The 288,358-nt window shown below is 48.6% G+C and overlaps 2 protein-coding genes across 2 annotated transcripts; both read left to right on the top strand.

Annotated features, from left to right (window-relative positions):
- Window positions 1–71,146: 71,146 nt before the first annotated feature.
- On the top strand, window positions 71,147–231,757 carry LOC139252631 (probable G-protein coupled receptor 139). Its single transcript, XM_070873439.1, has 3 exons — window positions 71,147–71,297; window positions 74,670–75,541; window positions 231,638–231,757. Exons 1-3 carry the CDS (start codon window positions 71,147–71,149, stop codon window positions 231,755–231,757), a joined length of 1,143 nt encoding a protein of 380 aa, XP_070729540.1.
- An 860-nt stretch (window positions 231,758–232,617) lies between these two features.
- LOC139252629 (probable G-protein coupled receptor 139) lies at window positions 232,618–280,102 on the top strand (the record flags this gene model as incomplete). Its single annotated transcript, XM_070873438.1, has 2 exons — window positions 232,618–233,481; window positions 279,938–280,102. Coding segments are annotated over 2 exons (1,029 nt in total), but the record flags the coding sequence as incomplete, so codon positions are not given.
- Window positions 280,103–288,358: the final 8,256 nt, after the last annotated feature.

Here is a 288,358-nt window from a genome sequence, read left to right as displayed (position 1 = left end):
CCTGGGACTTTTGAACTATTTCGGGAACTTTCTGCCGAACTTAAGCACATTGTTGGAGCCGTTACACATGTTCCTGTGTAAAGGTTGTGAATGGTTTTGTGGGGATTGTCAAGAACGGGCTTTCAATAAGGCGAGGAACCTGCTGTGTTCCAACAAACTGTTGACTTTGTATGACGCCTGTAAAAAACTGGTTTTAACATGCGATGCGTCATCCTACTGGTTTGGGTGTGTGTTGCAGGGTAACGATGACTGACTCCAACCACTGGCTTACACCTCCAGGTCGCTCTCCCAGGCAGAGCGTGGATAGGGCGCGGTCGAGAAGGAGGCACTCGCGTGTGTGTACGGTGTGAAAAAGATGCACCAGTACCTCTTCGGTAGACGGTTCGAGCTAGAGACGGACCACAAGCCGTTAACATCCCTGTTGTCCGACAGCAAGGCTGTCAATGCTAATGCATCAGCTCACATACAGCGCTGGGCCCTCACACTGGCTGCGTATGACTACACCATACGGCACCGGCCAGGCACCGAAAACTGCGCTGACGCACTCAGCAGGCTCCCACTGGCCACTACCGAGGGGACGTCGGAGCAGAGCGCTGAGATGGTCATGGCCGTTGAGGCTTTTGACACTGCGGGCTCCCCCATCACAGCCCACCAGATCAAACTCTGGACCAACAGGGACCCCCTCCTATCCATGATAAAGAAATGTGTCCTGACTGGGGATTGGGCGCCCGCACACAGGGCGTGTCCCGAGGAGGTCAGACTGTTTCAGAGACGGATGGATGAACTCTCCATCCAAGCCGACTGCTTGTTATGGGGCAGCCGGGTAGTCATGCCCCAGAAAGGAAAGGAAGCGTTCATCAGGGAACTCCACAGCGAGCACCCTGGCATCGTGTTAATGAAGGCCATTGCCCGGTCACATGTATGGTGGCCGGAGATTGACTCAGACCTGGAACACTGGGTTCGCAGGTGCACGACGTGTGCCCAGCTGGGCAATGCCCCCAGGGAGGCCCCACTCAGCCCGTGGTCCTGGCCCACCAGCCCATGGTCACGTATTCACGTAGACTACGCGGGCCCGTTCATGGTGAAAATGTTCCTGATCGTTGTCGATGCGTACTCGAAGTGGATCGAGTGCATCATATTAAACTCGTGCACGACATCCACCACCGTGGAGAGTCTGCGTACGGTTTTCGCGACCCAGGGCTTGCCGGATATCCTGGTCAGCGATAATGGCCCGTGTTTCACCAGCCATGAGTTCCAGGAGTTTATGTCGGGCAATGGTATCAAGCACGTCCGGACAGCGCCTTTCAAGCCGGCCTCCAATGGTCAGGCGGAACGGATGGTCCAAGTCATAAAGCAGGACATGCTACGTATCCAGGGTCCCACCCTTCAGTACCGCCTATCGCGCCTCCTGCTGGCCTACAAGTCCCGGCCGCACTCGCTCACGGGAGTCCCGCCAGCGGAACTCCTCATGAAACGCACGCTCAAGACGCAGCTGTCCCTCATTCACCCAGACCTGGCAGACATTGTTGAGGGCAAGCGCCAGTCCCAAACCGAGCTCCATGATCGAGGCTCAAGGGGGAGGTGTATAGAAATAGATGACCCAGTATTTGTTCTTAACCATGCTTTGGGACCCAAGTGGCTTGAGGGCAGCGTAATTGGCAAAGAAAGAAACAGGGTCATGGTGGTCAGACTAAACAATGGGCAGATATGCCGCAAACACTTGGACCAAGAAAGACAAGGTTCAGTGCAGACACGGAGGAACCTGAAGAAGGGCATGATGGGATAGCACCCACACCACTGCCAGCGTATGAACAACAAAGACAGCCCTCAGCATGCACAGTCCCGGCGGCCAGCCCGGACAGGCCGGAATCACCTCAAGTGACAGAGACACGTGCTGAGGCTCAGCCACCAGAGTCACAACTGCAGCGCTCCACGAGAGAGCGCAGACCACCCGATAGACTTAACCTCTGAAACTAAAAGACTAAAGGGGGAAGGTGATGTCATGTATTTCACCATCTTGCAATGACATAGTCATGTAACTGTAACTCATGCACCCTGTACCTGTACCCTAGAAATGCACACCCTGACCACAGGGGGTGAACTTGCGGGAGACACTCCTCACCTGGGTTTCCAGGTATAAAAGGGGAGGTCCCACCCAGGGTCAGTACTCCTTGGTCCTGGGAATAAAGGTGAAGGTCACAGAGTGACCGTGTCTGATATATCCATGCCTCGTGTGAGTTTGTAGTAAGGTGCAGGGATACTACACCCTGGACCTGACGCCTACATCTTCGGAGAAGTAGCGGCAGCAATAGTGGATGCTTTGGTTGTAATCGACCAAAATTCCCTGGATTCTGAGGCGGTCGCAGTGGATTGCAAAACCGCAAATGTAACGCCCCTATTTAAAAAAGGATGCAGAACAAAAGCATTAATCATACTCTCTATATTCAAATCTAAATTGTTGATATATACCGCAAAAAGCAAGGGACCCAGTACTGAGCCCTGCAGAACCCCACTGGAAACATCCTTCCAGTCACAAAAACATCCATCAATCATTACCCTTTGCTTCCTACCTCCAAGCCAATTTTGGAGCCAACTTGCAATTATACATTCACCTGACTCCGACCGCAAGGGACCTACGTTTGTCTTCACTAATCTTTTTCTCTTCACATATCTATAGAAGCTTTTGCAGTCAGATTTTATGTTCCCGGCAAGCCTCTTCTCATACTCTATTTTCATCCCTCTTAATTAAACCCTTTGTCCTCCTCTGCTGAATCCTAAATTTCTCCCAGTCCTCAGGTTTGCTGCTTTTTCTGGCCAATTTCTATGCCTCTTCCTTAGATTTAACACTATCCTTAATTTCCCTTGTTAGTCACGGTTGAGCCACCTTCCCCGTTTTATTTTTACTCCAGACAGTGTTGTACAATTGCAGAAGTTCATCCATGTGACCTTTAAATGTTTGCTATTGTCTATCCACTGTCAACCCTTTAAGCATCATTTGCCAGTCTATTCTCGCCAATTCACTCCTCAAACCATCGAAGTTACCTTTCCTTAAGTTCAGCACCCTAGTTTCTGAATTAACTGTGTCACTCTCCATCCTAATAAAGAATTCGACCATATTATGGTCACTATTCCCCAAGGGGTCTCGCACAACAAGACTGCTAATTAGTCCTTTTCATTACACACCACCCAGTCTAGAATGGCCAGCTCCCTGGTTGGTTCCTCCACATATTGGTCTAGAAAACCATCCCTAATACACTCCAGGAAATCCTTCTCCACCGCATTGCTACCAGTTTGGTTAACCCAATCAATATGTAGATTAAAGTCGCCCATGATAACTGCTGTACCTTTATTGCACGCATCCCTAATTTCTTGTTTGATGCTGTCCCCAACCTTACTACTACTGTTTGGTGGTCTGTACACAACTCCCACTAGCGTTTTCTGCCCCTTGGTATTCCGCAGCTCCACCCATACCGATTCCACATCATCCAAGCTAATGTCCTTCCTTACTATTGCATTAATTTCCTCTTTAACCAGCAACGCCACCCCACCTCCTTTTCCTTTCTGTCTATCCTTCCCAAAATGTTGAATACCCCTGGATGTTGAGTTCCCAGCCTTGGTCACCCTGGAGCCACGTCTCTGTGATGCTAATTACATCATACTCATTAACTGCTATCTGCGCAGTTAATTCGTCCACCTTATTCCAAATACTCCTCACTTTCAGGCACAGAACCTTCAGGATTGTCTTTGTAACACACTTTGCCCCTTTGGAGTTTTGCAGCAATGTGGCCCTTTTTGCTTTTTGCCTTGGGTTTCTCTATCCTCCACTTTTACTTTCCTTCTTTCTATCTTTTGCTTCTGCCCCCATTCTACTCTCCTCTGTCTCCCTGCACAGGTTCCCATCCCCCTGCCATATTAGTTTAACTCCTCCCCAACAGCACGAGCAAACACTCCCCCTAGGACATTGGATCCGGTCCTGCCCAGGTGCAGACTATCCGGTTTGTACTGGTCCCACCTCCCCCAGAACCGGTTCAAATGTCCCAGGAATTTGAATCCGTTCTACACCACTCCTCAAGCCACGTATTCATCTGAGCTATCCTGCGATTTCTACTCTGACTATCACGTGGCACTGGTAGCAATCCAAAGGAAAGAGGTAATCCGGATACTGCTATAGAGGAGGAGTGTAATATTCTGGAGGAAATAAATATACTGAGAGAGGAAGTATTAAAGGGGTTAGCAGGTTTGAAAGTAGATAAGTCCCCAGGCCCGGATGAAATGCATCCCAGCAAATTAAAAGAGGAAATAGCCGAGGTCTTGACCATCATTTTCCAGTCCTCTTTGGATCTGGGCAAGGTGCCGGAGGATTGGAGAACTGCTAATGTAGTACCCTTGTTTAATAAGGGACAAAAGTTATAGGCCGAGTAATTACAGGCCTGTCAGCCTAACGTCAGAGGTGGGAAAACTATTGGAAAAAATCCTAAAAGACAGGATAAATCTGCATTTGGATAGGCAAGGATTGATTCGGGACAGTCAGCACGGATTTGTTCAGGGAAGATCCTGTTTGACTAACCTGATTGACTTTTTTGAGGCAGTAACCAAGAGGGTCGATGAGGGCAGTGTGTACGATGTAATATATTTGGACTTTAGCAAGGCTTTAGATAAGATCCCACATGGTAGACTGGTCATGAAGGTTAAAGCCCATGGGATACAGGGCAAAGTGGCAAGTTGGATCCAAAATTGGCTTGGAGGTAGGAAGCAAAGGGTAATGGTTGATGGATGTTTTTGTGACTGTAAGGATGTTTCCAGTGGGGTTCCGCAAGGCTCAGTACTGGGTCCCTTGCTTTTTGTGGCATATATCAATGACTTAGATTTGAATATAGAGAGTAGGATTAAGAAGTTTGCAGACAATGCTAAAATTGGCTGTGTGGTTGATAATGAAGAGGAAAGTCATGGGCTGCAGGCGGATATCAATCGAATGGTCAGCTGGGCAGAGCAGTGGCAAATGGAATTTAATTCAGAGAAGTGTGAGAAAGGTGGAAACATCGAAATTATTTGCAGGTGTAGGCCATTCGGCCCTTCGAGCCTACACCGCCATTCAATAAGATCATGGCTGATCATTCCCTCAGTACACCATCCCTGCTTTCTCTCCATACCCCTTGCTCCCTTTGGCCGTAAGGGCCCCATCCAACTCCCTTTTTAAATATATCTAATGAACTGACTTCAACAACTTTCTGCGGTAGAGAATTCCACAGATTCACCACTCTCTGAGTGAAGATGTTTCTCCTCATCTCGGTCCTAAATGGCTTACCCCTTATTCTTAGACTGTGACCCCTGGTTCTGGATCTCCCCAGCAATGGGAACATTCTTCCTGCATCTAACCTGTCTAATCTCGTCAGAATTGTATATGTTTCTATGAGATCCCCTCTCATTCTTCAAAACTCCAGTGGATACAAACCCAATTGATTCAGTCTCTCCACATATGTCAGTCCTGCCATCCCGGGAATCAGTCTGGTGAACCTTTGCTGCACTCCCTCAATAGCAAGAACATCCTTCCTCAGATTAGGAGACCAAAACTGAACACAATATTCCAGGTGTGGCCTCACCAAGGTTCTGTACAACTGCAGTCAGACCTCCCTGCTCCGATACACAAATCCTCGAACTATGAAGGCCAACATGCTATTTGCCTTCTTCATCGCCTGCTGTACCTGCATGCCAACCTTCAGTGACTGATGTACCATGACGCCCAGGTCTCATTGCACTTCCCCTTTTCCTAATCTGTCACAATTCAGATAATATTCTGTCTTCCAGTTTTTGCCCCCAAAGTGGATAACCTCACATTTATCCACATTATACTGCACCTGCCATGCATTTGCCCACTCACCTAACCTGTCCAAGTCACCCTGCAGCCTCTTAGCATCCTCCTCACAGCTCACACTGCCACCCAGCTTGGTGTTATCTGCAATCTTGGAGATATTACACTCAATTCCTCCATCTAAATCATTAATGTATATTGTAAAGAGCTGGGGTCCCAGCACTGAGCCCTGCGGCACCCCACTAGTCACTGCCTGCCATTCTGAAAAGGACCTGTTTATCCTGACTCTCTGCTTCCTGTCTGCCAACCAGTTCTCGATCCACGTCAGTACATTGTCCCCAATACCATGTGCTTTAATTTTGCACACTAATCTCTTGTGTGGGACTTGTCAAAAGCCTTTTGAAAGACCAAATACACCACAGCCACTGGTTCTCCCTTGTCCACTCGACTAGTTACATTCTCAAAAAATTCTAGAAGATTTGTCGAGCATGATTTCCCTTTCATAAATCCATGCTGACTTGGACCGATCCTATCACTGCTTTCCAAATGCGCTGCTATTTCATTTTTAATAATTGATTCCAACTTTTACCCCACCACTGATGTCAGGCTAACCGGTTTATAATTACCAGTTTTCTCTCTCCCTCCAGTCCATAGGAACTAATCCAGAGTTAATAGAATGTTGGGAAATGATCAACAATGCACCTACTAATTCTAGGGCCACTTCCTTAAATACTCTGGGATGCAGCCTGTCAGGACCTGGGGAATTATCGGCCTTCAATCCCATCAATTTCCCCAACACAATTTCCTGGCTAATAAGGATTTCCTTCAGTTCCTCCTTTTCGCTAGACCCTCGAACCCCTAGTATTTCCGGAAGGTTATATGTCTTCCTTAGTGAAGACAGATCCAAAGTATTTGTTCAATTGGTCTGCCATTTCTTTGTTCCCCATTATAAATTCACCTGATTCTGACTGCAAAGAACCTATGTTGGTTTTCACTAATCTTTATCTCTTCACATATCGATAGAAGCTTTTGCAGTCAGTTTTTATGCTCCCTGCAAGCTTCCTCTCATACTCTATTTTCCCCTCCTAATTAGACAATTTGTCCTCCTCTGCTGAATTCTAAATTTCTCCCAGTCCTCAGATTTGCTGCTTTTTCTGGCCAATTTATAAACCTCTTCCTTGGAGATTAACACTATCCCTAATTTCCCTTGTTAGCCACGGTTGAGCTACCTTCACTGTTTTATTTTTACTCCAGACAGGGATGTGCAATTGTTGAAGTTCATCCATGTAATCTATAAATGTTTGGCATTGCCTATCCACTGTCAACCCTTTAAGTATAATTTGCCAGTCTATCCAAGCCAATCATTGAAGTTACCTTTCCTTAAGTTCAGGACCCTAGTCTCTGAATTAACTGTGTCACTCTCCATCTTAATAAAGAATTCGACCATATTATGGTCACTCTTCCCCAAGGGGCCTCGCACAACAAGATTGCTAATTAGTCCTTTCGCATTACACATCACCCAGTCTTGGATGGCCAGCTCTCTCGTTGGTTCCTCGACATATTGGTCTCGAAAACCATCCCTAATACACTCCAGGAAATCTTCCTCCATCGCATTGCTACCAGCTTAGTTAGCTCAATCTATATGTAGATTAAAGTCGCATGATAACTGCTGTACCTTTATTGCATGCATCCCTAATTTCCTGGTTGATGCCATCCCCAAACTCACTACTACTGTTTGGTGGTCTGTACATAACTGCCACGAGCATTTTCTGACCTTTGGTATTCCGCAGCTCCACCCATACAGATTCCACATCATCCAGGCTAATGTCCCTTCTTACTATTGTGTTAATTTCCTCTTTAACCAGCAACGCTACCCTGCCTCCTTTTCCTTTCTGTCCAACCTTCCTGAATGCTGAATACCCCTGGATGTTGAGTTCCCAGCTTGGTCACCCTGGAGCCATGTCTCCGTAATCCCAATTATATCATAATCGTTAATAGCTGCGTGCGCAGTTAATTCATCCACCTTATTACGACTACTCCTCGCATTGAGGCACAGAGCCTTCAGGCTGGTCTTTTTAACACCCTTTGTCCCTTTAGACTTTTTCTGCAATGTCACCGCTTTAGATTTTTGCCTTGGGTTTCTCTGCCCTCCACTTTTACCATTCTCCTTTCCATCTTTTGCTTCTGCCCCCATTTTATTTGCCTCTGTCTCCCTGCATTGGTCCCCATCCCCCTGCCATATTAGTTTAACTCCTCCCCAACAGCACCAGCCAACACTCCCCCTCGGACATTGGTTCCGGTCCTGCCCAGGTGCAGACCGTCCGGTTTGTACTGGTCCCACCTCCCCCAGAACCGGTTCCAATGCCCCAGGAATTTGAACCCCTCCCTGCTGCACCACTCCTCAAGCCACGTATTCATCTGAGCAATCCTGCGATTCCTACTCTGACTAGCACGTGGCACTGGTAGCAATCCTGAGATTACCACCTTTGAGGTCCTACTTTTTAATTTAACTCCTGGCTCCCTAAATTCAGCTTGTAGTACCTCATCCCGTTTTTTACCTTTATCGTTGGTACCTGTATGTACCACGACAACTGGCTGTTCACACTCCCCCTCCACTATGCCGACAGCTGCTCCGAGACATCCTTGACCCTTGCACCAGGGAGGCAACATACCATCCTCGAGTCTCGGTTGCGACCGCAGAAACACCTTTCTATCCCCCTTTGATGCATTTTGTGAATGCTAATAAGGAAAGGGTATGTATACACATTAAGCGGTTGGCCACTTAATCATGTAGATGAACAAAGGGACCTTGGAGTGCTTGTCCACAGATCCCTGAACGTAGCAGGCCAGGTGGATAAGGTGGTTAAGAAGGCATACGGAATGCTTGCCTTTATTGGCCGAGAGACAGAATATAAGAGCAGGGAGGTTATGCTTAAATTGTATAATACTTTGGTTAGGTCACAGCTGGAGTACTGCATGCAGTTCTGGTTGCCATATTGCAGGAAGGATTTGATTGTACCTGAGAGGGTGCAGAGGAGATTTACTAGGATGCTGCCTGGAATGGAGAATCTTAGTTATGAGGACCGATTAGATAGGCTGGGTTTGTTCTCATTGGAACGGAGGAAGTTGAGAGGAGACCTCATCGATGTCAACAAAATATTGAGGGGCCTGGACATAGTGGATAGTAAGGGTCTATTTCCATTGGTGGAGGGGTCTATTATGAGGGGGCATAGTTTTAAGGTGGTTGCTGGAAGGTTTAGAGGGGATTTGAGGGTGGCTTCTTTACACAGAGGGTTGTGGGGATCTGGAACTCGCTGCCTGGAAGAGTGGTGGATGCAGAAACCCTCACCACTTTTAAGAGATGGTTGGATGGTCACTTAAAGTGCAGTAACCTGCAGGGTTACAGACCTAGAGCTGGTAATTGGGATTAGACTGGATGACCTTTTGTTGGACGGAGCAGATATAATGGTAAGTACTGCAGGGAATAGAATACGGCCAGGGTGATCTCCTGGACTAGTGTCGATCGCCTGGATGTGTTGGAGAGGAATTTTCCCAGATTTTTTCTCCCTAAATTGGCCTGGGTTTTTATCTGGTTTTTGCCTCTCCCAGGAGATCACATGGCTCCGGTTGGGGTGGAGTGTAGAATGTTTCAGTATAAGGGGTGTCACGGTTGTGTGGGGCGGACTGGTTGGGCTGGGTGCTCTTTGCCTTTCCGTCATTGTTCATAGGTTTATATGTAACCTTCAGGGCTGCTGACCGAGGGCCGTGTGGCTCTTTGTCGGCCGGTGAGGACACGATGGGATGGAATGGCCTCCTTCTGTGCTGTAAATTTCTATGTTTCTATGTTGCTATGGAATTTAGGGTGAGAAGGGTGGACCCTGCAAGGGAACAGACTCTCTGGCTCCCAGGACAAATTGATCAAAGTGAGTGTTACCCATGGGAGCCAGCGCCAGATCCAGTCAATAAAGCGAACCATCTTGCCAGCTTCTGACTGGGGATTGTCGTTGGGCTCAGCTATTGACTGGGTGAAGTCTCTGAGCCACACACCAGGCAGGTCCCAGAGACAATCCCCAATCTGCACATACAAGTGTACACAAAGACTGTCAGTAGATAAAGTCTGTCAGGCAGAATAACCTGGCGTGTTCCTGTCCCACCTCCCAGTAACACTATCTCTCGGAACATACAAAGAAACGTGGCCAATTCAGGAAAAGCCTCCGGGCAATTGCTCTCCAACTGCCTCAGGCTCCAGGGAGAGCACTGTTGCTCCGGTAACATCACAAACTAAAGTGTCCACTCACTCCCTGTAACTGGCAATGTCCTCTCAGAAACGTTTCAACTTCCCCTTTTAAAGGTCTGTAGTGAGCCCACACTCACCATATGAGCTCACACTCACTCTGAGTTCATGACCCTCCTGTCCTCCCTCAATCACTCCCTCCATGTAAATTCCTCAACCCATATTCACAGACACCTCCTTGGCCTTGCAATCTCTCGTTGCCTTGTTACTCCAACAGTGTCAATTACAGATGGGACCATCTCTGACCATTTCCTTGTATCGCTCTAGACCCACATGCCTCTTTCCCCAAGACAAACCTACTCCTTTCTGTATCTGCCCCTGGAATAAAACTCTCCCCAAACTCTCTTACAACTGCACTTATCAACTCAAAACGGTCCAACCTTTCGCCCTCTTTTAACAATGGCATTTCTCCAGTCACCGATCTGCTCAATCAGACCCTCACCACCACCTTTCATTCCCTAGTCCCTATTAAAAATAATACGCTCTCCAATGCTTGCTCTTACCCCTGTTACAACGCTCATCCCACTGCCCCGCTCTCTCCACATCGCCCTGTATCAATCCCCAAACTAATCCCACTGCCCCACACTCTCCCCATAGCCCGGTATCAATCCCAAACTAATCCCACTGCCCTGCTCTCTCCCCATAGCCCTGTATCAATCCCAAACTAATCCCACTGCCCCGCTCTCTCCCCATAGCCCTGTATCAATCCCAAACTAATCCCACTGCCCTGCTCTCTCCCCATAGCCCTGTATCAATCCCAAACTAATCCCACTGCCCCGCTCTCTCCCCATAGCCCTGTATCAATCCCCAAACTAATCCCACTGCCCCACTCTCTCCCCATAGCCCTGTATCAATCCCCAAACTAATCCCACTGCCCCACACTCTCCCCATAGCCCTGTATCAATCCCAAACTAATTCCACTGCCCTGCTCTTTCCCCATAGCCCTGTATCAATCCCAAACTAATTCCACTGCCCCACTCTCTCCCCAAAGCCCTGTATCAATCCCAAAACTAATCCCACTGCCCCGCTCTCTCCCCATAGCCTTGTATCAATCCCAAACTAAACCCACTGCCCCACACTCTCCCCCCTAGCCCTGTATCAATCCCAAACTAATCCCACTGCCCCACTCTCTCCACATAGCCCTGTATCAATCCCAAACTAATTCCACTGCCCCGCACTCTCCCCATAGCCCTGTATCAATCCCCAAACTAATCCCACTGCCCCAAACTCTCCCCATAGCCCTGTATCAATCCCAAACTATTCCCACTGCCCCACTCTCTCCCCAAAGCCCTGTATCAATCCCAAACTAATCCCACTGCCCTGCTCTCTCCCCATAGCCCTGTATCAATCCCAAACTAATCCCACTGCCCCACTCTCTGCCCATAGCCCTGTATCACTCCCAAACTAATCCCACTGCCCCACTCTCTGCCCATAGCCCTGTAACAATCCCAAACTAATCCCACTGCCCCACTCTCTGCCCATAGCCCTGTATCAATCCCAAACTAATCCCACTGCCCTGCTCTCTCCCCATAGCCCTGTATCAATCCCACACTAATCCCAATGCCATACTCTCTCCCCATAGCCCTGTATCAATCCCCAAACTAATCCCACTGCCCCACACTCTCCCCATAGCCCTGTATCAATCCCAAACTAATTCCACTGCCCCACTCTCTCCACATAGCCCTGTATCAATCCCAAACTAATCCCACTGCCCTGCTCTTTCCCCATAGCCCTGTATCAATCCCAAACTAATTCCACTGCCCCACTCTCTCCCCAAAGCCCTGTATCAATCCCAAAACTAATCCCACTGCCCCGCTCTCTCCCCATAGCCTTGTATCAATCCCAAACTAAACCCACTGCCCCACACTCTCCCCATAGCCCTGTATCAATCCCAAACTAATCCCACTGCCCCACTCTCTCCACATAGCCCTGTATCAATCCCAAACTAATTCCACTGCCCCGCACTCTCCCCATAGCCCTGTATCAATCCCCAAACTAATCCCACTGCCCCACTCTCTCCCCATAGCCCTGTATCAATCCCAAACTATTCCCACAGCCCCACTCTCTCCCCAAAGCCCTGTATCAATCCCAAACTAATCCCACTGCCCCACTCTCTGCCCATAGCCCTGTAACCATCCCAAACTAATCCCACTGCCCCACTCTCTGCCCATAGCCCTGTATCAATCCCAAACTAATCCCACTGCCCTGCTCTCTCCCCATAGCCCTGTATCAATCCCAAACTAATCCCACTGCCATACTCTCTCCCCATAGCCCTGTATCAATCCCAAAATAATCCCACTGCCCTGCTCTCTCCCCATAGCCCTGTATCAATCCCAAACTAATCCCACTGCCCCACCCTCTCCCCATAGCCCTGTATCAATACCAAACTAATCCCACTGCCCCACCCTCTCCCCATAGCCCTGTATCAATCCCAAACTAATCCCATTGCCCCACTCTCAGCCCATAGCCCTGTATCAATCCCAAATTAATCCCACTGCCCTGCTCTCTCCCCATAGCCCTGTATCAATCCCCAAACTAATCCCACTGCCCCACTCTCTCCCCATAGCCCTGTATCAATCCCCAAACTAATCCCACTGCCCCACTCTCTCCCCATAGCCCTGTATCAATCCAAAACTATTCCCACTGCCCCACTCTCTGCCCATAGCCCTGTATCAATCCCAAACTAATCCCACTGCCCCACTCTCTGCCCATAGCCCTGTATCAATCCCAAACTAATCTCACTGCCCCACTCGCTGCCCATAGCCCTGTATGAATCCCAAACTAATCCCACTGCACCACTCTCTCCCCATAGCCCTGTATCAATCCCAAACTAATCCCACTGCCCTGCTCTCTCCCCGTAGCTCTCTGTCGTTTCACAGATACTCTCAGAGTGAGATGGGTCTTCGAGACACCAGTCAGTGTACAGATGCAGTATATTGTAGATAAATGTGAGGTTATCCACTTTGGTTGCAAAAACAGGAAGGCAGAATATTATCTCAAGTTGACAGATTAGGAAAAGTGGAGGTGCAACGAGACCTGGGTGTCATGGTACATCAGTCATTGAAAGTTGGCATGCAGGTACAGCAGGCTGTGAAGAAGGCTTATTGGCATATTGGCCTTCATAGCGAGAGGATTTGAGTATAGGATCAGGGCGGTCATACTGCAGTTGTACAGAACCTTGGTGAGGACTCACCTTGAATACTGTGTACAGCTTTGCTCTCCTAATCTGAGGAAGGACATTCTTGCTGTTAGAAACATCGAAACATGGAAAATAGGTGCAGGAGTAGGCCATTCGGCCCTTCGAGCCTGCACCACCATTCAATGAGTTCATGGCTGAACATGCAACTTCAGTATCCTATTCCTGCTTTCTCGCCATACCCCTTGATCCCCCGAGTAGTAAGGACTGCATTTAACTCCTTTTTGAATACATTTAGTGAATTGGCCTCAACAACTTTCTGTGGTAGAGAATTCCACAGGTTCACCACTCTCTGGGTGAAGAAGTTTCTCCTCATCTCAGTCCTAAATGGCTTACCCCTTATCCTTAGACTGTGACCCCTGGTTCTGGACTTCCCCAACATTGGGAACATTCTACCTGCATCTAACCTGTCAGAATTTTAAATATTTCTATGAGATCCCCTCTCATTCTTCTTAACTCCAGTGAATACAAGCCCAGTTGATCCAGTCTTTCTTGATAGGTCAGTCCCGCCATCCCGGGAATCAGTCTGGTGAACCTTCGCTGCACTCCCTCAATAGCAAGAATGTCCTTCCTCAAGATAGGAGACCAAAACTGTACACAATACTCCAGGTGTGGCCTCACCAAGGCCCTGTACAACTGTAGCAACACCTCCCTGCCCCTGTACTCAAATCCCCTCGCTATGAAGGCCAACATGCCATTTGCTTTCTTAACCGCCTGCTGTACCTGCATGCCAACCTTCAATGACTGATGTACCATGACACCCAGGTCTCGTTGCACCTCCCCTTTTCCTAATCTGTCACCATTCAGATAATAGTCTGCCTCTCTGTTTTTACCACCAAAGTGGATAACCTCACATTTATCCACATTATACTTCATCTGCCATGCATTTGCCCACTCATCTAACCTATCCAAGTCACTCTGCAGCCTCATAGCATCCTCCTCGCAGCTCACATTGCCACCCAACTTAGTGTCATCCGCAAACTTGGAGATACTGCATTTAATCCTCTCGTAAATCATTAATGTACAGTGTAAACAGCTGGGGCCCCAGCACAGAACCTTGCGGTACCCCACTAGTCACTGCCTGCCATTCTGAAAAGTACCCATTTATTCCTACTCGTTGCTTCCTGTCTGACAACCAGTTCTCAATCCATGTCAGCACACTACCCCCAATCCCATGTGATCTAACTTTGCACATCAATCTCTTGTGTGGGACCTTGTCGAAAGCCTTCTGAAAGTCCAAATACACACATCAACTAGTTCTCCCTTGTCCACTCTACTGGAAACATCCTCAAAAAATTCCAGAAGATTTGTTAAGCTTGATTTCCCTTTCACAAATCCATGCTGACTTGGACCTATCATGTCACCTCTTTCCACATGCACTGCTATGACATCCTTAATAATTGATTTTATTATTTTATCCACTAGTGATGTCAGGCTGACCGGTCTATAATTCCCTGCTTTCTCTCTCCCTCCTTTTTTAAAAAGTGGGGTTACATTGGCTACCCTCCACTCCATAGGAACTGATCCAGAGTCAATGGAATGTTGGAAAATGACTGTCAATGAGGGAGTGCAGCGAAGGTTCACCAGACAGATTCCTGGGATGGCAGGACTGACATATGAGGAGAGACTGGATCGACTGGGCCTGTATTCACTGGAGATTAGAAGGATGAGAGGGGATCTCATACAAACATAAAATTCTGATGGGATTGGACAGGTTAGATGCAGAAAAAATGTTCCTGATTTTGGTGAACCAGGGGTCAGTCTCGAGATAAGGGGTAAGCCATGTCGGACCGAGATGAGGAGAAACTTCTTCACTCAGTTCTCTACCACAGAATGTTGGTGAGGCCAGTTCATTAGATATATTCAAAAGGGAGGTGGATGTGGCCCCAATGGCTAAAGGGATCGAGGGGGATGCTGAGAAAGCAGGAATGGGGTACTGAAGATGAAAGATCAGCCATGATCATATTGAATGGTGGTGCAGGATCGAAGGGCTGAATGTCCGTAACCTGCACCTATTTTCTATGTTTCTATGTTTCTATGTCCCCGAGAGAGAGGGACTGAGAGACAACAGTCAGTGTGCAGTTATCTCCCTGAGGGAGAGGGGACTGAGAGATACCAGTCAGTGTACAGATATCTCCCTGAGGGAGAGGGACTGAGAGACAGCAGTCAGTGTACAGATATCTCCCTGAGGGAGAGAAGGACTGAGAGACAGCAGTCAGTGTACAAATATCTCCTTGAGGGAGAGGGACTGAGAGACAGTGTCAGTTTACAGATATCTCCCTGAGGGAGAGGGGACTGAGAGACACCAGATAGTGCACAGATATCTCCCTGAGTGAGTGGGACTGAGTGACACCAGTCAGTGTACAGATATCTCCCTGAGGGAGAGGGGACTGAGAGACACCAGATAGTGCACAGATATCTCCCTGAGTGAGTGGGACTGAGTGACACCAGTCAGTGTACAGATATCCCTGAGGGAGAGGTACTGAGAGACAGTGTCACTGTACAGATATCTCCCTGAGGGAGAGTGAACTGAGAGACACCAGTCAGTTTACGGACATGTTCCCGAGGCAGAGGGACTGAGAGATACCAGTCAGTGTACAGATATCTCCCTGAGGGAGAGGGACTGAGAGACACCAGTCAGTGTACAGATATCCCTGAGGAAGAGAGGGGACTGAGAGACAGCAGTCAGTGCACAGATATCTCCCTGAGGGAGAGGGACTGAGAGACAGCAGTCAATGTAAAGATATCTCCCCGAAGGAGAGGGACTGAGAGACACCAGTCAGTGTACAGATATCTCCCTGAGGGAGAGGGACTGAGAGACACCAGTCAATGTACAGATATCTCCCTGAGTGAGAGGGGACTGAGAGATACCAGTCAGTGCACGGAAATGTTCCCGAGGGAGAGGGACTGAGAGACAGCAGTCAGTGTACAGATATCTCCCTGAGGGAGTGGGGACTGAGAGACACCAGTCAGTGTACAGATATCTCCCTGCGGGAGAGGGGACTGAGAGACACCAGTCAGTGTACAGATATCTCCCTGAGTGACAGGGGACTCAGAAACACCAGTCAGTGTACAGATATCTCCCTGAGTGACAAGGGACTCAGTAACACCAGTCAGTGTACAGATATCTCCCTGAGGGGGAGGGACTGAGAGACACCAGACAGTGTACAGATATCTCCCTTAGGGAGAGGGACTGAGAGACAGTGTCAGTTTCCAGATATCTCCCTGAGGGAGAGGGGACTGAGAGACACCAGTCAGTGCACAGATTTCCCTGAGGGAGAGGGACTGAGAGACAGTGTCACTGCACAGATATCTCCCTGAGGGAGAGGGGACTAAGACACACCAGTCAGTGTACAGATATCTCCCTGAGGGAGAGCGACTGAGAGACACCAGTCAGTGTACAGATATCTCCCTGAGGTAGAGGGACTGAGAGACACCAGTCAGTGTACAGATATCTCCCTGAGGGAGAGGGACTGAGAGAAACCAGTCAGTGAACAGATATCTCCCTGAGGGAGAGGGACTGACAGATACCAGTCAGTGTACAGATATCTCCCTGAGGGAGAGGGGACAGAGAGATATCAGTCAGTGTACAGATATCTCCCTGAGGGAGAGGGGATTGAGAGACAGCAGTCAGTGTACAGATATCTCCCTGAGGGAGAGGGACTGAGAGACACCAGTCAGTGTACAGATATCTCCCTGAGGGGGAGGGACTGAGAGACACCAGTCAGTGTACAGATATTTCCCTGAGGGAGAGGGGACTGAGAGACACCAGTCAGTTGTAGGGGAGGACAAAACCCCCTCATTTTACCCAGAAGGAAAAGGGCTGTGGGATCAGTCTGTGCTGTGAATTGAAACCGATACAGTTTGACCTTGGCAGAGCAGTGATTGGACGGGGGAGGACACCGGAGGGCCAATGGTGAGACAGAGTCAGCCCGAAGCCTGGGGCTTTCAAGCCAATGGGAGAGCACTTGCTCAAACTGTGGGACTGACCCACAGCCATTATCGGACTATTGTCTTCCCCATGTTTACACTATGGAGGGAAATTATGCAGACCTTCAGAAAACTAGGGAACCCAAAACAACCCAAGGGCCTGCACAATGGCTACAGGAGGCCATCGCAATCAACACCCACTCAAACCTTGAGTTGGTTAACATCAGTGGAAAAAACCCACAGTTATCTAAAACTGCTGCATTTTTCAAAATCACAAAGCCCACCAGTGGGAAGAATCGATTTCAGCAGGAGAGGCGGACTGGATAATCTGGCTATAAAAAGGGGTATCTGACATAGATTGTGTGGTTCCCTGCCCTCGTGATCCAACAAGCAGCAAGCCTCTCGACACTGAAGGAAAACCAGTGTCTGAAGACACCGAAGATAGAAGAAACAAACCACCAGACGGCAGAAGGCACAGTAGTGAGTATAACCTCTGGTCCCCGGAACTCCCAACTCAGTTAGTTCAGGAAAGGTGGGAGGTTGGGCATTGTACTGCTAAACTGGTGTAAAGATTTTCGCTGTGTCCGTTTAGTGGGATTTCGGGGCATTGTTTTGTTGGTGTATTGCTGTTTGTTGAGTTACACCTTGTCAAATAAATTGGAAGCCTAAAGTTCCTCTTGGAATCACCTTGTCTCAGTTCTATTGTATTACATCTCCTGATCGTGAGTCGTATGTCAGAACCGTGTAAGGGAAGCTAGGAGCGCCTCAAAAACGCTCAACTGTGTGTCACAGGCTCGGGAAGAAGGGGTTAGGAGTGTTTGACACTCACAGGTGCCTCACAGGCTAGGCATAAGCTGTGGGGACGCACGAGTCTCAAAACCCCCTTCATAAGCTGTGGACACAGTCTCTCCAGGGGTGCTCTTGCAGCACTCAGGGTACCTCACAGGCCAGGCATAAGCTGTGGACACAGTCTCTCCAGGGGTGCTCTTGCAGCACTCAGGGTACCTCACAGGCCAGGCATAAGCTGTGGACACAGTCTCTCCAGGGGTGCTCTTGCAGCACTCAGGGTACCTCACAGGCCAGGCATAAGCTGTGGACACAGTCTCTCCAGGGGTGCTCTTGCAGCACTCAGGGTACCTCACAGGCCAGGCATAAGCTGTGAGGGCAGAAGCCCAGAGAGAGACACCCAAGGCACAATAACCCTGTGAAAACCCCTTACAGAACATGGCGACCACGGCAGGACAGAAGCAAACAGGAGATGTTAATATAACAGATGAGGTGATAAGAGAGGAAACTAAAATGGAGGAGAGAATATCCTCATGCATATTTGGCAAGGTGAACCTCACCAAACCTTGGGTGCAAGCCCTCACTCGGGCAGAGCGCCCGGTGGATGCTGCTGCCCAGTGGACAGCAGGGAAGGACCACAACTGCAGGGTGGAAAAGGCCATCTGGCTTATCTGCCTCACCCGCCAAGTCCGAAAGCTCGACCAGTAGGTGAAGGACTTGGAACAGAGTCTTCAGAAATCAGAGGAGCTCTCTGCTGTCCGGGCTGTGGTTGGGGACAACCTGCTGGCCGAATTAGCTGGGGAGCAGCTAAGGAACCGGCAGTTGGAGGAGACCTTCCGAAATAGCCGGGACTATCTTCAGTGTCAGGTCACAGGCCAAGGGTAGTGAGGGGTCCCTCCGGGAACAGAACTCTCGGTACACCCAGAAAATGTGGGAACTGGAGAATAAATTAAAAGACGTACAGGCAGCCTATAAAGTGGCCAGTCGCAGTGAGTTTGCAGATCACGGTCCCTGCCAGGAGAGGATTAAAACTCTCAGCCACACTCTATCCCAGGCAAAGGGGATGGTCGCCCTGATAGGACCTGGAGGGTCCACAGGGGACAAAGGAGAGTATTGGGGGGTAGAGGAGAACCCAAAGGCAAGAGGCGCCCGACCACCTCCTGAGGCACCGGTGGTTTGTCCGGTGGGGTACCAGGAGGAGTGGGGCGCGCAGGTAGTAGCATACCCAGGGCTGGGGGCAGGACCAATGTGTCCCGCTCGGCAGCAGGGATGTGAGGCTCCAGCCGAGGGTCAGTTAAGGGCTGGATCAGGAGACCAGGCACTGTCTGCTGCACCGGGTATGGTGGGACAGCCGGAGGTAGAGGGACCAGCGCAGAAAGATCCTGAACCAGGGCGGATGTGTCCGGTCAGGCAGCACAAGTACGGTCCTCCACAGGGAGGTGGCCAAGGTCAGGGAGCGCTGGAGAGAGACTTTATTATTCCCCATGGAGTTCAATCACTCAGGGCCATGGTGGCCCATTTGGCCAAACTCACTCGCAGCGGGGACCCGTCTATCCACTTCATGGAGGTGATGCAGGCCGGGGAAATTAATGGGTGTGACGAGGGAGAGACAGCCAAGCTGCTGCTCTTCTCTCTGGACACCAAATTGTACCAGGCCCTACCGGCAGAATGCCGGAGGGACAGCGTACATTTACTGAGGTCCAGGGGGCCGTCCTTGAGGCTATGGGCTTCGATGACGGCAGTCCTTTCGAACGGGTCGAAAGGACAAGGCAGCTCGCAGGGGAAACCCCGCAGGCGTTTGTGGACAGGCTGTGGGTGGTATACCACGCAGCCTGTGGGGAGCTCCTCGACCGGGCGAATCTTTCTGCGGTACAGACTGGCCGCTGGCTGAGGATGCTGGTGGCAAACTGCTTGCCCCGGCTCAAGGCCAGGGCAGAACTGTGGTTCGATTCCCGGGACCCCAACCTCACCGAGGAAGCAGTGGTCAGGCAACTGGCACTGGTCCAACGGAATGGAGGAGGGGAGGAGGGGAAAACCTCCAAAGGTCGGGTAAATGAGGTAAAACCCAACTCGATTCCCAAAAGGGAATGGCACCAGGAGGGTGGCCGCTTGTCTGATGAGGAGGGAGTGTGCTACGGGTGCGGGAAAGCTGGGCATTTTAAAAGGGATTGCAGGAGCCCAGTAAAGAGATATGGGGGGAGAAGTCCTTCAGGAGCTGCCCAGAGTGGGGGAAGTGGAGCGAGCTCCTCACCATCCCTTGACCAGATAGTAGCTGCAGTGAGGACAGTGCTGGAGGGGACTGGGAAGGTAGCCACGGCAACAGGCAGGGAAGCACCAGAAACCCTGCCAGTACAGAGGCCGTGACTAGCCCAGACCCAGCCTGTATACCTGCGTCCACTAGAATACGACCCCTGGGGACGACCCTGGGTCAAGATGGAGGTTGAGGGTGTATTGGGTACTTACCTTTTGGGTACTGGTGCTTCCAGCACGATAGTCCATTCGGAGGACCCCACAACCTCACCTCTATCAAACGGGGTGCCGTATCAACTAGTTGGGTTCACAGGTAATGAAAAGGCTGGGTTTTTCTCAGTCCCGCTCACAGTTCGTTTAGGAGCACTCCAAACACAATGGAAGTGCGTCCTGATGAACTGGGATCAGGTGGGAAAAGGGATTTTGGGGGCTGATTTTATCATCGCTCGCCAGATCCTAGTAGACTTGAGGAATCACTGTCTATGGGGCACAGTGGGCACGGGAGCAGAGGGAGAAGTCATGGTTATTGATAAGAAATAGGGAAAAGGGACTCTGTGAACAATGAAGCCAAAAGGGGGTTACGACCTGGAGGTTCTGGTCGGTAACACCCCGGCTGAGTACCGGGCCATGTACAAGCAAATCTTGCAGCATTTGCCACCCATAAACACGACTGTGGGAGAGTCACAGGAGTGGAGGTTAGAATAGATGGGGATCCCATGTCCTGCCCGCAAAAGCAGTATGGCTTTCCCCGAGAGGCAGAAGCAGACTTGGAGACAGCTTTAAGCTCGCTTGTCGAGCAGGGTGTTTTGAGACCCATAGCCACCCATGTCAACTCCCCGCTTTGGCCGGTTAGGAAACCGGACAATTCTTGGAGGGCTACGGTGGATTATAGGGTGCTCAATAAAAACATCCCAGCTTGTGCCCCCACAGTAGCGGCGGTTGTGGATCTGATCGGGGAAATCCCTGCATCCACAACCACGTTCAGTGTTGGACATATCCAACGGGTTCTGGTCTATTCCTGTACGGAGGGAAGACCAGTACAAGTTTGCCTTCACCTTCCGGGAACAGCAGTATACATGGAGCTGCCTCCCACAGGGCTTTCATAATAGTCCCAGCATCTTTCACCAATGCATGGCGAACTGCTTAACAGGTTCAGCCAGCCACACCAGCTGGTCCAGTATGTGGACGACCTGTTGTTGTTCACAGACAGCAGTGAGGAACACGGTCCACTGCTGGCCGAACTGCTGGTCTTACTGAAGGAAGGGGGTTTTAAAGTTAACCCCAAGAAAGCCCAGATAGGTCTAGGAGAGGTAAAATTCCTGGGCCTGACGATAAGGGCAGGAGAAAGGGCCATTGATGAGGCTGGAAGAAAGGCAGTGCAGGAACTCCCTGTCCCCAGGGATGTGTCGGGGGTAAGGTCTTTCCTGGGAATCACTGGCTACTGTCGGGACTTCATCGAGGACTATGCAGCCACTGCCGCCCCTCTGCTCAGACTCCTACATAAGGGGGTCGAGTGGGAATGGGACAAGGGCTGTGAGGCAGCATTTGTCCGTCTTAAGAGAGACCTGCAGGTAGCACCAGCCCTCGGGGCAATTGATGGGGGGGAGGAATTCTTCCTGGAGGTGGCAGCCAGTGGTGACAGCTTAAGTGCAGTGTTGCTCCAGGAGTGAAACGGTCAGCTGAGACCAGTGGTGTACTCCTCCAGGGTCCTCACGGAGGTAGAAAAGGGATACTCCAATTGTGAGAGGCACTTGCTTGCCACCCACTGGGCAGTATAGAGAGCTCAGATCTTTACCGGAATATCCCCCATTACACTCCTCACCCATCATACCCCGACACAGATGCTGTTGGACGGGAGGATTAAGGACGGGACAGTGAGCAGTGCTAGAATCACTCGCTGGACCCTCCTCCTCTCCCAAATGACTTTAAAGGTCAAGGGCCTCTGCGAGCCCAGGCTCTCAGCAAATTTAATCTATCCAGGGCAGCCGCATCGATGCTCTGTGGAGGGAGTATGGGACATTAACTTTGGATTTCGGGCAGGGATACACCCCACAGGCCGCGAGATCTACATTGATGGCTCCAGTTCAGTGTCCGCGGGTACAAGACTCACGGGCTGCGGAGTTTGGGATCCCAAGGCAGGAATTGCCTTGGCTCTTAAACTTCCATGCTCCCTGAGCGCCCAGCAGGCGGAACTCTCGGCGGTGATGTATGTGGTCACACACCCCGAGGAATTCCCTACCCCATACACGATTTGCTCGGACAGCATGTTCACTTGCAATTGGTGTACAGAGTATCTGGCGATTTGGTCACGCCGGGGGTACACCTCTGTGGATGGGAAGCCCCTTGTGACCAAACCCCTGCTAGAAAAGATCGTGGCTGCAGTGGGAGAAACCGGGGATGTATATATCCATAAGGTAAAGGCCCACTCCAAAACTGAGCCTCGGGGGGAAGGTAACCAGCAGGCAGGCCTGCTGGCAAGGGAAGGTGCTCGCACAGGTCGCCCATGGGACCCATACGAGGCAGGCAGGATAGCAGCAGCAAGAAGTAAGCCAGGGACACAAGGGAGCGTAGGGGCAGCTGTGGCCCCGGACCTTAAAGTAGTCCAGATGCAGGATCCGATCCTGAAGGCTGCCTTGGCTGCTATTAAAAGGGGAAAAGGCGGAGGGCCCATACAGTGCTGTAGATATTGCTGTGCGGGAAGGCATGTTGTTTAAAGGGGACAAATGGGTAGTGCCCCCACAACACCGGAGGGAATTCCTTCAGCTGGCCCATGAGGGTCCAGGTGCGGGACACACTGGGCCGGAATCTACCTGGCAATGGGTAGAAAAGGCAAGGTGGTGGCCAGACCTCCGGGAAGACGTCCGCGACTTCTGTGCGGGCTGTCTGGTTTGTGCTGCAAACAACCCAGACCCTCAGAAAAGGAAGGTGTCTATGGGACACGTCAGGTGGGTAGAGGGACCATGGCAGTCGATCCAGATCGACTACATCGGACCCCTACCGGCCGCCCAGGGAGGTTATAAATACTGCCTCGTCCTGGTGGATGTGTTTTCCAAGTGGGTGGAAGCCTTCCCTTGCCGAACAGCTACCACGGTGGGGGCTGCAAAAATCCTGGTGAGGGAGGTGTTCTCTCGGTAGGGTCTACCTCAAATCGTGGCGTCTGACCGAGGAAGCCACTTCACCGGCCAGGTGATGCAGGCCACCCTAAAGGTGCTGGGGATAAGAGCCAAATGGCATGTGGCCTACAACCCTCAGTCCTCAGGCCCCGTAGAACGCCTGAACCGGACCCTAAAGGAAAGGCTGTGCAAGGAGACGGGAGACTCACCGAACAAGTGGGTGGAGGTCTTACCGTTGGTCCTCATGGGAATCCGGGCCAGTCAGTCAAAGAGCACAGGGTACTCACCCCATGAGCTGATGACGGGCCGGATCATGAGGACCCCAGTGCATGTGTTGGTGCCGGTTCTCACAGAAGGGCAGCTCCGAGAGGTGAACCGGGACCGGTTTGTCAGGAACCTGTTTGAACACCTGAAACAGATTCACTGGCAGGCTGCTAGTAACATGGGCAGACAGCATCAGAGTAACCGATTGCTGCTAGAACCCAGCAAACACCACGAATGGGAGATAGGGGACCAGGCCATGGTGAGGAACTATGCTCGGGTCGGGGTATTTGAACCACTGTATATGGGACCATACAGCATCGTCGACAAGGCCAGCCCTGTGGTCTATGTGGTTCGATTACCTCGCCGGGTGAAGTGGTATCACATTAATCAGTGTAAATTGTTTGACCCCAAAAGAGGTAAAAAACAGAGGGGACGAGCAAGGGAAGGGAATCAGGCACTGGGGGAGGAACAGGCCCCGGTGGATTTGGAGGCTCCGGAGGAGGCAGCGGGCCCCGAAACTCTACAGCCGGGGCTGGTTCACTGCTCCTGTAAGGCTATCCCACCACTGGGTAGAGGTTCCCAGCCCACTAACAGAAGTAGGGAGAAAGGCTCTACCATTAGCAAGGTCCAAGGGGAAGCTGAACCTCCCATGGTGGATCAGCTGGGGCTAGCCCAAGAGGTGGAGGAGATGGCATTGCAGCCCATAACGTGGGACTCTGCACCGACAGTAAGGAGGAGTAACAGAGTGCCACAGCCCAGGGCACCGTGGTCCCCTGTTTACTGAGCTCCCCGCCCCAGACCGAGAAGGCGAAAGACAACAGGGAGGGTGCTCTGTTGCACTAGCAAGGGTCTCCCACCGATTATCCGGGGCTCGGGAGGGCCTTGGAGGGCAGCACAAGACTCATTAAGGGGGACTATACGAGCCCCTCAGCGGAGGGCATCCTGGTCCCCAGGGTACGGTCAGCCGAGTGGTCGACGACGCCTGTACAGTGACAGGATGTAGCCTGGCCACCCGGGGACGGGTGGCGGTGTGTATATTTTCCCTTCCTGTTTTGTTACTTTGTGTTGTGTGTATATGTGTTTAGGTAAGGCAGTGACGGTTGGGTGCAGCATTTTATGTTTGGAACATGTTAAGTGGGCCGAGCCTGGAGAGGTCTCTCAAGGCAAGGCCATGTTCTTCTTGCCTTTCAGATGTCAACACCTCCCTACTGGACGTTAGTGATGCTGGTATCGCTAAGGATCTGCACCGGGCACCGAGGGGACACCGAGGACTCCCTGGTTTTCGGATGCTCCGGGGGCAGAGCGCCGACAGTGACCACAGGAGAAGGGACTCCGGTGGTGGATGGCCGGGTCACCTACTCCCACGAGGGGAGATGGCGTGGGTGGTTGGGATCGAACTCCAGCAAGTACTCCAACCATAAGGACTTTACCTACGGAGAGGCCTCCATCCCCTGCCCGGAGATCACTGTGGTCACTTCCAGAGTGAGAGTGACAGAAGGCAGGAAGGTATGCCTAACTTGCCAAGGGGACATACCTCTGGGACGGTGGTGGTGGCTCAGAAAGCTCAAGAGGGACATGGGAGACCGACACTCGGACTGGGAACGTCTGGATAATGATACCTACCGAACCATCATGGGGTCATGTGGCAGGGTCACGGTGTGCTGGGAGAAATGGTGGGCGTACGACCAAGGAATTTATTTGTGTATGTGGGGATCCACTCGCGTGTGTTCAGAGGGGGTCTCCATTGCTTTCTATAGGTGGGGGCAGGATGTCGGGGATTGGGTGGGATGGAATCGCAGCGGGGAGGCGTGTGTGATCCCCAATCCCCGGGTACCAGTAAATGCCACCGAACTTGTAGTTCGGGAAAGGAAGCCCCCACCCACGGCCAAGCCCACCGCCCCACACGAGGGCCCGACAACAACCAGGGGGCCGGGGAATGGTTTAGTGTTGGTCCCTACCGAGAAACTACTTTATCAGGGGGTACACTGCACGGTGACATCAGTGGTGCTAAATCTGACAGAAGTCCACCTACCCACGTGGTGTCCCCGGGAAACCGAGCTGTTAGACCAGGCTCTGCTGCGGGAGATGTTCTGGAAGTTCTATGAACTGGACTTCGGGGATGTCAGTGTGACAGACTTGTATAAACAGTGGGATAGGGCTGAACCGGGCAGGCAGAGGCGCGGCACTTTAAATGACATTCTTACGGGGTTTAACACCGGGGCGTCCGCCATAAACAGTTTGGATAACGTGCAGCTGGTCCTCCAGATAAATGGGTTAAAGAATCAGGTGCGCAAAGTCCTGGGGGACAAGAATACCGTAGTGGGATCCGCGCTCCACCAAGAGGTGGCAATGACAGTTCACTTAAAGGAGATTATCTCTCAATTGGAGGCACAGGCCAGGGCTGTAAACGCTTTGATTCGGGAGGATAGAAACGCCTCCGATCAAGCCGCCCAAAATGAGGTGTGCGTGCTCTATGGGGCCTGGTTGCTGGGAGAGGGACGGAGTAACCTCGAGGATCTGAGACAGGGACAGGTCCCCTCCTGGATCAGCAACCAGCACTTAGCAGCACTGCACCCTTATGATAATGTTTTGAGTCCTTGCCAACTTCGTGTAGCGTCGGAAGCCTACCCGGTACCGGTGGACTGTGGAAAGTCAAACCATACCACCATGGGTGTGGTGGTCAGGATGCCCGTGATGGGGGCGTCCTCACGACCAGCACCCCTGTACCGAGTGGAGAATGTGGGAGTCATTCGTGGAGGGGTGCATGTTCGATTCCAAGAGGTCCCACCTTATGTCACAATGTGGGAGCACACTGTGACAGGTACAGACCTCTCGGGTTGTCGGAGCAGGGGAGCACAGGTAATCCTGTGCCCCCAGCACTTGAACGCTTTTGCAAGGCCACAATGTGGGTTCAGCACTGCTGGGGCAGAGCCTATCAATTGTACAATGGAGGTAATGGCCCCTAACCACATGCCTCCACAGGTAGCATATGTAGGCGGTGGGACATATTGTGTCACCACAAGTGCCCAACGGTATGAACACGGACCGGGAAGGTGGTGTCCAATTCCGTACAGCAGCTTTTGCTTTAAACCCAGGGCAGAGGTTCAAGTGGCACACACCAGAATCATACCCATCCCTGAACCTTCCACGATTCACCTCACGGTACAAAACAACCTCAGCCATCTACAACAATATGTCGCCCAGTTTGGCTATCCCATTGCCCCACTACCTGAGAAACTTACAGCCCTCCTCCAGGCAGTGCATTTGTCTCAAAAACATTTTTACACCATGGAGCAGAAAACTGAAATTCTAGCAGGGGAGATTGCCCAGATTAAACCCCCAGCATGGTGGGATTTGGGAATACGGGCAGACATACCTGCATGGATCCGGGTGGGATCGCATGCCTTAGTAATCGGCCAACTCCTGATTGTAGCTTATCTGCTCGTTACAAGCTGTAAGCTCAGGAGAAAAAGAAAAAGAACGCAGTTCCTCAGGCTACTACACAGCCAGGAGAGCCGTTGCTAAACACTCAAGGTGTGTAAACAAAGCTTGACCGCGACACTTAGGCGGTTTTGTTATTCCCAGGGATGACTGCGTTTTTCATACATGGCCCCTGGGGAGTTAGCAGGGCAGGTTTCTTTGTTTTACGGTTGAGACTGAAATGAGACTCAATGTACAATTACTGCTGTAACCTTAAGTACATATATGTATGTTGCTGTCGTGTATTGTAACCTGTTGGATTTCTGTGTTTAGTACCGCGTTAAAAGGAATTACGATATATATCGACGGGATCAGTTTAGAGTTAAACTGGGGAAAGTTGGGCAATTTGGGAGACCGAGGGTTTTCTCACCACCCTGAACTTTGACACACTCGAGTGGTGTCTGACTGTGTCAGATGGGGGATTATGTAGTGGAGGACAAAAACCCCTCATTTTACCCAGAAGGAAAAGGGCTGTGGGATCAGTCTGTGCTGTGAATATCAAAAGGGCCAGTTTGGACATTGGAACTAATCAAATTGTCTGGGAACTGTATACCCTCGAAACTTGCCCCTTGAAAACATTAGCATTTAAACAATGCCACATACATATTCCAACACCTTTTTCATCAGGCATAGAAATATCTGGCTCAGGCCAGACTAGCACAATGGCTACAGGAGGCCAATGCAATCAACACCCACTCAAACCTTGAGTAGGTTAACATCAGTGGAAAAAAAACCGTCAATCTAAAACTGCTGCATTTTTCAAAATCAAAAAGCCCACCAATGAGAAGAATCGACTTCAGCAGGAGAGGCGGACTGGATAATCTGGCTATAAAAAGGGGTTTCTGACGTAGTGAAAAAGGAGTGATGATTTTCCCTGCCCTCGTCATGCAACAACCACAACCAGCACACCCTCGACACTGAAGGAAAACCAGTGTCTGAAGACACCGAAGATAGAAGAAACAAACCACCAGACTGCAGAAGGCACAATAGTGAGTATAACCTCTGGTCCCCAGAATTCCCAACTCAGTTAGGCCAGGAAAGGTGGGAGGTTGGGCATTTTACTGCTAAACTGGTGTAAAGATTTTCGCTGTGTCCGTTTAGTGGGATTTAGGGGGATTGTTTTGTTGGTGTATTGCTGTTTGTTGAGTTACACCTTGTCAAATAAATTGGAAGCCTAAAGTTCCTCTTGGAATCACCTTGTCTCAGTTCTATTGTATTACATCTCCTGATCGTGAGTCGTATGTCAGAACCGTGTAAGGGAAGCTAGGAACGCCTCGAAAATGCTCAATTGTGTGTCACAGGCTCGGGAAGAAGGGGTTAGGAGTGTTTGACACTCACAGGTGCCTCACAGGCTAGGCATAAGCTGTGGGGACGTACGAGTCTCAAAACCCCCTTCATAAGCTGTGGACACAGTCTCTCCAGGGGTGCTCTTGCAGCACTCAGGGTACCTCACAGGCCAGGCATAAGCTGTGAGGGCAGAAGGCCAGAGAGAGACACCCAAGGCACAACAACCCTGTGAAAACCCCTTACACCCGCAGCCATCTAGCACTGTGATGAGGAAAAACTTTTGCACTATAGAATTGTGAACTTATGGAATGCTCAAACACATAAAGTTGTTGAGTCCAGTTCATTGGGTATATTCAAAGGGAGTTAGATGGGGCCCTTACAGCTCATGGGATCAGGGTGTATGGAGAGAAGGCAGGAGTTGGGTGCTGAAGTTGCATGATCAGCCATGATCATATTTAATAATGGTGCAGCCTCGAAGGGCCGAATGGCCTACTCCTGCACCTATTTTCTATGTTTCTATGTTTCTAATCCATACATTTGACATACGCCACACTTGTAAAAGGGGCAAACTATGAAGAACACTATGCATTGCAAGTGGGAGAGAAGGCAAAAAAGAAGTAGAAAGAAATCAAAAGGTGACGTCACAGCCAACGTGGTAAGTGATTGGCTGCTGATTGGTGAGTAGTTTTTCTTTTTCTTTATTAGTCAGTAACTTTTAACATTGTTGTCGGCAATTTAAGCGTATCTAAGGGTTAAGTCATGGCAGGACAGCTCGGTCACGTGATATGCTCCTCCTGTACCATGTGGGAACACGGGGACAACACCAGTGTCCCTGACGACTACATGTGCGGGAAGTGTGTCCACCTCCGGCTACTGACGGTCCGCGTTGCGGAGTTGGAGCTGAAGGTGGATTCACTCTGGAGCATCCACGATGCTGAGAATGACGTGAGTATCACGTGTAGCGAGTTGGTCTTACCGCAGGAGAAGGGTCCACAGCCAGCAAGGGAATGGAAGACCAGCAGGAAGAGTAGTGCAAGGAAGGTAGTGCAGGGGTCCCCTGTGGTCATCCCACTGCAAAACAGATACACTGCTTTGAGTGCTGTTGAGGGGGATGACTCATCAGGAGTGGGCAGCAGCAGCCAAGTTCATGGCACCGTGGCTGGCTCTGTTGCACAGGAGGGCAGGAAAAAGAGTGGGAGAGTGATAATGATAGGGGATTCAATTGTAAGGGGAATAGATAGGCGTTTCTGCGGCCGCAACCGAGACTCCAGGATGGTATGTTGCCTCCCTGGTGCAAGGGTCAAGGATGTCTCGGAGCGGGTGGAGGACATTCTAAAAAGGGAGGGAGAACAGCCAGTTGTCGTGGTGCACGTTGGTACCAATGACATAGGTAAAAAAAGGGATGAGTTCCTACGAAATGAATTTAAGGAGCTAGGAGCTAAATTAAAAAGTAGGACCTCAAAAGTAGTAATCTCGGGATTGCTACCAGTGCCACGTGCTAGTCAGAGTAGGAATCGCAGGATAGCTCAGATGAATACGTGGCTTGAGCAATGGTGCAGCAGGGAGGGATTCAAATTCCTGGGGCATTGGAACCGGTTCTGGGGGAGGTGGGACCAGTACAATCCAGACGGTCTGCACCTGGGCAGAATCGGAACCAATGTCCTCGGGGGAGTGTTTGCTAGTGCTGTTGGGGAGGAGTTAAACTAATATGGCAGGGGGATGGGAACCAATGCAGGGAGATAGAGGGAAACAAAAAGGAGGCAAAAACAAAAGACAGAAAGGAGATGAGGAAAAGTGGAGGGCAGAGAAACCCAAGGCAAAGAACAAAAAGGGCCATTGTACAGCAAAATTCTAAAAGGACAGAGGGTGTTAAAAAAACAAGCCTAAAGGCTTTGTGTCTTAATGCAAGGAGTATCCGCAATAAGGTGGATGAATTAACTGTGCAAATAGATGTTAACAAATATGATGTGATTGGGATTACGGAGACGTGGCTCCAGGATGAGCAGGGCTGGGAACTCAACATCCAGGGGTATTTAACATTCAGGAAGGATAGAATAAAAGGAAAAGGAGGTGGGGTAGCATTGCTGGTTAAGGAGGAGATTAAGGCAATAGTTAGGAAGGACATTAGCTTGGATGATGTGGAATCTATATGGGTAGAGCTGCAGAACACCAAAGGGCAAAAAACGTTAGTGGGAGTTGTGTACAGACCTCCAAACAGTAGTAGTGATGTTGGGGAGGGCATCAAACAGGAAATTAGGGGTGCGTGCAATAAAGGTGCAGCAGTTATAATGGGTGACTTTAATATGCACATAGATTGGGCTAACCAAACTGGAAGCAATACGGTGGAGGAGGATTTTCTGGAGTGCATAAGGGATGGTTTTTTTAGACCATTATGTCGAGGAACCAACTAGGGGGGAGGCCATCTTAGACTGGGTGTTATGTAATGAGAAAGGATTAATTAGCAATCTCGTTGTGCGAGGCCCCTTGGGGAAGAGTGACCATAATATGGTGGAATTCTGCATTAGGATGGAGAATGAAACAGTTAATTCAGAGACCATGGTCCAGAACTTAAAGAAGGGTAACTTTGAAGGTATGAGGCGTGAATTGGCTGAGATGGATTGGCGAATGATACTTAAGGGGTTGACTGTGGATGGGCAATGGCAGACATTTAGAGACCGCATGGATGAACTACAACAATTGTACATTCCTGTCTGGCATAGAAATAAAAAAGGGAAGGTGGCTCAACCGTGGCTATCAAGGGAAATCAGGGATAGTATTAAAGCCAAGGAAGTGGCATACAAATTGGCCAGAAATAGCAGCGAACCTGGGGACTGGGAGAAATTTAGAACTCAGCAGAGGAGGACAAAGGGTTTGATTAGGGCAGGGAAAATGGAGTATGAGAAGAAGCTTGCAGGGAACATTAAGACGGATTGCAAAAGTTTCTATAGATATGTAAAGAGAAAAAGGTTAGTAAAGACAAATGTAGGTCCCCTGCAGTCAGAATCAGGGGAAGTCATAACGGGGAACAAAGAAATGGCGGACCAATTGAACAAGTACTTTGGTTCGGTATTCACGAAGGAGGACACGAACAACCTTCCGGTTATAAAAGGGGTCGGGGGGTCTAGTAAGGAGGAGGAACTGAGGGAAATCCTTATTAGCCGGGAAATTGTGTTGGGGAAATTGATGGGATTGAAGGCCGATAAATCCCCAGGGCCTGATGGACTGCATCCCAGAGTACTTAAGGAGGTGGCCTTGGAAATAGTGGATGCGTTGACAGTCATTTTCCAACATTCCATTGACTCTGGATCAGTTCCTATGGAGTGGAGGGTAGCCAATGTAACCCCACTTTTTAAAAAAGGAGGGAGAGAGAAAACAGGGAATTATAGACCGGTCAGCCTGACATCGGTAGTGGGTAAAATGATGGAATCAATTATTAAGGATGTCATAGCAGTGCATTTGGAAAGAGGTGACATGATAGGTCCAAGTCAGCATGGATTTGTGAAAGGGAAATCATGCTTGACAAATCTTCTGGAATTTTTTGAGGATGTTTCCTGTAGAGTGGATAAGGGAGAACCAGTTGATGTGGTATATTTGGACTTTCAGAAGGCGTTCGACAAGGTCCCACACAAGAGATTGATGTGCAAAGTTAGAGCACATGGGATTGGGGGTAGTGTACTGACATGGATTGAGAACTGGTTGTCAGACAGGAAGCAAAGAGTAGGAGTAAATGGGTACTTTTCAGAATGGCAGGCAGTGACTAGTGGGGTACCGCAAGGTTCTGTGCTGGGGCCCCAGCTGTTTACACTGTACATTAATGATTTAGATGAGGGGATTAAATGTAGTATCTCCAAATTTGCGGATGACACTAAGTTGGGTGGCAGTGTGAGCTGCGAGGAGGATGCTGTGAGGCTGCAGAGCGACTTGGATAGGTTAGGTGAGTGGGCAAATGCATGGCAGATGAAGTATAATGTGGATAAATGTGAGGTTATCCACTTTGGTGGTAAAAACAGAGAGACAGACTATTATCTGAATGGTGACAGATTAGGAAAAGGGGAGGTGCAAAGAGACCTGGGTGTCATGGTACATCAGTCATTGAGGGTTGGCATGCAGGTGCAGCAGGCGGTTAAGAAAGCAAATGGCATGTTGGCCTTCATAGCAAGGGGATTTGAGTACAGGGGCAGGGAGGTGTTGCTACAGTTGTACAGGGCATTGGTGAGGCCACACCTGGAGTATTGTGTACAGTTTTGGTCTCCTAACCTGAGGAAGGACATTCTTGCTATTGAGGGAGTGCAGCGAAGGTTCACCAGACTGATTCCCGGGATGGCGGGACTGACCTATCAAGAAAGACTGGATCAACTGGGCTTGTATTCACTGGAGTTCAGAAGAATGAGAGGGGACCTCATAGAAACATATAAAATTCTGACGGGGTTAGACAGGTTAGATGCAGGAAGAATGTTCCCAATGTTGGGGAAGTCCAGAACCAGGGGTCACAGTCCAAGGATAAGGGGTAAGCCATTTAGGACCGAGATGCGGAGGAACTTCTTCACCCAGAGAGTGGTGAACCTGTGGAATTCTCTACCACAGAAAGTTGTTGAGGCCAATTCACTAAATATATTCAAAAAGGAGTTAGATGAGGTCCTTACTGCTAGGGGGATCAAGGGGTATGGCGAGAAAGCAGGAATGAGGTACTGAAGTTGAATGTTCAGCCATGAACTCATTGAATGGCGGTGCAGGCTAGAAGGGCCGAATGGCCTACTCCTGCACCTATTTTCTATGTTTCTATGTTAGCTTCCTGCAATACTGTGGAATGCTCCGTATCGAATTTGCTGCACATTAAATAGACTTAAAGTAATTGGTTGGAGGTTTAGAGGAGATATGAGTGGGAATGTCTTTACCCAGATTCTGGTGGGGGTCTAAATCTCACTGCCTTAAAGGTTGGTAGAGGCAGAAACCCTCCCACATTTAAAAACATATTTGGATGTGTTTCAGTCTGACTGAATCATCGCTGAGCAGAACCTGGGGAAAGTTAGCAGTGTGTTTAATCATAAAATATCCAACCACATATTGTCCCCCAAATATTTTATAGTTGAAAACTAGTGGGTAAAATGTAAATTAGACTGCATAAGAGCAGCTGCTCAGATCTCAGGTGATATCTTTGTCAGTATCCCAGAGTGCATGTTCCTGTAAGCAGAGCGAAATCAATGATTATTGAAAGACTCCTTCTCTGAGGTGTTCTCGGGATTTCCATGTTCTGATCATTAACATTTGTTACCCAAACACAAATTCTTAAGTTTGTGTTAGATGTTTTAGATGGAAAATCCAAATGGTGTTCAATGTTGTAGAGGTCTTCTCCAAACCTACATTGAGGGCTGAGTCTGACCATTTGAGGGCCAACATTTTAAACTCGCCTGTTTGGTTGAAATATTTTACTCCCCTTCTTCTGTGAGATATGAATTTTATAAAGATGGACAAGCTCTCACTTCAGCGAAAGACCACAACTATTATATCAAGCAGACATCTCGGCCGGACGGTTGGGGGATTTACTTTGAACAGTGAGGTGAAAAAACCGAGAAATCCGGTTTCAGTTTCAGTCAGACGTCAGTAACATTTACTGCAATTATCATCTTTCTTCCACATTATTCCTAACAAATTCTCACACGAGAATTTCCCAGTCTCGAAGTGGGCCTTACCTATATGTTTAACACATACTTTGTAACATAGTAAATACATCGATACATAGAAAACCAGAGTAATAAAGACATGTATGTTTGTACGGCACACTCATTTGGCCTCAATCACTGCGTGCAATTTATGGCGTCAATTCTAAAGAGAACTTTAAAATAATAGAAAACGGACAGGATGTCACTGGGATGGATACATTTATTCTTCAGGTGAAACTTGAACTACTGGGAAAAATATTGCAAGAGTAACCAAAGCAGCTTTGTCATTTAGCACTGGTTATTTTTAAAGTTAAGGGTGAGGTTAAAGTAAATAGGGGAAGGTTTTTTGTCGAAATGTGAAATATATAAGGATGGATGATCAATGCATAATGATCACTAAAGACGGGAAGTGCAGAGCTTGGAACTTCTTTCTGATGACGAGTGCTGGAGGTTAAGATTTGCCACGTAGAGTGGAGGAGTTGGACACCATTGCTTTTAGTTAGATTAGTGGCCATGGCACGGGGATAGTGCAGAGCTCCTGCCTTTGACGAGCAGAGTCAGTACGAATCAGAACCGGACCAGAGATAGTAGGTTGGCTGCATGAGGACTCAGTAACGTTCCACAATCGCGCTTTCCTCAATTACCTCTAACTACTGCTAAAGTAGAAGGGGGAGACGGGCGCCCAATAATGGTGTGGTGATCTCAGTGACCAGGCTCTTAATTACGATGAGAGTCCGATTTGACTTTAAAACTGACGTGACAACTTCAACCAAAGCAAAGTAATTAACAAGTGGATATATTGCCAGGAGTCCCAGTGTCAATTCCAGATTTTTCAATCAGGCCATGTAATGAGTTAATAAAAGGAGGCGAAGCGTTGTTAACCTGCTCAGTGACCAACAGTTCGACCCGAGGACCTTCCTCGTTCTGCAAAGACCCGGATAAAGAAGTCCACCAAGAGGAGTCCAGTATAACCGGGATTACTTACCAAACCAGTAAAGTCAACAACGGCGGCAGAAACTCCTATACACAGCGAATCTGTTGCTGTTTTAGTGAGTTACTATAAGTACCTCTGTGGCAAAACGAAACAAGTGACTCAAAGACAGGCCATTGCTGCCTGGATGTTGAAACTTCTTCTTTCACATTCATCTGTTTGATGGAAGCCACTGCACTATTTATTTTAAAAGACGAATGCCAAAACAGAACAAGGAATGTCATCTGAATATCAAGTATTGAATATAAACCGCAAACATTACTTGATGGTTTCAAGAAGCTGATCACACTGTTTAATTGGCAATATGACAGAAGTTATTCGGACAGCTTAATGCTCCAAAGCGTAATACCGTAGGCACTAATTTCTGGGTTATGAATTTAATTTCATATTTTCTCAGCCATTATTGCTAATAAGAACATAAAAACATATGGAATAGGAACAGGGGTAGGCTATACCGCCCCTCGAGCCTGCTCTGCCATTCTATCGGAGAGGCCTATAAAGGCCGCGAGAGGCAGCGGGAGTTCGTGGTCACTGAGGTGTGAGTCCGGGGTCGGCGAGAGGCCTATAAAGGCCGCGAGAGGCAGCGGGAGTTCGTGGTCACTGAGGCCTGAGTCCGGGGTCAGCGAGAGGCCTATAAAGGCCGCGAGAGGCAGCGGGAGTTCTTGGTCACTGAGTCCGGGGTCAGCGAGAGGCCTATAAAGGCTGTGAGAGGCAGCGGGAGTTCGTGGTCGCTGAGGTGTGAGTCCGGGGTCAGTGAGAGGCCTATAAAGACCGAAAGAGGCAGCGGGAGTTCGTGGTCACTGAGGCCTGTGTCCGGGGTCAGCGAGAGGCCTATAAAGGCCGTGAGAGGCAGCGGGAGTTCGTGGTCGCTGAGGTGTGAGTCCGGGGTCAGTGAGAGGCCTATAAAGACCGAAAGAGGCAGCGGGAGTTGGTGGTCACTGAGGCCTGTGTCCGGGGTCAGCGAGAGGCCTATAAAGGCCGTGAGAGGCAGCGGGAGTTCGTGGTCGCTGAGGCCTGAGTCCGGGGTCAGCGAGAGGCCTATAAAGGCCGCGAGAGGCAGCGGGAGTTCGTGGTCGCTGAGGCCTGAGTCCGGGGTCAGCGAGAGGCCTATAAAGGCCGTGAGAGGCAGCGGGAGTTCGTGGTCGCTGAGGCCTGAGTCCAGGGTCGGCGAGAGGCCTATAAAGGCCGTGAGAGGTAGCGGGAGTTCGTGGTCGCTGAGGCCTGAGTCCAGGGTCGGCGAGAGGCCTATAAAGGCCGTGAGAGGTAGCGGGAGTTCGTGGTCGCTGAGGCCTGAGTCCGGGGTCAGCGAGAGGACTATAAAAGGCGTGACTTGTGCAGCTACAGGGAGAAGGCAAAAAGAAGAAGAAAGAAACAGAAAGGTGACATCACAGCCAAGGGGGTAAGTGATTGGCTGGTGATTGGTGAGTAGTTTTTCCTTTTGCTTTTCTATATCAGTAAGTAACATTTAGCATTGTTGCTGCCAATTTAAGTGTATCTAAGGGATAAGTCATGGCAGGACAGCTCGGACACGTGTTATGCTCCTCCTGTACTATGTGGAAAATCAGGAAAAAGAGGCGGGGTGGCGTTGCTGGTTAAAGAGGAAATTAATGCAATTGTAAGGAGGGACATTAGCCTGGATAATGTGGAATCGGTATGGGTGGAGATGCGGAATTCCAAAGTGCAGAAAACGCGAGTGGGTGTTGTGTATAGAGCACCAAATAGTAGTAGTGAGGTTGGGGACAGCATCAAAGAAGAAATAATGGATGTGTGCAATAAAGGTACAGCAGTAACAATGGGTGACTTTAATCTACACATTGATTGGGCTAACCTAACTGGCAGCAATCCGGTGCAGGAGGATTTCCTGGAGTGTACTCGGGATGGTTTTCTAAACCAATATGTTGAGGAACCAACCAGGAAGCTGCCCATCCTCGACTGGCTATTGTGTAATGAGAAAGGACTAATTAGCAATCTTGTTGTGGGAGGCCCCTTGGGGAAGAGTGACCATAATATGGTAGATTTCCTTATTAAGATGGAGAGTGACACAGTTAATTCGGAAACTAGGGTCCTGAACTTAAGGAAAGGTAACTTTGATGGTATGAGGCGTGAATTGGCTAGAATAGACTGGCAAAGGATACTTAAAGGGTTGACGGTGGATAAGCAATGGCAAACATTTATAGATCACATGGACGTACTTCAGCAAATGTACATCCCTGTCTGGAGTAAAAATAAAACTGGGAAGGTGGCTCAACCGTGGCTAACAAGGGAAATTAAGGATAGTGTTAAAGACAAGGAAGAGGCATATAAATTGGCTAGAAAAAGCAACAAGCCTGAGGACTGGGAGAAATTTAGAATTCAACAGAGGAGGAGAAACAGTTTAATTAAGAGGGGGATATAGAGTACGAGAGGAAGCTTGCAGGGAATATAAAAACTGACTGCAAACCCTTCTATAAATATGTGAAGCGAAAAAGATTAGTAAAGACAAACGTAGGTCCCTTGCAGTCGGATTCAGGTGAAATTATAATGGGGAAGAAAGAAATGGCAGACCAATTGAACCAATACTTTGGTTCTGTCTTCACGAAGGAAGATACAACTAACCTTCCGAAGGGACGAGGGGACAGTGGTTCGAGTGAGAAGGAGAAACTGAAGGAAATCCTTATTAGGTGGGAAATTGTGTTCGGGAAATTGATGGGATTGAAGGCCTGATAGTCTGCATCCCAGAGTGCTCGAGGAAGTGGCCCTAGAAATAGTGAATGCATTGGTGATCATTTTCCAACAGTCTATCGACTCTGGATCAGTTCCCATGGAGTGCAGGGTAGCTAATTTAATACCACTTTTTAAAAAAGGAGTGAGGGAGAAAACGGGTAATTGTAGACTGGTTAGCCTGACATCAGTAGTGGGGAAAATGTTGGAATCAATCATGAAGGACGAAATAGCAGCGCATTTGGAAAGCAGTGACAGGATCGGATCAAGTCAGCATGGATTTATGAAAGGGAAATCATGCTTGACAAATCTTCTGGAATTTTTTGAGGATGTAACGAGTAGAGTGGACAAGGGGGAACCAGTGGATGTCATCTATTTGGACTTTCAAAAGGCCTTTGACAAGGTCCCACACAAGAGATTGCTGTGCAAAATCAAAGCACATGGTATTGGGGATAACATACTGATGTGGATAGGGAACTGGTTGGCAGACAGGAAGCAGAGAGTTGGGATAAACGGGTCCTTTTCAGAATGGCAGGCAGTGACTAGTGGAGTGCCGCAGGGCTCAGTGCTGGGACCCCAGCTATTTACAATATACATTAACGATTTGGATGAAGAAATAGAGTGTAATATCTCCAAGTTTGCAGATGACACTAAACTGGGTGGCGGTGTGAGCTGTCAGGAGGATGCTAAGAGGCTGCAGGGTGACTTGGACAGGTTAGGTGAGTGGGCAAATGCATGGCAGATGCAGTATAATGTGGATAAATATGAGGTTATTCATTTTGGGGCAAAAACACGAAGGCAGAATTTTATCTGAATGGCGGCAGACTAGGAAAAGGGGAGGTGGAACGAGATCTGGGTGTCAGGGTTCATCAGTCATTGAAGATTGGCATGCAGGTACAGCAGACGGTGAAGAAGGCAAATGGTATGTTGGCCTTCATAGCTAGGGGATTTGAGTATAGGAGCAGGGAGGTCTTACTGCAGTTGTCCAGGGCCTTGGTGAGGCCACACCTAAAATATTGTGTTCAGTTTTGGTCTCCTAATCTGAGGAAGGACATTTTTGCTATTGAGGGAGTGCAGCGAAGGTTCACCAGACTGATTCCTGAGATGGTAGGACTGACATATGAGGAGAGACTGGACCAACTGGGCCTTTATACACTGGAGTTTAAAAGGATGAGAGGAGATTTCATAGAAACATGCAAGATTCTGATGGGACTGGACAGGTTAAATGCGGGAAGAATGTTCTCGATGTTGGGGAAGTCCAGAACCAGGGGTCACAGTCTAAGGATAAGTGGTAGACCATTTAGGACCGAGATGAGGAGAAACTTCTTCACCCAGAGAGTTGTTAACCTGTGGAATTCCGTGCCGCAGAGAGTTGTTGATGCAAATTAATTGGATATATTCAAGAGGGAGTTAGATATGGCCCTTACAGCTAAAGGGATCAAGGGGTATGGAGAGAAAGCAGGAAAGGGGTACTGAGGGAATGTTCAGCTATGATCTTATTGAATGGCGGTGCAGGCTCGAAGGGCCGAATTACCTACTCCTGCACCTATTTTCTATGTTTCTATGTTTCTAAATATCCCTAGGTCCAGCTGTACTGCAGCACTTTGCAATTTATCTCCATTGAAGTAATAACTTGCTCTTTAATTTTTTTCTGGCAAAGTTCATGACCTCACACTTTTCAATGTTATACTCCATCTGCCAAGTTTTTGCCCACTTACTTAGCATGTCTATGTGCTTTTGCATGTTTTTTGTGTCCTACTCACACATTGCTTTTCCTCCCACCTTTGTTTCGATGCAAACTTGGCTACATTACACTCGGTCCCTTCTTCCAAGTCGTTAATATAGATTGTAAATAGTTGGGGTCCCAACACTGATCCCTGCGGCACCCCATTAGTTACTGGTTGCCAACCTGAGAATTAACCATTTATCCCGACTCTCTGGTTTCTGTTAGTTCGCCAATCCTCTATCCATGCTAATATATTACCCCCAACCCTGTCAACTTTTATCTTGTGCAGTAATCTTTTATGAGGCACCTTGTCAAATGCCTTCTGAAAATCTAAATACACCACATCCACTGGTTCCCCTTTATCCACCCTGTTCATTACATCCTCAAGGAATTCCAGTAAATTTGTCAAACATGACTTCCCCTTCATGAATCGATGCTGACTCTGCCTGACCAAATTATGCTTTTCCAAATGTCCTGTGTCGGGGTAACAGGAGAACTCTCTCCCTCAAGGTGCACTAACTGATATAGTTAATCAATACCTCACCCGTCTGTTGGGGTAACAGGAGAACTCTCTCCCTCAAGGTGCACTAACTGATATAGTTAATCAATACCTCACCCGTCTGTTGGGGTAACAGGAGAACTCTCTCCCTCAAGGTGCACTAACTGATATAGTTAATCAATACCTCACCCGTCTGTTGGGGTAACAGGAGAACTCTCTCCCTCAAGGTGCACTAACTGATATAGTTAATCAATACCTCACCCGTCTGTTGGGGTAACAGGCGAACTCTCTCCCTCAAGGTGCACTAACTGATATAGTTAATCAATACCTCACCCGTCTGTTGGGGTAACAGGAGAACTCTCTCCCTCAAGGTGCACTAACTGATATAGTTAATCAATACCTCACCCGTCTGTTGGGGTAACAGGCGAACTCTCTCCCTCAAGGTGCACTAACTGATATAGTTAATCAATACCTCACCCGTCTGTTGGGGTAACAGGAGAACTCTCTCCCTCAAGGTGCACTAACTGATATAGTTAATCAATACCTCACCCGTCTGTTGGGGTAACAGGAGAACTCTCTACCTCAAGGTGCACTAACTGATATAGTTAATCAATACCTCACCCGTCTGTTGGGGTAACATGATGCCTCTCTCCTTTGGGTGAATTAACTGATATCATTAATCGACACCTCGCCCTTCTCCTGTTCTACATCCACCACGGAAGTGAACACACGAAATCGCAGGTCCAACCAGTTTTATTACGAGCGATGCACGGGAAGTTCCATCGTGGAACCGCCGAAATACAAGAGTTTTCAAGCATACTTTATACAGGTTTTGGAGAGGAGCTATCCTCCTCAACATCTTCGATAGGTTTATTGTTATCACCAAAGTAATGTTGATTTGTGGACTCTTATCATAGAACATAGAAACATAGAAAATAGGTGCAGGAGTAGGCCATTTGGCCCTTCGAGCCTGCACCGCCATTCAATGAGTTCATGGCTGAACATGCAACTTCAGTACCCCATTCCTGCTTTCTCACCATACCCCTTGATCCCCCGAGTAGTAAGGACTACATCTAACTCCTTTTGGAATATATTTAGTGAATTGGCCTCAACAACTTTCTGTGGTAGAGAATTCCACAGGTTCACCATTCTCTGAGTGCAGAAGTTTCTCCTCATCTCAGTCCTAAATGGCCTACCCCTTATCCTAAGACTATGTCCCCTGGTTCTGGACTTCCCCAACATCGGGAAGCTTCTTCCCACACATAACTTATCCAGTCATAAGAACATAAGAATTAGGAACAGGAGTAGGCCATCTAGCCCCAGGAGCCTGCTCCACCATTCAACAAGATCATGGCTGATCTGGCCGTGGACTCAGCTCCACTTACCCGCCCGCTCCCTGTAACCCTTAATTCCCTTATTGCTTAAAAATCTATCTATCTGTGACTTGAATACATTCAATGAGCTAGCCTCAACTGCTTCCTTGGGCAGAGAATTCCACAGATTCACAACCCTCTGGGAGAAGAAATTCCTTCTCAACTCAGTTTTAAATTGGCTCCCCCGTATTTTGAGGCTGTGCCCCCTAGTTCTGGTCACCCCGACCAGTGGAAACAACCTCTCTGCCTCTATCTTGTCTATCCCTTTCATGATTTTAAATGTTTCTATAAGATCACCCCTCATCCTTCTGAACTCCAACGAGTAAAGACCCAGTCTACTCAATCTATCATCATAAGGTAACCCCCTCATCTCCGGAATCAGCCTAGTGAATCGTCTCTGTACCCCCTCCAAAGCTAGTATATCCTTCCTTCAGTAAGGTGACCAAAACTGCACGCAGTACTCCAGGTGCGGCCTCACCAATACCCTATACAGTTGCAGAAGGATCTCCCTGCTTTTGTACTCCATCCCTCTCGCAATGAAGGCCAACATCCCATTCGCCTTCCTGATTACCTGCTGCACCTGCAAACTAACTTTTTGGGATTCATGCACAAGGACCCCCAGGTACCTCTGCACCGCAGCATGTTGTAATTTCTCCCCATTCAAATAATATTCCCTTTTACTGTTTTTTTTTCCAAGGTGGATGACCTCACACTTTTCGACATTGTATTCCATCTGCCAACCCTTAGCCCATTCGCTTAACCTATCTAAATCTCTTTGCAGCCTCTCTGTGTCCTCTACACAACCCGCTTTCCCACTAATCTTTGAGTCATCTGCAAATTTTGTTACACTACACTCTGTCCCCTCTTCCAGGTCATCTATGTATATTGTAAACAGTTGTGGTCCCAGCACCGATCCCTGTGGCACACCACTAACCACCGATTTCCAACCCGAAAAGGACCCATTTATCCCGACTCTCTGCTTTCTGTTCGCCAGCCAATTCTCTATCCATGCTAATACATTTCCTCTGACTCCGTGTACCTTTATCTTCTGCAGTAACCTTTTGTGTGGCACCTTATCGAATGCCTTTTGAAAATCTAAATACACCACATCCATCGGTATACCTCTATCCACCATGCTCATTATATCCTCAAAGAATTTCAGTAAATTAGTTAAATATGATTTCCCCTTCATGAATCCATGTTGCGTCTGCTTGATTGCACTATTCCTATCTAGATGTCCCGCTATTTCTTCCTTAATGATAATTTCAAGCATTTTCCCCACTACAGATGTTAAACTAACCGGCCTATAGTTACCTGCCTTTTGTCTGCCCACTTTTTTAAACAGAGGCGTTACATTAGCTGCTTTCCAATCCGCTGGTACCTCCCCAGAGTCCAGAGAATTTTGGTAGATTATACTGAATGCATCTGCTATAACTTCCGCCATCTCCTTTAATACCTTGGGATGCATTTCATCAGGACCAGGGGACTTGTCTACCTTGAGTCCCATTAGCCTGTCCAGCACTACTACCCCCCTAGTGATAGTGATTATCTCAAGGTCCTCCCTTCCCACATTCCTGTGACCAGCAATTTCTGGCATGGTTTTTGTGTCTTCCACTGTGAAGACCAAAGCAAAATAATTGTTGAAGGTCTCAGCCATTTCCACATTTCCCATTATTAAATCCCCCTTCTCACCCCTGAATGTTGAGTTCCCAGCCTTGGTCACCCTGGAGCCATGTCTCCGTGATGCCAATTACTTCATATTCGTTAACTGCTGTCTGCACAGTTAATTAGTCCACCTTATTCCGAATACTCCTCGCATTGAGGCACAGAGCCTTCAGGCTTGTCTTTTTCACACACTTTGCCCCTTTAGAATTTTGCTGTAATGTGGCCCTTTTTGTTTTTTGCCTTGGGTTTCTCTGCCCTCCACTTTTACTATTCTCCTTTCTATCTTTTGCTTCTGCCTCCATTTTATTTCCCTCTGTCTCCCTGCATAGGTTCCCATCCCCCTGCCATATTCATTTAACTCCTCCCCAACAGCAAGTGTTACACACATCGGCAATCATACAGACCCTCCTACTACTGATAAGTTCACTACCTTCACCATAATTCTGACCACCTATTTGCAACCTGACAATTTATCCCTTACATTTCCCCCCGAATGGCCCTTGGCTATATGCCCAAGATAAGGTATTTCCCAATTAATCCCTCTTGGGTGACCTTCCAGGGTTGTGCTTTCGCCTGGGTAGCGCTTCTTCCCGAGCTGCAGGATCAACCTATTGACTTTCCCATCAAGTTATACTAAGTAAGTCATTTCTGCCTTTATTCAATGTTTTAACTCTAGTACGAGCTCGGGCCTGCCTCTTACGTCGGTTACACATTTTTACAGGATAATACGAGCAAGACGAGTTCCCTTGCACTATTACCAGTATATTTAGTGCAGCATAGTTCGTGTATAAGTCCTTTCCAGCCAACATTTTCTCAGTTTTTAATTCCTGCCCCTCCTGGGGTATCCTCTGTTTCTTCTATCTTTCCTCCACTTGGGGTATTCTGTATCCTGCTGAATTCCTGCCCCTCCTGGGGTATCCTCTGTTTCTTCTATCTTTCCTCCACTTGGGGTATTCTGTATCCTGCCGAATTCCTGCCCCTCCTGGGGTATCCTCGATGTTGTGGAATGGTGTCCAATTCTGCCACATTCTGCCGCAGTCAGCATTTATTGCCCATCTCTAATTGCCCCTTTAGTGTGCCACCCTCTTGAACCGCTGCAGTCCGTGTGGTGATGGTAATTCCACAGTGCTGTTAGGGAGGGAGCTCCAGGTTTTGATTCAGTGCCGATGAAGAAACGGCCAATATATTTCCAAGTCAGGGTGGTGTGTATTTTGGAGGGGAACGTGGAGCTGCTCATGTTCCCATGTGCCTGCTGCCACTGTCTATCTCGGTGGTAGAGGTCGCGGGTTTGTGAGTCTTGGCGAAATGCTGTCGTGCTTCTTCGCGATGATATGCACTGCAGCCACAGTGCACTGGTGCTGGATGGTGTGAAGGTTTAAGGCAACATCCCATTATGTGAAAAGAAACTTCCTGATTTCCATCCTAAATGGCTTATCACTAATTTTTAAAATGATTGTTTTTGACAGAACAGGAGAACTCAGTGGCTCTCACAACAATGAATAATTTAAATGTTAGACATTTTCCTTTCATCTGACATCATGTTTCCATTTATCCTCAGACCATTAGGATCTTCAAATAAATTATATTTGTTCCTGTGCAGGTAATTTGAATAGTTGGATGCATTCATATTTTACATATACTTCGATTGAACTGAATACGTGACGACACCTATAGACTGGCGGAAAATGTGTAACCGATTGTTCTGCATTCTGCCGCAGTCGAATTTCACCACTGAGTGTTTCTTCTCTTCAGCTGCTTTAGAGTTTAGCAGCTTAGGTTAATCATGTCGATGGTCACAGATAATAAGAAATAGGAGCAGGAGTAGGCCATATGGCCCCTCGAGCCTGCTCCGCCATTCAAGACAATCATGGCTGATCCGATCATGGACTCAGCTCCACTTCCCACCCGCTCCCCATAACCCCTTCTCCCTTATCGTGTAAGAAACAGTCTATTTCTGTCTTAAATGTATTCAATGTCCCAACCTCCACCGCTCTCTGAGGCAGTGAGTTCCAAAGATCCACAATCCTCTGAGAGAAGACGTTTCTCCTCATCACAGTTTTATATGGTCGGCCCCTTATTCTAAGATAAGGAAATAGGAGCAGGAGTAGGCCATATGACCCCTCGAGTTCTAGTCTCCTCTATCAGTGGAAACATCCTCTCTGCATCCACCTTGTCAAGCCCCCTCATAATCTTATACATTTCAATAAGATCACCTCTCATTCTTTTGAATTCCAATGAGTAGAGGCCCAACCTACTCAACCTTTCCTCATAATACAACCCCCTCATCTCCGAAATCAACCTTGTGAACCTTCTCTGAAGTGCCTCCAAAGCAAGTATACCCTTACATAAATATAGAAACCAAAACTGCACGCAGTACTCCAGGTGTGGCCCCCCCCATACCCTGTATAACTGTAGCAAGACTTCCCTGCTTTTATACTCCATCCCCTTTGCAATAAAGGCCAAGATACCATTGGCCTTCCTGATCACTTGCTGTACCTGCATACTGACCTTTTGTGTTTCATGTACTAGTACCCCCAGGTCCCGCTGTACTGCGGCACTTTGCAATTTTTCTCCATTTAAATAATAACTTGCTCTTTGAATTTTTCTGCCAAAGTGCATGACCTCACACTTTCCAACATTGTACTCCATCTGCAAAATGTTTGCCCACTCACTTAGCCTGTCTCTGTCCTTTTGCAGATTTTTTGTGTCCTCCTCACACATTGCTTTTCCTCCCATCTTTATATCATCAGCAAACTTGGCTACGTTACATTCAGTCCCTTCTTCCAAGTCATTAATATATATATTATACATATTTGGGGTCCCAGAGCTGATCGCTCCCTCTCCCGACTTATCTCTCGTCCCCTCTCGCTAGGATTATCTCTCTCCCTTCGGTATTCTCTTCTCCCCTCCCCCACCGCTGGCCAGCACGGATCCCATGCAGGCTATTCTCCTCCGGAGCTGAACAATTTGGCCCACGCTGAACTGCAGCGGCAATTGTGGGTTACTGCACATGCGTGGACCAGCTGCTAGTTCGCATATGCCTAAGGTGATCAGTGAATTGCACAGGAAAGCCTGGTCCCACCGCCCGCATGCACACAAGGGCACAATATATTATGCAGATAATCAGTTTGAGTACATATATAGCAGGATTCTTTAAGCACTAATTTAACTTTAGCACTGGATTGCCTATTCTATGCTCTGCTTAGGAGTTGCTTCCCACCCAGGTGGAACAGCTGGAGATGTACATATGTGGCTTGGATGAGCTGCACGTCCTCATGGTTCAACATGGAACAATCTGACCTCATTAGCGTGGAACTTCATTAGAAACTCTACTCCTCGCCACATTATGTCGTCAGTTAGCTCTCGACGAATAGTTCCCATTTACCAGCTGTTCCCAACATAGTTTAATTTCAGAGATGCAACTTCAGAAGATTTGGGTCGCATAGTGGAAACTTGCGGCTCGAGGAGAGAAATATGAATTAACGGCAATTGAAACCATGCAGCAATTAAACTCAGCTGCCTTCCTGTTCTTCACTTGCCCGAGGCTGGATTGGAGTTCGAATTAGGGCTGGGTGCAGGAGCAGGGACTGTGAAACAGGATTCATGGAAATCGATATTAGTGTTACATTTATTCAGTGCAACAAAGGCAGGACACGGGAAAGTTGGAAACCTGAACTTTAACTTGCCGGTTTTTTTGGACGGCTTTACAGAAAGATCTTTGTGTGAGTTAAACAGGTGATGCATTCTAACCAGGACACTTTGCTCCCAATTAGATGGCGATGTGACCTTACAGGTCGATCCGCCTTCGGTTCTGGAAGGAGATGCTCTGATGCTCAAGAGTCGGTCTAGATTTTACTATTGTGGTATCATTATCACGTTGGATTTTATCAAGACAATACTAGGATCCATTCAATGAAGCTAACAAACCGCGAAAATCTGCATCGATTTAAGATCAATAGTTCCGAACATAACGGACCTTTTCATTGCACAGTTGCCAATCAGAAATCATAAAGTGTCCGCGTTCACGTTCGCGGTAAGTATGGCGGATATTTAAATGGGAGAAACCTGAATTGTTTTTCTCCCTGGTGTACACATCTGAGAATTTCTGAATCTGTACAAAAGTATACATAGCTATATGATCTCCAAGGATGTTGCTGTGTTAGATCGTCTAATATATTTTCTAAATACATGCAACTTGAACCAATGATTCATAATTGCTGACACATTTGACTTCAGTTTGATCAGTGTGATTAATAATGTGCCGCTTATTCTTTGTCTATTTAAAAATAGGCACGTATGGTAACTTTTTTACTTTTCCTTAAACGACACCTGTCGACCTAATGGGAATGTTTTGAATGAGTTAGCCTGATTCCACTCGTTTCCCCCTTCCTTCCTCAGTCCTGCTATCATTGGTCCGCCCATTATACATGTGTCTCCATGATTAACTTCTCACTGCCGAAACTATTTCATAAAGATGCCAGAATGGATGATACCAGAAAGGCAAAGTTATACCAACCAGGAAAAGATGAACAGGCTGCATCTGTGTCTCAAGTGACACACAAGGCTGAGCGGTGAACTAATAGAGGGCATTACATTTACTAGCAGCAGGGAGCGCCTTCCCTCTTGTGGCGAAGAGCAAAACTAGAGGCCATCAATGTAAGATAGACACCAAGAAATCAAATACGGAATTCAGCAGAAAATGATTTACTGAGAGAGTGGTGAGATTGTGGCAGCAGTTGCTCAAACAGTGGTTGAAGCGAATAGTATAGACACATGTAAAGGGAGCCTTAGATAAGCATAACACAATAGCTTTTAATTATATAGCTCATTTAACATACAGAAAGGCCCCTGCTGCACAAGAGGTTTGAGTTAAACATTTGGTACCTAGCCACATGGGTAGAAATTAGCGCAGGTGACCAAAAATGTGGTAACTTTTAAGGAATGTCTTCTGTTGCCATGAAGACGCATTTCGACCTGTTCAGCCGCAGCCCCACGTGATCCAGTCGCTGGAGGACCTCCTCCAGGTTTTGTAGGTGCTCGATGGTGTCCCGACCCGTGACCAATATGTCGTCCTGAAAGACCACCATGTGTGGTACCGACTTGAGTAGGCTCTCCATGTTTCTCTGGAAGATCCTGCAGCCGACCGAATTCCAAATGGGCATCTGTTGTAGATGGACAGTCCCTTGTGTGTGTTGATGCAGGTGAGGCCCTTCGAAGACTCCTCCAGCTCCTGCGTCATGTAGGCCGAAGTCAGGTCGAGCTTGGTGAACGTCTAGCCTCCTGCCAGCGTCATCTGCCTTAGGTAGCGGGTATTGGTCCTGTAGCGAGAAACGATTAATAGTTACTTTATAACCGCCGCAAATCCAGACCGTGCCATCACTTTTGAGTACTGGAACAATCGGGCTGGCCCACTCGCTGAATTCCACTGGGGAGATGATGCCCTCGCGTTGCAGCCTGTCCAGCTCGATTTCCACTCTCTCCCTCATCATGTGAGGTACCGCTCTCGCGCCTTGTGGTGAATGGGTTGTGCCTCTGGGACCAAGTAGATCCGCACTTTCGCCCCAGAAAAGTTTCCAATGCCTGGCTCAAAAAGGGAAGGAAATTTGTTAAGACCTGGGTACATGAGGCCTTATCGACATGTGATAGCGCTCAGATGTCATCAAAGTTCCAACGGATTTTGCCCAGCCAGCTCCTTCCAAGCAGTGTGGGGCCATCGCCCGGGACAATCCAGAGTGGCAGTTCATACACCATGCCCTCGTAGGTGACCTTGACCATGGCGCTGCCCAGGACAGTGATAAGCTCTTTGGTGTACGTTCTCAGTTTTGTGTGGATGGGGCTCAGGGCTGTTCTGAATGTCTTGTTGCATCACAGTCTCTCAAACATCTTTTTACTCATGATGGATTGGCTAGCGCCAGTGCCCAGTTCCATGGCTACGGGTAAGCCATTCAATTTTACGTTTAGCATTATAGGTGGACATTTTGTCAAAAATGTGTGCACCCCGTGTACTTCAGTATCTGCCTCCTCTCTCTGAGGCTTGAAATTGCTTTGATCCACCATGGACCGATCTTCCTCTGCCACGTGGTGGTTAGCAGATTTTGCAGAGCTTGCAGCTCGTTTGCAAGCTCGTTGGAGGTGCCCCAGTGTTCCACAGCTCTTGCAAACATACCCTTTGAAGTGGCATGAATAGGCTGAATGGAAGCCTCCACAACGTCAAAGGTGTGAATTGCCTTGCATTCATCCTTTGTTGGGGACTCTCCGTCATCTGGGTCACCTGAGGCCTGCTGGCAGTTGCAGACTCGTGGGTTCTGCCCTGTACATTTCTGCTCGCAAACACAGTTCCAGTTAATTTATGAACATTGCGAACACTTGTGTGCTGAGAGATTTGTTTGGTGTTATCACTGGTGGACATAAACGCCTGTGCTATCACAATGGCCTTACTGAGGGTCGGTGTCTCTATAGTCAAAAGTTTTCGTAGGATGGTCTCGTGGCCAATGCCCAGTACAAAAACGTCTCGGAGCATTTGCTCCAGGTAACCATCAAACTCACATTGTCCTGCAAGTCGCCTTAGCTCGGCGACGTAGCTCGCCACTTCCTGACCTTCAGATCGCTGGCACGTGTAGAACCGATACCTCGCCATCAGCACGCTCTCCCTCGGGTTAAGATGCTCCTGAACCAGTGTACACAGCTCCTCATACGACTTATCTGTGGGTTTCACCGGAGCCAGAAGATTCTTCATGAGGCTGTAGGTCGGTGCCCCGCAGACTGTGAGGAGGACTGTCTGATTTTTGCAGCGCTTCCTTCTCCGTCCAGCTCGTTAGCTACAAAGTACTGGTCTAGCCGTTCGACATAGGCCTCCCAGTCCTCACCCTCCGAGAACTTCTCCAGGATTCCCACAGTTTGCTGCATCTTTGCGTTGGATTCGTATACTCGTCGCCAGTTATTGTGTTCCTAACACAGATGAGGCTACACACAGGGAGGTTAAAGTAACAGTGACCTCAGTCTTTAATAAGACACTCCAGAGTGAGGAACAGGTCTTAGGGGCTGGCTTATATACAGTGCTCCCAAGGGATGCTTTGGGACTTCAGGGGTTGAGCCCCCTGGTGGCGGAACATGGGAGTGGATGCTTTACAGATACACAAGAGAACCAAAATAAGGCTCAACACACAAATCTGATAAAGAATAAAAATATGTTTATTTTTGAATACCTATAGCTTGGCCAAGGGAGAACAGCAATATAGCAAAATTCACATAACTCGTACCATGCCGTCTCAACCCTTGCTTACCACCGTACAATATTTAAAGCCAAAAACCGCAACGTGTCATCAATACCATTACATTGGGGCCTTTTTACTTTTTCGCGATGAAGCACAGACCATTTTTCCTGTTGTTCAACACCTTGCCTATCCACAAGTCACATTCTGTTACTTTTGCTGTGAAGCACAGGCCATGTTTTCTGTTATTCAATGTCTATCTTTGTCAAATTTGCCACCACATTTTCTTGCAGATAAACGTCTTTCTGATTGGCCTTGCGAGTTGTTGCCAGGCAATAACACTTTACCCAGACTGCACCTGCTTACTGGCTTGTCCAATTTTCTGAACACATTCCCCAGACTGCAACACTTAGTGCACTATGGTGGGTTTCTAAAAATCCCACTTCAATTCCCCCTTTGGTCCCTGGCTAACCCCAGCCCATGAGACCACCAGAGCTAATCTTAGATAATGCTTTCGACTTCCCGCCCCATTTTACAGTGATCTGCCGCCAAGTTTGGTTATTGCTTAACAGGGCTTTAAATTCCTCCATGCATCAACAGTCGTTCTTTCTCCTGCATACGAGTGATTGCTTTAGCTTGCTGCCTATGTCTACACTTCCTACAAGCTGCACAAGTCATTATCAACCAGCACAGTGCCAAAATCAGTTGTACTTCCACCAATATGTGCAAAATAACGTTCAGTCCCCAGTTCCATGCCTTCTCGTACCGGGGGGTATGTTAAAGGTCTTTTGCAATGTCCTTGCACAGTTCGTGCAGCTCCTGTTTGAGCACGTGATATTGTTTTGTGCTTGCCAGCAGAGGATTATTTATGTCTTCCAGGTCCTCGGGCAGGTGGGATATTGGTGCAGCCAGTTCACTTTCATATTGGTGCAAATCTTGTTTAATTTCATCAGTCAGGTTCAGGGTAATGGTTTCTCGAGCATGGATATACGTCATTCGTGTTCGTCTGATTGTAACCGGTAGTCTCGGGGTGAAGCAGAAGTTGTGATTAGTGATATTACATTGATAAATACCATTGTCATAAGATGGTTGTTTGGTTAACACAGTGCTCCCCCTTTCCGCGGTCGGCTGTGTGGGTGTATTCGGATTCTGATGGGTTTATTTCTAAGACACACCCAATGGTTTGATTAAATCCGCACCCATCCCCGCTTCCCTGGCCTACTGGATGTGGACATATCGTTAGGCTTCTTACCCTGGGGGACCCCTCGCATGGTTCCATTCTGTTTGATCGCATATTAATCCATTGGGCAGTACCGCATATAGTTCTCACCCCGGATTAGCCCCAAGTTTTCTACCTCAAACTGGGGATGTGGTCCAGACTCCCCCTTCGCCATTACTGGATTCATTAGGACCATCCCCACCAGGGCAGAATGTGAATCTGTGCATCTGCATGTCACCGGAAAGACTCTTGTCATTCCTTTCATGGTGCATGCGTCCAGTGACCCTGGGTGCTGTGCCAGGCGGACCAGGTGGGTGCTGTTAATCCAGTCTGGGACTTGGCCCCTGTGTATTTGCTCCAGGTTCTCCCTGACCTGCCCATCATCCATCCACTGTAAGCATGACAGGGCTCTCGCTGAACCTCTGCTTTTTCCGCATCGAATTCTTGGTCAATCAGGAGGTTAATGGTGACAGCATGGCCCTCCATCCTTTTGACTAAGCTCCCTGCTGCTTCATCGTCTACCCACACATCCTCTTTGGCTGCGTCTATCTGTCTCTGCAGCAACTTCCTGGCTGTGTCTTTATAGCTTGTATGTCTAGGGCTGTTGACTGCTGTTACGAGGTCATTGAGTAGACCCCGTTTCTGTCGGTGGGTCTGACCCACTTTCAGAGGGCTCCAGTATCTCGATGCCCCCGAGGCATCCTGGGATTCTTTTAACACTATTCGAGTGTACAGTGCCCGTACCTTAAGGTCACATTTTTCTGGTAGCCCTATGTCCGTCAGGTTTACTATTACAGGTAATATCTCATGGTGTACATTTTCATACAATTGAATTCCCTCCCTTCTCAGGACCAACCCGCTTGGGGGTCCTGCGGTAGGTAGGGGACATTCTAACGGTTTTGGTGCTGTCGTTAGTGGCCACTCGCCTGCCCATCTCACCCATATTATTGGCGAGGGACATGACCCGTCTTTATAAATGCAATTGTAATACCTGGGTCGAAATGTTCATTCTGCCCTGAGGCATACCGTAATGACATTAGGCTTATGATTTCTAACGTGTGAATCTATGTCACAGTATTCTTCCATTTCTTTTTGCATAAGATTCCTCAAAGTCCTTATGGTCATAATAATGGTTGCGATAATAGTTACAATCGCTGATGGGTGTCCATATAGAGACACTAGCAAGGTTACAGGATATACATGCCGTTCGGTGGGATATCAGAGATTCCTAACATTTTCGGTTGGGCCCCCTTGCATCTTCAGATGATGCCATTTAGTGGCAGACCAAAGTCCACCAGACCTCCTTCGAACCGAAAGATCCCCGATATGTGGGGATTCCATTCACCACAATTATTCATCTGAATTCGGGATACTTGGGTCTTCGTCATGATGTTCCGTTGTCTGGATCATCCATAACAGTATCATCATCCGCCAGGCCATCCTGTAAAAGGGAGGGACGCCCCTGGGCCATCCACTATATGTCAATGTAGCTTTTCAACTGGGACCAATGTTACCACCATCCTATTCCATTCATATTCACATATGCAAACGTCTCGCCTCTGACCAATATCTCGTATGGTCCCAACCACCGTGGCATGAATCCGGTTCATCCCGGTAACCATTACTTTCTCCCACACTTGGGGAAGATGCATACGGGATTGTTTCTGAGAACAGTATGTTACAGAACCTACAAGGGAGCAAGCTATCTTAGATCTGGTCCTGTATAATGAGACCGGAATAATAAACGATCTCCTTGTAAAAGATCCTCTTGGAATGAGTGATCACAATATGGTTGAATTTGTAATACAGATTGAGGGTGAGGAAGTAGTGTCTCAAACGAGCGTACTATGCTTAAACAAAGGGGACTATAGTGGGATGAGGGCAGAGTTGGCTAAAGTAGACTGGAAACACAGACTAAACGGTGGCACAATTGAGGAACAGTGGAGGACTTTTAAGGAGCTCTTTCATAGTGCTGTACAAAAAAATATTCCAGTGAAAAAGAAGGGCGGTAAGAGAAGGGATAACCAGCCGTGGATAACCATGGAAATTAAGGAGAGTATTAAATTAAAAACCAATGCGTATAAGGTGCCCAAGGTTAGTGGGAAAATAGAAGATTGGGAAAATTTTAAACGACAGCAAAGAATGACTAAGAAAGCAATAAAGAAAGGAACATCAAGTGTTGATTGGGACAATGTAAATGGAGAGTTAATGTACACCTAACCCCGTGCATTACCTGCCCTGGGAGTGTTTGTTGGGACAGTGCAGAGGGAGCTTTACTCTGTATCTAACCCCGTGCTGTACCTGCCCTGAGAGTGTTTGATGGGACAGTGCAGAGGGAGCTTTACTCTGCATTTAACCCCATGCATTACCTGTCTGGGAGTGTTTGATGGGACAGTGTAGAGGGAGATTTACTCTGCATTTAACCCCATGCATTACCTGCCCTGGGAGTGTTTGATGGGACAGTGTAGAGGGAGCTTTACTCTGTATCTAACCCCGTGCTGTACCTGCCCTGAGAGTGTTTGATGGGACAGTGCAGAGGGAGCTTTACTCTGTATCTAACCCCGTGCATTACCTGCCCTTGGAGTGTTTGATGGGACAGTGTAGAGGGAGCTTTACTCTGTATCTAACCCCGTGCATTATCTGCCCTGGGAGTGTTTGATGGGGCAGTGTAGATGGACCTTTACTCTGTATCTCACCCATGCTGTGCCTGCCCTGGGAGTGTTTGAGGGGATAATATAGAAGGAGCTTTACTCTGTATCTAACACGTTCTGCAGCTGCTATGGGAGTGTTTGATGGGGCAGTGCACTTGAAGCTTTACTTTGTAATCGAATGCGTGCTGTATCTGGACTATGAGTTGTGATTGGGACAGTGTAGACCGAGCTTTATGCTGTATCTAGAACGTGCTGTATCTGCCCTGGGAGGTTTGATGGGACAGTGTAGAGGGAGCTTTACTCTTTATCTAACCCACTGTACATTGCCCTGGGAATGTTTGATGGGACAGGTTAGAGGGAGCTTTACTCTGTATCTAAGGCATGCTATACCTGCCCTGGGAATGTTTGATGGGGCAGTGTAGAGGGAGCTTTATTCTGTATCTAACCCCGTGTACCTGCCCTGGGAGTGTTTGATGGGACAGTGTAGAGGGAGCTTTACTCTGTATCTAACCCATGTTGTGCTTGCCCTGGGACTGTTTGATGGGACAGTGTAGAGGGATCTTTACTCTGTATCTAACCCTGAGCTGTACCTGTCCTGGGAATGTTTGAGGGACAGGTTAGAGGGAGCTTTACTCTGTATCTAAGGCATGCTGTACCTGCCCTGGGAGTATTTGATGGGACAGTGTAGAGGGAGCTTTACTCTGTATCTACCCCGTGTACCTGCCCTGGGAGTGTTTGATGGGACACTGTAGAGGGAGCTTTACTCTGTATCTCACCCATGTTGTGCTTGCCCTGGGACTGTTTGATGGACAGTGTAGAGGGATCTTTACTCTGTATCTAACCCCGAGCTTTACCTGCCCTGGGAATGTTTGATGGGACAGGTTAGAGGGAGCTTTACTCTGTATCTAAGGCATGCTGTACCTGCCCTGGGAGTGTTTTGATGGGGCAGTGTAGAGGGAGCTTTTCACTGTATCTAACCCGAAGAGATTAGTGTGCAAAATTAAGGCACATGGGATTGGGTGTAATGTATTGATGTGGATAAAGAACTGGTTGACAGACAGGAAGCAAAGTGTGGGAATAAACAGGGACTTTTTCAAAATGGCAGGCAGTGACGAATGGGGTACTACAAGGTTCAGTGCTGGGACCCCAGATATTTACAATATATATTAATGATTTAGACAAAGGAATTGAATGTAATATTTCCAGGTTTGCAGATGACAATAAATTGGTGGCGGTGTGAGCTGAGAGGTGGACGCTAAAAGGCTGCAGGGTGACTTGGACAGGTTAGGTGAGTGGGAAAATGCATGGCAGATGCAGTATAATGTGGATAAGTGTGAGGTTATCCACTTTGTTGGCAAAAACAGGAAGGCAGATTATCTGAATGGTGACAGATCGGTAAAAGGGAAGCAGCAACGAGACCTGTGTGTCATGGTACATCAGTCATTGAAAGTTGGCATGCAGGTACAGCAGGCAGCTCAGAAAGCAAATGGTATGTTGGCCTTCATAGTGAGAGTATTTGAGTGTAGGAGCAGGGAGGTCTTGCTGCGGTTGTACAGGGCCTTGGTGCGACCACACCTGGAATATTGTGTTCAGTTTTGTTTTCCTAATCTGAGGAAGGACATTCTTGCTATTGAGGGAGTGCAGCGAAGGTTCATCAGACTGATTCCAGGGATTGGAGGACTGAAATGAGAAGAAAGATTGGATCGACTAGGCTTATATTCATTGGAATTTAGATGAAGGATAGGGGATCTCATAGAAGCATGTAAAATTCTGACGGGATTAGAAACATAGAAACATAGAAAATAGGTGCAGGAGTAGGCCATTCGGTCCTTCGAGCCTGCACCACCATTCAATAAGATCATGGCTGATCATTCCCTCAGTATCACATTCCTGCTTTCTCTCCATACCCCTTGATTCCTTTAGCCATATGGGCCATATCTAACTACCTCTTGACTATATCCAATGAAGCGGCCTCAACAACTCTTTGCGGCAGGGAATTCCACAGGTTAACAACTCTCTGAGTGAAGAAGTTTCTCCTCATCTCAGTCCGAAATGGCCTATCCCTTATCCTAAGACTATGTCCCCTGGTTCTGGACTTCCCCAACATCGGGAACATTCTTCCTGTATCTAACCTGTCCAGTCCCGTCAGAATCTTGTAAGTTTCTGTGAGATCCCCTCTCATCCTTCTAAACTCCAATGTATAAAGGCTCAGTTGATGCAGTCTCTCCTCATATGTCAATCCCGCCATCCCGGGAATCAGTCTGGTGAACCTTCGCTGCACTCCCTGAATAGTAAGAATGTCCTTCCTCAGATTAGGAGACCAAAACTGTACACGATATTTCAGGTGAGGCCTCACCAAGGCCCTGTACAACTGCAGTAAAACCTCCCTGCTCCTATACTCAAATCCTCTCGCTATGAAGGCCAACACACCATTTGCCGCCTTCACCGCCTGCTGTACCTGCATGCCAACTTTCAATGCCTGATGAACCATGACACCCAGGTCTCGTTGCACATCCCCTTTTCCTAATCTGTCACCATTCAGATAATATTCTGCCTTCGTGTTTTTGCCCCAAAAATGGATAACCTCACATTTATCCACATTATACTGCATCTGCCATGCATTTGCCCACTCACCTAACCTATCCAAGTCGCTCTGCAGCCTTTTAGCATCCTCCTCGCAGCTCACACCGCCACCCAGCTTAGTGTCATCTGCAAACTTGGAGATATTATATTCAATTCCTTCATCTAAATCATCAATATGTATTGGAAAGAGCTGGGGTCCCAGCTCTGAGCCCTGCGGCACCCCACTAGTCACTGCCTGCCATTCTGAAAAGGACCCATTTATCCCGACACTCTGCTTCCTGTCGGCCAACCAGTTCTCTATCCACGTCAGTACATTACCCCCAGTACCATGTGCTTTGATTTTGCACACCAATCTCTTGTGTGGGACTTTGTCAAAAGCCTTTTGAAAGTGCAAATACATCACACCCACTGGTTCTCCCTTGTCCACTCTACGAGGTACATCCTCAACAAATTCCAGAAGATTTGTCAAGCAGGATTTCCCTTTCATAAATCCATGCTGACCTGGTCCAATCCTGTCACTGCTTTCCAAATGCGCTGCTATTTCATCCTTATTGATTGATTCCAACATTTTCCCCACTACTGATGTCAGCCTAACCGGTCTATAATTACCCGTTTTCTCTCTCTCTCCTTTTTAAAAAGTGGCGTTACATTAGCTACCCTCCAGTCCATAGGAACTGATCCAGAGTCAATAGACTGCTGGAAAATAATCACCAATGCATCTACTATTTCTAGGGCCACTTCCTTAAGTACTCTGGGATGCAGACTCTCAGGCCCCAGGGATTTATCAGCCTTCAATCCCATCAATTTCCCCAACACAATTTCCTGACTAATAAGGATATCCTTCAGTTCCTCCTTCTCACTAGACCCTCGGTCCCCTGGTATTTCTGGAATGTTATTTCAGTCTTCCTTCGTGAAGACAGAACCAAAGTACTTTTTCAACTGGTCTGCCATTTCTTTGTTCCCCATTATAAATTCACCTGAATCTGACTGAAAGGGACCGACATTTGTTTTCACTTTTTCTCTTCACATGTCTATAGAAGCTTTTGCAGTCAGTTTTTATGTTCCCGTCAAGCTTCCAATCATACTCTATTTTCCCCCTCCTAATTGAACGCTTTGTCCTCCTCTGCTGTATTACAGTCCTCAGGTTTGCTGCTTTTTCTGGCCAATTTCTATGCCTCTTCCTTGGATCTAACACTATCCTTAATTTCCCTTGTTAATCACGGTTGAGCCACCTTCCCCGTTTTATTTTTACTCCAGACAGGGATGTACAATTGTTGAAGTTCATCCATGTGATCTTTAAAAGTTTGCCATTGCCTATCTACCGTCAACCCTTTAAGTATCATTTGCCCGTCTATTCTAGCCAATTCACGTCTCATACCATCGAAGTTACCTTTCCCCAAGTTCAGGACCCTAGTCTCTGAATTAACTGTGTCACTTTCCATCTTAATAAAGAATTCTACCATGTTATGGTCGCTCTTCCCAAAGGGGCCTCACACAACAAGATTGTTAATTAGTCCTTTCTCATTACACATCATCCAGTCTAGGATGGCCTGCTCTCTGGTTGGTTCCTCGACATATTGATCGAGAAAACTATCCCTAATACACTCCAGGAAATCCTCCTGCACCGCATTGCTACCAGTTAGGTTAGCCCAATCAATATGTAGATTAAAGTCGCCCATGATAACTGCTGTACCTTTATTGCACACATCCCTTATTTCTTGTTTGATTTTGTCCCCATCCTCACTACTACTATTGGGTGGTCTGTACACAACTCCCACTCGCATTTTCTGCCCTTTGGTATTCTGCAGCTCCACCCATACCGATTCCACATCATCCAGGCTAATGTCCCTCCTTTCTATTGCATTAATTTCCTCTTTAACCAGCAACGCCACCCCGCCTCTTTTTCTTTTCTGTCTATCCTTCCTAAATGTTGAAAATCCCTGGATTTTGAGTTCCCAGACTTGGTCACCCTGGAGCCATGTCTCTGTGATGCCAACCACATCGTATCCATTAACTGCTATCTGCGCAGTTAATTCGTCCACCTTATTCCGAATACTCCTCGCATTGAGGCACAGAGCCTTCAGGCTTGTTTTTTTCAACACACTTTACCCCTTTGGATTTTGATGTAATGTAGTCAGAGTAGGAATCGCAGGATAGCTCAGATGAATATGTGGCTTGAGGAGTGATGCAGGAGGGAGGGATTCAAATTCCTGGGACAATGGAACCAGTTCTGCGGGAGGTGGGACCAGTACAAACCAGATGGTCTGCAGATGGGCAGGACTGGAACCAATGTCAGTCGAGGAGGCGGGAGCTCGGAGCAGTGTGAGTCCGAGGTCGGTGAGAGGACTATAAAGGCCAGCGGGAGTCAGGCAGTTCGAGGAGGCGGGAGCTCGGAGCAGTGAGAGTCCGGGGGTTGGTGAGAGGACTATAAAGGCCAGTGGGAGTCAGGCAGTTCGAGGAGGTGGGAGCTCGGAGCAGTGAGAGTCCGGGGTCAGCGAGAGGACTATAAAGGCCAGCGGGAGTCAGGCAGTTCGAGGAGGTGGGAGCTCGGAGCAGTGAGAGTCCGGGGTCAGCGAGAGGACTATAAAGGCCAGCGGGAGTCAGGCAGTTCGAGGAGGTGGGAGCTCGGAGCAGTGAGAGTCCGGGGTCGGCGAGAGGCCTATAAAAGGCCAGCGGGAGTCAGGCAGTTCGAGGAGGTGGGAGCTCGGAGCAGTGAGAGTCCGGGGTTCGGCGAGAGGACTATAAAAGGCGAGACTTGTGCAGCTACATGGAGAAGGCAAAAAAGAAGTCGAAAGAAACAGAAAGGTGACGTCACAGCCAAGGGGGTCAGTGATTGGCTGGTGATTGGTGAGTAGTTTTTCTTTTTTCTCTTCTATAACAGTGAGTAAACTTTAGCATTGTTGTTGCCAATTTAAGTGTATCTAATGGTTAAGTCATGGCAGGAGAGCTCGGACACGTGATATGCTCCTCCTGTACCATGTGGGAACTCAGGGACACTTCCGGTGTCCCTGACGACTACGTGTGCGGGAAGTGTATCAGCCTCCAGCTGCGGAGTTGGAGCTGAGGGTGGATTCACTCTGGAGCATCCACGATGCTGAGAATGACGTGAATAGCACGTGTAGCGAGTTGGTCTTAACCGCAGGTGAAGGGTCCACAGCCAGATAGGGAATGGAAGACCAGCAGGAAGAGCAGTGCAAGGAAGGGAGTGTAGGGGTCCCCTGCGGTCATCCCCCTGCAAAACAGATACACCGCTTTGAGTACTGTTGAGGGGGATGACTCATCAGGGGAGGGCAGCAGCAGCCAAGTTCATGGCACCGTGGGTGGCTCTGCTGCACAGGAGGGCAGAAAAAAGAGTGGGAGAGCGATAGTGATACGGGATTCAATTGTAAGGGGAATAGATAAGCGTTTCTGCGGCCGCAACCGAGACTCCAGGATGGTATGTTGCCTCCCTGGTGCAAGGGTCAAGGATGTCTTGGAGCGGGTGCAGGAAATTCTGAAAAGGGAGGGTGAACAGCCAGTTGACGTGGTGCACATTGGTACCAACGATATAGGTAAAAAACGGGATGACGTCCTACGAGACGAATTTAAGGAGCTAGGAGCTAAATTAAAAAGTAGGACCTCAAAAGTAGTAATCTCAGGATTGCTACCAGTGCCACGTGCTAGTCAGAGTAGGAATCACAGGATAGCTCAGATGAATATATGGCTTGAGCATATGTGGTGCAGCAGGGAGGGATTCAAATTCCTGGGGCGTTGGAACCGGTTCTGGGGGAGGTGGGACCAGTACAAACCGGACGGTCTGCACCTGGGCAGGACCGGAACCAATGTCCGAGGGGGAGTGTTTGCTAGTGCTGTTGGGAAGGAGTTAAACTAATATGGCAGAGGGATGGGAACCAATGCAGGGAGACAGAGGGAAACAAAAAGGAGACAAAAGCAAAAGACAGAAAGGAGATGAGTAAAAGTGGAGGGCAGAGAAACCCAAGGCAAAAAACAAAAAGGGCCACTGAATGTAAAGGGGCTGCAGGAGGGGTCAAAACTAAAAATCATGGATTAATAAACTAGTATTAAAACACTCGACCTAAACGCACGCAGCATTCGAAATAAAGTAAATGAGTTGACGGCACAAATCATTACAAATGGATATGATTTGGTAGCCATTACAGAAACATGGTTGCAGGGTGGCCAAGACTGGGAATTAAACATACAGGGGTATCTGATGATTCGGAAAGATAGACAAGAAGGGAAAGGAGGTGGGGTAGCTCTGTTAATAAAGGATGATATCAGGGCAGTTGTGAGAGACGATATTGGCTCTAATGAACAAAATGTTGAATCATTGTGGGTGGAGATTAGAGATAGTAAGGGGAAAAAGTCACTGGTGGGCGTAGTTTATGGGCTCCCAAATAAAAAGTTCATGGTGGGGCGGGCAATAATCAAGGGAATAATGGAGGCATGTGAAAAAGGAATGGCAGTAATCATGGGGGATTTTAACCTACATATCGATTGGTCAAATCAAATCGCACGGGGTAGCCTGGAGGAGGAATTCATAGAAAGCATACGGGATTGTTTCTTAGAACAGTATGTTACAGAACCTACAAGGGAGCAAGCTATCTTAGATCTGGTCCTGTGTAATGAGACAGGAATAATAAATGATCTCCGAGTAAAAGATCCTCTCGGAATGAGTGATCACAGTACGGTTGAATTTGTAATACAGATTGAGGGTGAGGAAGTAGTGTCTCAAACGAGCGTACTATGCTTAAACAAAGGGGACTACAGTGGGATGAGGGCAGAGTTGGCTAAAGTTGACTGGAAACACAGACTAAATGGTGGCACAATTGAGGAACAGTGGAGGACTTTTAAGGAGCTCTTTCATAGTGCTCAACAAAAATATATTCCAGTGAAAAAGAATGGCGGTAAGAGAACGGATAACCAGCCGTGGATAACCAAGGAAATAAAGGAGAGATTCAAATTAAAAACCAATGCGTATAAGGTGGCCAAGGTTAGTGGGAAAATAGAAGATTGGGAAAATTTTAAACGACAGCAAAGAATGACGAAGAAAGCAATAAAGAAAGGTCGATTACGAAGGTAAATTTGCGCAAAACATAAAAACGTACAGTAAAAGCTTTTACAGATATATAAAACGGAAAAGAGTGACTAAAGTAAATGTTGGTCCCTTAGAAGATGAGAAGGGAGATTTAATAATGGGAAATGTGGAAATGGCTGAGACCTTAAACAATTATTTTGCTTCGGTCTTCCCAGTGGAAGACACAGAAACCATGTCAAAAATTGGTCACAGGAATGTGGGAAGGGAGGACCTTGAGACAATCACTATCACTAGCGGGGTAGTGCTGGACAGGCGAATGGGACTCAAGGTAGACAAGTCCCCTAGTCCTGATGAAATGCATCCCAGGGTATTAAAAGAGATGGCGGAAGTTATAGCAGATGCATTCGTTATAATCTACCAAAATTCTCTTGAATCTGGGGAGGTACCAGCGGATTGGAAAGCAGCTAATGTAACGCTTCTGTTTAAAAAAGGGGGCAGACAAAAGGCAGGTAAATATACGCCGGTTAGTTTAACATCTGTAGTGGGGAAAATGCTTGAAACTATAATTAAGGAAGAAAAAGTGTGACATCTAGATAGGAATAGTGCAATCAAGCAGACGCAACATGGATTCATGAAAGGGAAATCATGTTTAACTAATTTACTGGAATTCTTTGAGGATATAACGAGCATGGTGGATAGAGGTATACCGATGGATGTGGTGTATTTAGATTTCCAAAAGGCATTCGATAAGGTGCCACACAAAAGGTTACTGCAGAAGATAAAGGTACGCGGAGTCAGAGGAAATGTATTAGCATGGATCGAGAATTGGCTGGCTAACAGAAAGCAGAGAGTCGGGATAAATGGGTCCTTTTCGGGTTGGAAATCGGTGGTTAGTGGTGTGCCACAGGGATCGGTGCTGGGACCACAACTGTTTACAATATAGATAGATGACCTGGAAGAGGGGACAGAGTGTAGTGTAACAAAATTTGCAGATGACACAAAGATTCGTGGGAAAGCGGGTTGTGTAGAGGACACAGAGAGGCTGCAAAGAGATTTAGATAGGTTAAGCGAATGGGCTAAGGTTTGGCAGTTGGAATACAATGTCGGAAAGTGTGAGGTCATCCACCTTGGAAAAAAACATTAAAAGGGAATATTATTTGAATGGGGAGAAATTACAACATGCTGCGGTGCAGAGGGACCTGGGGGTCCTTGTGCATGAATCCCAAAAAGTTAGTTTGCAGGTGCAGCAGGTAATCAGGAAGGCGAATGGAATGTTGGCCTTCATTGCGAGAGGGATGGAGTACAAAAGCAGGGAGGTCCTGCTGCAACTGCACAGGGTATTGGTGAGGCCGCACCTGGAGTACTGCGTGCAGTTTTGCTCACCTTACTTAAGGAAGGATATACTAGCTTTGGAGGGGGTACAGAGACAATTCACGAGGCTGATTCCGGAGATGAGGGCGTTACCTTATGATGATAGATTGAGTAGACTGGGTTTTTACTCGTTGGAGTTCAGAAGGATGAGGGGTGATCTTATACAAACATTTAAAATAATGAAAGGGATAGACAAGATAGAGGCAGAGAGGTTGTTTCTACTGGTCGGGGAGACTAGAACTAGGGGGCACAGCCTCAAAATACGGGGGAGCCAATTTAAAGCTGAGTTGAGAAGGAATTTCTTCTCCCAGAGGGTTGTGAATCTGTGGAATTCTCTGCCCAAGGAAGCAGTTGAGGCTAGCTCATTGAATGTATTCAAATCACAGATAGATAGATTTTTAACCAATAAGGGAATTAAGGGTTCCGGGGAGTGGGCGGGTAAGTGGAGCTGAGTCCACGGCCAGATCAGCCATGATCTTGTTGAATGGCGGAGCAGGCTCGAGGGGCTAGATGGCCTACTCCTGTTCCTAATTCTTATATTATGTTCTTATGTTCTTTTTGCTTTTTGCCTTGGGTTCCTCTGTCCTCCACTTTTACTTTTCTTCTTTCTATCATTTGCTTCTGCCCCCATTCTACTACCCTCTGTCTCCCGGTATAGGTTCCCATCCCCCTGCCATATTAGTTTAACTCCTCCCCAACAGCACGAGCAAACACTCCCCCGAGGACATTGGTTCCAGTCCTGCCCATGTGCAGACCATCCGGTTTGTACTGGTCCCACCTCCCCCTGAACCGGTTCCATTGTCCCAGGAATTTGAATCCCTCCCTGCTGCACCACTCCTCAAGTCACGTATTCATCTGAGCTATCCTGCGATTCCTACTCTGACTAGCACGTGGCACTGGTAGCAATCCTGAGATTAATATTTTGAGGTCCAACTTTTTAATTTAGCACTTAGCTCGCTAAATTCGTCTTGTCGGACCTCATCCCGCTTTTTACCTCTATCGTTGGTACCAATATGCACCACGACAACTGGCTGTTTACCCTCCCCCTTCAAAATTTCCTGCACCCGCTCCGTGACATCCTTGACCCTTCCACCTGATGGTAACATACCATCCTGGAGTCTCAGTTGCACACTACCTTCCTTCCTCTGCTCTTCCTGTTGGTCACCCATCCCCTATCTGGCTGTGTAACCTTTACCTGCGGTAAGACCAACTCACTAAAAATGCTATTCCCGACATCCTCAGCATCGTGCATGCTCCAGAGTGAATCCACCCGCAGCTCCAGTGCCGCAATGTGGTCTGTCAGGAGCTGCATCCCGATACACTTCCCACTTATGTAGTCGTCAGGGACACTGGAAGCGTCCCTGACTTCCCACCTAGTACAGGAGGAGCATAACACGTGTCCGAGCTCTCCTGCCATGAATTAACCCCTAGATTAACTTAATTTGGCAACAATAATGCTAAAGGTTACTTACTAATAAAGAAAAGAAAAAGAAAAAACTACTCACCAATCAGCAGCCAATCACTTACCCCCTTGGCTGTGACATCACCTTTCGATTTCTTTCTACTTGGACAGGTTAGATGCAGGAAGAATGTTCCCGATGTTGGGGAAGACCTGAGCCAGGATTCACAATCTAAGGATAGGGGATAAGGCATATCGGACCGAGATGAGGAGTAACCTCTTCACCCAGGGAATTGTGAACCTCTGGAATTCTCTATCACAGAAAGTTGTTGAGTCCAGTTCATTGGATATACTCAAAAGGGAGTTAGATGTGGCCCTTACGGCTAAAGGGGTCATGGGGTATGGAGAGAAGGCAGGAATGGGGTACTGAAGTTGCATGATCAGCCATGATCATATTGAATGGTGGTGCAGGCTCGAAGGGCCGAATGGCCTTCTCCTGCACCTATTTTCTATGTTTCTATGTTTCTATGTTTCTACTCCTTGCTCTGCCTGGGCGGCTGGACCGAGCGGACTCATTCCTATAAGTATTTTAATTGGAATAAAAATCCTCCAAAGCAAGGTGCAGGTCCGCTCCCCCAGCGTCAGAGTCCAGTAATACCTACACTGTAACTTTCAACATGCAGGCCACATGCACGCTTTCAAACAGGTTGTAGTCACTGAATCTGATTTCTCATCATTAAACAAGAACTGCGCAGGCACAAGACATTCTGAAGGAAAAGCATGTTTTTTTACAGTGGACTCCCGCTTTAACCTCACATGGTGGGCTCCGCTATCATCGAGGATGGACATGTTCATGATGCCTTCACCTCCCGTTAATTATTCAATAGTCACCGCCATTCACGACTGGATGTGGCAGGACTGCAGAGCTTTGATCTTTGGATCTTCCATGTGGTCTCACTTAGCTTTGTCTGACGAACACACTTGCTGCTTCCACACTTTAGCATGCATGTAGTCCTGTGTTGTTGCTTCACCAGTTTGGCACCTCCTTCACAGGTACGCCAGGTTTTGCTTCTGGCATGCTCTTCTACATTCCTATTTCCACCAATGTTGGTCACTGGCTTGATAGCAATGGGAGTGTGAGGGGTATTCTGGGCCATGAGTTTACAGATTGTCCTCTCCTGCTGATGGTGCATCATGGATGCCCACTTTTAAACGGCTATTTCTGTGCTGAATCTACATCAATCATTTAGATGAAGGAATTGTGTGTAATATCTCCAAGTTTGCAGATGACACTAAGCTGGGTGGCGGTGTGAGCTGTGAGGAGGATGCTAAGAGGCTGCAGGGTGACTTGGACAGGTTAGGTGAGTGGGCAAATGCATGGCAGATGCAGTATAATGTGGATAAATGTGAGGTTATCCACTTTGCTGGCAAAAAACATGAAGGCAGAATATTATCTGAATGGCAGCAAATTAGGAAAAGGGGAGGTGCAACGAGACTTGAGTGTCATGATACATGAGTCATTGAAAGTTGGCATGCAGGTACAGCAGGCGGTGAAGAAGGCAAATGGCATGTTGGCCTTCATAGCTAGGGGATTTGAGTATAGGAGCAGGGAGGTCTTACTGCAGTTGTACAGGGTCTTGGTAAAGCCTCACCTGGAATATTGTGTTCAGTTTTGGTATCCTAACCTGAGGAAGGACATTCTTGCTATTGACGGAGTGCAGCAAAGGTTCACCAGACTGATTCCCGGGATGGCAGGACTATCAAATGAGGAGAGTCTGGATCGACTGGGCCTGTATTCACTGGAGTTTAGAAGGATGAGAGGGGATCTCATAGAAACATATAAAATTCTGACGGAACTGGACAGGTTAGATGCAGGAAGAATGTTCCCGATGTTGGGGAAGTCCAGAACCAGGAATCACAGTCTAAGGATAAGGGGTAGGCCATTTAGGACCGAGATGAGGAGAAACTTCTTTACTCAGAGAGTTGTTAACCTGTGGAATTCTCTTCCACAGAGAGTTGTTGATGCCAGTTCATTAGCTATATTCAAGAGGGAGTTAGATATGGCCCTTATGGCCAAAGAGATCAAGGGGTATGGAGAGAAAGCAGGAAAGGGGTACTGAGTGAATGATCAGCCATGACCTTATTGAATGGTGGTGCAGGCTCGAAGGGCCGAATGCCGACACCTGCACCTATTTTCTATGTTTCTATGTCTCTATCCCATTGATCAGGGCTGGGAACTCAACATCCAGGGGTATTCAACATTCAGGAAGGATAGAATAAAAGGAAAAGGAGGTGGGGTAGCATTGCTGGTTAAAGAGGAGATTAATGCAGTAGTTAGGAAGGACATTATCTTAGATGATGTGGAATCTATATGGGTAGAGCTGCAGAACACCAAAGGGCAAAAAACGTTAGTGGGAGTTGTGTACAGACCTCCAAACAGTAGTAGTGATGTTTTGGAGGGCATCAAACAGGAAATTAGGGGTGCATGCAATAAAGGTGCAGCAGTTATCATGAGTGACTTTAATATGCATATAGATTGGGCTAACCAAACTGGAAGCAATACGGTGGAGGAGGATTTCCTGGAGTGCATAAGGGATGATTTTCGAGACCAATATGTCGAGGAACCAACTAGGGGGGAGGCCATCTTAGACTGGGTGTTGTGTAATGAGAGAGGATTAATTAGTAATCTCGTTGTGCGAGGCCCCTTGGGGAAGAGTGACCATAATATGGTGGAATTCTACATTAGGATGGCGAATGAAACAGTTAATTCAGAGACCATGGTCCAGAACTATTAGAAGGGTAACTTTGAAGGTATGAGGCATGAATTGACTAGGATAGATTGGCAAAGGCTACTCAAGAGGTTGACAGTGGATGGGCAATGGCAGACATTTAGAGACTGCATGGATGAATTACAACAATTGTACATCCCTGTCTGGCATAAAAATAAAAAAGGGAAAGTGGCTCAACCGTGGCTATCAAGGGAAATCAGGGATAGTATTATAGCCAAGGAAGTGGCATACAAATTGGCCAGAAACAGCAGTGAACCTGGGGACTGGGAGAAATGTAGAACTCAGCAGAGGAGGACAAAGGGTTTTTTAGGGCAGGGAAAATAGAGTACAAGAGGAAGCTTGCAGGGAACATTAAGACAGACTGCAAAAGTTTCTATAGATATGGAAAGAGAAAAAGGTTAGTAAAGACAACCGTAGGTCCCCTGCAGTCAGAATCAGGGGAGTCATAACGGGGAACAAAGAAATGGCAGACCAATTGAACAAGTACTTTGGTTCAGTATTCACTGAGGAGGACACAAACAACCTTCCGGATATAAAAGGGGTCAGAGGGTCTAGTAAGAAGGAGGAACTGAGGGAAATCCTTATTAGTCGGGAAATTGGGTTGGGGAAATTGATGGGATTGAAGGCCGATAAATCCCCAGGGCCTGATGGACTGCATCCCAGAGTACTCAAGGACATGGCCTTAGAAATAGCGGATGCATTGACAGTCATTTTCCAACATTCCATAGACTCTGGATCAGTTCCTATCGAGTGGAGGGTAGCCAATGTAACCCCACTTTTTAAAAAAGGAGGGAGAGAGAAAACAGGGAATTATCGACAGGTCAGCCTGACATCGGTAGTGGGTAAAATGATGGAATCAATTATTAAGGATGTCATAGCAGCGCGTTTGGAAAGAGGTGACATTATGGGTCCAAGTCAGCATGGATTTGTGAAAGGGAACTCATGCTTGACAAATCTTCTGGAATTTTTTGAGGATGTTTCCAGTAGAGTGGACAAGGGAGAACCAGTTGATTTGGTGTATTTGGACTTTCAGAAGGCTTTCGACAAGGTCCCACACAAGAGATTAATGTGCAAAGTTAGAGCACATGGGATTGGGGGTAGTGTGCTGACATGGATTGAGAACTGGTTGTCAGACAGGAAGCAAAGAGTAGGAGTAAATGGGTACTTTTCAGAATGGCAGGCAGTGACTAGTGGGGTACCGCAAGGTTCTGTGCTGGGGCCTCAGCTGTTTACTTTGTACATTAATGATTTGGACGAGGGGATTAAATGTAGTATCTCCAAATTTGCGGATGACACTAAGTTAGGTGGCAGTGTGAGCTGCGAGGAGGATGCTATGAGGCTGCAGAGTGACTTGGATAGGTTTGGTGAGTGGGCAAATGCATGGCAGATGACGTATAATGTGGATAAATGTGAGGTTATCCACTTTGGTGGTAAAAACCGAGAGACAGACTATTATCTGAATGGTGACAGATTAGGAAAAGGGGAGGTGCAACGAGACCTGGGTGTCATGGTCCATCAGTCATTGAAGGTTGGCATGCAGGTACAGTAGGCGGTTAATAAAGCAAATGGCATGTTGGCCTTCATATCGAGGGGATTTGAGTACAGGGGCTGGGAGGTATTGCTACAGTTGTACAGGGCCTTGGTGAGGCCACACCTGGAGTATTGTGTACAGTTTTGGTCTCCTAACTTGAGGAAGGACATTCTTGCTATTGAGGGAGTGCAGCGAAGATTCACCAGACTGATTCCCGGGATGACGGGACTGACCTATCAAGAAAGACTGGATCAACTGGGCTTGTATTCACTGGAGTTCAGAAGAATGAGATGGGACCTCATAGAAACGTTTAAAATTCTGACGGGTTTAGACAGGTTAGATGCAGGAAGAATGTTCCCGATGTTGGGGAAGTCCAGAACCAGGGGACACAGTCTCAGGATAAGGGGTAAGCCATTTAGGACCGAGATGAGGAGAAACTGCTTCATTCAGAGAGTTGTTAACCTGTGGAATTCTCTACCACAGAGAGTTGTTGATGCCAGTTTGTTAGATATATTCAAGAGGGAGTTGGATATGGCCCTTATGGCTAAAGAGATGAAGGGGTATGGAGAGAAAGCAGGAAAGGGGTACTGAGTGAATGATGAGCCATGATCTTATTGAATGGTGGTGCAGGCTCGAAGGACCGAATGCCTACACCTGCACCTATTTTCTATGTTTCTATGTCTCTATCCCATTGATCACAGTGGTAGTGCCACACAGCACGATGGAGGGTGTTGTTAGTGTGAAGACAGAACTTTGTCCCCACATTGACTGTGTTGTGGTCACTGCTACCAATAATGTCTGTGAGAGGTAGATTGGGGAGGACGAGTTCAGGTCTGTTTCCCTGGTGTTGGTTCTCTCACCATTTGCCACATGCCCAGTCTGGCAGCTTTGTCCTTCATGACTCGGCTGGCTCTGTCAGTAGTGGATCTACCGAGCCACTCTTGGTGATGGACATTGAAATCTCCAACTCAGGGTACATTCTCTGACGTTGCTACTCTCAATGCTCCTTCCAAGTGTTGTTCAACATGGAGGGTTCCTCAACTGAGGGCGGGCGATATCTGGTAAACAGCATGTGCTTTCCCTGTACTAACTGTTTGACCTAATTCCACAAGAACTCATATGATCGAGAGTCAGTGTTAGGAATCTCAGAGCCAATCCTTTCCGACTGTTACACAAATGTGCCCCAACTCCACTGGGGCTGTGCTGCTGGAGGAAGTGGACCAACACTGGGATGGTGTTGGGAGAATCCACAATGTTGACTGCGAGGTATGGATCTCTGAATAAGATTATGATTATACAAGACTTCAATGTTTCGAGAGCATTTCATGGTGTATTGAGATATTTACAGAGTACTTATCTCCATGGTTAATATTTAAGCAATTTCCTTTGGTTCCTTGGGATCAAACCTTTGCTTCTTTTATTATTCCTCCCCTCGATAAAGGAGATGCTTGACTGGGTAAGGGCATTCTTTACAAATAACCTGTTGTTCCTGTTCGAGTGTCAGATAATATAGACCGTCCCGGGAATGAAATTCCTGGACTGAAGTGGAAGGACTGTAATCTAGAGGGCTTGGAATGGAATTCCTGGACTGAAGTGGAAGGACTGTAATCTAGAGGGCTTGGAATGGAATTCCTGGACTGAAGTGGAAGGACTGTAATCTAGAGGGCCTAGGAATGGAATTCCTGGACTGAAGTGGAAGGACTGTAATCTAGAGGGCTAGGAATGGAATTCCTGGACTGAAGTGGAAGGACTGTAATCTCGAGGGCCTAGGAATGGAATTCCTGGATTGAGGCTGGAGTTGTGTCACGTACGTGAGTCCCATTGATCCATTACAGCGACCATCGCTCAGATACTGCCGTTTGGGAACATTTATTGATTGGGAATGTTTTGACCCTGGTGGCCTGGGATCCAATGCATCAGAGAACAAGATTGCTGCAATCTGTCTTTTCATCTTTTATCCCTCCTTTGTTTCTGTCACTTTCTCATCTTTTGTTCTCAGTTTTAATTCAATACAGAAATATAAACTATGTTATCTTTGTCCTCGGTATTTTATGGGTGGGTAAAAAAAATCGCACATTATCTCACTTTTAATTTAAAACTGTGTACAATACGGTGAGCTGGATTAAGTTGCAGTGAAATATTGTGGTGACAATGGTTCAATGAGTCTGTTTGTTCAATGTCTGTGATTAATGTCAGTTACAGTGATGCCTAATGATGTCATCGGGGATTTCCCTCTGCTCGATGTAAGGAGCGCCCTTCAATGTTTCACCTCACACAATCAGCAGGTCTCCTCCAGCACAGACACCAAAAGAGAGTCACAGAAGGGAAGTCATGGTTGTGTCTCGCATCCCACCAGCGCCTCCCATGACTGATGAATTTCTAGCCATAGTTGCTAGTTGGCGTCTAGATGAGAAGATAACAGGAGTATTGATGAAAATACAACGTATTTACTATCCTCTAATCACTGCTTTTGGTGTTCCGAGTAAGTATCTATTTTCAGTTATTAAATATATAAACCATGTTTCACTGTAATAACATTCTTGCTCTATAACCGGGGATAATCAGTTATTAATGGTATTCTGGCTTTCAAAGTGTTGCATTTTGTTTACGTACATGTTGTTGTTTAAAAATACTGGTACATCCTCACTGCTGTTAGTGTATCTGGTACCTCGCTGTTAGTGTATCTGGTACCTCGCTGTTAGTGTATCTGGTATCTCGCTGTTAGTGTATCTGGTACCTCACTGTTAGTGTATCTGGTACCTCACTGTTACTGTATCTGGTACCTCACTGTTAGTGTATCTGCTACCTCGCTGTTAGTGTATCTGGTACCTCACTGTTACTGTATCTGGTACCTCGCTGTTAGTGTATCTGGTACCTCGCTGTTAGTGTATCTGGTACCTCGCTGTTAGTGTATCTGGTACCTCACTGTTAGTGTATCTGGTACCTCACTATTAGTGTATCTGGTACCTCGCTGTTAGTGTATCTGGTACCTCACTGTTAGTGTATCTGGTATCACGCTGTTAGTGTATCTGGTCCCTCACTGTTAGTGTATCTGGTACCTCGCTGTTAGTGTATCTGGTACCTCACTGTTAGTGTATCTGGTATCACGCTGTTAGTGTATCTGGTCCCTCACTGTTAGTGTATCTGGTACCTCACTGTTAGTGTATCTGGTACCTCGCTGTTAGTGTATCTGGTACCTCGCTGTTAGTGTATCTGGTACCTCACTGTTAGTGTATCTGGTATCACGCTGTTAGTGTATCTGGTCCCTCACTGTTAGTGTATCTGGTACCTCACTGTTAGTGTATCTGGTACCTCACTGTTAGTGTATCTGGTACCTCGCTGTTAGTGTATCTGGTACCTCACTGTTAGTGGATCTGGTATCACGCTGTTAGTGTATCTGGTCCCTCACTGTTAGTGTATCTGGTACCTCACTGTTAGTGTATCTGGTACCTCACTGTTAGTGTATCTGGTACCTCGCTGTTAGTGTATCTGGTACCTCACTGTTAGTGTATCTGGTACCTCGCTGTTAGTGTATTTGGTACCTCACTGTTAGTGTATCTGATACCTCACTGTTAGTGTATCTGGTACCTCATTGTTCGTGTATCTGGTACCTCACTGTTAGTGTATCTGGTACCTCACTGTTAGTGTATCTGGTACCTCACTGTTAGTGTATCTGGTACCTCACTGTTAGTGTATCTGGTACCTCACTGTTAGTGTATCTGGTACCTCACTGTTAGTGTATCTGGTACCACACTGTTAGTGTATCTGGTACCTCACTGTTAGTGTATCTGGTACCTCGCTGTTAGTGTATCTGGTACCTCACTGTTAGTGTATCTGGTACCTCACTGTTAGTGTATCTGGTACCTCACTGTTAATGTATCTGGTACCTCACTGTTAGTGTATCTGGTACCTCACTGTTAGTGTCCCTAGGACCTCACTGTTAGTGTATCTGGTACCTCACTGTTAGTGTCCCTTGGACCTCACTGTTAGTGTATCTGGTACCTCACTGTTAGTGTATCTGGTACCTCTCTGTTAGTGTATCTGGTACCTCACTGTTAGTGTATCTGGTACCTCACTGTTAGTGTATCTGGTACCTCACTGTTAGTGCATCTGGTACCTCACTGTTAGTGCATCTGTTACCTCACTACTGTCCATCACCGTGCTGTCGGCTATTGATTCTTTAAATGATATTGTGCCATCAAGATTCAAATGTTCTGTTTTGAACTCAAGCAAAGATATTGGTTGAGACACTTTATTTCCCGAATTTCAGAATCCTCGCCACACTGCACATTTGGATCAGATCAGAAGCAGGTTTTCTGCGTTTCGGGAACTTGTCACAAATGACGACAGGTGATTGACCTGAAACAGTCACTGTGTTTCTCTCTCCTCAGATGCTGCCTGACCTGTTGATTATATCTCGGATTTTCTATTTTTATTTCGGACGTTCATCATCCACAGTATTTTACTGTTGTGTTCACCGAATGCTCGCCATGTTTACTTACACACAGTGCGAAGAACAAATCCTGACAGATCATACACATCTTCTTAAATCACTGAAATATCTCCTATTTTCTATGTTTCTCCTATTTTCTATATTTCTATAAAGGACATCCAGTGGTATGAGGGAAAAGCGGGGTATGGTGTTGAGATAGAGGATCAGCCTTGATCATATTGAATGGTGGTGCAGACTCGAAGGGCCGAATGGCCCACTCCTGGTCCTATTTTCTATGTTTCTATGTTTCGAATCATTCAGTTCCAGCCAGTGCCTCATTTTCCACATTCTCCAGTTCTGCATTACTGCCACTGCTTCTGATGGTTGGAACAGATTTATCAGGGTCATTTGCATTCTCACTAAATGCTGTTGTACCCTGCTTTCATTCAGCATAAAGAATGTCAGCTGATTGTAACTGAAGTATTAATGATCAAACAATCCTTTGATATTTTTCCATCCAATATACTATGCACAAGTTGGAAAGCAACATGTGAAAGAAAACAAGAATAACTCTTATCCATTTGTGTTCAGATACTTTACAGAAACATTGGGCAGCACTTTACCTGTGGAATAAGTCGTCCGATTTCGATGCTAAAACAAAGCATTTTGTTGGACATTCCCTGGTCAATGATAACCATTTATTTTATTCAGAGTCCATTCTTTGCCATGTTATTCGGAAATTCTTACTTTCAATGAACAACAATTTCAACAAAAAGGTTTAAAGCTCATTGTTCAATACACTTCCTGCAGCCCAGTTATCTTTCTAACTGCTGTACATTTGTATTTAATAACCTAACATCGTCATATTAGCTTCATACATTTTAAGTAGAACCACCTGTAATTATTGCACGCCACAATTGCAGTCGATGTTTATTTCTGTTACACTCACTTTCAGTTCTAATTAGAATCCAGATCCTCAGCAGGTGCAAGAATACAATGAGGGTCTCCCTCCCTCTCCCCCTATCACCGCCCCCTCCCACCAACACAGCGGCACAGAAGTGAATCTCACCGCTCTCGGTGCTGACTGATCCCGGGACACGAAGGCTTCCTGAGAGGTTCTTGACCTGTGTGTCCCTGTTACCTTGGGCAGTGTTGTTGTCTGCTGAGCTAAAGGTAGATCTATCATTTAATGTCTCATTGATCAAACATCTGTTCATTTCATGTTGTCTTTATCCCCATTTCATTTATTGATTCCTTATTATTTTTGCAATAAACCCTGCATTCATTTCCTCAGGTCCGAGAATTAGATTATATCATTTCATGTCACTAATGATTTGCAGATTGCAGACCGAATCCCATCAATCTTCTGCTCTTGCTCCCAGCCTGATGTTTAATTTAACTGGTTATTTCCTTTCCTCACAGTGAACTTAGTGACGATAGTGATCCTGTCCCGGGGAAAGTGTGGACTCTCCAAATGTGTCACTCGTTACCTGGTGGCCATGGCAACAGCGGATCTACTGGTCGTGATCCTGGATCTGATACTGAGGCACATTCCAATTCGTTATGAGGAACAGTTTATTTTCCTGTATTCCATCCCCCTGTGTAATATCCACGCCGTCCTGCTCTATGCAGCCACAGACTGTTCTGTCTGGTTCACCATCACTTTCACCTTCGATCGATTTGTGGCCATTTGTTGCCAGAAGCTGAAAACTAAATATTGCACCGAGAGAACGGCGGCTGTGGTTCTGGGAACAGTGACTGTGCTGAGCTGTTTAAAGAACATACCCTGGTATTTTATGTTCATGAGTAGGTATGTGCTTGGTAACAACCCCTGGTTTTGTAATCTGTATTACACTAATTATACATCACTGGGCTGGGGAGCATTCGAACTACTTCATTATATTCTAACCCCGTGTGTCCCATTTATTCTGATCCTGCTGCTCAATGCTCTCACTGTCAGACACATTTTAATGGCCAGCAGAGCTCGCAGGAGACTCCGGGGTCACAGCAGTGGGGAGAGTCCCAGAGACCCCGAGATGGAGAGTCGCAGGAAATCCATGATTTTATTGTTTGTTATCTCGGGGAATTTCATCCTGCTATGGGCAATGTATATGGTGGTTCTTGTGGCAAACCGGCTTGTTTGGATTTCACATCTTGTATTTATACCTACGTTAGTAAATGAACTAGGATTCATGCTGCAGCAGCTGAGTTGCTGTACAAACACTGGGATTTACGCCGTGACACAGACTAAGTTCCGGGAGCAGTGGAAGAATGTGCTGAAATATCCCTTTGTTGTAATTGTAAAATGCATTAAACGATAAGAAGCAGCAGAGACTTTACAGCCTCAGAACTCAATGCCACCAGATAATGGGGGGGAAATCCCGGTTGGGGGCTTCCTTCGGACAAATGCCTCCGACCGGAGGATATTTTACGTAAACCTTCGATTCCCATCCGAGACCTTCATTCCATGTGTAGCATTAGGGAAATGGCCTTCCCCATACGTACAGTAAAGCTGGAGTCACATGGGCCTGAAGCACCAATCACGCTGCAGTATTCTCAGTGATAATAATAGCAACTCGCTTTTTCAGAGTTCCCATTATTATCAATGTGAATAAACACCTCAATATTGAAAAGCAACAGAATAAATTAAAAACACATCACATATTTAAAATTAATTGAAATTAAAGTCAATTAAATGTTTTGTTAAAAAAATGTTTTGGAATTTTTTTAACATGTTTCAATAAGGTTTAAAATAAATGATCCTTGGTGGAAAGGGTTTTTACTGTAAAAATATGTATTTCAGTTTATTTTTGATATGTTTTAGAACTCTTACACTGGTAAAAGTAATGTATCGACCTGCTTTTACCTGGTTTAAGAGTTTGAAGGACATTCTCTGGGCATGATTTGGGCAAATGACCCAATCTCACCCACACAAATGGTCTTCTCCCCGGGATATGGAGAATCCATATGGAGAAATCTTTGACAGATCGGAAAAGCCGGTTTCCGGGGCATGCACACTTGGGCCTGACCTGGTGAGGCCGGAATTTAAGGCCCATTGTGTCCGAGCCACTCTCCCTCATGGTGAATATTATCACACTCACTCACACACTGTCTACACAGGGCTCCCTGGGCGGGGAGTGACAATCTGTCAGGATCCTCTGCAAGGTCAGCAGTGACCTGCAAAAGGATGGCACCCCCTAAAGTACCACCTAAAGTAGCTGGTCTCCCGCCTGCACTAAGGTGGCGACATCCGTTGCCTAGACAATGGGGTAGTGTTCCTCAGGACCCCTCCCTGCCTCACATGTGGATGTCCTCACTCGCGCTCGGCACAGCATATACAGCTCTGGTACCCAGCACAAAGCTGGTGGCAGGATCTATTCCCATTGGCTGGTTGATGTCACTGACCTTCCCCTTCCCAGAAGTGAGGCCAGGTGATTTACAGCGAGAGTCGAGGGCAGCAGCAGATAGAGGTTTGTTCACCAAAGCAGTGAGTGAGTGGCTAGGGGGAGCCACTCGGCCCGGCCCTGCACCAATCCCCACAACCCAGCATGGTAAGGAGGAGTTCCAACACCAGGTACGATGGCAGCTCCTGTCGGCCAGTCTTTACATCAGGGCCTGAATCTGACTGCAAGAGACCTACGTCTGTCTTCACTAATCGTTTTCTCTTCACATATCTGTGGAAGCTTTTGCAGTAAATAGGAGCACGATTAGTCCATTGATCCCCTCGAGCCTGCTCTGCCATGCAAGATCGTGGCAGGTGGAGGCTTGTAATAAATGCACCGAAAGAATCCTGGGCGATTTTAACCTACATATTGATTGGACAAAGCAAATTGGCCAGCGTAGCACCGAGGAAGAGTTCATAGAGTGTATCCTGGATGGTTTCCTTGAACAGCATATTGCGGATCCAACCAGCGAGCAGGCTATCTTAGATCTGGTACAGTGAAATGAATGACCATAACATGGTTCAATTTGAAATTCTTTTGGGCGGTGAGTAAGATACTTCTCAAACCAGTGACCTAAGCTTAAATTATTGAGAAAACAAAGGTATGAGGGCAGAGTTGGCTCAAGTGGACTGGGAAAATAGATTAAAGTACGGGACGGTTGATGATCAGTGGTAGACATTTAAGGAGATATTTCTTAACTCGCAACTAAAATATATCGCAATGAGATGGAAAGACTGTAAGAGAAGGGACAACCATCCGTGCCTAACTGAGGAAATAAGGGATGGCATCACATTGAAAACAAGGGCCTGCAATGGGCCAAGATCAGTGGGAGACCAGAGGATTGGGAAACGTTTAAAAGCCAGCAAAGAACAAATACAAAATTGACAAAGAGAGGGAAGATAGAGTATGAAAGTAAACAAGCACGAAATATAAAAACACAGTAAGAGTTTCTACAGGTACATAACAAGGAAAAGAGTGGCTAAAGTAAATATTCCTCCCCTGGAGGATGAGACTGGGGAATGGTAGAGACATTCAACAAATATATTGTATCCGTCTTCACTGTAGAAGCCACTGAAACACCCCAATAGTGGATAAGCAAGGGGCTGTAGGGAGGTTGGAACTTCATACAATCACTATCGCTAATGAAGTAGTACTCAGTAAAATAATGGGACTAAAGGCGTACAAGTTCCCTGTGTCATGTATTTAACCATCTTGTAATGATTTGGTCATGCAACTGTAACTCATGCACACTGTACCTGTACCCTAGAAATGCACACCCTGACCACAGGGGGTCAACTTGCGGGAGACACTCCTCACCTGGGTTTCCAGGTATAAAAGGGCAGGTCCCACCCAGGGTCAGTACTCCTTGGTCCTGGCAATAAAGGTGAAGGTCACAGAGTGACCGTGTCTGATATATCCATGCCTCGTGTGAGTTTGTAGTAAGGTGCAGGGACACTACATTTGGCGACGAGAAACGGGAATCACCAAACCACGAGGATGGCCACCGGTGGCACAGAGGAACGTTACTGTGTGGGTGAGGACTGGGATGACTTCATGGAAAGACTCCAGCAGAGCTTTGCCACAAAGGACTGGCTGGAAGAGGCAGCGTCTGACAAGCGGAGGGCGCATCTACTGACCAGCTGTGGTCCACAGACGTATGCATCTACTGACCAGCTGTGGTCCACAGACGTATGCATCTACTGACCAGCTGTGGTCCACAGACGTATGCATCTACTGACCAGCTGTGGTCCACAGACGTATGCATCTACTGACCAGCTGTGGTCCACAGACGTATGCATCTACTGACCAGCTGTGGTCCACAGACGTATGCATCTACTGACCAGCTGTGGTCCACAGACGTATGCATCCACTAACCAGCTGTGGTCCACAGACGTATGCACTGATGAAAGATCTGCTCGCACCCCAAAAGCCAGCGGACAAGTCTTTTGAAGAGCTCAGCCAACTGATCAGTGAGCATCTCAAGCCGGCAAGTAGTGTACACATGGCCCGGCACCGGTTCTACTCTCACCGGCACCGGGAGGGACAAAATGTCTCGGACTTCGTGGCTGAACTGCGGTGCTTGGCCAATTTCTGTAAGTTCTCTGATGCCTGCAGGGGGAGATATTAAGGGACTTTTGCCATCGAGGGCATTTATCATGCCAGCATTTCCAGGAAGCTCATAGAGACCAAGAACTTGACCTTAGAAGGGGCGGCGTTGAAAGCTCAGACCTTTATGGCAGGGGAAGAGGAGACCAAGCTAATTTACGCCCACAACCCTGGTCCCAACGTGGCGATGGACCAGGGAGTTAACATGGTGAAAACTGCTCAGGACCCCGCAGGCAGGCAAGGGCATTTCGAAACCGTCCAGGCAGCAACAGGTTCTAGGGTGGGCCTGCAACAAGGACAATGGAGAGGGGATTGGCAATTCACGCCATCTCGAGGAACAATGCGTCCCGCGATAGGACCATGAACACCCACCATCAGAGTACTTAGAAACAGCCAAATGGGCAATCAGAGGGGAATGCCGGGTAATAGTCCCTTTGTTAACCGCAATCTCAATCTCAGCTCATGCTGGAGGTGCGGGGGGTAGACACACTGCAAGAAGCTGCAGGTTCCAGCAATAGGATTTGTAATGTCAGTGGACTCTTGGCCAGGATGTGCAAAAAGGCAGTAGCGAGGCTAATCTGCGAGACAGAGGAACCAGACGAGGGATCTGCAATGCAGGATGATGCCTGGGGTAAAGCCATGGATGCTGAAGTTCAGCGGGTTCACGTGGCTGTCGTCCACAGCTCATACACTAAAACGTCATCCATGATGATGAAAGTCTTACTGAATGGCATCCCGGTGCACATGGGGCTGGATACGGGAGTGAGCCAGTCACTCATGAGTGCCCAACAATTTAAGAGACTATGGCCACACAGAGCTAGCAGGCCCAAACTGGAACGCATTGAGACGCAGCTACGGACTTACACCAAAGAGATCATCCCAGTGCTGGGCAGTGCAAACTTGGTGGTAACATATAATGGATCACAGAACCGGCTGCCACTCTGGGTCGTCCCGGGAAATGGCCCCGTGCTTTTGGGGAGGAGTTGGCTAGCTGGGATGAAATGGAAATGGGGGGATGTGCACGCCATTTCATCCGTGGAGCAAAGTTCATGCTCACAGGTCCTGCAAAAATTCGGGTCACTGTTTCAGCCCAGTGTCAGAACGTTCAAGGGCACTAAAGTAGTGATACACATCACTCCGGACGCCAGACCAGTGCACCACAAGGCCAGAGCAGTGCCGTATGTGATGCATAAAAATATTGATTGTGAATTGGACAGGCTCAGAGAGGGCATAATTTCGGCCGTTGAATTCAGCGACTGGGCCAGTCCCATCGTTCCTGTCGTTAAAGCAGACGGCTCGGTCAGGATTTGTGGCGACTACAAAGCCACCATCAACCGAGTGTCACTGCAAGACCAATACCCGCTCCCGAGAGCGGAGGACCTTTTTGCCACACTGGCAGGTGGTAAGCTGTTCACGAAGCCGGACCTCACTTTGACCGACATGACTCAGGAACAGACTGAAGAACCCAAGCTTCTGACCATCATCACGACACACAAGGGATTATTTATCTACAACAGGTGTCCGTTTGGCATTCGTTCGGCAGCAGCTATCTTTCAGAGAAACATGGAAAGTTTGCTCAAGTCCACCCCTGGAACGATTGTGTTCCAAGACGACATTCCCATAACGGGTCGAGACACCGAGGAACACCTCCACAACCTGGAGGAGATGCTACGCCGATTGGATCGGGTAGGCTTGCGGCTGAAAAAGGCCAAGTGTGTGTTTTTGACCGCAGAGGTCGAGTTTTTGGGCAGGAGGGTTGCTGTACACGGGATCCGGCCCACTGAATCAAAAACTGAGGTGATTCGCCGGGCACCCAGGCCTGGAAACACGTCGGAGCTGTGATCATTCCTGGGACTTTTGAACTATTTCGGGAACTTTCTGCCGAACTGAAGCACATTGTTGGAGCCGTTACACATGTTCCTGCGTAAAGGTTGTGAATGGTTTTGTAGGGACTGTCAAGAACGGGCTTTCAATAAGGCGAGGAACTGCTGTGTTCCAACAAACTGTTGACTTTGTATGACGCCTGTAAAAAACTGGTTTTAACATGCGAGGCGTCATCCTACGGGGTTGGGTGTGTGTTGCAGGGTAACGATGACGGCCAACTCCAACCAGTGGCTTACGCCTCCAGGTCGCTCTCCCAGGCAGAGCGTGGATACAGCGCGGTCGAGAAGGAGGCACTCGCGTGTGTGTACGGTGTGAAAAAGATGCACCAGTACCTCTTCGGTAGACGGTTCGAGCTAGAGACGGACCACAAGCCGTTAACATCCTTGTTGTCCGACAGCAAGGCTGTCAATGCTAATGCATCAGCTCACATACAGCGCTGGGCCCTCACGCTGGCTGCGTATAACTACCTCATACAGCACCGGCCAGGCACCGAAAACTGCGCTGACGCACTCAGCAGGCTCCCACTGGCCACCACCGAGGAGACGTCGGAGCAGAGCGCTGAGATGGTCATGGCCGTTGAGACTTTTCACACTGCGGGCTCCCACATCACAGCCCGCCAGATCAAACTCTGGACCAACAGGGACCCCCTCCTATCCATGATAAAGAAATGTGTCCTGACTGGAGACTGGGTGCCCGCACACGGAGCGTGCCGCGAGGAGGTCAGACCGTTTCAGAGACGGATGGATGAGCTCCCCATCCAAGCCGACTGCCTGCTATGGGGCAGCCAGGTAGTCATGCCCCAGAAAGGAAAGGAAGCGTTCATCAGGGAACTCCACAGCGAGCACCCTGGCATCGTGTTAATGAAGGCCATTGCCCGGTCACATGTATGGTGGCCAGGGATTGACTCAGACCTGGAACACTGGGTTCACAGATGCACGACGTGTGCTCAGCTGGGCAATGCCCCCAGGAAGGCCCCACTCAGCCTGTGGCCCTGGCCCACCAGCCCATGGTCACGTATTCACATAGACTACGTGGGCCCGTTCATGGGGAAAATGTTCCTGATCGTTGTCGATGCATACTCGAAGTGGATCGAGTGCATCATATTAAACTCGTGCATGACATCCACCACCGTGGAGAGTCTGCGTACGGTTTTCGCGACCCACGGTTTGCCGGATATCCTGGTCAGCGACAATGGCCCATGTTTTACCAGCCATGAATTTCAGGAGTTTATGTCGGGCAATGGGATCAAGCACGTCCAGACAGCGCCGTTCAAGCCGGCCTCCAATAGCCAGGCGGAACGCGTGGTCCAAGTCATAAAGCAGGACATGCTACGAATCCAAGGTCCCACCCTTCAGTACCGACTATCGCGCCTCCTGCTGGCCTACAGGTCCCGGCCACACTCGCTCACGGGAGTCCCGCCTGCGGAACTCCTCATGAAACGCACGCTCAAGACGCAGCTGTCCCTCATTCACCCAGCCCTGGCAAACATTGTTGAGGGCAAGCGCCAGTCCCAAACCGATCTCCATGATCGAGGCTCAAGGGGGAGGTGTATAGAAATAGATGACCCATTATTTGTTCTTAACCATGCTTTGGGACCCAAGTGGCTTGAGGGCAGCGTAATTGGCAAAGAAGGAAATAGGGTCATGGTGGTCAGACTAAACAATGGGCAGCTATGCCGCAAACACTTGGACCAAGTAAAGACAAGGTTCAGTGCAGACACGGAGGAATCGGATGAGAGCATGATGAGATAGCACCCACACCACTGCCAGCGTACGAGCAACAAAGACAGCCCTCAGCATGCACAGTCCCTGTGGCCAGCCCGGACAGGCCGGAATCACCTCAAGTGACACAGACACGTGCTGAGGCTCAGCCACCAGAGCCACAACTGCAGCGCTCCACGAGAGAGCACAGACCACCCGATAGACTTAACCTCTGAAACTAAAAGTCTCAAGGGGGGAGGTGATGTCATGTATTTCACCATCTTGCAATGACATAGTCATGTAACTGTAACTCATGCACCCTGTACCTGTACCCTAGAAATGCACACCCTGACCACAGGGGGGTGAACTTGCGGGAGACACTCCTCACCTGGGTTTCCAGGTATAAAAGGGGAGGTCCCACCCAGGGTCAACACTCCTTGGTCCTGGGTTAAAGGTGAAGGTCACAGAGTGACCGTGTCTGATATATCCATGCCATGTGTGAGTTTGTAGTAAGGTGCAGGGACACTACACCGTGGACCTGACGCCTACATCTTCGGAGAAGTAGCGGCAGCAAAAGTGGATGCTTTGGTTGTAATCGACCAAAATTCCCTGCATTCTGAGGCGGTCGCAGTGGATTGCAAAACCGCAAATGTAACGCCCCTATTTAAAAAAGGATGCAGAACAAAAGCATTAATCATAACTCCCTATATTCAAATCTAAATTGTTGATATATACCGCAAAAAGCAAGGGATCCAGTACTGAGCCCTGCGGAACCCCACTGGAAACATCCTTCCAGTCACAAAAACATCCATCAATCATTACCCTTTGCTTCCTACCTCCAAGCCAATTTTGGAGCCAACTTGCAATTATAAATTCACCTGACTCCGATCGCAAGGGACCTACGTTTGTCTTCACTAATCTTTTTCTCTTCACATATCTATAGAAGCTTTTGCAGTCAGATTTTATGTTCCCGGCAAGCCTCTTCTCGTACTCTATTTTCATCCCTCTTAATTAAACCCTTTGTCCTCCTCTGCTGAATCCTAAATTTCTCCCAGTCCTCAGGTTTGCTGCTTTTTCTGGCCAATTTCTATGCCTCTTCCTTAGATTTAACACTATCCTTAATTTCCCTTGTTAGCCACGGTTGAGCCACTTTCCCCGTTTTATTTTTACTCCAGACAGTGTTGTACAATTGCAGAAGTTCATCCATGTGACCTTTAAATGTTTGCTATTGTCTATCCACTGTCAACCCTTTAAGCATCATTTGCCAGTCTATTCTCGCCAATTCACGCCTCAAACCATCGAAGTTACCTTTCCTTAAGTTCAGCACCCTAGTCACTGAATTAACTGTGTCACTCTCCATCCTAATAAAGAATTCTACCATATTATGGTCACTATTCCCCAAGAGGTCTCGCACAACAAGACAGCTAATTAGTCCTTTTCATTACACATCACCCAGTCTAGGATGGCCAGCTCCTTGGTTGGTTCCTCGACATATTGGTCTAGAAAACCATCCCTAATACACTCCAGGAAATCCTCCTCCACCGCATTGCTACCAGTTTGGTTAACCCAATCAATATGTAGATTAAAGTCACCCATGATAACTGCTGTACCTTTATTGCATGCATCCCTAATTTCTTGTTTGATGCTGTCCCCAACATCACTACTACTGTTTGGTGGTCTGTACACAACTCCCACTAACGTTTTCTGCCCCTTGGTATTCCGCAGCTCCACCCATTTACAGGCCTGTCAGCCTAATGTCAGAGTTGGAAAAACTATTGGAAAAAATGCTAAAAGACAGGATAAATCTGCATTTGGATAGGCAAGGATTGATTCGGGACAGTCAGCACGGATTTGTTAAGGGAAGATCCTGTTTGACTAAACTGATTGACTTTTTTGAGGCAGTAACCAAGAGGGTCGATGAGGGTAGAGCGTACGATGTAATACATATGGACTTTAGCAAGGCTTTTGATAGGTCCCACATGGTAGACTGGTCATGAAGATTAAAGCCCATGGGATACAGGGCAAAGTGGCAAGTTGGCTCCAAAATTGGCTTGGAGGTAGGAAGCAAAGGGTAATGGTTGATGGATGTTTTTGTGACTGTAAGGATGTTTCCAGTTGGGTTCCGCAAGGCTCAGTACTGGTTCCCTTGCTTTTTGTGGCATATATCAATGATTTAGATTTGAATATAGGGAGTAGGATTAAGAGGTTTGCAGACAATGCTAAAATTGGCTGTGTGTTTGATAATGAAGAGGAAAGTCATGGGCTGCAGGAGGAGATCAATCTACTGGTCAGCTGGGCAGAGCAGTGGCAAATGGAATTTAGTTCAGAGAAGTGTGAGAAAGGTGGAAACATCGAAATTAGTTGCAGGAGTAGGCCATTCGGCCCTTCGAGCCTACACCGCCATTCAATAAGATCATGGCTGATCATTCCCTCAGTAACCCATCCCTGCTTTCTCTCCATACCCCTTGCTCCCTTTGGCCGTAAGGTCCCCATCCAACTCCCTTTTGAATATATCGAACGAACTGACTTCAACAACTTTCTGCGGTAGAGAATTCCACAGATTCACCACTCTCTGAGTGAAGAAGTTTCTCCTCATCTCGGTCCTAAATGGCTTACCCCTTATTCTTAGACTGTGACCACTGGTTCTGGAACTCCCCAGCAATGGGAACATTCTTCCTGCATCTAACCTGTCTAATCTCGTCAGAATTTTATATGTTTCTATGAGATCCCCTCTCATTCTTCTAAACTCCAGAGGATACAAGCCCAATTGATCCAGTCTCTCCACATATGTCAGTCCTGCCATCCCAGGAATCAGTCTGATGAACCTTTGCTGTACTCGTTCAATAGCAAGAACATCTTTCCTCAGATCAGGAGACCAAAACTGAACACAATATTCCAGGTGTGGCCTCACCAATGTTCTGTACAACTGCAGTCAGACCTCCCTGCTCCTATACACAAATCCTCTAACTATGAAGCCAACATGCCATTTGCCTTCTTCACCGCCTGCTGTACCTGCATGCCAACCTTCAGTGACTGATGAACCATGACACCCAGGTCTCGTTGCACCTCCCCTTTTCCTAATCTGTCACCATTCAGATTAATATTCTGCCTTCCAGTTTTTGCCCCCAAAATGGATAACCTCACATTTATCCACATTATACTGCACCTGCCATGCATTTGCCCACTCACCTAACCTGTCCAAGTCAACCTGCAGCCTCTTAGCATCCTCGTCACAGCTCACACTGCCACCCAGCTTAGTGTCATCTGCAATCTTGGAGATATTACACTCAATTCCTCCATCTAAATCATTAATGTATTTTGTAAATAGCTGGGGTCCCAGCACTGAGCCCTGTGGCAATCCACTAATCACTGCCTGCCATTCTGAAAAGGACCTTTTTATCCCGACTCTCTGCTTCCTGTCTGCCAACCAGTTCTCTATCCACGTCAGTACATTGTCCCCAATATCATGTGCTTTAATTTTGCACACTAATCTCTTGTGTGGGACTTGTCAAAAGCCTTTTGAAAGACCAAATACACCACATCCACTGGTTCTCCCTTGTCCACTCGACTAGTTACATTCTCAAAAAATTCTAGAAGATTTGTCAAGCATGATCTCCCTTTCATAAATCCATGCTGACTTGGACCAATCCTATCACTGCTTTCCAAATGGGCTGCTATTTCATTTTTAATAATTAATTCCAACATTTACCCCACCACCGATGTCAGGCTAACCGGTTTATAATTACCAGTTTTCTCTCTCCCCCCAGTCCATAGTAACTAAACCAGAGTTAATAGAATGTTGGGAAATGATCACCAATGCACCTACTAATTCTAGGGCCACTTCCTTAAGTACTCTGCGATGCAGCCTGTCAGGCCCTGGGGAATTATCGGCCTTCATAGAAACATAGAAACATAGAAAATAGGTGCAGGAGTAGGCCATTCGGCCCTTCTAGCCTGCACCGCCATTCAATGAGTTCATGGCTGAACATGCAACTTCAGTACCCCATTCCTGCTTTCTTACCATACCTCTTGATCCCCCGAGTAGTAAGGACTTCATCTAACTCCTTTTTGAATATATTTAGTGAATTGGCCTCAACAACTTTCTGTGGTAGAGAATTCCACAGGTTCACCACTCTCTGGGTGAAGAAATTCCTCCTCATCTCGGTCCTAAATGGCTTCCCCCTTATCCTTAGACTGTGTCCCCTGGTTCTGGACTTCCCCAACATTGGGAACATTCTTCCTGCATCTAACCTGTCTAACCCCGTCAGAATTTTAAATGTTTCTATGAGGTCCCCTCTCATTCTTCTGAACTCCAGTGAATACAAGCCCAGTTGATCCAGTCTTTCTTGATAGGTCAGTCCCACCATCCCGGGAATCAGTCTGGTGAACCTTCGCTGCACTCCCTCAATAGCAAGAATGTCCTTCCTCAGGTTAGGAGACCAAAACTGTACACAATACTCCACGTGTGGCCTCACCAAGGCCCTGTACAATTGTAGCAACACCTCCCTGCCCTTGTACTCAAATCCCCTCGCTTTGAAGGCCAACATGCCATTTGCTTTCTTAACCGCCTGCTGTACCTGCATGCCAACCTTCAATGACTGATGTACCATGACACCCAGGTCTCTTTGCACCTGCCCTTTCCTAATCTGTCACCATTCAGATAATAGTCTGTCTCTCTGTTTTTACCACCAAAGTGGATAACCTCACATTTATCCACATTATACTTCATCTGCCATGCATTTGCCCACTCACCTAACCTATCCAAGTCGCTCTGCAGCCTCAATCCCATCAATTTCCCGAACACAATTTCCTGGCTAATAAGGATTTCCTTCAGTTCCTCCTTTTCACTAGACCCTCGAACCCCGAGTATTTCCAGAAGGTTATATATCTTCCTTAGTGAAGACAGATCCAAAGTATTTGTTCAATTGGTCTGCCATTTCTTTGTTCCCCATTATAAATTCACCTGATTCTGACTGCAAAGAACCTATGTTGGTTTTCACTAATCTTTATCTCTTCACATATCTAAATAAGCTTTTGAAGTCAGTTTTTATGCTCCCTGCAAGCTTCCTCTCATACTCTATTTTCCCCCTCCTAATTAGACAATTTGTCCTCCTCTGCTGAATTCTAAATTTCTCCCAGTCCTCAGGTTTACTACTTTTTCTGGCCAATTTATAAACCTCTTCCTTGGAGATTAACACTGTCGCTAATTTCCCTTGTTAGCCACGGTTGAGCTACCTTCCCTGTTTTATTTTTACTCCAGACAGGGATGTGCAATTGTTGAAGTTCATCCATGTACTCTATAAATGTCTGGCATTGCCTGTCCACTGTCAACCCTTTAAGAATAATTTGCCAGTCTATCCAAGCCAATCATCGAAGTTACCTTTCCTTAAGTTCAGGACCTTAGTCTCTGAATTAGCTATGTCACTCTCCATCTTAATAAAGAATTCTACCATATTATGGTCACTCTTCCCCAATAGGCCTCGCACAACAAGATTGCTAATTAATCCTCTCTCATTACACATCACCCAGTCTAGGATGGCCAGCTCTCTCGTTGGTTCCTCGACATATTGTTCTAGAAAACCATCCCTAATACACTCCAGGAAATCCTCCTCCATTGCATTGCTACCAGTTTAGTTAGCTCAATCTATATGTAGATTAAAGTCGCATGATAACTGTTGTACATTTATTGCATGCATCCCTAATTTCCTGGTTGATGCCATCCCCAAACTCACTACTACTGTTTGGTGATCTGTACATAACTGCCACGAGCATTTTCTGCCCTTTGGTATTCCACAGCTCTACCCATACAGATTCCACATCATCCAGGCTAATGTCCCTTCTTACTATTGCGTTAATTTCCTCTTTAACCAGCAACGCTACCCTGCCTCCTTTTCCTTTCTGTCTAACCTTCCTGATTGATGAATACCCCTGGATGTTGAGTTCCCAGCCTTGGTGACCCTGGAGCCATGTCTCCGTAATCCCAATTATATCATAATCGTTAATAGCTGCCTGTGCAGTTAATTCATCCACCTTATTACGAATACTCCTCGCATTGAGGCACAGAGCCTTCAGGCTTCTCATTTTAACACCCTTTGTCCCTTTAGACTATTTCTGCAATGTCGCTGCTTTAGATTTTTGCCTTGGGTTTCTCTACCCTCCACTTTTACTATTCTCCTTTCCATCTTTTGCTTCTGCCCCCATTTTATTTCCCTCTGTCTCGCTGCATTGGTTCCCATCCCCCTGCCATATTAGTTTAACTCCTCCCCAACAGCACCAGCCAACACTCCCCCTCGGATATTGGTTCCGGTCCTGCCCAGGTGCAGACCGTCCGGTTTGTACTGGTCCCACCTCCCCCAGAACCTGTTCCAAAGTCCCAGGAATTTGAATCCCTCCCTGCTGCACCACTGCTCAAGCCACGTATTCATCTGAGCTATCCTGCGATTCCTACTCTGACTAGCACGTGGCACTGGTAGCAATCCTGAGATTACCACCTTTGAGGTCCTACTTTTTAATTTAACTCCTGGCTCCCTAAATTCAGCTTATAGTACCATATCCCGTTTTTTACCTTTATCGTTGGTACCTGTATGTACCACGACAACTGGCTGTTCACACTCCCCCTCCAGTATGCCGACAGCTGCTCCGAGACATCCTTGACCCTTGCACCAGGGAGGCAACATACCATCCTCGAGTCTCGGTGGCAACCGCAGAAACACCTTTCTATCCCCTTTGATGCATTTTGTGAATACTAATAAGGAAAGGGTAAACACATTAAGTGGTAGGCCACTTAATAGTGTAGATGAACAAAGGGACCTTGGAGTGCTTGTCTACAGATCCCTGAAAGTAGCAGGCCAGGTGGATAAGGTGGTTAAGAAGGCATACGGAATGCTTGCCTTTATTGGCCGAGACATAGAATATAAGAGCAGGGAGGTTATGCTTAAATTGTATAATACTTTGGTTAGGCCACAGCTGGAGTACTGCGTGCAGTTCTGGTTGCCATATTGCAGGAAGGATTTGATTGTACCTGAGAGGGTGCAGAGGAGATTTACTAGGATGCTACCTGGAATGGAGGATCTTAGTTATGAGGACCGATTGGATAGGCTGGGTTTGTTCTCATTGGAACGGAGGAGGTTGAGAGGAGACCTCATCGATGTCAACAAAATATTTAGGGGCCTGGACATAGTGGATAGTAAGGATCTATTTCCATTGGTGGAAGGGTCTATTACAAGGGGGCATAGTTTTAAGGTGGTAGGTGGAAGGTTTAGAGGGGATTTGAGGGGGGGGGGCTTCTTTACGCAGAGGGTTGTGGAGATCTGGAACTCGCTGCCTGGAAGATTGGTGGATGCAGAAACCCTCACCACTTTTAAGAGATGGTTGGATGGTCACTTAAAGTGCAGTAACCTGCAGGGTTACGGACCTAGAGCTGGTAATTGGGATTAGACTGGATGACCTTTTGTTGGACTGAGCAGATATAATGGTAAGTACTGCAGGGAATAGAATCCGGCCAGGGTGATCTCCTGGACTAGTGTCGATCGCCTGGATGTGTCGGAGAGGAATTTTCCCAGATTTTTTCTCCCTAAATTGGCCTGGGTTTTTATCTGGTTTTTGCGCCTCCCAGGAGATCACATGACTCCGGTTGGGGTGCAGTGTAGAATGTTTCAGTATAAGGGGTGTCACAGTTGTGTGAGGCGGACTGGTTGGGCTGGGTGCTCTTTGCCTTTCCGTCATTGTTCATAGGTTTATATATAACCTTCAGGGCTGCTGACCGAGGGCCGTGTGGCTCTTTGTCGGCCGGTGAGGACACGATGGGATGGAATGGCCTCCTTCTGTGCTGTAAATTTCTATGTTTCTATGTTGCTATGGAATTTAGGGTGAGAAGGGTGGACCCTGCAAGGGAACAGACTCTCTGGCTCCCAGGACAAATTGATCAAAGTGAATGATACCCATGGGAGCCAGCGCCAGATCCAGTCAATAAAGCGAACCATCTTGCCAGCTTCTGACTGGGGATTGTCGTTGGACTCAGCTATTGACTGGGTGAAGTCTCTGAGCCACACACCAGGCAGGTCCCAGAGACAATCCCCAGTCTGCACATACAAATGTACACCAAGACTGTCAGTAGATAAAGTCTGTCAGACAGAATAACCTGGCATGTTCCTGTCCCACCTCCCAGTAACACTATCTCTCGGAACATACAAAGAAACGTGGTCAATTCAGGAAAAGCCTCCGGGCAATTGCTCTCCAACTGCCTGAGGCTCCAGGGAGAGCACTGTTGCTCCGGTAACATCACAATCTAAAGTGTCCACTCACTCCCTGTAACTGGCAATGTCCTCTCAGAAACGTTTCAACTTCCCCTTTTAAAGGTCTGTAGTGAGCCCACACTCACCATATGAGCTCACACTCACTCTGAGTTCATGACCCTCCTGTCCTCCCTCAATCACTCCCTCCATGTAAATTCCTCCACCCATATTCACAGACACCTCATTGGCCTTGCAATCTCTCGTTGCCTTGTTACTCCAACAGTGTCAATTACAGATGGGACCATCTCTGACCATTTCCTTGTATCGCTCTAGACCCACATGCCCCTTTCCCCAAGACAAACCTACTCCTTTCTGTATCTGCCCCTGGAATAAAACTCTCCCCAAACTCTCTTACAACTGCACTTATCAACTCAAAACGGTCCAACCTTTCGCCCTCTTTTAACAATGGCATTTCTGCAGTCACCGATCTGCTCAACCAGACCCTCAACACCACCTTTCATTCCCTAGTCCCTATTAAAAATAATACGCTCTCCAATGCTTGCTGTTACCCCTGGTACAACCCTCATCCCACTGCCCTGCTCTCTCCACATAGCCCTGTATCAATCCCCAAACTAATCCCACTGCCCCACACTCTCCCCATAACCCTGTATCAATCCCAAACTAATTCCACTGCCCCACTCGTTCCCCATAGCCCTGTATCAATCCCAAACTAATTCCACTGCCCCACTCGTTCCCCATAGCCCTGTATCAATCTCAAACTAATCCCACTGCCCCGCTCTCTCCCCATAGCCCTGTATCAATCCCAAACTAAACCCACTGCCCCGCTCTCTCCACACAGCCCTGTATCAATCCCAAACTAATCCCACTGCCCCACCCTCTCCCCATAGCCCTGTATTAATCCCAAACTAATCCCACTGCCCCGCTCTCTCCCCACAGCCCTGTATCAATCCCAAACTAATCCCACTGCCCTAACCTCTCCCCATCGCCCTGTATCAAACCCAAACTATTCCCATTGCTCCGCTCTCTCCCCATAGCCCTGTATCAATCCCCAACGAATCGCACTGCCCCACTCTCTCCCCATAACTCTGTATCAATCCCCAAACTAATCCCACTGCCCTGCTCTCTCCCCTTAGCCTTGTATCAATCCCAAACTATTCCCACTGCCCCACTCTCTCCCCAAAGCCCTGTATCAATCCCAAACTAATCTCACTGCCCTGCTCTCTCCCCATAGCCCTGTATCAATCCCAAACTAATGCCACAGCCCCCCCCACTCTCTCCCCATAGCCCTGTATCAATCCCAAACTAATCCCATTGCCCCGCTCTCTCCCCATAGCCCTGTATCAATCCCAAACTAATCCCACTGCCCTGCTCTCTCCCCATAGCCGTGCATCAATCCCAAACTAATCCCACTGCCCCGCTCTCTCCCCATAGCCCTGTATCAATCCCAAACTAATCCCACTGCCCTGCTCTCTCCCCATAGCCGTGCATCAATCCCAAACTAATCCCACTGCCCCACCCTCTCTCCATAGCCCTGTATCAATCCCAAACTAATCCCACTGCCCCGCTCTGTCCCCATGGCCCTGTATCAATCCCAAACTAATCCCACTGCCCTGCTCTCTCCCCATAGCCCTGTATCAATCCCAAACTAATCCCACTGCCCCACTCTCTGCCCATAGCCCTGTATCAATCCCAAACTAATCCCACTGCCCCACTCTCTGCCCATAGCCCTGTATCAATCCCAAACTAATCCCACTGCCCTGCTCTCTCCCCATAGCCCTGTATCAATCCCAAACTAATCCCACTGCCCCACCCTCTCCCCATAGCCCTGTATCAATCCCAAACTAATCATCTTCCCTGCTCTTTCCCCATAGCCCTGTATCAATCCCAAACTAATCCCATTGCCCTGCTCTCTGCCCATAGCCCTGTATCAATACCAAACTAATCCCACTGCCCTGCTCTCTCCCCATGGCCCTGTATCAATCCCAAACTAATCCCACTGCCCTGCTCTCTCCCCATAGCCCTGTATCAATCCCAAACTAATCCCACTGCCCCACCCTCTCCCCATAGCCCTGTATCAATCCCAAACTAATCATCTTCCCTGCTCTTTCCCCATAGCCCTGTATCAATCCCAAACTAACCCCATTGCCCTGCTCTCTCCCCATAGCCCTGTATCAATCCCAAACTAATCCCACTGCCCTGCTCTCTCCCCATAGCCCTGTATCAATCGCAAACTAATCCCACTGCCCCACCCTCTCCCCATAGCCCTGTATCAATCCCAAACTAATCCCACAGCCCTGCTCTTTCCCCATAGCCCTGTATCAATCCCAAACTAATCCCACTGCCCTGCTCTCTCCCCATAGCCCTGTATCAATCCCAACCAATCCCACTGCCCCACCCTCTCCCCATAGCCCTGTATCAATCCCAAACTAATCCCACTGCCCTGCTCTCTCCCCATAGCCCTGTATCAATCCCAAACTAATCCCACTGCCCCGCTCTCTCCCCATAGCCCTGTATTAATCCCAAACTAATCTCACTGCCCCACTCTCTCCCCATAGCCCTGTATCAATCCCAAACTAATCCCACTGCCCTGCTCTCTCCCCATAGCCCTCTGTCGTTTCACAGATACTCTGAGTGAGATGGGTCTTCGAGACACCAGTCAGTGTACAGATGCACTATTTTGTTGATAAATGTGAGGTTATCCACTTTGTTTGCAAAAACAGGAAGGCAGAATATTATCTCAAGTTGACAGATTAGGAAAAGTGGAGGTGCAACGAGACCTGGGTGTCATGGTACATCAGTCATTGAAAGTTGGCATGCAGGTACAGCAGGCTGTGAAGAAGGCTCATTGGCATATTGGCCTTCATAGCGAGAGGATTTGAGTATAGGATCAGGGCGGTCATACTGCAGTTGTACAGAACCTTGGTGAGGCCTCATCTTGAATACTGTGCACAGCTTTGCTCTCCTAATCTGAGGAAGGACATGCTTGCTATTAGAAACATCGAAACATAGAAAATAGGTGCAGGAGTAGGCCATTCGGCCCTTCGAGCCTGCACCACCATTCAATGAGTTCATCGCTGAACATGCAACTTCAGTACCCCCTTCCTGCTTTCTCGCCATACCTCTTGATCCCCCTAGTAGTAAGGACTACATTTAACTCCTTTTTGAATATATTTAGTGAATTGGCCTCAACAACTTTCTTTATAGAGAATTCCACAGGTTCACCACTCTCTGGGTGAAGAAGTTTCTCCTCATCTCGGTCCTAAATGGCTTACCCCTTATCCTTAGACTGTGACCCCTGGTTCTGGACTTCCCCAACATTGGGAACATTCTTCCTGCATCTAACCTGTCTAAACCCGTCAGAATTTTAAATATTGCTATGAGATCCACTCTCATTCTTCTTAACTCCAGTGAATACAAGCCCAGCTGATCCAGTCTTTCTTGATAGGTCAGTCCCGCCATCCCGGGAATCAGTCTGGTGAACCTTCGCTGCACTCCCTCAATAGCAAGAATGTCCTTCCTCAAGATAGGAGACCAAAACTGCACACAATACTCCAGGTGTGGCCTCACCAAGGCCCTGTACAACTGTAGCAACACCTCTCTGCCCATGTACTCAAATCCCCTCACTATGAAGGTCAACATGCCATTTGCTTTCTTAACCGCCTGCTGTACCTGCATGCCAACCTTCAATGACTGATGTACCATGACACCCAGGTCTCATTGCACCTGCCCTTTTCCTAATCTGTCACCATTCAGATAATAGTCTGTCTCTCTGTTTTTACCACCAACGTGGATAACCTCACATGCATCCACATTATACTTCTTCTGCCATGCATTTGCCCACTCACCTAACCTATCCAAGTCACTCTGCAGCCTCATAGCATCCTCCTCGCAGCTCACACTGCCACCCAACTTAGTGTAATCTGCAAATTTGGAGATACTACATTTAATCCTCTCGTCTAAATCATTAATGTACAGTGTAAACAGCTGGGGGCCCAGCACAGAACCTTGCGGTACCCCACTAGTCACTGCCTGCCATTCTGAAAAGTACCCATTTATTCCTACTCTTTGCTTCCTGTCTGACAACCAGTTCTCAATCCACGTCAGCACACTACCCCCAATCCCATGTGCTTTAACTTTGCACATTAATCTCTTGTGTGGGACCTTGTCGAAAGCCTTTTGAAAGTCCAAATACACCACATCAACTGGTTCTCCCTTGTCTACTGTGCTGGAAACATCCTCAAAAAATTCCAGAAGATTTGTCAAGCATGATTTCCCTTTCACAAATCCATGCTGACTTGGACCTAGCATGTCACCTCTTTCCAAATGCGCTGCTATGACATCCTTAATAATTGATACCATCATTTTACCCACTACTGATGTCAGGCTGACCCGTCGATAATTCCCTGCTTTCTATGTCCCTCCTTTTTTAAAAAGTGGGGTTACATTGGCTTCCCTCCACTCCATAGGAACTGATCCAGAGTCAGTGGAATGTTGGAAAATGACTGTCAATGAGCGAGAGCAGCGAAGGTTCACCAGACAAATTCCCGGGATGGCAGGACTGACATATGAGGAGAGACTGGATCGATTGGGCCTGTATTCACTGGAGTTTAGAAGGATGAGAGGGGATCTCATACAAACATAAAATTCTGATGGGATTGGACAGGTTAGATGCAGAAAAAATGTTCCTGATTTTAGGGAACCAGGGGTCAGTCTAGAGATAAGGGGTAAGCCATGTAGGACCGAGATGAGGAAACATAGAAACATAGAAATATAGAAAATAGGTGCAGGAGTAGGCCATTCAGCCCTTCGAGCCTGCACCGCCATTCAATGAGTTCATGGCTGAACATGAAACTTCCGTACCCCCTTCCTGCTTTCTCGCCATAAACCTTGATCCCCCGAGTAGTAAGGACTTCATCTAACTCCCTTTTGAATATATTTAGTGAATTGGCCTCAACTACTTTCTGTGGTAGAGAATTCCACAAGTTCACCAGTCTCTGGGTGAAGAAGTTTCTCCTCATCTCGGTCCTAAATGGCTTACCCCTTATCCTTAGACTATGACCCCTGGTTCTGGACTTCCCCAACATTGGGAACATTCTTCCTGCATCGAACCTGTCTAAACCTGTCAGAATTTTAAACGTTTCCATGAGGTCCCCTCTCATTCTTCTGAACTCCAGTGAATACAAGCCCAGTTGATCCAGTCTTTCTTGATAGGTCAGTCCTGCCATCCTGGGAATCAGTCTGGTGAATCTTCGCTGCACTCCCTCAATAGCAAGAATGTCCTTCCTCAAGTTAGGAGACCAAAACTGTACACAATACTCCAGGTGTGACCTCACCAAGGCCCTGTACAACTGTAGCAACACCTCCCTGCCCCTGTACTCAAATCCCCTCGCTATGAAGGCCAACATGCCATTTGCTTTCTTAACCGCCTGCTGTACCTGCATGCCAACCTTCAATGACTGATGTACCATGACACCCAGGTCTCGTTGCACCTCCCCTTTTCCTAATCTGTCACCATTCAGATAATAGTCTGTCTCTCTGTTTTTACCACCAAAGTGGATAACCTCACATTTATCCACATTATACTTCATCTGCCATGCATTTGCCCACTCACCTAACATATCCAAGTCACTCTGCAGCCTCATAGCATCCTCCTCGCAGCTCACACTGCCACCCAACTTAGTGTCATCCGCAAATTTGGAGATACTACATTTAATCCCCTCGTCTAAATCATTAATGTACAGTGTAAACAGCTGGGGCCCCAGCACAGAACCTTGCGATACCCCACTAGTCACTGCCTGCCATTCTGAAAAGTCCCCATTTACTCCTACTCTTTGCTTCCTGTCTGACAACCAGTTCTCAATCCACGTCAGCACACTACCCCCAATCCCATGTGCTTTAACTTTGCACATTAATCTCTTGTGTGGGACCTTGTCGAAAGCCTTCTGAAAGTCCAAATATACCACATCAACTGGTTCTCCTTTGTCCACTTTACTGGAACCATCCTCAAAAAATTCCAGAAGATTTGTCAAGCATGATTTCCCTTTCACAAATCCATGCTGACTTGGACCTATCATGTCACCATTTTCCAAATGCGCTGCTATGACATCCTTAATGATTGATTCCATCATTTTACCCACTACTGAGGTCAGGCTGACCGGTCTATAATTCCCTGTTTTCTCTCTCCCTCCTTTTTTAAAAAGTGGGGTTACATTGGCTACCCTCCACTCCATAGGAACTGCTCCGGAGTAAATGGAATGTTGGAAAATGACTGTCAATGCATCCACTATTTCCAAGGCCACCTCCTTAAGTACTCTGGGATGCAGTCCATCAGGCCCTGGGGATTTATCGGCCTTCAATCCCATCAATTTCCCCAACACAATTTCCCGACTAATAAAGATTTCCCTCAGTTCCTCCTCCTTACTAGACCCTCTGACCCCTTTTGAATCCGGAAGGTTGTTTGTGTCCTCCTCAGTGAATACCGAACCAAAGTACTTGTTCAATTGGTCTGCCATTTCTTTGTTCCCCGTTATGACTTCCCCTGATTCTGACTGCAGGGGACCTACGTTTGTCTTTACTAACCTTTTTCTCTTTACATATCTATAGAAGCTTTTGCAATCCGTCTTAATGTTCCCTGCAAGCTTCTTCTCGTACTCCATTTTTCCTGCCCTAATCAAACCCTTTGTCCTCCTCTGCTGAGTTCTAAATTTCTCCCAGTCCCCGGGTTCACTGCTATTTCTGGCCAATTTGTATGCCACTTCCTTGGCTTTAATACTATCCCTGATTTCCCTATATAGCCACGGTTGAGCCACTTTTCCTTTTTTATTTTTACGCCAGACAGGAATGTACAATTGTTGTAGTTCATCCATGCGGTCTCTAAATGTCTGCCATTGCCCATCCACAGTCAACCCCCTAAATATCATTCGCAAATCTATCCTAGCCAATTCACACCTCATACCTTCAAAGTTAGCCTTCTTTAAGTTCTGGACCATGGTCTCTGAATTAACTGTTTCATTCTCCATCCTAATGCAGAATTCCACCATATTATGCTCACTCTTCCCCAAGAGGCCTCGCACAATGAGATTGCTAATTAATCCTCTCTCATTACACAACACCCAGTCTAAGATGGCCTCCCCCCTAGTTGGTTCCTCAACATATTGGTCTAGAAAACCATCCCTTATGCACTCCAGGAAATCCTCCTCCACCGTATTGCTTCCAGTTTGGCTAGCCCAATCTATGTGCATATTAAAGTCACCTATTATAACTGCTACACCTTTATTGCATGCACCCCTAATTTCCTGTTTGATGCCCTCCCCAACATCCCTACTACTGTTTGGAGGTCTGTACACAACTCCCACTATCGTTTTTTGCCCTTTGGTATTCTGCAGCTCTACCCATATAGATTCCACATCATCCAAGCTGATGTCTTTCCTAACTATTGCATTAATCTCCTCCTTAACCAGCAATGCTACCCCACCTCCTTTTCCTTTTATTCTATCCTTCCTGAATGTTGAATGTTAAATACCCCTGGATGTTGAGTTCCCAGCCCTGATCATCCTGGAGCCACGTCTCCGTAAACCGAAATCCCTTTTTCACTCAGTTCTCTACCACAGAATGTTGGTGAGGTCAGTTCATTAGATATATTCAAAAGGGAGGTGGATGTGGCCCTAATGGCTAAAGGGATCGAGGGGGATGCTGAGAATGCAGGAATGGGGTACTGAAGATGAAAGATCAGCCATGATCATATTGAATGGTGGTGCAGGATCGAAGGGCCGAATGTCCGAAACCTGCACCTATTTTCTATGTTTCTATGTTTCTATGTCCCCGAGAGAGAGGGACTGAGAGACAGTAGTCAGTGTACAGGTATCTCCCTGAGGGAGAGGGACGGAGAGATACCAGTCAGTGTACAGATATCTCCCTGACTGAGAGGGACTGAGAGATACCAGTCAGTGTACAGATATCTCCCTGAGGGAGAGGGACTGAGAGATACCAGTCAGTGTACAGATATCTCCCTGAGGGAGAGGGACTGAGAGATACCAGTCAGTGTACAGATATCTCCCTGAGGGAGAGGGGACTGAGAGACAGCAGTCAGTGTACAGATATCTCCCTGAGGGAGAGGGGACTGAGAGACAACAGTCAGTGTACAGGTATCTCCCTGAGGGAGAGGGGACTGAGAGACAGCAGCCAGTGTACAGATATCTCCCTGAGGGAGAGGGGACTGAGAGACACCAGTCAGTGTACAGGTATCTCCCTGAGGGAGAGGGGATTGAGAGACAGCAGCCAGTGTACAGGTATCTCCCTGAGAGAGAGGAACTGAGAGACACCAGTCAGTGTACAGGTATCTCCCTGAGAGAGAGGGAATGAGAGACAACAGTCAGTGTACAGGTATCTCCCTGAGGGAGAGGGACTGAGAGACACCAGTCCGTGTACAGGTATCTCCCTGAGAGAGAGGAACTGAGAGACACCAGTCAGTGTACAGGTATCTCCCTGAGAGAGAGGGACTGAGAGACAACAGTCAGTGTACAGATATCTCCCTGAGGGAGAGGGGACTGAGAGATACCAGTCAGTGTACAGATATCTCCCTGAGGGAGAGGGACTGAGAGATACCAGTCAGTGTACAGATATCTCCCTGAGGGAGAGGGACTGAAAGACACCAGTCAGTGTACAGATATCTCCCTGAGGGAGAGGGACGGAGAGATACCAGTCAGTGTACAGATATCTCCCTGAGGGAGAGGAGACTGAGAGACAGCAGTCAGTGCACAGATATCTCCCCGAGGGAGAGGGACTGAGAGACAGCAGTCAATGTAAAGATATCTCCCCAACGGAGAGGGACTGAGAGACAGCAGTCAGTGTACAGATATCTCCCTGAGTGAGTGGCACTGAGAGATACCAGTCAGTGTACAGATATCTCCCTGAGGGAGAGGGACTGAGAGACACCAATCAGTGTACAGATATCTCCCAGAGGGAGAGGGACTGAGAGACACCAGTCAGTGTACAGATATCTCCCTGAGGGAGAGGGACTGAGAGATACCATTCAGTGTACAGGTATCTCCCTGAGGGAGAGGGACTGAGAGACACCAGTCAGTGTACAGATATCTCCCTGAGGGAGAGGGACTGAGAGACAGCAGTCAGTGTACAGGTATCTCCCTGAGGGAGAGGGACTGAGCGATACCAGTCAGTGTACAGATATCTCTCTGAGTGAGAGGGGACTCAGAAACACCAGTCAGTGTACAGATATCTCCCTGAGGGGGAGGGACTGAGAGATACCAGTCAGTGTACAGATATCTCCCTGAGGCAGAGGGGACTGAGAGACACCAGTCAGTGTACAGATATCTCCCTGAGTGAGAGGGGACTCAGAAACACCAGTCAGTGTACAGATATCTCCCTGAGTGAGTGGCACTGAGAGATACCAGTCAGTGTACAGATATCTCCCTGAGGGAGAGGGACTGAGAGATACCAGTCAGTGTACAAATATCTCCATGAGGGAGAGGGGACTGAGAGACACCAGTCAGTGTACAGATATCTCCCTGAGGGAGAGGGGACTGAGAGACACCAGTCAGTGTACAGATATCTCCCTGAATGAGAGGTGACTCAGAAAAACCAGTCAGTGTACAGATATCTCCCTGAGGGGGAGGGACTGAGAGATACCAGTCAGTGTACAGATTTCCCTGAGGGAGAGGGACTGAGAGACAGTGTCACTGCACAGATATCTCCCTGAGGGAGAGGGACTAGGAGACACCAGTCAGTGTACAGATATCTCCCTGAGGGAGAGCGACTGAGAGATATCAGTCAGTGTACAGATATCTCCCTGAGGGAGAGGGACTGAGAGACACCAGTGTACAGATATCTCCCTGAGGAAGAGGGGACTGAGAGACACCAGTCAGTGTACAGATATCTCCCTGAGGGAGAGGGACTGAGAGACACCAGTCAGTGTATAGATATTTCCCTGAGGGAGAAGGGACTGAGAGACACCAGTCAGTGTACAGATATCTCCCTGAGGGAGAGGGACTGAGAGACACCAGTCAGTGTATAGATATTTCCCTGAGGGAGAGGGGACTGAGAGACACCAGTCAGTGTACAGATATTTCCCTGAGGGAGAGGGGACTGAGAGACACCAGTCAGTGTACAGATATTTCCCTGAGGAAGATGGACTGAGAGACACCAGTCAGTGTGCAGATATCTCCCTGAGGGAGAGGGACTGAGAGACACCAGTCAGTGTACAGATATCTCCCTGAGGGAGAGGGACTGAGAGACACAAGTCAGTGTACAGATATCTCCCTGAGGGAGAGGGACTGAGAGACACCAGTCAGTGTACAGATATTTCCCTGAGGGAGAGGGGACTGAGAGACACCAGTCAGTGTACAGATATTTCCCTGAGGGAGAGGGATTGAGAGACACCAGTCAGTGTACAGATATTTCCCTGAGAAAGAGGGACTGAGAGACACCAGTCAGTGTACAGGTATCTCACTGAGAGAGAGGGACTGAGAGACAACAGTCAGTGTACAGGTATCTCCCTGAGGGAGAGGGACTGAGAGACACCAGTCCGTGTACAGGTATCTCCCTGAGAGAGAGGAACTGAGAGACACCAGTCAGTGTACAGGTATCTCCCTGAGAGAGAGGGACTGAGAGACAACAGTCAGTGTACAGATATCTCCCTGAGGGAGAGGGGACTGAGAGATACCAGTCAGTGTACAGATATCTCCCTGAGGGAGAGGGACTGAGAGATACCAGTCAGTGTACAGATATCTCCCTGAGGGAGAGGGACTGAAAGACACCAGTCAGTGTACAGATATCTCCCTGAGGGAGAGGGACGGAGAGATACCAGTCAGTGTACAGATATCTCCCTGAGGGAGAGGAGACTGAGAGACAGCAGTCAGTGCACAGATATCTCCCCGAGGGAGAGGGACTGAGAGACAGCAGTCAATGTAAAGATATCTCCCCGAAGGAGAGGGACTGAGAGACAGCAGTCAGTGTACAGATATCTCCCTGAGTGAGTGGCACTGAGAGATACCAGTCAGTGTACAGATTTCCCTGAGGGAGAGGGAGTGAGAGACACCAGTCAGTGTACAGATATCTCCCAGAGGGAGAGGGACTGAGAGACACCAGTCAGTGTACAGATATCTCCCTGAGGGGGAGGGACTGAGAGATACCATTCAGTGTACAGGTATCTCCCTGAGGGAGAGGGACTGAGAGACACCAGTCAGTGTACAGATATCTCCCTGAGGAAGAGGGACTGAGAGACAGCAGTCAGTGTACAGGTATCTCCCTGAGGGAGAGGGACTGAGAGATACCAGTCAGTGTACAGATATCTCTCTGAGTGAGAGGGGACTCAGAAACACCAGTCAGTGTACAGATATCTCCCTGAGGGGGAGGGACTGAGAGATACCAGTCAGTGTACAGATATCTCCCTGAGGCACAGGGGACTGAGAGACACCAGTCAGTGTACAGATATCTCCCTGAGTGAGAGGGGACTCAGAAACACCAGTCAGTGTACAGATATCTCCCTGAGTGAGAGGGGACTCAGAAACACCAGTCAGTGCACAGATATCTCCCTGAGTGAGTGGCACTGAGAGATACCAGTCAGTGTACAGATTTCCCTGAGGGAGAGGGACTGAGAGACAGTGTCACTGCACAGATATCTCCCTGAGGGAGAGGGGACTGAGAGACACCAGTCAGTGTACAGATATCTCCCTGAGGGAGAGGGGACTGAGAGACACCAGTCTGTGTACAGATATCTCCCTGAGGGAGAGGGGACTGAGAGACACCAGTCAGTGTACAGATATCTCCCTGAGTGAGAGGTGACTCAGAAAAACCAGTCAGTGTACAGATATCTCCCTGAGGGGGAGGGACTGAGAGATACCAGTCAGTGTACAGATTTCCCTGAGGGAGAGGGACTGAGAGACAGTGTCACTGCACAGATATCTCCCTGAGGGAGAGGGACTAGGAGACACCAGTCAGTGTGCAGATATCTCCCTGAGGGAGAGGGACTGAGAGACACCAGTCATTGTACAGATATCTCCCTGAGGGAGAGGGACTGAGAGACACAAGTCAGTGTCCAGATATCTCCCTGAGGGAGAGGGACTGAGAGACACCAGTCAGTGTACAGATATCTCCCTAAGGGAGAGGGACTGAGTGACACCAGTCAGTGTACAGATATTTCCCTGAGGGAGAAGGGACTGAGAGACACCAGTCAGTGTGCAGATATTTCCCTGAGGGAGAGGGGACTGAGAGACACCAGTCAGTGTACAGATATCTCCCTGAGGGAGAGGGACTGAGAGACACCAGTCAGTGTACAGATATTTCCCTGAGGGAGAGGGGACTGAGAGACACCAGTCAGTGTACAGATATTTCCCTGAGGGAGAGGGATTGAGAGGCACCAGTCAGTGTACAGATATTTCCCTGAGGAAGAGGGACTGAGAGACACCAGTCAGTGTACAGGTATCTCCCTGAGAGAGAGGGACTGAGAGACAACAGTCAGTGTACAGGTATCTCCCTGAGGGAGAGGGACTGAGAGACACCAGTCCGTGTACAGGTATCTCCCTGAGAGAGAGGAACTGAGAGACACCAGTCAGTGTACAGGTATCTCCCTGAGAGAGAGGGACTGAGAGACAACAGTCAGTGTACAGATATCTCCCTGAGGGAGAGGGGACTGAGAGATACCAGTCAGTGTACAGATATATCCCTGAGGGAGAGGAACTGAGAGATACCAGTCAGTGTACAGATATCTCCCTGAGGGAGAGGGATTGAGATATACCAGTCAGTGTACAGATATCTCCCTGAGGGAGAGGAGACTGAGAGACAGCAGTCAGTGCACAGATATCTCCCCGAGGGAGAGGGACTGAGAGACAGCAGTCAATGTAAAGATATCTCCCCGAAGGAGAGGGACTGAGAGATACCAGTCAGTGTACAGATATCTCTCTGAGTGAGAGGGGACTCAGAAACACCAGTCAGTGTGCAGATATCTCCCTGAGGGGGAGGGACTGAGAGATACCAGTCAGTGTACAGATATCTCCCTGAGGCAGAGGGGACTGAGAGACACCAGTCAGTGTGCAGATATCTCCCTGAGTGAGAGGGGACTCAGAAACACCAGTCAGTGTACAGATATCTCCCTGAGTGAGAGGGGACTCAGAAACACCAGTCAGTGCACAGATATCTCCCTGAGTGAGTGGCACTGAGAGATACCAGTCAGTGTACAGATTTCCCTGAGGGAGAGGGACTGAGAGACAGTGTCACTGCACAGATATCTCCCTGAGGGAGAGGGGACTGAGAGACACCAGTCAGTGTACAGATATCTCCCTGAGGGAGAGGGGACTGAGAGACACCAGTCTGTGTACAGATATCTCCCTGAGGGAGAGGGGACTGAGAGACACCAGTCAGTGTACAGATATCTCCCTGAGTGAGAGGTGACTCAGAAAAACCAGTCAGTGTACAGATATCTCCCTGAGGGGGAGGGACTGAGAGATACCAGTCAGTGTACAGATTTCCCTGAGGGAGAGGGACTGAGAGACAGTGTCACTGCACAGATATCTCCCTGAGGCAGAGGGACTAGGAGACACCAGTCAGTGTACAGATATCTCCCTGAGGGAGAGCGACTGAGAGATATCAGTCAGTGTACAGATATCTCCCTGAGGAACAGGGGACTGAGAGACACCAGTCAGTGTACAGATATCTCCCTGAGGGAGAGGGACTGAGAGACACCAGTCAGTGTATAGATATTTCCCTGAGGGAGAAGGGACTGAGAGACACCAGTCGGTGTACAGATATTTCCCTGAGGGAGAGGGTACTGAGAGACACCAGTCAGTGTACAGATATTTCCCTGAGGGAGAGGGGACTGAGAGACACCAGTCAGTGTACAGATATTTCCCTGAGGAAGATGGACTGAGAGACACCAGTCAGTGTGCAGATATCTCCCTGAGGGAGAGGGACTGAGAGACACCAGTCAGTGTACAGATATCTCCCTGAGGAAGATGGACTGAGAGACACCAGTCAGTGTGCAGATATCTCCCTGAGGGAGAGGGACTGAGAGACACAAGTCAGTGTACAGATATCTCCCTGAGGGAGAGGGACTGAGTGACACCAGTCAGTGTACAGATATTTCCCTGAGGGAGAAGGGACTGAGAGACACCAGTCAGTGTGCAGATATTTCCCTGAGGGAGAGGGGACTGAGAGACACCAGTCAGTGTACAGATATCTCCCTGAGGGAGAGGGACTGAGAGACACCAGTCAGTGTACAGATATTTCCCTGAGGGAGAGGGGACTGAGAGACACCAGTCAGTGTACAGATATCTCCCTGAGGGAGAGGGACTGAGAGACACCAGTCAGTGTACAGATATTTCCCTGAGGGAGAGGGGACTGAGAGACACCAGTCAGTGTACCGATATCTCCCTGAGGGAGAGGGGACTGAGAGACAGCAGTCAGTGTACAGATATTTCCCTGAGGGAGAGGGATTGAGAGACACCAGTCAGTGTACAGATATTTCCCTGAGGAAGAGGGACTGAGAGACACCAGTCAGTGTGCAGATATCTCCCTGAGGGAGAGGGACTGAGAGACACCAGTCAGTGTACAGATATCTCCCTGAGGAAGATGGACTGAGAGACACCAGTCAGTGTGCAGATATCTCCCTGAGGGAGAGGGACTGAGATACACAAGTCAGTGTACAGATATCTCCCTGAGGGAGAGGGACTGAGTGACACCAGTCAGTGTACAGATATTTCCCTGAGGGAGAAGGGACTGAGAGACACCAGTCAGTGTGCAGATATTTCCCTGAGGGAGAGGGGACTGAGAGACACCAGTCAGTGTACAGATATCTCCCTGAGGGAGAGGGACTGAGAGACACCAGTCAGTGTACAGATATTTCCCTGAGGGAGAGGGGACTGAGAGACACCAGTCAGTGTACAGATATCTCCCTGAGGGAGAGGGACTGAGAGACACCAGTCAGTGTACAGATATTTCCCTGAGGGAGAGGGGACTGAGAGACACCAGTCAGTGTACCGATATCTCCCTGAGGGAGAGGGGACTGAGAGACAGCAGTCAGTGTACAGATATTTCCCTGAGGGAGAGGGATTGAGAGACACCAGTCAGTGTACAGATATTTCCCTGAGGAAGAGGGACTGAGAGACACCAGTCAGTGTACAGATATCTCCCTGAGGGAGAGGGGACTGAGAGACACCAGTCAGTGTACAGATATCTCCCTGAGGGAGAGGGACTGAGAGACACCAGTCAGTGTACAGATATCTCTCTGAGGGAGAGGGACTGAGAGACACCAGTCAGTGTACAGATATTTCCCTGAAGAAGATGGACTGAGAGACACCAGTCAGTTGTAGGGGAGGATTAAAACCCCCTCATTTTACCCAGAAGGAAAAGGGCTGTGGGATCAGTCTGTGCTGTTAATTGAAACCGATACAGTTTGACCTTGGCAGAGCAGTGATTGGACGGGGGAGGACACTGGAGGGCCAATGGTGAGACAGAGTCAGCTCGAAGCATGGGGCTCTCAAGCCAATGGGAGAGCACTTGCTCAAACTGTGGGACTGACCCACAGCCATTATCGGACTATTGTCTTCCCCATGTTTACACTATGGAGGGAAATTATGCAGACCTTCAGAAAACCAGGGAACCCAAAACAACCCAAGGGCCTATACAATGGCTACAGGAGGCCAACGCAATCAACACCCACTCAAACCTTGAGTAGGTTAACATCAGTGGAAAAAACCCACAGTTATCTAAAACTGCTGCATTTTTCAAAATCACAAAGCCCACCAGTGGGAAGAATCGATTTCAGCAGGAGAGGCGGACTGGATAATCTGGCTATAAAAAGGGGTTTCTGACGTAGATTGTGTGGTTCCCTGCCCTCGTGATTCAACAACCACAAGCCCCTCGACACTGAAGGAAAACCAGTGTCCGAAGACACTGAAGATAGAAGCAACAAACCACCAGACTGCAGAAGGCACAGTAGTGAGTATAACCTCTGGTCCCCGGAACTCCCAACTCAGTTAGGCCAGGAAAGCTGGGAGGTTGGGCATTGTACTGCTAAACTGGTGCAAAGATTTTCGTTGGGTCCGTTTAGTGGGATTTCGGGGGATTGTTTTGTTGGTGTATTGCTGTTTGTTAAGTTACACCTTGTCAAATAAATTGGAAGCTAAAGTTTCTCTTGGAATCACCTTGTCTCAGTTCTATTGTATTACATCTCCTGATCGTGAGTCTTATGTCAGAACCGTGTAAGGGAAGCTAGGAGCGCCTTGGAAACGCTCAACTGTGTGTCACAGGCTCGGGAAGAAGGGGTTAGGAGTGTTTGACACTCACAGGTGCCTCACAGGCTAGGTATAAGCTGTGGGGACGCACGAGTCTCAAAACCCCCTTCATAAGCTGTGGACACAGTCTCTCCAGGGGTGCTCTTGCAGCACCCAGTGTACCTCACAGGCCAGGCATAAGCTGTGGACACAGTCTCTCCAGGGGTGCTCTTGCAGCACTCAGGGTACCTCACAGGCCAGGCATAAGCTGTGGACACAGTCTCTCCAGGGGTGCTCTTGCAGCACTCAGGGTACCTCACAGGCCAGGCATAAGCTGTGAGGGCAGAAGGCCAGAGAGAGACACCCAAGGCACAACAACAACCCTGTGAAAACCCCTTACAGACCATGGCGACCACGAAGGGACATAAGCAAACAGGAGATGTTAATATAACAGATGAGGTGATAAGAGAGGAAACTAAAATGGAGGAGAGAATTTCCTCATACATTTGTGGCAAGGTGAACCTCACCAAACCTTGGGTACAAGCCCTCACTCGGGCAGAGCGCCCAGTGGATGCTGCTGCTCAGTGGACAGCAGGGAAGGACCACAACCACAGGGTGGAAAAGGCCATCTGGCTTATCTGCCTCACCCGCCAAGTCCGAAAGCTCGACCAGTAGGTGAAGGACTTGGAACAGAGTCTTCAGAAATCAGAGGAGCTCTCTGCTGTCCGGGCTGTGGTTGGGGACAACCTGCTGACCGAATTAGCTGGGGAGCAGCTAAGGAACCGGCAGTTGGAGGAGACCTTCCGAAATAGCCGGGACTATCTTCAGTGTCAGGTCACTGAGGCCAAGGGTAGTGAGGGGTCCCTCCGGGAACAGAACTCTCGGTACACCCAGAAAATGTGGGAACTGGAGAATAAATTAAAAGACGTACAGGCAGCCTATAAAGTGGCCAGTCGCAGTGAGTTTGCAGATCACGGTCCCTGCCAGGAGAGGATTATAACTCTCAGCCACACTCTATCCCAGGCAAAGGGGATGGTCGCCCTGATAGGACCTGGAGGGTCCACAGGGGACAAAGGAGAGTATTGGGGGGTAGAGGAGAACCCAAAGGCAAGAGGCGCCCGACCACCTCCTGAGGCACCGGTGGTTTGTCCGGTGGGGTACCAGGAGGAGTGGGGCACGCAGGTAGTAGCATACCCAGGGCTGGGGGCAGGACCAATGTGTCCCGCTCGGCAGCAGGGATGTGAGGCTCCAGCCGAGGGTCAGTTAAGGGCTGGATCAGGAGACCAGGCACTGTCTGCTGCACCGGGTATGGTGGGACAGCCGGAGGTAGAGGGACCAGCGCAGAAAGATCCTGAACCAGGGCGGATGTGCCCGGTCAGGCAGCACAAGTACGGTCCTCCACAGGGAGGTGGCCAAGGTCAGGGAGCGCTGGAGAGAGACTTTATTATTCCCCATGGAGTTCAATCACTCAGGGCCATGGTGGCCCATTTGGCCAAACTCACTCGCAGCGGGGACCCGTCTATCCACTTCATGGAGGTGATGCAGGCCGGGGAAATTAATGGGTGCGACGAGGAAGAGACAGCCAAGCTGCTGCTCTTCTCTCTGGACACCAAATTGTACCAGGCCCTACCGGCAGAATGCCGGAGGGGACAGCGTACATTTACTGAGGTCCAGGGGGCCGTCCTTGAGGCTATGGGCTTCGATGACGGCAGTCCTTTCGAACGGGTCGAAAGGACAAGGCAGCTCGCAGGGGAAACCCCGCAGGCGTTTGTGGACAGGCTGTGGGTGGTATACCACGCAGCCTGTGGGGAGCTCCTCGACCGGGCGAATCTTTCCGCGGTACAGACTGGCCGCTGGCTGAGGATGCTGGGGGCAAACTGCTTGCCCCGGCTCAAGGCCAGGGCAGAACTGTGGTTCGATTCCCGGGACCCCAACCTCACCGAGGAAGCAGTGGTCAGGCAACTGGCACTGGTCCAACGGAATGGAGGAGGGGAGGAGGAGAAAACCTCCAAAGGTCGGGTAAATGAAGTAAAGCCCAACTCGATTCCCAAAAGGGAATGGGACCAGGAGGGTGGCCGCTTGTCTGATGAGGAGGGAGTGTGCTACGGGTGCGGGAAAGCTGGGCATTTTAAAAGGGATTGCAGGAGCCCAGTAAAGAGATATGGGGGGAGAAGTCCTTCAGGAGCTGCCCAGAGTGGGGGAAGTGGAGCGAGCTCCTCACCATCCCTTGACCAGATAGTAGCTGCAGTGAGGACAGTGCTGGAGGGGACTGGGAAGGTAGCCACGGCAACAGGCAGGGAAGCACCAGCAACCCTGCCAGTACAGAGGCCGTGACTAGCCCAGACCCAGCCTGTATACCTGTGTCCACTAGAATACGACCCCTGGGGATGACCCTGGGTCAAGATGGAGGTTGAGGGTGTACTGGGTACTTACCTTTTGGACACTGGTGCTTCCAGCACCATAGTCCATTCAGAGGACCCCACAACCTCACCTCTATCAAACGGGGTGCCGTATCAACTAGTTGGGTTCACAGGTAATGAGAAGGCTGGGTTTTTCTCAGTCCCGCTCACAGTTCGTTTAGGAGCACTCCAAACACAATGGAAGTGCGTCCTGATGAACTGGGATCAGGTGGGAAAAGGGATCTTGGGGGCTGATTTTATCATCGCTCGCCAGATCCTAGTAGACTTGAGGAATCACTGTCTATGGGGCACAGTGGGCACGGGAGCAGAGGGAGAAGTCATGGTTATTGATAAGAAACAGGGAAAAGGGACTCTGTGTACAATGAAGCCAAAAGGGGGTTACGACCTGGAGGTTCTGGTCAGTAACACCCCGGCCGAGTACCGGGCCTATGTACAAGCAAATCTTGCAGCATTTGCCACCCATAAACACGACTGTGGGAGAGTCACAGGAGTGGAGGTTAGAATAGATGGGGATCCCATGTCCCGCCCGCAAAAGCAGTATGGCTTTCCCCGAGAGGCAGAAGCAGACTTGGAGACAGCTTTAAGCTCGCTTGTCGAGCAGGGTGTTTTGAGACCCATAGCCACCCATGTTAACTCCCCGCTTTGGCCGGTTAGGAAACCGGATAATTCTTGGAGGGCTACGGTGGATTATAGGGTGTTCAATAAAAACATCCCAGCTTGTGCCCCCACAGTAGCGGCGGTTGTGGATCTGATCGGGGAAATCCCTGCATCCACAACCACGTTCAGTGTTGGACATATCCAACGGGTTCTGGTCTATCCCTGTACGGAGGGAAGACCAGTACAAGTTTGCCTTCACCTTCCGGGAACAGCAGTATACCTGGAGCTGCCTCCCACAGGGCTTTCATAATAGTCCCAGCACCTTTCACCAATGCATGGCGAACTGCTTAACAGGTTCAGCCAGCCACACCAGCTGGTCCAGTATGTGGACGACCTGTTGTTGTTCACAGACAGCAGTGAGGAACACGGTCCACTGCTGGCCGAACTGCTGGTCTTACTGAAGGAAGGGGGTTTTAAAGTTAACCCCAAGAAAGCCCAGATAGGTCTAGGAGAAGTAAAATTCCTGGGCCTGACGATAAGGGCAGGAGAAAGGGCCATTGATGAGGCTAGAAGAAAGGCAGTGCAGGAACTCCCTGTCCCCAGGGATGTGTCGGGGGTAAGGTCTTTCCTGGGAATCACCGGCTACTGTAGGGACTTCATCGAGGACTATGCAGCCACTGCCGCCCCTCTGCTCAGACTCCTACATAAGGGGGTCGAGTGGGAATGGGACAAGGGCTGTGAGGCAGCATTTGTCCGTCTTAAGAGAGACCTGCAGGTAGCACCAGCCCTCGGGGCAATTGATGGGGGGGAGGAATTCTTCCTGGAGGTGGCAGCCAGTGGTGACAGCTTAAGTGCAGTGTTGCTCCAGGGGTGAAACGGTCAGCTGAGACCAGTGGTGTACTCCTCCAGGGTCCTCACGGAGGTAGAAAAGGGATACTCCAATTGTGAGAGGCACTTGCTTGCCACCCACTGGGCAGTAAAGAGAGCTCAGATCTTTAGCGGAATATCCCCCATTACACTCCTCACCCATCATACCCCGACACAGATGCTGTTGGACGGGAGGATTAAGGACGGGAGAGTGAGCTGTGTTAGAATCACTCGCTGGACCCTCCTCCTCTCCCAAATGACTTTAAAGGTCAAGGGCCTCTGCGAGCCCAGGCTCTCAGCAAATTTAATCTATCCAGGGCAGCCACATCGATGCTCTGTGGAGGGAGTGTGGGACATTAACTTTGGATTTCGGGCAGGGATACACCCCACAGGCCACGAGATCTACGTTAATGGCTCCAGTTCAGTGTCCGCGGGTACAAGACTCACGGGCTGCGGAGTTTGGGATCCCAAGGCAGGAATTGCCTTGGCTCTTAAACTCCCATGCACCCTGAGCGCCCAGCAGGCGGAACTCTCGGCGGTGATGTATGTGGTCACACACCCCGAGGAATTCCCTCCCCCATACACGATTTGCTCGGACAGCATGTTCACTTACAATTGGTGTGCAGAGTATCTGGCGATTTGGTCACGCCGGGGGTACACCTCTGTGGCTGGGAAGCCCCTTGTGACCAAACCCCTGCTAGAAAAGATCGTGGCTGCAGTGGGAGAAACCGGGGATGTATATATCCATAAGGTAAAGGCCCACTCCAAAACTGAGCCACGGGGGGAAGGTAACCAGCAGGCAGACCTGCTGGCAAGGGAAGGTGCTCGCACAGGTCGCCCATGGGACCCATACGAGGCAGGCAGGATAGCAGCAGCAAGAAGCAAGCCAGGGACACAAGGGAGCGTAGGGGTGGCTGTGGCCCCGGACCTTAAAGTAGTCCAGATGCAGGATCCGATCCTGAAGGCTGCCTTGGCTGCTATTAAAAGGGGGGAAAAGGCGGAGGGCCCATACAGTGCTGTAGATATTGCTGTGCGGGAAGGCATGTTGTTTAAAGGGGACAAATGGGTAGTGCCGCCACAATACCGGAGGGAATTCCTTCAGCTGGCCCATGAGGGTCCAGGTGCGGGACACCCTGGGCCGGAATCTACCTGGCAATGGGTAGTAAAGGCAGGGTGGTGGCCAGACCTCCGGGAAGATGTCCGCGACTTCTGTGCGGGCTGTCTGGTTTGTGCTGCAAACAACCCAGACCCTCAGAAAAGGAAGGTGTCTATGGGACATAGAAACATAGAAACATAGAAAATAGGTGCAGGAGTAGGCCATTCGGCCCTTCTAGCCTGCACCGCCATTCAATGAGTTCATGGCTGAACATGCAACTTCAGTACCCCATTCCTGCTTTCTCACCATACCCCTTGATCCCCCGAGTAGTAAGGACTTCATCTAACTCCTTTTTGAATATATTTAGTGAATTGGCCTCAACAACTTTCTGTGGTAGAGAATTCCACAGGTTCACCACTCTCTGGGTGAAGAAATTGCTCCTCATCTCGGTACTAAATGGCTTCCCCCTTATCCTTAGACTGTGTCCCCTGGTTCTGGACTTCCCCAACATTGGGAACATTCTTCCTGCATCTAACCTGTCTAACCCCGTCAGAATTTTAAATGTTTCTATGAGGTCCCCTCTCATTCTTCTGAACTCCAGTGAATACAAGCCCAGTTGATCCAGTCTTTCTTGATAGGTCAGTCCCGCCATCCCGGGAATCAGTCTGGTGAACCTTCGCTGCACTCCCTCAATAGCAAGAATGTCCTTCCTCAGGTTAGGAGACCAAAACTGTGCACAATACTCCAGGTGTGGCCTCACCAAGGCCCTGTACAATTGTAGCAACACCTCCCTGCCCTTGTACTCAAATCCCCTCGCTATGAAGGCCAACATGCCATTTGCTTTCTTAACCGCCTGCTGTACCTGCATGCCAACCTTCAATGACTGATGTACCATGACACCCAGGTCTCGTTGCACCTGCCCTTTTCCTAATCTGTCACCATTCAGATAATAGTCTGTTTCTCTGTTTTTACCACCAAAGTGGATAACCTCACATTTATCCACATTATACTTCATCTGCCATGCATTTGCCCACTCACCTAACCTATCCAAGTCGCTCTGCAGCCTCATAGAATCCTCCTTGCAGCTCACACTGCCACCCAACTTAGTGTCATCCGCAAATTTGGAGATACTACATTTCATCCCCTCGTCTAAATCATTAATGTACAGTGTAAACAGCTGGGGCCCCAGCACAGAACCTTGCGGTACCCCACAAGTCACTGCCTGCCATTCTGAAAAGTCCCCATTTACTCCTACTCTTTGCTTCCTGTCTGACAACCAGTTCTCAATCCATGTCAGCACACTACCCCCAATCCCATGTGCTTTAACTTTGCACATTAATCTCTTGTGTGGGACCTTGTCGAAAGCCTTCTGAAAGTCCAAATATACCACATCAACTGGTTCTCCCTTGTCCACTCTACTGGAAACATCCTCAAAAAATTCCAGAAGATTTGTCAAGCATGATTTCCCTTTCACAAATCCATGCTGACTTGGACCTATCATATTACCTCTTTCCAAATGCACTGCAATGACATCCTTAATAATTGATTCCATCATTTTACCCACTACCGATGTCAGGCTGACCGATCTGTAATTCCCTGTTTTCTCTCTCCCTCCTTTTTTAAAAAGTGGGGTTACATTGGCTACCCTCCACTCCATAGGAACTGATCCAGAGTCAATGGAATGTTGGAAAATGACTGTCAATGCATCCACTATTTCCAAGGCCACCTCCTTAAGTACTCTGGGATGCAGTCCATCAGGCCCTGGGGATTTATCGGCCTTCAATCCCATCAATTTCCCCAACACAATTTCCCGACTAATAAGGATTTCCCTCAGTTCCTCCTCCTTACTAGACCCTCCGACCCCTTTTATATCCGGAAGGTTGTTTGCGTCCTCCTCAGTGAATACCGAACCAAAGTACTTGTTCAATTGGTCCGCCATTTCTTTGTTCCCCGTTATGACTTCCCCTGATTCTGACTGCAGGGGACCTACGTTTGTCTTTACTAACCTTTTTCTCTTTACGTATCTATAGAACCTTTTGCAATCCGTCTTAATGTTCCCTGCAAGCTTCTTCTCGTACTCCATTTTCCCTGCCCTAATCAAACCCTTTGTCCTCCTCTGCTGAGTTCTAAATTTCTCCCAGTCCCCGGGTTCTCTGCTATTTCTGGCCAATTTGTATGCCACTTCCTTGGCTTTAATGCTATCCCTGATTTCCCTTGATAGCCACGGTTGAGCCACCTTCCCTTTTTTATTTTTACGACAGACAGGAATGTACAATTGTTGTAGTTCATCCATGCGGTCTCTAAATGTCTGCCATTGCCCATCCACAGTCAACCCCTTCAGTATCATTCGCCAATCTATCCTAGCCAATTCACGCCTCATACCTTCAAAGTTACCCTTCTTTAAGTTCTGGACCATGGTCTCTGAATTAACTGTTTCATTCTCCATCCTAATGCAGAATTCCACCATATTATGGTCACTCTTCCCCAAGGGGCCTCGCACAACGAGATTGCTAATTAATCCTCTCTCATTACACAACACCCAGTCTAAGATGGCCTCCCCCCTCGTTGGTTCCTCGACATATTGGTCTAAAAAACCATCCCTTATGCACTCCAGGAAATCCTCCTCTACCGTATTGCTTCCAGTTTGGTTAACCCAATCTATGTGCATATTAAAGTCACCCATTATAACTGCTGCACCTTTATTGCACGCACCTCTAATTTCATGTTTGATGCCCTCCCCAACATCACTACTACTGTTTGGAGGTCTGTACACAACTCCCACTAACGTTTTTTGTCCTTTGGTATTCTGCAGCTCTACCCATATAGATTCCACATCATCCAAGCTAATGTCCTTCCTAACTATTGCCTTAATTTGCTCCTTAACCAGCAATGCTACCCCACCTCCTTTTTCTTTTATTCTATCTTTCCTGAATGTTGAATACCCATGGATGTTGAGTTCCCAGCCCTGATCATCCTGGAGTCACGTCTCCGTAATCCCAATCACATCATATTTGTTAACATCTATTTGCACAGTTAATTCATCCACTTTATTGCGGATACTCCTTGCATTAAGACACAAAGCCTTCAGGCTTGTTCTTTTAACACCCTTTATCCTTTTAGAATTTTGCTGGACAGTGGCCCTTTTTGTTCTTTGCCTTGGGTTTCTCTGCCCTCCACTTTTCCTCATCTCCTTTCTGTCTTTTGCTTTTGCCTCCTTTTTGTTTCCCTCTGTCTCCCTGCATTGGTTCCCATCCCCCTGCCATATCAGTTTAAATCCTCCCCAACAGCACTAGCAAACACTCCCCCTAGGACATTGGTTCCGGTCCTGCCCAGGTGCAGACCGTCCGGTTTGTACTGGTCCCACCTCCCCCAGAATGGGTTCCATTGCCCCAGGAATTTGAATCCCTCCCTGTTGCACCACTGCTCAAGCCACGTATTCATCTGCTCTATCCTGCGATTCCTACTCTGACTATCACGTGGCACTGGTAGCAATCCGGAGATTACTACTTTTGAGGTCCTACTTTTTAATTTAGCTCCTAGCTCCTTAAATTCGTTTCGTAGGCGGGTAGAGGGACCATGGCAGTCGATCCAGATCGACTACATCGGACCCCTACCGGCCGCCCAGGGAGGTTATAAATACTGCCTCGTCCTGGTGGATGTGTTTTCCAAGTGGGTGGAAGCCTTCCCTTGCCGAACAGCTACCGCGGTGGGGACTGCAAAAATCCTGGTGAGGGAGGTGTTCTCTCGGTGGGGTCTACCTCAAATCGTGGAGTCCGACCGGGGAAGCCATTTCACCGGCCAGGTGATGCAGGCCACCCTAAAGGTACTGGGGATAAGAGCCAAATGGCATGTCGCCTACAACCCTCAGTCCTCAGGCCCCGTAGAACGCCTGAACCAGACCCTAAAGGAAAGGCTGCGCAAGGAGACGGGAGACTCACCGAACAAGTGGGTGGAGGTCTTACCGTTGGTCCTCATGGGAATCCGGGCCAGTCAGTCAAAGAGCACAGGGTACTCACCCCATGAGCTGATGACGGGCCGGATCATGAGATCCCCAGTGCATGTGTTGGTGCCGGTTCTCACCGAAGGGCAGCTCCGAGAGGTGAACCGGGACCGGTTTGTCAGGAACCTGTTTGAACAGATTCACTGGCAGGCTGCTAGTAACATGGGCAGACAGCATCAGAGTAACCGATTGCTGCTAGAACCCAGCAAACACCACGAATGGGAGATAGGGGACCAGGCCATGGTGAGGAACTATGCTCGGGTCGGGGTATTTGAACCACTGTATATGGGACCATACAACATTGTGGACAAGGCTAGCCCTATGGTCTATGCGGTTCGATTACCTCGCCGGGTGAAGTGGTATCACATTAATCAGTGTAAATTGTTTGACCCCAAAAGAGGTAAAAAACAGAGGGGATGAGCGAGGGAAGGGAATCGGGCACTGGGGGAGGAACAGGCCCCGGTGGATTTGGAGGCTCCGGAGGAGGCAGCGACCCCCCAAAACTCTACAGCCGGGGCTGGTTCACTGCTCCTGTAAGGCTATCCCACCACTGGGTAGAGGTTCCCAGCCCACTAACAGAAGTAGGGAGAAAGGCTCTACCATTAGCAAGGTCCAAGGGGAAGCTGAACCTCCCATGGTGGATCAGCTGGGGCTAGCCCAAGAGGTGGAGGAGATGGTATTGCAGCCCATAACGTGGGACTCTGCACCGACAGTAAGGAGGAGTAACAGAGTGCCACAGCCCAGGGCACCGTGGTCCCCTGTTTACTGAGCTCCCCGCCCCAGACCGAGAAGGCGAAAGACAACAGGGAGGGTGCTCTGTTGTACTAGCAAGGGTCTCCCACCGATTATCCGGGGCTCGGGAGGGCCTTGGAGGGCAGCACAAGACTCATTAAGGGGGACTATATGAGCCCCTCAGCGGAGGACATCCTGGTCCCCAGGGTACGGTCAGCCGAGTGGTCGACGACGCCTGTACAGTGACAGGATATAGCCTGGCCACCCGGGGACGGGTGGCGGTGTGTATATTTTCCCTTCCTGTTTTGTTACTTTGTGTTGTGTGTATATGTGTTTAGGTAAGGCAGTGATGGTTGGGTACAGCATTTTATGTTCGGAACATGTTACGTGGGCCAAGCCTGGAGAGGTCTCTCAAGGTAAGGCCATGTTCTTCTTGCCTTTCAGATGTCAACACCTCCCTACTGGACGTTAGTGATGCTGGTATCGCTAAGGATCTGCACCGGGCACCGAGGGGACACCGAGGACTCCCTGGTTTTCGGATGCTCTGGGGGCAGAGCGCCGACAGTGACCACAGGAGAAGGGACTCCGGTGGCGGATGGCCGGGTCACCTACTCCCACGAGGGGAGATGGCCTGGGTGGTTGGGATCGAACTCCACCAAGTACTCCAACCATAAGGACTTTACCTATGGAGAGGCCTCCATCCCCTGCCCGGAGATCACTGTGGTCACTTCAAGAGTGAGAGTGACAGAAGGCAGGAAGGTATGCCTAACTTGCCAAGGGGACATACCTCTGGGACGGTGGTGGTGGCTCAGAAAGCTCTAGAGGGAAGTGGGAGACTGACACTCGGACTGGGAACGTCTGGATAATGATACCTACCGAACCATCATGGGGTCATCTGGCAGGGTCACGGTGTGCTGGGAGAAATGGTGGGCGTACGACCAAGGAATTTATTTGTGTATGTGGGGATCCACTCGCGTGTGTTCAGAGGGGGTCTCCATTGCTTTCTATAGGTGGGGGCAGGATGTCGGGGATGGGGTGGGATGGGATCGTAGCGGGGAGGTGTGTGTGACCCCCAATCCCCGGGTACCAGTAAATGCCACCGAACTTGTAGTTCGGGAAAGGAAGCCCCCACCCACGGCCAAGCCCACCGTCCCACACGAGTGCCCGACAACAACCAGGGGGCCGGGGAATGGTTTAGTGTTGGTCCCTACCGAGAAACTACTTTATCAGGGGGTACACTGCACGGTGACATCAGTGGTGCTAAATCTGACAGAAGTCCACCTACCCACGTGGTGTCCCCGGGAAACCGAGCTGTTAGACCAGGCTCTGCTGCGGGAGATGTTCCGGAAGTTCTATGAACTGGACTTCGGGGATGTCAGTGTGACAGACTTGTATAAACAGTGGGATCGGGCTGAACCGGGCAGGCAGAGGCGTGGCACTTTAAATGACATTCTTACGGGGTTTAACACCGGGGCGTCTGCCATAAACATTTGGATAACATGCAGCTGGCCCTCCAGATAAATGGGTTAAAGAATCAGCTGCACAAAGTCCTGGGGGACGAGAATACCGTCGTGGGATCCGCGCTCCACCAAGAGGTGGCAATGACAGTTCACTTAAAGGAGATTATCTCTCAATTGGAGGCACAGGCCAGGGCTGTAAACACCTTGATTCGGGAGGATAGAAACGCCTCCGATCAAGCCGCCCAAAATGAGGTGTGCGTGCTCTATGGGGCCTGGTTGCTGGGAGAGGGACGGAGTAACCTCGAGGATCTGAGACAGGGACAGGTCCCCTCCTGGATCAGCAACCAGCACTTAGCAGCACTGCACCCTTATGATAATGTTTTGAGTCCTTGCCAACTTCGTGTAGCGTCGGAAGCCTACCCGGCACCGGTGGACTGTGGAAAGTCAAACCATACCACCATGGGTGTGGTGGTCAGGATGCCGGTGATGGGGGCGTCCCCACGACCAGCACCCTTGTACTGAGTGGAGAATGTGGGAGTCATTCGTGGAGGGGTGCATGTTCGATTCCAAGAGGTCCCACCTGATGTCACAATGTGGGAGCACACTGTGACAGGTACAGACCTCTCGGGTTGTCGGAGCAGGGGAACACAGGTAATCCTGTGCCCCCAGCACTTGAACGCTTTTGCAAGGCCACAATGCGGGTTCAGCACTGCTGGGGCAGAGCCTATCAATTGCACAATGGAGGTAATGGCCCCTAACCACATGCCTCCACAGGTAGCATATGTAGGCAGTGGGACATATTATGTCACCACAAGTGCCCAACGGTATGAACACGGACCGGGAATGTGGTGTCCAATTCCGTACAGCAGCTTTTGCTTTAAACCCGGGGCAGAGGTTCAAGTGGCACACACCAGAATCACACCCATCCCTGAACCTTCCACGATTCACCTCACGGTACAAAACAACCTCAGCCATCTACAACAATATGTCGCCCAGTTTGGCTATCCCATTGCCCCACTACCTGAGAAACTTACAGCCCTCCTCCAGGCAGTGGATTTGTCTCAAAAACAGTTTTACACCATGGAGCAGAAAACTGAAATTCTAGCAGGGGAGATTGCCCAGATTAAACCCCCAGCATGGTGGGATTTGGGAATACGGGCAGACATACCTGCATGGATCCGGGTGGGATCGCATGCCTTGGTGATCGGCCAACTCCTGATTGTAGCTTATCTGCTGGTTACAAGCTGTAAGCTCAGGAGAAAAAGAAAAAGAACGCAGTTCCTCAGGCTACTACACAGCAAGGAGAGCCATTGCTAAACACTCAAGGTGTGTAAACAAAGCTTGACCGCGACACTTAGGCGGTTTTGTTATTCCCAGGGATGACTGCGTTTTTCATACATGGCCCCTGGGGAGTTTGCAGGGCAGGTTTCTTTGTTTTACGGTTAAGACTGAAATGAGACTCAATGTACAATTACTGCTGTAACCTTAAGTACATATATGTATGTTGCTGTCGTGTATTGTAACCTGTTGGATTTCTGTGTTTAGTACCGCGTTAAAAGGAATTACGATATATATCGACGGGATCAGTTTAGAGTTAAACTGGGGAAAGTTGGGCAATTTGGGAGACCGAGGGTTTTCTCACCACCCTGAACTTTGACACACTCGAGTGGTGTCTGACTGTGTCAGATGGGGGATTATGTAGGGGAGGACAAAAACCCTCTCATTTTACGCAGAAGGAAAAGGGCTGTGGGATCAGTCTGTGCTGTGAATTGAAACCGATGGAAGGAAAGCTTTGGGACACAAATGGAGACCCCCCTCCCCCCAGTGTTTGGACTCATAGGAAAGGGAATTTAATTTGGAACTATCTACCAGAAAGTTTGAAATCCTAAAGTGCACATGGAAGAAACTACGAACTTTAATCGAATTTGGGATTTTTAAAAGGTGCATGTTGGGTCTGCAAGAAAAGGGGTGGGGTCAATATCTAAAGGGCCAGTTTGGACATTGGAACTAATCAAATTGTCTGGGAACTGTATACCCTCGAAACTTGCCACTTGAAAACATTAGCATTTAAACAATGCCACATACATATTCCAACACCTTTTTCATCAGGCATAGAAATATCTGGCTCAGGCCAGACTAGCACAATGGCTACAGGAGGCCAATGCAATCAACACCCACTCAAACCTTGAGTAGGTTAAGATCAGTGGAAAAAAAACCGTCAATCTAAAACTGCTGCATTTTTCAAAATCAAAAAGTCCACCAATGAGAAGAATCGACTTCAGCAGGAGAGGCGGACTGGATAATCTGGCTATAAAAAGGGGTTTCTGACATAGTGAGAAAGAAGTGATGATTTCCCCTGCCCTCGTGATTCAACAACCAGCAAGCCTCTCGACACTGAAGGAAAACCAGTGTCTGAAGACACCGAAGATAGAAGAAACAAACCACCAGACTGCAGAAGGCACAGTAGTGAGTATAACCTCTGGTCCCCGGAACTCCCAACTCAGTTAGGCCAGGAAAGGTGGGAGGTTGGGCATTGTACTGCTAAACTGGTGTAAAGATTTTCGTTGGGTCCGTTTAGTGGGATTTAGGGGGATTGTTTTGTTGGTGTATTGCTGTTTGTTGAGTTACACCTTGTCAAATAAATTGGAAGCTGAAGTTCCTCTTGGAATCACCTTGTCTCAGTTCTATTGTATTACATCTCCTGATCGTGAGTCGTATGTCAGAACCGTGTAAGGGAAGCTAAGAGCGCCTTGAAAACGCTCAACTGTGTGTCACAGGCTCGGGAAGAAGGGGTTAGGAGTGTTTGACACTCACGGGTGCCTCACAGGCTAGGCATAAGCTGTGGGGACGTACGAGTCTCAAAACCCCCTTCATAAACTGTGGACACAGTCTCTCCAGGGGTGCTCTTGCAGCACTCAGGGTACCTCACAGGCCAGGCATAAGCTGTGGACACAGTCTCTCCAGGGGTGCTCTTGCAGGACTCAGGGTACCTCACAGGCCAGGCATAAGCTGTGGACACAGTCTCTCCAGGGGTGCTCTTGCAGCACTCAGGGTACCTCACAGGCCAGGCATAAGCTGTGGACACAGTCTCTCCAGGGGTGCTCTTGCAGGACTCAGGGTACCTCACAGGCCAGGCATAAGCTGTGAGGGCATAAGGCCAGGGAGAGACACCCAAGGCACAACAACCCTGTGAAAACCCCTTACAGACTACATACACCACCGCAGACAGTTCAGCGTGCTGGGTGTTCATAGTACTGGGGAGTTTAATCACCAGGGCAATACCTGCCTCGGGGTCATAAACTCCGCAGCCTGTGAGTCGTTCACCCGCACATACTGTGCTTGAACCGTCCACATAGATCTCTCGGCCTGTGGGGTGTAACCCAGCCCGAAAGCCTATGTTAATTTCCCATACCCCTTCTACAGAACACCGGTGGGCTGTCCCTGAATAAATCATGTTGGCTGTGAGTCTTGGCTCGCAGAGACCCTTTACCCTTAGGTTCATTTGGGAGAGGAGCAGGGTCCAGCGAGCAATGTGGGCACTGCTCACTGTCCCGTCCTTGATTCTCCCGTCCAGGAACATTTGGGTGGGAGTATGGTGGGTAAGGAGTGTGATAGGGGACCCTCCTCTCAAGTTTGCAGATGACACTAAGCTGGGTGGCGGTGTGAGCTGTGAGGAGGATGCTAAGAGGCTGCAGGGTGCCTTGGACAGGTTAGGTGAGTGGGAAAATACATGGCAGATGCAGTATAATGTAGATAAATGTGAGGTTATCCACTTTGGGGGCAAAAACACGAAGGCAGAATATTATTTCAATGGCGGCAGATTAGGAAAAGGGGAGGTGCAACGAGACCTGGGTGTCAGGGTTCATCAGTCACTGAAAGTGGGCATACAGGTACAGCAGGCGGTAAAGAAGGCAAATGGTATGTTGGCCTTCATAGCTAGGGGATTTGAGTATAGGAGCAGGGAGGTCTTACTGCAGTTGTACAGGGCCTTGGTGAGGCCACACCTGGCATAGTGTGTTCAGTTTTGGTCTCCTAATCTGAGGAAGGACGTTCTTGCTATTGAGGGAGTGCAGCGAAGGTTCACCAGACTGATTCCAGGGATGGCTGGACTGTCATATGAGGAGAGACTGGATCAACTGGGCCTTTATACACTGGAGTTTAGAAGGATGAGAGGGGATCTCATAGAAACATATAAGATTCTGACGGGACTGGACAGGTTAGATGCGGGTAGAATGTTCCCGATGTTGGGGAAGTTCAGAACCAGGGGACACAGTCTAAGGATAAGGGATAGGCCATTTAGGACGGAGATGAGGAGAAACTTCTTCACTCAGAGAGTTGTTAACCTGTGGAATTCCCTGCCGCAGAGAGTTGTTGATGCCAGTTCATTGGATATATTCAAGAGGGAGTTAGATGTGGCCCTTACGGCTAAAGGGATCAAGGGGTATGGAGAGAAAGCAGGAAAGGGGTACTGAGGGAATGATCAGCCATGATCTTATTGAATGGTGGTGCAGGCTCGAAGGGCCGAATGGCCTACTCCTGCACCTATTTTCTATGTTTCTATGTTATCAGTGATCTTTTCACAGCCCAGTGAGTGGCTAGGAGGTGCCGCTCACAGTTGGAGTATCCCTTCTCCATGTCCGTGAGTATCCTGGAGGAGTAGACCACTGGTCTCAGCCGGCCATGCCGCTCTTGGAGCAGTACTGCACTCAGACTGTCCCCACTGGCTGCTACCTCCAGGAAAAACTCTTTACCCCCATCGATGGCCCCGAGAGCTGGCACGGTCTGTAGGTCTTTCTTGAGTTGGATAAATGCTGCCTTACAACCTTTGTCCCATTCCCACTCCACTCCCTTGTGTAGGACTCGGAGCAGAGGGGGTGCTGTGACTGATAATCCTCAATGTAATCTCTGCAGTACCCGGTTAGCCCTAGAAAAGATCTTACTCCTGTCACTGTGTTGGGGGCGGGTAACTTCTGCACTGCTTCCCTTCTCGCCTTGTCAATGGCTCTCTCCCCAGCGCGCTCACAGTCCCAGGAATTTGACTTCCTTCAGACCGATCTGTGCCTTCTTGGGGTTTACTTTAAATCCCTCTTCTTTCAGCAGCTCCAGTAGCTCAGCCAGCAGTGGGCCATGTTCCTCCCCCTGATCGGTGAACAGGAGCAGGTCATCCACATACTGCACCAACTGCTGGGGTCTGCTAAAGCCCTTTAAACAGTTGGCCATACACTGGTGGAAAACACTGGGGCTGTTGTGGAAACCCTGAGGGAGACAGTTCCAAGTGTATTGCTGTCCTTTAAAGGTAAAAGCAAACTTGTTCTGATCTTCCCTTCTTAAAGGTATGGACCAGAACCCGTTGGAAATATCCAGCACCGTGAAGGTGGTCGCGGAGGCTGGGATACTTCCAGTGAGGTCAGCGACAGCAGCAACAGTGGGTGCACAGGCGGGGATGTTACGGTCGAGTACTCGATAGTCCACCGTGGCTCTCCAGGAGTTGTCCGGTTTCTTAACCGGCCACAATGGAGAGTTCACATGGGTCGCTATTGGTCTCAGTACCCCCTGTTTAACCAGAGAACCCAAGGCTGTTTCCATGTCTGTCTCCACCTCCCTGGGGAAGTTGTACTGTTTCTGTGGTCAGGTCATGGGGTCCCCATCTATGCTAACCTCGACCCCATTTATTCTCCCACAGTCGTGTTTGTGAGTAGCAAAAGCTGCAAGGTTTTTCCTCACATACGCTTGATATTCTACAGGGGTGTTACTGACCAGTGATTCAAGGTCGTAACCATCCTTTGGTTTCATGGTGCACACTGTCCCTTTTCCCTGTTTTCCTGGGATAACCATCACCTCACTCTCCTGTCCCGTACAGACTGACCCCCAAAGACAGTGGTTTCTTAAATCTTCTAGGATCCCGTGGCCTGGGATCCCTCTCCCTTCCTGCTCCCACTTCATCAGGACACAAGTCCACTTGGTGTGGAGTGTACCGAAATGAATGGAGAGCGGAACGGAGAATGAGCCAGTCTGTTCAGTGCCTGTGAAACCCACCAAGCTGCAGGGGACCCCGTTAGACAGAGGTGAGGTGGTGGGGTTAGCTGTATAGACAAGGGTGCTTGAGGTACCGGTGTCCAGCAGGTAAGTCCCTTTCACCTTTTCCACTTCCATCTGTACGGTCGGTCTCCCCCACACATCACACTCGAGGACACACAGGTGGACGGGCTGTGCCTGTCCCAGTCACGGTTTTGGTTGGGAGGGGCAGGTGGGATCTCTGTACCGGTGGCAGTGGCTACCCTCCCAGGGCCATCTAACATGGCTCGGAGCGCAGGTAAATCGGTCTCAAACGAGTGGGGAGGGACTGGCTTATCTGTCGCGGTCTTTTGGGCCGGGGCTGGAGAATTCTTTCCTGCACTATTCTTCCAAGGATTTCCACAATCCTTTCTCCAGTGCCCACTCTTTCCGTACCCGAAGCAGATATGTTTTGTATTGGGGGGGTTACCCCCCTCATGGTGCCATTCCCTCTTGTCTTGGTTAGGTCGGATTTCGTGAAACCTTCCCTTTTGTGGGGGCTCTTCTGTCCCTCTGCTGTTTCTGTAAGCTAGGGTCAGTTACCTAAACACTCCCTGTTCTGTGGCCTGGGGCTCTCTGGGGTCGAACCAGGCCTCAGCCTTGGTTCTTATTCTGGGTAAACTGTTAGTGACTAGGCTTCGGAGCCAGTGGGCTAACTCGGCCGGGTTTAAGTGATCTCTGTCTATGTCCCCACTACATGCGCTCTGGTACACAGGCCACAGTCGGTCTGAGAAAGCCTGTGGGGTTTCCCCTGTGAGCTGCACCGTTTACTCTAGAGAAGGGACTCCGTCATTGCAGCCCATAGTTTCTAAATGTCTGTCTGGGTGGCAGCAAGTGTTTTCTGTCCTCTTTTGCTCTCAGTAGAGAGGGACTGGTACAGTTTGCTGTCGAGGGATAGGAGAAGCATCTTTGCCATTTCTGCATCATCGCACCCATTAATATCCCCGGCCTGTTCCACCTCTACAAAGTGAACCGGGGGGTCTCCATTTGGAGTGAGCTTTCCCAGGTGGGTTAACATAGCCCTAAGCTGTGGGGAGTGTGGGGGACCACAAACTGACTTTCCAGGGGCCCTGGACCCCCGCCACTGGTGGGTGGGCCAAACCTCTGTTGCCGGACTGGGCACATTGGCCCTGGTTCTGGCTCTCCCTGTTCTGGCTCCCCTCCCTCTCCTCCCTGCGGCCAAGCCGAGCTGAAACTCAGTACCACAGGTGGTGGTGGTTCACTATCCCTGTCCGCCCCACAACTCGATCCCCCCTCCTGCTGCTTCACCGGTGTAGTCACCGGTACCACAGGTAGTGGTGGTTCACTATCCCTGTCCACCCCACAACTCGTTCCCCCCTCCTGCTGCTTCACCGGTGTAGTCACCGGTACCACAGGTGGTGGTTCACTATCCCTGTCCGTCCCACAACTCGTTCCCCCCTCCTGCTGCTTCACCGGTGTAGTCACCAGTACCACAGGTAGTGGTTCACTATCCCTGTCCGCCCCACAACTCGTTCCCCTCTCCTGCTGCTTCACCGGTGTAGTCACCGGTACCACAGGTAGTGGTTCACTATCCCTGTCCGTCCCACAACTCGATCCCCCCTCCTGTTGCTTCACCGGTGTAGTCACCGGTACCACAGGTAGTGGTTCACGATCCCTGTCCACCCCACAACTCGATCGCCCCTCCTGCTGCTTCACCGGTGTAGTCACGGGTGAGGTGGCGGGGGTGGGGGGGGGGGGTGCGGGGCGGGGCGGGGGTGGGGGGGGTGCGGGTGAGGTGGGGGGTTGCGGGGGGGGGGGAGCGGGGGAGGTGGGTGGCGGTGGGGGGGGGGGTGCGGGTGAGGTGGTGGGGGGGGTTCCAGTGAATTTTGACCTTTCACCCCACTGGTCACTGCCTGCCATTCTGAAAAGGACCCGTTTATCCCGACTCTCTGCTTCCTGTCTGCCAACCAGTTCTCTATCCACGTCAGTACATTACCCCAATACCATGTGCTTTAATTTTGCACCAATCTCTTGTGTGGGACCTTGTCAAAAGCCTTTTGAAAGTCCAAATATTTTCTCTGAACGTAGATGTTATAACCATGCATCCATTGTGGATACAAACCGTATTAGCATACAATGTCCGTTGCCTTTCTGTAATAGTACCGAGTCAATTAGTTTATGCCATGCTCTTGTCACGTTTGCAGAGGAAGATATCCAAGAATCAGGCGGACCAGAGGCACACCGGAGGAGGCCCTGCTGATATACAGACCCTGACTGACTTGGCACAATGTGCTGTAGCACCAGTGGGCAGCCACAGTCGCTCTGCCACCGGTGGTGGTGCAGGTCCCGTTGTTGTACCGTGTGACTAATGTGTAAAGCAGTGGTAAACCAGAGTCATTTAATGTCATCTAATGGCATTTCATTATAATATAATAATGGTGCCGTGTTATGCATGCAGCTTCTGTAATACTATCAGGTCAAGAACATAAGAACATAAGAAATAGGAGCAGGAGTAGGCCATACACCCCTCGATCCGATCACGGACTCAGCTCCACTTCCCTGCCCGCTCCCCATAACCCTTTACTCCCTTATCACTCAAAAATCTGTCTATCTCCACCTTAACTATATTCAATGACCCAGCCTCCACAGCTCTCTGGGGCAGAGAATTCCATCGCTTACAACCATATGATGTAATCATATGTAACGTCTCTCGTTCACATTTATTGCAGTAATGTTGCTCCTCGTACATATACCAGCACAGTGCAAGCATTCTCCTGTCTACCCTTCTGTTCTAATAACCTCAATGATGATTTGCAGGTCCCGAGACTCCCGAGGTGTGAAGGGAGGCCCCTCCACGGACACCTGTGCCATTGCAGGTGGTCATCACCACGGGTCCAGAGGGGACTACTGAGGAGGAGGAAGATGACCAATTGCCATCTGTTGTACCTGCGGTCTTCATGGGTGGATGAAGTAGCGGGCCAAGCGGCTTACAGCAGGCCACTCCAAGGTGTACAGTGCCCAGGCCAACCCCGCAGAGGTTGAGTCAGCGAGCTGGGCACGCGCTGCGACGGGCAGATCTTCCTTCTGACTCGGAAAATGTTTCTTCCAAAACGTCTTCTCCTCCAGCCACTGCCCCCCACAGCAGCAGGCCTTGAGGTCCCCTGCTGCAAGACGTATTGGTCCCGTTACTCGGGGATTGAAACGGGGGCTTATTAGAAGGGGGGGGTCAAGGTTCAGGAGGGAAGAGTGGCCGCAGGTAGGGAGGGGGGGTGTTGTATATTGTTGCTACTTCTTGTTCAAAATACATTTTTGTTAAATGTTCACTGTTATGTTATTGTTGTGTTAAAAATATTGTTGAATGTTTGGGGTGGGGGTGAGGGGGTGTTATATATGTTTGTTGTAAAAATTCTCAGATGTGAGTTTAACTATTAAATATTTTTATTTAACTTTACAATTGTCCTGACGTGCCTTCTAATAACGTACGGTGAAACATCAGTACAAGGGTTGCACACAATGGCCATGGTCAGCCCAGGCCGGGCAAGGATGGAACACAACACAACTGTAACTGTCACCAATGTAAGCTCACACAAAGTCTTCATTTATCAGCTGTTGACACAAGGGTTTTACAGCCACGTAACTACCATGGGGCTTTTCCAGTCTTGTGGGGGGAGCATGGGTTCATCGCCAGGCTGATTGTCCTCCCCAAGGTCCTCCTCATCCTCCTCCTCATCCTCCTCTTCCGATTCCCCTCTCTCCTGAGGTGGACCGGCGATCCCATCTGCAATTGTTGTCCTCTCCTGATAGCTAGGTTCTACAACATGCAGCACACCACAATAAACTCAGCGACCTGCTCAGGGTGGTATTGTAGGTTACCTCCTGAGTGGTCCAGGTATCTGAAGCACTGTTTAAGCACTCCAATTGTCTTTCTAACGACATTGCATGTCGCTATATGGCTTTCATTGTAGCACTTCTCGGCTTCTGTCCGGGGCTTACGCAGGGGGGTCATGAGCCAGCTGGCAAGATCATATCCTTTATCCCCCAGCATCCAACCGTGACCTTGTGGCTGACTCTTAAACAGGTCAGAGACAGTGCTCTCACGCAAGATGTGTGCACCATGGATGCTGCCTGGATCATTGCATTTACTGATGATGTGCCGAAAGTCTAGTCCCATAGATTCTAGAACGGTTCCCGTGGACTGGAATGTTGCTAATGTTACGCCTCTATTTAAGAAAGGAGGGAGAGAGAAAACGGGGAACTACACACCAGTTCGCCTGACATCAGTAGGAGGGAAAATGCTAGAATCTATTATTAAGGGCACTGAGAAAATAACAATAGGACTGGGCAGAGTCAACATCGATTTATGAAAGGGAAAACGTGTTTGACAAATCTGTTTTGAGTTTTTTGAGATGGTAACTATCAGAATAGATCGGGGGAATCAGTGGATGTTGTCTGTTTGGATATTCAGAAGGCATTCGATAAGGTGCCACACCAGAGATTATTAAACAAAATGAGGGTTGATGGGATTAGGGGTAATATACTAGCATGGATTGAGGATTGGTTAAAGGACGGGGTTGGGAAAATGTTGTTAAAGAAGCAGTAGCAGGACATTTGGAAAAACATAATGCAGTCAGGCAGAGTCAGCATGGGTTTATGAAGGGGAAGTCACGTTTGATAAATTTGCTGGAATTTTTTGAGGATGTAACAAACAGGGTGAATAAAGGGGAACCAGTGGATGTGGTGTATTTGGATTTCCAGAAGGCATTTGACAAGGTGCCACATAAAAGGTTACTGCACAAGATAAAAGTTCACGGGGTTGGGGGTAATATATTAGCATGGATAGAGGATTGGCTAACTAACAGAAAACAGAGAGTCGGGATAAATGGTTCATTCTCAGGTTGGCAATCAGTAACTAGTGGGGTGCCACAGGGATCAGTGCTGGGACCCTAATATTTACAATCTATATTAACGACTTGGAAGAAGGGTCTGAGTCTAACGTAGCCAAGTTTGCTATGATGCAAAGATGAGAGGTAAAACAATGTGTGAGGAGGCCACAAAAAATCTGCAAACGGCTAAGTGAGTGGGCAAAAATTTGGCCGATGAAGTATAATGTTGGAAAGTGTGAGGTCATGCACTTTGGCAGAAAAAAAATCAAAGAGCAAGTTATTATTTAAATGGAGAAAGATTGCAAAATGCTGCAGTACAGCGGGACCTGGGGGGACTTGTGCATGAAACACAAAAGGTTAGTATGCAGGTACAGCTAGTGATCAGGAAGGCCAATGGTATCTTGGCCTTTATTGCAAAGGGGATGGAGTATAAAAGCAGGAAAGTCTTGCTACAGTTATACAGGGTATTGGTGAGGCCACACCTGGAATACTGCGTGCAGTTTTGGCTTCCATATTTACGAAAGGATATACTTGCTTTGGAGACGGTTCACTCGGTTGATTCTGCGGATGAGGGAGTTGACTTATGAGGAAAGGTTGAGTAGGTTGGGCCTCTACTCATTGGATGTGAGAAGAATGAGAGGTGATCTTATCAAAGCGTTTAAGATTATGAGGGGGCTTGACAAGGTGGATGCAGAGAGGATGTTTCCAATGATGGGGGAGAGTAGAACTAGGGGGCATGGACTTAAAATAAGGGGCTGCTCATTTAAAATTGAGATGAGGAGGAATTTCTTCTCTCAGAGGGTTGTAAATCTGTGGAATTCACTGCCACAGAGAGCTGTGGAGGCTGGGACATTGAATAAATTTAAGACAGAAATAGACAGTCTCTTAACTGATAAGGGATTAAGAGAGCTGGCAGGGAAGTGGACCTGAGTCCATGATCGGATCAGCAATGATTGTATTAAAAGGCGGAGCAGACTCGAGGGGCCGAATGGCCGAATCCTGCTCCTATTTCTCATGTTCTTATGTTCTTATGACTGCTGCACCACCGTTGATCTGAGCATCCAGCACTCCAAACCCAAGAAAAACAAACGCTGTTTCAGAAGGACATTGGAGTGTTAGAGTCATCCTCCACCCAGAGATGTGGGCACGGAGAAGGCAAACAAGTTTATCATTGTCCATCGCCCGAGCACCCTCTTCTCTGGGTCATAACCAAGTGTAAAGCTGTTATTGTATTCTAGCACATCTAGTCTTTGTAATCTAAAGCCCAGGGGATTCTGGCCAAACACAGTTACATCAAGGTGAGGCCCTTTCACTGGACGGGACAAACCGTGACATCACAGGGCAAGCCTGCCCCTACCCTGTGCATCACAGTGAGATCAGGCATCACAATAGGTTTGTAACCTGGGGCTACCTGGGACACAAGCAGTTTCAGTGAAGGAAAGCACTGACTGGGACTAACTGGCTGATCTCTCCAGCAGTGACTGTGGCCGGATACAATATCTCACCATCTTTGCTTTATGAAGTGAACACGATGAAAACATCATCAACCAGCAGATTAGAGAGAAGGTTGTGAGCTTTGAAAGGTTGGTATTAACCTATTGATCTTATATCATCATTTGTGAAAGTCAGAATGAGCAACATAACGAGTTTAATAAATACAGTAATACTGGTGCACAATAGCTTGTTGGAACAGTTCATTTTGTTGTTATTCGATCTTCTTTGATGTTGTTAATAGTTAGTCTGGGGCCTGTAGCCTGCTCACAGATGGTTACTGAGTCCCACTCTCAGCTCCCTCACTGACCAGACCCTCCCAGCCCTTGAGTTTGGTGCTCACTCCGTGTTCTGTAAATGTAGACAACTACTTATCACTGGTAGATCTCCCGGGGCATTGCTGGGGACAGTCTGCAGGGTGAGCGACAGTCACACATGTAACTGGGCCCCACTGAGAGAAGGGGGCACGGAGAAGGCAAACAATCCCATCACTGCCCATTGCCCACACACCCGACTCTCTGGGTCATAACCAAGTGCAAAGCTGTAATTGTATTCCAGCACATCCAGTCTAAGGCCCAAGGTCATTGCATCAAGGTGAGGCCCTTTCACTGGACGGGTCAAACTGTGACATCACAGGGCAAGCCTGACCCTACCCTGAGCATCACGTGATCACTGACATCACGATAGGTTTGTAAACAGGGGCAACATGAGGCAGAGAGGCTGCACAAGCAGTTTCAGTGAAGGAAAGGGAGCTGTACTGACTGTGACTAACTGGCTGATCTCTCTAGGGGTGAATGTGGCCGGCTAGAAGACCTGGTGAAGGGAGCGTGAACAATGGAATCATCACTAACCAGCTGACAGTCGGAAGGGTGTTGCTGTAGAAGGTTTGTTTATTCCAGTTGGAACTAGGGGCATAATCTTAGAATAAGGGACCACCCATTTAAAACTGAGATGAGGAGGAATTTCTTCTCTCAGAGGGTTGTAAATCTGTGGAATTCACAGCCTCAGAGTGCTTTGGAGGCTGGGACATTGAATGGATTTAAGACAGAGATAGACCGTTTCTTAACTGATAAGAGATTAAGGGATTGTGGGGAGCAGGCAGGGAAGTGGAGCTGAGTCCATGATCGGATCAGCAATGATTGTATTAAATGGTGGAGCAGGCTCGAGGGGCCGAATGGCCTACTCCTGCTCCTATTTCTTATGATCTTATGTTCTTATAACTGCTGCACCACCGTTGATCTGAGCATCCAGCACTCCAAACCCAAGAAACACAAACGATGTTTCAGAAGGACATTGGAGTGTTAGAGTCATCCTCCACCCAGAGATGTGGCCACGGAGAAGGCAAACAAGTTTATCATTGTCCATCGCCCGAGCACCCTCTTCTCTGGGTCATAACCAAGTGTAAAGCTGTTATTGTATTCTAGTGCATCTAGTCTTTGTAATCTAAAGCCCAGGGGATTCTGGCCAAACACAGTTACATCAAGGTGAGGCCCTTTCACTGGACGGGACAAACCGTGACATCACAGGGCAAGCCTGCCCCTACCCTGTGCATCACAGTGAGGTCAGGCATCACAATAGGTTTGTAACCTGGGGCTACCTGAGACACAAGCAGTTTCAGTGAAGGAAAGCACTGACTGGGACTAACTGGCTGATCTCTCCAGCAGTGAATGTGGCCGGATACAATATCTCACCATCTTTGCTTTATGAAGAGAACACGATGAAAACATCATCAACCAGCAGATTAGAGATAAGGTTGTGAGCATTGAAAGGTTGGTATTAACCTATTGATCTTGTATCATCATTTGTGAAAGTCAGAATGAGCAACATAACGAGTTTAATAGATACAGTAATACTGGTGCACAGTAGCTTGTTGGAACAGTTCATTTTGTTGTTATTCGATCTTCTTTGATGTTGTTAATAGTTAGTCTGGGGCCTGTAGCCTGCTCACAGATGGTTACTGAGTCCCACTCTCAGCTCCCTCACTGACCAGACCCTCCCAGCCCTTGAGTTTGGTGCTCACTCCGTGTTCTGTAAATGTAGACAGCTACTTATCATTGGTAGATCTCCCGGGGCATTGCTCGGGGCAGTCTGCAGGGTGAGCGACAGTCACACATGTAACTGGGCCCCACTGAGAGAAGGGGGCACGGAGAAGGCAAACAATCCCATCACTGCCCATTGCCCACACACCCGACTCTCTGGGTCATAACCAAGTGCAAAGCTGTTTTTGTATTCCAGCACATCCATCCTAAGGCCCAAGGTCATTGCATCAAGGTGAGGCCCTTTCACTGGACGGGTCAAACTGTGACATCACAGGGCAAGCCTGACCCTACCCTGAGCATCATGTGATCACTGACATCACGATAGGTTTGTAAACAGGGGCAACATGAGGCAGAGAGGCTGCACAAGCAGTTTCAGTGAAGGAAAGGGAGCTGTACTGACTGTGACTAACTGGCTGATCTCTCTAGGTGTGAATGTGGCCGGCTAGAAGACCTGGTGAAGGGAGCGTGAACAATGGAATCATCACTAACCAGCTGACAGTCGGAAGGGTGTTGCTGTAGAAGGTTTGTTTATTCCAGCTAGAACTAGTGGCATAATCTTAGAATAAGGGACCGCCCATTTAAAACTGAGATGAGGAGGAATTTCTTCTTTCAGAGGGTTGTAAATCTGTGGAATTCACAGCCTCAGAGTGCTTTGGAGGCTGGGACATTGAATGGATTTAAGACAGAGATAGACCGTTTCTTAACTGATAAGAGATTAAGGGATTATGGGGTGCGGGCAGAGAAGTGGACCTGAGTCCATGATCGGATCAGCCATATCGTATTAAATGGCGGAGCAGGCTCGAGGGGCCGAATGGCCTACTCCTGCTCCTATTTCTTATGTTCTTATGTTCTTATGACTGCTGCACCAACGTTGATCTGAGCATCCAGCACTCCAAACCCAAGAAACACAAACGCTGTTTCAGAAGGACATTGGAGTGTTAGAGTCATCCTCCACCCAGAGATGTGGCCACAGACAAGGCAAACAAGTATATCATTGTCCATCGCCCGAGCACCCTCTTCTCTGGGTCATAACCAAGTGTAAAGCTGTTATTGTATTCTAGTGCATCTAGTCTTTGTAATCTAAAGCCCAGGGGATTCTGGCCAAACACAGTTACATCAAGGTGAGGACCTTTCACTGGACGGGACAAACCGTGACATCACAGGGCAAGCCTGCCCCTACCCTGTGCATCACAGTGAGATCAGGCATCACAATAGGTTTGTAACCTGGGGCTACCTGGGACACAAGCAGTTTCAGTGAAGGAAAGCACTGACTGGGACTAACTGGCTGATCTCTCCAGCAGTGACTGTGGCCGGATACAATATCTCACCATCTTTGCTTTCTGAAGAGAATACGATGAAAACATCATCAACCAGCAGATTAGAGAGAAGGTTGTGAGCTTTGAAAGGTTGGTATTAACCTATTGATCTTATATCATCATTTGTGAAAGTCAGAATGAGCAACATAACGAGTTTAATAGATACACTAATACTGCTGCACAGTAGCTTGTTGGAACAGTTCATTTTGTTGTTATTCGATCTTCTTTGATGTTGTTAATAGTTAGTCTGGGGCCTGTAGCCTGCTCACAGATGGTTACTGAGTCCCACTCTCAGCTCCCTCACTGACCAGACCCTCCCAGCCCTTGAGTTTGGTGCTCACTCCGTGTTCTGTAAATGTAGACAACTACTTATCACTGGTAGATCTCCCGGGGCATTGCTGGGGACAGTCTGCAGGGTGAGCGACAGTCACACATGTAACTGGGCCCCACTGAGAGAAGGGGGCACGGAGAAGGCAAACAATCCCATCACTGCCCATTGCCCACACACCCGACTCTCTGGGTCATAACCAAGTGCAAAGCTGTAGTTGTATTCCAGCACATCCAGTCTAAGGCCCAAGGTCATTGCATCAAGGTGAGGCCCTTTCACTGGATGGGTCAAACTGTGACATCACAGGGCAAGCCTGACCCTACCCTGAGCATCACGTGATCACTGACATCACGATAGGTTTGTAAACAGGGGCAACATGAGGCAGAGAGGCTGCACAAGCAGTTTCAGTGAAGGAAAGGGAGCTGTACTGACTGTGACTAACTGGCTGATCTCTCTAGGGGTGAATGTGGCCGGCTAGAAGACCTGGTGAAGGGAGCGTGAACAATGGAATCATCACTAACCAGCTGACAGTCGGAAGGGTGTTGCTGTAGAAGGTTTGTTTATTCCAGTTGGAACTAGGGGCATAATCTTAGAATAAGGGACCACCCATTTAAAACTGAGATGAGGAGGAATTTCTTCTCTCAGAGGGTTGTAAATCTGTGGAATTCACAGCCTCAGAGTGCTTTGGAGGCTGGGACATTGAATGGATTTAAGACAGAGATAGACCGTTTCTTAACTGATAAGAGATTAAGGGATTGTGGGGAGCAGGCAGGGAAGTGGAGCTGAGTCCATGATCGGATCAGCAATGATTGTATTAAATGGTGGAGCAGGCTCGAGGGGCCGAATGGCCTACTCCTGCTCCTATTTCTTATGATCTTATGTTCTTATAACTGCTGCACCACCGTTGATCTGAGCATCCAGCACTCCAAACCCAAGAAACACAAACGCTGTTTCAGAAGGACATTGGAGTGTTAGAGTCATCCTCCACCCAGAGATGTGGCCACGGAGAAGGCAAACAAGTTTATTATAGTCCATCGCCCGAGCACCCTCTTCTCTGGGTCATAACCAAGTGTAAAGCTGTTATTGTATTCTAGTGCATCTAGTCTTTGTAATCTAAAGCCCAGGGGATTCTGGCCAAACACAGTTACATCAAGGTGAGGCCCTTTCACTGGACGGGACAAACCGTGACATCACAGGGCAAGCCTGCCCCTACCCTGTGCATCACAGTGAGGTCAGGCATCACAATAGGTTTGTAACCTGGGGCTACCTGAGACACAAGCAGTTTCAGTGAAGGAAAGCACTGACTGGGACTAACTGGCTGATCTCTCCAGCAGTGAATGTGGCCGGATACAATATCTCACCATCTTTGCTTTATGAAGAGAACACGATGAAAACATCATCAACCAGCAGATTAGAGATAAGGTTGTGAGCATTGAAAGGTTGGTATTAACCTATTGATCTTGTATCATCATTTGTGAAAGTCAGAATGAGCAACATAACGAGTTTAATAGATACAGTAATACTGGTGCACAGTAGCTTGTTGGAACAGTTCATTTTGTTGTTATTCGATCTTCTTTGATGTTGTTAATAGTTAGTCTGGGGCCTGTAGCCTGCTCACAGATGGTTACTGAGTCCCACTCTCAGCTCCCTCACTGACCAGACCCTCCCAGCCCTTGAGTTTGGTGCTCACTCCGTGTTCTGTAAATGTAGACAGCTACTTATCATTGGTAGATCTCCCGGGGCATTGCTCGGGGCAGTCTGCAGGGTGAGCGACAGTCACACATGTAACTGGGCCCCACTGAGAGAAGGGGGCACGGAGAAGGCAAACAATCCCATCACTGCCCATTGCCCACACACCCGACTCTCTGGGTCATAACCAAGTGCAAAGCTGTTTTTGTATTCCAGCACATCCATCCTAAGGCCCAAGGTCATTGCATCAAGGTGAGGCCCTTTCACTGGACGGGTCAAACTGTGACATCACAGGGCAAGCCTGACCCTACCCTGAGCATCATGTGATCATTGACATCACGATAGGTTTGTAAACAGGGGCAACATGAGGCAGAGAGGCTGCACAAGCAGTTTCAGTGAAGGAAAGGGAGCTGTACTGACTGTGACTAACTGGCTGATCTCTCTAGGTGTGAATGTGGCCGGCTAGAAGACCTGGTGAAGGGAGCGTGAACAATGGAATCATCACTAACCAGCTGACAGTCGGAAGGGTGTTGCTGTAGAAGGTTTGTTTATTCCAGCTAGAACTAGTGGCATAATCTTAGAATAAGGGACCGCCCATTTAAAACTGAGATGAGGAGGAATTTCTTCTTTCAGAGGGTTGTAAATCTGTGGAATTCACAGCCTCAGAGTGCTTTGGAGGCTGGGACATTGAATGGATTTAAGACAGAGATAGACCGTTTCTTAACTGATAAGAGATTAAGGGATTATGGGGTGCGGGCAGGGAAGTGGACCTGAGTCCATGATCGGATCAGCCATATCGTATTAAATGGCGGAGCAGGCTCGAGGGGCCGAATGGCCTACTCCTGCTCCTATTTCTTATGTTCTTATGTTCTTATGACTGCTGCACCAACGTTGATCTGAGCATCCAGCACTCCAAACCCAAGAAACACAAACGCTGTTTCAGAAGGACATTGGAGTGTTAGAGTCATCCTCCACCCAGAGATGTGGCCACAGACAAGGCAAACAAGTATATCATTGTCCATCGCCCGAGCACCCTCTTCTCTGGGTCATAACCAAGTGTAAAGCTGTTATTGTATTCTAGTGCATCTAGTCTTTGTAATCTAAAGCCCAGGGGATTCTGGCCAAACACAGTTACATCAAGGTGAGGACCTTTCACTGGACGGGACAAACCGTGACATCACAGGGCAAGCCTGCCCCTACCCTGTACATCACAGTGAGGTCAGGCATCACAATAGGTTTGTAACCTGGGGCTACCTGGGACACAAGCAGTTTCAGTGAAGGAAAGCACTGACTGGGACTAACTGGCTGATCTCTCCAGCAGTGACTGTGGCCGGATACAATATCTCACCATCTTTGCTTTATGAAGAGAATACGATGAAAACATCATCAACCAGCAGATTAGAGAGAAGGTTGTGAGCTTTGAAAGGTTGGTATTAACCTATTGATCTTATATCATCATTTGTGAAAGTCAGAATGAGCAACATAACGAGTTTAATAGATACACTAATACTGGTGCACAGTAGCTTGTTGGAACAGTTCATTTTGTTGTTATTCGATCTTCTTTGATGTTGTTAATAGTTAGTCTGGGGCCTGTAGCCTGCTCACAGATGGTTACTGAGTCCCACTCTCAGCTCCCTCACTGACCAGACCCTCCCAGCCCTTGAGTTTGGTGCTCACTCCGTGTTCTGTAAATGTAGACAGCTACTTATCATTGGTAGATCTCCCGGGGCATTGCTCGGGGCAGTCTGCAGGGTGAGCGACAGTCACACATGTAACTGGGCCCCACTGAGAGAAGGGGGCATGGAGAAGGCAAACAATCCCATCACTGCCCATTGCCCACACACCCGACTCTCTGGGTCATAACCAAGTGCAAAGCTGTTATTGTATTCCAGCACATCCATCCTAAGGCCCAAGGTCATTGCATCAAGGTGAGGCCCTTTCACTGGATGGGTCAAACTGTGACATCACAGGGCAAGCCTGACCCTACCCTGAGCATCACGTGATCACTGACATCACGATAGGTTTGTAAACAGGGACAACATGAGGCAGAGAGGCTGCACAAGCAGTTTCAGTGAAGGAAAGGGAGCTGTACTGACTGTGACTAACTGGCTGATCTCTCTAGGGGTGAATGTGGCCGGCTAGATGACCTGGTGAAGGGAGTGTGAACAATGGAATCATCACTAACCAGCTGACAGTCGGAAGGGTGTTGCTGTGGAAGGTTTGTTTATTCCAGCTAGAACTAGGGGCATAATCTTAGAATAAGGGGCCACCCATTTAAAACTGAGATGAGTAGGAATTTCTTCTCCCAGAGGGTTGTAAATCTGTGGAATTCACAGCCTCAGAATGCTTTGGAGGCTGGGACATTGAATGGATTTAAGACAGAGATAGACCGTTTCTTAACTGATAAGGGATTAAGGGGTAATGGGGAGCGGGAAGGGAAGTGGAGCTGAGTCCATGATCGAATTAGCAATGATCGTATTAAATGGTGGAGCAGGCTCGAGGGGCCGAATGGCCTACTCCTGCTCCTATTTCTTATGATCTTATGTTCTTCTAACTGCTGCACCACCGCTGATCTGAGCATCCAGCACTCCAAACCCAAGAAACACAAACGCTGTTTCAGAAGGACATTGGAGTGTTAGAGTCATCCTCCACCCAGAGATGTGGGCACGGAGAAGGCAAACAAGTTTATCATTGTCCATCGCCCGAGCACCCTCTTCTCTGGGTCATAACCAAGTGTAAAGCTGTTATTGCATTCTAGTGCATCTAGTCTTTGTAATCTAAAGCCCAGGGGATTCTGGCCAAACACAGTTACATCAAGGTGAGGCCCTTTCACTGGACGGGACAAACCGTGACATCACAGGGCAAGCCTGCCCCTACCCTGTACATCACAGTGAGGTCAGGCATCACAATAGGTTTGTAACCTGGGGCTACCTGAGACACAAGCAGTTTCAGTGAAGGAAAGCACTGACTGGGACTAACTGGCTGATCTCTCCAGCAGTGACTGTGGCCGGATACAATATCTCACCAACTTTGCTTTATGAAGAGAACACGATGAAAACATCATCAACCAGCAGATTAGAGAGAAGGTTGTGAGCTTTGAAAGTTGGTATTAACCTATTGATCTTGTATCATCATTTGTGAAAGTCAGAATGAGCAACATAACGAGTTTAATAGATACAGTAATACTGGTGCACAGTAGCTTGTTGGAACAGTTCATTTTGTTGTTATTCGATCTTCTTTGATGTTGTTAATAGTTAGCCTGGGGCCTGTAGCCTGCTCACAGATGGTTACTGAGTCCCACTCTCAGCTCCCTCACTGACCAGACCCTCCCAGCCCTTGAGTTTGGTGCTCACTCCGTGTTCTGTAAATGTAGACAACTACTTATCACTGGTAGATCTCCCGGGGCATTGCTGGGGACAGTCTGCAGGGTGAGCGACAGTCACACATGTAACTGGGCCCCACTGAGAGAAGGGGGCACGGAGAAGGCAAACAATCCCATCACTGCCCATTGCCCACACACCCGATTCTCTGGGTCATAACCAAATGCAAAGCTGTAATTGTATTCCAGCACATCCAGTCTAAGGCCCAAGGTCATTGCATCAAGGTGAGGCCCTTTCACTGGACGGGTCAAACTGTGACATCACAGGGCAAGCCTGACCCTACCCTGAGCATCACATGATCACTGACATCACGATAGGTTTGTAAACAGGGGCAACATGAGGCAGAGAGGCTGCACAAGCAGTTTCAGTGAAGGAAAGGGAGCTGTACTGACTGTGACTAACTGGCTGATCTCTCTAGGGGTGAATGTGGCCGGCTGGAAGACCTGGTGAAGGGAGCGTGAACAATGGAATCATCACTAACCAGCTGACAGTCGGAAGGGTGTTGCTGTAGAAGGTTTGTTTATTCCAGCTAGAACTAGGGGCATAATCTTAGAATAAGGGGCCGCCCATTTAAAACTGAGATGAGGCGGAATTTCTTCTCTCAGAGGGTTGTAAATCTGTGGAATTCACAGCCTCAGAGTGCTTTGGAGGCTGGGACATTGAATGGATTTAAGACAGAGAGCGACAGTTTCTTAACTGATAAGGGATTAAGGGGTAATGGGGAGCGGGAAGGGAAGTGGAGCTGAGACCATGATCGAATCAGCAATGATTGTATTAAATGGCGGAGCAGGCTCGAGGGGCCGAATGGCCTACTCCTGCTCCTATTTCTTATGATCTTATGTTCTTATAACTGCTGCACCACCGTTGATCTGAGCATCCAGCACTCCAAACCCAAGAAACACAAACGCTGTTTCAGAAGGACATTGGAGTGTTAGAGTCATCCTCCACCCAGAGGTGTGGGCACGGAGAAGGCAAACACGTTTATCATTGTCCATCGCCCGAGCACCCTCTTCTCTGGGTCATAACCAAGTGTAAAGCTGTTATTGCATTCTAGTGCATCTAGTCTTTATAATCTAAAGCCCAGGGGATTCTGGCCAAACACAGTTACATCAAGGTGAGGCCCTTTCACTGGACGGGACAAACCGTGACTTCACAGGGCAAGCCTGCCCCTACCCTGTACATCACAGTGAGGTCAGGCATCACAATAGGTTTGTAACCTGGGGCTACCTGAGACACAAGCAGTTTCAGTGAAGGAAAGCACTGACTGGGACTAACTGGCTGATCTCTCCAGCAGTGACTGTGGCCGGATACAATATCTCACCAACTTTGCTTTATGAAGAGAACACGATGAAAACATCATCAACCAGCAGATTAGAGAGAAGGTTGTGAGCTTTGAAAGGTTGGTATTAACCTATTGATCTTATATCATCATTTGTGAAAGTCAGAATGAGCAACATAACGAGTTTAATAGATGCAGTAATACTGGTGCACAGTAGCTTGTTGGAACAGTTCATTTTGTTGTTATTCGATCTTCTTTGATGTTGTTAATAGTTAGTCTGGAGCCTGCAGCCTGCTCACAGATGGTTACTGAGTCCCACTCTCTGCTCCCTCACTGACCAGACCCTCCCAGCCCTTGAGTTTGGTGCTCACTCCGTGTTCTGTAAATGTAGACAGCTACTTATCATTGGTAGATCTCCCGGGGCATTGCTCGGGACAGTCTGCAGGGTGAGCGACAGTCACACATGTAACTGGGCCCCACTGAGAGAAGGGGGCACGGAGAAGGCAAACAATCCCATCACTGCCCATTGCCCACACACACGACTCTCTGGGTCATAACCAAGTGCAACGCTGTTATTGTATTCCAGCACATCCAGTCTAAGGCCCAAGGTCATTGCATCAAGGTGAGGCCCTTTCACTGGATGGGTCAAACTGTGACATCACAGGGCAAGCCTGACCCTACCCTGAGCATCACGTGATCACTGACATCACGATAGGTTTGTAAGCAGGGACAACATGAGGCAGAGAGGCTGCACAAGCAGTTTCAGTGAAGGAAAGGGAGCTGTACTGACTGTGACTAACTGGCTGATCTCTCTAGGGGTGAAAATGAAAAGGAGGTGGGGTAGCATTGCTGGTTAAAGAGGAGATTAATGCAATAGTTAGGAAGGACATTAGCTTGGATGATGTGGAATCTATATGGGTAGAGCTGCAGAACACCAAAGGGCAAAAAACGTTAGTGGGAGTTGTGTACAGACCTCCAAACAGTAGTAGTGATGTTGGGGATGGCATCAAACATGAAATTGGGGGTGCGTGCAATAAAGGTGCAGCAGTTATAATGGGTGACTTTAATATGCACATAGATTGGGCTAACCAAACTGGAAGCAATACGGTGGAGGAGGATTTTCTGGAGTGCATAAGGGATGGTTTTTTAGACCAATATGTCGAGGAACCAACTAGGGGGGAGGCCATCTTAGACTGGGTGTTGTGTAATGAGAGATATTAATTAGCAATCTCGTTGTGCGAGGCCCCTTGGGGAAGAGTGACCATAATATGGTGGAATTCTGCATTGGGATGGAGAATGAAACAGTTAATTCAGAGACCATGGTCCAGAACTTAAAGAAGGCTAACTTTGAAGGTATGAGGCGTGAATTGGCTGGGATGGATTCGCGAATGATACTTAAGGGGTTGACTGTGGATGGGCAATGGCAGACATTTAGAGACCGCATGGATGAACTACAACAATTGTACATTCCTGTCTGGCATAAAAATAAAAAAGGGAAGGTGGCTCAACCGTGGCTATCTAGGGAAATCAGGGATAGTATTAAAACCAAGGAAGTGGCATACAAATTGGCCAGAAATAGCAGCGAACCCAGGGACTGGGAGAAATTTAGAACTCAGCAGAGGAGGACAAAGGGTTTGATTAGGGCAGGGAAAATGGAGTATGAGAAGAAGCTTGCAGGGAACATTAAGACGGATTGCAAAAGTTTCTATAGATATGTAAAGAGAAAAAGGTTCGTAAAGACAAACGTAGGTCCTCTGCAGTCAGAATCAGGGGAAGTCATAACGGGGAACAAAGAAATGGCGGACCAATTGAACAAGTACTTTGGTTCGGTATTCACGAAGGAGGACACGAATAACCTTCCGGTTATAAAAGGGGTCGGGGGGTCTAGTAAGGAGGAGGAACTGAGGGAAATCCTTATTAGCCGGGAAATTGTGTTGGGGAAATTGATGGGATTGAAGGCCGATAAATCCCCAGGGCCTGATGGTCTGTATCCCAGAGTACTTAAGGAGGTGGCCTTGGAAATAGCGGATGCATTGACAGTCATTTTCCAACATTCCATTGACTCTGGATCAGTTCCTATCGAGTGGAGGGTAGCCAATGTAACCCCACTTTTTAAAAAAGGAGGGAGAGAGAAAACAGGGAATTATAGACCGGTCAGCCTGACATCGGTAGTGGGTAAAATGATGGAATCAATTATTAAGGATGCCATAGCAGTGCATTTGAAAAGAGGTGACATGATAGGTCCAAGTCAGCATGGATTTGTGAAAGGGAAATCATGCTTGACAAATCTTCTGGAATTTTTTGAGGATGTTTCCAGTAGAGTGGATAAGGGAGAACCAGTTGATGTGGTATATTTGGACTTTCAGAAGGCGTTCGACAAGGTCCCACACAAGAGATTAATGTGCAAAGTTAGAGCACATGGGATTGGGGTAGTGTACTGACATGGATTGAGAACTGGTTGTCAGACAGGAAGCAAAGAGTCGGAGTAAATGGGTACTTTTCAGAATGGCTGGCAGTGACTAGTGGGGTACCGCAAGGTTCTGTGCTGGGGCCCCAGCTGTTTACACTGTACATTAATGATTTAGATGAGGGGATTAAATGTAGTATCTCCAAATTTGCGGATGACACTAAGTTGGGTGGCAGTGTGAGCTGCGAGGAGGATGCTGTGAGGCTGCAGAGCGACTTGGATAGGTTAGGTGAGTGGGCAAATGCATGGCAGATGAAGTATAATGTGGATAAATGTGAGGTTATCCACTTTGGTGGTAAAAATAGAGAGACAGACTATTATCTGAATGGTGACAGATTAGGAAAAGGGGAGGTGCAAAGAGACCTGGGTGTCATGGTACATCAGTCATTGAAGGTTGGCATGCAGGTGCAGCAGGCGGTTAAGAAAGCAAATGGCATGTTGGCCTTCATAGCAAGGGGATTTGAGTACAGGGGCAGGGAGGTGTTGCTACAGTTGTACAGGGCATTGGTGAGGCCACACCTGGAGTATTGTGTACAGTTTTAGTCTCCTAACCTGAGGAAGGACATTCTTGCTGTTGAGGGAGTGCAGCGAAGGTTCACCAGACTGATTCCCGGGATGGCGGAACTGACCTATCAAGAATGACTGGATCAACTGGGCTTGTATTCACTGGAGTTCAGAAGAATGCGAGGGGACCTCATAGAAACATATAAAATTCTGACGGGGTTATACAGGTTAGATGCAGGAAGAATGTTCCCAATGTTGGGGAAGTCCAGAACCAGAGGTCACAGTCTAAGGATAAGGGGTAAGCCATTTAGGACCGAGATGCGGAGGAACTTCTTCACCCCGAGAGTGGTGAACCTGTGGAATTCTCTACCACAGAAAGTTGTTGAGGCCAATTCACTAAATATATTCAAAAAGGAGTTAGATGTAGTCCTTACTACTCGGGGGATCAAGGGGAATGGCGAGAAAGCAGAAATGGGGTACTGAAGTTGAATGTTCAGCCATGAACTCATTGAATGGTGGTGCAGGCTAGAAGGGCCGAATGGCCTACTCCTGCACCTATTTTCTATGTTTCTATGTTTCTATGAATGTGGCCGGCTAGAAGATATGGTGAAGGGAGTGTGAACAATGGAATCATCACTAACCAGCTGACAGTCGGAAGGGTGTTGCTGTAGAAGGTTTGCTTATTCCAGCTAGAACTAGGGGCATAATCTTAGAATAAGGGGCCGCCCATTTAAAACTGAGATGAGGAGGAATTTCTTCTCTCAGAGGGTTGTAAATCTGTGGAATTCACAGCCTCAGAGTGCTTTGGAGGCTGGGACATTGAATGGATTTAAGACAGAGATAGACCGTTTCTTAACTGATAAGAGATTAAGGGATTATGGCGAGCGGGCAGGGAAGTGGAGCTGAGTCCATGATCGGATCAGCAATGATCGTATTAAATGGTGGAGCAGGCTCGAGGGGCCGAATGGCCTACTCCTGCTCCTATTTCTTATGATCTTATGTTCTTATAACTGCTGCACCACCGTTGATCTGAGCATCCAGCACTCCAAACCCAAGAAACACAAACGCTGTTTCAGAAGGACATTGGAGTGCTCGAGTCTTCCTCCACCCAGAGATGTGGCCACGGAGAAGGCAAACAAGTTTATCATTGTCCATCGCCCGAGCACCCTCTTCTCTGGGTCATAACCAAGTGTAAAGCTGTTATTGTATTCTAGTGCATCTAGTCTTTGTAATCTAAAGCCCAGGGGATTCTGGCCAAACACAGTTACATCAAGGTGAGGACCTTTCACTGGACGGGACAAACCGTGACATCACAGGGCAAGCCTGCCCCTACCCTGTGCATCACAGTGAGGTCACACATCACAATAGGTTTGTAACCTGGGGCTACCTGAGACACAAGCAGTTTCAGTGAAGCAAAGCACTGACTGGGACTAACTGGCTAATCTCTCCAGCAGTGACTGTGGCCGGATACAATATCTCAACATCTTTGCTTTATGAAGAGAATACGATGAAAACATCATCAACCAGCAGATTAGAGAGAAGGTTGTGAGCTTTGAAAGGTTGGTATTAACCTATTGATCTTGTATCATCATTTGTGAAAGTCAGAATGAGCAACATAACGAGTTTAATAGATACAGTAATACTGGTTCACAGTAGCTTGTTGGAACAGGTCATTTTGTTGTTATTCGATCTTCTTTGATGTTGTTAATAGTTAGCCTGGAGCCTTCACCCTGCTCACAGATGGTTACTGAGTCCCACTCTCAGCTCCCTCACTGACCAGACCCTCCCAGCCCTTGCGTTTGGTGCTCACTCCGTGTTCTGTAAATGTAGACAACTACTTATCATTGGTAGATCTCCCGGGGCATTGCTCGGGACAGTCTGCAGGATGAGCAACAGTCACACATGTAATTGGGCCCCACTGAGAGAAGTGGGCATGGAGAAGGCAAACAATCCCATCACTGCCCATTGCCCACACACCCGATTCTCTGGGTCATAACCAAGTGCAAAGCTGTTATTGTATTCCAGCACATCCAGTCTAAGGCCCAAGGCCATTGCATCAAGGTGAGGCCCTTTCACTGGACGGGTCAAACTGTGACATTACAGGGCAAGCCTGACCCTACCCTGAGCATCACGTGATCACTGACATCACGATAGGTTTGTAAACAGGGGCAACATGAGGCAGAGAGGCTGCACAAGCAGTTTCAGTGAAGGAAAGGGAGCTGTACTGACTGTGACTAACTGGCTGATCTCTCTAGGAGTGAATGTGGCCGGCTCGAAGACCTGGTGAAGGGAGTGTGAACAATGGAATCATCACTAACCAGCTGACAGTCGGAAGGGTGTTGCTGTAGAAGGTTTGTTTATTCCAGTATGTATAATTCCCTGTGAAAGTCAGAGTGTGTAACAGTATAACCCACTGCAGTGACCATGCAGACATCAATGCTCAAACCCTGGAACTGAGACCAGATCAGTACTCGCTCTTTGTTCTGATCAACTGGGACAATCCCTGGGACAAGGAGTCGATGGGAAACTCTTGTCCCAGCTGTTACTGGTGCCCTCTGACCTTGCCAATCCCTGGGTCCTTGTCAAGGACCTGCTCCCAGATCAGCTGGCTCAGGTACTGCCACTAATAGCCCTCCGATTGTCAGAGAAGTTCCTTGTCCCAGTGATCCTGGTTCACCTGATGACATTGCTGCCATTCTGGACCATCTCTCGGATTCTGAAGAAGGTGTACATTCCCCAACTCCACAACCTTTAATACTCAGGTGGCAGCAGACTCTGTGGCCAGTAACATTACATGGAAAGAAACACGTTGATAGTTTTGCCCCCAGAATCTGCATTAAACATTTACAGCTTCAATGGTTTACTATACAAGGCTCGCTCTAAAGTACCTGTCGTTGTCTTGTTGTGATCCAGTGATTTAAAAACACATCTGTCATTTCTTCTTCTGTTAGAGGTACACGGTTGGTGTCAGGATGAGAGAGAAAATGGGCGGTTTCATCAAAGTACCTCCAGACTAAAGTTGTGAGTAACAAAACCACAAAGACAAGTGGATCAGACACACAAGAGAGAGCACATCGTGACAGAAATCAGATCCATGCCAGCAGAGAACCACAGAAGGAGCGGGGCAGTGTAACTGAAATTCTCCCGATGTTCTCGCTCTGTGTCCCATCTATTTCTCAGTCCCAATTCCACACCTTTCAATTTGTGTTTCATTTGCCGGCCAGTAACCCCCCTCCCCCAGAGACCCATCGAGCCCTCATGTCCCTGCATCGGCATCAAGCACCAACCCTGCTCCAACTCCAGGCTCAGTTCGGCACTGCTTGGGGTGACCTGCACTGGCACTGGGTAAAGCCCAGTCTGTGCCATCATCTCCAACCAGTGCCGGCCAGGGGTCCACCTCGGGACTTAACAGGAAAGTCTCAAGCATGGACGCTCCGGTTGTTGCCCCGAGACTGCCCAGAATTCAGAGGGAGCCCTCCCCTGGCACCAGCTGGCTCGGAGGAGTCCGTGACTGCTGGTGCCAGGATCTCTCCCAATTCCTGTGGAGCATCGAGGTTCCAAGGGCTCTCACTCCAAGGGAGGATATGTGTCCCTCAGTGTCACCTCCCCCACGAGACGGGGGCTCATGTCTGGAGGGTCGAACTCAATCGGCCTTTGTATTCATGAGCCTGTAACTAATCGCTTCAGAAGACAGGAAGCCTCCAGGTAGCTTCCTCGGGCTGAACTGGCAGGAAGGCTGATCGTGAGGCCCTCATCTCTGGTCCCCAGACCCTCACTATCAACCTTCCCTGTCTCTTCAGCCAGAGGCAGCTTCCCAGAGCCATCCCACCTTCGGAAGCCAAGCTGGGAGCCTGAGTCGGACCACAATCTCCAGGTGTTTAGGCTTTTTCTTGTATTTAACACGAGGGTGAGTGAGTCTGAAACTGTGGGATCTGGAGGTCCCTTCACTTGGGGGAGGGCGGGAGCGCGGGGGCTTTAGTTTTTACTTGGGCTCTTGCAAAGGTCTCAGGCTATAGCTGTATCATCCTACCAATTTCCTGGACAGTTTGGTGCATTCCAGTTAAGGCCAAGGTAGACAGTATCCATAGTGCCCCCGCCAGCCTGCTTTCACACCTTGCAGGTTATTGGCATCTGGTGAACTTCAGTGGTGAAGGCTTCAGAAGGAAGGTTACTGCCCAGTGAAACTAGTCCTGGTCCACCCACATTCGGGGTCTGGCGGCCCTTCCTGCAGGGTTTAGCGCTTGTCCCGAACTCCCTGTCACCAGATACATTGGGACTGGCTTTACTGACCAGCGGCCTAATGCCCCGCAGGTGAGTGAGGGAGCAATCCCTGTCACAGAGTGAGGACCACCTTCAGAGAGCATCTACTGCAGCAACAAGCTGTGTGGGGGCCCTCAATATCGGAGCAGGGCCCAGCATCCAGTGGCTCTTGCCTTGCCAATGAGCTTGGCCATACAACGTGGGGCACTTTAGGTTCTGCAGGTGCCCTTTAGTATTTGGTGCTTCTTTGGTGAGCAAGTGGAGGAGCTGCTGTCACAGAACGTTCAGAATTGATGGAACCAATCCCAGAGCCGCTCATCCTCCGGCATCCCACCGGCCGTATGGAAACCACCAGAATGTGGGAGACGTACGCCCGGGAAATGTAAAGGTGATTGTTTCTGGACCTTCCTCCTCCAGATAATGTAGCACCACCAGCAATCCTGTGTTTAAGGGAGATCGAACATGTCCAGGGAACTAGCGACCAGTCGATAAGGTACCACAATACAGACCAAGCACTAGGGTTTATTTCTAGAGGGGTAGAATTGAAAGGTAGAGACGTTATACAGCAGCTCCTCCACTTGCTCACCAAAGAAGCCCTCAGACCAACGGGTACCTGCAGTACCTGAACATCTTTACCCAGAGCGTGGTGAGAATGTGGAGCTCACTACCCCAGGGAGTGGTTGAAGTGAATAGTATCGATGTATATAAGGGGAGGCTAGACAAGCCGATGGGGGAGAAGGGAATAGAGGGTTCTGCTGATAGTTAGATGAGTGGCTGGAGCAGCACCGGCATTGGCTGACTGGGCCGAACGGCCTGTTTCTGGGCCGTGTGTCCCATGTAATCCTATGTAATCATTCACCTCCATAAGGCTTTACAAGGCTCTATCCGGACCGCAATGTCCTTTGTACCATGCTAGCCCATCATTCCAGAATAGGACCTGGAATACAGAGAGCTTGCAACAAGTGACCTTGGATACCCTGTCCAGCTCCACCTCCCCAAGTGACCACTGATAGCCCACCACAGGGCTGGGTGGGTGGGTCACTTCCAGTACTTCCCTGTGGAAGTGAATTACTCAGGGCACTTGGGTTCAGACCAGAAATGGTGAGTATCCTCTGCATTAACAGCTTGTTTTTCACAATGTGGCTTGGTTTACAATGTGACTGGAAGGATGTTTCCAGTGGGGTTACGCAGGGCCCAGTACTGGGGCCCTTGCTTTTTGTGGTATATATCAACAATTTAGATTTGAATATCGGGAGACAAAACTAAAATTGGCCGTGTGGTTGATAATGACGAGGAAAGTCATGGGCTGCAGGAGGATATCAATCTACTGGTCAGGTGGGCAGAGCAGTGGCAAATGGAATTTAAGTCAGAGAAGTGTGAGGTGATGCATTTTGTGAATGCTAATAAGGAAAGGGTATGTATACACATTAAGCAGTAGGCCACTTAATAGTGTAGCTGAACAAAGGGACCTTGGAGTGCTTGTCCACAGATCCCTGAAAGTAGCAGGCCAGGTGGATAAGGTGGTTAAGAAGGCATACGGAATGCTTGCCTTTATTGGCCGAGGCATAGAATATAAGAGCAGGGAGGTTATGCTTAAATTGTATAATACTTTGATTAGGCCACAGCTGGAGTACTTGCATGCAGTTCTGGTCGCCGTATTATAGGAAGGATGTGATTGCACTAGAGAGGGTGCAGAGGAGATTTACTGGGATGTTGCCTGGAATGGAGAATCTTAGTTATGAGGACAGATTGGATAGGCTGGGTTTGTTCTCATTGGAACAGAGGAGATTGAGAGGAGACCTCATCGAGCTGTACAATATATTGAGGGGCCTGGACATAGTGGATAGTAAGGGTCTATTTCCATTGGTGGAGAGATCTTTTATGAGGGAGCATAGTTTTAAGGTGGTTGGTGGAAGGTTTAGAGGGGATTTGAGGGGGGGTTCTTTACGCAGAGGGTTGTGGGGATCTGGAACTCGCTGCCTGGAAGAGTGGTGGATGCAGAAACCCTCACCACTTTTAAGAGATGGTTGGATGAGCACTTAAAGTGCAGTAACCTGCAGGGTTACAGACCCAGAGCTGGTAATTGGGATTAGACTGGATGACTTTTTGTTGGACGGTGCAGATATAATGGTAAGTACTGCAGGGAATAGAATACGGCCAGGGTGTGATCTCCTGGACTAGTGTCGATCGCCTGGATGGGTTGGAGAGGAATTTTCCCAGATTTTTTCTCCCTAAATTGGCCTGGGTTTTTATCTTGGTTTTGCCTCTCCCAGGAGATCACATGACTCCGGTTGGGGTGGAGTGTAGAATGTTTCAGTATAAGGGATGTCACAGTTGTGTGAGGCGGACTGGTTGGGCTGGGTGCTCTTTGCCTTTCCGTCATTGTTCATAGGTTTATATGTAACCTTCAGGGCTGCTGACCGAGAGCCGTGTGGCTCTTTGTCGGCCGGTGAGGACACGATGGGCCGGAATGGCCTCCTTCTGTGCTGTAAATTTCTATGTTTCTATGTTTCTATGTTTGACCATCAGAGGAACTATCTACTAGTGGACATACTGGTCACCATCCACACTGAGACTGAGAGATAGTCACCCAGAAGGCTCAACTGATGAAGATATGTCTCCAGTTGAACATTCTTGATGTCTATCACTTGGCCAGTAATGTTGCCACAGTTCTCCTTTGTCGCAGGATCTGAACGAGAGATGGTGGTCTTGGGGCACAGTGTCCTCCAGGCATTTGGGCCACAGCCATCAGGCTCTTCAGGTAATGCTGTGACATTCAGGAGGAATGGGCTACAAGGCCAGTGGTCATGGATGTGTTCACTTGTCATTTCAGCAGGCTCAGGGTGTGAACGGTATAATAGGACATTGTACACTTTGCAGAAACCCTCACCACTTTTAAGAGATGGTTGGATGGGCACTTAAAGTGCTGGTAATTGGGATTAGACTTAATGATCTTTTGTTGGACAGCGCAGCTATAATGGTAAGTACTGCAGGGAATAGAATACGGCCAGGGAGATCTCCTGGACTAGTGTCGATCGCCTGGATGTGTCGGAGAGGAATTTTCCCAGATTTTCTCTCCCGAAATTGGCCTGGGTTTTTATCTGGTTTTTGCCTCTCCCAGGAGATCACATGGCTCCGGTTGGGGTGGAGTTTAGATATTTTCAGTATTAGGGGTGTTGGGGTAAAAGGGGCCTCTCTCCCTCGGGGTGGACTAACTGATATAGTTAATCCATACGTCGCCCAGCTCCCACTGTATAACCACCACGGAAGTTAACAAACAAAACCTCAGGTTTACCGGTTTTATTACCAGCAATGCACGGGAAGGTTCACCCTAAAACCTCGGAAGTACAAGAGGTTTCAAGTACAATTTATACAGGTTTTGGAGAGGAGCACCCTCCTACAAAATCCTCGCTGGGTCTAATTCTATCAGTGAAGTTACATTGATGTGTCGACTCTTATCAAACTGTCTCTGAGTGGTATATACAAGTGCCCACTGTAAGGGGTGGTTTTCAGGGGGTCAGCTTTCCCTTCTGACCTTATATGAGCGGTTCCTAATCGCTCCCACACCCTTGGTTCTAGACACTGGAATTATGAAGGGACTGTGACAGACTTGGACAGACAATCGCTTTCAAGGTAGGAAGCAGGTATGGCTTTATTGTGTTTAAAAAGAAGTAAAAGGCACACCTTTAATAACACACACAGACCAATACACACTGAGGGGTACAACACATTGAATAAATTGTCAAATTACAGCCTGTGGGGAAAAGAATACAGCTTAAACTCTAAATGGGGTAAAGAGGAGAATGCAGATACATTTACACAAGTTATCCCAGCCTCCCTCCTCCCAATTCCCCTAACTAACTAAGTTATAGCTCTGTGGGTTCAGGGGCCATGCTCACCAATCCCTTTAGACAGTTGCCGGTGAATCACGGTTTCGGGGTTCACTGCACTTGGCCTTCAAGGCGAGCCGTACCCCGGTCGGAGGAGAGGACTTCGGACTGCGTAGTCTTCGGTTGGGGTGTGTCCGTTGATGCGCTAAGTTGCGTTTTGGATGTATGGGGTAAGTACCCACTTTCTTTGGTTAGGAATAGTTTTAGTTAGTCCCTTTTGGTAATTTCTCACCCGTTGGCCGTTCAGATTGTAGAGTGGAAATAAATGTCGATTCTTCGGTTTTTGCTAAGTTGGTTTTGGTTGGTCGTTTCGCTGGTTGTGGTGGCCCGGGTTTTTCAATTTGGTTGCTAACAACCTTCCATTTCGTGGGCCTCGTGCTCAGTCGGTCCTTGACGATTTCTTGTAGGTTCCTTCACGACTTCATTTCTTCACTCCGACTGCTTGTGTCTGTCTGTGTTCTGTTCGCGTCTGTGTTCTGTTCGAGTCTTTCCTTGTAAAACTGGGGGATAGATATATCCCCCAATAAAAGGCTCCGTTATCCCCCATCAAATCTCTTGGGCTCTGTTTGAACTGTTCTGTCCATTGATTTTCCAATGTCTCCTTTGTCTGCAGTAACTCGATTAGGGTGTGAGAATGTGCTCTCACTGGGTTTGCATTGTTTTAGGATTGTCCAGTTTCTGACCATGATTTCCATTGTGCTTGATTGGGTAATTCGATTATCTCTGAGAGGGTGAATAGCCTGGGGTCCTTAATACACAAATTTGTTCAGAGGTTGGCCCCACCTCCTGTATTCGGTAACTCTTTTTCACAGCCAAAATGTTGTAGAATCTTAAAATTGATATGCTCCTTCCCATAGATGTTATGGGGATCTCAAGCTTCTGTAATTTCGGTCCATTTTGAATTCCCTTTCCTATGAGTCCAAACACTGGGGGGGGTCTCCATGAATGCGTCCCCTTTTATCCCCCTCAGGCTTCATCTGCCCCTTTAAACTCATTTTAAAAGCCCATAAAGGGATTCTTCTCCTCTGCCGGGTAAAGGTACCTGGAATCTTTGCCAGATATTGGTAAATTCTGCACCACCTTCTGTGGTGTTTGTTCCATCACTTGCCCTTTGCCGCAATATAATAGGCCCCTAAACTGGCGTCCTTATCTCTTCCTCAGGGACTCTGATCAACAACTGCTGATTTTACTGTTTAAGTATTACAGAGGTTACGGATTCAGTTTATTGCATTATACATTTGTGCTATACCGACATAAGCTACTGTTACACACATAGGCAATTATACAGACCCTCCTGATACTGATAAGTTCGCTACCTTCAGCATAATTCTGACCATCTATTTACAACTTTTACAGTTTATCCCTTACAGGGGTGTCACAGTTGTGTGAGGCGGACTGGTTGGGCTGGGTGCTCTTTGCCTTTCCGTCATTGTTCATAGGTTTATATGTAACCTTCAGGGCTGTTGACCGAGGGCCGTGTGGCTCTTTGTCGGCCGGCGTGGACACGATGGGCCGAAATGGCCTCCTTCTGTGCTGTAAATTTCTATGTTTCTATGTTTCTATGTTTGACCATCAGAGGAACTATCTACTAGTGGACATACTGGTCACCATCCACACTGAGACTGAGAGATAGTCATCCAGAAGGCTCAACTGATGAAGATATATCTCCAGTTGAGCATTCTTGATGTCTATCACTCGGCCAGTAATGTTGCCACAGTTCTCCTTTGTCGCAGGATCTGAATGAGAGATGGTGGTCTTGGGGCACAGTGTCCTCCAGGCATTTGGGCCACAGCCATCAGGCTCTTCAGGTAATGCTGCGACATTCAGGAGGAATGAGCTACAAAGCCAGTGGTCATGGATGTGTTCACTTGTCATTTCAGCAGGCTCGGGGTGTGAACGGTATAATAGGACATTGTACACTTCCAGACCCGGTGTGGGGTAAGTCAGCATGTCTATGGGTGATAATGACGAGGAAAGTCATGGGCTGCAGGAGGATCTCAATCTACTGGTCAGGTGGGCAGAGCAGTGGCAAATGGAATTTCATTCAGAGAAGTGTGAGGTGATGCACTTTGGGAGGGCTAATAAGGAAAGGGTATACACATTAAGCGGTAGGCACTTAATAGCATAGATGAACAAAGGGACCTTGGAGTGCTTGTCCACAGATCCCTGAAAGTAGCAGGCCAGGTGGATAAGGTGGTTAAGAAGTCTTCCGGAATGCTTGACTTTATTGGCTGAGGCATAGAATATAAGAGCAGGGAGGTTATGCTTCAATTGTATAATACTTTGGTTAGGCCACAGCTGGAGTACTGCGTGCAGTTCTGGTCGCCGTATTATCGGAATTACGTGATTGCACTAGAGAGGGTGCAGAGGAGACTTACTAGGATGCTGCCTGGAATGGAGAATCTTAGTTATGAGGACAGATTGGATAGGCTGGGTTTGTCCTCATTGGAACAGAGCAGATTGAGAGGAGAGCTCATCGAGGTGTACAATATATTGAGGGGTCTGGACATAGTGGATAGTAAGGGTCTATTTCCATTGGTGAAGGGGCCTATTACACGTGTGCATAGTTTTAAGGTGGTTGGTGGAAGGTTTAGAGGGGATTTGAGGGGGGCTTCTTTTCACAGAGGATTGTGGGGATCTGGAACTCGCTGTCTGGAAGAGTGGTGGATGCAGAAACCCTCACCACTTTTAAGAGATGGTTGGATGAGCACTTAAAGTGTAGTAACTCTGCAGGGTTACGGACCTAGAGCTGGTAATTGGGATTAGATGGATGACCTTTTGTTGGACGGTGCAGATATAATGGTAAGTACTGCAGGGAATAGAATACGGCCAGGGTGATCTCCTGGACTAGTGTCGATCGCCTGGATGGGTCGGAGAGGAATTATCCCAGAATTTTTCGCCCTAAATTGGCCTGGGCTTTTATGTGGTTTTTGCCTCTCCCAGGAGATCACCTGACTCCGGTTGGGGTGGAGTTTAGATATTTTCAGTATTAGGGGTGTTGGGGTAAAAGGGGCCTCTCTCCCTCGGGGTGGACTAACTGATATAGTTAATCCACACCTCGTCCAGCTCCCACTGTATAACCACCACGGAAGTAAACAAACAAAACCTCAGGTTTACCGGTTTTATTACCAGCAATACACGGGAAGGTTCAGCCTAAAACCTCGGAAGTACAAGAGGTTTCAAGTACAATTTATACAGGTTTTGGAGAGGAGCACCCTCCTACAAAATCCTCGCTAGGTCTAATTCTATCAGTGAAGTTACATTGATGTGTCGACTCTTATCAAACTGTCCCTGAGTGGTATATACAATTGCCCACCTTCTGTGGTGTTGGTCCATCACTTGCCCTTTGCCGCAGTATAATAGGCCCCTAAACTGGCTTCCTAATCTCTTCCTCAGGGACTTCTGATCAACAACTGCTGATTTTACTGTTTAAGTATTACAGAGGTTACGGATTCAGTTTATTGCATTATACATTTGTGCTATACCTACATAAGCTAGTGTTACATACATAGGCAATTATACAGACACTCCTGATACTGATACTGTTTAAAAAAGTGGGCAGACAAAAGGCAGGTAACTATAGGCCGGTTAGTTTAACATCTGTAGTGGGGAAAATGCTTGAAGCTATCATTAAGGAAGAAATAGCGGGACATCTAGATAGGAATAGTGCAATCAAGCAGACGCAGCATGGATTCATGAAGGGGAAATCATGTTTAACTAATTTACTGGAATTCTTTGAGGATATAACAAGCATGGTGGATAGAGGTGTACCGATGGATGTGGTGTATTTAGATTTCCAAAAGTCATTCGATAAGGTGCCACACAAAAGGTTACTGCAGAAGATAAAGGTACGCGGAGTCAGAGGAAATGTATTAGCATGGATAGAGAATTGGCTAGCTAATAAAAAGCAGACAGTCGGGATAAATGGGTCCTTTTTGGGTTGGAAATCGGTGGTTAGTGGTGTGCCACAGGGATCGGTGCTGGGACCACAACTGTTTACAATATACATAGATGACCTGGAAGAGGGGACAGAGTGTAGTGTAACAAAATTTGCAGATGACATTAAGATTAGTGGGAAAGCAGGTTGTGTAGAGGACACAGAGAGGCAGCAAAGAGATTTGGATAGGTTAAGCGAATGGGCTGAGGTTTGGCAGATGGAATACAATGTCAGAAAGTGTGAGGTCATCCACCTTGGGAAAAAAAACAGTAAAAGGGAATATTATTTGAATGGGGAGAAATTACAACATGCTGCGGTGCAGAGGGACCTGGGGGTCCTTGTGCATGAATCCCAAAAAGTTAGTTTGCAGGTGCAGCAGGTAATCAGGAAGGCGAATGGAATGTTGGCCTTCATTGCGAGAGGGATGGAGTACAAAAGCAGGGAGGTCCAGCTCCAACTGTACAGGGTATTGGTGAGGCCGCACCTGGAGTACTGCGTGCAGTTTTGGTCACCTTACTTCAGGAAGGATTTCCTGGCTTTGGAGGGGGTACAGAGACGATTCACGAGGCTGATTCCGAAGATGAGGGGGTTACCTTTTGATGATAGATTGAGTAGACTGGGTCTTTACTCGTTGGAGTCCAGAAGGATGAGGGGTGATCTTACAGAAACATTTAAAATCATGAAAGAGATAGATAAGATAGAGGCAGAGAGGTTGTTTCCACTGGTCGGGGAGACTAGAACTAGGGGGCACAGCCTCAAAATACGGGGGAGCCAATTTAAAACCAAGTTGAGAAGGAATTTCTTCTCCCAGAGGGTTGTGAATCTGTGGAATTCTCTGCCCAAGGAAGCAGTTGAGGCTAGCTCATTGAATGTATTCAAGTCACAGATAGATAGATTTTTAACCAATAAGGGAATTAAGGGTTACGGGGAGCGGGCGGGTAAGTGGAGCTGAGACCACGGCCAGATCAGCCATGATCTTATTGAATGGCAGAGCAGGCTCAAGGGGCTAGATGGCCTACTCCTGTTCCTAATTCTTATGTTCTTATGTTCTTATGTTTATCTTCCAAGTTCACTACCTTCAGCATAATTCTGACCATCTATTTGGAATATTTCCAATTTATCCCTTACAGGATTGTCACAGTTGTGTGAGGCGGACTGGTTGGGCTGGGTGCTCTTTGCCTTTCCGACATTGTTCATAGGTTTATATGTAACATTCAGGGCTGCTGACCGAGGGCCGTGTGGCTCTTTGTCGGCCGGCGTGGACACGATGGGTCGAAATGGCCTCCTTCTGTGCTGTAAATTTCTATGTTTCTCTGTTTCTATGTTTGACCATCAGAGGAACTATCTACTAGTGGACATACTGGTCACCATCCACACTGAGACTGAGAGATAGTCATCCAGAAGGCTCAACTGATGAAGATATGTCTCCAGTTGAGCATTCTTGATGTCTATCACTCGGCCAGTAATGTTGCCACAGTTCTCCTTTGTCGCAGTATCTGATCCAGAGATGGTGGTCTTGGGGCACAGTGTCCTCCAGGCATTTGGGCCACAGCCATCAGGCTGTTCAGGTAATGCTGTGACATTCAGGAGGAATGGGCTACAAGGCCAGTGGTCATGGATGTGTTCACTTGTCATTTCAGCAGGCTCGGGGTGTGAACGGTATAATAGGACATTGTATACTTTCAGATTCGGTGTGGGGTAAGTCAGCATGTCTATGGGTGATAATGACGAGGTAAGTCATGGGCTGCAGGAGGATATCAATCTACTGGTCAGGTGGGCAGAGCAGTGGCAAATGGAATTTAATTCAGAGAAATGTGAGGTGATGCACTTTGGGAGGGCTAATAAGGAAAGGGTATACACATTAAGCGGTAGGCCACTTAATAGTGTAGATTAACAAAGAGACCTTGGAGTGCTTGTCCACAGATCCCTGAATGTAGCAGGCCAGGTGGATAAGGTGGTTAAGAAGGCATACGGAATGCTTGCCTTTATTGGCTGAGGCATAGAATATAAGAGCAGGGAGGTTATGCTTAAATTGTATAATACTTCGGTTCGTCCACAGCTGGAGTACTGCGTGCAGTTCTGGTCGCCGTATTATAGGAAGGACATGATTGCACTAGAGAGGGTGCAGAGGAGATTTACTAGGATGCTGCCTGGAATGGAGAATCTTAGTTATGAGGACAGATTGGATAGGCTGGGTTTGTTCTCATTGGAACAGAGGAGGTTGAGAGGAGACCTCATCGAGGTGTACAATATATTGCAGGACCTGGACATAGTGGATAGTAAGGGTCTATTTCTATTGGTGAAGTGGCCTATTACGAGGGGGCATAGTTTTAAGGTGGTTATTGGAAGGTTTAGAGGGGATTTGAGGGGGGCTTCTTTACGCAGAGGATTGTGGGGATCTGGAACTCGCTGCCTGGAAGAGTGGTGGATGCAGAAACCCTCACCACTTTTAAGAGATGGTTGGATGGTCACTTAAAGTGCAGTAACCTGCAGGGTTACAGACCCAGAGCTGGTAATTGGGATTAGACTGGATGACCTTTTGTTCGGCGGTGCAGATATAATGGTAAGTACTGCAGGGACTAGAATATGGCCAGGGTGATATCCTTGACTCGTGTCAATTGCCTGGAAGGGTCGGAGAGGAATTTTCCCAGAATTTTTCTCCCTAAATTGGCCTGGGTTTTTATCTGGTTTTTGCCTCTCCCAGGAGATCACATGGCTCCGGTTGGGGTGGAGTTTAGATATTTTCAGTATTAGGGGTGTTGGGGTAAAAGGGGCCTCTCTCCCTCGGGGTGGACTAACTGATATAGTTAATCCACACTTCGCCCAGCTCCCACTGTATTACCACCACGGAAGTTAACAAACAAAACCTCAGGTTTACCGGTTTTATTACCAGCAATACACGGGAAGGTTCAGCCTAAAACCTCGGAAGTACAAGAGGTTTCAAGTACAATTTATACAGGTTTTGGAGAGGAGCACCCTCTGACAAAATGCTCGCTGGGTCTAATTCTATCAGCGGAGTTACATTGATGTGTCGACTCTTATCAAACTGTCCCTGAGTGGTATATACAAGTGCCCACCTTCTGTGGTGTTGGTCCATCACTTGCCCTTTGCCGCAGTATAATAGGCCACTAAACTGCCTTCCTTATCTCTTCCTCAGGGACTTCTGATCAACAACTGCTGATTTTGCTGTTTAAGTATTACAGAGATTTCGGATTCAGTTTATTGCGTTATACATTTGTGCTATACCTACATAAGCTGGTGTTACATACATAGGCAATTATACAGACCCTCCTGATACTGATACTGTTTAAAAAGGGGGCAGACAAAAGGCAGGTAACTACAGGCCGGTTAGTTTAACATCTGCAGTGGGAAAAATGCTTGAAGCTATCATTAAGGAAGAAATAGCGGGACATCTAGATAGGAATAGTGCAATCAAGCAGACGCAGCATGGATTCATGAAGCGGAAATCATGTTAAACTAATTTACTGGAATTCTTTGAGGATATAACAAACATGGTGGATAGAGTTGTACCGATGGATGTGGTGTATTTAGATTTCCAAAAGGCATTCGATAAGGTGCCATACAAAAGGTTACTGCAGAAGATAAAAGTACGCGGAGTCAGAGGAAATGTATTAGCATGGATAGAGAATTGGCTGGCGAACAGAAAGCAGAGAGTCGGGATAAATGGGTCCTTTTCGGTTTGGAAATTGGTGGTTAGTGGTGTGCCACAGGGATCGGTGCTGGGACCACAACTGTTTACAATATACATAGATGACCTGGAAGAGGGGACAGAGTGTAGTGTAACAAAACTTGCAGATGACACAAAGATTAGTGGGAAAGCGGGTTGTGTAGAGGACACAGAGAGGCTGCAATGAGATTTGGATAGGTTAAGCGAACGAGTTAAGGTTTGGCAGATGGAATACAATGTCGGAAAGTGTGAGGTCATCCACCTTGGAAAAAAAAACAGTAAAAGGGAATATTATTTGAATGGGGAGAAATTACAACATGCTGCGGTGCAGAGGGACCTGGGGGTCCTTGTGCATGAATCCCAAAAAGTTAGTTTGCAGGTGCAGCAGGTAATCAGGAAGGCGAATGGAATGTTGGCCTTCATTGCGAGAGGGATGGAGTACAAAAGCAGGGAAGTCCTGCTGCAACTGTACAGGGTATTGGTGATGCCACACCTGGAGTACTGTGTGCAGTTTTGTTCACCTTACTTAAGGAAGGATATACTAGCTTTGGAGGGGGTACAGAGTCGATTCACTCGGCTGAGTCTGGAAAAGAGGGGGTTACCATGTGATGATAGATTGAGTAGACTGGGTCTTTACTCGGAGTTCAGAAGGATGAGGGGTGATCTTATAGAAACATTTAAAATAATGAAAGGGATAGACAAGATAGAGGCAGAGAGGTTGTTTCCACTGGTCGGGGACACTAGAACTAGGGGGCACAGCCTCAAAATATGGAGGAGCCAATTTAAAACCAAGTTGAGAAGGAATTTCTTCTCCCAGAGGGTTGTGAATCTGTGGAATTCTCTGCCCAAGGAAGCAGTTGAGGCTAGCTCATTGAATGTATTCAAGTCACAGATAGATAGATTTTTAACCAATAAGGGAATTAAGGGTTACGGGGAGCGGGCGGGTAAGTGGAGCTGAGTCCATGACCAGATCAGCCATGATCTTGTTGAATGGCGGAGCAGGCTTGAGAGGCTAGATGGCCTACTCCTGTTCCTAATTCTTATGTTCTTATGTTTGTGTTCTCAGTTCACTACCTTCAGCATAATTCTGACCACCTATTAGCCACTTTTACAATTTATCCCTTACAGGGGTGTCACAGTTGTGTGAGGCGGACTGGTTGGGCTGGGTGCTCTTTGCCTTTCCGACATTGTTCATAGGTTTATATGTAACCTTCAGGGCTGCTGACCGAGGGCCGTGTGGCTCTTTGTCGGCCGGCGTGGACACGATGGGATGGAATGGCCTCCTTCTGTGCTGTAAATTTCTCTGTTTCTATGTTTCTATGTTTGACCATCAGAGGAACTATCTACTAGTGGGCATACTGGTCACCATCCACACTGAGACTGAGAGATAGTCATCCAGAAGGCTCAACTGATGAAGATATGTCTCCAGTTGAACATTCTTGATGTCTATCACTCGGCCAGTAATGTTCCCACAGTTCTCCTTTGTCGCAGTATCTGAACGAGAGATGGTGGTCTTGGGGCACAGTGTCCTCCAGGCATTTGGGCCACAGTCATCAGGCTCTTCAGGTAATGCTGCGACATTCAGGAGGAATGGGCTACAAGGCCAGTGGTCATGGATGTGATCACTTGTCATTTCAGCAGGCTCGGGGTGTGAACGGTATAATAGGACATTGTACACTTTCAGACCCGGTGTGGGGTAAGTCAGCATGTCTATGGGTGATAATCACGAGGAAAGTCATGGGCTGCAGGAGGATATCAATCTACTAGTCAGGGGGGCAGAGCAGTGGCAATAAAGGTGTAGCAGTTATAATGGGTGACTTTAATATGCACATAGATTGGGCTAGCCAAACTGGAAGCAATACGGTGGAGGAGGATTTCCTGGAGTGCATAAGGGATGGTTTTCTAGACCAATATGTTGAGGAACCAACTAGGGGGGAGGCCATCTTAGACTGGGTGTTGTGTAATGAGAGAGGATTAATTAGCAATCTCATTGTGCGAGGCCCCTTGGGGAAGAGTGACCATAATATGGTGGAATTCTGCATTAGGATGGAGAATGAAACAGTTAATTCAGAGACCATGGTCCAGAACTTAAAGAAGGGTAACTTTGAAGGTATGAGGCGTGAATTGGCTAGGAGAGATTGGCGAATGATACTGAGGGGGTTGACTGTGGATGGGCAATGGCAGACATTTAGAGACCGCATGGATGAATTACAACAATTGTACATTCCTGTCTGGCGTAAAAATAAAAAAGGGAAGGTGGCTCAACCGTGGCTATCTAGGGAAATCAGGGATAGTATTAAAGCCAAGGAAGTGGCATACAAATTGGCCAGAAATAGCAGCGAACCTGGGGACTGGGAGAAATTTAGAACTCAGCAGAGGAGAACAAAGGGTTTGATTAGGGCAGGGAAAATGGAGTACGAGAAGAAGCTTGCAGGGAACATTAAGACGGATTGCAAAAGTTTCTATAGGTATGTAACGAGAAAAAGGTTAGTAAAGACAAATGTAGATCCCCTGCAGTCAGAATCAGGGGAAGTCATAACGGGGAACAAAGAAATGGCAGACCAATTGAACAAGTACTTTGGTTCGGTATTCACTAAGGAGGATACAAACAACATTCCGGATATAAAAGAGGTCAGAGGGTCTAGTAAGGAGGAGGAACTGAGGGAAATCCTTATTAGTCAGGAAATTGTGTTGGGGAAATTGATGGGATTGAAGGCCGATAAATCCCCAGGGCCTGATGAACTGCATCCCAGAGTACTTAAGGAGGTGGCCTTGGAAATAGCGGATGCATTGACAGTCATTTTCCAACATTCCATTGACTCTGGATCAGTTCCTATGGAGTGGAGGGTAGCCAATGTAACCCCACTTTTTAAAAAAGGAGGGAGAGAGAAAGCAGGGAATTATAGACCGGTCAGCCTGACCTCAGTAGTGGGTAAAATGATGGAATCAATTATTAAGGATGTCATAGCAGTGCATCTGGAAAATGGTGACATGATAGGTCCAAGTCAGCATGGATTTGTGAAAGGGAAATCATGCTTGACAAATCTTCTGGAATTTTTTGAGGATGTTTCCAGTAGAGTGGACAAGGGAGAACCAGTTGATGTGGTATATTTGGACTTTCAGAAGGCTTTCGACAAGGTCCCACACAAGAGATTAATGTTCAAAGTTAAAGCACATGGGATTGGGGGTAGTGTGCTGACATGGATTGAGAACTGGTTGTCAGACAGGAAGCAAAGAGTAGGAGTAAATGGGTACTTTTCAGAATGTCATGCAGTGACTAGTGGGGTACCACAAGGTTCTGTGCTGGGGCCCCAGCTGTTTACATTGTACATTAATGATTTAGACGAGGGGATTAAATGCAGTATCTCCAAATTTGCGGATGACTCTAAGTTGGGTGGCAGTGTGAGCTGCGAGGAGGATGCTATTAGGCTGCAGAGTGACTTGGATAGGTTAGGTGAGTGGGCAAATGCATGGCAGATGAAGTATAATGTGGATAAATGTGAGGTTATCCACTTTGGTGGTAAAAACAGAGAGACAGACTATTATCTGAATGGTGACAGATTAGGAAAAGGGAAGGTGCAACGAAACCTGGGTGTCATGGTACATCAGTCATTGAAGGTTAGCATGCAAGTACAGCAGGCGGTTAAGAAAGCAAATTGCATGTTGGCCTTCATAGCGAGGGGATTTGAATACAGGGGCAGGGAGGTGCTGCTACAGTTGTACAGGGCCTTGGTGAGGCCACACCTGGAGTATTGTGTACAGTTTTGATCTCCTAACTTGAGGAAGGACATTCTTGCTATTGAGGGAGTGCAGCGAAGATTCACCAGACTGATTCCCGGGATGGCGGTACTAACCTATCAAGAAAGACCGGATCAACTGGGCTTGTATTCACTGGAGTTAAGAAGAATGAGAGAGGACCTCATAGAAACGGTTAAAATTCTGACGGGTTTAGACAGGTTAGATGCAGGAAGAATGTTCCCAATGTTGGGGAAGTCCAGAACCAGGGGTCACAGTCTGAGGATAAGGGGTAAGTCATTTAGGACCGAGATGAGGAGAAACTTCTTCACCCAGAGAGTGGTGAACCTGTGGAATTCTCTACCACAGAAAGTAGTTGAGGCCAATTCACTAAATATATTCAAAAGGGAGTTAGATGAAGTCCTTACTACGAGGGGGATCAAGGGGTATGGCGAGAAAGCAGGAATGGGGTACTGAAGTTGCATGTTCAGCCATGAACTCATTGAATGGTGGTGCAGGTTAGAATGGCTGAATGGCCTACCCCTGCACCTATTTTCTATGTTTCTATGTTTCTATGTTTCTATGTTAAGTGTGAGGTGATGCACTTTGGGAGGGCTAATAAGGAAAGGGTATGTATACACATTAAGCAGTGGGCCATTTAATAGTGTAGATGAACAAAGGGATCTTGGAGTGCTTGTCCACAGATCCCTGAAAGTAGCAGGCCAGGTGGATAAGGTGGTTAAGAAGGCATACGGAATGCTTGCCTTTATTGGCTGAGGTATAGAATATAAGAGCAGGGAGGTTATGCTTAAATTGTATAAGACTCTGGTTAGGCGACAGCTGGAGTACTGCGTGCAGTTCTGGTCGCCTTATTATAGGAAGGATGTGATTGCACTGGAGAGGGTGCAGAGGAGATTTACTAGGATGCTGCCTGGAATGGAGAATCTTAGTTATGAGGACAAATTGGATAGGCTGGGTTTGTCCTCATTGGAACAGAGGAGGTTGAGAGGAGACCTCATCGAGGTGTACAATATATTGCGGGACCTGGACATAGTGGATAGTAAGGGTCTATTTCCATTGGTGGAGGGGGCTATTACGAGGGGGCATAGTTTTAAGATGGCTGGTGGAAGGTTTAGAGGGGATTTGAGGGGGGCCTCTTTACACAGAGGGTTGTGGAGATCTGGAACTCGCTGCCTGGAAGAGTGGTGGATGCAGAAACCCTCACCACTTTTAAGAGATGGTTGGATGGGCACTTAAAGTGCAGTAACCTGCAGGGTTACGGACCTAGAGCTGGTAATTGGGATTTGACTGGATGACCTTTTGTTGGACGGAGCAGATATAATGGTAAGTACTGCAGGGAATAGAATACGGCCAGGGTGATCTCCTGGACTAGTGTCGATCGCCTGGATGGGACGGAGAGGAATTTTCCCAGATTTTTTCTCCCTAAATTGGCCTGGGATTTTATCTGGTTTTTGCCTCTCCCAGGAGATCACATGGCTCCGGTTGGGGTGAAGTGTAGAATGTTTCAGTATAAGGGATGTCACAGTTGTGTGAGGCGGACAAGTTGGGCTGGGTGCTCTTTGCCTTTCTGTCATTGTTCATAGGTTTATATGTAACCTTCAGGGCTGCTGATCGAGGGCCATGCGGCTCTTTGTCGGCCGGTGAGGACACGATGGGCCGCAATGGCCTCCTTCTGCGCTGTAAATTTCTATGTTTCTCTGTTTCTATGTTGGACCATCAGAGGAACTATCTACTAGTGGACATACTGGTCACCATCCGCACTGAGACTGAGAGATAGTCATCCAGAAGGATCAACTGATGAAGATATGTCTCCAGTTGAACATTCTTGATGTCTATCACTCGGCCAGTAATGTTCCCACAGTTCTCCTTTGTCGCAGTATCTGATCGAGAGATGGTGGTCTTGGGGCACAGTGTCCTCCAGGCATTTGGGCCACAGCCATCAAGCTCTTCAGGTAATGCTGTGACATTCAGGAGGAATGGGCTTCAAGGCCAGTGGTCATGGATGTGTTCACTTGTCATTTCAGCAGGCTCGGGGTGTGAACGGTATAATAGGACATTGTACACTTTCAGACCCGGTGTGGGTAAGTCAGCATGTCTATGGGTGATAATGACGAGGAAAGTCATGGGCTGCAGGAGGATCTCAATCTACTGGTCAGGTGGACAGAGCAGTGGCAAATGGAATTTAATTCAGAGAAGTGTGAGGTGATGCACTTTGGGAGGGCTAATAAGGAAAGGGTATAAACATTAAGCGGTAGGCCACTTAATAGTGTAGATGAACAAAGGGACCTTGGAGTGCTTGTCCACAGATCCCTGAAAGTAGCAGGCCAGGTGGATAAGGTGGTTAAGAAGGCCTATGGAATGCTTGCCTTTATTGGCTGAGGCATAGAATATAAGAGCAGTGAGGTTATGTTTCAATTGTATAATACTTTGGTTCGGCCACATCTGGAGTACTGCGTGCAGTTCTGGTCGCCATATTATAGGAAGGATGTGATTACACTAGAGAGGGTGCAGAGGAGATTTACTAGGATGCTGCCTGGTATGGAGAATATTAATTATAAGGACAGATCGGATAGGCTGGGTTTGTTCTCATTGAAACAGAGGAGGTTGAGAGGAGACGTCATCGAGGTGTACAATATATTGAGGGGTCTGGACATAGTGGATAGTAAGGGTTTATTTCCATTGGTGGAGGGGTCTATTACGAGGGGGTATAGTTTTAAGATGGTAGGTGGAAGGTTTAGAGGGGATTTGAGGGGGGCTTCTTTACACAGAGGGTTGTGGGGATCTGGAACTCGCTGCCTGGAAGAGTGGTGGATGCAGAAACCCTCACCACTTTTAAGAGATGGTTGGATGAGCACTTAAAGTGCAGTAACCTGCAGAGTTACGGACCAAGAGCTGGTAATTGGGATTAGACTGGATGACCTTTGTTGGACGGTGCAGATATAATGGTAAGTACTGCAGGGAATAGAATACGGCCAGGGTGATCTCCTGGACCAGTGTCGATCGCCTGGATGGGCCGGAGAGGAATTTTCCCAGATTTTTTCTCCCTAAATTGGCCTGGGTTTTTATCTGGTTTTTGCCTCTCCCAGGAGATCACATGACTCCGGTTGGGGTGGAGTTTAGATATTTTCAGTATTAGGGGTGTTGGGGTAAAAGGGGCCTCTCTCCCTCGGGGTGGACTAACTGATATAGTTAATCCACACCTCGCCCAGCTTCCACTGTATAACCACCACGGAAGTTAACAAACAAAACCTCAGGTTTACCGGTTTTATTACCAGCAATGCACGGGAAGGTTCACCCTAAAACCTCGGAAGTACAAGAGGTTTCAAGTACAAATTATGCAGGTTTTGGAGAGGAGCACCCTCCTACAAAATGCTCGCTGGGTCTAATTCTATCAGCGGAGTTACATTGATGTGTCGACTCTTATCAAACTGTCCCTGAGTGGTATATACAATTGCCCACCTTCTGTGGTGTTGGTCCATCACTTGCCCTTTGCTGCAGTATAATAGGCCCCTAAACTGGCTTCCTTATCTCTTCCTCAGGGACTTCTGATCAACAACTGCTGATTTTACTGTTTAAGTATTACAGAGGTTACGGATTCAGTTTATTGCGTTATACATTTGTGCTATACCTACATAAGCTAATGTTACATACATAGGCAATTATACAGACACTCCTGATACTGATAAGTTCACTACCTTCAGCATAATTCTGACCATCTATTTGCAACTTTTACAATTTATCCCTTACAGGGGTGTCACAGTTGTGTGGGGCGGACTGGTTGGGCTGGGTGCTCTTTGCCTTTCCGTCATTGTTCATAGGTTTATATGTAACCTTCAGGGCTGCTGACCGAGGGCCGTGTGGCTCTTTGTCGGCCGGCGTGGACACGATGGGCTGAAATGGCCTCCTTCTGCGCTGTAAATTTCTCTGTTTCTATGTTTCTATGTTTGACCATCAGGGGAACTATCTACTAGTGGGCATACTGGTCACCATCCACACTGAGACTGAGAGATAGTCATCCAGAAGGCTCAACTGATGAAGATATGTCTCCAGTTGAACATTCTTGATGTCTATCACTCGGCCAGTAATGTTGCCACAGTTGTCCTTTGTCGCAGTATCTGAATGAGAGATGGTGGTCTTGGGGCACAGTGTCCTCCAGGCATTTGGGCCTCAGCCATCAGGCTCTTCAGGTAATGCTGCGACATTCAGGAGGAATGGGCTTCAAGGCCAGTGGTCATGGATGTGTTCACTTGTCATTTCAGCAGGCTCGGGGTGTGAACGGTATAATAGGACATTGTACACTTTCAGACCCGGTGTGGGGTAAGTCAGCATGTCTATGGGTGATAATGACGAGGAAAGTCATGGGCTGCAGGAGGATATCAATCTACTGGTCAGGTGGGCAGAGCAGTGGCAAATGGAATTTAATTCAGAGAAGTGTGAGGTGATGCACTTTGGGAGGGCTAATAAGGAAAGGGTATACACATTAAGCGGTAGGCCACTTAATAGCATAGATGAACAACAGGACCTTGAAGTGCTTGTCCACAGATCCTTGAAAGTAGCAGGCCAAGTGGATAAGGTGGTTAAGAAGGCATACGGACTGATTGCCTTTATTGGCTGAGGTATAGAATAGAAGAGCAGGCAGGTTATGCTTAAATTGTATAATACTTTGGTTCGGTCACAGCTGGAGTACTGCGTGTAGTTCTGGTCGCCGTATTATAGGAAGGATGTGATTGCACTAGAGAGGTTGCATAGGGAATTTAGTAGGATGCTGCCTGGAATGGAGAATCTTAGTTATGAGGACATATTGAATAGGCTGCGTACTTAAGGAAATAGTCTTAGAAATAGTGGATGCATTGGTGGTCATTTTCCAACATTCTATGGACTCTGAATCAGTTCCCATGGACTGGAGGGTAGCTAATGTATCCCCGCTTATTAAAAAAAGAGGGAGCGAGAAAACAGGCAATTTTCGACTGGTTAGCCTGACATCAGTAGTGGGGAAAATGTTGGAATCAATTATTAAAGATGTAATAGTCGCGCATTTAGAAAGCAGTGACAGGATCGGTCCAAGTCAGCATGGATTTATGAAAGGGAAAACTTGCTTGACAAATCTTCTCAAATTTTTTGATGATGTAACTGTTGGTGTGTACAAGGGAGACCAGTGGATGTGGTGTATTTGGACTTTCAAAAGGCTTTTGACAAGGTCCCACACAAGAGATTACTGTGCAAAATTAAGGCACATGGTGTTGGAGGTAATGTATTGTCATGGATAGAGAACTGTTTGGCAGACATGATGCAAAGAGTAGGAATAAATTGGTCCTTTTCAGAATGGCAGGCAGTGACTAGTGGAGTGCCGCAGGGTTCAGTGCTGGGACCTCAGATATTTACAATATACATTAACGATTTAGATGAAGGAATTGAGTGTAATATCTCCAAGTTTGCAGATGACACTAAGTTGGGTGGCAGTGTGAGCTGTGAGGAGGATGCTAAGAGGCTGCAGGGTGACTTGGACAGGTTAGGTGAGTGGGCAAATACATGGCAGATGCAGTATAATGTGGATAAATGTGAGGTTATCCACTTTGGTGGCGAAAACACGAAGGCAGAATATTATCTGAATGGCGGCAGATTAGGAAAAGGGGAGGTGCAACGAGACCTGGGTGTCATGGTACATCAGTCATTGAAGGTTGGCATGCAGGTACAGCAGGCGGTGAAGAAGGCAAATGGTATGTTGGCCTTCATAGCGAGCGGATTTGAGTATAGGAGCAGGGAGGTCTTACTGCAGTTGTACAGGGCCTTGGTGAGGCCTCACCTGGAATATTGTGTTCAGTTTTGGTCTCCTAATCTGAGGAAGGACATTCTTGCTATTGAGGGAGTGCAGCGAAGGTTCATCAGACTGATTCTAGGATGGCAGGACTGTCATATGAAGAAAGACTGGATCAACTAGGCTTATATTCACTAGAATTTAGAAGAATCATCAGCCATGATCTTATTGAATCTAACTCCCTCTTGAATATCTCCAATGAACCTGTGGAATTCTCTGCCACAGAAAGTAGTTGAGGCCAATTCACTAAATATATTCAAAAGGGAGTTAGATGAAGTCCTTACTACTCGGGGGATCAAGGGGTATGGTGAGAAAGCAGGAGGGGGGTACTGAAGTTTCATGTTCAGCCATGAACTCGTTGAATGGCGGTGCAGGCTAGAAGGGCTGAATGGCCTGCTCCTGCACCTATTTTCGATGTTTCTATGAAGGACCGAATGGCCTACTCCTGCACCTATTTTCTATGTTACTATGTTTCTATGGGATCTCATAGAAACATGTAAAGTTCTGACGGTATTGGACACAATAGATGCAGGAAGAATGCTCCCGATGTTGGGGAAGTCCAGAACCAGTGGACATCATCTAAGGATAAGGGGTAAGCCATTTAGGACTGAGATGGGGAGAAACCTCTTCACTCTGAGAGTTGTTAACCTGTGGAATTCCCTGCCACAGAGAGCTTTGAGGCCAGGTCATTGGATATATTCAAGAGGGAGTTAGATGTGGCCCTTACGGCTGAAGGGATCAAGGGGTATTTAGAGTCAGCTGGAATGGGGTACTGAAGTTGCATGATCAGCCATGATCTTATTGAATGGTGGTGCATGCTCGAAGGGCCGAATGGCCTACTCCTGCACCTATTTTCTCTGTTTCTATGTTTGTTCTCATTGGAACAAAGGAGGTTGAGAGGGGACCTCATCGAGGTGTACAAAACATTGAGGGCCTGACATAGTGGATAGTAAGGGTCTATTTCCATTGGTGGAGGAGTCTATTACAAGGGGGCATAGTTTTACGGTGGTTGGTGGAAGGTTTAGAGGGGATTTGAGGGGGGGCTTCTTTACGCAGAGGGTTGTGGGGATCTGGAACTCGCTGCCTGGAAGAGTGGTGGATGCAGAAAGCCTCACCACATTTAAGAGATGGTTGGATGGGCACTTAAAGTGCAGTAACCTGCAGGGTTACAGACCTAGAGCTGGTAATTGGGATTAGACTGGATGACCTTTTGTTGGACAGTGCAGATATAATGGTAAGTACTGCAGGGAATAGAATACGGCCAGGGTGATCTCCTCGACTAGTGTCGATCGCCTGGATGGGTCGGAGAGGAATTTTCCCAGATTTTCTCTCCCGAAATTGGCCTGGCTTTTTATCTGTTTTTTCCCTCTCCCAGGAGATCACATGACTCCGGTTGGGGTGGAGTGTAGAATGTTTCAGTATAAGGGGTGTCAAAGTTGTGTGGGGTGGACTGGTTGGGCTGGGTGCTCTTTGCCTTTCCGACATTGTTCATAGGTTTATATGTAACCTTCAGGGCTGCTGACCGAGGGCCGTGTGGCTCTTTGTCGGCCGGCGTGGACACGATGGGATGGAATGGCCTCCTTCTGTGCTGTAAATTTCTCTGTTTCTATGTTTCTATGTTTGACCATCAGAGGAACTATCTACTAGTGGGCGTACTGGTCACCATCCACACTGAGACTGAGAGATAGTCATCCAGAAGGCTCAACTGATGAAGATATGTCTCCAGTTGAACATTCTTGATGTCTATCACTCGGCCAGTAATGTTCCCACAGTTCTCCTTTGTCGCAGTATCTGAACGAGAGATGGTGGTCTTGGGGCACAGTGTCCTCCAGGCATTTGGGCCACAGCCATCAGGCTCTTCAGGTAATGCTGTGACATTCAGGAGGAATGGGCTACAAGGCCAGTGGTCATGGATTGTTCACTTGTCATTTCAGCAGGCTCGGGGTGTGAACGGTGTAATAGGACATTGTACACTTTCAGACCCGGTGTGGGGTAAGTCAGCATGTCTATGGGTGATAATGACAAGGAAAGTCATGGGCTGCAGGAGGATATCAATCTACTGGTCAGGTGGGCAGAGCAGTGGCAAATGGAATTTAATTCAGAGAAGTGTGAGGTGATGCACATTGGGAGGGTTAATTAGGAAAGGGTATACACATTAAGCGGTAGGTCACTTAATAGTGTAGATGAACAAAGGGATCTTGGAGTGCTTGTCCACAGATCCCTGAACGTAGCAGGCCAGGTGGATAAGGTGGTTAAGAAGGCATACGGAATGCTTGCCTTTATTGGCCGAGGCATAGAATATAAGAGCAGGGAGGTTATGCTTAAATTGTATAATACTTTGGTTAGGCCACAGCTGGAGTGTGAGCTGCGAGGAGGATACTATGAGGCTGCAGAGTGACTTGGATAGGTTAGGTGAGTGGGCAAATGCATGGCAGATGACGTATAATGTGGATAAATGTGAGGTTATCCACTTTGGTGGTAAAAACAGAGAGACGGACTATTATCTGAATGGTGACAGATTAGGAAAAGGGGAGGTGCAACGAGACCTGGGTGCCATGGTACATCAGTCATTGAAGGTTGGCATGCAGGTACAGCAGGCGATGGAACAACTGGGCTTGTATTCACTGGTGTTCAGAAGAATGAGAGGGGACCTCATAGAAACGTTTAAAATTCTGATGGGTTTAGACAGGTTAGATGCAGGAAGAATTCTCTACCACAGAAAATTGTTGAGGCCAGTTCACTAAATATATTCAAAAAGGAGTTAGATGTAGTCCTTACTACTCGGGGGATCAAGGGGTATGGCGAGAAAGCAGGAATGGAGTACTGAAGTTGCATGTTCAGCCATGAACTCATTGAATGGTGGTGCAGGCTAGAAGGGCTGAATGGCCTACTCCTGCACCTATTTTCTATGTTTCTATGTTTCTATGATCACTTTATCATGTCTGTCCTGGTCACTTCAGCTGCCGTTCCCATCCTCCTCGGCTACTTGGTTAGTGACCAGCAGTGTGTGGAGACTGCCCGACTGAAGATCAGCTCCCTTGGAAGCTGTTCCCTCGTAAGCCCCTCTTCATTCTTCAAGTGACGGCATTTTCAAGCCGCCTGGTTGTCTCTCGTGTCTTGTGGGGAGGGAAGTGAATGGATTCTCCTCGTTCCGGGTTGTCTTTGGGTGTCAACAAGCTGAGTTCTGGCGTGTGCTAAAAGTTCACACAGCACGGGAGCCGGGGATGGAGGGGAAAAACATTTTCCCAGACACATTGTGCCGATGCATCCCGATAATTAAATCCACATCCCCTATCACCCCCCCACCCCATCCCCCAACCCTCCCCCCTTCAGCCTGTTAATGTTCAGGAGCTGATGTTCCAGCCGAGCATTGCTGGCTCTGTAATACAATTCCCATCCACTGAGTATGGCTCGGCCTAAAGGAAAGGCAAATGAAAGGGTGTGACAGTTAACACAAGATTGAGGACGGTCTCCGTGCGAGCCGGAACGACACAGAAGGGGGAACTCAGGACAACTCACCGAGCGGTTTCAAGTCATTGCCGAATGTTGTCTGCAGGACACACTGGATGGAGCAGCAGGTCTTTTCCTGTCCCTCATTTATGTTTCAAGTCAAGTTATTTCAACAACTTAAATGTGAGAAGTTTAACATCTGGAAATAAATGTGCAATGGAAATTAACTAACTTACTGTGTGTTTCCTGATGTGTGGGGTTAAATAGCTGGTTAGAGATCAATTAAGTACTTTTGTAGAGCAGTCACTGTTGTAATGTAGGAAACACGGCAGACAATTTGCACACAGCAAGCTCCCACAAACAGCAATGTGATAATGACCAGATAATGAGGGTGCAGAATTCCTAAAATGCATTCCAGAGAACTTGTTTTAGCCAGTATGCAGCCAGTATGGGGAGGGGTTAAACTAATATGGCAGGGGGATGGGAACCTATGCAGGGAGACAGAGGGAAGTAGAATGGGGGCAGAAGTAAAAGATAGAAAGAAGAAAAGTAAAAGTGGAGGGCAGAGAAACCCAAGGCAAAAATCAAAAAGGGCCACATTACAGCAAAATTCTAAAGGGGCAAAGTGTGTTAAAAAGACAAGTCTGAAGGCTCTGTGCCTAAATGCGAGGAGTATTCGTAATAAGGTGGATTAATTAACTGTGCAGATAGCAGTTAACGGGTATGATGTAATTGGCATCACGGAGACATGGCTCCAGGGTGACCAACGCTGGGAACTCAACATCCAGGGCTATTCAACATTCAGGAAGGATAGACAGAAAGGAAAAGGAGGTGGGGTGGCGTTGCTGGTTAAAGAGGAAATTAACGCAATAAGTTAGGAAGGACATTAGCTTGGATGATGTGGAATCTGTATGGGTGGAGCTGCGGATTACCAAAGGGCAGAAAACGCGAGTGGGAGTTGTGTACAGACCACCAAACAGTAGTAGTGAGATTGGGGACAGCATCAAATAAGAAATTAGGGATGTGTGCAATAAAGGTACAGCAGTTATCATGGGCGATTTTAATCTACATATAGATTGGGCTAACCAAACGGGTAGGAATACGGTGGAGGAGGATGTCCTGGAGTGTATTCAGGATGGTTTTCTTGACCAATGTGTCGAGGAACCAACTAGAGGGCTGGCCATCCTAGACTGGGTGATGTGTAATGAGAAAGGACTAATTAGCAATCTTGTTGTGGGGAATAAAGAAATGGCAGACCAGTTGAACAAATACTTTGGTCCTGTCTTCACGAAGGAAGACACAAATAACCTTCCGGAAATACTCGGCGAACGAGGGTCTAGTGAGAAGGAGGAAACTGAAGAAAATCCTTATTAGGCGGGAAATTGTGTTAGGGAATTTGATAGGATTGAAGGCCAATAAATCACCGGGGCCTGATAGTCTGCATCCCAGAGTACTTAAGGAAGTGGCCCGAGAAATAGTGGATGCATTAGTGGTCACTTTCCATCAGTCTATCGACTCTGGATCAGTTCATATGGACTGGAGAGTAGCTAATGTAACACCACTTTTTAAAAAGCAGGAGAGAGAAAACAGGGAATTATAGACCGGTTAGTCTGACATCAGTAGTGGCGAAAATGTTGGAATCAATTTTTAAATGTGAGGTTATCCACTTTGGTGGTAAAAACAGAGAGACAGACTATTATCTGAATTATGACAGATTAGGAAAAGGGGAGGTGCAAAGAGACCTGGGTGTCATGGTACATCAGTCATTGAAGGTTGGCATGCAGGTATAGCAGGCTGTTAAGAAAGCAAATGGCATGTTGGCCTTCATAGCGAGGGGATTTGAGTACAGGGGCAGGGAGGTGTTGCTACAGTTGTACAGGGCCTTGGTGAGGCCACACCTGGAGTATTGTGTACAGTTTTGGTCTCCTAACCTGAGGAAGGACATTCTTGCTATTGAGGGAGTGCAGCGAAGGTTCACCAGACTGATTCCCAGGATGGCGGGACTGACCTATCAAGAAAGATTGGATCAACTGGGCTTGTATTCACGGGAGTTCAGAAGAATGAGAGGGGACCTCATAGAAACGTTTAAAATTCTGATGGGTTTAGACAGGTTAGATGCAGGAAGAATGTTCCCAATGTTGGGGAAGTCCAGAACCAGGGGTCACAGTCTAAGGATAAGGGGTAAGCCATTTAGGACCGAGATGAGGAGAAACTTCTTCACCCAGAGAGTGGTGAACCTGTGGAATTCTCTATCCCAGAAAGTAGTTGAGGCCAATTCACTAAATATATTCAAAAGGGAGTTAGATGTAGTCCTTACTACTTGGGGGATCAAGGGGTATGGCGAGAAAGCAGGAATGGGGTACTGAAGTTGCATGTTCAGCCATGAACTCATTGAATGGTGGTGCAGGCTAGAAGGGCCGAATGGCCTACTCCTGCACCTATTTTCTATGTTTCTATGTTTCGATGTAAAGATGAAATAGCAGCACATTTGGAAAGCAGTGACAGGATCGGTCCAAGTCAGCATGGATTTATGAAAGGGAAATCATGCTTGACAAATCTTTGGAATTTTTTGAGGATGTAACTAGTAGAGTGGACAAGTGAGAACCTGTAGATGTGTGTATTTGGACTTTCAAAAGGCTTTTGACAAGGTCCCACACAAGAGATTGGTGTGCAAAATCAAAGCACATGGTATTGGGGCAGTGTACTGACGTGGATAGAGAACTGGTTGGCAGACAGGAAGCAGAGAGTCGGGATAAATGGATCCTTTTCAGAATGGCAGGCAGTGACTAGTGGGGTGCCGCAGGGCTCAGTGCTGTGACCCCAGCTATTTACAATATACATTAATGATTTAGATGAAGGAATTGAGTGTACCATCTCCAAGTTTGCAGATGACACTAAACTGGGTGGCAGTGTGAGCTGTGAGGAGGATGTTTAGAGGCTGCAGGGTGACTTGGACAGGTTAGGTGAGTGGGCAAATGCATGGCAGATGCAGTATAATGTGGATAAATGTGAGGTTATTCACTTTGGGGGCAAAAACAGGAAGGCAGAATATTATCTGAATAGGGGCAGATTTGAAAAGGGGAGGTGCAACGAGACCTGGGTGTCATGGTACATCAGTCATTGAAGGTTGGCATGCAGGTACAGCAGGCGATGAAGAAGGCAAATGGCATGTTGGCCTTCATAGCTAGGGGTTTTGAGTATAGGAGCAGGGAGGTCTTACTGCAGTTGTACAGGGCCTTAGTGAGGCCTCACCTGGAATATTGTGTTCAGTTTTGGTCTCCTAATCGGAGGAAGGATGTTCTTGCTATTGAGGGAGTGCAGCGAAGGTTCACCAGACTGATTCCCGGGATGGCAGGACTGACATATGAGGAGGGGCTGGATCGACTGGGCCTTTATTCACTGGAGTTTAGAAGGATGAGAGGGTATCTCATAGAAACGTATAAAATTCTGACGGGACTGGACAGGTTAGATGCAGGAAGAATGTTCCTGATGTTGGGGAAGTCCAGAACCAGGGGTCACAGTCTTAGGATAAGGGGTAGGCCATTTAGGACCGAGATGAGGAGAAACTTCTTCACTCAGAGAGTTGTTAACCTGTGGAATTCCCTGCCGCAGAGAGTTGTTGATGCCAGTTCATTGGATATATTCAAGAGGGAGTTAGATATGGCCATTACGGCTAAAGGGATCAGGCGTATGGAGAGAGAGCAGCAAAGGGGTACTGAGGGGATGATCAGCCATGATCTTATTGAATGGTGGTGCAGGCTCGAAGGGCCGAATGGCCTAATCCGCCACCTATTTTCTATGTTTCTATGTTTCTATGTTTCTATGGCCAGGGACTCCCAGGTGTCAGTGGGGATGTTGCACTTTATCAGGAGGCTTTGAGGGTGTCCTTGTAACGTTTCCTCTGCCCACCTTTGGCTCGTTTGCCGTGGACGAGTTCCGAGTAGAGCGCTTGCTTTGGGGTCTCGCGTCTGGCATGTGAACGATGTGGCCTGCCCAGCGGAGCTGATAAAGTGTGGTCAGTGCTTCAATGCTGGGGATGTTGGCCTGGTCGAGGACACTAACGTTGGTGCGTCTGTCCTCCCAGGGGATTTGCAGGATCTTGTAGCGACTTGAGGTGTCTACTGTACATGGTCGATGTCTCTGAGCCATACAGGAGGGCGGGTATCACTGCAGCCCGGCAGACCATGAGCTTGGTGACAGTTTAAGGGACTGATCTTCAAACACTCTTTTCCTCAGGAGGCCGAAGGCTGCACTGGCGCACTGGAGGCAGTGTTGGATCTGTCGTCGATGCCTGCACTGGTTGATAGGAGGCTTTATGAAGATGATAAAGGATGGCATGTCTCCCTACCTTACAAAGGTCGTAGATGTGGGATTCCCTGTGGGGAATAACTAGAGGGCAATTATCACCTGGGCCATGAAGTCAGAGAGTCCCAGAGCAAAGGAAAGGTTCGTGCCTTTGATGAAGTGGCCAGTGTGTTTGGACAGAACCCAACCCGAGACGCTGGAGTTTGTTATGGGACACATGGCCAAAGAGTGTGCGAATAGGAGGGGAGTAGGTAACTCAAAGGGGGGAAAAGAGGACATTGAAGGGAAGATTGTTGGGCTGGAGGAGGAGGTAAAGAAGGGGAAGGCCCCCTGGGGCGGAGGAGGACAGAGTTAGGTGTGCCCCAGACCCTCCCAACAGACTGGCAGCCAGGGACAGGTTGTGCAGGTGAATGTCAAAGAATTGGCGGACTTACTGAAAATGATGAAGTGACGGGCAACGGCCCTGGCCAGCCCTAACCCAGAGGCATTAGAGGGGTCAGAGGAGGACAGATGGAGGCAGCGTTGAGTCAAACCGTGATGCTAGAACATGCAGATTATGAACTACCAGTCCAAATTTGGGTGTATGAGGGAGACGAGGGGAGTATTTTGGGAATAGACCTATTGGAACAGCTGGGGGCACATATAAATATGATGGACCGGACGATCGGGTGGAGGAACGACAAGGAAAGGATTTCGGCAAAAGGGAGTCAGGTGGGAGTGATTTGCGGGATAGAAACCATGAGCGAAGGCCCATGGAGCTAATGGTACAATTAGACCCCAGCACATGGACAGTTAAGAAGCAGGAATGTGCGATGGTTCAGTATGGGCCAGTCGTGGTCGAAGGACCCTCCCATGCACCGCACCGACTGATACGTCCTTACTACACAGTATAAATACACACCAGGCCCATGCTTGAGAGAAGGTCAGTCTGTGACCTGTCCTTTATTCCTTAGCACTCAAGTGATGAAGGTGGGTGGAGCTTCCCCTTTTATACCTGAAGGTCCAGGTTAGGAGTGTCTCCCACCTAGTGGTCAGTGTTCTCACGGTGTACAACTTAGGTCAGTTTATACATGGGTTACAATGCTGGTTGAATACATGACATCACCTCCCCCCCAAAGTCTTATTGGGATCACAGGTTGAGTCTCTCTGGTGGTTTACGTTCCCTTGTAGAGCGCCTGAGTTGGGGCTCCGGTTGTTGGGCGCTGACCTGAGTGTTTGCTGTTTGCGGTGCCTCAGGCCTGTCCGGACTGCCCACAGTGACTGGGCTCTCCTCCCTTTGGTTCCGGTGTTCCGTCACCTGTGGTGGAGTGAACTCTATATCGTGTTCTTCCTCTGCTTCTTCTATGGGGTTGCTGAACCTCCTTTTTGTTTGATCCACGTGTTTGCGGCAGATTTGTCCATTGTTAAGTTTAACTACCAGAATCCTATTTCCCTCTTTGGCAACCACAGTGCCTGCGAGCCATTTGGGCCCTGCAGCGTAGTTGAGGACAAAAACAGGATCATTTACATCAATACATCGCGCCCTCGCATTCCTGTCATGGCAGTCATATTGTGACTGGCGCCTGCTCTCGACAATTTCTTTCATGGTGGGGTGTATAAGGGATAACCGGGTTTTGAGCGTCCTTTTCATTAGCAGCTCTGCGGGTGGAACCCCTGTGAGCGAGTGTGGTCGGGATCTATAGGCCAACAGGAGGCATGATAAGCGGGTTTGTAGGGAACCTCCTTGGATTCTGAGCATCCCTTGTTTGATTATCTGCACTGCTCGTTCTGCCTGGCCGTTTGAGGCCGGCTTGAACGGTGCCGTTCTAACATGGTTAATTCCATTGCCTGCCATGAAGTCCTGGAATTCAGTGCTTGTGAAGCACGGGCCATTGTCGCTGACCAAGATGTCTGGTAGACCGTGGGCGGCGAACATTGCCCGTAGACTTTCTACCGTGGTTGAGGATGTGCTTGAATTTAAAATGTCACACTCGATCCATTTGGAGCAGGCGTCTACTGCAACCAAAAACATTTTCCCCATGAAAGGACCTGCGTAGTCCACATGGATGCATGACCAAGGCTTGGCGGGCCATGGCCAGGGGCTAAGGGGGGCTAAGGGGGGCTTCCCTGGGCGCATTGCCCAGCTGGGCACATGTGTTGCACCTGTGAACACAATGTTCCAGATCTGCGTCTATCCCTGGCCACCAAATGTGTGACCTGGCAATTGCCTTCATCGTGACAATGCCCGGGTGCCCATTGTGGAGTTCTCTGATGAACACCTCTCTGCCCATCTGGGGCATGACTACGCGGTTTCCCCACAGTAGGCCATCGGCCTGAATCGAGAGTTCATCCTTGCGCCTGTGAAATGGTTTAAATTTCTCAGGACATGCCCTATACGTGGCTGCCCAGTCCCCATTCAGGACACATTTCTTGACTAGAGACAATAGCGGGTCTCTATTTGTCCAGACTTTAATCTGACGGGCTGTCACGGGTGAGCCTTCGCTTCCGAAAACTTCAACAGCCATGACCATCTCAGCAGCGTGCTCGGTAGCCCCCTCAGTGGTGGCTAGTGGGAGCCTGCTGAGTGCATCGGCGCAGTTTTCGGTGCCCGGTCTGTGCCGAATTGTGTAGTCATAGGCGGCTAACGTGAGTGTCCACCTCTGTATGCGGGCCGATGTGTTTGCATTTGTGGCCTTGTTGTCGGCCAAAAGGGACGTTAGGGGTTTGTGATCTGTCTCCAGCTCAAATTTCCTGCCAAACAGGTACTGGTGCATTTTCTTTACCGCATATACACATGCGAGCGCCTCCTTTTCTACCATCCCGTAGCCCCTTTCTGCCTGGGACAGACTTCTGGAGGCATAAGCTACCGGCTGTAACTGACCCTTGGCATTGACATGCTGCAACACACACCCGACACCATAGGACGACGCATCGCACGTTAACACAAGTTTCTTGCATGGGTCATATAGCGTTAACAGATTGTTGGAACATAACAAATTGTGTGCTCTATTAAAAGCCCTTTCCTGGCTGTCCCCCCAGACCCATTCGCGACCTTTGCATAGGCGCACGTGTAGCGGCTCTAGCAGCGTGCTCAATTTGGGAAGAAAGTTACCAAAATAGTTCAGGAGCCCCAGGAACGAACGCAGCTCCGTCATGTTACGGGGTCTGGGTGCTCTCCGGATCGCTTCCGTCTTGGACGCAGTAGGGCTGATCCCGTCTGCTGCTACCCTCCTCCCCAGGAATTCAACTCTGGAGCTAGGAAGACGCACTTCGCCTTTTTCAGTCGCAGCCCTACCCGGTCCAGTCTGCGTAGCACCTCCTCCAGGTTGTGGAGATGTTCTTCAGTATCGTAACCCGTGATGAGGATGTCGTCTTGAAAAACCACCGTCCCTGGAATCGACTTGAGGAGGCTTTCCATATTTCGTTGGAAGATCGCGGCGGCCGAGCGAATCCCGAACGGACATCTGTTGTACTCAAACAATCCCTTGTGTGTCGTGATGGTGGTCAGCTTCTTCGACTCACTCGCCAGCTCCTGGGTCATGTAAGCTGAGGTCAGGTCCAATTTTGAAAAAGGTTTGCCACCGGATAGCGTCGCAAAGAGGTCCTCCGCTCTTGGCAGCGGGTACTGGTCTTGGAGTGACACCCGATTGATGGTGGCCTTGTAATCGCCACATATCCTGACCGACCCATCCGCCTTGAGCACCGGCACAATCGGGCTCGCCCAGTCACTGAATTCGACTGGCGAGATGATGCCTTCCCTCAGCAGGCGGTCCAATTCTCATTCTATCTTTTCCCGCATCACGTACGGCACCACTCTGGCCTTGTGGTGTACTGGCCTGGTGTCCGGGTTTATGTGAATCACTACCTTGGACCCCATGAAAGTGCCGATGATGGGTTGAAATAATGAGTCAAATTTGTCCAGGATCTGTGAGCATGATACTCGCTCCACAGAGGAAATTGCATTGACATCGCCCCATTTCCAGTTCATGACAGCAAGCCAACTCCTCCCCAGTAGTGCGGGACCATCCACTGGGACAATCCAGAGTGGCAGTCTGTTCTCCGAATCTTTGTGGGTCACGACTACCGTGGCGCTGCCTAGCACCGGAATGATCTGCTTTGTGTAAGTCCGTAGCTGTGCGTCAATTGGCGATAATTTTGGCCTCCTGGCCTTGGATGCCCACAACTTTTCGAACTGTTTGATACCCATCAGGGACTGGCTGGCCCTTGTGACTAACTCCATTAATACTGGGATGCCATTGAGGAGCACTTTCATCATTATCGGTGGTGTCCTGGTGTATGAACTGTATACGTGTTCCACATGAACTCGCTGAACTTCAGCTTCCAGCGATTTCACCCAGTGTCCATTTCTGCAATTTCTGCAGGTATTTTGCTCATCTCTGCAAACTCCGGCTGAATGTATGCCTCCACGCCTCCAGCATGAGTTGCAGTTTGAAACAAAAGGTCCCTTGCCAGTCGATCGTCCCTGACTGCCCCTGTTATTGTCCTTGAGCACACCAATAACAGGTGTTGATGGCCCCATTACTGGCCGCATTGTCCCTTGCAATGGCGTGAATCACCGTTCAGCTTGCCATTGTCTCTGTCGAACTCCCGCTCTGGGTTCGACTACATGTTGGGGCATGCCTGACTGCCCTTGTCTGCCTGGAGAACTGTGTGCTGCTTTAACAATGTTGAATCTCTGCCCCAACCATTCCTTAACACAGCACCTCTCGTATGTTCTGCTAGTGGCCATGCTCGCGTGGTTTAAATCCCAGTTTCTTGTCGCCATTGATACGTCCTTACTACACAGTATAAACGCACACGAGGCCCATGCTTGAGAGAAGGTCAGCCTGTGACCTGTCCTTTATTCCTTAGCACTCAAGTGATGAAGGTGGGTGGAGCTTCCCCTTTTATACCTGAAGGCCCAGGTTAGGAGTGTCTCCCACCTAGTGGTCAGTGTTCTCACGGTTTACAACTTAGGTCAGTTTATACATGGGTTACAATGCTGGTTGAATACATGACAATATCCCTGAGGGAGAGGGGACTGAGAGACACCAGTCAGTGGACAGATATCTCCATGAGGGAGAGGAACTAAGAGACACCAGTCAGTGTACAGATATCTCCCTGAGGGAGAGGGACTGAGAGACACCAGTCAGTGTACAGGTATCTCCCTGAGGGAGAGGGACTGAGAGACACCAGTCAGTTTTCAGTTATCTCCCTGAGGGAGAGAGGGACTAAGAGACACCAGTCAGTGTACAGATATCTCTCTGAGGGAGAGGGACTGAGAGACACCAGTCAGTGTCCAGATATCTCCCTGAGGGAGAGGGACTGAGAGACAGCAGTCAGTGTGCAGAGATCTCCCCGACAGATAGGTACTCGGAGACAGCAGTCAGTGTACGGACAAATTCCTGAGAGAGAGAGTACTGAGAGACACCAGTCAGTGTACAGATATCTCCACGAGGGAGAGGGACTGAGAGATACCAGTGAGTGTACAGATATCTCCCCGAGAGAGAGGGGACTGAGAGACACCAGTCAATGTACAGATATCCTTGAGGGAGATGGGACTGAGAGACACCAGTCAGTGTACAGATATCTCCCCGAGAGAGAGGGGACTGAGAGACACCATTCAATATACTGATATCCCTGAGGGAGAGGAGACTGAGAGACAGTAGTCAGTGTACAGATATCTCCCTGAGGGAGAGGGACTTAGTGAAACCAGTCAGTGTACAGATATATCCCTGAGGGAGAGGGACTGAAAGACACCAGTCAGTGTACACACATCTCCCTGAGGGAGAGGGACTGAGAGACAACAGTCTCAGTACACATATCTCCTTGAGGGAAAGGGACTGAGAGACAGCAGTCAGTGTACAGATATCTCCCTGAGGGAGAGGGACTGAGAGACACCAATCAGTGTTCAGATATCTCCCTGAGGGAGAGTGGAATGAGAGACAACAGTCAGTGTGCAGATATCCACTGGAGAGAGAGGGACTGAAAGACACCAGTCAGTGCACAGATATCTCCCTGAGGGAGAGGAACTGAGAGTCGCCAGTCAGTGTAAAGATATCTCCCTGAGGGAGAGGGACTGAGAGACACCAGTCAGTGTACAGATATATCCCTGAGGGAGAGGAACTGAGTGACACCAGTCTGTGTACAGACATCTCACTGAGGGAGAGGTACTGAGAGACACCAGTCAGTGTATAGATATCTCTCTAAGGGAGAGGGTCTGAGAGTCACCAGTCAGTGTACAGATATCTCCACGAGGGAGAGGGACTGAGAGACACCAGTCAGTGTACAGATATCTCCCTGAGGGAGAGGGACTGAAAGATACCAGTCAGTGTATACACATCTCCCTGTGGGAGAGTGGACTGAGAGACAGCAGTCAGTGTGCAGATATCCCCCGGAGAGAGAAGGACTGAGATACATCAGTCTGTGCACAGATATCTCCCTCGGAGAGGGACTGAAAGACACCAGTCAGTGGACAGATATCTCCATGAGGGAGAGGAACTAAGAGACACCAGTCAGTGTACAGATATCTCCCTGAGGGAGACGGACTGAGGGACACCAGTCAGTGTACAGATATCTCCCTGAGGGAGAGGAACTGAGAGACACCAGTCAGTGTACAGATATCTCCCTGAGGGAGAGGAACTGAGAGACACCAGTCACTGTACAGATATCTCCCTGAGGGAGAGGGACTGAGAGACACCAGTCAGTGTACAGATATCTCCCTGAGGGAGAGAGGGACTGAGAGACACCAGTCAGTGTACAGATATCTCCCTGAGGGAGAGGGACTGAGAGACACCAGTCAGAGTCCAGATATCTCCCTGAGGGAGAGGGACTGAGAGACAGCAGTCAGTGTGCAGATATCTCCCCGACAGAAAGGTACTCAGAGACAGCAGTCAGTGTACGGACAAATTCTTGAGAGAGAGAGTACTGAGAGACACCAGTCAGTGTACAGATATCTCCCCGAGGGAGAGGGACGGAGAGATACCAGTGAGTGTACAGATATCTCCCCGAGAGAGAGGGGACTGAGAGACACCAGTCAATGTACAGATATCCCTGAGGGAGATGGGACTGAGAGACACCAGTCAGTGTACAGATATCTCTCTGAGGGAGAGGGTCTGAGAGACACCAGTCAGTGTACAGATATCTCCCCGAGAGAGAGGGGACTGAGAGACACCAGTCAATATACATATATCCCTGAGGGAGAGGAGACTGAGAGACAGTAGTCAGTGTACAGATATCTCCCCGAGGGAGAGGGACTGAGTGACACCAATCAGTGTACAGATATCTCCCTGAGGGAGAGGGACTGAAAGACACCAGTCAGTGTACACACATCTCCCTGAGGGAGAGGGACTGAGAGACAACAGTCTCAGTACAAATAGCTCCTTGAGGGAAAGGGACTGAGAGACAACAGTCAGTGTGCAGATATCCCCCGGAGAGAGAGGGACTGAGAGACACCAGTCAGTGTACAGATATCTCCCTGAGGGAGAGGGACTGAAAGACACCAGTCAGTGTACAGATATCTCCCCGAGAGAGAGGGGACTGAGAGACACCAGTCAATATACAGATATCCCTGAGGGAGAGGGGACTGAGAGACACCAGTCTCTGTACAGATATTTCTGAGGGAGAGAGGGACTTAGAGATACCATTCAGTATACAGATATCTCCCTGAGGGAGAGGGACTGAGTGACATCAGTCAGTGTCCAGATATCTCCCTGAGGATGAGGGACTGAGGGACACCAGTCACTGTACAGATATCACCCTGAGGGATAGGGACTGAGAGACACCAGTCAGTGTACAGATATCTCTCTGAGGGAGAGGCTCTGAGAGTCACCAGTCAGTGTACAGATATCTCTCTGAGGGAGAGGGTCTGAGAGACACCAGTCAGTGTACAGATGTCTCCCTGAGGGAGAGGGACTGAGAGACACCAGTCAGTGTACAGATATCTCACTGAGGGAGAGAGAACTGAGAGACACCAGTCAGTGTACAGATATCTCCCTGAGGGAGAGAGGGACTGTGAGACACCAGTCAGTGTACAGATATCTCCCTGAGGGAGAGGGGACTGAGAGACAGCAGTCAGTGTGCAGATATCCCTGAGGGAGAAGGGACTGAGAGACAGCAGTCAGTGCACAGATATCTCCCTGAGGGAGAGGGACTGAGAGACAGCAGTCAGTGTACAGATATCTCCCTGAGGGAGAAGGGATTGAGAGACACCAGTCAGTGTACAGATATCTCGCTGAGGGAGAGGGACTGAGAGACAGCAATCAGTGTAGAGATATCTCCCCGAGGGAGAGGGGACTGAGAGACAGCAGTCAGTGTACAGATATCCCTGAGGGAGCCGGACTGAGGGACAGCAGTCAGTGTACAGATATCCCTGAGGTTGAGGGACTGAGAGACACCAGTCTCTGTACAGATATTTCTGAGGGAGAGAGGGACTTAGAGATACCATTCAGTGTACAGATATCTCCCTGAGGGAGAGGGACTGAGTGACATCAGTCAGTGTCCAGATATCTCCCTGAGGGAGAGGGACTGAGAGACAGCAGTCAGTGTACAGATATCTCTCTGATGGAGAGGGTCTGAGAGACACCAGTCAGTGTACAGATATCTCCCCGAGAGAGAGGGGACTGAGAGACACCAGTCAATATACAGATATCCCTGAGGGAGAGGAGACTGAGAGACAGTAGTCAGTATACAGATATCTCCCCGAGGGAGGGGGACTGAGTGACACCAGTCAGTGTACAGATATCTCCCTGAGGGAGAGAGGGACTATGAGAGACCAGTCAGTGTACAGATATCTCGCTGAGGGAGAGGGACTGAGAGACAGCAATCAGTGTAGAGATATCTCCCCGAGGGAGAGGGGACTGAGAGACAGCAGTCTGTGTACAGATATCCCTGAGGGAGAGGGACTGAGGGACAGCAGTCAGTGTACAGATATCTCGCTGAGGGAGAGGGACTGAGAGACACCAGTCAGTGTACAGATATCCCTGAGGTTCAGGGACTGAGAGACACCAGACTCTGTACAGATATTTCTGAGGGAGAGAGGGACTTAGAGATACCATTCAGTGTACAGATATCTACCTGAGGGAGAGGGACTGAGTGACATCAGTCAGTGTCCAGATATCTCCCTGAGGGAGAGGGACTGAGAGACAGCAGTCAGTGTACAGATATCTCCCTGAGGATGAGGGACTGATGGACACCAGTCAGTGTACAGATATCACCCTGAGGGAGAGGTACTGAGAGACACCAGTCAGTGTACAGATATCTCTCTGAGGGAGAGGCTCTGAGAGTCACCAGTCAGTGTACAGATATCTCTCTGAGGGAGAGGGTCTGAGAGTCACCAATCAGTGTACAGATATCTCTCTGAGGGAGAGGGTCTGAGAGACACCAGTCAGTGTACAGATTTCTCCCTGAGGGAGAGAGGGACTGTGAGACACCAGTCAGTGTACAGATATCTCCCTGAGGGAGAGGGACTGAAAGACACCAGTCAGCGTACAGATATCTCCCTGAGGGAGAGGGGATTGAGAGACAGCAGTTAGTGTGCAGATATCTCCCTGAGGGAGAGGGACTGAGAGACAGCAGTCAGTGTCCAGATATATCCCTGAGGGAGAAGGGATTGAGAGACACCAGTCAGTGTACAGATATCTCGCTGAGGGAGAGGGACTGAGAGACAGCAATCAGTGTACAGATATCCCTGAGGTTGAGGGACTGAGAGACACCAGTCTCTGTACAGATATTTCTGAGGGAGAGAGGGACTTAGAGATACCATTCAGTGTACAGATATCTCCCTGAGGGAGAGGAACTGAGTGACATCAGTCAGTGTCCAGATATCTCCCTGAGGGAGAGGGACTGAGAGACAGCAGTCAGTGTACAGATATCTCCCTGAGGGTGAGGGACTGAGGGACACCAGTCAGTGTACAGATATTACCCTGAGGGAGAGGGACTGAGAGTCACCAGTCAGTGTACAGATATCTCTCTGAGGGAGAGGGTCTGAGAGACACCAGTCAGTGTACAGATATCTCGCTGAGGGAGAGGGACTGAGAGACAGCAATCAGTGTAGAGATACCTCCCCGAGGGAGAGGGGACTGAGAGACAGCAGTCAGTGTACAGATATCCCTGAGGTTGAGGGACTGAGAGACACCAGTCTCTGTACAGATATTTCTGATGGAGAGAGGGACTTAGAGATACCATTCAGGGTACAGATATCTCCCTGAGGGAGAGGGACTGAGTGACATCAGTCAGTGTCCAGATAACTCCCTGAGGGAGAGGGACTGAGAGACAGCAGTCAGTGTACAGATATCTCCCTGAGGGTGAGGGACTGAGGGACACCAGTCAGTGTACAGATATCACCCTGAGGGACAGAGGGACTGTGATACACCATTCAGTGTACATATATCTCCCTGAGGGAGAGGGACCGAAGGACACCAGTCAGTGCACAGATATCTCCCTGAGGGAGAGGGGACTGAGAGACACCAGTCAGTGTACAGATATCTCTCTGATGGAGAGGGTCTGAGAGACACCAGTCAGTGTACAGATATCTCCCCGAGAGAGAGGGGACTGAGAGACACCAGTCAATATACAGATATCCCTGAGGGAGAGGAGACTGAGAGACAGTAGTCAGTATACAGATATCTCCCCGAGGGAGAGGGACTGAGTGACACCAGTCAGTGTACAGATATCTCCCTGAGGGAGAGAGGGACTATGAGAGACCAGTCAGTGTACAGATATCTCGCTGAGGGAGAGGGACTGAGAGACAGCAATCAGTGTAGAGATATCTCCCCGAGGGAGAGGGGACTGAGAGACAGCAGTCTGTGTACAGATATCCCTGAGGGAGAGGGACTGAGGGACAGCAGTCAGTGTACAGATATCTCGCTGAGGGAGAGGGACTGAGAGACACCAGTCAGTGTACAGATATCCCTGAGGTTCAGGGACTGAGAGACACCAGACTCTGTACAGATATTTCTGAGGGAGAGAGGGACTTAGAGATACCATTCAGTGTACAGATATCTACCTGAGGGAGAGGGACTGAGTGACATCAGTCAGTGTCCAGATATCTCCCTGAGGGAGAGGGACTGAGAGACAGCAGTCAGTGTACAGATATCTCCCTGAGGATGAGGGACTGAGGGACACCAGTCAGTGTACAGATATCACCCTGAGGGAGAGGTACTGAGAGACACCAGTCAGTGTACAGATATCTCTCTGAGGGAGAGGCTCTGAGAGTCACCAGTCAGTGTACAGATATCTCTCTGAGGGAGAGGGTCTGAGAGTCACCAGTCAGTGTACAGATATCTCTCTGAGGGAGAGGGTCTGAGAGACACCAGTCAGTGTACAGATATCTCCCTGAGGGAGAGGGACTGAAAGACACCAGTCAGTGTCCAGATATCTCCCTGAGGGAGAAGGGATTGAGAGACACCAGTCAGTGTACAGATATCTCGCTGAGGGAGAGGGACTGAGAGACAGCAATCAGTGTACAGATATCCCTGAGGTTGAGGGACTGAGAGACACCAGTCTCTGTACAGATATTTCTGAGGGAGAGAGGGACTTAGAGATACCATTCGGTGTACAGATATCTCCCTGAGGGAGAGGAACTGAGTGACATCAGTCAGTGTCCAGATATCTCCCTGAGGGAGAGGGACTGAGAGACAGCAGTCAGTGTACAGATATCTCCCTGAGGGTGAGGGACTGAGGGACACCAGTCAGTGTACAGATATCACCCTGAGGGAGAGGGACTGAGAGTCACCAGTCAGTGTACAGATATCTCTCTGAGGGAGAGGGTCTGAGAGACACCAGTCAGTGTACAGATATCTCCCTGAGGTTGAGGGACTGAGAGACACCAGTCTCTGTCCAGATATTTCTGAGGGAGAGAGAGACTTTGAGATACCATTCAGTGTACAGATATCCCCCTGAGGGAGATGGACTGAGTGACATCAGTCAGTGTCCAGATATCTCCCTGAGGGAGAGGGACTGAGAGACAGCATTCAGTGTACAGATATCTCCCTGAGGGTGAGTGACTGAGGGACACCAGTCTGTGTACAGATATCACCCTGAGCGAGAGGGACTGAGAGACACCAGTCAGTGTACAGATATCTCCCTGAGGGAGAGGGACTGAGAGACACCAGTCACTGTACCGATATCTCCCTGAGGGAGAGGGACTCAGAGACAGCAGTCAGTGTGCAGATATCCCCCTGACAGATAGGTACTCAGAGACAGCAGTCAGTGTACAGACAAATTTCTGAGAGAGAGGGTACTGAGATACATCAGTCAGTGTACAGATATCTCCCCGAGGGAGAGAGGGACTGAGAGACACCAGTCAGTGTACACATATCTCCCTGAGGGAGAGGGGACTGAGAGACAGCAGTCAATGTACAAATATCTCCCCGAGGGAGAGTGATCTGAGAGACAGCAGTCAGTGCACAGATATCCCCCAGAGAGAGAGGGACTGAGAGACACCAGTCAATGTACAGGTATCTCCTTGAGGGAGACGGACTGAGAGACACCAGTCAGTGTACAGATATCTCCCTGACGGAGAGGAACTGATAGACACCAGTCAGTGGACAGATATCTCCCTGAGGGAGAGGAACTGAGAGACACCAGTCAGTTTTCAGTTATCTCCCTGAGGGAGAGCGGACTGAGAGACACCAGTCAGTGTACAGATATCTCCCTGAGGGAGAGGTGATTGAGAGATACCAGTCAGTGTACAGATATCTCCCTGAGGGAGAGGGACTGTGAGACACCAGTCAGTGTACAGATATCTCCCTGAGGGAGAGGAACTGAGAGACACCAGTCAGTGTACAGATATCTCCCTGAGGGAGAGGGACTGAAAGACACCAGTCAGTGTACACACATCTCCTTGAGGGAGAGGGACTGAGAGACACCAGTCAGTGTACAGATACCCCCTTGAGGGGGAGGGGCTGAGAGACAGCTGTCAGTGCACAGATATCCCTGAGGGAGAGGGACTGAGAGACACCAATCAGTGTTCAGATATCCCCCGGAGAGAGAGGCACTGAGAGACACCAGTCAGTGTACAGGTATCTCCCTGAGGGACAGGAACTAAGAGATACTAGTCAGTTTTCAGATATCTCCCTGAGGGAGAGGGACTGAGAGACAGCAGTCAGTGTACAGATATCTCCCTGAGGGAGAGGGACTGAGAGACACCAGTCAGTGTACAGATATCTCGCTGAGGGAGAGGGACTCAGAGACAGCAGTCAGTGTGCAGATATCCCCCTGACAGATAGGTACTCAGAGACAGCAGTCAGTGTACAGACAAATTTCTGAGAGAGAGGGCACTGAGATACATCAGTCAGTGTACAGATATCTCCCCGAGGGAGAGAGGGACTGAGAGACACCAGTCAGTGTACACATATCTCCCTGAGGGAGAGGGGACTGAGAGACAGCAGTCAGTGTACAAATATCTCCCCGAGGGAGAGTGATCTGAGAGACAGCAGTCAGTGCACAGATATCCCCCAGAGAGAGAGGGACTGAGAGACACCAGTCAATGTACAGGTATCTCCTTGAGGGAGACGGACTGAGAGACACCAGTCAGTGTACAGATATCTCCCTGACGGAGAGGAACTGATAGACACCAGTCAGTGGACAGATATCTCCCTGAGGGAGAGGAACTGAGAGACACCAGTCAGTTTTCAGTTATCTCCCTGAGGGAGAGCGGACTGAGAGACACCAGTCAGTGTACAGATATCTCCCTGAGGGAGAGGGGATTGAGAGATACCAGTCAGTGTACAGATATCTCCCTGAGGGAGAGGGACTGTGAGACACCAGTCAGTGTACAGATATCTCCCTGAGGGAGAGGGACTGAAAGACACCAGTCAGTGTACACACATCTCCTTGAGGTAGAGGGACTGAGAGACACCAGTCAGTGTACAGATACCCCCTTGAGGGGGAGGGGCTGAGAGACAGCTGTCAGTGCACAGATATCCCTGAGGGAGAGGGACTGAGAGACACCAATCAGTGTTCAGATATCCCCCGGAGAGAGAGGCACTGAGAGACACCAGTCAGTGTACAGGTATCTCCCTGAGGGACAGGAACTAAGAGACACTAGTCAGTTTTCAGATATCTCCCTGAGGGAGAGGAACTGAGAGACACCAGTCAGTTTTCAGTTATCTCCCTGAGGGAGAGCGGACTGAGAGACACCAGTCAGTGTACAGATATCTCCCTGAGGGAGAGGGGATTGAGAGATACCAGTCAGTGTACAGATATCTCCCTGAGGGAGAGGGACTGTGAGACACCAGTCAGTGTACAGATATCTCCCTGAGGGAGAGGGACTGAAAGACACCAGTCAGTGTACACACATCTCCTTGAGGTAGAGGGACTGAGAGACACCAGTCAGTGTACAGATACCCCCTTGAGGGGGAGGGGCTGAGAGACAGCTGTCAGTGCACAGATATCCCTGAGGGAGAGGGACTGAGAGACACCAATCAGTGTTCAGATATCCCCCGGAGAGAGAGGCACTGAGAGACACCAGTCAGTGTACAGGTATCTCCCTGAGGGACAGGAACTAAGAGACACTAGTCAGTTTTCAGATATCTCCCTGAGGGAGAGGGACTGAGAGACAGCAGTCAGTGTACAGATATCTCCCTGAGGGAGAGGGACTGAGAGACACCAGTCAGTGTACAGATATCTCGCTGAGGGAGAGGGACTCAGAGACAGCAGTCAGTGTACAGATATCCCTGAGGATGAGGGGACTGAGAGACAGCAGTCAGTGTACAAATATCTCCCAGAGGGAGAGTGATCTGAGAGACAGCAGTCAGTGTACAGATATCACCCTGAGGGAGAGGGACTGAGAGACACCAGTCAGTGTTCAGATATCTCCCTGAGGGAGAGTGGACTGAGAGACACCAGTCAGTGTACAGATATCTCCCCGAGAGAGAGGGACTGAGAGACACCAATCTGTGTACAGATATCTCCCTGAGGTAGAGGGACTGAGAGACATCAGTCAGTGTACAGATATCTCCCTGAGGGAGAGGGACTGAGAGACAGCAGTCAGTGTACAGATAACTCCCCGAGAGAGAGGGACTGAGAGACACCAGTCAATGTACAGATAACTCCCCGAGAGAGAGGGACTGAGAGACACCAGTCAGTGTACAGATATCTCCCCGAGAGAGAGGGACTGAGAGACACCAGTCAGTGTACAGATATCTCCCCGAGAGAGAGGGACTGAGAGACACCAGTCAGTGTACAGATATCTCCCTGAGGGAGAGGGACTGAGGGACACCAGTCAGTGTACAGACATCTCCCCGAGAGAGAGGGACTGAGAGACACCAATCAGTGTTCAGACATCTCCCCGAGAGAGAGGGACTGAGGGACACCAATCAGTGTTCAGACATCTCCCCGAGAGAGAGGGACTGAGGGACACCAATCAGTGTTCAGACATCTCCCCGAGAGAGAGGGACTGAGGGACACCAGTCAGTGTTCAGACATCTCCCCGAGAGAGAGGGACTGAGGGACACCAGTCAGTGTACAGATATCTCCCCGAGAGAGAGGGACTGAGGGACACCAGTCAGTGTACAGATATCTCCCTGAGGGAGAGGGACTGAGAGACACCAGTCAGTGTACAGATATCTCCCCGAGAGAGAGGGACTGAGTGACACCAGTCAGTGTGTAAGGGGAGCTTGGAGTGTGGATTCGAACCCACATCCCAAGCTTCCCACTGCATTGTCGATAAGGCAAGCCCCAAGGTATACGCGGGCAAGATGTTCCACCGGTTTAAATGGTTTCACATTAACCAATGTATTCTGTTTAACCCCAACAAGGCAAAACCTCGTGGGAAAGGGCAGCCCGGAGGGATAATCCCGGCGGGAAGCCCAGGCCCCCAGCCCACCCCTGCAGCCCCACCGATCCCACCACAAGGAGCAGTGAGTTGCTTCACAGGTACAAACTACCCACAGATTTGTGACCCACAGGAAGGGGGATTCCCACCTTACACATGGGACTAGGACTCACCTCCACCCGTTAGGAGATCCGCTCGGACTCCACAGCCAAGGGTGCCTCCATCCCTAGCAGCCTGTTTTACTTTCCCGAGAGGTACTTGGGGAAAAGGGCCGTGTGGGGCAGGCAGCCAGTCACTGGACGTGACCCCACAGCCAAGGTCTCCTGACGGGGAGGGGGTTGTACGCGAGGAAGGGACCACCGACAGTGAGGAGCCTGTCGGGGATAGCCTAGCCTTCGGTGCAGACAGCCCAGAGCCTGCAGGAGAGAGTGTGACAGCGGGTCCCAGTAGTGAGTGGTCCCTGGAAGAACTGAGGAAACACTGTGAGAGTATCACTGCGAGTGGTTTCGGGTGGAACCCTTGTACAACCCAAAGCCCCCAGAGGATACAGGAGTCCCCGGCAGTGAGGAGCCTGCCGGGGAATTTCCGTTGCTCCCGAGGGCAGTGAGCCATCCCTGGAGGGGGTGAGGGGCTGTACCAGCCCAGTAAGCACCACCCGAAGCTCGGGGGACACCCTGGCAGGGGAGACAGAGGGGCCGCGGAGGTCGATCCGACCCAAGAGGCCAAAGGAGAGGTGGTCTCCCCCGACATTCCCCCACATAAAAGGAAAACCAAGGAGCGTCCCAGGGATTAGCACAGCCACCCGGGAAGGGTGACAAGCAGGTTAAAAAGGAGAGCAGTCGGTGTGTACAGATATATATAAAGTGTTCTCTAGTGTTGTGGGGCTCAGGTGGGCTCTGCAATATCGGGAGTGTAACAGTCAGGCTTTTGAGCCAATAGGATAGGGAGCCTGGACTTATTCTTTTCTCTCACTTCCTCTTTTGTGTGAGGTTTGTCTGTTGTTTCAAGTGTTTATTAGTTGAAACCCCTTGACTCCCGCAGTAAGATTGGGGTTTGCGGCCAGACCGATAGGCACACACAGTTTAAACCCGTGCAGGGTACAGTGAGGTGTAGGCAGAGTGGGAAATGGGGGAGGGATGAGTCAGGGGGCTCAGGGGTTTTGAACCAAATGAGGTTTTGTCTTTCAGAAGAGGAACCAGAGATGAGGAAAATCCTGGTCCTGTGCACCTACACCAGATTGTACATCGGCTACCCGGGAGAGACTGAAGACCCATTATTTTTGGATGCTCGGGGGGCAGGCACTGACTGTCACCACAGGAGAAGGGTCACCAGGGGTAGAGGGACCACAATATATACCCACAGGGGAAGGTGGCCAGGGTGGCTGGGGTCCAGTTCCACTCGATACTCCACACCCCGGGGTCACATATGGGGAAACATCAGTCTCCTGCCCCAGCATTGAGGTGACCACATCCCGGGTTAGGGGAGTGGGTGGGAAGAGGGTTCGCCTGACCTGTAAGGGACACATCCCGGGTTAGGGTCGTGGTTGGGAAGAGGGTTTGCCTGACCTGTAAGGGACACATCCCAGGTTAGGGTCGTGGTTAGGAAGAGGGTTTGCCTGACCTGTAAGGGACACATCCCGGGTTAGGGGAGTGGTTGGGAAGAGGGTTGGCCTGACCTGTAAGGGACACATCCCGAGTTAGGGTAGTGGTTGGGAAGAGGGTTGGCCTGACCTGTAAGGGACACATCCCGGGTTAGGGGAGTGGTTGGGAAGAGGGTTGGTCTGACCTGTAAGGGACACATCCCGGGTTAGGGTAGTGGTTGGGAAGAGGGTTGGCCTGACATGTAAGGGACACATCCCGGGTTAGGGGAGTGGTTGGGAAGAGGGTTGGCCTGACATGTAAGGGACACATCCCGGGTTAGGGGAGTGGTTGGGAAGAGGGTTGGCCTGACCTGTAAGGGACACATCCCGAGTTAGGGTAGTGGTTGGGAAGAGGGTTGGCCTGACCTGTAAGGGACACATCCCGGGTTAGGGGAGTGGTTGGGAAGAGGGTTGGTCTGACCTGTAAGGGACACATCCCGGGTTAGGGTAGTGGTTGGGAAGAGGGTTGGCCTGACCTGTAAGGGACACATCCCGGGTTAGGGGAGTGGTTGGGAAGAGGGTTGGTCTGACCTGTAAGGGACACATCCCGGGTTAGGTTAGTGGTTGGGAAGAGGGTTGGTCTGACCTGTAAGGGACACATCCCGGGTTAGGGGAGTGGTTGGGAAGAGGGTTTGCCTGACCTGTAAGTGACACATCCCGGTGGGAAGGTGGTGATGGCTCAGGAAGCTGAGCAAGGACATGGGAAACCCGACAGCAGATTGGGAGAGACTGGACAACAACACCCACCAGACCATCACGGGCACCCAGGGGTGGGGGAGTGAGTGTGTGTTGGGATAAATGGTGGGAGGCGGAGTTAGGAGGGTGTGTGTGCATGTGGGATCAGAGAAGATATGCCCGGCAGGCATCTCCATAGCGTTCTCCCGACAGTGGCGGGATGAAGGGGAGGGGATGGGATGGGACCGGAGCATGGTCACATGCATAGTAAGCCACCCCAGCTCCATCCACGCCACCGAGTTAAGCTCACACCCCAGACAGCCCCTGCCCACAGCCCCGACCGAACCAACTGACACGGACAGATGCCCGACCACCACCCAGGGACCACAGAACGGTTTGGTTTTGTTCCCACGGACAAGCTGCTATACCGGGGGGTCCACTAGGCCGTGGCCTCCGTCATCCTAAACCTTACCGAGGTGCACCTACCTGAGTGGTCCCAAAAGAGACAGAACACCTCTACCAGGCTCTCCTTCGAGAAATGTTCAGGACATTCTCCGAGCTCGATTTTGGCTATTTGAACAAGACTTTGCTTTACGGCCTACAACCCAAAGACAACGTCAAACCGAAAAGACACAGAAGAGGGATGTGGAATGATGTTTTTACCGGTTTCAACACTGGGCCATCAATGATTAATAGCATGGACAATGACGGAGCACATTTCGGATACCACATTCCATTTTTACCAGAGCACCTGACAGATCTGTTCAAAGCAGCACAAAATCCCAGAAACATTATTTCACCCGACAACAACAAACAGTAAAATTGGGAGCCCAGATAGCTGACTTAAATCCAAGGCCCTGGTGGGATTGGGGGTTGGATGTAGGGGTCCCGGCCTGGGACTGCATCCTCTCTCACGCCCTGATCGTGGCACAGCTGATCACCGGAGCCGATTTACTGGCGATCCACTGCCAGCCTAGGAGAAAGGGCCGTGGTTTAAAACTTGAGAAAGTTATGTGGGAGGCCAAGTCAAAGGTCAAACAAAAAGGGAGGGCTCACAAAGTCTATGTAGTATGACGGGACTGATTGTACGAGCCGAATGTATTACACTGTAAAGAAAAGTCTGCACCTTGTAAAAGGTCCGTACCTCCCTATCTGTAATACTATCAGGTGTGAGACTGTGTACTATTGTGGTTTTGGTGAAGGGCATTGGTTGAGAAGCATTTTTACATTTTCAGTATTGTATTGATTCCAAATGTATGAATACCATTGGTGTATTTTAATGTTTTATCGTGGGTTTAGGTAAGATTTGGGGAAGATTGGCTCTGTGAGAGGGAAAAGGTTTTGCTTCACATTTTGAAAACACCCTGAAACCGAGTGTTTTAATGGGGGAGTGGAAGGTTCAAAAATCCACGGCCGCATTTTATTGGAGCATCCTCAGGACAAGAAAACTACCATGGGATCGTCCTATACACTTTAAATCAACATTTTTGACCAAGTAAAACCCTCAGACCAGGCAGGCTGGGTAACCTGTGGGTGGATACAGACATTGTGGAGTCTGGCTCACAAGTGAGACAGAGGCACTGGCCAATGGGGAAAGTGCAATCTGGCCGGCCAATCAGGGGTCGGGTCGGGCCTGAAGCGGGGAGATCCACAACCAATGGGGACTACCCGGCCCTGTTTGAAAAGATGACTCACCCCTACTCAAATTATGAATGTGGACCATCATCTAATAATTAATATGGACAGTGGACAATGGTCCAGCAGATGTTGAGGCACCAATGTGCACTGAAACAATACCCTGTCCTCACACCTACCTGTACCTGGGACATCTTCTGATTAAATATTCAAAGCTATCTCCCCGCCCAAACTTACCACCGGGAATGTATAACCACCGGGAATGCAGAACCACCGGGAATGTAGAACCACCGGGATTGTAGAACCACCGGGAGTGTAGAACCACCGGGGGTGTAGAACCGGGAATGTAGAACCACCGGGAATGTAGAACCACCGGGAGTGTAGAACCATCGGGAATGTAGAACCACCGGGGGTGTAGAACCGGGAATGTAGAACCACCGGGAATGTAGAACCATCGGGAGTGTAGAACCATCGGGAATGTAGAACCACCGGGAATCTAGAAACACCGGGAATGTAGAACCACCGGGAGTGTAGAACCACCGGGAATGTAGAACCACCGGGAGTGTAGAACCACCGGGGGTGTAGAACCACCGGGAATGTAGAACCACCGGGAATGTAGAACCACCGGGATTGTAGAACCACCGGGGGTGTAGAACCACCGGGATTGTAGAACCACCGGGGGTGTAGAACCACCGGGAGTGTAGAACCATCGGGAGTGTAGAACCACCGGGGGTGTAGAACCACCGGGAGTGTAGAACCACCGGGAATGTAGAACCACCGGGAGTGTAGAACCACCGGGGGTGTAGAACCACCGGGGGTGTAGAACCACCGGGAATGTAGAACCACCGGGAATGTAGAACCACCGGGAATGTAGAACCACCGGGAATGTAGAACCACCGGGAGTGTAGAACCACCGGGGGTGTGGAACCACCAGGAATGTAGAACCACCGGGAATGTAGAACCACCGGGAATGTAGAACCACCTGGAATGTAGAACCACCGGGAATGTAGAACCACCTGGAATGTAGAACCACCGGGGGTGTAGAACCACCGGGAATGTAGAACCACCGGGAATGTAGAACCACCTGGAATGTAGAACCACCGGGGGTGTAGAACCACCGGGAATGTAGAACCACCGGAGGTGTAGAACCACCGGGAATGTAGAACCACCGGGGGTGTAGAACCACCGGGAATGTAGAACCACCGGGAATGTAGAACCACCGGGAATGTAGAACCACTGGGAATGTAGAACCACCTGGAATGTAGAACCACCGGGAATCTAGAACCACCGGGATTGTAGAACCACCGAGGGTGTAGAACCACCGGGAATGTAGAACCACCGGGAATGTAGAACCACCGGGAATGTAGAACCACCGGGGGTGTAGAACCACCGGGGGTGTAGAACCACCGGGAATGTAGAACCACCGGGAATGTAGAACCACCGGGAATGTAGAACCACCGGGAATGTAGAACCACCGGGAGTGTAGAACCACCGGGAGTGTAGAACCACCGGGAGTGTAGAACCACCGGGAGTGTAGAACCACCGGGGGTGTAGAACCACCGGGAATGTAGAACCACCGGGAGTGTAGAACCACCGGGAATGTAGAACCACCGGGAATGTAGAATCACCGGGAATGTAGAACCATCGGGAGTGTAGAACCAACAGGAATGTAGAACCACCGGGAATGTAGAACCACCGGGAATGTAGAACCAACAGGAATGTAGAACCACCGGGAATGTAGAACCACCGGGAATGTAGAACCACCGGGAATGTAGAACCAACAGGAATGTAGAACCACCGGGAATGTAGAACCACCGGGAATGTAGAACCACCGGGGGTGTGGAACCACCGGGAATGTAGAACCACCGGGAGTGTAGAACCACCGGGAATGTAGAACCGGGGGTGTAGAACCACCGGGGGTGTAGAACCACCGGGGGTGTAGAACCACCGGGAATGTAGAACCACCGGGAATGTAGAACCACCGGGAATGTAGAATCACCGGGAGTGTAGAACCACCGGGGGTGTAGAACCACCGGGAGTGTAGAACCACCGGGGGTGTAGAACCACCGGGAATGTAGAACCACCGGAAATGTAGAACCACCGGGAGTGTAGAACCACCGGGAATGTAGAACCACCGGGGGTGTAGAACCACCGGGAATGTAGAACCACCGGGGGTGTAGAACCACCGGGAATGTAGAACCACCGGGAGTGTAGAACCACCGGGAATGTAGAACCACCGGGAGTGTAGAACCACCGGGAATGTAGAACCACCGGGAGTGTAGAACCACAGGGGGTGTAGAACCACCGGGGGTGTGGAACCACCGGGGGTGTAGAACCACCGGGAATGTAGAACCACAGGGGGTGTAGAACCACCGGGGGTGTGGAACCACCGGGGGTGTAGAACCACCGGGAATGTAGAACCACAGGGGGTGTAGAACCACCGGGGGTGTGGAACCACCGGGGGTGTAGAGCCACCGGGAATGTAGAACCACAGGGGGTGTAGAACCACCGGGGGTGTGGAACCACCGGGAATGTAGAACCACCGGGAATGTAGAACCACAGGGGGTGTAGAACCACCGGGGGTGTGGAACCACCGGGAATGTAGAACCACCGGGAATGTAGAACCACAGCGGGTGTAGAACCACCGGGAATGTAGAACCACCGGGGGTGTAGAACCACCGGGAATGTAGAACCACCGGGAATGTAGAACCACCGGGAGTGTAGAACCACCGGGAATGTAGAACCACCGGGAATGTAGAACCACCGGGAGTGTAGAACCACCGGGAATGTAGAACCACAGGGGGTGTAGAACCACCGGGAATGTAGAACCACCGGGAATGTAGAACCACCGGGAATGTAGAACCACCGGGAGTGTAGAACCACCGGGAATGTAGAACCACCGGGAATGTAGAACCACCGGGAGTGTAGAACCGCCGGGAGTGTAGAACCACCGGGGGTGTAGAACCACCGGGAATGTAGAACCGCCGGGAGTGTAGAACCACCGGGGGTGTAGAACCACCGGGAGTGTAGAACCACCGGGGGTGTAGAACCACCGGGAGTGTAGAACCACCGGGGGTGTAGAACCACCGGGAATGTAGAACCGCCGGGGGTGTAGAACCACCGGGAATGTAGAACCATCGGGAGTGTAGAACCACCAGGAATGTAGAACCACCGGGAGTGTAGAACCACCGGGAGTGTAGAACCACCGGGGGTGTGGAACCACCGGGGGTGTAGAACCACCGGGGGTGTAGAACCACCGGGGGTGTGGAACCAGCCGGAGAGAGGAGTAAGCAGTTAGAGTCAGCTTTTGAAGCAGTTAGTCAGCTTTTGAAGCAGTTAGAGTCGGCTTTTCACAGGGCCCTTGCTCTGGGGAAGGTGTACTTAACTCCAGCAGCTTTTTGCTCAGGAGCTAACCGAAAGGCAAAGAGAATAAATCAACATTGAGGAGGAAAACTGAACCGAACAACGTAAAACCCACCCTAGAGGGACCCCGAGCTGAAATAAGTGCCCCCCCAGAACCCCGGAGTTGATAGAATTGTGAGGATAGCCCAGACCCCCTCACAGACTCAATTTAGGATAGGAATTGTTAAGGAGGGTGGAAGTGGGAGGTGTGGTTGTGTGTGAGTGGAATGTTTTAACCTCTTGTTTTCCCCTTCCCTATTGCGAGATATTTTGTGTTGTTGAGTGAGATTGTGCCGTTACTGCTATTTATGACCTCTTCCTATGCCCTCTATCTTGGTGTTTACAATTCTAAATAAACAACATTAGCTATTTTGTTCTCTTACCCACTGTGTCTGGTGTCTCATTACTCACCCACCCTCACAAATCGCACCAGGACCCCAGGGGAGTGTGGATTCGAACCCACACCCCAAGCTCCCCTTACAACATGCACTGCCACTCTACCACTGTCGCTGTGGATGTCAGTGTGTACAGACCGATTCGTATCCACTGTGGAGACACTGCAAGTACTGACCCACTCTGTAATTCCCCCTGTGTAGTCTCTGTAAGTACTGACCCACTCTGTGATTCCCCGTGTAGTCTCTGTAAGTACTGACCCACTCTGTGATTCCCCCTGTGTAGTCTCTGTAAGTACTGACCCACTCTGTGATTCCCCTGTGTAGTCTCTGTCAGTACTGACCCACTCTGTGATTCCCCCTGTGTAGTCTCTGTATGTACAGACAGACTCTGTGACTCCCTGTTTACTCGCTGTAAGTACAGACACACTCTGTGACTCCCTGTTTACTCGCTGTAAGTACAGACACACTCTGTGACTCCCTGTTTACTCTCTGTAAGTACAGACACACTCTGTCACTCCCTGTTTACTCTCTGTAAGTACAGACACACTCTGTGACTCCCTGTTTACTCTCTAAGTACAGACACACTCTGTCACTCCCTGTTTACTCTCTGTAAGTACAGACACACTCTGTGACTCCCTGTTTACTCGCTGTAAGTTCAGACACACTCTGTGACTCCCTGTTTACTCTCTGTAAGTACAGACACACTCTGTCACTCCCTGTTTACTCGCTGTAAGTACTGACCCACTCTGTGATTCCCCCTGTGTAGTCTCTGTAAGTACAAACACACTCTGTGACTCCCCCTGTTTACTCGCTGTAAGTACAGACACACTCTGTAACTCCTGTGAGTAGTCGCTGTAAGTAGTTCTCCTGAGCAGACATACAGTGTGACTCTGATATTGAATCCCTATAAATACAGACCCATTCTATGACTCTCCCTATGGAATATATTTGAGATCAGAATCACTTTTGACTCCGACATTGAATCTCTGTAAGTACAGACACACTATGTGATCCCACTGGGAGGTCTATGTAACTACAGACCCACCACCAGCTAACAATCTTCTCCCACACTCCATCAGCCTATGAATCGTGTTGAACACCACTTGCAAGAAGCACGGAGAGTATCGAGGGCACAGAATGTACTGTGGGTGGGGGACTTCAATGTCCATCTCAAGAGTGGCTGTGCAGTACCACTACAGACCGAGCTAGCCCAGTGCTCAAGGGTATAAGTGTCAGACCGGGCCTGCGTCAGGTGCTGAGAGAAACAATACAACAAAAATACCCATTTGACCCCGGCCTCCCCAATCTACCTATCGCCATGTATCTGTCCATGAGTGCATTGATAGCAGTGATCAGCACACAGTCTTTGTGGAGACAAATTCGTTTTTCACACTGAGGTGACACCCAATCGTGTTGTGTACAACTATCACTGTGCTAAATTGAATAGATTCGGAACTGATCTTGCAGCTAAAACCTGGCTGTCCATCAGGCATTGTGGGCCATCACCAGCAGCACAATTTAATTCCAGCACAATCTCTAACCTCATGGACCAACATATATCTAACTCTATCATTACCATCAGGCCAGCGGACCAACCCTGGTTCAATACCAGGGCAGAAGAGCATGCTGGGAGTAACACCAGGCGTACACAAAGATGTGGTGCCAACCTGGGGAAGCTTCACCTGAGGACCACAAGCACCCTAACCAGCAGAAGCAGCATGCTGTTAACAAAGCTAAGTGATCCCACAATTAATGGATCAGATCAAAGATCTACAGTCCTGCCACATCCAGTTGTGAATGGTCATGGATCATTAAACAACTAACGGGAGGAGGAAGCTCCATGAATATCCCAATCCTCAATGATGGCGAAGTCTAGCACACACGTGCAAAAGACACGGCTGAATGGTGTAGAACCATCTTCAGCCAGAAATGTAGAGTGGGTTTTCCACATCTGTCTCCTCCGGAGGTAACCATCATCACAGAAGTCAGTCTTCACTCCTGGTGATATCAAGAAACAGCAGCATGCACTGGATACAGCAAAGGCTACGGGATCTGACAACATCCCGGCTGTTGTGCTGAAGACATGTGTTCCAGAATTAGCCTCGCCTCTAGCTGAGCTGTTCCAGTCCAGATACAACACTGGCATCTACCCGGCAATGTGGAAAACTGCCCAGGTATGTCTGTCCACAAAAATCAGGGCAAATCCAATCCGGCCAATTACTGCCCCATCGGTCTACTCTCAATCATCAGCAAAGTGATAGAAGGTCTCGTCAATCCTACGATCAAGTGGCACTTACTCACTAATAGCCTTGCTCACAGAAGCCTAGTTTGGGTTCTGCCAGGACCACTCGGCTCCAGACCTCATTACAGCCTTGGACCAACATGAACTAAAGAGCTGAATTCCAGAGGTGAGCTGAGAGTGACTGCCCTTGAAATCACGGCAGCATTTGACCGAGTGTGGCACCAAGCAGCCCTAGTAAAATTGAAGGCAATGGGAATCAGGGGGGAAGCTCTCCATTGGCTGGAGTCATAGCTAGAACAAAGGAAGATGGTTGTGGTGGTTGCATGTCAATCATCACAGCCCCAGGACATGGTTGCAGGAGTTCCTGAGGGTAATGTCCGAGGTTCAACCATCTTCACCTGCTTCATCAATGATCTTCCCTCCATCAGAATGTCACAAGTGGGTATAATTGCACAATGTTCAGTTCCATTCACAACTCCTCAGATAATGAAGCAGTCCATGCTCGCATGCAGCAAGACCTGGAGGACATTCAGGCTTGGGCTGATAAGTGGCAAGTTATATTCACGCCACACAAGTGCCAGGCAATGACCGTCTCCAACAAGCGAGAGTCTAACCAGCTCCCATTGATATTCAACGGCATTTCCATCGGCGAATCCCCATCATCGACATCCTGGTGGTTACCATTAACCAGAAACTTAACTGGATGAGCCACATCAACACCGTGGCAACAGGAACACATCAGATGTGGATTATTCTGTGCCGTGTATCACAACTCTCGAATCCCCAAAGCCTTTCCTCCATCTACAAGACACACATCAGGAGTGTGATGGAATATGCTCCAATTGCCTGGAGGAATGCAGCTCCAAAAAGACTCCAGTAGCCCGACACCATCAAGGACAAAGCAGCCTGCATGATTTGTATCCCATCCACCCCTGAATCATTCATTCCCTCCACCACTGTCACACCGTGGCTCAGTGTAGACCCTCTATAAGATGCACTGTGGCAACTCACCAATGTTTCTTTAGTAGCACCTCCCAAACTCCCAAACTCTAAAACCTAGATGGACAAGGGCAGCAGGCGCATGGGAACACAACCACCTGCAAGTTCCCCTCGAAGTTACACACCACCCGGACTTGGAAAAATATTGACGTTCTTTCATCGTCACGAGGTCTAAATCCTGGAACTCCCTCCTTTACAGCACTGTGAGTGAACCTTCAACACACCGACTGCAGGGATGTAATGTCAATTATGGGGGGCAATTAATGCTGGACTTGTCATACACACCAAGATCCCAGAACGAATAAAGCAAAACACCCAGGGCAGGTACGGGATCGGTTCGATGCAGAGTCATTCGGGATTGTTTAATGCGACAGTGGAGAAGGAAATTTGCATCTAACGCATGCTGCACCTGCCCTGGAAGTGTTTGACGGGATAGTGTAGAGCGAACTTCGATCTGTTTCTAATGAGCACTTTACCTGACCTAGGTATGTATTTCAGGACAGTGGAGAGGGAGCTTTAAAATGTATCGAAGCTGGGCTCTGATTGTCATTGGAGTGCTGGATGTCACTGTTTACACGGAACTATCCTCTGTTTACAACACTTCCCTTTTCTGAACATCAAGTGTTGATTGGAACAATGTAAATGGAGAGTTAATGTACACCTAACCCCGTGCTTTACTTGCCCTGGGAGTGTTTGATGGGACAGTGCAGAGGGAGCTTTACTCTGTATCTAACCCCGTGCTGTACCTGCCCTGAGAGTGTTTGATGGGACAGTGCAGAGGGAGCTTTACTCTGCATTTAACCCCATGCATTACCTGCCCTGGGAGTGTTTGATGGGACAGTGTAGAGGGAGATTTACTCTGCATTTAACCCCATGCATTACCTGCCCTGGGAGTGTTTGATGGGACAGTGTAGAGGGAGCTTTACTCTGTATCTAAACACGTGCTGTACCTGCCCTGGGAGTGTTTGATGGGACAGTGCAGAGGGAGCTTTAATCTGTATCGAACCCCCTGTACCTGCCCTGAGAGTGTTTGATGGGACAGTGTAGAGGGAGCTTTAATCTGTATCGAACCCCCTGTACCTGCCCTGAGAGTGTTTGATGGGACAGTGTAGAGGGAGCTTTACTCTGTATCTAACCCCCCGTACCTGCCCTGGGAGTGTTTGATGGGACAGTGTAGATAGAGCTTTACTCTGTATCTCACCCATGCTGTGCCTGCCCTGGGAGTGTTTGAGGGGATAATGTAGAAGGAGCTTTACTCTGTATCAAACACGTGGTGTAGCTGCTATGGGAGTGTTTGATGGTGCAGTGTACTAGAAGCTTTACTCTGTAATCGAATGCGTGCTGTATCTGGACTGAGTTGTGATTGGGACAGTGTAGACCGAGCTTTATGCTGTATCTAGCACGTGCTGTATCTGCCCTGGGAGGTTTGATGGGACAGTGTAGAGGGAGCTTTACTCTGTATCTAACCCACTGTACCCTGCCCTGGGAGTGTTTGATGGGACAGTGTAGAGGGAGCTTTACTCTGTATCTAACCCATGTTGTGCTTGCCCTTGGACTGTTTGATGGACAGTGTAGAGGGATCTTTACTCTGTATTTAACGCGGAGCTGTAAGTGCCCTGGGAATGTTTGGTGGGACAGTGCAGAGGGAGCTTTACTCTGTATCTAACCCCGTGCTGTACCTGTCCTGGGAGTGTTTGATGGGACAGTGTAGAGGGAGCTTTACTCTGTATCTAACCCCGTGCTGTACCTGTCCTGGGAGTGTTTGATGGGACAGTGCAGAGGGAGCTTTACTCTGTATCTAACCCCGTGCATTACCTGCCCTGGGAGTGTTTGATGGGACAGTGGAGAGGGAGCTTTACTCTGTATCTAACCCCGTGCATTACCTGCCCTGGGAGTGTTTGATGGGACAGTGGAGTGGGAGCTTTACTCTGTATCTAACCCCGTGCATTACCTGCCCTGGGAGTGTTTGATGGGACAGTGTAGAGAGAGCTTTACTCTGTATCTAACCCCGTGCTGTGCCTGCCCTGGGAGTGTTGGATGAGACAGTGTAGAGGGAGCTCTACTCTGTTTTTAACCTCGTGCATTATCTGCCCTGGGAGTGTTTGATGGGGCAGTGTAGATAGAGCTTTACTCTGTATCTCACCCATGCTGTGCCTGCCCTGGGAGTGTTTGAGGGGATAATGTAGAAGGAGCTTTACTCTGTATCAAACACGTGGTGTAGCTGCTATGGGAGTGTTTGATGGGGCAGTGTACTCGAAGCTTTACTCTGTAATCTAATGCGTGCTGTATCTGGACTATGAGTTGTGATTGGGACAGTGTAGACCGAGCTTTATGCTGTATCTAGCATGTGCTGTATCTGCCCTGGGAGGTTTGATGGGACAGTGTGGAGGGAGCTTTACTCTGTATCTAACCCACTGTACCCTGCCCTGGGAGTGTTTGATGGGACAGTGCAGAGGGAGCTTTACTCTGTATCTAACCCATGTTGTGCTTGCCCTGGGACTGTTTGATGGGACAGTGTAGAGGGATCTTTACTCTGTATCTAACCCCGAGCTGTACCTGCCCTGGGAATGTTTTATGGGACAGTGCAGAGGGAGCTTTACTCTGTATCTAACCCCGTGCTGTACCTGCCCTGGGAGTGTTTGATGGGAAAGTGTAGAGGGAGCTTTACTCTGTATCTAACCCCGTGCTGTACCTGCCCTGGGAGTGTTTGATGGGACAGTGCAGAGGGAGCTTTACTCTGTATCTAACCCCGTGCTGTACCTGCCCTGGGAGTGTTTGATGGGACAGTGCAGAGGGAGCTTTACTCTGTATCTAACCCCGTGCATTACCTGCCCTGGGAGTGTTTGATGGGGCAGTGGAGAGGGAGCTTTACTCTGCATCTAACCCCGTGCATTACCTGCCCTGGGAGTGTTTGATGGGACAGTGTAGAGGGAGCTTTACTCTGTATCTAACCCCGTGCTGTACCTGCCCTGAGAGTGTTTGATGGGACAGTGCAGAGGGAGCTTTACTCTGTATCTAACCCCGTGCATTACCTGCCCTTGGAGTGTTTGATGGGACAGTGTAGAGGGAGCTTTACTCTGTATCTAACCCCGTGCATTATCTGCCCTGGGAGTGTTTGATGGGGCAGTGTAGATGGACCTTTACTCTGTATCTCACCCATGCTGTGCCTGCCCTGGGAGTGTTTGAGGGGATAATATAGAAGGAGCTTTACTCTGTATCTAACACGTTCTGCAGCTGCTATGGGAGTGTTTGATGGGGCAGTGCACTTGAAGCTTTACTTTGTAATCGAATGCGTGCTGTATCTGGACTATGAGTTGTGATTGGGACAGTGTAGACCGAGCTTTATGCTGTATCTAGAACGTGCTGTATCTGCCCTGGGAGGTTTGATGGGACAGTGTAGAGGGAGCTTTACTCTGTATCTAACCCACTGTACATTGCCCTGGGAATGTTTGATGGGACAGGTTAGAGGGAGCTTTACTCTGTATCTAAGGCATGCTATACCTGCCCTGGGAATGTTTGATGGGGCAGTGTAGAGGGAGCTTTATTCTGTATCTAACCCCGTGTACCTGCCCTGGGAGTGTTTGATGGGACAGTGTAGAGGGAGCTTTACTCTGTATCTAACCCATGTTGTGCTTGCCCTGGGACTGTTTGATGGGACAGTGTAGAGGAACCTTTACTCTGTATCTAACCCTGAGCTGTACCTGTCCTGGGAATGTTTGAGGGACAGGTTAGAGGGAGCTTTACTCTGTATCTTAGGCATGCTGTACCTGCCCTGGGAGTATTTGATGGGACAGTGTAGAGGGAGCTTTACTCTGTATCTACCTCGTGTACCTGCCCTGGGAGTGTTTGATGGGACACTGTAGAGGGAGCTTTACTCTGTATCTCACCCATGTTGTGCTTGCCCTGGGACTGTTTGATGGACAGTGTAGAGGGATCTTTACTCTGTATCTAACCCCGAGCTTTACCTGCCCTGGGAATGTTTGATGGGACAGGTTAGAGCGAGCTTTACTCTGTATCTAAGGCATGCTGTACCTGCCCTGGGAGTGTTTTGATGGGGCAGTGTAGAGGGAGCTTTTCACTGTATCTAACCCGAAGAGATTAGTGTGCAAAATTAAGGCACATGGGATTGGGTGTAATGTATTGATGTGGATAAAGAACTGGTTGACAGACATAGAAGCATGTAAAATTCTGACGGGATTAGAAACATAGAAACATAGAAAATAGGTGCAGGAGTAGGCCATTCGGTCCTTCGAGCCTGCACCACCATTCAATAAGATCATGGCTGATCATTCCCTCAGTATCACATTCCTGCTTTCTCTCCATACCCCTTGATTCCTTTAGCCATATGGGCCATATCTAACTACCTCTTGACTATATCCAATGAAGCGGCCTCAACAACTCTTTGCGGCAGGGAATTCCACAGGTTAACAACTCTCTGAGTGAAGAAGTTTCTCCTCATCTCAGTCCGAAATGGCCTATCCCTTATCCTAAGACTATGTCTCCTGGTTCTGGACTTCCCCAACATCGGGAACATTCTTCCTGTATCTAACCTGTCCAGTCCCGTCAGAATCTTGTAAGTTTCTGTGAGATCCCCTCTCATCCTTCTAAACTCCAATGTATAAAGGCTCAGTTGATGCAGTCTCTCCTCATATGTCAATCCCGCCATCCCGGGAATCAGTCTGGTGAACCTTCGCTGCACTCCCTGAATAGTAAGAATGTCCTTCCTCAGATTAGGAGACCAAAACTGTACACGATATTTCAGGTGAGGCCTCACCAAGGCCCTGTACAACTGCAGTAAAACCTCCCTGCTCCTATACTCAAATCCTCTCGCTATGAAGGCCAACACACCATTTGCCGCCTTCACCGCCTGCTGTACCTGCATGCCAACTTTCAATGCCTGATGAACCATGACACCCAGGTCTCGTTGCACATCCCCTTTTCCTAATCTGTCACCATTCAGATAATATTCTGCCTTCGTGTTTTTGCCCCAAAAATGGATAACCTCACATTTATCCACATTATACTGCATCTGCCATGCATTTGCCCACTCACCTAACCTATCCAAGTCGCTCTGCAGCCTTTTAGCATCCTCCTCGCAGCTCACACCGCCACCCAGCTTAGTGTCATCTGCAAACTTGGAGATATTATATTCAATTCCTTCATCTAAATCATCAATATGTATTGGAAAGAGCTGGGGTCCCAGCTCTGAGCCCTGCGGCACCCCACTAGTCACTGCCTGCCATTCTGAAAAGGACCCATTTATCCCGACACTCTGCTTCCTGTCGGCCAACCAGTTCTCTATCCACGTCAGTACGTTACCCCCAGTACCATGTGCTTTGATTTTGCACACCAATCTCTTGTGTGGGACTTTGTCAAAAGCCTTTTGAAAGTGCAAATACATCACACCCACTGGTTCTCCCTTGTCCACTCTACGAGGTACATCCTCAACAAATTCCAGAAGATTTGTCAAGCAGGATTTCCCTTTCATAAATCCATGCTGACCTGGTCCAATCCTGTCACTGCTTTCCAAATGCGCTGCTATTTCATCCTTATTGATTGATTCCAACATTTTCCCCACTACTGATGTCAGCCTAACCGGTCTATAATTACCCGTTTTCTCTCTCTCTCCTTTTTAAAAAGTGGCGTTACATTAGCTACCCTCCAGTCCATAGGAACTGATCCAGAGTCAATAGACTGCTGGAAAATAATCACCAATGCATCTACTATTTCTAGGGCCACTTCCTTAAGTACTCTGGGATGCAGACTCTCAGGCCCCAGGGATTTATCAGCCTTCAATCCCATCAATTTCCCCAACACAATTTCCTGACTAATAAGGATATCCTTCAGTTCCTCCTTCTCACTAGACCCTCGGTCCCCTGGTATTTCTGGAATGTTATTTCAGTCTTCCTTCGTGAAGACAGAACCAAAGTACTTTTTCAACTGGTCTGCCATTTCTTTGTTCCCCATTATAAATTCACCTGAATCTGACTGAAAGGGACCGACATTTGTTTTCACTTTTTCTCTTCACATGTCTATAGAAGCTTTTGCAGTCAGTTTTTATGTTCCCATCAAGCTTCCAATCATACTCTATTTTCCCCCTCCTAATTGAACGCTTTGTCCTCCTCTGCTGTATTACAGTCCTCAGGTTTGCTGCTTTTTCTGGCCAATTTCTATGCCTCTTCCTTGGATCTAACACTATCCTTAATTTCCCTTGTTAATCACGGTTGAGCCACCTTCCCCGTTTTATTTTTACTCCAGACAGGGATGTACAATTGTTGAAGTTCATCCATGTGATCTTTAAAAGTTTGCCATTGCCTATCTACCGTCAACCCTTTAAGTATCATTTGCCCGTCTATTCTAGCCAATTCACGTCTCATACCATCGAAGTTACCTTTCCCCAAGTTCAGGACCCTAGTCTCTGAATTAACTGTGTCACTTTCCATCTTAATAAAGAATTCTACCATGTTATGGTCGCTCTTCCCAAAGGGGCCTCACACAACAAAATTGTTAATTAGTCCTTTCTCATTACACATCATCCAGTCTAGGATGGCCTGCTCTCTGGTTGGTTCCTCGACATATTGATCGAGAAAACTATCCCTAATACACTCCAGGAAATCCTCCTGCACCGCATTGCTACCAGTTAGGTTAGCCCAATCAATATGTAGATTAAAGTCGCCCATGATAACTGCTGTACCTTTATTGCACACATCCCTTATTTCTTGTTTGATTTTGTCCCCATCCTCACTACTACTATTGGGTGGTCTGTACACAACTCCCACTCGCATTTTCTGCCCTTTGGTATTCTGCAGCTCCACCCATACCGATTCCACATCATCCAGGCTAATGTCCCTCCTTACTATTGCATTAATTTCCTCTTTAACCAGCAACGCCACCCCGCCTCTTTTTCTTTTCTGTCTATCCTTCCTAAATGTTGAAAATCCCTGGATTTTGAGTTCCCAGACTTGGTCACCCTGGAGCCATGTCTCTGTGATGCCAACCACATCGTATCCATTAACTGCTATCTGCGCAGTTAATTCGTCTACCTTATTCCCAATACTCCTCACATTGAGGCACAGAGCCTTCAGGCTTGTTTTTTTCAACACACTTTACCCCTTTGGATTTTGATGTAATGTAGTCAGAGTAGGAATCGCAGGATAGCTCAGATGAATATGTGGCTTGAGGAGTGATGCAGGAGGGAGGGATTCAAATTCCTGGGACAATGGAACCAGTTCTGCGGGAGGTGGGACCAGTACAAACCAGATGGTCTGCACCTGGGCAGGACTGGAACCAATGTCAGTCGAGGAGGTGGGAGCTCGGAGCAGTGAGAGTCCGGGGTCGGTGAGAGGATTATAAAGACCAGCGGGAGTCAGGCAGTTCGAGGAGGCGGGAGCTCGGAGCAGTGAGAGTCCGGGGTCAGCGAGAGGACTATAAAGGCCAGCGGGAGTCAGGCAGTTCGAGGAGGTGGGAGCTCGGAGCAGCGCGAGTCCGGGGTCGGCGAGAGGACTATAAAGGCCAGCGGGAGTCAGGCAGTTCGAGGAGGTGGGAGCTCGGAGCAGTGAGAGTCCGGGGTTCGGCGAGAGGACTATAAAAGGCCGTGACTTGTGCAGCTACATGGAGAAGGCAAAAAAGAAGTCGAAAGAAACAGAAAGGTGACGTCACAGCCAAGGGGATAAGTGATTGGCTGGTGATTGGTGAGTAGTTTTTCTTTTTTCTCTTCTATAACAGTGAGTAAACTTTAGCATTGTTGTTGCCAATTTAAGTGTATCTAAGGGTTAAGTCATGGCAGGAGAGCTCGGAGACGTGATATGCTCCTCCTGTACCATGTGGGAACTCAGGGACACTTCCGGTGTCCCTGACGACTACGTGTGCGGGAAGTGTATCAGCCTCCAGCTGCGGAGTTGGAGCTGAGGGTGGATTCACTCTGGAGCATCCACGATGCTGAGAATGACGTGAATAGCACGTGTAGCGAGTTGGTCTTACCGCAGGTGAAGGGTCCACAGCCAGATAGGGAATGGAAGACCAGCAGGAAGAGCAGTGCAAGGAAGGGAGTGTAGGGGTCCCCTGCGGTCATCCCCCTGCAAAACAGATACACCGCTTTGAGTACTGTTGAGGGGGATGACTCATCAGGGGAGGGCAGCAGCAGCCAAGTTCATGGCACCGTGGGTGGCTCTGCTGCACAGGAGGGCAGAAAAAAGAGTGGGAGAGCGATAGTGATAGGGGATTCAATTGTAAGGGGAATAGATAAGCGTTTCTGCGGCCGCAACCGAGACTCCAGGATGGTATGTTGCCTCCCTGGTGCAAGGGTCAAGGATGTCTTGGAGCGGGTGCAGGAAATTCTGAAAAGGGAGGGTGAACAGCCAGTTGACGTGGTGCACATTGGTACCAACGATATAGGTAAAAAACGGGATGACGTCCTACGAGACGAATTTAAGGAGCTAGGAGCTAAATTAAAAAGTAGGACCTCAAAAGTAGTAATCTCAGGATTGCTACCAGTACCACGTGCTAGTCAGAGTAGGAATCACAGGATAGCTCAGATGAATATGTGGCTTGAGCAGTGATGCAGCAGGGAGGGATTCAAATTCCTGGGGCGTTGGAACCGGTTCTGGGGGAGGTGGGACCAGTACAAACCGGACGGTCTGCACCTGGGCAGGACCGGAACCAATGTCCGAGGGGGAGTGTTTGCTAGTGCTGTTGGGAAGGAGTTAAACTAATATGGCAGAGGGATGGGAACCAATGCAGGGAGACAGAGGGAAACAAAAAGGAGACAAAAGCAAAAGACAGAAAGGAGATGAGTAAAAGTGGAGGGCAGAGAAACCCAAGGCAAAAAACAAAAAGGGCCACTGAATGTAAAGGGGCTGCAGGAGGGGTCAAAACTAAAAATCATGGATTAATAAACTAGTATTAAAACACTCGACCTAAACGCACGCAGCATTCGAAATAAAGTAAATGAGTTGACGGCACAAATCATTACAAATGGATATGATTTGGTAGCCATTACAGAAACATGGTTGCAGGGTGGCCAAGACTGGGAATTAAACATACAGGGGTATCTGATGATTCGGAAAGATAGACAAGAAGGGAAAGGAGGTGGGGTAGCTCTGTTAATAAAGGATGATATCAGGGCAGTTGTGAGAGACGATATTGGCTCTAATGAACAAAATGTTGAATCATTGTGGGTGGAGATTAGAGATAGTAAGGGGAAAAAGTCACTGGTGGGCGTAGTTTATGGGCTCCCAAATAATAAGTTCATGGTGGGGCGGGCAATAATCAAGGGAATAATGGAGGCATGTGAAAAAGGAATGGCAGTAATCATGGGGGATTTTAACCTACATATCGATTGGTCAAATCAAATCGCACTGGGTAGCCTGGAGGAGGAATTCATAGAAAGCATACGGGATTGTTTCTTCGAACAGTATGTTACAGAACCTACAAGGGAGCAAGCTATCTTAGATCTGGTCCTGTGTAATGAGACAGGAATAATAAATGATCTCCGAGTAAAGGATCCTCTCGGAATGAGTGATCACAGTATGGTTGAATTTGTACTACAGATTGAGGGTGAGGAAGTAGTGTCTCAAACGAGCGTACTATGCTTAAACAAAGGGGACTACAGTGGGATGAGGGCAGAGTTGGCTAAAGTTGACTGGAAACACAGACTAAATGGTGGCACAATTGAGGAACAGTGGAGGACTTTTAAGGAGCTCTTTCATAGTGCTCAACAAAAATATATTCCAGTGAAAAAGAATGGCGGTAAGAGAACAGATAACCAGCCATGGATAACCAAGGAAATAAAGGAGAGATTCAAATTAAAAACCAATGCGTATAAGGTGGCCAAGGTTAGTGGGAAAATAGAAGATTGGGAAAATTTTAAACGACAGCAAAGAATGACGAAGAAAGCAATAAAGAAAGGTAGATTACGAAGGTAAATTTGCGCAAAACATAAAAACGTACAGTAAAAGCTTTTACAGATATATAAAACGGAAAAGAGTGACTAAAGTAAATGTTGGTCCCTTAGAAGATGAGAAGGGAGATTTAATAATGGGAAATGTGGAAATGGCTGAGACCTTAAACAATTATTTTGCTTCGGTCTTCCCAGTGGAAGACACAGAAACCATGTCAAAAATTGGTCACAGGAATGTGGGAAGGGAGGACCTTGAGACAATCACTATCACTAGGAGGGTAGTGCTGGACAGGCTAATGGGACTCAAGGTAGACAAGTCCCCTAGTCCTGATGAAATGCATCCCAGGGTATTAAAAGAGATGGCGGAAGTTATAGCAGATGCATTCGTTATAATCTACCAAAATTCTCTCGAATCTGGGGAGGTACCAGCGGATTGGAAAGCAGCTAATGTAACGCTTCTGTTTAAAAAAGGGGGCAGACAAAAGGCAGGTAAATATACGCCGGTTAGTTTAACATCTGTAGTGGGGAAAATGCTTGAAACTATAATTAAGGAAGAAAAAGTGTGACATCTAGATAGGAATAGGGCAATCAAGCAGACGCAACATGGATTCATGAAAGGGAAATCATGTTTAACTAACTTACTGGAATTCTTTGAGGATATAACGAGCATGGTGGATAGAGGTATACCGATGGATGTGGTGTATTTAGATTTCCAAAAGGCATTCGATAAGGTGCCACACAAAAGGTTACTGCAGAAGATAAAGGTACGCGGAGTCAGAGGAAATGTATTAGCATGGATCGAGAATTGGCTGGCTAACAGAAAGCAGAGAGTCGGGATAAATGGGTCCTTTTCGGGTTGGAAATCGGTGGTTAGTGGTGTGCCACAGGGATCGGTGCTGGGACCACAACTGTTTACAATATAGATAGATGACCTGGAAGAGGGGACAGAGTGTAGTGTAACAAAATTTGCAGATGACACAAAGATTCGTGGGAAAGCGGGTTGTGTAGAGGACACAGAGAGGCTGCAAAGAGATTTAGATAGGTTAAGCGAATGGGCTAAGGTTTGGCAGTTGGAATACAATGTCGGAAAGTGTGAGGTCATCCACCTTGGAAAAAAACATTAAAAGGGAATATTATTTGAATGGGGAGAAATTACAACATGCTGCGGTGCAGAGGGACCTGGGGGTCCTTGTGCATGAATCCCAAAAAGTTAGTTTGCAGGTGCAGCAGGTAATCAGGAAGGCGAATGGAATGTTGGCCTTCATTGCGAGAGGGATGGAGTACAAAAGCAGGGAGGTCCTGCTGCAACTGTACAGGGTATTGGTGAGGCCGCACCTGGAGTACTGCGTGCAGTTTTGCTCACCTTACTTAAGGAAGGATATACTAGCTTTGGAGGGGGTACAGAGACAATTCACGAGGCTGATTCCGGAGATGAGGGCGTTACCTTATGATGATAGATTGAGTAGACTGGGTTTTTACTCGTTGGAGTTCAGAAGGATGAGGGGTGATCTTATACAAACATTTAAAATAATGAAAGGGATAGACAAGATAGAGGCAGATAGGTTGTTTCTACTGGTCGGGGAGACTAGAACTAGGGGGCACAGCCTCAAAATACGGGGGAGCCAATTTAAAGCTGAGTTGAGAAGGAATTTCTTCTCCCAGAGGGTTGTGAATCTGTGGAATTCTCTGCCCAAGGAAGCAGTTGAGGCTAGCTCATTGAATGTATTCAAATCACAGATAGATAGATTTTTAACCAATAAGGGAATTAAGGGTTCCGGGGAGTGGGCGGGTAAGTGGAGCTGAGTCCACGGCCAGATCAGCCATGATCTTGTTGAATGGCGGAGCAGGCTCGAGGGGCTAGATGGCCTACTCCTGTTCCTAATTCTTATATTATGTTCTTATGTTCTTTTTGCTTTTTGCCTTGGGTTTCTCTGTCCTCCACTTTTACTTTTCTTCTTTCTTTCATTTGCTTCTGCCCCCATTCTACTACCCTCTGTCTCCCGGTATAGGTTCCCATCCCCCTGCCATATTAGTTTAACTCCTCCCCAACAGCACGAGCAAACACTCCCCCGAGGACATTGGTTCCAGTCCTGCCCATGTGCAGACCATCCGGTTTGTACTGGTCCCACCTCCCCCTGAACCGGTTCCATTGTCCCAGGAATTTGAATCCCTCCCTCCTGCACCACTCCTCAAATCACGTATTCATCTGAGCTATCCTGCGATTCCTACTCTGACTAGCACGTGGCACTGGTAGCAATCCTGAGATTAATATTTTGAGGTCCAACTTTTTAATTTAGCACTTAGCTCGCTAAATTCGTCTTGTCGGACCTCATCCCGCTTTTTACCTATATCGTTGGTACCAATATGCACCACGACAACTGGCTGTTTACCCTCCCCCTTCAAAATTTCCTGCACCCGCTCCGTGACATCCTTGACCCTTCCACCTGATGGTAACATACCATCCTGGAGTCTCAGTTGCACACTACCTTCCTTCCACTGCTCTTCCTGTTGGTCACCCATCCCCTATCTGGCTGTGTAACCTTTACCTGCGGTAAGACCAACTCACTAAAAATGCTATTCCCGACATCCTCAGCATCGTGCATGCTCCAGAGTGAATCCACCCGCAGCTCCAGTGCCGCAATGTGGTCTGTCAGGAGCTGCATCCCGATACACTTCCCACTTATGTAGTCGTCAGGGACGCTGGAAGCGTCCCTGACTTCCCACCTAGTACAGGAGGAGCATAACACGTGTCCGAGCTCTCCTGCCATGAATTAACCCCTAGATTAACTTAATTTGGCAACAATAATGCTAAAGGTTACTTACTAATAAAGAAAAGAAAAAGAAAAAACTACTCACCAATCAGCAGCCAATCACTTACCCCCTTGGCTGTGACATCACCTTTCGATTTCTTTCTACTTGGACAGGTTAGATGCAGGAAGAATGTTCCTGATGTTGGGGAAGACCTGAGCCAGGATTCACAATCTAAGGATAGGGGATAAGGCATATCGGACCGAGATGAGGAGTAACCTCTTCACCCAGGGAATTGTGAACCTCTGGAATTCTCTATCACAGAAAGTTGTTGAGTCCAGTTCATTGGATATACTCAAAAGGGAGTTAGATGTGGCCCTTACGGCTAAAGGGGTCATGGGGTATGGAGAGAAGGCAGGAATGGGGTACTGAAGTTGCATGATCAGCCATGATCATATTGAATGGTGGTGCAGGCTCGAAGGGCCGAATGGCCTTCTCCTGCACCTATTTTCTATGTTTCTATGTTTCTATGTTTCTACTCCTTGCTCTGCCTGGGCGGCTGGACCGAGCGGACTCATTCCTATAAGTATTTTAATTGGAATAAAAATCCTCCAAAGCAAGATGCAGGTCCGCTCCCCCAGCGTCAGAGTCCAGTAATACCTACACTGTAACTTTCAACATGCAGGCCACATGCACGCTTTCAAACAGGTTGTAGTCACTGAATCTGATTTCTCATCATTAAACAAGAACTGCGCAGGCACAAGACATTCTGAAGGAAAAGCATGTTTTTTTACAGTGGACTCCCGCTTTAACCTCACATGGTGGGCTCCGCTATCATCGAGGATGGACATGTTCATGATGCCTTCACCTCCCGTTAATTATTCAATAGTCACCGCCATTCACGACTGGATGTGGCAGGACTGCAGAGCTTTGATCTTTGGATCTTCCATGTGGTCTCACTTAGCTTTGTCTGACGAACACACTTGCTGCTTCCACACTTTAGCATGCATGTAGTCCTGTGTTGTTGCTTCACCAGTTTGGCACCTCCTTCACAGGTACGCCAGGTTTTGCTTCTGGCATGCTCTTCTACATTCCTATTTCCACCAATGTTGGTCACTGGCTTGATAGCAATGGGAGTGTGAGGGGTATTCTGGGCCATGAGTTTACAGATTGTCCTCTCCTGCTGATGGTGCATCATGGATGCCCACTTTTAAACGGCTATTTCTGTGCTGAATCTACATCAATCATTTAGATGAAGGAATTGTGTGTAATATCTCCAAGTTTGCAGATGACACTAAGCTGGGTGGCAGTGTGAGCTGTGAGGAGGATGCTAAGAGGCTGCTGGGTGATTTGGACAGGTTAGGTGAGTGGGCAAATGCATGGCAGATGCAGTATAATGTGGATAAATGTGAGGTTATCCACTTTGCTGGCAAAAAACATGAAGGCAGAATATTATCTGAATGGCAGCAAATTAGGAAAAGGGGAGGTGCAACGAGACTTGAGTGTCATGATACATGAGTCATTGAAAGTTGGCATGCAGGTACAGCAGGCGGTGAAGAAGGCAAATGGCATGTTGGCCTTCATAGCTAGGGGATTTGAGTATAGGAGCAGGGAGGTCTTACTGCAGTTGTACAGGGTCTTGGTAAAGCCTCACCTGGAATATTGTGTTCAGTTTTGGTATCCTAACCTGAGGAAGGACATTCTTGCTATTGACGGAGTGCAGCAAAGGTTCACCAGACTGATTCCCGGGATGGCAGGACTATCAAATGAGGAGAGTCTGGATCGACTGGGCCTGTATTCACTGGAGTTTAGAAGGATGAGAGGGGATCTCATAGAAACATATAAAATTCTGACGGAACTGGACAGGTTAGATGCAGGAAGAATGTTCCCGATGTTGGGGAAGTCCAGAACCAGGAATCACAGTCTAAGGATAAGGGGTAGGCCATTTAGGACCGAGATGAGGAGAAACTTCTTTACTCAGAGAGTTGTTAACCTGTGGAATTCTCTTCCACAGAGAGTTGTTGATGCCAGTTCATTAGCTATATTCAAGAGGTAGTTAGATATGGCCCTTATGGCCAAAGAGATCAAGGGGTATGGAGAGAAAGCAGGAAAGGGGTACTGAGTGAATGGTCAGCCATGACCTTATTGAATGGTGGTGCAGGCTCGAAGGGCCGAATGCCGACACCTGCACCTATTTTCTATGTTTCTATGTCTCTATCCCATTGATCAGGGCTGGGAACTCAACATCCAGGGGTATTCAACATTCAGGAAGGATAGAATAAAAGGAAAAGGAGGTGGGGTAGCATTGCTGGTTAAAGAGGAGATTAATGCAGTAGTTAGGAAGGACATTATCTTAGATGATGTGGAATCTATATGGGTAGAGCTGCAGAACACCAAAGGGCAAAAAACGTTAGTGGGAGTTGTGTACAGACCTCCAAACAGTAGTAGTGATGTTTTGGAGGGCATCAAACAGGAAATTAGGGGTGCATGCAATAAAGGTGCAGCAGTTATCATGAGTGACTTTAATATGCATATAGATTGGGCTAACCAAACTGGAAGCAATACGGTGGAGGAGGATTTCCTGGAGTGCATAAGGGATGATTTTCGAGACCAATATGTCGAGGAACCAACTAGGGGGGAGGCCATCTTAGACTGGGTGTTGTGTAATGAGAGAGGATTAATTAGTAATCTCGTTGTGCGAGGCCCCTTGGGGAAGAGTGACCATAATATGGTGGAATTCTACATTAGGATGGCGAATGAAACAGTTAATTCAGAGACCATGGTCCAGAACTATTAGAAGGGTAACTTTGAAGGTATGAGGCATGAATTGGCTAGGATAGATTGGCAAAGGCTACTTAAGAGGTTGACAGTGGATGGGCAATGGCAGACATTTAGAGACTGCATGGATGAATTACAACAATTGTACATCCCTGTCTGGCATAAAAATAAAAAAGGGAAGGTGGCTCAACCGTGGCTATCAAGGGAAATCAGGGATAGTATTATAGCCAAGGAAGTGGCATACAAATTGGCCAGAAACAGCAGTGAACCTGGGGACTGGGAGAAATGTAGAACTCAGCAGAGGAGGACAAAGGGTTTTTTAGGGCAGGGAAAATAGAGTACAAGAGGAAGCTTGCAGGGAACATTAAGACAGACTGCAAAAGTTTCTATAGATATGGAAAGAGAAAAAGGTTAGTAAAGACAACCGTAGGTCCCCTGCAGTCAGAATCAGGGGAGTCATAACGGGGAACAAAGAAATGGCAGACCAATTGAACAAGTACTTTGGTTCAGTATTCACTGAGGAGGACACAAACAACCTTCCGGATATAAAAGGGGTCAGAGGGTCTAGTAAGAAGGAGGAACTGAGGGAAATCCTTATTAGTCGGGAAATTGGGTTGGGGAAATTGATGGGATTGAAGGCCGATAAATCCCCAGGGCCTGATGGACTGCATCCCAGAGTACTCAAGGACATGGCCTTAGAAATAGCGGATGCATTGACAGTCATTTTCCAACATTCCATCGAATCTGGATCAGTTCCTATCGAGTGGAGGGTAGCCAATGTAACCCCACTTTTTAAAAAAGGAGGGAGAGAGAAAACAGGGAATTATCGACAGGTCAGCCTGACATCGGTAGTGGGTAAAATGATGGAATCAATTATTAAGGATGTCATAGCAGCGCGTTTGGAAAGAGGTGACATTATGGGTCCAAGTCAGCATGGATTTGTGAAAGGGAACTCATGCTTGACAAATCTTCTGGAATTTTTTGAGGATGTTTCCAGTAGAGTGGACAAGGGAGAACCAGTTTATTTGGTGTATTTGGACTTTCAGAAGGCTTTCGACAAGGTCCCACACAAGAGATTAATGTGCAAAGTTAGAGCACATGGGATTGGGGGTAGTGTGCTGACATGGATTGAGAACTGGTTGTCAGACAGGAAGCAAAGAGTAGGAGTAAATGGGTACTTTTCAGAATGGCAGGCAGTGACTAGAGGGGTACCGCAAGGTTCTGTGCTGGGGCCTCAGCTGTTTACTTTGTACATTAATGATTTGGACGAGGGGATTACATGTAGTATCTCCAAATTTGCGGATGACACTAAGTTAGGTGGCAGTGTGAGCTGCGAGGAGGATGCTATGAGGCTGCAGAGTGACTTGGATAGGTTTGGTGAGTGGGCAAATGCATGGCAGATGACGTATAATGTGGATAAATGTGAGGTTATCCACTTTGGTGGTAAAAACAGAGAGACAGACTATTATCTGAATGGTGACAGATTAGGAAAAGGGGAGGTGCAACGAGACCTGGGTGTCATGGTCCATCAGTCATTGAAGGTTGGCATGCAGGTACAGTAGGCGGTTAATAAAGCAAATGGCATGTTGGCCTTCATATCGAGGGGATTTGAGTACAGGGGCTGGGAGGTATTGCTACAGTTGTACAGGGCCTTGGTGAGGCCACACCTGGAGTATTGTGTACAGTTTTGGTCTCCTAACTTGAGGAAGGACATTCTTGCTATTGAGGGAGTGCAGCGAAGATTCACCAGACTGATTCCCGGGATGGCGGGACTGACCTATCAAGAAAGACTGGATCAACTGGGCTTGTATTCACTGGAGTTCAGAAGAATGAGATGGGACCTCATGGAAACGTTTAAAATTCTGACGGGTTTAGACAGGTTAGATGCAGGAAGAATGTTCCCGATGTTGGGGAAGTCCAGAACCAGGGGACACAGTCTCAGGATAAGGGGTAAGCCATTTAGGACTGAGATGAGGAGAAACTGCTTCATTCAGAGAGTTGTTAACCTGTGGAATTCCCTACCACAGAAAGTTGTTGATGCCAGTTTGTTAGATATATTCAAGAGGGAGTTGGATATGGCCCTTATGGCTAAAGAGATGAAGGGGTATGGAGAGAAAGCAGGAAAGGGGTACTGAGTGAATGATGAGCCATGATCTTATTGAATGGTGGTGCAGGCTCGACGGACCGAATGCCTACACCTGCACCTATTTTCTATGTTTCTATGTCTCTATCCCATTGATCACAGTGGTAGTGCCACACAGCACGATGGAGGGTGTTGTTAGTGTGAAGACAGAACTTTGTCCCCACATTGACTGTGTTGTGGTCACTGCTACCAATAATGTCTGTGAGAGGTAGATTGGGGAGGACGAGTTCAGGTCTGTTTCCCTGGTGTTGGTTCTCTCACCATTTGCCACATGCCCAGTCTGCCAGCTTTGTCCTACATGACTCGGCTGGCTCTGTCAGTAGTGGATCTACCGAGCCACTCTTGGTGATGGACATTGAAATCTCCAACTCAGGGTACATTCTCTGACGTTGCTACTCTCAATGCTCCTTCCAAGTGTTGTTCAACATGGAGGGTTCCTCAACTGAGGGCGGGCGATATCTGGTAAACAGCATGTGCTTTCCCTGTACTAACTGTTTGACCTAATTCCACAAGAACTCATATGATCGGGAGTCAATGTTAGGAATCTCAGAGCCAATCCTTTCCGACTGTTACACAAATGTGCCCCAACTCCACTGGGGCTGTGCTGCTGGAGGAAGTGGACCAACACTGGGATGGTGTTGGGAGAATCCACAATGTTGACTGCGAGGGATGGATCTCTGAATAAGATTATGATTGTACAAGACTTCAATGTTTCGAGAGCATTTCATGGTGTATTGAGATATTTACAGAGTACTTATCTCAATGGTTAATATTTAAGCAATTTCCTTTGGTTCCTTGGGATCAAACCTTTGCTTCTTTTATTATTCCTCCCCTCGATAAAGGAGATGCTTGACTGGGTAAGGGCATTCTTTACAAATAACCTGTTGTTCCTGTTCGAGTGTCAGATAATATAGACCGTCCCGGGAATGAAATTCCTGGACTGAAGTGGAAGGACTGTAATCTAGAGGGCTTGGAATGGAATTCCTGGACTGAAGTGGAAGGACTGTAATCTCGAGGGCCTAGGAATGGAATTCCTGGATTGAGGCTGGAGTTGTGTCACGTACGTGAGTCCCATTGATCCATTACAGCGACCATCGCTCAGATACTGCCGTTTGGGAACATTTATTGATTGGGAATGTTTTGACCCTGGTGGCCTGGGATCCAATGCATCAGAGAACAAGATTGCTGCAATCTGTCTTTTCATCTTTTATCCCTCCTTTGTTTCTGTCACTTTCTCATCTTTTGTTCTCAGTTTTAATTCAATACAGAAATATAAACTATGTTATCTTTGTCCTCGGTATTTTATGGGTGGGTAAAAAAAATCGCACATTATCTCACTTTTAATTTAAAACTGTGTACAATACGGTGAGCTGGATTAAGTTGCAGTGAAATATTGTGGTGACAATGGTTCAATGAGTCTGTTTGTTCAATGTCTGTGATTAATGTCAGTTACAGTGATGCCTAATGATGTCATCGGGGATTTCCCTCTGCTCGATGTAAGGAGCGCCCTTCAATGTTTCACCTCACACAATCAGCAGGTCTCCTCCAGCACAGATACCAAAAGTGAGTCACAGAAGGGAAGTCATGGTTGTGTCTCGCATCCCACCAGCGCCTCCCATGACTGATGAATTTCTAGCCATCGTTGCTAGTTGGCGTCTAGATGAGAAGATAACAGGAGTATTGATGAAAATACAACGTATTTACTATCCTCTAATCACTGCTTTTGGTGTTCCGAGTAAGTATCTATTTTCAGTTATTAAATATATAAACCATGTTTCACTGTAATAACATTCTTGCTCTATAACCGGGGATAATCAGTTATTAATGGTATTCTGGCTTTCAAAGTGTTGCATTTTGTTTACGTACATGTTGTTGTTTAAAAATACTGGTACATCCTCACTGCTGTTAGTGTATCTGGTACCTCACTGTTAGTGTATCTGGTACCTCGCTGTTAGTGTATCTGGTACCTCGCTGTTAGTGTATCTGGTACCTCACTGTTAGTGTATCTGGTACCTCACTGTTAGTGTATCTGGTACCTCACTGTTAGTGTATCTGGTACCTCGCTGTTAGTGTATCTGGTACCTCACTGTTAGTGGATCTGGTATCACGCTGTTAGTGTATCTGGTCCCTCACTGTTAGTGTATCTGGTACCTCACTGTTAGTGTATCTGGTACCTCACTGTTAGTGTATCTGGTACCTCGCTGTTAGTGTATCTGGTACCTCACTGTTAGTGTATCTGGTACCTCACTGTTAGTGTATCTGGTACCTCACTGTTAGTGTATCTGGTACCTCAATGTTAGTGTGTCTGGTACCTCACTGTTAGTATATCTGGTACCTCACTGTTAGTGTCCCTGGTACCTCGCTGTTAGTGTATCTGGTACCTCGCTGTTAGTGTATCTGGTACCTCACTGTTAGTGTGTCTGGTACCTCACTGTTAGTATATCTGGTACCTCACTGTTAGTGTCCCTGGTACCTCGCTGTTAGTGTATCTGGTACCTCGCTGTTAGTGTATCTGGTACCTCACTGTTAGTGTATCTGGTACCTCGCTGTTAGTGTATCTGGTACCTCACTGTTAGTGTATCTGGTACCTCACTGTTAGTGTATCTGGTACCTCGCTGTTAGTGTATTTGGTACCTCACTGTTAGTGTATCTGGTACCTCGCTGTTAGTGTATCTGGTACCTCACTGTTAGTGTATCTGGTACCTCACTGTTAGTGTATCTGGTACCTCACTGTTAGTGTATCTGGTACCTCACTGTTAGTGTATCTGGTACCTCACTGTTAGTGTATCTGGTACCTCACTGTTAGTGTATCTGGTAGTTCACTGTTAGTGTATCTGCTACCTCACTGTTAGTGTATCTGGTACCTCGCTGTTAGTGTATCTGGTACCTCGCTGTTAGTGTATCTGGTACCTCGCTGTTAGTGTATCTGTTACCTCGCTGTTAGTGTATCTGGTACCTCACTGTTAGTGTATCTGGTACCTCACTGTTAGTGTATCTGGTACCTCACTGTTAGTGTATCTGGTACCTCACTGTTAGTGTATCTGGTACCTCACTGTTAGTGTATCTGGTACCTCACTGTTAGTGTACCTGGTACCTCACTGTTAGTGTATCTGGTACCTCGCTGTTAGTGTATCTGTTATCTCGCTGTTCGTGTATCTGGTACCTCACTGTTAGTGTATCTGGTACCACACTGTTAGTGTATCTGGTACCTCACTGTTAGTGTATCTGGTACCTCGCTGTTAGTGTATCTGGTACCTCGCTGTTAGTGTATCTGGTACCTCACTGTTAGTGTATCTGGTACCTCATTGTTAGTGTATCTGGTACCTCATTGTTAGTGTATCTGGTACCTCACTGTTAGTTTATCTGGTACCTCGCTGTTAGTGTATCTGGTACCTCACTGTTAGTGTATCTGGTACCTCACTGTTAGTGTATCTGGTACCTCTCTCTTAGTGTCCCTGGTACCTCACTGTTAGTGTATCTGGTACCTCACTATCAGTGTATCTGGTACCTGTGGAAAGTATTTTTATCTAAGGTGATACCATACGGTATTTGTGTGCCTTTTGATTAAAATGGAGTCCTGGCCCTTCCAGAACTTTCTGCATTTGAGCAGTCAGCTTGCATAAACAGCTAAACCTGCTGTTAGATGGCTGATGGCCATCAGACAGCTAGGAGACAAGTCATGCTGAGACAAGTAACCCCCATGGTGCTCTCCTATTGTCTACACTACAGGACTTCCATGTCGCCCCACCCTTATCTTCTAGCCATTATCTCTTTCCTTTACCTCATCCATTTGATGCAAACAGATAAACTGACCAGGAAATTGGAACAATCCTGACACAATACAAGACAGGTGATAGCCCATTACCTATGACTCATGGAGTAATGGCCGTTTGGCTTTCTGATAACCCTGACAAAAGGAAATATCTGGATACCATGTCAGGACCAGGATATAGTAATTAACTCTTTATCTGTATTCACTGACTGTGAGACAGAGCAATACACAGGGAGAGGCCAGAACTTTGGTTTTACTGTATAAATATCTTGTTAAACTGAACCATTTCGGAGGTGTTCACTTAGCCCTTGACTGAGTGTAATCTACCCCTTGCGAGCAAGTAAATTAAAAAGGAAACTTCTACCGGAGCTGTAAGTGTCGGAGTCATTCTTTTCGGAGGTCGAGATTTCGACAGTTATAACTTGGAGGTTCCACCGAGATGCATACTCTCTGTTCTGTGAGTAAAACGGATACAGGCATAGTGCCTCTCCAGTGAAAGGCTTCGGTGGCCAAACAAGGTGAGCCTTTGCTCACAAGAGGTTTCTTCACTGTTGAATCACAGATGTAATCTGTTGTCCACAGCTGAGGTACTGCATCTACAAGACTCGGCATTTAAAAGTTAAAGGTATTTTTTTTATAACCATTTCTTTCTCAGCTCGCCAGCAGAAGAGAACAGGTTCTGGAAAAAACCTCGAGGCAGCCCGGGGAAGGTTTCAGTAGGTAAGGGAGCGCTAGTCGATCGAAAAGGGTTCCAGGTTCTTATGTGATAAGATTTTTATTGTTTTTAATTCGGAAGGGGTTCTTATGTGATAAGACTATTAAAAAAAAAAGAAAAAAGAAAGCGCTAATCGATCGAAGGTTCTTATGTGATAAGATTTTTATTGTTTTTAATTCGGAAGGGGTTCTTATGTGATAAGACTATAAAAAAAAAGAGCGCAATCGATCAAAGAGTTTGGGTACGGAACCTTAAGTTTTATCAGCTGTTATTAGGATAAGTTAAGGACTCGGTCTGTAGTGGCGTATAACGCAGACTGAGAATTTGTTTAGAGGTTATGATTTGTGTACTCACGGGAATATTGTTTGTTGTCCTTGTATTACTGTTGGGTGCAATACCTTTGTGAGTCATTGCCATTAGAGAAACGGGAAGAGTCACTAGGGAAAGTTGTGATTCGAAAAAAAAACACAAGGATTGATTAGGAAAAGAAACAGTAACTGATTGATCAACTACGATTGGTTCGTGCCAACATATCTCACACACCCAGACTGAGCCCGAATTAAGAGCCTTTTCAGGCCACGTAACGGCCAGGAGAAGTGGGCGTAGAGAACTCGGTTGGCCGAAAGGATTGTGAGATCAGAAACTGTGGGAAAATCTTAATCACCCAGAATGGGTGCCGGAGCAAGTTAAAACACCACAAAAGGCACACCAGCCTATGTCATGCTCCAGAATTGTGGTCAGTCTTCAATTGACCAAAGAAACAAAAACGGTAAAGTGGACTAAGGGTGAAAACAGGCCATTTCCACCCGATGGTTAATTTAATTTAGAGAGAACAACTTGTCTCCAGGAGTGTCTTATAAACAGAGATCCAGGTAAAAAAAAAAAGGAAAGTAATAGAAAAGGCCTGGGTTCCGATTCTTCAAGTCCATGTAAAATTAACAGAGGAAGTAAATCAAATGTAAAAAAAAAAGAGAACCTGATAGTGACTTATGGATTAAAAAAAAAATGAAGCTAGCAAAAGAAAAAGCTTTATTGAATGGAGAGAGACTTGTGAATGTCTTGTCTTTCAATGAGAGTGCGTGAATGTCTTGTCTTTGAATGAGAGTGCTTCTGTCTTTTTTCCTTGTGTCTGGAAACCTGTTTGGAAAGGTTGTGGAACTGCCTGTTTGTTTTAGCTCCACCCACTTTTTCAAACAAAGTGAAGTTTTTTTAACCCTTCATAGTGTTGTCCTGTATGTGGGAAGTTTAAGACATTTTAAGTTAGAAGCGCAGGTGTGGATTTATTCGGATGAGAGGTTACGGAGCTAGGAAATGCACAAAGGATAGGTTTGTTGAGACATGGTCCCGGTGGTTAAAAGTTGTAATGCCTTTTTTTTTAAAAGCCTTTGTGGGTCTCTCGAGGTGCAGGCTGGGGGAGTACACTCTCATTGTCCTTGGTGTAAATTCTTGGTACAAAAGCTTCTAGCTCAGTAAGAGGATTTTTTTTGATAAAGAGTGACACTACAATAGTTGAATTGGGATTTTGAGATATTTCAGGTGATCTCTTGATCAACATTTTGGGTGTATTGGAAAAATCTTGGGTTTGGAAGCCTTTTAATAAAATTAGAAAACAAATCTGTGAAAATTGTGTTACCTGTCAGACAATGAATCCAGGTAAGACGGAAAAAGTAGAATCTGCCTCCCACCCAAATCCAGTCGGGCCTTTTGTACATTTACAAATGGATTTTATTGAATTACCTATGTGTATGGGATTCAAGTATGTATTAGTTATTGTAGATGTGTTCTCTAGATGGATTGAAGCCTTTCCATGTAAAAAGGCCGATGCCACTACTGCTGCTAAATGTTTGTTAAAAGAAATTGTACCGCGCTTCGGAATCCCTGCTAAGCTTTCTAGTGCTAACGGGTCACATTTCACGGGAACTGTTATAAGAGAAATGTGTAAAGCTTTACAGATTAATCAACGTTTTCATTGCAGTTATCATCCACAATCAGCTGGACTTGTTGAAAGATATAATGGAATGCTTAAAAATAAGCTGGCAAAACTATGCAATGACACTGGACTGAAATGGACAGAACTGCTGCCCTTAGCTTTGATGGTAATGCGATCTACAACCAACAGAACAACAGGCCTGTCACCGCATGAGATAGTTATGGGACGTCCCCAACGACTACCTTTTACAGCACCATTTACTGCAAAACAGATGAACATCCACAAAATGGAGGAAAATATGTTGAATTATTGTATTGCACTAACCAAATGTATTTCCAGTTTTCATTCACAGGTAAAGGAAGCCCAAGTCAAGCCAGCGGAAGGGAAGTGTCATAACATGGAGCCCGGGGAATTCATTTACATCAAGATTTTTAAAAGGAAAAGCAGTCTACAGCCAAGATTCGAAGGACCATACCAGGTCTTGCTGGCGACCAATACTGCAATCAAGGTAAAGGAAAGACCAACATGGATCCACGCATCCCATTGCAAATGGGCACCCGACCAGGAGGAAGGGACGAAGGAATCAGAGGAACAGAAAAAGGAAGACTGAATAAGGAACTGTATGGACTATGGGGACTGATGGTGCTGGGCTTGACAGGGTTTTACTTCACATTATTGATTACACCAGGGGTACAGACCCACTACCGAAGGAAATTGCACGTAAACGTATTCATGGCACAGAGTCATAGGTATGCTGAAGAAAGAAACTTGTCGAGTTGTTGGATATGTTCCCATGTACCTGTCCACTCCAGGGGGGGTATTCCCCTGAGATCTGTCCCCTTTAACGAATCAGAAATGGTAGAATGGTTGACAGTGCAAAACAGGACAAAACTAACTAAGGGGCCAGAAACGAAGGAGCAAACAGAATGGAGGTCGGCAGGGTATAAACTCACAGCCTTCCAGGGATGGTACCAGCCCAATTATGATAATAACCATCAGCCTCCCTTCCTAAGCATTACTCCCAGAATAAGATATCCTGAAGGTATAATATGCCTAGTGAGTAATGAAACTAAAGAAAATGGAAATGGAGAGACTGTACAAGATCAGAATGGATTGAGTTGTCCTTGTGAAGGACAAAATGGGGGAATGTGGAAAGTATTTTTATCTAAGCTGATACCATACGGTATTTGTGTGCCTTTTGATTAAAATGGAGTCCTGGCCCTTCCAGAACTTTCTGCATTTGAGCAGTCAGCTTGCATAAACAGCTAAACCTGCTGTTAGATGGCTGATGGCCATCAGACAGCTAGGAGACAAGTCATGCTGAGACAAGTAACCCCCGATGCTGCTCTCCTATTGTCTACACTACAGGAGTTCCATGTCACCCCAACCTTATCTTCTAGCCATTATCTCTTTCCGAGACCTCATCCATTTGATACAAACAGATAAACTGACCAGGAAATTGGAACAGTCCTGACACAATACAAGACAGGTGATAGCCCATTACCTATGACTCATGGAGTAATGGCCGTTTGGCTTTCTGATAACCCTGACAAAAGGAAATATCTGGATACCATGTCAGGACCAGGATATAGTAATTAACTCTTTATCTGTATTCACTGACTGTGAGACAGAGCAATACACAGGGAGAGGCCAGAACTTTGGTTTTACTGTATAAATATCTTGTTAAACTGAACCATTTCGGAGGTGTTCACTTAGCCCTTGACTGAGTGAAACCTACCCCTTGCGAGCAAGTAAATTAAAAAGGAAACTTCTACCGGAGCTGTAAGTGTCGGAGTCATTCTTTTCGGAGGTCGAGATTTCGAAACACCTCACTGTTAGTGTATCTGGTACCTCACTGTTAGTGTATCTGGTACCTCACTGTTAGTGTATCTGGTACCTCACTGTTAGTGTCTCTGGTACCTCGCTGTTCGTGTCCCTGGTATCTCACTGTTAGTGTATCTGGTACCTCTCTGTTAGTGTATCTGGTACCTCACTGTTAGTGTATCTGGTACCTCACTGTTAGTGTATCTGGTACCTCGCTGTTAGTGTATCTGGTACCTCACTGTTAGTGTATCTGGTACCTCACTGTTAGTGTATCTGGTACCTCTCTGTTAGTGTATCTGGTACCTCACTGTTAGTGTATCTGGTACCTCGCTGTTAGTGTCCCTGGTACCTCACTGTTAGTGTATCTGGTACCTCACTGTTAGTGTCCCTGGTACCTCACTGTTAGTGTATCTGGTACCTAACTGTTAGTGTATCTGGTACCTAACTGTTAGTGTATCTGGTACCTCACTGTTAGTGTCCCTGGTACCTCGCTGTTAGTGTATCTGGTACCTCGCTGTTAATGTATCTGGTACCTCGCTGTTAGTGTATCTGGTACCTCACTGTTAGTGTATCTGGTACCTCACTGTTAGTGTCCCTGGTACCTCACTGTTAGTGTATCTGGTACCTCACTGTTAGTTTATCTGGTCCCTCACTGTTAGTGTATCTGGTACCTCACTGTTAGTGTCCCTGGTACCTCACTGTTAGTGTCCCTGGTACCTCACTGTTAGTGTCCCTGGTACCTCACTGTTAGTGTCCCTGGTACCTCACTGTTAGTGTCCCTGGTACCTCACTGTTAGTGTATCTGGTACCTCACTGTTAGTGTCCCTGGTACCTCACTGTTAGTGTATCTGGTACCTCACAGTTAGTGTATCTGGTACCTCACTGTTAGTGTATCTGGTACCTCACTGTTAGTGTATCTGGTACCTCACTGTTAGTGTATCTGGTACCTCACTGTTAGTGTATCTGGTACCTCACTGTTAGTGTCCCTGGTACCTCACTGTTAGTGTATCTGGTACCTCACTGTTAGTGTATCTGGTACCTCACTGTTAGTGTATCTGGTACCTCGCTGTTAGTGTATCTGGTACTTCACTGTTCGTGTATCTGGTATCTCGCTGTCAGTGTATCTGGTACCTCACTGTTAGTGTATCTGGTACCTCGCTGTTAGTGTCCATGGTACCTCGCTGTTAGTGTATCTGGTATCTCGCTGTCAGTGTATCTGGTACCTCACTGTTAGTGTATCTGGTACCTCACTGTTAGTGTCCATGGTACCTCACTGTTAGTGTATCTGGTACCTCACTGTTAGTGTATCTGGTACCTCACTGTTAGTGTATCTGGTACCTCACTGTTAGTGTATCTGGTACCTCACTGTTAGTGTATCTGGTACCTCGCTGTTAGTGTATCTGGTACCTCACTGTTAGTGTGTCTGGTACCTCACTGTTAGTGTATCTGGTACCTCACTGTTAGTCTATCTGGTACCTCACTGTTAGTGTATCTGGTACCTCACTGTTAGTGTATCTGGTACCTCACTGTTAATGTATCTGGTACCTCACTGTTAGTGTATCTGGTACCTCACTGTTAGTGTCCCTAGGACCTCACTGTTAGTGTATCTGGTACCTCACTGTTAGTGTCCCTTGGACCTCACTGTTAGTGTATCTGGTACCTCACTGTTAGTGTATCTGGTACCTCTCTGTTAGTGTATCTGGTACCTCACTGTTAGTGTATCTGGTACCTCACAGTTAGTGTATCTGGTACCTCACTGTTAGTGTATCTGGTACCTCACTGTTAGTGCATCTGGTACCTCACTGTTAGTGCATCTGTTACCTCACTACTGTCCATCACCGTGCTGTCGGCTATTGATTCTTTAAATGATATTGTGCCATCAAGATTCAAATGTTCTGTTTTGAACTCAAGCAAAGATATTGGTTGAGACACTTTATTCCCCAATTTCAGAATCCTCGCTACACTGCACATTTGTATCAGATCAGAAGCAGGTTTTCTGCGTTTCGGGAACTTGTCACCAAATGACGACAGGTGATTGACCTGAAACAGTCACTGTGTTTCTCTCTCCTCAGATGCTGCCTGACCTGTTGATTATATCTCGGATTTTCTATTTTTATTTCGGACGTTCATCATCCACAGTATTTTACTGTTGTGTTCACCGAATGCTCGCCATGTTTACTTACACACAGTGCGAAGAACAAATCCTGACAGATCATACACATCTTCTTAAATCACTGAAATATCTCCTATTTTCTATTTTTCTCCTATTTTCTATATTTCTATAAAGGACATCCAGTGGTATGAGGGAAAAGCGGGGTATGGTGTTGAGATAGAGGATCAGCCTTGATCATATTGAATGGTGGTGCAGACTCGAAGGGCCGAATGGCCCACTCCTGGTCCTATTTTCTATGTTTCTATGTTTCGAATCATTCAGTTCCAGCCAGTGCCTCATTTTCCACATTCTCCAGTTCTGCATTACTGCCACTGCTTCTGATGGTTGGAACAGATTTATCAGGGTCATTTGCATTCTCACTAAATGCTGTTGTACCCTGCTTTCATTCAGCATAAAGAATGTCAGCTGATTGTAACTGAAGTATTAATGATCAAACAATCCTTTGATATTTTTCCATCCAATATACGATGCACAAGTTGGAAAGCAACATGTGAAAGAAAACAAGAATAACTCATATCCATTTGTGTTCAGATACTTTACAGAAACATTGGGCAGCACTTTACCTGTGGAATAAGTCGTCCGATTTCGATGCTAAAACAAAGCATTTTGTTGGACATTCCCTGGTCAATGATAACCATTTATTTTATTCAGAGTCCATTCTTTGCCATGTTATTCGGAAATTCTTACTTTCAATGAACAACAATTTCAACAAAAAGGTGTAAAGCTCATTGTTCAATACACTTCCTGCAGCCCAGTTATCTTTCTAACTGCTGTACATTTGTATTTAATAACCTAATATCGTCATATTAGCTTCATACATTTTAAGTAGAACCACCTGTAATTATTGCACGCCACAATTGCAGTCGATGTTTATTTCTGTTACACTCACTTTCAGTTCTAATTAGAATCCAGATCCTCAGCAGGAGCAAGAATACAATGAGGGTCTCCCTCCCTCTCCCCCTATCACCGCCCCCTCCCACCAACACAGCGGCACAGAAGTGAATCTCACCGCTCTCGGTGCTGACTGATCCCGGGACACGAAGGCTTCCTGAGAGGTTCTTGACCCGTGTGTCCCTGTTACCTTGGGCAGTGTTGTTGTCTGCTGAGCTAAAGGTAGATCTATCATTTAATGTCTCATTGATCAAACATCTGTTCATTTCATGTTGTCTTTATCCCCATTTCATTTATTGATTCCTTATTATTTTTGCAATAAACACTGCATTCATTTCCTCAGGTACGAGAATTAGATTATATCATTTCATGTCACTAATGATTTGCAGATTGCAGACCGAATCCCATCAATCTTCTGCTCTTGCTCCCAGCCTGATGTTTAATTTAACTGGTTATTTCCTTTCCTCACAGTGAACTTAGTGACGATAATGATCCTGTCCCGGGGAAAGTGCGGACTCTCCAAATGTGTCACTCGTTACCTGGTGGCCATGGCAACAGCGGATCTACTGGTGGTGATCCTGGATCTGATACTGAGGCACATTCCGATGCGTTATGAGGAACAGTTTATTTTCGTGTATTCCATCCCCCTGTGTAATATCCACGCCATCCTGCTCTATGCAGCCACAGACTGTTCTGTCTGGTTCACGGTCACTTTCACCTTCGATCGATTTGTGGCCATTTGTTGCCAGAAGCTAAAAACTAAATATTGCACCGAGAGAACGGCGGCTGTGGTTCTGGGAACAGTGACTGTGTTGAGCTGTTTAAAGAACATACCCTGGTATTTTATGTTCACAGGTTGGTATGTGCTACATAACAGCTCATGGTTTTGTGATCTGTATTACACTAATTATGCATCACTGGGCTGGGCAGCATTCGAAATACTTCATTATATTCTAACCCCGTGTGTCCCATTTATTCTGATCCTGCTGCTCAATGCTCTCACTGTCAGACACATTTTACTGGCCAGCAGAGCTCGCAGGAGACTCCGGGGTCACAGCAGTGGGGAGAGTCCCAGAGACCCCGAGATGGAGAGTCGCAGGAAATCCATGATTTTATTGTTTGTTATCTCGGGGAATTTCATCTTGTTGTGGGCAATGTATATGGTGGCTCTTATGGAAAACCGGATTGGTTGGATTACACAACATGTAGGTATACCTATGTCTGTAACTGAACTGGGATACATGCTGCAACAGCTGAGTTGCTGTACAAACACTGGTATTTATGCCGTGACACAGACTAAGTTCCGGGAGCAGTGGAAGAATGTGCTGAAATATCCCTTTGTTGTAATTGTAAAATGCATTAAACGATAAGAAGCAGCAGAGACTTTACAGCCTCAGAACTCAATGCCACCAGATAATGGGGGGGAAATCCCGGTTGGGGGCTTCCTTCGGACAAATGCCTCCGACCGGAGGATATTTTATGTAAACCTTCGATTCCCATCCGAGACCTTCATTCCATGTGTAGCGTTAGGGAAATGGCCTTCCCCATACGTACAGTAAAGCTGGAGTCACATGGGCCTGAAGCACCAATCACGCTGCAGTATTCTCAGTGATAATAATGGCAACTCGCTTTTTCAGAGTTCCCATTATTATCAATGTGAATAAACACCTCAATATTGAAAAGCAACAGAATAAATTAAAAAACACCTCACACATTTAAAATTAATTGAAATTAAAGTCAATTAAATGTTTTGTTAAAAAAATGTTTTGGAATTTTTTTAACATGTTTCAATAAGGTTTAAAATAAATGATCCTTGGTGGAAAGGGTTTTTACTGTAAAAATATGTATTTCAGTTTATTTTTGATATGTTTTAGAACTCTTACACTGGTAAAAGTAATGTATCGACCTGCTTTTACCTGGTTTAAGAGTTTGAAGGACATTCTCTGGGCATGATTTGGGCAAATGACCCAATCTCACCCACACAAATGGTCTTCTCCCCGGGATGTGGAGAATCCATATGGAGAAATCTTTGACAGATCGGAAAAGCCGGTTTCCGGGGCATGCACACTTGGGCCTGACCTGGTGAGGCTGGAATTTAAGGCCCATTGTGTCCGAGCCACTCTCCCTCTTGGTGAATATTATCACACTCACTCACACACTGTCTACACAGGGCTCCCTGGGCGGGGAGTGACAATCTGTCAGGATCCTCTGCAAGGTCAGCAGTGACCTGCAAAAGGATGGCACCCCCTAAAGTACCACCTAAAGTAGCTGGTCTCCCGCCTGCACTAAGGTGGCAACATCCGTTGCCTAGACAATGGGGTAGTGTTCCTCAGGACCCCTCCCTGCCTCACATGTGGATGTCCTCACTCGCGCTCGGCACAGCATATACAGCTCTGGTACCCAGCACAAAGCTGGCGGCAGGATCTATTCCCATTGGCTGGTTGATGTCACTGACCTTCCCCTTCCCAGAAGTGAGGCCAGGTGAGTGCCATGCAAGATCGTGGCAGGTGGAGGCTTGTAATAAATGCACCGAAAGAATCCTGGGCGATTTTAACCTACATATTGATTGGACAAAGCAAATTGGCCAGCGTAGCCCCGAGAAAGAGTGCATAGAGTGTATCCCGGATGGTTTCCTTGAACAGCATATTGCGGAACCAACCAGCGAGCAGGCTATCTTAGATCTGGTACAGTGAAATGAATGACCATAACATGGTTCAATTTGAAATTCTGTTGGGCGATGAGTAAGTTAGTTCTCAAACCAGTGTCCTAAGCTTAAATTATTGAGAAAACAAAGTTATGGGGGCAGAGTTGGCTAAAGTGGACTGGGAAAATAGATTAAAGTACGGGACGGTTGATGATCAGTGGCAGACATTTAAGGAGATATTTCTTAACTCGCAACTAAAATATATCCCAATGAGATGGAAAGACTGTAAGAGAAGGGACAACCATCCGTGCCTAACTGAGGAAATAAGGGTCGGCATCACATTGAAAACAAGGGCCTGCAATGGGCCAAGATCAGTGGGAGACCAGAGGATTGGGAAACGTTTAAAAGCCAGCAAAGAACAAATACAAAATTGACAAAGAGAGGGAAGATAGAGTATGAAAGTAAACAAGCACGAAATATAAAAACACAGTAAGAGTTTCTACAGGTACATAACAAGGAAAAGAGTGGCTAAAGTAAATGTTCCTCCCCTGGAGGATGAGACTGGGGAATGGTCGAGACATTGAACAAATATATTGTATCCGTCTTCACTGTAGAAGCCACTGAAACACCCCAATAGTGGATAAGCAAGGGGCTGTAGGGAGGTTGGAACTTCATACAATCACTATCGCTAATGAAGTAGTACTCAGTAAAATAATGGGACTAAAGGCGTACAAGTCCCCTGTGTCATGTATTTAACCATCTTGTAATGATTTGGTCATGTAACTGTAACTCATGCACACTGTACCTATACCCTAGAAATGCACACCCTGACCACAGGGGGTCAACTTGCGGGAGACACTCCTCACCTGGGTTTCCAGGTATAAAAGGGCAGGTCCCACCCAGGGTCAGTACTCCTTGGTCCTGCGAATAAAGGTGAAGGTCACAGAGTGACCGTGTCTGATATATCCATGCCTCGTGTGAGTTTGTAGTAAGGTGCAGAGACACTACATTTGGCGACGAGAAACGGGAATCACCGAACCACGAGGATGGCCACCGGTGGCACAGAGGAACGTTACTGTGTGGGTGAGGACTGGGATGACTTTGTGGAAAGACTCCAGCAGAGCTTTGTCACAAAGGACTGGCTGGAAGAGACAGCGGCTGACAAGCGGAGGGCGCACCTACTGACCAGCTGTGGTCCACAGACGTATGCATCTACTGACCAGCTGTGGTCCACAGACGTATGCATCTACTGACCAGCTGTGGTCCACAGACATATGCATCTACTGACCAGCTGTGGTCCACAGACGTATGCATCTACTGACCAGCTGTGGTCCACAGACATATGCATCTACTGACCAGCTGTGGTCCACAGACGTATGCATCTACTGACCAGCTGTGGTCCACAGACGTATGCATCTACTGACCAGCTGTGGACCACAGACGTATGCGCTGATGAAAGACCTGCTCGCACCCCAAAAGCCGGCGGACAAGTCTTTTGAAGAGCTCAGTCAACTGATCAGTGAGCATCTCAAGCCGGCAAGTAGTGAACACATGGCCTACACCGGTTCTACTCTCACCGGCACCGGGAGGGACAAAACATCTCGGACTTCGTGGCGGACCTGCAGTGCTTGGCCAGTTTCTGTAAGTTCTCTGATGCCTGCAGGGGGAGATATTAAGGGACTTTTGCCATCGAGGGCATTAATCATGCCAGCATTTCCAGGAAGCTCATAGAGACCAAGGACTTGACTTTAGAAGGGGCGGCGTTGAAAGCTCAGACCTTTATGGCAGGGGAAGAGGAGACCAAGCTAATTTACGCATGCAGCACTGGTCCCAACGTGGCGATGGACCAGGGAGTTAACATGGTGAAAACTGCTCGGGACCCCGCAGGCAGGCAAGGGCATTTCGAAACCACCCAGGCAGCAACAGGCTCTAGGGTGGGCCTGCAACAAGGACAATGGAAAGGGGATCGGCAATTCATGCCATCTCGAGGAACAATGTGTCCCGCGATAGGACCATTAACACCCACCATCAGAGTGCTTAGAAACAGCCAAATGGGCAATCAAAGGGGAATGCCGGGTAATAGTCCCTTTGTTAACCGCAATCTCAATCTCAGCTCATGCTGGAGATGTGGGGGGTAGACACACTGCAAGAAGCTGCAGGTTCCAGCAATATACCTGTAGGATTTGTAATATCAGTGGACACTTGGCCAGGATGTGCAAAAAGGCAGTAGCGAGGCTAATCTGCGAGACAGAGGAACCAGACGAGGGATCTGCAATGCAGGATGATGCCTGGGGTAAAGCCATGGATGCTGAAGTTCAGCGGGTTCACGTGGCTGACGTCCACAGCTCATACACTAAATCGCCACCCATGATGATGCCAGTCTTACTGAATGGCATCCCGGTGCACATGGAGCTGGATACGGGAGTGAGCCAGTCACTCATGAGCGCCCAACAATTTGAGAGACTATGGCCACACAGAGCTAGCAGGCCCAAACTGGAACGCATTGAGACGCAGCTACGGACTTACACCAAAGAGATCATCCCAGTGCTGGGCAGTGCAAACTTGGTGGTAACATATAATGGATCACAGACCCGGCTGCCACTCTGGGTCGTCCCGGGAAATGGCCCCGCGCTTTTGGGGAGGAGTTGGCTAGCTGGGATGAAATGGAAATGGGGGGATGTGCACGTCATTTCATCTGTGGAGCGAAGTTCATGCTCACAGGTCCTGCAAAAATTCAGGTCACTGTTTCAACCCGGTGTCGGAACGTTCAAGGGCACTAAAGTAGTGATACACATCACTCCGGACGCCAGACCAGTGCACCACAAGGCCAGAGCAGTGCCGTATGTGATGCGTAAAAATATTGATTGTGAATTGGACAGGCTGCTCAGAGAGGGCATAATTTCGGCCGTTGAATTCAGCGACTGGGCCAGTCCCATCGTTCCTGTGTTTAAAGCAGATGGCTCGGTCAGGATTTGTGGCGACTACAAAGCCACCATCAACCGAGTGTCGCTGCAAGACCAATACCCGCTCCCGAGAGCAGAGGACCTTTTTGCCACACTGGCAGGTGGTAAGCTGTTCATGAAGCTGGACCTCACTTTGGCCGACATGACTCAGGAACAGACTGAAGAACCCAAGCTTCTGACCATCATCACGACACACAAGGGATTATTTATCTACAACAGGTGTCCGTTTGGCATTCGTTCGGCAGCAGCTATCTTTCAGAGAAACATGGAAAGTTTGCTCAAGTCCATCCCTGGAACGATTGTGTTCCAAGACGACATTCCCATAACGGGTCGAGACACCGAGGAACACCTCCACAACCTGGAGGAGGTACTACGCCGATTGGATCGGGTAGGCTTGCGGCTGAAAAAGGCCAAGTGTGTGTTTTTGACCCCAGAGGTCGAGTTTTTGGGCAGGAGGGTTGCTGTACACGGGATCCGGCCCACTGAATCAAAAACTGAGGTGATTCACCGGGCACCCAGGCCTGGAAACACGTCGGAGCTGTGATCATTCCTGGGACTTTTGAACTATTTCGGGAACTTTCTGCCGAACTGAAGCATGTTGTTGGAGCCGTTACACATGTTCCTGCGTAAAGGTTGTGAATGGTTTTGGGGGGACTGTCAAGAACGGGCTTTCAATAAGGCGAGGAACTTGCTGTGTTCCAACAAACTGTTGACTTTGTATGACGCCTGTAAAAAACTGGTTTTAACATGCGATGCGTCATCCTACGGGGTTGGGTGTGTGTTGCAGGGTAACGATGACGGCCAACTCCAACCAGTGGCTTACACCTCCAGGTCGCTCTCCCAGGCAGAGCGTGGATACGGCGCAGTCGAGAAGGAGGCACTCGCGTGTGTGTACTGTGTGAAAAAGATGCACCAGTACCTCTTCGGTAGACGTTTCGAACTAGAGACGGACCACAAGCCGTTAACATCCCTGTTGTCCGACAGCAAGGCTGTCAATGCTAATGCATCAGCTCACATACAGCACTGGGCCCTCACACTGGCTGCGTATGACTACACCATACGGCACCGGCCAGGCACCGAAAACAGCGCTGACGCACTCAGCGGGCTCCCACTGGCCACCACCGAGGGGGCGTCGGAGCAGAGCGCTGAGATGGTCATGGCCATTGAGGCTTTTGACACTGCGGGCTCCCCCATCACAGCCCACCAGATCAAACTCTGGACCAACAGGGACCCCCTCCTGTCCATGATAAAGAAATGTGTCCTGACTGGGGATTGGGCGCCCGCACACAGGGTGTGCCCCGAGGAGGTCAGACCGTTTCAGAGACGGATGGATGAACTCTCCATCCAAGCCGACTGCCTGTTATGGGGCAGCCGGGTAGTCATGCCCCAGAAAGGAAGGGAAGCGTTCATCAGGGAACTCCACAGCGAGCACCCTGGCATCGTGTTAATGAAGGCCATTGCCCGGTCACATGTATGGTGGCTGGAGATTGACTCAGACCTGGAACACTGGGTTCGCAGGTGCACGACGTGTGCCCAGCTGGGCAATGCCCCCAGGGAGGCCCCACTCAGCCCGTGGTCCTGGCCCACCAGCCCATGGTCACGTATTCACATCGACTATGTGGGCCCGTTCATGTGGAAAATGTTCCTGATCGTAGTCGATGCATACTCGAAGTGGATCGAGTGCATCATATTAAACTCCTGCACGACATCCACCACCGTGGAGAGTCTGCGTACGGTTTTCGCGACCCAGGGCTTGCCGGATATCCTGGTCAGCGATAATGGCCCGTGTTTCACCAGCCATGAGTTCCAGGAGTTTATGTCGGGCAATGGTATCAAGCACGTCTGGACAGCGCCTTTCAAGCCGGCCTCCAATGGTCAGGCGGAACGGGTGGTCCAAGTCATAAAGCAGGGCATGCTACGTATCCAGGGTCCCACCCTTCAGTACCGCCTATCGTGCCTCCTGCTGGCCTACAGGTCCCTCCCGCACTCGCTCACGGGAGTCCCGCCAGCGGAACTCCTCATGAAACGCACGCTCAAGACGCAGCTGTCCCTCATTCACCCAGACCTGGCAAACATTGTTGAGGGCAAGCGCCAGTCCCAAACCGATCTCCATGATCGAGGCTCAAGGGGGAGGTGTATAGAAATAGATGACCCGGTATTTGTTCTTAACCATGCTTTGGGACCCAAGTGGCTTGAGGGCAGCGTAATTGGCAAAGAAAGAAACAGGGTCATGGTGGTCAGACTAAACAATGGGCAGATATGCCGCAAACACTTGGACCAAGTAAAGACAAGGTTCAGTGCAGACACGGAGGAACCTGAAGAAGAGCATGATGGGATAGCACCCACACCACTGCCAGCGCACGAACAACAAAGACAGCCCTCAGCATGCACAGTCCCTGTGGCCAGCCCGGACAGGCCGGAATCACCTCAAGTGACAGAGACACGTGCTGAGGCTCAGCCACCAGAGTCACAACTGCGGCGCTCCACGAGAGAGCACAGACCACCTGACAGACTTAACCTCGGAAACTAAAAGTCTCAAGGGGGGAGGTGATGTCATGTATTTCACCATCTTGCAATGACATAGTCATGTAACTGTAACTCATGCACCCTGTACCTGTACCCTAGAAATGCACACACTGACCACAGGGGGGTGAACTTGCGGGAGACACTCCTCACCTGGGTTTCCAGGTATAAAAGGGGAGGTCCCACTCAGGGTCAGTACTCCTTGGTCCTGGGAATAAAGGTGAAGGTCACAGAGTGACCGTGACTGATATATCCATGCCATGTGTGAGGTTGTAGTAAGGTGCAGGGAACTACACCCTGGACCTGACGCCTACATCTTCGGAGAAGTAGCGGCAGCAATAGTGGATGCTTTGGTTGTAATCGACCAAAATTCCCTGGATTCTGAGGCGGTCGCAGTGGATTGCAAAACCGCAAATGTAACGCCCCTATTTAAAAAAGGATGCAGAACAAAAGCATTAATCATACTCCCTATATTCAAATCTAAATTGTTGATATATACCGCAAAAAGCAAGGGACCCAGTACTGAGCCCTGCAGAACCCCACTGGAAACATCCTTCCAGTCACAAAAACATCCATCAATCATTACCCTTTGCTTCCTACCTCCAAGCCAATTTTGGAGCCAACTTGCAATTATACATTCACCTGACTCCGACTGCAAGGGACCTACGTTTGTCTTCACTAATCTTTTTCTCTTCACATATCTATAGAAGCTTTTGCAGTCAGATTTTATGTTCCCGGCAAGCCTCTTCTCATACTCTATTTTCATCCCTCTTAATTAAACCCTTTGTCCTCCTCTGCTGAATCCTAAATTTCTCCCAGTCCTCAGGTTTGCTGCTTTTTCTGGCCAATTTCTATGCCTCTTCCTTAGATTTAACACTATCCTTAATTTCCCTTGTTAGTCACGGTTGAGCCACCTTCCCCGTTTTATTTTTACTCCAGACAGTGATGGACAATTGCAGAAGTTCATCCATGTGACCTTTAAATGTTTGCTATTGTCTATCCACTGTCAACCCTTTAAGCATCATTTGCCAGTCTATTCTAGCCAATTCACTCCTCAAACCATCGAAGTTACCTTTCCTTAAGTTCAAGACCCTAGTTTCTGAATTAACTGTGTCACTCTCCATCCTAATAAAGAATTCGACCATATTATGGTCACTATTCCCCAAGGAGTCTCGCACAACAAGACTGCTAATTAGTCCTTTTCATTACACACCACCCAGTCTAGGATGGCCAGCTCCCTGGTTGGTTCCTCCATATATTGGTCTAGAAAACCATCCCTAATACACTCCAGGAAATCCTTTTCCACCGCATTGCTACCAGTTTGGTTAACCCAATCAATATGTAGATTAAAGTCACCCATGATAACTGCTGTACCTTTATTGCACACATCCCTAATTTCTTGTTTGATGCTGTCCCCAACCTTACTACTACTGTTTGGTGGTCTGTACACAACTCCCACTAGCGTTTTCTGCCCCTTGGTATTCCGCAGCTCCACCCATACCGATTCCACATCATCCAAGCTAATGTCCTTCCTTACTATTGCATTAATTTCCTCTTTAACCAGCAACGCCACCCCACCTCCTTTTCCTTTCTATCTATCCTTCCCAAAATGTTGAATACCCCTGGATGTTGAGTTCCCAGCCTTGGTCACCCTGGAGCCACGTCTCTGTGATGCTAATTACATCATACCCATTAACTGCTATCTGCGCAGTTAATTCGTCCACCTTATTCCAAATACTCCTCACTTTCAGGCACAGAACCTTCAGGCTTGTCTTTGTAACACACTTTGCCCCTTTAGAGTTTTGCAGCAATGTGGCCCTTTTTGCTTTTTGCCTTGGGTTTCTCGATCCTCCACTTTTACTTTCCTTCTTTCTATCTTTTGCTTCTGCCCACATTATACTCTCCTCTGTCTCCCTGCACAGGTTCCCATCCCCCTGCCATATTAGTTTAACTCCTCCCCAACAGCACGAGCAAACACTCCCCCTAGGACATTGGTTCCGGTCCTGCCCAGGTGCAGACTATCCGGTTTGTACTGGTCCCACCTCCCCCAGAACCGGTTCAAATGTCCCAGGAATTTGAATCCGTTCTACACCACTCCTCAAGCCACGTATTGATCTGAGCTATCCTGCGATTTCTACTCTGACTATCACGTGGCACTGGTAGCAATCCAAAGGAAAGAAGTAATCCGGATACTGCTATAGAGGAGGAGTGTAATATTCTGGAGGAAATAAATATACTGAGAGAGGAAGTATTAAAGGGGTTAGCAGGTTTGAAAGTAGATAATTCCCCAGGCCCGGATGAAATGCATCCCAGCAAATTAAAAGAGGAAATAGCCGAGACCTTGACCATCATTTTCCAGTCCTCTTTGGATCTGGGCAAGGTGCCGGAGGATTGGAGAACTGCTAATGTAGTACCCTTGTTTAATAAGGGACAAAAGTTATAGGCCGAGTAATTACAGGCCTGGCAGCCTAACGTCAGAGGTGGGAAAATGATTGAAAAAAATCCTAAAAGACAGGATAAATCTGCATTTGGATAGGCAAGGATTGATTCGGGACAGTCAGCACGGATTTGTTAAGGGAAGATCCTGTTTGACTAACCTGATTGACTTTTTTGAGGCAGTAACCAAGAGGGTCGATGAGGGCAGTGTGTACGATGTAATATATTTGGACTTTAGCAAGGCTTTAGATAAGATCCCACATGGTAGCCTGGTCATGAAGATTAAAGCCCATGGGATACAGGGCAAAGTGGCAAGTTGGATCCAAAATTGGCTTGGAGGTAGGAAGCAAAGGGTAATGGTTGATGGATGTTTTTGTGACTGTAAGGATGTTTCCAGTGGGGTTCCACAAGGCTCAGTACTGGTTCCCTTGCTTTTTGTGGCATATATCAATGATTTAGATTTGAATATCGGGAGTAGGATTAAGAAGTTTGCAGACAATGCTAAAATTGGCTGTGTGGTTGATAATGAAGAGGAAAGTCATGGGCTGCAGGAGGATATCAATCTACTGGTCAGGTGGGCAGAGCAGTGGCAAATGGAATTTAATTCAGAGAAGTGTGAGAAAGGTGGAAACATCGAAATTAGTTGCAGGAGTAGGCCATTCGGCCCTTCGAGCCTACACCGCCATTCAATAAGATCATGGCTGATCATTCCCTCAGTACCCCATCCCTGCTTTCTCTCCATACCCCTTGCTCCCTTTGGCCGTAAGGGCCCCATCCAACTCCCTTTTGAATATATCTAACGAACTGACTTCAACAACTTTCTGCGGTAGAGAATTCCACAGGTTCACCACTCTCTGAGTGAAGAAGTTTCTCCTCATCTCGGTCCTAAATGGCTTACCCCTTATTCTTAGACTGTGACCCCTGGTTCTGGATCTCCCCAGCAATGGGAACATTCTTCCTGCATCTAACCTGTCTAATCTCGTCAGAATTGTATATGTTTCTATGAGATCCCCTCTCATTCTTCAAAACTCCAGTGGATACAAACCCAATTGATTCAGTCTCTCCACATATGTCAGTCCTGCCATCCCGGGAATCAGTCTGGTGAACCTTTGCTGCACTCCCTCAATAGCAAGAACATCCTTCCTCAGATTAGGAGACCAAAACTGAACACAATATTCCAGGTGTGGCCTCACCAAGGTTCTGTACAACTGCAGTCAGACCTCCCTGCTCCGATACACAAATCCTCGAACTATGAAGGCCAACATGCCATTTGCCTTCTTCATCGCCTGCTGTACCTGCATGCCAACCTTCAGTGACTGATGTACCATGACACCCAGGTCTCGTTGCACTTCCCCTTTTCCTAATCTGTCACAATTCAGATAATATTCTGTCTTCCAGTTTTTGCCCCCAAAGTGGATAACCTCACATTTATCCACATTATACTGCACTTGCCATGCATTTGCCCACTCACCTAACCTGTACAAGTCAACCTGCAGCCTCTTAGCATCCTCCTCACAGCTCACACTGCCACCCAGCTTAGTGTTATCTGCAATCTTGGAGATATTACACTCAATTCCTCCATCTAAATCATTAATGTATATTGTAAAGAGCTGGGGTCCCAGCATTGAGCCCTGCGGCACCCCACTAGTCACTGCCTGCCATTCTTAAAAGGACCTGTTTATCCTGACTCTCTGCTTCCTGTCTGCCAACCAGTTCTCTATCCACGTCAGTACATTGTCCCCAATATCATGTGCTTTAATTTTGCACACTAATCTCTTGTGTGGGACTTGTCAAAAGCCTTTTGAAAGACCAAATACACCACATCCACTGGTTCTCCCTTGTCCACTCGACTAGTTACATTCTCAAAAAATTCTAGAAGATTTGTTGAGCATGATCTCCCTTTCATAAATCCATGCTGACTTGGACCAATCCTATCACTGCTTTCCAAATGGGCTGCTATTTCATTTTTAATAATTGATTCCAACATTTACCCCACCACCGATGTCAGGCTAACCGGTTTATAATTACTAGTTTTCTCTCTCCCTCCAGTCCATAGGAACTAATCCAGAATTAATAGAATGTTGGGAAATGATCACCAATGCACCTACTAATTCTAGGGCCACATCCTTAAATACTCTGGGATGCAGCCTGTCAGGCCCTGGGGAATTATCGGCCTTCAATCCCATCAATTTCCCCAACACAATTTCCTGGCTAATAAGGATTTCCTTCAGTTCCTCCTTTTCGCTAGACCCTCGAACCCCTAGTATTTCCGGAAGGTTATATGTCTTCCTTAGTGAAGACAGATCCAAAGTATTTGTTCAATTGGTCTGCCATTTCTTTGTTCCCCATTATAAATTCACCTTAATCTGACTGCAAAGAACCTACGTTGGTTTTCACTAATCTTTATCTCTTCACATATCGATAGAAGCTTTTGCAGTCAGTTTTTATGCTCCCTGCAAGCTTCCTCTCATACTCTATTTTCCCTTCCTAATTAGACAATTTGTCCTCCTCTGCTGAATTCTAAATTTCTCCCAGTCCTCAGGTTTGCTGCTTTTTCTGGCCAATTTATAAACCTCTTCCTTGGAGATTAACACTGTCCCTAATTTCCCTTGTTAGCCACGGTTGAGCTACCTTCCCTGTTTTATTTTTACTCCAGACAGGGATGTACAATTGTTGAAGTTCATCCATGTAATCTATAAATGTCTGTCATTGCCTGTCCACTGTCAACCCTTTAAGTATAATTTGCCAGTCTATCCAAGCCAATTCTCGTTTCATACCATCGAAGTTACCTTTCCTTAAGTTCAGGACCCTAGTCTCTGAATTAACTGTGTCACTCTCCATCTTAATAAAGAATTCTACCATGTTATGGTCACTCTTCCCCAAGAGGCCTCGCACAACAAGGTTGCTAATTAGTCCTTTCGCATTACACATCACCCAGTCTAGGATGGCCAGCTCTCTCGTTGGTTCCTCGACATATTGGTCTCGAAAACCATCCCTAATACACTCCAGGAAATCTTCCACCACCGCATTGCTACCAGCTTAGTTAGCTCAATCTATATGTAGATTAAAGTCGCATGATAACTGCTGCACCTTTATTGCATGCATCCCTAATTTCCTGGTTGATGCCATCCCCAAACTCACTACTACTGTTTGGTGGTCTGTACATAACTGCCACGAGCATTTTCTGACCTTTGGTATTCCGCAGCTCCACCCATACAGATTCCACATCATCCAGGCTAATGTCCCTTCTTACTATTGTGTTAATTTCCTCTTTAACCAGCAACGCTACCCCGCCTCCTTTTCCTTTCTGTCTAACCTTCCTGAATGATGAATACCCCTGGATGTTGAGTTCCCAGCCTTGGTCACCCTGGAGCCATGTCTCCGTAATCCCAATTATATCATAATCGTTAATAGCTGCGTGCGCAGTTAATTCATCCACCTTATTACGACTACTCCTCGCATTGAGGCACAGAGCCTTCAGGCTTGTCTTTTTAACACCCTTTGTCCCTTTAGACTTTTTCTGCAATGTCACCGCTTTAGATTTTTGCCTTAGGTTTCTCTGCCCTCCACTTTTACCATTCTCCTTTCCATCTTTTGCTTCTGCCCCCATTTTATTTCCCTCTGTCTCCCTGCATTGGTTCCCATCCCCCTGCCATATTAGTTTAACTCCTCCCAAACAGCACCAGCCAACACTCCCCCTAGGATATTGGCTCCGGTCCTGCCCAGGTGCAGACCGTCCGGTTTGTACTGGTCCCACCTCCCCCAGAACCGGTTCCAATGCCCCAGGAATTTGAACCCCTCCCTGCTGCACCACTCCTCAAGCCACATATTCATCTGAGCTATCCTGTGATTCCTACTCTGACTAGCACGTGGCACTGGTAGAAATCCTGAGATTACCACCTTTGAGGTCCTACTTTTTAATTTAACTCCTGGCTCCCTAAATTCAGCTTGTAGTACCTCATCCCGTTTTTTACCTTTATCGTTGGTACCTGTATGTACCACGACAACTGGCTGTTCACACTCCCCCTCCAGTATGCCGACAGCTGCTCCGAGACATCCTTGACCCTTGCACCAGGGAGGCAACATACCATCCTCGAGTCTCGGTTGCGACCGCAGAAACACCTTTCTATCCCCCTTTGATGCATTTTGTGAATGCTAATAAGGAAAGGGTATGTATACACATTAAGCGGTAGGCCACTTAATCATGTAGATGAACAAAGGGACCTTGGAGTGCTTGTCCACAGATCCCTGAAAGTAGCAGGCCAGGTGGATAAGGTGGTTAAGAAGGCATACGGAATGCTTGCCTTTATTGGCCGAGAGATAGAATATAAGAGCAGGGAGGTTATGCTTAAATTGTATAATACTTTGGTTAGGCCACAGCTGGAGTACTGCATGCAGTTCTGGTTGCCATATTGCAGGAAGGATTTGATTGTACCTGAGAGGGTGCAGAGGAGATTTACTAGAATGCTGCCTGGAATGGAGAATCTTAGTTATGAGGACCGATTGGATAGGCTGGGTTTGTTCTCATTGGAACGGAGGAGGTTGAGAGGAGACCTCATCGATGTCAACAAAATATTGAGGGGCCTGGACATAGTGGATAGTAAGGGTCTATTTCCATTGGTGGAGGGGTCTATTATGAGGGGGCATAGTTTTAAGGTGGTTGCTGGAAGGTTTAGAGGGGATTTGAGGGGGGCTTCTTTACACAGAGGGTTGTGGGGATCTGGAACTCGCTGCCTGGAAGACTGGTGGATGCAGAAACCCTCACCACTTTTAAGAGATGGTTGGATGGGCACTTAAAGTGCAGTAACCTGCAGGGTTACAGACCAAGAGCTGGTAATTGGGATTAGACTGGATGACCTTTTGTTGGACGGTGCAGATATAATGGTAAGTACTACAGGGAATAGAATACGGCCAGGGTGATCTCCTGGACTAGTGTCGATCGCCTGGATGTGTTGGAGAGGAATTTTCCCAGATTTTTTCTCCCTAAATTGGCCTGGGTTTTTATCTGGTTTTTGCCTCTCCCAGGGGATCGCGTGGCTCCGGTTGGGGTGGAGTGTAGAATGTTTCAGTATAAGGGATGTCACAGTTGTGTGAGGCGGACTGGTTGGGCTGGGTGCTCTTTGCCTTTCCGACATTGTTCATAGGTTTATATATAACCTTCAGGGCTGCTGACCGAGGGCCGTGTGGCTCTTTGTCGGCCGGTGAGGACACGATGGGATGGAATGGCCTCCTTCTGTGCTGTAAATTTCTATGTTTCTATGTTGCTATGGAATTTAGGGTGAGAAGGGTGGGCCCTGCAAGGGAACAAACTCTCTGGCTTCCAGGACAAATTGATCAAAGTGAGTGTTACCCATGGGAGCCAGCGCCAGATCCAGTCAATAAAGTGAACCATCTTGCCAGCTTCTGACTGGGGATTGCCGTTGGACTCAGCTATTGACTGGGTGAAGTCTCTGAGCCACACACCAGGCAGGTCCCAGAGACAATCCCCAGTCTGCACATACAAATGTACACAAAGACTGTCAGTAGATAAAGTCTGTCAGACAGAATAACCTGGCATGTTCCTGTCCCACCTCCCAGTAACACTATCTCTCGGAACATACAAAGAAACGTGGCCAATTCAGGAAAAGCCTCCGGGCAATTGCTCTCCAACTGCCTGAGGCTCCAGGGAGAGCACTGTTGCTCCGGTAACATCACAATCTAAAGTGTCCACTCACTCCCTGTAATTGGCAATGTCCTCTCAGAAACGTTTCAACTTCCCCTTTTAAAGGTCTGTAGTGAGCCCACACTCACCATATGAGCTCACACTCACTCTGAGTTCATGACCCTCCTGTCCTCCCTCAATCACTCCCTCCATGTAAATTCCTCAACCCATATTCACAGACACCTCCTTGGCCTTGCAATCTCTCGTTGCCTTGTTACTCCAACAGTGTCAATTACAGATGGGACCATCTCTGACCATTTCCTTGTATCGCTCTAGACCCACATGCCCCTTTCCCCAAGACAAACCTACTCCTTTCTGTATCTGCCCCTGGAATAAAACTCTCCCCAAACTCTCTTACAACTGCACTTATCAACTCAAAACGGTCCAACCTTTCGCCCTCTTTTAACAATGGCATTTCTGCAGTCACCGATCTGCTCAACCAGACCCTCACCACCACCTTTCATTCCCTAGTCCCTATTAAAAATAATACGCTCTCCAATGCTTGCTGTTACCCCTGGTACAACCCTCATCCCACTGCCCTGCTCTCTCCACATAGCCCTGTATCAATCCCCAAACTAATCCCACTGCCCCGCTCTCTCCACATCGCCCAGTATCAATCCCCAAACGAATCCCACTGCCCCACACTCTCCCCATAGCCCTGTATGAATCCCAAACTAAACCCACTGCCCCACTCTCTCCACATAGCCCTGTATCAATCCCAAACTAATCCCACTGCCCCGCTCTCTCCCCATAGCCCTGTATCAATCCCAAACTAATTCCACTGCCCCGCTCTCTCCCCATAGCCCTGTATCAATCCCCAAACTAATCCCACTGCCCCACTCTCTCCCCATAGCCCTGTATCAATCCCCAAACTAATCCCACTGCCCCACACTCTCCCCATAGCCCTGTATCAATCCCAAACTAATTCCACTGCCCTGCTCTTTCCCCATAGCCCTGTATCAATCCCAAACTAATTCCACTGCCCCACCCTCTCCCCAAAGCCCTGTATCAATCCCAAAACTAATCCCACTGCCCCGCTCTCTCCCCATAGCCTTGTATCAATCCCAAACTAAACCCACTGCCCCACACTCTCCCCATAGCCCTGTATCAGTCCCAAACTAATCCCACTGCCCCACTCTCTCCACATAGACCTGTATCAATCCCAAACTAATTCCACTGCCCCGCACTCTCCCCATAGCCCTGTATCAATCCCCAAACTAATCCCACTGCCCCACTCTCTCCCCATAGCCCTGTATCAATCCCAAACTAATCCCACTGCCCTGCTCTCTCCCCATAGCCGTGTATCAATCCCAAACTAATCCCACTGCCCCACTCTCTGCCCATAGCCCTGTATCAATCCCAAACTAATCCCACTGCCCCACTCTCTGCCCATAGCCCTGTAACAATCCCAAACTAATCCCACTGCCCCACTCTCTGCCCATAGCCCTGTATCAATCCCAAACTAATGCCACTGCCCTGCTCTCTCCCCATAGCCCTGTATCAATCCCAAACTAATCCCACTGCCATACTCTCTCCCCATAGCCCTGTATCAATCCCAAACTAATTCCACTGCCCCACTCTCTCCCCAAAGCCCTGTATCAATCCCAAAACTAATCCCACTGCCCCGCTCTCTCCCCATAGCCTTGTATCAATCCCAAACTAAACCCACTGCCCCACACTCTCCCCATAGCCCTGTATCAATCCCAAACTAATCCCACTGCCCCACTCTCTCCACATAGCCCTGTATCAATCCCAAACTAATTCCACTGCCCCGCACTCTGCCCATAGCCCTGTATCAATCCCCAAACTAATCCCACTGCCCCACTCTCTCCCCATAGCCCTGTATCAATCACAAACTAATCCCACTGCCCTGCTCTCTCCCCATAGCCGTGTATCAATCCCAAACTAATCCCACTGCCCCACTCTCTGCCCATAGCCCTGTATCAATCCCAAACTAATCCCACTGCCCCACTCTCTGCCCATAGCCCTGTAACAATCCCAAACTAATCCCACTGCCCCACTCTCTCCCCATAGCCCTGTATCAATCCCAAAATAATCCCACTGCCCTGCTCTCTCCCCATAGCCCTGTATCAATCCCAAACTAATCCCACTGCCCCACCCTCTCCCCATAGCCCTGTATCAATCCCAAACTAATCCCACTGCCCCACCCTCTCCCCATAGCCCTGTATCAATCCCAAACTAATCCCATTGCCCCACTCTCAGCCCATAGCCCTGTATCAATCCCAAATTAATCCCACTGCCCTGCTCTCTCCCCATAGCCCTGTATCAATCCCCAAACTAATCCCACTGCCCCACTCTCTCCCCATAGCCCTGTATCAATCCCCAAACTAATCCCACTGCCCCACTCTCTCCCCATAGCCCTGTATCAATCCAAAACTATTCCCACTGCCCCACTCTCTGCCCATAGCCCTGTATGAATCCCAAACTAATCCCACTGCCCCACTCTCTCCCCATAGCCCTGTATCAATCCCAAACTAATCCCACTGCCCTGCTCTCTCCCCGTAGCTCTCTGTCGTTTCACAGATACTCTCAGAGTGAGATGGGTCTTCGAGACACCAGTCAGTGTACAGATGCAGTATATTGTAGATAAATGTGAGGTTATCCACTTTGGTTGCAAAAACAGGAAGGCAGAATATTATCTCAAGTTGACAGATTATGAAAAGTGGAGGTGCAACGAGACCTGGGTGTCATGGTACATCAGTCATTGAAAGTTGGCATGCAGGTACAGCAGGCTGTGAAGAAGGCTTATTGGCATATTGGCCTTCATAGCGAGAGGATTTGAGTATAGGATCAGGGCGGTCATACTGCAGTTGTACAGAACCTTGGTGAGGACTCACCTTGAATACTGTGTACAGCTTGGCTCTCCTAATCTGAGGAAGGACATTCTTGCTATTAGAAACATCGAAACATGGAAAATAGGTGCAGGAGTAGGCCATTCGGCCCTTCAAGCCTGCACCACCATTCAATGAGTTCATGGCTGAACATGCAACTTCAGTATCCTATTCCTGCTTTCTCACCATACCCCTTGATCCCCCGAGTAGTAAGGACTGCATTTAACTCCTTTTTGAATACATTTAGTGAATTGGCCTCAACAACTTTCTGTGGTAGAGAATTCCACAGGTTCACCACTCTCTGGGTGAAGAAGTTTCTCCTCATCTCAGTCCTAAATGGCTTACCCCTTATCCTTAGACTGTGACCCCTGGTTCTGGACTTCCCCAACATTGGGAACATTCTTCCTGTATCCAACCTGTCAGAATTTTAAATATTTCTATGAGATCCCCTCTCATTCTTCTTAACTCCAGTGAATACAAGCCCAGTTGATCCAGTCTTTCTTGATAGGTCAGTCCCGCCATCCCGGGAATCAGTCTGGTGAACCTTCGCTGCACTCCCTCAATAGCAAGAATGTCCTTCCTCAAGATAGGAGACCAAAACTGTACACAATACTCCAGGTGTGGCCTCACCAAGGTCCTGTACAACTGTAGCAACACCTCCCTGCCCCTGTACTCAAATCCCCTCGCTATGAAGGCCAACATGCCATTTGCTTTCTTAACCGCCTGCTGTAGCTGCATGCCAACCTTCAATGACTGATGTACCATGACACCCAGGTCTCGTTGCACCTCCCCTTTTCCTAATCTGTCACCATTCAGATAATAGTCTGCCTCTCTGTTTTTACCACCAAAGTGGATAACCTCACATTTATCCACATTATACTTCATCTGCCATGCATTTGCCCACTCATCTAACCTATCCAAGTCACTCTGCAGCCTCATAGCATCCTCCTCGCAGCTCACATTGCCACCCAACTTAGTGTCATCCGCAAACTTGGAGATACTGCATTTAATCCTCTCGTAAATCATTAATGTACAGTGTAAACAGCTGGGGCCCCAGCACAGAACCTTGCGGTACCCCACTAGTCACTGCCTGCCATTCTGAAAAGTACCCATTTATTCCTACTCTTTGCTTCCTGTCTGACAACCAGTTCTCAATCCATGTCAGCACACTATCCCCAATCCCATGTGCTTTAACTTTGCACATTAATCTCTTGTGTGGGACCTTGTCGAAAGCCTTCTGAAAGTCCAAATACACCACATCAACTAGTTCTCCCTTGTCCACTCTACTGGAAACATCCTCAAAAAATTCCAGAAGATTTGTTAAGCTTGATTTCCTTTTCACAAATCCATGCTGACTTGGACCTATCATGTCACCTCTTTCCACATGCGCTGCTATGACATCCTTAATAATTGATTTTATTATTTTATCGACTAGTGATGTCAGGCTGACCGGTCTATAATTCCCTGTTTTCTCTCTCCCTCCTTTTTTAAAAAGTGGGATTACATTGGCTTCCCTCCACTCCATAGGAACTGATCCAGAGTCAATGGAATGTTGGAAAATGACTGTCAATGAGGGAGTGCAGCAAAGGTTCACCAGACAGATTCCCGGGATGGCAGGACTGACATATGAGGAGAGACTGGATCGACTGGGCCTGTATTCACTGGAGATTAGAAGGATGAGAGTGGATCTCATACAAACATAAAATTCTGATGGGATTGGACAGGTTAGATGCAGAAAAAATGTTCCTGATTTTGGGGAACCAGGGGTCAGTCTCGAGATAAGGGGTAAGCCATGTAGGACCGAGATGAGGAGAAACTTCTTCACTCAGTTCTCTACCACAGAATGTTGGTGAGGCCAGTTCATTAGATATATTCAAAAGGGAGGTGGATGTGGCCCCAATGGCTAAAGGGATCAAGGGGGATGCTGAGAAAGCAGGAATGGGGTACTGAAGATGAAAGATCAGCCATGATCATATTGAATGGTGGTGCAGGATCGAAGGGCCGAATGTCCGAAACCTGCACCTATTTTCTATGTTTCTATGTTTCTATGTCCCCGAGAGAGAGGGACTGAGCGACACGAGTCAGTGTACAGGTATCTCCCTGAGGGAGAGGGACTGAGAGACAGCAGTCAGTGCACAGATATCTCCCTGAGGGAGAGGAACTGAGAGATACCAGTCAGTGTACAGATATCTCCCTGAGGGAGAGGGACTGAGAGACAGCAGTCAGTGTACAGATATCTCCCTGAGGGAGATGGAATGAAAGACAGCAGTCAGTGTACAGACATCTCCCTGAGGGAGAGGGACTGAGAGACACCAATCAGCGTACAGATATCCCTGAGGGAGTGGGGACTGAGAGACAGCAATCAGTGTACAGATATCCCTAAGGGAGAGGGACTGAGAGACACCAGTCAGTGCACAGATATCTCCCTGAAGTAGTGGGGACTGAGAGACAGCAGTCAGTGTACAGATATCTCCCTGAGGGAGAGGGAATGAGAGACATCAGTCAGTGTACAGATATCTCCCCAAGGGAGGGGGACTGAGAGACACCAGTCAGTGTACTGATATCTCTCTTAGGGAGAGGTACTGAGAGACAGTGTCACTGTACAGATATCTCCCTGAGGGAGAGTGAACTGAGAGACACCAGTCAGTTTACGGACATGTTCCCGAGGCAGAGGGACTGAGAGATACCAGTCAGTGTACAGATATCTCCCTGAGGGAGAGGGACTGAGAGACACCAATCAGTGCACAAATATCTCCCTGAGGGAGAGGGGGACGGAGAGACACCAGTCAGTGTACAGATATCTCCGAGGGAGAGGGGACTGACAGACACCAGTCAGTGTACAGATATCTCCCTGAGTGAGAGTGACTGAGAGACACCAGTCAGTGTACAGGTATCTCCCTGAGGGAGAGGGACTGAGAGACACCAATCAGCGTACAGATATCCCTGAGGGAGAGGGACTGAGAGACACCAGTCAGTGTACAGATATCTCCCTGAGGGAGAGTGACTGAGAGACACCAGTCAGTGTACAGATATCTCCCTGAGGGAGAGGGAATGAGAGACAGCAGTCAGTGTACAGGTATCTCCCTGAGGGAGAGGGACTGAGAGACACTAATCAGCGTACAGATATCCCTGAGGGAGAGGGACTGAGAGACACCAGTCAGTGCACAGATATCTCCCTGAGGGAGTGGGCACTGAGAGACAGCAGTCAGTGTACAGATATCCCTAAGGGTGAGGGATTGAGAGACACTAGTCAGTGCACAGATATCTCCCTGAGGGAGTGGGGACTGAGAGATAGCAGTCAGTATACAGATATCTCCCTGAGGGAGAGGGACTGAGATACACCAGGTAGTGTACAGATATCTCCAAGTGAGTAGGACTGAGTGACACCAGTCAGTGTACAGATATCCCTGAGGGAGAGGTACTGAGAGACAGTGTCACTGTACAGATATCTCCCTGAGGGAGAGTGAACTGAGAGACACCAGTCAGTTTCCGGACATGTTCCCAAGGCAGAGGGACTGAGAGACACCAGTCAGTGTACAGATATCTCCCTGAGGGAGAGGGACTAAGAGACACCAGTCAGTGTACAGATATCTCCCTGAGTGAGAGGCGACTGAGAGACACCAGTCAGTGTACAGATATCTCCCTGAGAGAGAGGAGAATCAGAGATACCAGTCAGTGTATGGAAATGTTCCCGAGGGAGAGGGACTGAGAGACAGCAGTCAGTGTACAGATATCTCCCTGAGGGGGAGGGACTGAGAGACAGTGTCAGTTTACAGATATCTCCCTGAGGGAGAGGGGACTGAGAGACACCAGATAGTGTACAGATATCTCACTGAGTGAGTGGCACAGAGAGATACCAGTCAGTGTACAGATTTCCCTGAGGGAGAGGGACTGAGAGACAGCAGTCAGTGTACAGGTATCTCCCTGAGGGAGAGGGAATGAGAGACATCAGTCAGTGTACAGATATCTCCCTGAGGGAGAGTGACTGAGAGACACCAGTCAGTGTACAGATATCTCCCTGAGGGAGAGGGAATGAGAGACAGCAGTCAGTGTACAGGTATCTCCCTGAGGGAGGGGGATTGAGAGACACCAATCAGCGTACAGATAACCCTGAGGGAGAGGGACTGAGAGACACCAGTCAGTGTACAGATATCTCCCTGAGGGAGAGTGGCTGAGAGACACCAGTCAGTGTACAGATATCTCACTGAGGGAGAGGGAATGAGAGACAGCAGTCAGTGTACAGGTATCTCCCTGAGGGAGAGGGACTGAGAGACACTAATCAGCGTACAGATATCCCTGAGGGAGAGGGACTGAGAGACACTAGTCAGTGCACAGATATCTCCCTGAGGGAGTGGGGACTGAGAGACAGCAGTCAGTGTACAGATATCCCTAAGGGTGAGGGACTGAGAGACACCAGTCAGTGCACAGATATCTCCCTGAGGGAGTGGGGACTGAGAGATAGCAGTCAGTATACAGATATCTCCCTGAGGGAGAGGGATTGAGATACACCAGATAGTGTACAGATATCTCCAAGTGAGTAGGACTGAGTGACACCAGTCAGTGTACAGATATCCCTGAGGGAGAGGTACTGAGAGACAGTGTCACTGTACAGATATCTCCCTGAGGGAGAGTGAACTGAGAGACACCAGTCAGTTTCCGGACATGTTCCCGAGGCAGAGGGACTGAGAGATACCAGTCAGTGTACAGATATCTCCCTGAGGGAGAGGAGAATCAGAGATACCAGTCAGTGTACAGATATCTCCCTGAGGGATAGGGACTGAGAGAAACCAGTCAGTGTACAGATATCTCCCTGAGGGAGAGGGACTGAGAGACTGCAGTCAGTGTACAGATATCTCCCCGACAGAGAGGGACTGAGAGACACCAGTCAGTGTACAGATATCCCTGAGGAAGAGAGGGGACTGAGAGACAGCAGTCAGCGCACAGATATTTCCCTGAGGGAGAGGGACTGAGAGACACCAGTCAGTGTACAGATATCTCCCTGAGGGAGAGGGACTGAGAGAAACCAGTCAGTATACAGATATCTCCCTGAGGGAGAGGGGACTGAGAGACAGCAGGCAGTGTACAGATATCTCCCTGAGTGAGAGGAACTGAGAGACACCAGTCAGTGTACAGATATCTCCCTGAGTGAGAGGGACTGAGAGACACCAGTCAGTGTACAGATATCTCCCTGAGGGAGAGGGACTAAGAGACACCAGTAAATGTACAGATATCTCCCTGAGTGAGAGGCGACTGAGAGATACCTGTCAGTGTATGGAAATGTTCCCGAGGGAGAGGGACTGAGAGACAGCAGTCAGTGTACAGATATCTCCCTGAGGGAGAGGGACTGAGAGACAGTGTCAGTTTACAGATATCTTCCTGAGGGAGAGGGGACTGAGAGACACCAGATAGTGTACAGATATCTCACTGAGTGAGTGGCACTGAGAGATACCAGTCAGTGTACAGATTTCCCTGAGGGAGAGGGACTGAGAGACACCAGTCAGTGTACAGATATCTCCCTGAGGGAGAGGGACTGAGAGAAAGCAGTCAGTGTACAGATATCTCCCCGAGGGAGAGGGACTGAGAGACACGAGTCAGTGTACAGATATCTCCCTGAGGGAGATGGACTGAGAGACAGCAGTCAGTGTACAGATATCTCCCTGAGGGAGATGGAATGAGAGACAGCAGTCAGTGTACAGACATCTCCCTGAGGGAGAGGGACTGATAGACACCAATCAGCGTACAGATATCCCTGAGGGAGTGGGGACTGAGAGACAGCAGTCAGTGTACAGATATCCCGAAGGGAGAGGGACTGAGAGACACCAGTCAGTGCACAGATATCTCCCTGAGGGAGTCGAGACTGAGAGATAGCAGTCAGTGTACAGATATCTCCCTGAGGGAGAGGGAATGAGAGACATCAGTCAGTGTACAGATATCTCCCCAAGGGAGGGGTACTGAGAGACACCAGTCAGTGTACAGATATCTCCCTTAGGGAGAGGTACTGAGAGACAGTGTCACTGTACAGATATCTCCCTGAGGGAGAGTGAACTGAGAGACACCAGTCAGTTTACGGACATGTTCCCGAGGCAGAGGGACTGAGAGATACCAGTCAGTGTACAGATATCTCCCTGAGGGAGAGGGACTGAGAGACACCAGTCAGTGTACAAATATCTCCCTGAGGGAGAGGGGGACGGAGAGACACCAGTCAGTGTACAGATATCTCCGAGGGAGAGGGGACTGAGAGACACCAGTCAGTGTACATATATCTCCCTGAGGGAGAGTGACTGAGAGACACCAGTCAGTGTACAGATATCTCCCTGAGGGAGAGGGAATGAGAGACATCAGTCAGTGTACAGATATCTCCCTGAGGGAGAGTGACTGAGAGACACCAGTCAGTGTACAGATATCTCCCTGAGGGAGAGGGACTGAGAGACACTAATCAGCGTACAGATATCCCTGAGGGAGAGGGACTGAGAGACACCAGTCAGTGCACAGATATCTCCCTGAGGGAGTGGGGACTGAGAGACAGCAGTCAGTATACAGATATCCCTAAGGGTGAGGGACTGAGAGACACCAGTCAGTGCACAGATATCTCCCTGAGGGAGTGGGGACTGAGAGATAGCAGTCAGTATACAGATATCTCCCTGAGGGAGAGGGATTGAGATACACCAGATAGTGTACAGATATCTCCAAGTGAGTAGGACTGAGTGACACCAGTCAATGTACAGATATCCCTGAGGGAGAGGTACTGAGAGACAGTGTCACTGTACAGATATCTCCCTGAGGGAGAGTGAACTGAGAGACACCAGTCAGTTTCCGGACATGTTCCCGAGGCAGAGGGACTGAGAGATACCAGTCAGTGTACAGATATCTCCCTGAGGGAGAGGAGAATCAGAGATACCAGTCAGTGTACAGATATCACCCTGAGGGAGAGGGACTGAGAGACACCAGTCAGTGTACAGATATCTCCCTGAGGGAGAGGGACTGAGAGAAACCAGTCAGTATACAGATATCTCCCTGAGGGAGAGGGGACTGAGAGACGCTAGTCAGTGTACAGATATCTCCCTGAGTGAGAGGGACTGAGAGACACCAGTCAGTGTACAGATATCTCCCTGAGTGAGAGGGACTGAGAGACACCAGTCAGTGTACAGATATCTCCCTGAGGGAGAGGGACTAAGAGACACCAGTAAGTGTACAGATATCTCCCTGAGTGAGAGGCGACTGAGAGATACCAGTCAGTGTATGGAAATGTTCCCGAGGGAGAGGGACTGAGAGACAGCAGTCAGTGTACAGATATCTCCCTGAGGGAGAGGGACTGAGAGACAGTGTCAGTTTACAGATATCTTCCTGAGGGAGAGGGGACTGAGAGACACCAGATAGTGTACAGATATCTCACTGAGTGAGTGGCACTGAGAGATACCAGTCAGTGTACAGATTTCCCTGAGGGAGAGGGACTGAGAGACAGCAGTCAGTGTACAGATATCTCCCCGAGGGAGAGGGACTGAGAGACACGAGTCAGTGTACAGATATCTCCCTGAGGGAGAGTGACTGAGAGACACCAGTCAGTGTACAGATATCTCCCTGAGGGAGAGGGAATGAGAGACAGCAGTCAGTGTACAGGTATCTCCCTGAGGGAGAGGGACTAAGAGACACTAATCAGCGTACAGATATCCCTGAGGGAGAGGGACTGAGAGACACCAGTCAGTGCACAGATATCTCCCTGAGGGAGTGGGGACTGAGAGATAGCAGTCAGTATACAGATATCTCCCTGAGGGAGAGGGATTGAGATACACCAGATAGTGTACAGATATCTCCAAGTGAGTAGGACTGAGTGACACCAGTCAATGTACAGATATCCCTGAGGGAGAGGTACTGAGAGACAGTGTCACTGTACAGATATCTCCCTGAGGGAGAGTGAACTGAGAGACACCAGTCAGTTTCCGGACATGTTCCCGAGGCAGAGGGACTGAGAGATACCAGTCAGTGTACAGATATCTCCCTGAGGGAGAGGAGAATCAGAGATACCAGTCAGTGTACAGATATCACCCTGAGGGAGAGGGACTGAGAGACAACAGTGAGTGTACAGATATCTCCCTGAGGGAGAGGGACTGAGAGACAGCAGTCAGTGTACAGATATCTCCCCGACAGAGAGGGACTGAGAGACACCAGTCAGTGTACAGATATCCCTGAGGAAGAGAGGGGACTGAGAGACAGCAGTCAGCGCACAGATATCTCCCTGAGGGAGAGGGACTGAGAGACACCAGTCAGTGTACAGATATCTCCCTGAGGGAGAGGGACTGAGAGAAACCAGTCAGTATACAGATATCTCCCTGAGGGAGAGGGGACTGAGAGACGCTAGTCAGTGTACAGATATCTCCCTGAGTGAGAGGGACTGAGAGACACCAGTCAGTGTACAGATATCTCCCTGAGGGAGAGGGACTGAGAGACACCAGTCAGTGTACAGATATCTCCCTGAGGGAGAGGGACTAAGAGACACCAGTCAGTGTACAGATATCGCCCTGAGTGAGAGGGGACTGAGAGATACCAGTCAGTGTACAGATATCTCCCTGAGGGAGAGGGACTGAGAGACAGTGTCAGTTTACAGATATCTCCCTGAGGGAGAGGGGACTGAGAGACACCAGATAGTGTACAGATATCTCGCTGAGTGAGTGGCACTGAGAGATACCAGTCAGTGTACAGATTTCCCTGAGGGAGAGAGACTGAGAGACAGCAGTCAGTGTACAGATATTTCCCTGAGGGAGAGGGAATGAGAGACATCAGTCAGTGTACAGATATCTCCGAGGGAGAGGGGACTGAGAGACACCAGTCAGTGTACAGATATCTCCCTGAGAGAGAGGGACTGAGAGACACCAGTTAGTGTACAGATATCTCCCTGAGGAAGAGGGACTGAGAGACACCAGTCAGTGTACAGATATCTCCCTGAGGGAGAGGGACTGAGAGACACCAGTCAGTGTACAGATATCTCCCTTAGGGAGAGGGACTGAGAGACACCAGTCAGTGTACAGATATTTCCCTGAGGAAGAGGGACTGAGAGACACCAGTCTGTGTACAGATATTTCCCTGAGAGAGAGGGACTGAGAGACACCAGTCAGTGTGCAGATATCTCCCTGAGAGAGAGGGACTGAGAGACATCAGTCAGTGTACAGATATCTCCCTGAGGGAGAGGGACTGAGAGACACCAGTCAGTGTACAGATATCTCCATGAGGAAGAGGGACTGAGAGACACCAGTCAGTGTACAGATATCTCCCTGAGGGAGAGGGGACTGAGAGACACCAGTCAGTGTGCAGATATCTCCCTGAGGGAGAGGGGACTGAGAGACACCAGTCAGTTGTAGGGGAGGATGAAAACCCCCTCATTTTACCCAGAATGAAAAGGGCTGTGGGATCAGTCTGTGCTGTGAATTGAAACCGATACTGTTTGACCTTGGCAGAGCAGTGATTGGACGGGGGAGGACACCGGATGGCCAATGGTGAGACAGAGTCAGCCCGAAGCATGGGGCTTTCAAGCCAATGGGAGAGCACTTGGCCAAACTGTGGGACTGACCCACAGCCATTATCGGACTATTGTCTTCCCCATGTTTACACTATGGAGGGAAATTATGCAGATCTTCAGAAAACTCTGGAACCCAAAACAACCCAAGGGCCTGCACAATGGCTACAGGAGGCCAATGCAATCAACACCCACTCAAACCTTGAGTAGGTTAACATCAGTGGAAAAAACCCACAATTATCTAAAACTGCTGCATTTTTCAAAATCACAAAGCCCACCAATGTGAAGAATCGATTTCAGCAGGAGAGGCGGACTGGATAATCTGGCTATAAAAAGGGGTTTTTGACGTAGATTGTGTGGTTCCCTGCCCTCGTGATCCAACAACCAGCAAGCCTCTCGACACTGAAGGAAAACCAGTGTCCGAAGACACCAAAAATAGAAGCAACAAACCACCAGACTGCGGAAGGCACAGTAGTGAGTATAACCTCTGGTCCCCAGAACTCCCAACTCAGTTAGGCCAGGAAAGGTGGGAGGTTGGGCATTGTACTGCTAAACTGGTGTAAAGATTTTCGCTGTGTCCGTTTCGTGGGATTTAGGGGGATTGTTTTGTTGGTGTATTGCTGTTTGTTGAGTTATACCTTGTCAAATAAATTGGAAGCCTAAAGTTCCTCTTGGAATCACCTTGTCTCAGTTCTATTGTATTACATCTCCTGATCGTGAGTCTTATGTCAGAACCGTGTAAGGGAAGCTAGGAGCACCTCGGAAACGCTCAACTGTGTGTCACAGGCTCGGGAAGAAGGGGTTAGGAGTGTTTGACACTCACAGGTGCCTCACAGGCTAGGCATAAGCTGTGGGGACGCACGAGTCTCAAAACCCCCTTCATAAGCTGTGGACATAGTCTCTCCAGGGGTGCTCTTGCAGCACTCAGGGTACCTCACAGGCCAGGCATAAGCTGTGAGGGCAGAAGGCCAGAGAGAGACACCCAAGGCACAACAACAACCCTGTGAAAACCCCTTACAGAACATGGCGACCACGGCAGGACATAAGCAAACAGGAGATGTTAATATAACAGATGAGGTGATAAGAGAGGAAACTAAAATGGAGGAGAGAATTTCCTCATACATTTTTGGCAAGGTGAACCTCACCAAACCTTGGGTACAAGCCCTCACTCGGGCAGAGCGCCCAGTGGATGCTGCTGCTCAGTGGACAGCAGGGAAGGACCACAACCACAGGGTGGAAAAGGCCATCTGGCTTATCTGCCTCACCCGCCAAGTCCGAAAGCTCGACCAGCGGGTGAAGGACTTGGAACAGAGTCTTCAGAAATCAGAGGAGCTCTCTGCTATCCGGGCTGTGGTTGGGGACAACCTGCTGACCGAATTAGCTGGGGAGCAGCAAAGGAACCGGCAGTTGGAGGAGACCTTCCGAAATAGCCGGGACTATCTTCAGTGTCAGGTCACAGGCCAAGGGTAGTGAGGGGTCCCTCCGGGAACAGAACTCTCGGTACACCCAGAAAATGTGGGAACTGGAGAATAAATTAAAAGACGTACAGGCAGCCTATAAAGTGGCCAGTCGCAGTGAGTTCGCAGATCACGATCCCTGCCAGGAGAGGATTAAAACTCTCAGCCACGCTCTATCCCAGGCAAAGGGGATGGTCGCCCTGATAGGACCCGGAGGGTCCACAGGGGACAAAGGAGAGTATTGGGGGGTAGAGGAGAATCCAAAGGCAAGAGACGCCCGACCACCTCCTGAGGCACCGGTGGTTTGTCCGGTGGGGTACCAGGAGGAGTGGGGCGCGCAGGTAGTAGCATACCCAGGGCTGGGGGCAGGACCAATGTGTCCCGCTCGGCAGCAGGGATGTGAGGCTCCAGCCGAGGGTCAGTTAAGGGCTGGATCAGGAGACCAGGCACTGTCTGCTGCACCGGGTATGGTGGGACAGCCGGAGGTAGAGGGACCAGCGCAGAAAGATCCTGAACCAGGGCGGATGTGTCCGGTCAGGCAGCACAAGTACGGTCCTCCACAGGGAGGTGGCCAAGGTCGGGGAGCGCTGGAGAGAGACTTTATTATTCCCCATGGATTTCAATCACTCAGGGCCATGGTGGCCCATTTGGCCAAACTCACTCGCAGCGGGGACCCGTCTATCCACTTCATGGAGGTGACGCAGGCCGGGGAAATTAATGGGTGTGACGAGGAAGAGACAGCCAAGCTGCTGCTCTACTCTCTGGACACCAAATTGTACCAGGCCCTGCCGGCAGAATGCCGGAGGGGACAGCGTACATTTACTGAGGGCCAGAGGGCCGTCCTTGAGGCTATGGGCTTCGATGACGGCAGTCCTTTCGAACGGGTCGAAAGGACAAGGCAGCTCGCAGGGGAAACCCCGCAGGCGTTTGTGGACAGGCTGTGGGTGGTATACCACGCAGCCTGTGGGGAGCTCCTCGACCGGGCGAATCTTTCCGCGGTACAGACTGGCCGCTGGCTGAGGATGCTGGGGGCAAACTGCTTGCCCCGGCTCAAGGCCAGGGCAGAACTGTGGTTCGATTCCCGGGACCCCAACCTCACCGAGGAAGCAGTGGTCAGGCAACAGGCACTGGTCCAACGGAATGGAGGAGGGGAGGAGGGGAAAACCTCCAAAGGTCGGGTAAATGAGGTAAAACCCAACTCGATTCCCAAAAGGGAATGGCACCAGGAGGGTGGCCGCTCGTCTGATGAGGAGGGAGTGTGCTACGGGTGCGGGAAAGCGGGGCATTTTAAAAGGGATTGCAGGAGCCCAGTAAAGAGATATGGGGGGAGAAGTCCTTCAGGAGCTGCCCAGAGTGGGGGAAGTGGAGCGAGCTCCTCACCATCCCTTGACCAGATAGTAGCTGCAGTGAGGACAGTGCTGGAGGGGACTGGGAAGGTAGCCACGGCAACAGGCAGGGAAGCACCAGCAACCCTGCCAGTACAGAGGCCGTGACTAGCCCAGACCTAGCCTGTATACCTGTGTCCACTAGAATACGACCCCTGGGGACGACCCTGGGTCAAGATGGAGGTTGAGGGTGTATTGGGGACCTACCTTTTGGACACTGGTGCTTCCAGCACGATAGTCCATTCGGAGGACCCCACAACCTCACCTCAATCAAACGGGGTGCAGTATCAACTAGTTGGGTTCACAGGTAATGAGAAGGCTGGGTTTTTCTCAGTCCCGCTCGCAGTTCGTTTAGGAGCACTCCAAACACAATGGAAGTGCGTCCTGGTGAACTGGGAGCAGGTGGGAAAAGGGATCTTGGGGGCTGATTTTATCATCGCTCGCCAGATCCTAGTAGACTTGAGGAATCACTGTCTATGGGGCACAGTGGGCACGGGAGCAGAGGGAGAAGTCATGGTTATTGATGAGAAACAGGGAAAAGGGACTCTGTGTACAATGGAGCCAAAAGGGGGTTACGACCTGGAGGTTCTGGTCTGTAACACCCCGGCTGAGTACCGGGCCTATGTACAAGCAAATCTTGCAGCATTTGCCACCCATAAACACGACTGTGGGAGAGTCACAGGAGTGGAGGTTCGAATAGATGGGGATCCCATGTCCCGCCCGCAAAAGCAGTATGGCTTTCCCCGAGAGGCAGAAGCAGACTTGGAGACAGCGTTAAGCTCACTTGTTGAGCAGGGTGTTTTGAGACCCATAGCCACCCATATCAACTCCCCGCTTTGGCCGGTTAGGAAACCGGACAATTCTTGGAGGGCTACGGTGGATTATAGGGTGCTCAATAAAAACATCCCAGCTTGTGCCCCCACAGTAGCGGCGGTTGTGGATCTGATCGGGGAAATCCCTGCATCCACAACCACGTTCACAGTGTTGGACATATCCAACGGGTTCTGGTCTATCCCTGTACGGAGGGAAGACCAGTACAAGTTTACCTTCACCTTCCGGGAACAGCAGTATACCTGGAGCTGCCTCCCACAGGGCTTTCATAATAGTCCCAGCATCTTTCACCAATGCATGGCAAACTGCTTAACAGGTTCAGCCAGCCACACCAGTCTGTCCAGTATGTGGACGACCTGTTGTTGTTCACAGACAGCAGTGAGGAACACGGTCCACTGCTGGCCGAACTGCTGGTCTTACTGAAGGAAGGGGGTTTTAAAGTTAAGCCCAGATAGGTCTAGGAGAGGTAAAATTCCTGGGCCTGACGATAAGGGCAGGAGAAAGGGCCATTGATGAGGCTAGAAGAAAGGCAGTGCAGGAACTCCCTGTCCCTAGGGATGTGTCGGGGGTAAGGTCTTTCCTGGGAATCACTGGCTACTGTAGGGACTTCATCGAGGACTATGCAGCCACTGCCGCCCCTCTGCTCAGACTCCTACATAAGGGGGTCGAGTGGGAATGGGACAAGGGCTGTGAGGCAGCATTTGTCCGTCTTAAGAGAGACCTGCAGGTAGCACCAGCCCTCGGGGCAATTGATGGGGGGGAGGAATTCTTCCTGGAGGTGGCAGCCAGTGGTGACAGCTTAAGTGCAGTGTTGCTCCAGGAGTGAAACGGTCAGCTGAGACCAGTGGTGTACTCCTCCAGGGTCCTCATGGAGGTAGAAAAGGGATAATCCAATTGTGAGAGGCACTTGCTTGCCACCCACTGGGCAGTAAAGAGAGCTCAGAGCTTTACCGAAATATCCCCCATGACACTCCTCACCCATCATACCCCGACACAGATGCTGTTGGACGGGAGGATTAAGGACGGGACAGTGAGCAGTGCTAGAATCACTCGCTGGACCATCCTCCTCTCCCAAATGACTTTAAAGGTCAAGGGCCTCTGCGAGCCCAGGCTCTCAGCAAATTTAATCTATCCAGGGCAGCCGCATCGATGCTCTGTGGAGGGAGTGTGGGACATTAACTTTGGATTTCGGGCAGGGATACACCCCACAGGCCACGAGATCTACGTTGATGGCTCCAGTTCAGTGTCCGCGGGTACAAGACTCACGGGCTGCGGAGTTTGGGATCCCAAGGCAGGAATTGCCTTGGCTCTTAAACTCCCATGCACCCTGAGCGCCCAGCAGGCGGAACTCTCGGCGGTGATGTATGTGGTCACACACCCCGAGGAATACCCTCCCCCATACACGATTTGCTCGGACAGCATGTTCACTTGCAATTGGTGTGCAGAGTATCTGGCGATTTGGTCACGCCGGGGGTACACCTCTGTGGCTGGGAAGCCCCTTGTGACCAAACCCCTGCTAGAAAAGATCGTGGCTGCAGTGGGAGAAACCGGGGATGTATATATCCATAAGGTAAAGGCCCACTCCAAAACTGAGCCACGGGGGGAAGGTAACCAGCAGGCAGACCTGCTGGCAAGGGAAGGTGCTCGCACAGGTCGCCCATGGGACCCATACGAGGCAGGCAGGAGAGCAGCAGCAAGAAGTAAGCCAGGGACACAAGGGAGCGTAGGGGCGGCTGTGGCCCCGGACCTTGAAGTAGTCCAGATGCAGGATCCGATCCTGAAGGCTGCCTTGGCTGCTATTAAAAGGGGAAAAGGCGGAGGGCCCATACAGTGCTGTAGATATTGCTGTGTGGGAAGGCATGTTGTTTAAAGGGGACAAATTGGTAGTGCCCCCACAACACCGGAGGGAATTCCTTCAGCTGGCCCATGAGGGTCCAGGTGTGGGACACACTGGGCCGGAATCTACCTGGCAACGGGTAGAAAAGGCAGGGTGGTGGCCAGACCTCCGGGAAGACGTCCGCGACTTCTGTGCGGGCTGTCTGGTTTGTGCTGCAAACAACCCAGACCCTCAGAAAAGGAAGGCGTCTATGGGACATGTCAGGTGGGTAGAGGGACCATGGCAGTCGATCCAGATCGACTACATCGGACCCCTACCGGCCGCCCAGGGAGGTTATAAATACTGCCTCGTCCTGGTGGATGTGTTTTCCAAGTGGGTGGAAGCCTTCCCTTGCCGAACAGCTCCCGCGGTGGGGACTGCAAAAATCCTGGTGAGGGAGGTGTTCTCTCGGTGGGGTCTACCTCAAATCGTGGAGTCCGACCGAGGAAGCCACTTCACCGGCCAGGTGATGCAGGCCACCCTAAAGGTGCTGGGGATAAGAGCCAAATGGCATGTGGCCTACAACCCTCAGTCCTCAGGCCCCGTAGAACGCCTGAACCGGACCCTAAAGGAAAGGCTGCGCAAGGAGACGGGAGACTCACCGAACAAGTGGGTGGAGGTCTTACCGTTGGTCCTCATGGGAATCCGGGCCAGTCAGTCAAAGAGCACAGGGTACTCACCCCATGAGCTGATGACTGGCCGGATCATGAGAACCCCAGTGCATGTGTTGGTGCCGGTTCTCACCGAAGGGCAGCTCCGAGAGGTGAACCGGGACCGGTTTGTCAGGAATCTGTTTGAACACCTCAAACAGATTCACTGGCAGGCTGCTAGTAACATGGGCAGACAGCATCAGAGTAACCGATTGCTGCTAGAACCCAGCAAACACCACGAATGGGAGATAGGGGACCAGGCCATGGTGAGGAACTATGCTCGGGTCGGGGTATTTGAACCACTGTATATGGTACCATACAGCATAGTCGACAAGGCTAGCCCTATGGTCTATGTGGTTCGATTACCTCGCCGGGTGAAGTGGTATCACATTAATCAGTGTAAATTGTTTGACCCCAAAAGAGGTAAAAAACAGAGGGGATGAGCAAGGGAAGGAAATCAGGCACTGGGGGAGGAACAGGCCCCGGTGGATTTGGAGGCTCCGGAGGAGGCAGCGGGCCCCGAAGCTCTACAGCCGGGGCTGGTTCACTGCTCCTGTAAGGCTATCCCACCACTGGGTAGAGGTTCCCAGCCCACTAACAGAAGTAGGGAGAAAGGCTCTACCATTAGCAAGGTCCAAGGGGAAGCTGAACCTCCCATGGTGGATCAGCTGGGGCTAGCCCAAGAGGTGGAGGAGATGGCATTGCAGCCCATAACGTGGGACTCTGCACCGACAGTAAGGAGGAGTAACAGAGTGCCACAGCCCAGGGCACCGTGGTCCCCTGTTTACTGAGCTCCCCGCCCCAGACCGAGAAGGCGAAAGACAACAGGGAGGGTGCTCTGTTGCACTAGCAAGGGTCTCCCACCGATTATCCGGGGCTCGGGAGGGCCTTGGAGGGCAGCACAAGACTCATTAAGGGGGACTATACGAGCCCCTCAGCGGAGGGCATCCTGGTCCCCAGGGTACGGTCAGCCGAGTGGTCGACGACGCCTGTACAGTGACAGGATATAGCCTGGCCACCCGGGGACGGGTGGCGGTGTGTATATTTTCCCTTCCTGTTTTGTTACTTTGTGTTGTGAGTATATGTGTTTAGGTAAGGCAGTGACGGTTGGGTACAGCAGTTTATGTTTGGAACATGTTACGTGGGCCGAGCCTGGAGAGGTCTCTCAAGGGAAGGCCATGTTCTTCTTGCCTTTCAGATGCCAACACCTCCCTACTGGCCGTTAGTGATGCTGGTATCGCTAAGGATCTGCACCGGGCACCGAGGGGACACCGAGGACTCCCTGGTTTTCGGATGCTCCGGGGGCAGAGCGCCGACAGTGACCACAGGAGAAGGGACTCCGGTGGCGGATGGCCGGGTCACCTACTCCCACGAGGGGAGATGGCCTGGGTGGTTGGGATCGAACTCCACCAAGTACTCCAACCATAAGGACTTTACCTACGGAGAGACCTCCATCCCCTGCCCGGAGATCACTGTGGCCACATCCAGAGTGAGAGTGACAGAAGGCAGGAAGGTATGCCTAACTTGCCAAGGGGACATACCTCTGGGACGGTGGTGGTGGCTCAGAAAGCTCAAGAGGGACGTGGGAGACTGACACTCGGACTGGGAACGTCTCGATAATGATACCTAACGAACCATCATGGGGTCATCTGGCGGGGTCACGGTGTGCTGGGAGAAATGGTGGGCGTACGACCAAGGAATTTATTTGTGTACGTGGGGATCCACTCGCGTGTGTTCAGAGGGGGTCTCCATTGCTTTCTATAGGTGGGGGCAGGATGTCGGGGATGGGGTGGTATGGGATCGCAGCGGGGAGGCGTGTGTGATCCCCAATCCCCGGGTACCAGTAAATGCCACCGAACTTGTAGTTCGGGAAAGGAAGCCCCCACCCACAGCCAAGCCCACCGTCCCACACGAGGGCCATACAACAACCAGGGGGCCGGGGAATGGTTTAGTGTTGGTCCCTACCGAGAAACTATTTTATCAGGGGGTGCACTGCACGGTGACATCAGTGGTGCTAAATCTGACAGAAGTCCACCTACCCACGTGGTGTCCCCGGGAAACCGAGCTGTTAGACCAGGCTCTGCTGCGGGAGATGTTCTGGAAGTTCTATGAACTGGACTTCGGGGATGTCAGTGTGACAGACTTGTATAAACAGTGGGATAGGGCTGAACCGGGCAGGCAGAGGCGCGGCACTTTAAATGACATTCTTACGGGGTTTAACACCGGGGCGTCCGCCATAAACAGTTTGGATAACATGCAGCTGGCCCTCCAGATAAATGGGTTAAAGAATCAGCTGCACAAAGTCCTGGGGGACGAGAATACCGTCGTGGGATCCGCGCTCCACCAAGAGGTGGCAATGACAGTTCACTTGAAGGAGATTATCTCTCAATTGGAGGCACAGGCCAGGGCTGTAAACGCTTTGATTCGGGAGGATAGAAACACCTCCGATCAAGCCGCCCAAAATGAGGTGTGCGTGCTCTATGGGGCCTGGTTGCTGGGAGAGGGACGGAGTAACCTCGAGGATCTGAGACAGGGACAGGTCCCCTCCTGGATCAGCAACCAGCACTTAGCAGCACTGCACCCTTATGATAATGTTTTGAGTCCTTGCCAACTTCGTGTAGCGTCGGAAGTCTACCCGGCACCGGTGGACTGTGGAAAGTCAAACCATACCACCATGGGTGTGGTGGTCAGGATGCCGGTGATGGGGGCGTCCCCACGACCAGCACCCTTGTACTGAGTGGAGAATGTGGGAGTCATTCGTGGAGGGGTGCATGTTCGATTCCAAGAGGTCCCACCTGATGTCACAATGTGGGAGCACACTGTGACAGGTACAGACCTCTCGGGTTGTCGGAGCAGGGGAGCACAGGTAATCCTGTGCCCCCAGCACTTGAACGCTTTTGCAAGGCCACAATGTGGGTTCAGCACTGCTGGGGCAGAGTCTATCAATTGCACAATGGAGGTAATGGCCCCTAACCACATGCCTCCACAGGTAGCATATGTAGGCAGTGGGACATATTATGTCACCACAAGTGCCCAACGGTATGAACACGGACCGGGAAGGTGGTGTCCAATTCCGTACAGCAGCTTTTGCTTTAAACCCGGGGCAGAGGTTCAAGTGGCACACACCAGAATCACACCCATCCCTGAACCTTCCACGATTCACCTCACGGTACAAAACAACCTCAGCCATCTACAACAATATGTCGCCCAGTTTGGCTATCCCATTGCCCCACTACCTGAGAAACTTACAGCCCTCCTCCAGGCAGTGGATTTGTCTCAAAAACAGTTTTACACCAGGGAGCAGAAAACTGAAATTCTAGCAGGGGAGATTGCCCAGATTAAACCCCCAGCATGGTGGGATTTGGGAATACGGGCAGACATACCTGCATGGATCCGGGTGGGATCGCATGCCTTGGTGATCGGCCAACTCCTGATTGTAGCTTATCTGCTGGTTACAAGCTGTAAGCTCAGGAGAAAAAGAAAAAGAACGCAGTTCCTCAGGCTACTACACAGCCAGGAGAGCCGTTGCTAAACACTCAAGGTGTGTAAACAAAGCTTGACCGCGACACTTAGGCGGTTTTCTTATTCCCAGGGATGACTGCGTTTTTCATACATGGCCCCTGGGGAGTTTGCAGGGCAGGTTTCTTTGTTTTACGGTTAAGACTGAAATGAGACTCAATGTACAATTACTGCTGTAACCTTAAGTACATATATGTATGTTGCTGTCGTGTATTGTAACCTGTTGGATTTCTGTGTTTAGTACCGCGTTAAAAGGAATTACGATATATATCGACGGGATCAGTTTAGAGTTAAACTGGGGAAAGTTGGGCAATTTGGGAGACCGAGGGTTTTCTCACCACCCTGAACTTTGACACACTCGAGTGGTGTCTGACTGTGTCAGATGGGGGATTATGTAGGGGAGGACAAAAACCCCCTCATTTTACCCAGAAGGAAAAGGGCTGTGGGATCAGTCTGTGCTGTGAATTGAAACCGATGGAAGGAAAACTTTGGGACACAAATGGAGACCCCCCTCCCCCCAGTGTTTGGACTCATAGGAAAGGGAATTTAATTTGGAACTATCTACCAGAAAGTTTGAAATCCTAAAGTGCACATGGAAGAAACTACGAACTTTAATCGAATTTGGGATTTTTAAAAGGTGCATGTTGGGTCTGCAAGAAAAGGGGTGGGGTCAATATCTAAAGGGCCAGTTTGGACATTGGAACTAATCAAATTGTCTGGGAACTGTATACCCTCGAAACTTGCCCCTTGAAAACATTAGCATTTAAACAATGCCACATACATATTCCAACACCTTTTTCATCAGGCATAGAAATATCTGGCTCAGGCCAGACTAGCACAATGGCTACAGGAGGCCAATGCAATCAACACCCACTCAAACCTTGAGTAGGTTAAGATCAGTGGAAAAAAAACCGTCAATCTAAAACTGCTGCATTTTTCAAAATCAAAAAGTCCACCAATGAGAAGAATCGACTTCAGCAGGAGAGGCGGACTGGATAATCTGGCTATAAAAAAGGGGTTTCTGACATAGTGAGAAAGAAGTGATGATTTTCCCTGTCCTCGTGATTCAACAACCAGCAAGCCTCTCGACACTGAAGGAAAACCAGTGTCTGAAGACACCGAAGATAGAAGAAACAAACCACCAGACTGCAGAAGGCACAGTAGTGAGTATAACCTCTGGTCCCCGGAACTCCCAACTCAGTTAGGCCAGGAAAGGTGGGAGGTTGGGCATTGTACTGCTAAACTGGTGTAAAGATTTTCGTTGGGTCCGTTTAGTGGGATTTAGGGGGATTGTTTTGTTGGTGTATTTCTGTTTGTTGAGTTACACCTTGTCAAATAAATTGGAAGCTGAAGTTCCTCTTGGAATCACCTTGTCTCAGTTCTATTGTATTACATCTCCTGATCGTGAGTCGTATGTCAGAACCGTGTAAGTGAAGCTAAGAGCGCCTTGAAAACGCTCAACTGTGTGTCACAGGCTCGGGAAGAAGGGGTTAGGAGTGTTTGACACTCACGGGTGCCTCACAGGCTAGGCATAAGCTGTGGGGACGTACGAGTCTCAAAACCCCCTTCATAAGCTGTGGACACAGTCTCTCCAGGGGTGCTCTTGCAGCACTCAGGGTACCTCACAGGCCAGGCATAAGCTGTGGACACAGTCTCTCCAGGGGTGCTCTTGCAGCACTCAGGGTACCTCACAGGCCAGGCATAAGCTGTGAGGGCATAAGGCCAGGGAGAGACACCCAAGGCACAACAACCCTGTGAAAACCCCTTACAGACTACATACACCACCGCAGACAGTTCAGCGTGCTGGGTGCTCATAGTACTGGGGAGTTTAATCACCAGGGCAATACCTGCCTCGGGGTCATAAACTCCGCAGCCTGTGAGTCGTTCACCCGCACATACTGTGCTTGAACCGTCCACATAGATCTCTCGGCCTGTGGGGTGTAACCCAGCCCGAAAGCCTATGTTAATTTCCCATACCCCTTCTACAGAACACCGGTGGGCTGTCCCTGGATAAATCATGTTGGCTGTGAGTCTTGGCTCGCAGAGACCCTTTACCCTTAGGTTCATTTGGGAGAGGAGCAGGGTCCAGCGAGCAATGTGGGCACTGCTCACTGTCCCGTCCTTGATTCTCCCGTCCAGGAACATTTGGGTGGGAGTATGGTGGGTAAGGAGTGTGATAGGGGACCCTCCTCTCAAGTTTGCAGATGACACTAAGCTGGGTGGCGGTGTGAGCTGTGAGGAGGATGCTAAGAGGCTGCAGGGTGACTTGGACAGGTTAGGTGAGTGGGAAAATACATGGCAGATGCAGTATAATGTAGATAAATGTGAGGTTATCCACTTTGGGGGCAAAAACACGAAGGCAGAATATTATTTCAATGGCGGCAGATTAGGAAAAGGGGAGGTGCAACGAGACCTGGGTGTCAGGGTTCATCAGTCACTGAAAGTGGGCATACAGGTACAGCAGGCGGTAAAGAAGGCAAATGGTATGTTGGCCTTCATAGCTAGGGGATTTGAGTATAGGAGCAGGGAGGTCTTACTGCAGTTGTACAGGGCCTTGGTGAGGCCACACCTGGCATAGTGTGTTCAGTTTTGGTCTCCTAATCTGAGGAAGGACGTTCTTGCTATTGAGGGAGTGCAGCGAAGGTTCACCAGACTGATTCCAGGGATGGCTGGACTGTCATATGAGGAGAGACTGGATCAACTGGGCCTTTATACACTGGAGTTTAGAAGGATGAGAGGGGATCTCATAGAAACATATAAGATTCTGACGGGACTGGACAGGTTAGATGCGGGTAGAATGTTCCCGATGTTGGGGAAGTTCAGAACCAGGGGACACAATCTAAGGATAAGGGATAGGCCATTTAGGACGGAGATGAGGAGAAACTTCTTCACTCAGAGAGTTGTTAACCTGTGGAATTCCCTGCCGCAGAGAGTTGTTGATGCCAGTTCATTGGATATATTCAAGAGGGAGTTAGATGTGGCCCTTACGGCTAAAGGGATCAAGGGGTATGGAGAGAAAGCAGGAAAGGGGTACTGAGGGAATGATCAGCCATGATCTTATTGAATGGTGGTGCAGGCTCGAAGGGCCGAATGGCCTACTCCTGCACCTATTTTCTATGTTTCTATGTTATCAGTGATCTTTTCACAGCCCAGTGAGTGGCTAGGAGGTGCCGCTCACAGTTGGAGTATCCCTTCTCCATGTCCGTGAGTATCCTGGAGGAGTAGACCACTGGTCTCAGCCGGCCATGCCGCTCTTGGAGCAGTACTGCACTCAGGCTGTCCCCACTGGCTGCTACCTCCAGGAAAAACTCTTTACCCCCATCGATGGCCCCTAGAGCTGGCACGGTCTGTAGGTCTTTCTTGAGCTGGATAAATGCTGCCTCACAACCTTTGTCCCATTCCCACTCCACTCCCTTGTGTAGGAGTCGGAGCAGAGGGGCTGCGGTGGCTGCATAATCCTCAATGTAATCTCTGCAGTACCCGGTTAGCCCGAGAAAAGGTCTTACTCCTGTCACTGTGTTGGGGGCGGGTAACTTCTGCACTGCTTCCCTTCTAGCCTTGTCAATGGCTCTCTCCCCAGCGCGCTCACAGTCCCAGGAATTTGACTTCCTTCAGGCCGATCTGTGCCTTCTTGGGGTTTACTTTAAATCCCTCTTCTTTCAGCAGCTCCAGTAGCTCAGCCAGCAGTGGGCCATGTTCCTCCCCCTGATCGGTGAACAGGAGCAGGTCATCCACATACTGTACCAACTGCTGGGGTCTGCTAAAGCCCTTTAAACAGTTGGCCATACACTGGTGGAAAACACTGGGGCTGTTGTGGAAACCCTGAGGGAGACAGTTCCAAGTGTATTGCTGCCCTTTAAAGGTAAAAGCAAACTTGTTCTGATCTTCCCTTCTTAAAGGTATGGACCAGAACCCGTTGGAAATATCCAGCACCGTGAAGGTGGTCGCGGAGGCTGGGATACTTCCAGTGAGGTCAGCGACAGCAGCAACAGTGGGTGCACAGGCGGGGATGTTACGGTCGAGTACTCGATAGTCCACCGTGGCTCTCCAGGAGTTGTCTGGTTTATTAACCAGCCACAATGGAGAGTTCACATGGGTAGCTATTGGTCTCAGTACCCGCTGTTTAACCAGAGAACCCAAGGCTGTTTCCATGTCTGTCTCCACCTCCCTGGGGAAGTTGTACTGTTTCTGTGGTCAGGTCATGGGGTCCCCATCTATACTAACCTCGACCCCATTTATTCTCCCACAGTCGTGTTTGTGAGTAGCAAAAGCTGCAAGGTTTTCCCTCACATACGCTTGATATTCTACAGGGGTGTTACTGACCAGTGATTCAAGGTCGTAACCATCCTTTGGTTTCATGGTGCACACTGTCCCTTTCCCTGTTTTCCTGGGATAACCACCACCTCACTCTCCTGTCCCGTACAGACTGACCCCCAAAGACAGTGGTTTCTTAAATCCACTAGGATCCCGTGGCCTGGGATCCCTCTCCCTTCCTGCTCCCACTTCATCAGGACACAAGTCCACTTAGTGTGGAGTGTACCGAAATGAATGGAGAGTGGAACGGAGAATGAGCCAGTCTGTTCAGTGCCTGTGAAACCCACCAAGCTGTAGGGGACCCCGTTAGACAGAGGTGAGGTGGTGGGGTTAGCTGTATAGACAAGGGTGCTTGAGGGACCGGTGTCCAGCAGGTAAGTCCCTTTCACCTTTTCCACTTCCATCTGTACGGTCGGTCTCCCCAACACATCATACTCGAGGACACACAGGTGGACGGGCTGTGCCTGTCCCAGTCACGGTTTTGGTTGGGAGGGGGCAGGTGGGATCTCTGTACTGGTGGCAGTGGCTACCCTCCCAGGGCCATCTAACATGGCTCGGAGCGCAGGTAAATCGGTCTCAAACAAGTGGGGAGGGACTGGCTTATCTGTCCCGGTCTTTTGGGCCGGGGTTGGAGAATTCTTTCCTGCGCTATTCTCCCAAGGATTTCCACAATCCTTTCTCCAGTGCCCACTCTTTCCGTACCCGAAGCAGGTACGTTTTGTATAGGGGGGGTTACCCCCCTCATGGTGCCATTCCCTCTTGTCTTGGTTAGGTCGGATTTCGTGAACCCTTCCCTTTTGTGGGGGCTCTTCTGTCCCTCTGCTGTTTCTGTAAACTCGGGTCAGTTACCTAAACACTCCCTGTTCTGTGGCCTGGGGCTCTCTGGGGTCGAACCAGGCCTCAGCCTTGGTTCTTATTCTGGGTAAACTGTTAGTGACTAACTTCGGAGCCAGTGGGATAACTCGGCCGGGTTTCAGTGATCTCTGTCTATGTCCCCACTACAGACGCTCTGGTACACAGGCCACAGTCGGTCTGAGAAAGCCTGTGGGGTTTCTCCTGTGAGCTGCACCATTTACTCTAGAGAAGGGACTCCGTCATTGCAGCCCATAGTTTCTAAATGTCTGTCTGGACGGCAGCAAGTGTTTTCTGTCCTCTTTTGCCCTCAGTAGAGAGGGACTGGTACAGTTTGCTGTCGAGGGATAGGAGAAGCATCTTTGCCATTTCTGCATCATCGCACCCATTAATATCCCCGGCCTGTTCCACCTCCACAAAGTGAACCGAGGGGTCTCCCTTTGGAGTGAGCTTTCCCAGGTGGGTTAACATAGCCCTAAGCTGGTGGGGAGTGTGGGGACCACAAACTGACTTTCCAGGTGCCCTGGACCCCCGCCACTGGTGGGTGGGCCAAACCTCTGTTGCCGGACTGGGCACATTGGCCCTGGTTCTGGCTCTCCCTGTTCTGGCTCCCCTCCCTCTCCTCCCTGCGGCCAAGCCGAGCTGAAACTTGGTACCACAGGTAGTGGTGGTTCACTATCCCTGTCCGCCCCACAACTCGATCCCCCCTCCTGCTGCTTCACCGGTGTAGTCACCGGTACCACAGGTAGTGGTTCACTATCCCTGTCCGTCCCACAACTCGATCCCCCCTCCTGCTGCTTCACCGGTGTAGTCACCGGTACCACAGGTAGTGGTTCACTATCCCTGTCCGTCCCACAACTCGATCCCCCCTCCTGTTGCTTCACCGGTGTAGTCACCGGTACCACAGGTAGTGGTTCACTATCCCTGTCCGTCCCACAACTCGATCCCCCCTCCTGCTGCCTCACCGGTGTAGTCACCGGTACCACAGGTAGTGGTTCACTATCCCTGTCCGTCCCACAACTCGATCCCCCCTCCTGCTGCTTCACCGGTGTAGTCACCGGTACCACAGGTAGTGGTGGTTCACTATCCCTGTCCATCCCACAACTCGTTCCCCCCTCCTGCTGCTTCACCGGTGTAGTCACCGGTACCACAGGTAGTGGTGGTTCACTATCCCTGTCCGTCCCACAACTCGATCCCCCCTCCTGCTGCCTCACCGGTGTAGTCACCGGTACCACAGGTAGTGGTGGTTCACTATCCCTGTCCATCCCACAACTCGATCCCCTCTCCTGCTGCTTCACCGGTGTAGTCACCGGTACCACAGGTGGTGGCCAGGTGGTTCCTTCCTTCTCTCCCAGGTTTACCTGGGGAGTACCCGGCTTATTAAACATAACATGCCTTTTGCCTTGGACAGAGCAAGGTTTAAACTTTTAATTTGTTGCTGGCAGAGACCGTGGTCTCCCGATTCAAACCCATCAGTGCTAGTTACTTTATACACTGCCTGCATATCTTTTAATCTTTCCTGGAGCTCTTTTACTTGTAGGGTGAGGAGAGTGCTTTCCTCCCTCAGTGACTTTTCATTACTTTTGGCCTCGGTAACCTGACAGTGAAAATAGTCCTGACTGTTTTTAAACCTTTCCATTATTTGGGTCTTTTCCTGTTTTAGCTTACGGAGTTCTCCCGATAATCTTTCCTCTGCCACAGCCCTTTCCTGATAGGTCTCTGCACATTCCCATAACTCTGCCTGTAGTGTCTCATTGGTTTTGTCGAGGAGTTGGACCTGTTGCTGTAGACAGACTGACCAGATTGCCTTCTCTACTGATTCTTTGTGACCCTTGCTTGCTGTCCACTGGGCTGCAGCATCGGCTGGACGCTTAGCGCACAACAGACCAAGCACCCATTCCTCAGTGACATTCACTTGCTTGTACACATCGGAGGAAATCCTCTCTTCCCCCAAACCAGCACTCTCCGCATCACACCCCTTGGACCAGAGTCCTGCCGCGGTCACCATTTGTAAGGGGTGGTCCCGGGCTTCAGGTTCACCTCTGACCTACTTGAGCGGTTCGAATGGCTCCCACTCCCTTGGGTTCTGGACTCTGGGTTTATTTGGGGGATGTGACAAAGTGCAAAGGACACTGGTTTGGTGCAAAAAACTTTGTTTTTATTACAGACAAGAAAGTACAAGGTCAGCCTTATAATCACTCTAATAAAGAACAATACATTACACATTCAAAGGGGGTTACAGTAAAAGTTACACCTCCCACCTCCCAGTACCTAATCCTAGCTAGGTTAGACTCCAGGGCAGGTAGGGACTATGCTCACCAATCCTTTCTGGTCAGTTAGCAGTAGTTCACGATTTCAGGGTTCATTGACTTCTGTAGGTTCTGCTTGCCATACCCTAAACATCGGAGAGGACTTCTTACTGTACAATCTTCAGTTGGGTTGAGTCCGCTGATGCGGAAAGGCGCGTTTTGGATTTGTGGGGTAAGTACCCGTTTTATTTCGTTAGAAGTAGGTTTTTACAGTACTTTAGGTAATGTTTTACCTGTTGGTAGCTCAGGAACAGCTTGTAGGCTGGAAACTTTCGATTCTTCGGTTTCTTTCCGTTGGAGATTTGTTTGGAGTTTGGTCGATGGCGGTGGATTTTGGTGATACCACGTTGGCTGTGGTCAGTTGCTGCCACGATGGTGATCTTCTTCCTTCCCTTTAGGACTTCAGGACTTCGAGGCTGGAGAAGTTAGGTTTCAACTGTCGCGTTGGTCTCTCTCCCTTCTTGATACATAGTCTAGTATGGCATACAAGCATAGCATCCCCAGTGTCTCCTGAGGTAGTAGCAACCTAGCCTCTGTTAAAACAGGGGCCAGTTATACGGTTTGAGCTGTCCTATTCTTCGCGCCCAATCAGTCCAGAATTTGTTGTTTAAATTTGGCAGGCTTGACATTACTTTGTAATATTTTGGCGGCTCGATAAAAGTTAATATGTCTTGGGTGGGTTGCACTTCTAAATCTGTTTCCTGATGGGAAATATTAGCTTGGTAATCGCAATGTCCTTTTGTGCTTGGTTTTTACATACAGGCTGTAGTGGGCCCTTTTGTTTTTATTCGCGCTGAAGATGGCTTTTCTCGGTCCGGTTGGATGGCTGGCCATCTCTGAGTTAATGTTGTAATATTAATGTCTCTTGTGGAGAAGGGTTTTCAAATATCCATTTCTCCAGACACTTTACCTTAGCCCCAACACCCAGACAGTTCCAATAATCATGTTGACTCCTGCAGTTCCTTTAGGCCCATCCACAGACTTGAATTTGTCCTGTAAAAGTCCAAAATTCAATTAAAGTTCGTAGTTTCTTCCTTAATACTTTAGGATTTCAAACTTTCCGGTAGATAGTCCCAAATTAAATGTCCTTTTCACTGAGCCCAAACACTGGCGGGGTGGGGGGGGGGTGGTGGGGGGGGGGCAGGGGAGGTGGGGGGGGTGCGGGGGGGGGGTGGTGGGGGGCGGTGGTGGGGGGGGGGGGCGGGGGGGTGCGGGGGGGGGGGTGGTGGGGGGCGGGGGAGGTGGGGGGGTGGGGGGGGTGGGGTGGTGGGGGGGGCGGGGGAGGTGGGGGGGTGCGGGGGGGGGGGGTGGTGGGGGGCGGTGGTGGGGGGGGGGGGGCGGGGGAGGTGGGGGGGGGCGGGGGGGGGTGGTGGGGGGCGGGGGAGGTGGGGGGGGTGGGGGGGGTGCGGGGGGGTGGGGGGGGTGCGGGGGAGGTGGGGGGTTGGGGGGGGGAGGTGGGGGGGTTGCGGGTGAGGTGGGGGGGGGTGCGGGGGGGGTGCGGGGGAGGGGGTGGGGGTGCGGGGGGTGGGGGGGAGGTGGGGGGGGCGGGGAAGGTGGGGGGGGGCGGGGGAGGTGGGGGGGGGCGGGGGAGGTGGGGGGGGGGCGGGGGGGAGCGGGGGGCGGGGGGGCGGCGGGGGAGGTTGGGGGGTTCCAGTGAATTTTGACCTTTCACCCCACTGGTCACTGCCTGCCATTCTGAGAAGGACCCGTTTATCCCGACTCTCTGCTTCCTGTCTGCCAACCAGTTCTCTATCCACGTCAGTACATTACCCCCAATACCATGTGCTTTAATTTTGCACCAATCTCTTGTGTGGGACCTTGTCAAAAGCTTTTTGAAAGTCCAAATATTTTCTCTGAACGTAGATGTTATAACCATGCATCCATTGTGGATACAAACCGTATCAGCATATAACGTCCGTTGCCTTTCTGTAATAGTACCGAGTCAATTAGTTTATGCCATGCTCTTGTCACGTTTGCAGAGGAAGATATCCAAGAATCAGGCGGACCAGAGGCACACCGGAGGAGGCCCTGCTGATATACAGACCCTGACTGACTTGGCACAATGTGCTGTAGCACCAGTGGGCAGCCACAGTCGCTCTGCCACCGGCGGTGGTGCAGGTCCCGTTGTTGTACCGTGTGACTAATGTGTAAAGCAGTGGTAAACCAGAGTCATTTAATGTCATCTAATGGCATTTCATTATAACATAATAATGGTGCCGTGTTATGCATGCAGCTTCTGTAATACTATCAGGTCAAGAACATAAGAACATAAGAAATAGGAGCAGGAGTAGGCCATACACCCCTCGATCCGATCACGGACTCAGCTCCACTTCCCTGCCCGCTCCCCATAACCCTTTACTCCCTTATCACTCAAAAATCTGTCTATCTCCACCTTAACTATATTCAATGACCCAGCCTCCACAGCTCTCTGGGGCAGAGAATTCCATCGCTGTACAACCATATGATGTAATCATATTTAACGTCTCTCGTTCACATTTATTGCAGTAATGTTGCTCCTCGTACATATACCAGCACAGTGCAAGCATTCTCCTGTCTACCCTTCTGTTCTAGTAACCTCAATGATGATTTGCAGGTCCCGAGACTCCCGAGGTGTGAAGGGAGGCCCCTCCACGGACACCTGGGCCATTGCAGGTGGTCATCACCACGGGTCCAGAGGGGACTACTGAGGAGGAGGAAGATGACCAATTGCCATCTGTTGTACCTGCGGTCTTCATGGGCGGATGAAGTAGCGGGCCAAGCGGCTTACAGCAGGCCACTCCAAGGTGTACAGTGCCCAGGCCAACCCCGCGGAGGTTGAGTCAGCGAGCTGGGCACGCGCTGCGACGGGCAGATCTTCCTTCTGACCCGGAAAATGTTTCTTCCAAAACGTCTTCTCCTCCAGCCACTGCCCCCCACAGCAGCAGGCCTTGAGGTCCCCTGCTGCAAGACGTATTGGTCCCGTTACTCGGGGATTGAAACGGGGGCTTATTAGAAGGGGGGGGTCAAGGTTCAGGAGGGAAGAGTGGCCGCAGGTAGGGAGGGGGGGTGTTGTATATTGTTGCTACTTCTTGTTCAAAATACATTTTTGTTAAATGTTCACTGTTATGTTATTGTTGTGTTAAAAATATTGTTGAATGTTTGGGGTGGGGGTGAGGGGGTGTTATATATGTTTGTTGTAAAAATTCTCAGATGTGAATTTAACTATTAAATATTTTTATTTAACTTTACAATTGTCCTGACGTGCCTTCTAATAACGTACGGTGAAACATCAGTACAAGGGTTGGACACAATGGCCATGGTCAGCCCAGGCCGGGCAAGGATGGAACACAACACAACTGTAACTGTCACCAATGTAAGCTCACACAAAGTCTTCATTTATCAGCTGTTGACACAAGGGTTTTACAGCCACGTAACTACCATGGGGCTTTCCCAGTCTTGTGGGGGGAGCATGGGTTCATCGCCAGGCTGATTGTCCTCCCCGAGGTCCTCCTCATCCTCCTCCTCATCCTCCTCTTCCGATTCCCCTCTCTCCTGAGGTGGACCGGCGATCCCATTTGCAATTGTTGTCCTCTCCTGATAGCTAGGTTCTACAACATGCAGCACACCACAATAAACTCAGCGACCTGCTCAGGGTGGTATTGTAGGTTACCTCCTGAGTGGTCCAGGTATCTGAAGCACTGTTTAAGCACTCCAATTGTCTTTCTAACGACATTGCATGTCGCTATATGGCTTTCATTGTAGCACTTCTCGGCTTCTGTCTGGAGCTTACGCAGGGGGGTCATGAGCCACCTGGCAAGGTCATATCCTTTATCCCCCAGCATCCAACCGTGACCTTGTGGCTGACTCTTAAACAGGTCAGAGACAGTGCTCTCACGCAAGATGTGCGCACCATGGATGCTGGCTGGATAATTTCATTTGCTGATGATGTGCCGAAAGTCTAGTCCCATAGATTCTAGAACGGTTCCCGTGGACTGGAATGTTGCTAATGTTAAACCTCTATTTAAGAAAGGAGGGAGAGAGAAAACGGGGAACTACACACCAGTTCGCCTGACATCAGTAGTAGGGAAAATGCTAGAATCTATTATTAAGGGCACTGAGAAAATAACAATAGGATTGGGCAGAGTCAACATCGATTTATGAAAGGGAAAACTTGTTTGACAAATCTGTTTTGAGTTTTTTGAGGTGGTAACTAGCAGAATAGATCGGGGGAATCAGTGGATGTTGTCTGTTTGGATATTCAGAAGGCATTCGATAAGGTGCCACACCAGAGATTATTAAACAAAATGAGGGTTGATGGGATTAGGGGTAATATACTAGCATGGATTGAGGATTGGTTAAAGGACAGGGTTGGGAAAATGTTGTTAAAGAAGCAGTAGCAGGACATTTGGAAAAACATAATGCAGTCAGGCAGAGTCAGCATGGGTTTATGAAGGGGAAGTCACGTTTGATAAATTTGCTGGAATTTTTTGAGGATGTAATGAACAGGGTGGATAAAGGGGAACCAGTGGATGTGGTGTATTTGGATTTCCAGAAGGCATTTGACAAGGTGCCACATAAAAGGTTACTGCACAAGATAAAAGTTCACGGGGTTGGGGTAATATATTAGCATGGATAGAGGATTGGCTAACTAACAGAAAACAGAGAGTCGGGATAAATGGTTCGTTTTCTGGTTGGCAAACAGTAACTAGTGGGGTGCCACAGGGATCAGTGCTGGGACCTCAACTATTTACAATCTATATTAACGACTTGGAAGAAAGAACTGAGTGTAACGTAGCCAAGTTTGCTATGATACAAAGATGAGAGGTAAAACAATGTGTGAGGAGGACACAAAAAATCTGCAAAAGGCTAAGTGAGTGGGCAAAAATTTGGCCGATGAAGTATAATGTTGGAAAGTGTGAGGTCATGCACTTTGGCAGAAAAAAAATCAAAGAGCAAGTTATTATTTAAATGGGGAAAGAATGCAAAATGCTGCAGGACCTGGGGGTACTTGTGCATGAAACACAAAAGGTTAGTATGCAGGTACAGCTAGTGATCAGGAAGGCCAATGGTATCTTGGCCTTTATTGCAAAGGGGATGGAGTATAAAAGCAGGAAAGTCTTGCTACAGTTATACAGGGTATTGGTGAGGTCACACCTGGAGTACTGCGTGCATTTTGGCTTCCATATTTACGAAAGGATATACTTGCTTTGGAGGCAGTTCAGAGAACGTTCACTCGGTTGATTCTGGGGATGAGGGAGTTGACTTATGAGGAAAGGTTGAGTATGTTGGGCATCTACTCATTGGAATTGAGAAGAATGAGAGGGGATCTTATCAAAGCGTTTAAGATTATGAGGCGGCTTGACAAGGTGGATGCAGAGAGGATGCTTCCACTGATGGGGGAGACTAGAACTAGGGGGCATGGTCTTAGAATAAGGGGCCGCCCATTTAAAACTGAGATGAGGAGGAATTTCTTCTCTCAGAGGGTTGTAAATCTGTGGAATTCACTGCCGCAGAGAGCTGTGGAGGCTGGGACATTGAATAAATTTAAGACAGAAATAGACAGTCTCTTAACTGATAAGGGATTAAGGGAGCGGGCAGGGAAGTGGACCTGAGTCCATGATCGGATCAGCAATGATCGTATTAAATAGCGGAGCAGGCTTGAGGGGCCGAATGCCCGACTCCTGCTCCTATTTCTTATGATCTTATATTCTTATAACTGCTGCACCACCGTTGATCTGAGCATCCAGCACTCCAAACCCAAGAAACACAAACGCTGTTTCAGAAGGACATTGGAGTGTTAGAGTCATCCTCCATCCAGAGATGTGGGCACGGAGAAGGCAAACAAGTTTATCATTGTCCATCGCCCGAGCACCCTCTTCTCTGGGTCATAACCAAGTGTAAAGCTGTTATTGTATTCTAGTGCATCTCGTCTTTGTAATCTAAAGCCCAGGGGATTCTGGCCAAACACAGTTACATCAAGGTGAGGACCTTTCACTGAACGGGACAAACCGTGACATCACAGGGCAAGCCTGCCCCTGCCCTGTACATCACAGTGAGATCAGGCATCACAATAGGTTTGTAACCTGGGGCTACCTGGGACACAAGCAGTTTCAGTGAAGGAAAGCACTGACTGGGACTAACTGGCTGATCTCTCCAGCAGTGACTGTGGCCGGATACAATATCTCACCATCTTTGCTTTATGAAGAGAACACGATGAAAACATCATCAACCAGCAGATTAGAGAGAAGGTTGTGAGCTTTGAAAGGTTGGTATTAACCTATTGATCTTGTATCATCATTTGTGAAAGTCAGAATGAGCAACATAACGAGTTTAATAGATACAGTAATACTGGTGCACAGTAGCTTGTTGGAACAGTTCATTTTGTTGTGATTCGATCTACTTTGGGGTTGTTAGTAGTTAGTCTGGAGCCTGTAGCCTGCTCACAGATGGTTACTGAGTCCCACTCTCAGCTCCCTCACTGACCAGACCCTCCCAGCCCTTGAGTTTGGTGCTGACTCCGTGTTCTGTAAATGGAGACAACTACTTATCATTGGTAGATCTCCCGGGCATTGCTCGGGACAGTCTGCAGGGTGAGCAACAGTCACACATGTAACTGGGCCCCACTGAGAGAAGGGGGCACGGAGAAGGCAAACAATCCCATCACTGCCCATTGCCCACACACCCGACTCTCTGGGTCATAACCAAGTGCAAAGCTGTTATTGTATTCCAGCACATCCATCCTAAGGCCCAAGGCCATTGCATCAAGGTGAGGCCCTTTCACTGGACGGGTCAAACTGTGACATCACAGGGCAAGCCTGACCCTACCCTGAGCATCACGTGATCACTGACATCACGATAGGTTTGTAAACAGGGACAACATGAGGCAGAGAGGCTGCACAAGCAGTTTCAGTGAAGGAAAGGGAGCTGTACTGACTGTGACTAACTGGCTGATCTCTCTAGGGGTGAATGTGGCCGGCTAGAAGACCTGGTGAAGGGAGCGTGAACAATGGAATCATCGCTAACCAGCTGACAGTCGGAAGGGTGTTGCTGTAGAAGGTTTGTTTATTGCAGCTAGAACTAGGGGCATAATCTTAGAATAAGGGGCCACCCATTTAAAACTGAGATGAGGAGGAATTCCTTCTCTCAGAGTGTTGTAAATCTGTGGAATTCACTGCCTCAGAGTCTTTGGATGCTGGGACATTGAATGGATTTAAGACAGAGATAGACAGTTTCTTAACTGATAAGGGATTAAGGGGTTATGGGGAGCGGGCAGGGAAATGGACCTGAGTGCATGATCGAATCAGCAATGATCGTATTAAATGGTGGAGCAGGCTCGAGGGGCCGAATGGCCTACTCCTGCTCCTATTTCTTATGGTCTTATGTTCTTATGACTGCTGCACCACCGTTGATCTGAGCATCCAGCACTCCAAACCCAAGAAACACAAACGCTGTTTCAGAAGGACATTGGAGTGTTAGAGTCATCCTCCACCCAGAGATGTGGCCACGGAGAAGGCAAACAAGTTTATCATTGTCCATCGCCCGAGCACCCTCTTCTCTGGGTCATAACCAAGTGTAAAGCTGTTATTGTATTCTAGTGCATCTAGTCTTTGTAATCGAAAGCCCAGGGGATTCTGGCCAAACACAGTTACATCAAGGTGAGGCCCTTTCACTGGACGGGTCAAACCGTGACATCACAGGGCAAGCCTGACCCTACCCTGTACATCACGTGATCACTGACATCACGATAGGTTTGTTACCTGTTATATATGCAGACTATAGATATACTATCTGTGTAGTCGCTGTATAGTTACATAAGATGGAGACCTGTTAACTGGTGTACTATCAGTAAAGTTTACACTGTGTATATACTATGCTGGCACCACTAGAGGGTGCAACTGGTGGAGGCCGGGGTTTCCTGCCCCTGAGGCAGAGGCTGTCCACCAGAGGGCACTGTGGTGGGAGATCTGAGGGTCATCTGCATAGGTGTGCAGGGCCCAGTATAAAAGGCTGCCCATCACGCTTGTGCCTCACTCTGGAATTATGAATAAAGGACCAAGATCACTACAGTTTGAGTACAACACGTTGCCTCGTGGAGTCTTTCATAAGTGCATTACACACATAACAACTGGCGACGAGAATACGGACTTTCATGCGATTATGGTTACCTTTGGTACACTAAAAGACTTTACAGAGGGTGATGATTGGGATTCCTACACAGAAAGACTGGAGCAATATTTTGTGGCAAACGACCTGGCAGGGGAGATGGACACATTGGTGGAGAAGCACAAGGCAATACTGCTGACCAGTTGTGGGCCCGAGGTCTATCACCTCATCAGGGACTTGCTGGCACCCACGAAGGCCAAGGATAAGACATACGATGAGCTGACTGAACTAACTTACAACTAAAACCAAAGCAGAGCATCCTCACGGCCAGGCACAGGTTCTACACTCACCGGAGACCTGAGTGCCAGGAGACTGCAAAATATGCTGCCTGTTATGTCTCAAATAAAGCAATGTGACTGAGTACTGTAGACTTGAGTAAGTGTGACCTTAATCTCTTTATTCTGACTCCAGAGTGCCAGCACAGCATGGGAGGTCGGCTTATATACAGTGCTCCCAAGGGATGCTGGGATCCCTTGGGACTCCAACAGATGCGCCCTCTGGTGGCGGTAGAATGCTGGTTACAAAGTGTTGCATACATAACATTAGTCCCCCCGCAAAGTCAATAGTTCACTTATTTACAGGGTGAGACGATCTGGGCCTTTCGCTCCCTAGTCGATCGTCTCGGTACAAACACAGATGCAGGTGAGTTGGTTGGGCCTTCGCTGGGCTGCTGTGCAGCTGGTCTTCGCTGGGCTGCTGGGGATGATGAGTTCAGCTTCGTGGTCAACCGTGATGTCGCTTGCCACTTGTGTGTGTATCGGAGGGTCGAAGTTGGTGGTGTACTCTTCAGGTTGCTCGTGGCTGTCTGTGAATCGCAGTTTGGTTCGGTCCAAATGCTTTCTGCAAGTTAGTCCATTTACAAGTTTGACATCGAACACCCTACTCCCTTCTTTGGCTACGACAGTGCCAGCAAACCATTTGGGACCATGTCCATAGTTGAATACAAATACAGGGTCATTGACTTCAGTATCACGTGACAAATTTGCACGATCATGGTACATGCTTTGTTGATACCGCCTGCCCTCGACATGATCCTGGAGATCAGGATGGACGAGAGAGAGCCTTGTTTTGAGCGCCCTTTGCATGAGCAGTTCGGCTGGGGGAACCTCGGTGAGCGACTGGGATCTTGTGCGGTAGCTGAGCAGGACTCGGGACAGGCTGGTCTGCAGGGAGCCTTCCGACACACATTTCAAGCTTTGTTTAATGGTTTGGACTGCCCGTTCTGCCTGGCCATTGGATGCGGGCTGGAACGGGGCAGATGTGATGTGTTTGATCCCGTTGCGGGTCATGAATTCCTTGAATTCAGCACTGGTGAAGCACGGCCCATTGTCGCTGACAAGGACATCAGGCCAGGCCGTGCATGGCAAACATGGCTCGTAGGCTTTCGATGGTGGCAGTGGATGAGCTTACAGACATTATTACACACACTATCCATTTTGAATAAGCATCCACAACAACCAGAAACATTTTGCCTAGAAACAGGTCAGTGAAGTCAACGTGGACCCTAGACCGTGGTTTGCAGTTCCATGACCACAAACTTAGCGATGCCTCCCTTGTGTTCATTGCTCAGTTGAGAGCAGGTGTTGCATTGGCGCACACAAAACTCCATGCAAGAGTGGATGCCAGGCCACCACACATGGGATCTGGCTATAGCTTTCATCATTACTATGCCTGGGTGGGTACTGTGTAGGTCACGTATGAACTTTTCCTGCCTTTCTTAGGCAAAACCACGTGATTACCCCACAAAGGACAGCCCGCCTGTATGGACAGTTCCTGTTTGCACCACTGGAACGGCTTGATCTCTTCACGCTCGACCAGCTCCCATGGAGGACACAGTTTTTTTTACAGTTTTCAAATGCATCCATCACGAAGAGCAAGTGTGCAGGCTGTGCCATTTCCACCCCGCTGGTGGGCAATGGTGGCATCAGCGCAGTTCTCTGTGCCTGGTCTGTGGAGAATGACATTGTTACATGTAGACAGTGTGAGCGGCCATCTTTGGATGTGAGCAGAGGCATTGGTATTAATCCCTTTGCTCCCTGAGACCAGCGATATGAGCGGCTTATGGTCAGTTCAACTCAAACTTAGGCCCAAACAGATACTGGTGCATTTTATCACCCTGTAAACACATGTCAGAGCTTCTTTTTCAATCATGCTGTCGGCACTTTCGGACTTGGACAAACTCCTGGATGCAGAGGCGACCGGTTGCAATGTCCCCGATTCGTTAGCTTGTTGTAACACACACCTGACCCCGTACGAAG

Source organism: Pristiophorus japonicus, unplaced genomic scaffold (assembly GCF_044704955.1).
Source record: "Pristiophorus japonicus isolate sPriJap1 unplaced genomic scaffold, sPriJap1.hap1 HAP1_SCAFFOLD_470, whole genome shotgun sequence".
NCBI classification, from domain to species: domain Eukaryota; kingdom Metazoa; phylum Chordata; class Chondrichthyes; family Pristiophoridae; genus Pristiophorus; species Pristiophorus japonicus.
This window is presented reverse-complemented; position numbering and strand designations above follow the sequence as displayed.

Coding starts and splice junctions, on each gene's coding strand:
- LOC139252631 (XM_070873439.1), top strand. CDS start 71,147: ATGGTTGTGTCTCGCATCCCACCAGCGCCTCCCATGACTGATGAATTT. Junction 71,298..74,669: donor CACTGCTTTTGGTGTTCCGA/GTAAGTATCTAT, acceptor CTTTCCTCACAG/TGAACTTAGTGACGATAGTG. Junction 75,542..231,637: donor TGCTGAAATATCCCTTTGTT/GTAATTGTAAAA, acceptor GCTTTCATTCAG/CATAAAGAATGTCAGCTGAT.